The sequence below is a fragment of the Pipistrellus hanaki genome (genome assembly GCF_964339955.1).
Source record: "Pipistrellus hanaki genome assembly, chromosome: 11".
Lineage (NCBI taxonomy): Eukaryota > Metazoa > Chordata > Mammalia > Chiroptera > Vespertilionidae > Pipistrellus > Pipistrellus hanaki.
In genome coordinates, this window is record NC_140513.1 from 19,985,540 (window position 1) to 20,273,897 (window position 288,358).

Consider the following 288,358-nt stretch of genomic DNA (forward strand, 5'->3'; position numbering starts at 1 on the left):
CGTCTGCTTATTTTATTATACTTTATAATTAATTCTATCATTTAACTTTTAAAATAATTTATCCTTTTTTTTTTTTTTTTTTTTTTTACCCTTTGCCTTTTTTATGATTTCATAGATTTCTATGGTTGTGGTCATTTCATACAGCAGAACTAGAAAACTAATACACTGAAACAACACATTTAGTTGTAGGGATAACAATTGGGATATCTTAAAACCTTGAAAGTTTGACTAATTCATTCAATAGAATATTTCTTTCAGTACAGGAATGGCAGCCTAACTATAGCTTTTACACAGTGATACCACATTCTCTCTTTTTCTTTTTATTAATTAAGGTATTACATATGTGTCCTTATTCCTCCATGACCCCCTGCATACTCTTTTTAACAGTGTCAATAGGATATTTATTGCAGGACTACATTTTTTGCAGGACTACATTTTTTTTTTTTTTTACATTTTATTCACATTTATTTTTCACTTTTATTCTACTCACAGAAAATTAGAATGCCTTAAGCAGGAGTTTAATAGCAATTTTTGTAAGTAAAGTTTCATTACATCTCTAAGTCAGTTTTTTTTTTTTTTTTTTTTTCAGCATTGAGGAGGGAGTTAAAAATGTTAACTGCGGACATTGAGAGTGTACTCAATAAGAGGAACTAAGGCTCCTTGGAGAAAGAGCAGTCTCCAGGATTGAGTCAGAGAATCATAAAATGAATCATCTTGTACCAGAAAGTAAGAAATTTCTTAAACACCAGTGAGCACATAAAAGAACACAGAAGCCAACTTAAAGAGCTCCCACTGGAGCCAAATATGACACAATGTATGCATCAAAATAAGTAATGACCATAATGGGTTTATAACCCATTAAATAAAATTAAAATATATGAGGTCATATTTATATCAATAAATGAGTAAATAAGAAGTGAGAAAGGCAGAGAGTTCTTCTTTAAGTAGGATGCCTAACAAATATAGAAGGACTGATAGAAATAGAAAAATCATGAGTGGATGCTAAAACTAGTGGTTGAAGGTTTAATAAAGAATGGAATATTTACGTAGTCTCAAAGTATCTCCTCATAAATCACTTATTTGTTTTAAAGGGGGAAAATGGTGATGTCAGAGTGGAGAAAACTGGCAGACTCCATTTTAACAAAGTCATTAAAGTTAACACACCAATATTTGTCTCATGGTGAAATGTACCGATAAGGATATAGTATTAATTTGATGCTATTACTCACCAAAAGGCAACACCTGCATCTGATGAGACAAATCCAAATAAAGAGACATTGTACAAAATAACTGGCTTGTACTCTTTAAAAAGTGTCAAGGGCCAAACCACACACACACACACACACAACCACAAAAAGTGAGAAACTGTTCCAAATTAAAGGAGACTAAAAGTTGTGAGAATTAAATACACCTAAGATTTTATCTTAGATCAAGAAAAGACAATCTCTAAAGGGCATTTATGGTTCAACTGATACAATTTGAATATAGATTGTAGACTTTTAATTGCATCCATGTTAAACTTTCTGATTTGATCATTGTACTATGGTTATATAAGAGAATCAATGTTCTTATTCTTAGGAAATACACATGGATGTCTTGGCTTACTCTTAAATGGTTCATACCAGATAATATGCCTAAATATAAATATACATACATAGAATGATAAAATAGACGAGGCAAACATATTGGTGAATCTGGGTAAAGTTATGAGTCTTGGTACTGGTCTGACAACATTTCTGTAGGAAACATTTGAAATTATATGAAAATAACAAGTTATAAATATCAGTTACAAATCCCTGTACAGTATGATCATAAGTTTAAAAGACTAAAACATTCCAAATATTTTTATTTACCTGATTTATATATATAGGAGAAAACTGGAAGGAAATACAACAAAATATTATCAGTGGTTATGTCCCCATTTAAGTATTAGAGTTTATTATAAATTTTCTTATTTATGTTTTCAAAACATTCTGGCTTCCTACCACACTCAAAATAAAGCCCAATGACCTCAGTGCTCATCAAGCACTTTAGAGAAAGGTCTTGTTTATTATCCTTACATCTAAATAGCCACCCTCCTCTTCCCCATTACTGCCTTTCCCCTTTTCTGTGTTAATGGTGTTAGCTCCTTTTAATCACAAAACTTTAATGGAAACAATCAAACATCCGATCTCAGGAGTGAATTACATGTATTCTGATTCCACTATATTCTGAACCGTTAGGTGGTCTACACTGCAGAATTTGTACAGGGTATTATTTCCTCAGAAGAGCTTGCCTATCCTGTTTTGTTGGTTTGTGATCAAGCTAGCAGAATAAATTTTGTGCTTGTTCTAATTTTCTTCTCTTTTTTGGGGGGCAATTAGAGATAGCCAACAGAACCCAGATTTTAATGCTCACTGCATCTTTGGTTACTTGCTATGCAACTTCAGGGAAACTTTCAAGATTCTGAAACTCTAAGCTGTAGTTTGTCTATCCATAAAGTGGAAAAAACAGTAAGTGCCTCAGTGGTCAAATGTTCATTTTCATAAACTCTTATTTACTACTTTTTTAGGGGGACATCCTCACATAGGCACAAGACAAGCTACTTAATCCTCTGGCTCCATAGGCTTTTTCTTCTTTCTTCTAAAAGAACATTTCCCAGGAAAGGTGAGATTTTTCTTTCTGTTTCTCTTTCCTGGCTAGGCTGAGAGCTTTTCCATGAGCACAAATGTACCACCTGTCTCTCCGAATGCCCCATGCATGGCACAGAGTCTGGCAAACAGCAGAGCTCTCAATACATGCCTATTGAAAGTGAGGAATCTAACTCTAACAACAGTTCTCTCAAAGTCTTTTGATCCTCTAACTAGAAACAATTTATTTCCCTCTGGTGGGAATTGAGTGCTCTGATCACGTTATGCCTTGAATCATAGCTATTTGTGTATTTATTTTTTCAATATACCCTCCCATTCCCTCTTGCAATGCCCGAGTCATGTGATGGCTGAAACTACATCTTATTCATCTTCAAAATCCTAGCAGTGTCTGGCACTTGCATTCCATCATTTGTTTAAGATACAATTCTTCTTGAGCAAGAAGCAAGGGATATGACTCACACAATGAATGTACAATACAGTTTTTGCCTTTTTTATATAGGCCTGCTCAGCAAACCACTTCCCCATTGCACAATGAACTGAAGGGTGGGGCTGCTCCCAACGTTAAAGTCAGTCAGGGTTACCAGAAGTCATTCACCTTCCTCTGAATAAAACATGAGTTCACAAGTTGGCTTCAAGTTCAGGCCTCTCTATTGAAATCTAGACTATCAGGATAAGAATCTGAATCCTTATATATGGTGCAAAATACAATGCAAACTCTGAATAGGACAAGGATCATTAGAACTGATGAGGAGATAAAGTAAAATAGGAGTGCAATGATAAGATTATAGTTACTACTAAAGGCCTGGTGCATGAAATTTGTGCACTGTGGGAGGTGGGACTGTCCCTCTGCCTGGCCTATGCCCTCTTGCAATCAGAGGCCCCTCGGGGAATGTCCAACTGCCGCTTTAGGCCTCTGAGGAGTCCCGGATTGTGAGAGGGATGTCCGACTGCCGGTTTAGGCCCAATCCCCACAGTCCAGCCTGTGAAGACTGGGCCTAAACCGGCAGTCAGACATCCCTCAAGAGATGCAACAATGTACCAAGTGGCAGGAAACCAGAGAGGAGCCAGAACTGGGGCTGGGAACCACGCCACTCATGCTCATCCCAGCCTGCTGTGCCTGCTGCCGCTGCTCGGTAGTGCTGCCACAGAGTTGGGAGAGGTTCTAGCTGCCATAAGTGTGCTCGCCAGCTGTGAGCCTGCTTCTGGCTGAGCGGTATTCCCCTGTGGAAGCACACTGGCCACCAGGGGGTAGCTCCTGTGTTGAGTGGTCAGTGTGCATCATAGCAACGGGATGATTGGTTGTCCTGGTCATTTCATCGTAAAGTCACTTAGGCTTTTTTATATATAGATGGTCACAGAGTTTTTATTAAGTTGTCTGACCGAAGCAGCAATTGCAGTGGCACTTCTAATATTAATCATGTAGAATAAATTGCATTGGTTGGCATTATATTTTATTAATCTTATATTATGGATATAGGGCAGCTGAATAGAGATTTTTTCAGGGTCCAGCAGCACCTTGGTGAATTTTTCATCTATTGGACAAATGTTTACTGAGCTTTTATGCACCAGCTCTATGCTAGTGATGCTTGATAGGTAAATAAGATAAACCCCGCCCTTGCTTATTTCTTTTTTTCTTTCTTGCTACTAAATAATCCAAGTTGACTATATTTCTCCAGGTCACCAAACTTTCAGGATTGTTATGGGAAATAGAGTGTTCATAAAACATGTTGTGGTAGGCACTGTGTAGGACTCCGTGTGACTTTCTCCAGCACAATATTAATGTGTTAAAAGTCAACCATGAAATTGCATTTCTAATGCCCTTTTGCATTTGACTTTACGATATTTTAATAGTCAAGTCCACTGACTCTCATTGGATTATCAATTTTTAAGATTAAACTTGTTTGCACCATTTAACAAAGAAATAGTGTTTTGAATACTTTTGGGATATAAATGCACCACTCTGAATAATGTTTCATGGAGTTGTTTTTTTTTCTCTTTTTTTTTCTTTTTATTGAGGTAATATTGGTTAATAGCATGATATAAATTTCAGGCATATAACATTATAATTTTATATCTGTATAACCTATTGTGTTTTTATTTAATATCCATATTTCTTCCTCAATCTCACAGAACACTAGAACTAGGAGAGAACTGGGATATCATAGAATTCAGTGCTGGCCAAATGTCTTCATGTTTTTTCATAACATTCGAAAGCATTTCTTTTCCGAAGACGTGAGGTTCTGGAAAATTTTTGCATAGTAAACTGTATCTAATTATTAATTACTAATATTTCACTTTCTCACTTTCATTAAAGACATATTACTGCCAATCAGAGCTTCCAATTAGTATGAGGTAATTACACTTAGCAGTAGGCAGTGTGGTTATTAATTTTGGAATCAGATTACCTGGATTTGAATCTTCCTTCCACTACGAACTAGCCATGCAACAATAAGCAAATTCCTTAACTCCCCATGCCTCCTTTTCCTCATCTGTCAGTTAATGATAAGTACAGTACATACCTCATAGAGTTGTGAGGATTCCTGCATTATCACACCCAAAGAAAGAGAAGGGCCCTCTTTGTTATCCTGTCAAACCTAATGGGTTTCTATGTAATATTAGGTTTCTAATAAAATACAGTATTAGAGATACTTTAGTTTGTGCATATTCATTACTACCTGTTAAGCCCTCAAATGTGGTTCTAAGGCCCAGTTGTGGTTTGCTATTTGAGAATAAATTTTGCTTTTTAAAGATGGGGAACTTGAAACTCAGAGAAATGAGTTGCCTGACGACTCCCAGCTAATCACAGCCAGAACCAGCACTAGAACCTGGAACTCCCAGGTTGTAGGATTGTGCGTGTATCAGATAATTAAGAACCATGTTCATAAAGGTCACCCAGATTGTGCGCTATGACAGGTATAGGATGAGGCCATTAAAAGCACTACTGTCGTGGGCCGTGTGGACATTGAAAGCAGCCAGGTGTTACCATTTCATTTCTTTTGGAATAACAGAAGCCCCTTGACATCCCCCAAATTTGGAAATTCTAAATTGTCAAATATTACTGAAGCATATAACTTCCTCCAAAAGGTGCATTAAAGAAGAACTGAGAAACTGAGGTAACCCCAAAAGACCCTTAACAAAGTCCATAAATATTACACAAATGTAATATTACACAAATGTAAAATAAATAAATCTGCCACAGAAATGATCCCAGTGCTCTGTTATGATACTGCATCATTATCGGAACAAAGCGAGCCATCAGGTTGCCTGATGCACACTAACTCAGTTATGATGATGGGTGCTGGTGACCACTGCTGCCCAGAAGGTGCTGACGATGAAGGCAGTGATGAGAAGTGGTCACATGGCAGCCTGAGGTCAGCAAGGCCCTGCGGCAGAGCTCCCACACTGATTGCAGACGGGGCCCTCAGCTGGACTCACTGCGCACTAAGTGACCTTCTCAGCCATCCTGGCAGTTGCCCAATCCTCTCATGACTACATGTCATGAGCCTTCTGGGAAGCTCCTGAGCAGGGGACATTTGAAAATGACAACCTCAAGAATACAAAGGGTCTACTCTATTCAGTGCTCCTGAGGGCACATATCAATACTTAAATATGCCTTTGGGGGAATTAATAAATGGATATAGACTATAAGGAGGGGAATTTAATATTTTATTATTATAAGTTTAACAAAATATCCATTTCCTTTGACCAGTAAGTACACATTTAGAAACCTATTTTAAGAGAACAATTAGAGATACATGGACAAACAGATATTCACAGCTGTCTAGTTGCATTACAGAGCAGCAAAATAAAAGAAACAATCCCATTGGCCATAGACAGGAAAATGATTAAAAATTACTGTATGTTTATAAGGACAAAATTAAACAGCCATTACAAATAATATTTCAGAAAAAAACTCATTGATGTAGGAAAATAGGATATAAAACATTCAAAAAATCAGGATAGCCTATATAATAAAAGGGGAATATGCAAATTGTCCCCTAGACCAGGAGTTTCACTGAGAGTTCAATTGGGAGTTCGACCAGGGGGTGGGGCCAGACAGCCAATGGCCTGAGACCCTTCCCCCCAGCTGTTCCTGCCCCCCATCTGCCTGATCAGATGAATTCATGCACCAGCCTCTAGTTAATCTATGTATGTACATTATAATCTCATTTATTAGAAAAACTTTATGTCTTTAAACACAAGACAAAAAGGAAATACACCAAAATATAAATAATGGTTTATTTTAGAGTTGGGATCATAAGTGACTTTTATTTTTCTGTATATTATAAGATTTCCTCCCTAAGTATTTAATACATTTAATTAACTGGTTTTATTAAATAATTCATGCACATATTTATAAAGTTAAATCTGGAGTGAAAAAGAAATCCAGACACCTGCTTCCTTTTCACAGAAACAACACTATCAACAGTTTCCTGTATATCCTCCCAGCGATTCTCTGGTATAGAAGTTGTATGTTTATGTGTACATGTTTGTATATCTATATTTGTTTTTTCACAAATGGAAGAATACTACAAACGCAGTTTTATATTTCATTTAGAGATACATCTTTGAAATCATTCAACATTAGTAAATATACGGCCACCTGACTCTTTTTCATGGCTGCAGAGTATTTCCTAGTATATATGGAACGGAATTGACTTAATCCTCTTTTGGTGGATATTTAAGTTAGTTCTTTGTTTGCTATGATAAACAATGTTGCAATAAACAGCCTTGTATATATGCCTTTAAGAATGGGTACATATATATCTATACAGTGAATTTCTTGATATACAGTCATTGAGCCCAAAGCTTATACAACAGAAAAACTGAAATTTAAACATTTATTTAATGATCATAGCACACAATCTAGAAACAGAGTTAAAAAGAACCCCTAAATATAATAATCCTAAATACCTTGTTCACTTTTTGTTTAAACTGATTATTTTCTGTTTTATTTATTTATTTATTTATTTATTTATTTATTTAAACCTTAGATCACCTTCTTGAATTCTTTTTTTTTTAAAACTATATTTTATTGATTTTTTACAGAGAGGGAGAGAGAGAGCTAGAAACGTTGATGAGAGAGAAACATCGACCAGCTGCCTCCTGCACACCCCCAACCGGGGATGTGCCCGCAACCAATGTACATGCCCTTGACCGGAATCGAACCTGGGACCTTTCAGTCCGCAGACCGACGCTCTACCACTGAGCCAAACTGGTTTCGGCTTGTCTGTTTTATTTATCATGACATGTCTCTCCACTATCAAACAGCATTATTGTTTATTTCAGAGGCAATGTCTATCTTGTCCATTAAATTTATCTCCAGTATCTGAAACAGTGTCTGACTCAACACTAGATAATTCATTAAGTATCGATGGAATAGATGAAGACATTCAAATCTAGTTTTCATTACTAGCCACTCATAACAACAGCACATTCTTGTGTTAGGTCAAGTGTGTCTTAGAAGCAGAGCCTGAGACAGGGGTTTGGATGTGGGTGATTTACTGAGGTCATGCTCACCAAAAAAAATTTGTAAGGAATGAGGAAGTAGGATGGGAAGGGCAAGGAGTCAGGTAAAGATGTCCCTTGAGGTAAAACCGAGCCTTGTCCCGAGCCAAGGGGAGCTCTAGAGCAGTGTTTTTCAACCTTTTTTGGGCAAAGGCACACTTGTTTCATGAAAAAATCACAAGGCACACCACCATTAGAAAATGTTAAAAAATTTAACTCTGTGCCTATATTAACTATATATAAAGTAATTCTCTTGAATAGGAATCAAATAAACACAAAGAAAGTATTTTATAATTACTTTCTTATAAAATATTAAGTAAACAAAATAGTGAAAAATTATAAAATTCTTGTCTTGTCTGCACCTACGGCACACCAGGCAACATCTCGCGGCACACTAGTATGCCGCGGAACAGCGGTTGAAAAACGCTGCTCTAGAGCATAAATCACACCACAGACTCACCCTGAGGTGAGATGCCAGCTATTTTAGTCCCATGTCACTCAGCTTTTGGCTGCAGGTTAAGGGTGAGGAGAGTATAACTTCTTGGGAGAGTCAGCTCCCATTCTTGGAAGGCAATTTCCATGAGCCATCAGCAGTGAACATCCATAGCGACTGGTGCATAGGCACGTACCAGCAGGGTGCCCATGGTGTGTCCACTACAGTAACTCAACCATTTCCTAGTTCCTAGTTTTATTCATTAAAAATAGTTAATTCATAAACATACTCATTGTTATTCCTAACTGTAACTGTAAAGGTCCTCATTACTTATCTAATACACAAATATGTGCAGGAAGGTAAGCAAATAAATTCAGCATTTCCCCTAATTAATAAAAATTGGCACAGCAATAAAGTGTGCTTGCTTGCTTTAAAAAATATGCTCAATACAAAGCAAAATAAATAAGTCTAGCAAAAAAAAAGTTAAATTTAGTTTAACTCTTGGCAAAGAACTAAATAATACTTTCATTGTTCTCAAGTATGTATTTTCTTAAGTTGGACTTTGTTGGGGGGTTACGATTGGCGTTTCTGCTTGAATTTCAATAAACGTTGGTGTCTTACAAGCCCTTTTTTTCTTGAGGTTTCTGAAATATTGACTTCTAGTCTTAAAACTCTCCCTGCATTGGGAGCAAATAGAACTCCAAATATGTATCAGAAGGGGTTGATAATTAGGAAGAAACCTAAGGATAGGCTTATCCTAAACTCTAAGTTTACAGGTGTGGAAACTGAGGCTCAGGGAAGGGAAATGGTTTAGCTAAGGCTGCATGTGTATCAGAGGTAGAAACGGAGTTAGGACTCCAGCCACCTGGTGCTGCTTCTCATCTCTCAAAATGACGACCTGTTGGTTTCCCTAAAGGAACCATTGAGATGGGGTTAGCTTGACTTCAAACTTCTGGCTTCCTTTTGATAGCCTTGACCGTTTTCCCCAGTGACAATTGATTCTGGAAAAAAACCCCTACGGGAATTAAAATTTCCTGTACTCGCTGTAGTGTATTCAAGTGTGAAATGGGACAAAACAGAATGGCTTGGATGCTGTGTGGGGAAATTCCTTGACACTTGAGCATTCTGGATTTTTCAGGAAATGCCTCGGAGAGTTGGCTTTCCTCCGTGCTATTGTCCTTGGAACTGCCACGAGGCCAGGCAGAGAAATTATTTATGGCAGCTTTCCGCGGGGATCAGCCTTTGTCCTCCGCAGACGGATGGGAAGATCCCAGGCCTTCTGCATGCTCACCCGGAGGAGGCTGAGCGCTGACACTTACCCTGGGGAGCAAGGGGAGTCTCAAGGCAAGACATCCACACAGAAGGTAATTATAGTCTTCAGACAGAACAGGGTTACACTTAATTAACAAGAGTTGCTTCTTTCCCAAGGGGTCGACACTCGTACACGTTTTCTATGGCTAGGAAGGAAGAAAGCAGACGTTTCTGAGTCTAGCAGGAGAATGTTCTCATAGCTTTCTTGGGCCTATAATTAAGAAGAGGCTGTGAGGTAATGCAAATGGATGAGCTCAGCCCTGTTGAGTTCTGACCTTCCATCTGGCGGGGAAGAAGAAAACGCTGCCATGTATCCAGAATCGATCACGTCACCCCTGACAGTGTAGTGGCTACGTCACCTTCATCATGTCATGCAGTCCCCGCACCCAACGCTGTGGGTTAGGTGTGAGGGTCCTTGTTTTATGGACAAGGATGCTGGCGGGGGGAAGGTGACTGAACAAGGCCACTGAGCTGGTAAAGTCCAACCTCGGTTGTAAAGCCTCAGCCGCTCACTTTCATCCTAAAATGGCCGAGATGTATTTCTAGTGTTTGCTTTCTTTCCAGCCCCATAAAACCTCTGGGTGAATCAAAGACAGAATTTGGATTGGCCAAAGAGGGATTCTGCCGGTTTTCTGTTTGTTTGCCGAAAGGTGTAAACTCATTTTGCTTTCTGTCTCAGGGGAAATGGGCTCCATCATTCACATCTCAGCCAAGGGTACCTCCTGGGAATTTCTCATCCCGCTGTGGGCTCCGTTTTCTCCCCTCTTAAACCTTCAGCTCATGCTGTGTTTACACATTCCGTATTTGCATCTGGCTTGCCCTGAGTTTTTAGAGTCTGGCATCCAGGAAAGACTCAATAAATGCCGGCTGCCGTGAATTCAGGCTGAACTGAGCAGGGCGGTGACATGGTGATCACAGTGAGACACGGCAGTTCCCACGGACTCAGCTGCTGCCAGATGCTCCTTCCTCCTGCAGCTGCAGGATCCGAAGGACACATCTACTATATCTCAGTAGGGAAGAGGCAGAGAAGCCCAAGGCTCAGGCCCACGGCCCAGAGGTACTTGCTGAGCTCCTACACTATTCCCGGGCAGGGCAGTTCAACTCTTCTCCTCCGGGCTCCGTGCCACCTGGAAACCCTCCAGCCCAGAATCTGTCTTAGGCCTCACGTGTGCGGCTCCCCATCCCCTTTCCCAGAACAGAGAGAGGGAGGGAGGGCGGGGGTTTGCTGCCTGGGACAACACTCCCCATATTTGCTCTGAATAAAATTAATAGCTTTTGTCACTTATCACCCCCTCCCTTTTTTACATATTTATATTATTAATTTTTTACATTGTTAGATTATTACAATTATGTTGTGAGATAATTTTGCACAAATTTTATATATGGGAAATCCAAGAGTTGCTGAGGTTAAATAGTGTGTTGAAGAGCAGTGACTCAAACCTGAGGCATTTGACTCCAAATCTCATGTTTTCCCCACTTGGGACCAAGGACCCTACCTTGTGACTTCATAAACTATGTAGTGCTTCATAACGAGTGCTATCTCTACCGAATGGAATGAAAGAACTTTCCTATTGATAGAGGCCAGCAGCACACATCATAGAAACCCAATGAGAGGCAATTCAATAGGAAGGGGAATGTGGACCACGGCTTGACTGTATTTACTTTCTGTATCTCTCCTGATAACCTCCTGGCACCAGTAAACCTTTCGCCAATAAGTCAAAAGGAAGAATTTCGAATTCCAACAGGACCATACACTTTATCTGTGAGCTTAAGTCTGGGAAATTGTTTCCTTAAAGTATTTGCACCTCACATTGAAATTCTTCCATACTTCATCCTTTGACTTACTCTTCCTCCTTTATTCATTCATTTGGGATACCCTTACTGTCTACCCTGTGCCAGGCACAATCCTAGGCACTTCACCCCATCTTATTCTCTACTTTCACTCACCTACTCATTCATTCCCCAACAGTCACTCATTTTTTTAACTGTGTGTAAGGCATGGATTTCCACTTGCTGTACATGATATTGAAATACCTTTAGGATAATTAGGATAGAAAAAGAGAAACCCAGGGAAACCAGCCCAAGTGCCTACCCCATTGGGAGTGTTGGGTACAAATCTATAGGACCATGAAAAGAGTTAAGTTTCGGCCATGTCTTTCGCTGGTTGTACAATGCGGGGTCATCACTGATCCCCTCAGGGCCTCAGTTTTGTCCTCTGTGACACTGGGGCCACATCGCTTACCACACAAGGCTTGGGAGGATTAGTGGGAATTCAAGTGAAAGTATCTAGCAAAGGGCCCAGTGAGGCCAAAGTTCTCAGCACACAAGACTCTCAGTGGGATGATGATGTAAGTCTCCAAGAAGCTTGCTTTCTGCCAATACCAGCAGGCAGCTAGCTCACAGTGGCATCTTGAGAGCGCTGGGCAGCACATGATCTCTCCTTGCCTCAGGGAGGCTGCGAGGCAGGGTTACATTCGGGCAAAAAACAGTCCAATTGCCGCCTTTGTCTCTTTCAGCCTGAGCCGAACACAGTTCTGGGTCACAAGGCAATGAAATGCCAACTCCCTGACTGCACACTCAAGGGAGGGGATTATTGGAAAGAGATGAGGGTGGGAGAGGGCCCACCAGCTACTCCGCAGCTTTTTCTGACTCCCTGTTTCCAAGGCCACCTCGGGAGAGGAGCAGAGCAGAGCTGCTTTTGTTTCTGTGACTCTGAGAAAAGGCCGGGGCACTGAGGGACAGGTGGGGATGGGATTTGGTCCTGTGCCCCTCCCTGGGTGATGCACTTTTTAAGAAAGGTTATGGCTTTCACATGCATGTAAGGGACAAGCTCCCAGCGTCGGGAGAAGCTGGTCATTCCCGCCCATTGAGGCTCCCACTCTGCTCTCCGGTTGTGTGCACAGCAGAGTAGGTGCTAAGTATGTTTGCTGGATGAATCCCAGTCCAGGAAAAGTCACACACACACACATACACACACACAAAAGCTGTCATTTCACCCTCTGCCACACACAATTGCAGCTTCCCTCTAGGGTGATCTGGGGTTGCAAACGTGTCCATTCCATTATAAGCTCACCCAGTAAACACCAAGCTCAACAACCCATGTGCAGTGCGTTCTGCCTCTGCTAACCACCCAACTATCTCCTAGAAGCGGTGGTCACTGTGTAATTCTGCAATGGAAACCTGCAATCAAAGGAAACCTCCAAGATGAGAACTTCTTTTTGTTTTCTTCCTGGCCTAGGCCACTCATCCCATCGAGCTCGAATCTCTCCTATTTGCCAAAGGTCTCCGGGGTGGGGGGATCCGGGCTTGAGCTTTGACTTTGCCATCCCTCTAAAACGAGGCACAAAGATCTTAACTCTTCTAGTCTCTCTGTGATGCCAGCACAACTTTTTTTGAGTCTGTTCCCCCAATTGCAATAGGGGAATGCTAATGGTTCCCACCTCATAGGTTTCAGAATGGAACGAGTAATGCCTGCAAGGGTGCTTGTAAAATGTGTCACCTTTGTCCCTTACTAGCGCTTGCGGGGAGCAAGTTGGGAACCAAACCCCCAATCAGGCACCATTTGTAGGAAGTGCCCTTTATGGCTTGGAGGACTTGTGCATGTTACCCAAACGCATCGCGCCTCAGTTCCCCTTTTTTTTTGTAAATAGGAGGCCACCTTGCCTCCTTCATAGTGTTGCGAGAATTAAAATATCGCACTGAGTGGCACGCCCCGCAGGGTGCCGGGCACACCAATGGTCTCAGCAAGTGGCTCTTTACCCTGTACCGTTTCTGGACTTAATTTCCCATTTGCGGGTTGAGCCGACAAGAGTTTCCCAAGTCTGCCCAATGCCCCTCACCCCCACCGCCCATCGCCTGGGCCTTGGCCCTGCCACAGCCCCAGGCAGGATGAAATACGGACTTGGAGAACCTTGGGGAGGACAGGACGAGCTGCCCAGGCCCGCGCCCGCCCGCGCAGGCTGGGCGGCCGCCAGCAGCGGCGCCTGCTGGTTACCTTTCACCCAGTTCCCGGCGGGCGCCCGGGGTTACTCCGGGGCAGACGCCGGCCCGCGCCTGCGCAGCTCGCTCCCCACCGCCGAGCTAGAGCTAGCAGAATGGGGCTTTTTTGGTGGTTTCCGTTTCCCTCTGAAATAAAGGGTGTGGGCTGGGAAGATGTGCCCTACTTTCTGGGGCTGGCGGGGCTGGGCGCAATCTCTGGCCCCACGGGCCACCGCGGTCCCCTGAGCCCTCACCCCAGTGCGCCCCGAGCCCGAAACACCCCGTTACTTCCATGTGCCCAAGCCCATCTGTTGTCTTTACACCATCCCGCCCCCTTCCCCGCCTCCCCCCTTTCCCAGCTGGTCCCTATAGGCTCTGCTATCTCCCCAAAGCTCCTCTTTCCCCAAAAGGCAGCAGGGAAGGAGTCCCAGGCTTTGGAACTGAGCACCCGTCCGCCCGGGGGAAAGCCAAGTGGGCGCAGAGTTAATGTTCCCGTTTTTTTGCCAGGGAGGAGCCCGGCCTAAGGACCAGGGGGGAGAAAAGGAGCGCTTTCTCGGTTGTCTCTCTCCCGCTCTCCCCTGGCTACGTGGACAGCAGCTCAGCCCGGGGTTACTGCCGGGCACGGGGCGGGGCGTGCGGTGCTGGGCAGGAAAGCCTCCCTCGCCCCAGGCAACCACAGTGCAGAAATGGGTGGTTTAAAAAATCGTCTGGTGAGGTTTTGCGTACCCAGCCGCACAGCCCCCCATAACGGTTTGCAGAGTTAAGGTTATCTTCTGCTCCCGGGTCCTGCCTCTCCTGCCATCCCATTGAACAAGGGGTAGGGAACGCGGTCTAGGACGAATAAGAACTAGATGTGTGCGTATTAGATTCTGTCCTGTAGTTTGGCGATTGTATGTGGTCTTTTGAGAAAGATCTCTGTAAAGGGACCTCCCTCACACACTAGAAGGGAAGAAGACACGTAGCGATATAGTGTTTTATGTTTATAGAAAATGTCCAAGGAAGATACATGCTTAAAAAGGCTTTAATATTATTATAAAGATGGTGTGAATTAAAATGTAAAACATGAGTATCAATTGTTTTTTATGGAAAAATAATATTAGCTATGTGCAAAATATACCTCTTATTCCTGTGGCTGGCCCCACTGCCTCCCTACCTCTGGTTCCTGCTGACCTCACTCTTCCCCTTCCTCACCCCACCCCCCTCCCACACACACACCCATACCGTGTCCAGAGTGAATTGGGATAAGTTCTTTCCTCTCTCCAGGATCAATGTATTTACCTATAAGATGTAGGGATTAGTCCGGGTGATACCCCGGGTCCTTCAGCATTACAGCTAGGTGATGAATCCTAAGATCCTCAGTTCCATAATGTCGTGTCTTCTCCATTTCAGACAGGCCCAGCGGGAATGCTGTAAAGAGAATTGCCATCAGCGTGACAATTTTGTTCCATGATTGGACATTTTGAGGTTTTTCTATGTTCCTTGAAAGGTTGAATAACTGTCTCAAGACATTGACATTTCTTCCAAATTATATTTCTTTGACTCTGCTATTGCCCCAGCACAGTTTACAATGCAGCCAATTGGTGCAAATTCATTCTTAATTAATAAAAGGACATTTTTGACTAGGGGGGGGGCACAGCGTTCCTATACTATCATTTTATTATGAAGACATTTTTAAAGGTCATGAGCAGATGAATGCATCACATGAGAAAAAAGCGTGAAGGCTGGACATAGAGAAACCATTTAGAACAATGTTAGTCTGATAAATCCTAAATGAGTCTATATGTTTTACCGGAGGTTAGTATAAAGTCTTGCACTTAGTTAAAAAACAAACAAAACTAACATACCTTATTTGGGGAATGGAAGGAAATAAGGTAACCAATATGGAACGTCTTTATATTTCTAAAATCATAGTTTATATTTTGCAGGGGAAGAAAGTGCCATTAAAAGAGGTTGAACATTTGGCTTAAGATCACGATTAACGTGATAAAACTGAATCATGTGATACAACTGAATTGGGTTTCTAAGGCGAAGCCTTCTGTTTAGGAGAGCCTTCCAGTAATGGGTTTGTATGTGTACACACAGGCACAGGCTCATGTGGAGTAGGGGAAATGGAGATATGGAGAGATCGTGTGTGTGTGGAGGTGGGGCAGATGATGGGCATTTATAATAATAACTGAGCCCAGTGCACAGATTTGTGCACTGGTGGGGTCCCTCTGCCTGGCCTGTGGGGATTGGGCCGAAACCAGTTCTCCGACATCCCCCAAGGTGTCCTATATTGCAAGAGGGAACAAGCAAGGCTGAGGGACCCCACTGGTGCACTACTGTGGTTGGGAGGAGGGGGGGAGGAAGAGGGGATGACTGTGGAAGGGCTCCAGGGCATGTCCAGCCTATTTCTCCTAGTCCCTATGGGCTGGACCCTAGCAGCAAGCTAACCTACCGGTTGGAGTGTCTGCCCCCTGATGGTCAGTGTGTGTCACAGTGACTGGTCGAACCGTCTAACAGTCAGATACTTAGCATATTAGGCTTTTATTATATAGGGTTATTAGTACAGCTAGTATTTATTGAACTTTACAATGTCCCAGACATGCATTAACTCGTGTAATTTTCCTAACAATCTTATAAAGTACATAATATTATTGCCTGTTTTAGAACATCCAGGGAATTTGGGGGCTAAAAAAAGAGATGTGATTTGTCCAAGTCTCACAGGAAGTGGCGAAGCAAGGATTCACCCTGGGACTAACTCCAGGGTTCAAGGAGAATCTTTGTTTTAGAGGTTTCCATTGGCTGGAAACTCGGGATGAATCAGCAATGAAATGTGGGTTCACAAAACAACAAGAAAGCCCACTTTATGGGAGAACATATTTGCAAATGTTATCACTGATAAAGGTTTAATCTCCAACATCTACAGACAGCTTATATAACTTAATAAAAGGAAAACAAGTGATCCAATAAAAAAATGGGCAATGGACATAAATAGAATCTTTTCAAAAGAAGACAGAAGGAAGGCCAAGAGGCATATGAAAACATGCTCAGTGTCACTAATTATCCGAGGAATGCAAATCAAAATGACTATGTGGTACCATCTCATACCTATCAGAATGGCAATCATCAACAAATCAACAAATGACAAATGCTGGTGAGGATGTGGAGAAAAAGGAACTCTCGTGCACTGCTGGTGGGAATGCAGACTGGTGCAGCCACTGAGGAGAACAGTATGGAGTTTCCTCAAAAAACTAAAAATGGAACTCCCATTTGACCCAGTGATCCCACTTCTAGAAATATATTCCAAGAAACTAGAAACACCAATCATAAAGGATATATGCACCCCTATATTCATAGCAGCACAATTCACCATAGCTAAGATTTGGAAACAGCCTAGGTGCCTGTCAGCAGATGATTGGATCAGAAAACTATGGTACATCTACACAATGGAATACTATGCTGCCATAAAAAAAAGAAGGAATTCTTACCATTTGCAGCAGCAAGGATGGACCTGGAGAGCACTATGTTAAGTGAAATAAGCCAGGCAATGAAAGAAAAATAACACTTGATCTCACTCATTTATGGAAAGAAAAAAAAGAACATTATAACCTGATGAACAAAAAGATAGATACAGAGACAGCAACGCATCGAACAGACTGTCAAATTACAGCGGGAAGGCTGGGGAGTGTTGGGGAGGAGTGGGGGAGAAGAGATCAACCAAAGGCCTTTTATGCATGCATATAAGCACAACCAATGGACACAAGACACTGGGGGGTGGGGTGAGGGCATTCGGCAGGGGTAGAGAAGGCTGGGGGGAGGTTAATGGGAGGGGGGGAAGGAGATATATGTACTACTTATATGTAAAACTTTAAACAATAAAAATAAAATAAATTCAAACAAAAGAGAAAAAAAGAAATGTGGTTCAAGGAACCAAAGGGACCTCAGGTTGTGAGACTAGAAATCCAGTGGAGGAGAATGCTCTCCTGTGTGCTGGTCCAGTCTCACCTGGAAGACGGCTGTGCTGGGCACCATATACGAAGACATGGACACTTAAGATAGCAGCCAGGAGCACAGCTGGGGTTTGCCCAAGATGAAGGGCCCAAGGTGGAGCTGCATTTGGCTCCTCTGATCCCTTCCACCACCTTGGGACCCTGGAGTCCAAGGCCAACCACAATTATGAGACGCTGTGGTACAGTGAAAATAGTGAGGGATTCCAGCCAGACCCTTGATTGATCTTGATTCTGTTCAACCCTTCCCAGCTAGGTGACCTTGGGTATATTTCTTAACTTCTCTAAGCCTCATTTTTCCCAGTTATAAAATGGGGAGAATCTACCTTGCTGCACTGCTGTGAGAACTAATTGAGATAATGTATGTTTAGTAACCACCTCTTCCCATTTCCCATCCATACAAACAAGGATGAGTTTAATCTTTGCCAATAATTTAATGAAATCCTTAAAAAGCATAATTTCAAATTGTCATCTAGGTTTTTGCGTGGCTAAAGCAGTGGCCTTTACAGTTTTAGCTGTTTTTTTTGTTTTGTTTTGTTTTGTTAGTTTGTTTTTGTTTTTTAAGTAGTAGTATGGGGAGAGCTTAATGGATTTATTGGAATAACAGAACAAGAAGAATAAGTGAAGGTTTGAGGAGGAGAGATAGTTGGGGAAGGCTGAGAGAGGGGAAGGCTAAGATGTGGACATGGTCAAAGGTCTTATAAAGAAGAGGGTGACTGATGCTGACTTTAAAATTGATTGGGGTGTTGCACCACTCTTTTCCTAAAAGGTTGAGTGAAGCTTGCTGCACACGTGGGCACTGATAAATTTTGTGTGACTGTCAATTTGAGTTAAACATTTGTGGGACACGGTGTGCAGAACAACAAAACATCCCCTGAGCAAAGTAATTCTGAAGAAGCTGGTGGTTAGGGCCTGAGCTAATCAAGAAATGTGGAACACACTTGGGAATTCCAAGAATTCTTGGGGAGATTATTAGGTTTTTCCATAATCTGCAGGAAAGGAGATGTAAACCATCCATCTGCATCTGAAGGATCAGGATAACTCCAGATGAATTCCAGATGTAAATAACCTGGTATGGAGCAGAAAAGTCGGTAATTTTAAAAATTCAGTTTATATAATCCTTTTATAGCTTTTCTGAGTACTAGGAACTGTTCTAAATACATTTATAGCACTTGTAATTCTCATCACTGCTCCATATAGCACAGCTAGCAAATGGTGCTGCCTAAACTCAAACGCAGGCAAATCTGTTCACTAGCTGGGAACTCCTACAGTCTACGGAGCTGTACTTGGCATTACTTTGCATTGCCAAGCTCAGGCAAGGCGGCTCCCTCTTCTCCATCAGAGCACAATTCTAAGCTCTTTGATAACTGATGATGGAAGAGGTTCCCTCAAACAAGAATCTTATAAGAGGAAGTGGAAAAGTGGCTGCAAGTCTGGAGGCTTCCTGCCCATGGATGCTATTGGTGTGGTTCAGGATAACCCCTTCCCCAGGCTTACTTGCTCCCATACTGGAAAATCTCTCAAGGAGATAGTAATTTGTAATAAGCGATTGTTCTTTAACCACTGGCTGAGATGTCCAGAGGTAGATAGAAGTAAAAGGGCCTTTTGAGGGATGGGATCCATCGGATGACTGGAAGGCATCCCAAGGGATCTAGGGGGACATATGAGAAAGGCTGCAGGAGGTGTGAGCTACAGAGGAACACTGGGGCACAGAGGACACGGGTCCTCAGAAGCCCAGGGAAGCTGTATCTTAGTTTCTGGTAGAACTGCACTGCTCTGCCCCACTCGTAGCACTTGCTGTCATTTCAGGTCCCCAAATGACCTCAAGTGGGCCCTTAAGGCCTTTGAAAACTGTCAAGGCCATTGAATTGGGTTTAAGAGAAAAATATTGAAACCTAGGGTGTGTTTGGCAGAGATGGGTCCCCCAAAAGCCCTTTGTGGGAACTACAGCCATACTTGGACATTTGTTAGAGGAGCCAAAGAAAGGTAGTATAAGACACAGCTGGGTGTGGGCACTGCTGCTAGTTACCATCTCTAAATCTCAGTATCCTCAACTATACAATGTGGATATTGACACTTACCTCACAAGGTAAAATGAGACAATGCAGGTGAGCATGCTTTGAAACTATAAGTACACCACATGAATGCTGTTTCTATTGCTGAGAAAACGTGGTGTTTGGGACATTGTTCATAAATAGTCAACTCAACTTCTAGCTATTTTGGTAGTGAAGATCCAACCTCACCCCAAAAGAGAAAACAATAGCTCCTCATCAAAACAGAAAAGAAGAACCCATCATTGTGTTATTAGTCTGCATCAGCTGGTTCACTGTTATATATTCCATAATCTGTTACCCTGAATCTTTCCACTGTGCTACAAGCCAAGAGAGATGAGGTGAGCCAGCTGGCCACTGGGGAAAGTGCTTTCTCATCTATTAAAGTATCTTCCTCATCCATCAAAGGGCTTTCCTGTGATTAGGTGCTTTTTTTTTTTTTTTCCACTTGATCCCCCTCTTCTTCCTCTGGCAAGTCTTTCTGTCCATCCGTCAAATTGTAAATAATTTCCCAGATATAGGCTACCTCCTTGTCTCCAGTTCTTCTCCACCCGTCCCATCAGCTTTCCTTTAAGTACTGATGCATTTCCCCTCTCCCATGCTGGCACCTCCCAACTCCCAAATAAGGCTATTTAATAGCTAGTCCTGCTCTATAGCAAGAAATCAATATCCTAAAGGAAACTATAGATTCTCAGGGTGGAACAAAAAGGTTCTAGGAAGCAGAGCATCTGTCACCTCCATGAGCGGTGCCAAAGCTGCTTATAAATGAGACCGTAAGAGCTCAGGGCCATTTCCCCTTGACTTTTCTGCCTCTGTGAACATTTAAAGGACGATGACTATTGGTTTCACATCCATTTGCTAGATTCAGAGTTACCAAGTACATTTGGGAGAAATACAGGATTTAAAAATATATAGCTTGGAAGCATTAGTCATGAAAGTGGCATCATCTGAAGGCAAATTCATGGCAATCAACGTGTCGAGACTGTGGGCCCGAGGAAGAGGGAGCATCCACTTCTAAATTTAAAGTTAATATTAGGTCTATACACTGATAAACACTCTAAGCAGTTACATAGGTTACTGAATGCTTCACCTTAGTGACCACATGAACCTACTACTGCTTTAACTGCTACCTCATTGTACTCTTCCACCCATAACCAGGTTTAATAATAGCTGTAGCTATTGAACATTCGTTTTCTTCAGTGCCCTGGGCTTATTATCCTATGTACTTTTATCTCATCTAACCCTCATTATGTTACTCAATCAAGTACTATTTATTTTAACTTTGGAAAGGATGATGTGGGAACCAGGGGATGAGGTTAAATAATTTGCCCAACATCACCATTTTAATAAGTAGCCAAGTAGATTCGGCTCTTCTGGCTCCAATGCTCAGCTGCTTTGTTTAGAAGTCCTTCCCTTGCTGCTTACTCAGTATCCTCAATCTCCTCCTCCAGAGCTGGCTTCTGTGCTCCTCATTCCAATAAGCTGCTTTTGTAATACTACTTTCCTTTTGAACAAAACCAGTCGTCGTAATTATAACAATATCAGTTATATAAGAGGGTCGATTATATGCCGGTCACAGGCTAGACTCTCGCACAGTTAAATTCGGGGTCAGCGAACCCTTCTTACTCCCATCCCTTCTTTATTATTATCAAGTGTCAGGAAATCAGGAAACAAAATTTGAAAGAAAACAAAAATTGGACCGAGAAGCGAAAGTCCTGGAATTCCTTAGGTGCAAAGTTAAAATAGCCACTTTCTGTGAACTTCACAGAGTCATTATGGGATTATACTGGATGATGAATATAATAGTGCTTTGGAAACTGGCCAGGTCGCTTCAAAGTATTCTTGTAAACTGTGTTAATATCCAGCTGTGTGGCCTTGGCAAGTGAACATCTCTGAACCCGTTTCATCACCTCCAGTGGGAATCAGTCCCTACCACTCAAGGATTAAGTACGGCTTAGTCCACAATGCAGGGCAATGAAATCTGTATTTTATTGACACACTTTTAAAGTATGTTTTGAAGGCCTTGTTCTATTCCAGTTTCTTGTGCTTCTCTTCCTCCTCTTCTTTGTTCTCTTCTTTGCTGGCCAACTCTTCACTCACCTCCCTGAGTCAAGCCTGAACTTTCAACTCCTGGCCTGACTGTATTCATTTCCATGGGGAGCTCGCCGACTCCCCGGAGCCCAGCCACCTCTTTACCCAGATACTCTCGCCTCTCCGCCCCGTTCTGTGCTACAAGCCTCTTTCCTCTGCCTTGCCTGGTTCCAGGGGATCAGGCTAAAATGCAGTTTCTGATTCAGGAGAATGTGGTGGGTAGATTATGCTGGCCCAGGGCCAAACACTCTGAAAAGAGAGAATCTAGCCTACGTGCTCCCGCAGAAAGGGATGTACTCTTTTCCCCCCTCTTTTCCTCTTTCCTGTTGTTTGTGTTGTAGTTGTGGTGGCTGAAGCTCTTGGGCCATGAGTGGGTGTGGCATGCCGAACACGGGCAGAGCAACAGCATAGAACCGACCTAACGAATAGGTCCTGTTTACCACTAAATCGCTCTCCTTGCCTGTGTCATGCCCTGGCAGCCTGGGTGCTGGGATATAGGATAGTTTCCACCCCCCCCCCCCCCCCTGGCTCTGCATGACTCATTTGTCCAGCCCAGAGGTCTTCTCTGTACCATTAAACCCTTTCCCCCTCACCAACCCTGTGTCAGTGGTCCTCTGGGGATCACCTGGTGGCCTTGTTGGAACACAGGCTGCTGGGCCCTCGTTTGGAATTTCTGGTACTAGGCCTGGGAGGGGCCTCAGGAATCTGCATTTGAACACTCATCTTCCGTTATTTTGATGCAGGTGACTTGTGGGCCAAAATATTGGGAAACACTGCCCAAGTTTTGCTTTATTTTGCTAAGTTATAAAATTATGAAATGATCCAACCACACAGGAAAAAAAAAGAGCAATATAACAAATCCTTTAGTACCTACCACCTTGCTTCTTCAAATTGTACTTATTTTATCTGTTGTAAAGCATCCCATACAATATGAATTAACCACACTTTATGTATCCTATTGATGGGCATTTAGGTTTTTTTTTCTTCTTCCAAATTTTGGCTGTTAACAAGTAATTCTGGAATGAACATCCTTGAATGTACCTCCTTGTGAACACTGGGGGGAATTTAAAACACACTCTATATAGCGTTTCTCACCTTCATCACAGTTCCCTGGGGCACTTTACATACATGGTTCTGCCTTCAAATCTCAAAACCCCCAGAAGCAGCATGAAGGGGTGGCAGCCTCCTTGAAAGCTTTGTAGCCCCAGCTCTTCTTCCTCCAAACGCTCTGGTCACCACTCAGCATGTTCTTTTTCTGCTTCGCGCATTCACGTGTCTCTTATTGACATTGAAACAAAAACAACTGGTGTGGTGGATAGTACTGCTCTTCCTTCAACCCAGAGCCATTTGTTGTCCTTTTTTCATTATTATCAGAATGTCAGTTTTGTTTGGGATGGCAGTATGCCCAGTTTTTTAAAAAAAACAAACACATTATTCTCTTATCTCCTGTGCCACTGCAGGTTGGGGATGGGGTGAGGGAGGAGCAGGGGAGGAACGGGAATAGTGAGGCTACATGGCTTGCTGGGGAGTCTGCTGGAAAGTTACTGAAAAGTTTTGCTTTCCTGTTACCTGTGCTCTCCCCTTCCTCATCTTCTCCCTCTTCCTTCTCTTCTTCTTTTTCATTTTTTTCATTTTTTTTTTTGTCTGAAACAAGGGTGAGAGGCTGGAGGTAGAGCCCCTTGAACCATGAGATTGGGGCCACATGTGACTTTGTTGAAGCAATGACAGGGGAACTTGTGTTTGCCCCATCTTTCCTTGAGTCCTTTATGTACTGGAGTTCTTTCTTCCATCAGAACAGGATCTTAGAGAGTACTGATCTGAAGATAGGTGAATGTTTTGGCTAATTAACTACATTTTTTATCTTTAAAATGGTAAATCTCAGGCAATTTGAGGCAATCCTATCCATTTAATTGAATAATTCAGCTTCTTTGCCACAAAAGCATCTAATTTTTACCTTAACCTGACTGTTAAAAAATTGCTTCAGGCAAGATTGCAAATGAGTTATCCTATGTTAATTACTGACTTAACCATAACCTTCATAAACGTAGACTTCTCTGTATTTAGGTCTTAAAGACCTAACATTTAAAGTAAGATCTAATATAATAATCACTTATTTTCCTCAAAAGTAGGGTTTATCTTTGGGGTTAGAAATCCAAATAATATGGAAAGAGGTTTTGGTAGTTTTGCTGCAATGTATCTAGAAAAACTAACATTTTGAGTATTGTACATTAGTGTTCATTGACATTTCATTTAGCTCCTATCAGCATCTTTCCGATAAGCATACACTTATTTTTATGCTTGGCTTCAATAATGCTGAGCTACCATACAGGAGGGATTTGCAAATATACGAATGAATGTGATTGTCCTGCACTTTGGAAATATAAAATGCTTCCGAATGCACAAAATAATGATATAGTACCATCTAGACTCTAACATGCTGTTCAGTGCACCCCTCGAAAAGGTTCTGAAGTTTGTTTGATGGTAAGCCAAGGCTAAAAATCTAGATTTCTCTTTTGGAGGCATCATGAAATGATACTTTCAGTTTTTCCTTTTTAGTTGCTATTTATTTTGGTGCACTTTTTCCTGTAATTCATTTGAGAGTAACAGGTCTGTATAATGCTGTCATGTATACAGAATGAACTATGGACTATTATAAATTAATTAATAGTTAAAAATTGGTAATAGGTTATAGATGAGCTGTTATTTATGAACATTTAAGAAAACATGGAAATTAATCTTAAAAGTGGGGCCTGATCTCCCTCCAAATAAGGCACCCCAGCAACATGGTCCCTTCATTAATTCGGCAAATATGTAGATAACTACTTCAGGCCAGGTTTGGGGAAAGAAAGTAGGGAAGGTGTTGTGGGATTGAATGGCACAACATATGTGAAAAATCCTGTATACTCTCGGTTGCTATTAAAGAGAATCAAAAGCAGAAGGGCCTCAGAAAAATAGAGGAGGCTGCCTAGAAAAAGGAGAAGATGAGCATAATGCCATAGTCCAGTGGTCAGCAAACTGCGGCTCTTTGGCTCCTTGAGTGTGGCTCTTTCACAAAATACCATGGCCTGGGCAAGTCTATTTTAAAGTGGCATTAGAAGAAGTTTAAAAAATTTGGCTCAAAAGAAATTTCAGTCATTGTAGTGTTGATATTTGGCTCTGTTGACTAATGAGTTTGCTGACCACTGCCATAGTCTGTTCTGATAAGGGCTTTGAAATGGAAGGTGGGGGTTGGGGGTGGCTCCCTGTGACAGTGGATAAGCACTGCGTTGCTTTGGGAAGTGAGGCCGGGGAGAGCGCTTGTGATGCTCATGGGATGGAGGATTTGGGATAATGAGTGAAAGATGAACTTCTGCTGTGTATGGTTTGAGAACATGTTTGCCCAGCGACCACCGGCTCTCATCAAGAGGACTTGAAACTGACCATGGGTGGGGGTGGGAGGTGGGAGAGATGGCTAGATAAACCTGTTAAACAAGTTACCCTGGAGTAGGTATAGAATTGAGAGAGGGGGAAAAAAAGCCTGGGAGTTGCCCAGGGAGTCACATGAGAAAATAATTGGGGAGGGAGTTGTAAACAATGCTTAGAGCTTCAATTAGCCATATGCCAATGGCTGTGCGTAGGTAATAAACGATGTGCACTTGGGATGATAACAAAGGACAGTAAGTACAGTCCCTTAAGGTTCAGTGAGCTGGGGCAGTATGGGACTCAACCTACTGACAGTCCCTTTGCATCGGGTAAAAGTACTCCTACGAATATGACTCATCTAGCTCAGTGCCTACTACAAAGTAATTATTAGGGACAGAAGGGAAAAAAAGCTATAAAGCTCATGTAAGTTCCTGCTGTTCTCTTCACCAGAATCTATCCAGTTTTTCAAGCCTAGAAACCCAACACCCTCCTACCTTTTCGAAGCAAACACCAAATCTGGTTGATTCCAGCTCATAAATGTTCATGGCACCAGTCCATTTCTCTGTCTCTCCACTTAGCACTCCCATCATCTCTGGGTCTATTCCCATAGTTTCCTAGCAAGACTCCCTAGTTCCACTCTTGCTCTACTCTCATCCATTCTTCAGGAGGCACCCAGGGCCTTTGTTTTAAAACAAAACCCATTCATGTCAGCTCCTATGTCAAACCCATCCACTGTTTCCCGTCACTCAGGGTGAAGACAGATGAACACAGCTTAGAGCACCCACATGTTTTGGCCTCCACCTGACTCCCCAGCTGCATCTCTGTCCTTGTCCATCAACTTTCAGCTCCTAAAATATGTTAGGCTCCTTCTTGCCTTAGGATCTTTGCAGGCAGTTACTTTGTTTGCCTAAAGCTCTATCCCTGTCATCTGCTTAGTTCATGCTTGCTTATCCTTCAGATCTCAGTTTACTTTCTCTGGGAAAGCTTTCCCTGACCACCCATGCTAAGGGAATTCTTGTAGGAAACATAGTTGTAGCAGCCTCTACTTCTCCTCCTTGCAGTTTGCAATTAGATATTTTTTTGTAAAATTATTTCTTTAATGGATCTGACTCCCACTTGACTATATTCCCATCATAAGGGCAGGGATTATGCCTATTTAACAAAGAGACCTAGCAAAATGCTAAGCAAATAGTGAAATGCTCACCATATACTTGACAAATAAACTAAGCAACTGTGATATAGCTGATTTAAAGACTAGATGGATAAAAACCATTCTGGTGCAAGGTGTTGACAGTGGGAGGGCTGTGTGCATGTGATCCTAAAATTGCTCTAAAAAATGAAGCCTACTTAAAAATTTATGTTTCTATTTCTATCCCTCTCTCTTCCTCTCCCTCTAAAAATCAATAAAAACATTTTTAAAAAACTCTACATTAAGACAGCATTTTAAAAAAAGCATAGCCTTCATATTTCGAACTTCTCTGTCCCTAAAGGATCCTGGTGTACCTTCACAGCTATCCGATTTCACTGGAATCAGTCTCTTCACTGTGTCGCCTGCACATCAGAATGCACTGGTCCCCTCAAGTGCATTTGAAATCAACATGAAAACCTTAATTAATTTCAATGATCACTCACCCTTACACTTCAGTGCTTTAGATGAAGAAGAGACAAGTAGCCACTGTGAGCTACCTTAAAAACACACACACAAAAATACCAAGCTTTAAAAACAAAATTACTAAGATATTTACCCAGAGAAATATGTACATACTATTCCTTGTATATGTTAGGCTGCTTCCTACCCCCAGGCCTTTGTACTTATGATACCTCATCCAGATGATGCCCCTGGTTTGATCTAGCAACTCCCACGGATCCTTCAGCTCTCCCAGAAGCCATTGCTGATCCTCCTACTCTTCCCCACCCCCAACATAGATGGCCTTCTCCGTATTCCAGTGTCATCCTTTGCTAACCTCTGATCCTGTATTTGATTTACTTTTACTGTTTCTCTCCTTATAAGCTGTGTGAGAACAGAACCATTGGGCTGAATAGAGAAGCCTTATAATGTAGGAATTACGTACAAAGATACAAGCTTCAGAGTGGGTTCAAATTATGACTCCAACAGTTACTGACTGTGAGGCCTTAGGGAACTTATTGAATTGGAGCCCTGGTTTTATCACATTTTAAATGAAGATACTAAGACTCACGTCACAGAGTTGTAATGAGGATTATGAGAAATTTTGAGTATAAAGCACTTAGAAGAATGGGTACCTAAAACATAATCAATGCTCATTAAAATATATATTGAGCCCAGTCAGTGTGGCTTAATGGTTGAGCATTGACTTATGAACCAGGAGGTCACAGTTCAATTCCTGGTCAGGGCACATACCCGGATTGCAGGCTTGATGCCCAGTAGGATGTGTGTGGGACAATGATTCTCTCTCATCATTGATGTTTCTGTTTCTCCCTCTTCCTTCCTCTCTGAAATCAATATATACATAAAGAAAGAAAAAGAAGGAAAGCAAAAAGAAAGAGAGGAAGAGAAGTGATTGACACACAAAAAGGGAATAGATGAAAAATTCCTACAACTGTTAATAAATTCTACTGTTGAGGATTGCTTTTCTCTATTTAGCTCTGGCAAAATCAGAGGGACTTTTATTTTTCCTTAACATTTTGATGTTGAAACGCACTCGTTGCACTTGATCTTTTATGGGGAAAAAGCATGCCTTTTAATTCTTTTTAAGCAGTTACCATGAGGGCGTATGCACTGATCATTACTTATTGGTTAATGTGATTTTCATCTTCCACCTGCTCTTTTGTATTTTGGCGCACATTCATTCTTGATGGGCTCTATACCCTTTATTAACATGGAAATAACCTTTACTGGGCATCTACTAATATAGAGCATTACAGTGAACACAAATGTGAAACATGGTCTTTTCTACTTTGCCTTCCTGTCACCTAGGAGTTGGCAACATTGAACATGCATGAGGTAAAATGGTAAAGTTGATATGTGTAGCTCATGTACTTGGGCATTTCATTGTTGGAATAGGAGCTCTGAATGACAGGGACTTCATCTTTATCAGGAAAGCTCAACTTTGAGCACGTGTTGTTTGCCCAGCACCGTGGTACGCACTGCAGGAGACACCAGAGGAAGTAAGGCTCAATGCCTGCCTCCAAGGAGCTGACCACTGAGTAGGAGGATTAGATACCGACAATAGTACAAGCTAAAGAAAATGCCACAGGATAAACACAAGGAAAGTGCTCCAGGTTTCAAAGGAGAGGAAGGATACAGTGGTGCCTATTATAGACACCAAGCTAGCTATTAAGAACAAGAGATAAATGAGCCAATATTACTAACCTCAAAGAATAATAGAGTGGGAAGGACACATTTGTCATTTGGCCATTCACTCATTTATTCAACTTTTACTGAGTGTCTGTTAAGTTCCAAGCTCAAAGATGAAATAAACATGGTCCCTGTTATAAAAGAACTCATAGTTTGGTTCAGGAGATAGGTGTATAAACAAAACGTTTCAATACAGTGTCTTACGTACCAAGATCTGGCATGTTAAAAATGACAAAGTCACACGGTGGAGAGTGAAGGGGCAGTTAATACTTTCTGGGATCAGGGAAGGCTTCCGAGGGGAACACAATGTACTACATGACCGAAAAAGAAACAAGACTGGAGATGTGTTTAAGATAGAGACCAGATGATAGAGGGCTTTTCAGCCCTCAGCTGCAAAAATGGAATGTCAAGGAGCAATAACTGTTCTTAATCACCTGGACCAGGTGAATAATAAAAGCCCAGGAGGACCTGGAGGGAATGTCAGGGAGAGGTTCACAGTGGAGCAGGTGTCCAAGAGCCTTAAATGATGGTTAGGAACTTGTTAGGAGACCAGAAAAAGAAAAGCATGTACTTAGAAAAACAGCATTTCTCAGGAAGTAGTTCCCTCTTCTGGATTTCAATATATGCAAATAATGGAGAGAAAGAATTCCAGAAAGAGAAGACAAGCTGAGCCAAAGGCAGAAAGCGCTCTCTCTCTCTCTCCTCTCTCCTCTCTCTCTCTCTCTCTCTCTCTCTCTCTCTCTCTCTCTCTCTCTCTCTCTCACACACACACACACACACACACAATTGAACAGTGAAAGCCTATGGAAGGAGAATTTCAGTTCACTCCATGTGTCTGTCCCTGACTTTGACCACTGTACAAATTCACATAGGAGGGATGTCTTCCATCCACAACTTTCTCATCCTCAAGGGTGGGTCTTAGGTGTTCAGAGTTTTTTTTGAAGTTAGGAGACCAACTTGTTTTCAAGGCGTCCAGGTCAATAGTGACACTACATGGCTGGAGGGCCCCGTAACAAAATGGACCTCCAGACTCCAATCCAAAAGTGACCTCTAGGCCTAGCTCCTCCCCTCCCCCACCCCCACCTCCAGTTCTACAGTGCACTTTGTAGAGACACTGAGGATCTGGGAGCCTTAGAACCCACTGAGACCTCACATCAAATTACTGGAGAAGCTGACACTTGCCTTCTTTCCTAACACAAAACTCTCCTTCAGAGCCAGCTTGCAAGCCGCAGAAGAAATGATCTCATGACTCTATGGTAATGCTTGCTAATCTCTGTTGACTCATGGAGTCCTTGGGCAGTCTGATAAAAGCTAAAGACATGATCCGTCAAGAATATATATAAATACACTCCAAACTTCCACACACTCCTGGATGAGATTGCAGGCCCTATGTAAAACAAACAAACAAACAAACAAACAAAACACACAACTTGCCCCAAATTCCAGCTAGTGTGCAGCCTGATTGTCTTCCTCATTTTCTAGACCTGCATCCAAAATGACTTTTGGCTCCAAATATTAAATCTCTGAAGGACGAGATGTTCCACTGTTGAGGAGTTACAAAAGAATGTGCTGGGAGCTCAGAAGGCATGTTCACAAAGAGCATTCCAAAGATGTTTGAAGAAAGCCAGGTCTCTGGAAAGTGCAGCTTCTGCAGATGATCACCTGGAAGAGGGTAGCATCTGTGTTCTTGTCCTGCTCAGCTCTGGATCAGTCCCTTTCTCTCGCAGGCAAAGCTCACGTGGAGGTTTTGATGCGATAGCTTCCTATCTGCTCATTCAAAGAGGGACAGTTCCAACGCTTAGCAGATACTGCCTCCTCCACGAGAGGAACCTCTCCAGGCAGTTCTGTGCTTCTTCCTTCTTGCCCCAAATCCTTATATAAATCTGCATCGCTATTTTCATCCCCAACTCTCCCAATAGACCTGAAGGGCAGACAATGGATTCATGCATTTCACCATTTGACATTTAGTAAGAGGCCACTGTGTGTTAGCACTGCAGACACAATGGTGAACAAATCAGTTCTGCAGACTCTCAAGAAAGGCAGACAAATAACAAATCTACAATGGACTGTGCCTAAAGCTATCCTCTGAGTAAAACAGGGTGTTTTACATTCCTGAGTTCTTCAGCCTCTCACTGTCCTTCCACATACTGATGTATCCTCCCAGAGCAAAGGAGGCTATGGAAGCCCTTTGCAAATTTGAGGACATTATCTATCCACCCATCTAATCTCTCTCCCAGACGGGTAACAGTAAATTTAAGAGAACAGACGAGGGTTACTTTGTAGGGTTTTCTCTGTAGGGCCTGCACCTCTAGCCTTTTGAGGCCTCCCATGACCTGGATTTGGCAGGGAGGGGACAGTTTGAATTCCAGGCTGGCTAAAAGGCCTTGGCTGAGCAGTTTTGGCAGATTTCACAACACAGCAGGGGAAGGCTTCCCAGGAAGAGATAGCAGGCTGGGGGCTGGGGTGGGAGAGTGGAGGGAGGGTGGGGCAACTGCATTTCTGCAAATTGGAAAGGGTAGGAGGTGGGATAATCCCCAAAGGCATGATGAAGCAGGACAGGAGGAGAAAAACCCCTAACAGCTAGCCTCCCGCACCTCCCCCGCTAACAACCATGACGTGCAAGCTTTATTAGATCAAACTTGCCAGGTGCCCTCCCTTTGTACCCCCAGCAGCCCTGAGACACACCGATGGAGCTGGGGCCAACCAGTCACCCGCGCATGCGCGCCGCTTACGCTGCTGCTGCTGCTGCTGCTGCTGCTGCTGCTGCTGCTGCTGCTGCTGCATGCTCTTTAGACACTTATCCACGAGGCCCCGACTTTCTCCTTTTATCTTGGGTTGTGTGTCATGCTCAATACACAACAGCTTTAGAGTCCGTTGGCGGCCTGAGTGAGGGGGTGGGGGGACAGGAAGAAGCCAGTTAAGAAGCACACGGGCCTGGAACTACAACTCCCAGCAAGCACAGCGCAGGCTCCTCCCCCTCGTGGGCGGGCCCGAAGCTCCCTGTGGCTTAAAGCGGCGATTGCAGCTGGGGCTTGTGGCCTCTTGAGCCCTCATTTTGTGCTGCGAGCTGGGCAGAGTGGGAAAGTGGTGGTGTCTTTCCATTTGCCAGTTTGTAGGTGAACTAGCAAACAGCACAACACAAATGAACAATACTTAGCCCGTTTAGAGATTTCTCTCAGGGCCGGTGGCTCGTTGCTCCTACTTCGCAAATACAAATTGTAGCTTTAGTAAATGAGAAGCTGAAAAATAGCTTCTGTGTGTTCAATTTCTGTAAGACAAATTATTTTCCCTATTGTGTCAGAGCAATATTATTTTCCTTTTTGGTTTGCAGGTGGCAGTGACTGATGTTTACAGACTCACTTATTTTCTCTATCCAATAAATAAAAGGAAAGGCTGTTTAAAGAAATCTTGCAGTAAATCATCCTGGAAAAGTATAAGCTTATTTATTGATTTGATAAATTTTCTACTTCAATAACTTTTGTTTAAAATGTAGCACCCTTGCGCTAGCCCAGTGGTCGGCAAACTCATTAGTCAACAGAGCCAAATATCAAAGGTACAACAATTGAAATTTCCTTTGAGAGCCAAATTTTTTAAACTTAAACTTCTTCTAATGCCATTCGTTCAAAATAGACTAACGAAGGCCGTGGTATTTTGTGGAAGAGCCACACTCAAGGGGCCAAAAAGCCTCATGTGGCTCGCAAGCTGCAGTTTATAGCCGCTTTGGCTCACTGGATAAAGTGTTGGCCTGGGGATTGAAGGGTCTGAGGTTCAATTCAGGTCAAGGGCATATACCTTGGTTGAAGGCACATGCCCAGTAGGGGATGTGCAGGAGGCAGTTGATCAGTGGTTCTCTCTCATCATTGATGTTTCTAACTCTATCCCTCTCCCTTCCTCTTTGTAAAAAATTACAAAATCTATAAAATAAAATAAAATGAAATTCTGTTTTAAAAAACAGGTTTTAAAATCTACTTTTAATTGTAACCATCTTTGAACAGAAGGTAGAGCAGTGAGGTTTAAAACTGCTCCTATAGCCGAAACCGGTTTGGCTCAATGGATAGAGTGTCGGCTTGGGGACTGAAAGGTCCCGGGTTCGATTCCGGTCAAGGGCATGTACCTTGGTTGCGGGCATATCCCCAGTAGGGGGTGTGCAAGAGGCAGCTGATCGATGACTCTCTCTCATTGATGTTTCTAACTCTCTATCTCTCTCCCTTCCTTTCTGTACAAAATCAATAAAATAAAAAATAAAAATAAACAAACAAAACAAAACAAAACAAACAAACAAACAAAAAAACCCCCCAAAAAACCCTGCTCCTATATGCTTCTTACTATAGGGAAGCATAGTGTCATTATCAGAGTGGATGGGGGAAAAAGAGGGGGACATCTGTAATATTCAACAATAAAGATTAAAAAAATAAAAAGAGAGAGAATAGTGCCATTAGTCCTAGGCCTTCCAGACTGACTAAGTGTTTTTTAGAACAAGAGTAGTTGTTACCAATTCAAGGTTTGTGTGTCAGATGCAGCTAAAGGCCAAGAATGAAAACTTCAGAATTTGAAAATAAAAATCATTTAAATTTTTTTTAAAAAGAAGGAATAAAACTTTAGGGTTTGGAGTAAGGAAAGGTTTATTGATCAAGAAGGTGTCAGTTTGAGAAGATGGGGATCCTTAAAGCTTCCTAAAACCATCTTAAGGAAACCCAGAATTCAGACTTCTTTTATGTCAAGAGAAAGAGAATGGGTGGGGCAAGAGGTTTGTGAACCATAGGTGCTGATGAGCTCCAAGGAAGAGCATGAATCTCTAAAACCCTTTGTTCCCCAGTCTGTTGACCTCTGCTCATCTGAATCCAAGTCTTGAGGCTCCTGCAAATTTTTGCCAAAAGCTCAAACCTCAAGCAGAATTCCTCTGTAATCAATAGCACATCTGTAGCAGGACCTATTTGATGAAGGCCATGGGAGAAATACAGTCAAAGAGATGCGGCATCTTGCTCTGTTACATAAATACTGTGATAAAAAATTGATTTAAGATTTTGTTTTAAGGCACTGAAATTTAAGAACTTCCCCACTTTCCTTCCAAGATTTTGTTGGTTTAAGACACTAAACTAGAAAAAAAAACTTCCTTATTTCTTTCTAACCCTGATTTTTTACAGCTACTAATAAACCAACTCCGCATTCTAACAATAAACATTTGTGCCGGGGGTTTTTTTGCAAATAAGTATATTTTAAAGGCCTCAAAGGGAATCAATTCAGAACCCAAATAGTTTGAGTTAGTTTTTTTTTTTTTTTTCTTTTTGTTTTTGGATGTCGCAGCTTTAGCCTGTTGAGTTTTATGGCTCTGTATACATTCAGTCTGTTTAGTAACACTGTAGATAAAATACAAAACTGGCCAACTTAGCAAAATATTAACAAGACACATTCTTTTTTATTTGTTCTTTGTGTGGGGGTACCCAGCAATAGGTTGGAAAAAGGGGTTGATGTATTGTGATTCTTGAGAAGACTAGAGCAGCTGTTGTGCTCTGAACAAATCCTTCATACATTCTGAAACATTAAACAGGGTGAAAGGAATACTCGTGATACTTGGTAATATTTAAAATTTCCCCACATTCTCAAGTGCTCTGTTTATAGTTAGGAACAGAACAAGTTTTCTGCCTATCAGCTCTTCTACTAAACAGTCAGTTTATCAAGCCTTAGCCAGCAGAGGAAGACAAGAAAGCAGACAAGAAAGCTAAGACATAATGTTGCTATTGTGTTCAAGAAAATTTTAAGAGAACCTACAAATTATTAACCCTTTTAAGAGAGGGCAGCTGGAAATGAGTGCAGTATACAGTAATCAAATTTTATTTCTATCACCATCAACAAAGGACAACTGTCCATTTGACAAAGGCAATAAGAAAACCTCAGGCACTTAGAATAAATCTAAACAAGAAGATGCACAGAATTTTAATGGGAGGCAGTATAAAACTTTATTGAGAAACATTTAAATAAATGGAGGGACATATCATATTCATGGATGAGAGGACTCTGTTTTATAAAGCTACCAATTGTTCTCAAATCTATAAATTTAATGCAACCTAAATCAATTTCTCAATAGTGTTTTAATATATATAGATTTACACACAAAAATAAATAGTGTATTTAGAGATTATGTGTATGCCAAGCTTATTAAATATAATTTATGTGGAAAAGGTGGGGCCTCTACTAGATATTAAAGGTTTATTCTACTGGATCTCAAAACACCTTATAAAACTGTAGCGGCAAGACAATGCGATGTTGTTGCTGGAATAGGCGAATAGGGAACAGAACCAGACCTGCGCATACAGAGACTTAATGATAGATCATTAAGATAGATCAATGTTCAATCACTGGTGCTTGGGTAATTGATTAAGCATACACACACACACACAAGATCTCTCTCTCAACATACAAAATTAATAAATACATTCTAGGTGAATTAGAGAATTAAATATAAAAAGGAAAACTTCAAAACTTTCAGATGGTTTCCTATATATCTTTATGAACTCGGTCTAGGAAAGGATTTCTTAAACACATCACACAAATTTCAAACCATGAAGGAAAAGATAGGTAAATCTGTCTGCATTAAACACAAATAAGCAGGCAAGCAAACAAACAAAACAACAACAACCATTCTGTACTTTAGAAAACAAGTGAAAAGTCAGGGCACACACTGGGGAGACATTTACAACTGAAAGAGATACCAAAGACGAGTATTCAGAACATTTAAGTACTATTAACCAATAAAACAAAGGCAAACGATGCAATATTATGATACAATATGATAATAAACAAAGATTGGGTCTGGGAATTCTGAGAAGAAGAGAGGAAAACTGGCTGATTATGAGAAGATGCTCAACCTTTCTGGTAATAAGGAAATACGAAAAGAAGAAGGCACCATTTCACATTTATCTAACTGAAAAATTCAATAAGACCAATAACATTCAGTGTTGTCAAAAATATTGAGCAACAGAAGCTTAACTACTGCTAATGTTAGTGTAAATTGCTATCACAAAAGTCAAGGTTACAAAGCAAGTCCACTTTGGGCATGTATTCTGAGAATAGGATAGAAACTCTTATACAAATGCATAAAGTGCCATGTTGGAAAATGTTCATAGTAGTACTGATGATAGCTAAAAATAGAAAACAATGAAAATGTCCCTCAAGTGGGCAAGTATATAAATTAATTCAGTGGAATATGTTAAGAAAATATTTAATGAAAATGAATGAGAGCTGCATTATCGACATGTATAAATCTCAAATACATAATTTGTTCGAGAAAGCAAGTTACAGAATGATGTATTGTACAATGCCAGTATAATATCACTTATAAAGTTTGGAGTATACAAAACATACCAGTTGTTGATTATGAACACTTTCATATGTGGAGAAAGTATAATAACACACACAAAAAATCAATAAACACCAAATTCAAGGGGAGAGAAGAAAATAACTTTGGAGAGAGATTTTCAGATATGTCTGTAACATTTTATTGCTTTATTTTTTGAAATTATCTGTTAAAAGAAAAAGACTCACTGACCTGTTCGGTGAACTGAAGTTATACACATTTTCAAATAACTTTCTGAGTTTTCCGTATACTTCAGTCCAATCATTCATCACTCTCTATAGGATCCCTTGGCACCAAGAACCAAGGCATGTAGAGGTCTTGCTGACAACAATCTATCTCCACAGCCCTACAACACCACAGGACTAGTAGAGCTAGCATGTTAGCTAGCACTGAGGAGCTTAAATCTGGCTGCAGATCAAGGGCAGGATGGTGCAAGCTAAGCGCAAGGCTCTCTACTACTGATCTGTAGGGGATGCAGGTAGAAGCTGCCATTTCAATCAGTTAAACTCCTCATTATTCTCTGGGCATCTTCCAATAAAAACAGGAAGATTACACTATTGGAGTCCCAGATACAAGTGGAAAGGCAGCTGAGCCAAATTCTTAAACAAGGTTTTCCTTTTACCCTCTGCAATTGTTTTTCAGTTTCAGAAAAGGTACTTTTGGTGGATGGGCAAATGGGTGAGGATGGTCAAAAGATACAAATTTACAATTATAAAATAAATGCTATAGTTAGTAATACTGTTTTGCATATTTGAAAGTTGTTAATTTAAATTTCTTAAATTTAATTTAAAATTCTTAAAACTTATCACACCCAGCCAGTGTGGCTAAGTGGTTGAGCATCAAACTGTGATTCAGGAGGTCATGGTTGAATTCCTGGGTACATGCCCCACGTATGGGTTCAATCCCACACATCCCCAGTGTGGGGCATGCAGGAGGTAGCTGGTCAATGATTTTCTCTCATCATTGATATTTCTATCTGTCTCTCTTCCCTTCTCCCTTTCTTTCTGAAATCAATAAAAACATATTTAAAAAAAAAACTTATCACAAGAAAAAAATTTTATGACTATGTATGGTAATGATATTAACTCGACTTATTGTGTTGATCATCTATATATATAAAAGCCTAAGTGACCGGAGGACTGGATGACCGGTAGCTATGATGTGCATTGACCACCAGGGGGAAGATGTTCAATGCAGGATCTGCCCCCTAGTGGTCAGTGTGCTCCCACAGCAGGAGCACTGCTCAGCTGACCAATGAATGCCAAATGCCAAGCTCAGGGCTGGCTAACACAGCTGTGGCAGCCGGAGCCTCTCCCACCTCTGTGGCAGAATACTGAGCAGAGGCAGAGGCAGGTGCAGCGAGGCCAGGATGAGCGGGAGTGGCACAGCACCTGGCCTGCGCTCGGGTTCCTCTCCAGCCACTTGCTGCTTCCTGCACTCCTATATTCCTTGTGGGGATGTCAGACTGCTGATCCCCCAAAGGGTCCCGGATTGTGAGAGGTCACAGTCCAGGCTGAGGAACCCCCACCAGTGCACGAATTCGTGCACCAGGCCTCTAGTTTCATAATATATACACATGCAGCATCATTTTGCTGTACACTAAACTAATAAAATGTTTCTGTCAATTATATCTCAATTTTTAAAAAGGTACTTTTTATATCATTTTTAAAGATTGAAATGGCAAGATATCCACACACAGAGTACATATTATATCTTGCTTTACTAAAGGTACTTAATTGTGAAAATTTAGTTTGGCTGAAATGTTTTAGTCCTTTTTTTATTTTTTATTTTGGTAGTGCACAGTCACTACTGTAATTGGCTATTGAAAAAAAAGTATACAATCTTTTCGACAACAACAACAACAGCAAAAAACAACAGGAGTACTTGAAATGAACACTTCATAGGACATATTTGCTCTTTACCATCTTACCTTTATACCTGGAAGCACAGGTCCTCCTGGATTCTCAAGTGATGTGTATAGCCTTGGAATGCTTTCCCACTTATCAGCAAACAAGGTTTATTAATTAGGCACCCACATTTGCACAATACTCTATTGAGCACCTAGTAAATAAGTTTTAAAGAGACACTATCTTTGCCCCATAGAGTTTATAAACTAAAGTAATACCAGTTATACAAGGCTGGTCAGTCTTTTTTGGCCACATTGTCATTGCTCAGACCTTTACAACCTCCAGATTGTTGGAAATCCTCGAGCGCAGGACTGTAGGATACTGCCTTCCTCCACATCCCCATCTCCCAGCCATGCAGGGGGCATGCACTACACAGCATGGCTGAAGATGGTAGGAAAGTGTTTCTCTGTCTTTTTATATGTGTTATTTATTTATTTATTTATTTGTTTATTTATTTATTTATTTATTTATTTATTTATTTATTTATTTCAGAGAGGAAGGGAGAGGGGGAAAGAGACATAACCATCAATGATGAGAGAGAACCATTGGTTGGCTGCCTCCTGCAACTGGGCATGTGCCCTGACTGCGAATCAAACCATGACCTCCTGGTTCAAAGGTGGACACTCAATCACTGAGCCATGCCAACTGGATGTGTTTCTCTGTCTTTACAGAAAATCTGCTAAGCTTTTAGCTTGGTCAATTGGCTTTTTACCTTCTCCAGTAGTTTTAAACACTTGATTTTCTGTGGTAAAAAAAAAAAAGCCAGATATAACTTGTTACAATAGAGTTATACCCAGGGAAGGGAATGTAGTCCATGCTTAGACTATAGTATAGAGCTCTACCAAGACAAAACCCAAAGGTAATTACATCCACCCACATACACACATTAATTCATTTTATGGGGCTTTTCCTCATACGTTGTAAAATAAAAATCATTCACCTGCATAAACATGATAAAGTTCTAGTATTTCACCACTGAAATAAAGGTAGCAGTTTAGAAAAAGAAAAAAAAAATTCTCAGTCAACAAAGATATGATCAGCACAGTTCAATGTCAAGAGTCAAATTTCTATCACAAAAAGAGTGATGATTTTGAGTGTGGCTTCTGTCTTCCAGCTTGTTCTTTAGTTAATTTATCAATTATAGCTCAGGTTGCCTCTCTCTTGGCTAGCACGGCTTTCCAAGGCAGGGGGTTCAGGCTCCCAGGTAATGGAGGAGAAAGACAGTTCTCTTGGATAAGTGAAGTAGTGAGGCTTTCTAGTGTAGAACAGGCAGTCAGGCAACTGTTACTGAGGGTCATAATGCCTTGTGGAGCCACGTGTACGGGGCGGGGGGGGGGGGGGGGGTCCAGGGAGGCTGTCAGCAAAAGGCATTGGATACCTCATCATCCTTCCAGGAGGTCATGTGGGAATACTACTTGTTTCTCTGCCTTTTGTTGGTAGAACAATGTAATATAATATTAATCATCAAATGACTACCAGCAATACATGTATAGTAGAATCCTTGGTCACGGGAGATGGAGAATTTATATATTTGGATTCATTCTCCTACTTAGCTGGGAGATTATATGTGAGTCCCAGTATAGTAATTTCTAATTTTCTTTTCTTTTTTAAAAAAATATATTTTATTGATTTTTCACAGAGAGGAAGAGAGAGGGATAGAGAGTTAGAAACATCAATGAGAGAGAATCATCGATCAGCTGCCTCCTGCACACCCCCCACTGGGGATGTGCCCACAACCAAGGTACGTGCCCTTGCCTGGAATCGAACCCGGGACCTTTCAGTCCGCAGGCCGACTTTCTATCCACTGAGCCAAACCGGTCCCGGGGTAATTTCTAATTTTCAAGTACTCAATCTACATGATATCAAAAAGAACTATTTCCTTCTTTCCACTTTTAACCTTAGCTATTATAAATTGTGCTGCTATGAACATAGGAGTGCATATATGCTTTCTGATTGGTGTTTTTAGTTACTTGGGATATAGTCCTAGAAGTGGGATCACTGGGTCAAATGGGAGTTCCATTTTTAACTTTTTGAGGAAACTCCATACTGTCTTCCACAGTGACTGCACCAGTCTGCATTCCCACCAGCAGTGCAAGAGTGTTCCTTTTCCTCCACATCCTAGCTAGCACTTGTCATTTGTTGATTTGTTGATGATAGCCATTCTGACAGGTGTGAGATAGTATCTCGTTTTGATTTGCATCTCTTGAATGATTAGTGACTTTGAGCATGTTTTCATGTTTCTCTAGGTTTTCTGTATGTCCTCTTTCGAAAAGTGTCTATTTAGATTCTTTGGACTGGGATTCAGGTGACCTGTGTTCCACTTCCGCTAACTCCATTCCCCTTCCTAGCACTGCACACAAGAGTTATTTTTACTTTTATTCTTATTAGAATCAATCTTTCTAAAATGATTCTAGGAGCCTGTCAGCCCTGCAAAAGGAGTCGAGACTACCTAGTCTTCCCCTCCATCGTGGCCTCAGCCAAGTCACAATTTGTAAGAAAACTGAAGATCGTGATCCAGTTACAGTTTGGTGGACTGAATTCAGGCAAAGATGAACATCAGATACTGTGAGTGATGATAATTACAGAAAAACGTAGAGTTCAGAAGCTGACCACTAGCTCAAAAAAAGCTGCAAAATTCAGATCTAAAAATTCAAAGGCCTTGAAACAGAATTCCAGCAATATCAAACTAAGGAACATGGGCATTCAGGTTGCTCATAAGTTCTAGAACTTTCTCCACCACATCCACAGCCAGGTGGAGGGCCATCCCCACCACAACCAGCTCTCCCAGCACCATCTCTACCTGTCAATACCATCAATGTGGTAGGAATTGCTCCACTTCCTCCAACCACTTTTATCCTACTAAACGGCATACCAATCCACCACCATCACCTTTGTTCAGGAATTTCCTGCTCCAGGATCACCACCTGCACTAACAATGAAACAGTAATAAATAGATAAACCTGAAAAATAAATAAACACAATTATTCCAGAAGCTGTGCCTGCCTTAGAAAATAGAACATACAGGGGGGAAGGTCAACTATAATTGTCATGTTTCAATGTCTTCGGAACCTGCATATTCCGGGACACAGAAGGTAGCTACTGGCATAGCACCACAGCTCTTCCCAGCTGAATACTCTCCCTTCCTGGTCCTCCTCTGGTGCCTTATACCTCCACAAGCCATCATATTTTAATAGATTTAACTTAGGTATTCATGCATTATTTATTCATACATTTCATTATAAGCACAATTAACAATTATGTTCTCAGATGCACGTCATGAGTTCAATAAGCATGAATACCTAGGTTCTTGAGAGAGCAACATATGGTTGGTTGTGATTAAATTCAGCATCATGGAGATGTCTATACAGAGTCGTCCTCCTGTCCATATTCTCTGTAGCTCTTGGCTCTGCTTCTGTTTCCTAGACAAGCTCTTGTGATACAGCAGGTAAATCCTACCATCATAACAGTCTTCAGTGTATGTTTTTAACTACTGCATCCAAGTGCTCTTTGTAATAACAACTATTTCTAGTTACGCTTTTCCAGGTTTGGTAATGATTTACCCCAGCATTACTTTTTCTGTTTAACTTTTTAAAAATATGTTTTTACTGATTTTTAGAGAGAGAGGAATGGAGAAGGATAAAGAGATAGAAACATCAATGAGAAAGAAACATTGATCAGCTGCTTCCTGTAGGCCCTCTACTGGGAATTGAGCCCACAATTGGGCATGTGCCCGGACCAGGAATTGAATCAGAGACCTCTTGGCTCATGGGTGGATGCTCAACCACAAGCCATACAGGCTTGGCTACCCCAGAATTTCTAAATGATTAATTCTAGGGCATTTTCATGTATCTCATGTTTAATACCTGCTCTCTTTCATCACTGTATCAGTATTCTCTGTCTTTAATGTTGTTTCTTGGACTATTTGATTTTTTGATATTTTATCAGTTTTTCTTATGTGATATTTGGGGGGTTTCAAAATTTGATTTAAAGTATACAGTTTATCCACTTTTCCTCTTCCTCCTCCTTCCACTTTCCCATCCATCCATCCATCCATCCATCCATCCATCCATCCATCCATCCAATATTTACTCAGTATTTTCTTTGCATCAAGCTCCTTAGACCAGTTGCTGTGGTGCAGGAATAGAAAGTAGAAGTTATCTAAGGACAGGGACGTGGGAATAAAGAGAAGGGAGAGCCAAGGTAAGTCCTGACTGGAAGTCTTTCCCCTTAAACTTTGCAGAGATCTATAGCCTCTGCCAGACACAGCAACTTAGGTGCCACCTAAAACAAACTCATTTTGTTTTAGGTGGCACCTAAGTTGGCAATCTTCCTATATGTGTTTATAATGCTTAGACATGCCTCCCTAAAGTTCTACTGGGCAAAGTTTCACCTGATAATTATAGTCAACTAATATTTTGTCATCCAGTTTATCAGTTTACATAATTACAAGTTATAAGAAGCTTATGTGGAAACGAACTTCTAAGTGCCTATAAGCAGATGAGTGGATTAAAAAGCTGTGGTACATCTACACAGTGGAATACTATGCTGCTATAAGAAAGAAAGAACTTTTACCATTTGCAACAGCATGGATGGAACTGGTGAGCATTATGCTTAGCGAAATAAACCAGTCAGAGAAAGATAAATATCACGTGATCTCACTCACATGTGGAATATAATGATCAACATAATTTAATAAACAAGAATAGATCCAGAGACAAATGGTAGGGGAGGGAGAGGGGGTTAGAGAGCAACCAAAGGACTTGTATGCATGCATATTAGCATAACCAATGGACACGGACACTGGGCTGGTGGGGGTTTGCCTGGGGGTGGGAATGGCTGGCAGGAGGGATCAATTGGAAAAAAGAAGACAATTGTAAAACTTCAGACAATAAAAAAATAAATAAAAATAACAGGGAACACAAGAGAAAAAAAAATAAAAGAAAAAAATAAAAGGAGTGTGAAACAGAGAAAACTACTGGGAAAGTAATCAAACTGTGTCAGACTTGTGTTCCTGAGATTTTCCTTACTTAACTGCACTTAAATGTATACATTTCATTCTTTAAAACAACTGAAAACTTAGATTAAATGGGTTAAGTTATGGTCAAACACTAATCTAATATCTAATTAAAGCAACATTTCCATCTCTTTCATCCTTGTATTTAAATATTTAATCCATTACTAAATTAATTATAATATTAATAAAGACAGACTGTCAAAAAAAAAAAAGAATTTGGGGGGTAGCTTTGAAATTCTTTTATGGATGGTGAAACTAGTGAGTCTAAGTGTACAGAGGAAACTTGCTTTATAATATTCTGAGAAAGAGGCAGTGTTGTGTTTTTCTAAAAACTTTATAACTAACATCTAAATTGAAGAGGAGAACCCATTACATGGGTTTCAATTAGGATTTTCCGGAAAGGGAACAGACAAAAAGGGTGTGGGAAGCACAGCTTGGCACATGAAAATTAGAAAAACTCTGAAGGCCCTCATTTATAAAGGTCATCTTCCTACATAGGAATATTCAGTAAAATTCCTGAAACATAACATTGTGAGGCATGCAAAGGAAAACCATTGCTTATGGGCTTGTGTGAATATACACACACTCCACCTGTCTGACAAACCAACCCTGGGTACAGCCTGAGTTAGTTGCCTTACCCTCTCCATTGCTCTTTCTTCACTTGCTCTTCACGATCCAGAACATTAAATATAAAAATTAATGGTACCAGAGCTGGATTTTACCTTGAATTTTCCTCGGCTATTATTAGTTTTTCAAAAATGGCTTGGGCATATGGGCTTGTTTTGTTCCATTCCATGAAGTATGGAATGGATAACCCTACCTATTATGGGTGAAATGTAGGCTACTTCCTGCCTTCTCCATCTTCACTCGATGTGTTTATTGCACATCCGTACCGGACTGGAATAATTGCTGCTTCGCTGGTGCTATCATAGCACAGCTATCTTCTTTCTATTGTCATCATGGCTTTCCTACCAATTGCTAAGTCATTTGTGCCAAACCGCTGTGTACACCTGGTGGTTTGGACTCTGTTACTGTGCTTATCACCAGTATTAGGAGCAATGAAGACCACCGAGGAAAACATGATATAAATACAATAAAGCAGGTAGTGGCACTGTGACTTGTGAGGCAACATATGCATAAGATCCCCATATTTTCTCAACTTTCAGATTATGATCAAATCAGGGCATTGGCAGGGCATATATACATACATACATACACACACACACATATATATACATATACATACATATATATATGAATGTATTATATAGTACAAAGTCTTACCCAAATATGTTATACTTAATTAATAAAAATAAAACAAAATTCAGTCCTGCATGCAACACATCTAACTTATATTCATTGAACCAGCAGGTTTGGTGTACAACCAGTGGCATCAGATGGTGAAACAGATGGTTTGCACGCACATAGCAAAGGAAACAGCATGAGTTTGGTAAGAGCCAGCCATGCCAAACTAACCTTGTTCTTGTTTGTGATAGGGTTGACAGTGATAGAAGAGAGAAATTCCTTAAAATCAGGAATCTTATTGTTTTCAATAAGATTAAAATGTTTCCTGAAGGGAAAAATAGAGAAAATTCACCTGAGTGATAATTCGGTAGATATGTTGCTAGTGAAACAAGTAGCTAATGGGCCAAGGGCAACCATGAGGGAGGCATACAATGGCACATCAGGACTCTTAATTGTCCTCTAGTTTTATCAATAACTTGAATGAAATGTGTACATATCCAAATATGAGTTAACTTGGAGAAAGTGTTCTTCTACTGCTAAGTGTTGGACCATGCCCTAAGCCCACTCAGGATAGGAACAATGGCCCAAAGGTATTGTGACTTGCTTGATGTAACTAAAGAAATGTTTACTTGTTTATTTAATATGTGCTTTAAAAATATGTTTTATTGATTTTTTACAGAGAGGAAGAGAGAGAAGGATAGTCAGAAACATTGATGAGAGAGAAACAATGATCAGCTGCACATCTCTCTCCCCGCCCCCCCCCCCCCCCCATTGGAGATGTGCCTGCAACCAAGGTACATGCCCTTGACCGGAATTGAACCTGGGACCCCTCAGTTCTCAGGCCGATGCTCTATCCACTGAGCCAGACTGGTTTTGGCAATATGTGCTTTTTTAAAAATTGATTTTAGAAAGAAAGGAAGAGAGAGAGAGAGGGAGAGAGAGAGAAACATCAGTGAGAGAGTAGCATCATCAATCAGCTGCCTCTTGCATGCCCCCTTCAAGGATTGAGCCCACAACCCAGGCATGTGACCTGACTGGGAATTGAACCAGCGACCTCTTGGTGTATGGCATGCTGTCAACCAACTGAGCCACACCCACTGAGCACTAAAGAATGTTTTTGTTGTATATGTAATATGTGCTTATAAAGACTATGAAATCTCTTCATTCAGTGATTTATTGAAATACCAAGTAAACAAAGGTTCTATGTACTTCCAAGTCATCCTAAGATTTTGCCCTTGTAAGTTTAGTTTTTTCATAAAACTTTAAACTCCCCAAAGGCAGGAACTTTGCCTCACTCATTTTTGTTTATCAAGTGAATAACAATTCATGGCACATATGGGGATTCCAAATGTTTGCTGAATATATGGAGGAGGAATTAAAATAATGTATTAATTGGACCTGGGACAGATCTTCTGACTGACGATGGAAAACAAAATAAACTTCTAAAGCCTTGTTTTATCCTCATTAACCTAATAAGCTGAATATATATAAATATAATGTTGCATTAGGAATAACTATAGCACTCAGATGACATATTGATTGGTGTCGGAGAAAAGCTGAACATTTGGTTCCGAAGCAGTGTTGTGTCTTCCATCTGCAAAAATGCCTCTTGTCCCTTCTTAGTGAAAACTGGAATCTAAGTCATAAATAATAATAGAATTCTGCCAAAAATATGTCTCAAAGGAGGGATATGTAACTAACGTCCTCTTCTGTGATTCACTGACTCACTAAATAGCTACCCTTGTGACAATTAGCAGCAATTTTTACTCTTTCTGGTCAGACTTTCAGGCAAATTCAACATCTTCAGGATTCCTGTAGCAATTTCTGACTGTGGCTTGAAGCACTCAGACACCTCCAGAGACCAAATGATCCATGCCTGTCTCGCCTGGGCTTAGCCAGACTGGCAGGGGACATTGTGGTTCTCCTCAGAGAAGGTGCCTCTTGGCTGTGAAATAAACACAGCATGACAAGATAGTACTTGAAGAGGGTTTTTTGTCCTGTTCATCTGTAAAGCTGCTGCTACCCGTACACACAAACACTCTCTCTCTCTCTCTCTCTCTCTCTCTCTCTCTCTCTCTCTCTCTCTCTCTCACACACACACACACACACACACACACACACACACACACACACAAATAACCACTGATAGTCATGGAAAAAGTTTTTTGTAAAAGATCAGAGCCAAGATGTTATGCATAGAACAAAGGGTGAGCGGTGATATTCTTGGAAAGGAGCTGACAGGCAATAACTATAAGTTATTCCAAGAAAGCAAAGAAAGGCCCCGAAAATCTGAGGGAGTGGTTAAGGATCTTGCTTTTGATCAGTAATTCATAACCCTTAAAATTTATATAGTCTTTTAAAGATCTCTCCCCCTTTATCTAGAGCAGTGTTTCCCAAAGTGTGGTACGCGTACCCCCAGGGGTACGGGAAGAGTTTGGTGGGGGTACGCGTTGCATCCGAGTTTGGTGGGGATATGCACTGCACCGTGCTTAGCTGCGCCTAATTCTACGTTCCCATGAGTACGAGGGGTACTCAGCGTTATGAAAATTATAGAAGGGGGTACACATATGTCAAAAGTTTGGGAAACACTGATAGAGTAAATGTAATATTTTATGTATTTTTGTCTCAGACTCATTTTTGTATTCTCTTGACACCAGGCCTTTATCGGAGGATATAATTTTTCTCATTCTGGGCAACTGAGTTCCATAGCCAAGGACACTGAGACAAACCTTTAGTTAAGTGTAGAATGGACATACTGTTTCTTTTCTCATGAATGGAAGTGGTGCAGTGAATAGAAACCCAATTTAGAAATGAGACTTCAGTCAACAGTACCTGTTTTTCTCAAAACAAATCCCAAATCTCAAAGGTGGCCTCCATTTTTTCAGTGAAGCTCATTCTTTCTTGGAACTTGCCTTTCAAAAGCTGGATTCATATTTTATTCTCTCACCCACATTCAGTACATACAGAGCACCTACTATGGACCAGGTTCTGCAGATATATTAATTAACTAGCCTCTGTCCTTATCTTCAAGAGCATACTGGGAAAATGGACACGTGTTCCTAGTACATATTGCTGCCTAAAAAGCCACCTGACCTTCATGCTGAAACAAAATCAATAATTTATTTTGCCTATAAGTCTCTAATTTCATTAGGGTACAGAGCATCAACTCACCTCTGTTTCATGTCTTTTGGGGAAGTTCAAAGGCTGGGGACTGGAATCACCTGATGGCGACATGCTCACTAACCTGTCTGGAGGTTGATGCTGGCTGTAGGCTGACATCTTAGCTGGGGCTGTGGCTACAACACCTACATGTGGCCTGCCTGGGTAGTCTTTCTCCTTCTTTACTGCATGGTGACTGGGATCCAAGAATGAGTATCCCCAGCAGGAACTGTGTGGCCTTTTCGGACCTTGCTTCAGAAGGACACAGCATCATTTCTGGTGCATTCCACTCCTCCAGGCAGTGACAAACGCCCGCTCACGTTCAAGGGGAGGGGAATTAGACCCCACCTCTTCACTGAACAACTATCAATACGCAGACATGTAAAACGACCACAGAAAAACAGACAGTGACATGCAATGGGGACAGTGCTAAGTGGAAAGGGTAAGCACTGAACTTAGGATCTACACGGAACTCCACGGTGGGGGACAGGAAAGGCTTCCTAAAGGAAATTATACAAGATCTAATTCTGGAGGAGTGAGTTGGGGTTCGTCAGGAGAACAGGGGCAGTGTGGTGGGAAGAGGGGTACATGTAGATGAAAATAAGAAAGAACCAAGCAAGTTTACAGACGTACTTTGGCAGAGCTAGATGCAGCGTGTGAGGAAGAGTGATGACATAATGAGGCTGGAAAGGTGGCTATGGAAAACCTTGTAGATCATTTTAGGGGTCTGGGCTTTATCCTGCAGGCCAAGGGGGAGTCATTGAAGTCATTTTAAGCAGGAGGGACGTGATCAGATTTGTGCTTTATAAAAACACTGTGGCAGCAGTGGAGAGAACTTAGGATGGAGGGGGGATGGATTTATATCTCCCCAGATAAGAGATTAAATAATTATTTTCTAGAGAAACTGGTTTATGCAATTTTGGAGTCTCTAATGACACCCCTCCCCAATAACTACAAACAATCTAGTAATAGCACTATTTGCAGTACCCCCAGCACAATCCCTAGGGCTATGACTTTGGCATAAAATAGATATGTGCTTGCCTGTCTGTCCTTTAAGATGCTGATGAAAACCACTTCAAGTGTCAAAGCCCTGGAAGGAAGGAACTAGAAAGAAAAAGGCCTTTCTTCCAGAGCAGCTATCAAGACCCAAATGCTGCTGCAAGTTGTGTTAATTTTCTAAAGTTCCTAGGTCTGAAATCTGGGCTCTAGCCACTTAAATTCTGTACCTCCACGTGCGGAATGTCTTTGCCTTCAGTCCGCTGTGAGATTCGAGTGATTGTCTGAGGCACAGGAGGCCCAAACATTTAGCAACACTGGGCTCTGTGCATGAGTTTTATAAGTTTGATGTGGATTCAAGAACTGTTGGTACTTGTAGGGCATGTAGCAGATGCCCTGCTCATGTTCCCTTGGTCCAGCCATGCGAACTGGCAGCTGCTATAGACAGTTTCCAGAGCACCGCCAGCTTTGTGCCCTGAGCACCTGCAGCTTCTCTGCCTCAGTCTTTCCTGGCACCTCGAGGAGCTTGCAGAGGCTCCAATAATCATCACCCCCCACCCCCACCCCAGGCAGGGGAAATTATCAACCAACAAGAGAGGGATGTCAGTGGGTAAACGCTCCAGTCTGTCCAACCTCCAGTGTTGTGATGCTGAGCAGGGCTGACTGCTTTTGCATGACCTGAACTTGGGCTGACCTTGAGAGTGAGTGCCCCCTTAAATTTTGCTCCCCGAGCACCTCATTCAGCCTACCCTGGTCCTGGCTCTGATTTTGAGGCAAGTGCTTCACAGTTTCTGAGCCCCAGTAGCTCATAGTTAATAATTACCTACATATTAACACACCCTTTACTGATGTTTCTCCTTTTCTTGTCTCACTTTCCCTACTTTCTCCCTGGTGCATCCTGGGATTGTCTTTCAAATGGTGTACTTACCCCCATTTCCTTCTCAGCTTCTACTTCTGAGGAAATGTAAGCTAAGCAAGTCAGGCTCCTGCCCCTCACCCCACAGATACTTCATTAAAGCTTACGATATGATTCCTGTAGCTGTAAAGGCAGATCTTCTCCGAGATGGAGCTGGGATGCAGATGCTCTGGTGCTCAGGGTGAGGCATTGACTTCCTTCTTTGTACAAGTTGAAACACACACACGTGGGCATCTTTTGTTTTTTGGGTGATTAAGGAGGGATGTGTAAGAGGTGGTTGCTTCTGCTTTGTTTGTTTGTTTTGTTTTTGGTAGAGAGGCATCAGGGCTGGTGTGAGGGGAGATAAAGACTATGGAAGGACAGGATGGCAAGCTTGGTCTAGGTCAGCGGTTGCCAACCTTTTGGACCCTTGGACTACCAATGGTTGGCGACTGCTGGTGTAGGTAATCACCTCAATCTTTTCCCTCACTTTGTCCTTACCGTTGTGAGCCCCTGTGGAAAGGGTGCTAGGGCAAGTTTGTGTTTGAGTTTATATTTGTGAAAGAGACAGAAAGCTTAAGGAACACACAGTCCTGCTTTGGGACCAAGGTGGTTCAAGGCAGCACACAATGAGTGAGAGATGTCCCATGCTGTCCTTTCTCACCTTGGCCCCAGCCCCCAGTGCTCATTCTGGGTTGGATATGGGTCTGCAAAATGTGCAGAATTTAGTGGAGCATCAGGGAAGACCCAGGATAGGGGAGAACCAGGGCAGGGAAGACCCAGGGCTGGGCCAGTGGATCTCCTGTAAGAGGCTGGTAGGCTGCAGATTCCCTGAGCAGGACGAAGCAGAAGACCCTGGGTGGGGAAGAGTTGGGAGCAGGGACCAGCTCCTGAATGAGCAGGTAGAGACACAGAGCTGACAAAGTTTAGGAGACTTCGCTCATGTGACCCAGTTTGTGCTCTCAGGCAGGTGAGACCTGGGCTATTTTCAGCTATGTGATGCTGTAAGCTTGCTGGCATCCACATGATTTAAACAACCTGCACAGCAAAAAGCCCAGCATTCAATTAACCTGGGCTCTAGCTCTGTCACCAACAGAACCCTGGGCAAGTCACTTGACTGTTCTGTGCCTCAGGCTTTTTTCATCTTACAGTGACCTCATTGGGCAAGATGAAAGCTGAGGTTCTTTTTAATGTCACGATAACCAGAGTTCTTTCTCCAGAAAGTACTGTTGGACACACGGAAGCCCAACGAATGTCCCCTTGTATGGCTCTTGCCTTGGAGTTCTGAAGGTGGCCCTGGCCTGGGGTCTGATCTCTCTTAGAGTGCTCCCAGATAAAATGCCAGGTTATCATCAAACACTGCCGAGTTGAAGGGCAGGGTCAGTCACAGTGTTTGCATGAGTGTCTGCTTTAGGGCTTTATCTTAAGAGACAACTCTTCAACAGCTGTTTTATTGTCCTCAAGCCACCCTACCTTTGTTGAGTTCTTGATCATAAATTTAAGCAGGAAAGGCAGATTTGCCAAACTGGCAACTAACTGCACCCATTTGTAGTTAGTTTGGAATGAGCTAGAAAGTAGGTCTTATAGCTTTTGGCTCATTTCCTGCCTGGCCTCTGATTTCTCTCCCGTGCTTTATACCTGACACCTTCTTATTATTTTACTCCCCACAGACTTGGCATGTTGCTATTTAAGAAAGTTAAATGGAACGCCTCCAGTGGAGGTGTGATACCATGGTGGTCCCTGCTTTGGAGAGGAGAAAGTCCATTTCCACAGTGCCATCCGCAATCTGGGATCCTGGGCTGAGATTTCTCCAAGTCAGTGGCCCCTCCCGGCCCAGGCCAGGCTCTGGGGGACACAGCTTAGCTGGCTGTGAACTGTCCATTTGTTTCTGATGAGTACCCTGGCTAGACAGTGATCACATAAGACCAATCTGATAATAGCAAACGGTGCTCTGCTTCAGAAGTAATTTTTAAGGACTGATGTTTCTGAGGGTGGAGGGAGTGGAAGGAGTGGAGGGGGGGAAGGGGTCACCCATTGGGGCTATTAAAAGGAAACAAAAACATAAATGGTGTGATCTCTGGGTCAATGGGAAACTACATGATGGGAAAGAAATGTTGTAAAGCATATTAATAATTTCTGAATGTGCCAATATAATCTAATAACAATACTATCTAATACTTATTGAATGCTGACTGTCAGCCATGTTCCAAGTACACATTATGCTGTACACCTTAAACTTCTACAGTGCTCTGTGTCAGTTATACCTCAGGAAAACAGAATGGAAGAGCAAAGGGACCACAGTGAATCTTAGCCTCTGGCTTGGCTCTCTGCCCTTCTCCGGGTGGCCTGATCAACCTTCTACCTTGTATGCTGCCACCCCTCACTGACTAATGTTCCTAGACTTCAGCCGCCCATCTTGGTTTGCTCAACTCCCATGCTTTTATGCCTTTACATTCCCTTCCTTAAAAGCTCTTCTTGCATTAAAGTTGGTAAAATATTTGGTTTTTAGACTTAGTTTGAATGTCAACTTCTCAGACCTTGCAGACTGGGTTTTTGCTTCCTTGAACTTCCTCAACCCTTGGCTCTTCCTTCGCCATAGCTTGTTTCAGGTAATACTGTAATTGCTCTGTCTCTCTGTCACTTCACTAAGCTGTGGGCTCCTTCAAAGCGTGGTAACACCTGGCACAGTGTGTGGCACCTAGCTGGTCCTCCAGAAATGTTTACTGGAGAAAAACAATGCCTAAAGCAACTGTTACCATCATGAGATAATTATGGGCATTCAGAGATTCTGCCTTCAGGCAATATAAAGAACTTTATTTTTTGCTTTAATTATCCTAATCATTTTTCTCAGTCCTTTCCCTTACTTTGAGTTGGCTGTATAAGTTGTTGACACGTTATACTAGTACATATTTGACTATTTGATAATGAGGTGATACTAACATGAATTAAACAACCAATCTAATGATGATGCTGTTGATGATAAAGCATATGTACAAGTCGTGTCCTTATTTTCAGGGCCAATCCTGAAGCCCTGGGGGTTTGCAAAGGGCAGGGGGACAGTTGTTTCCTTTCTGCAGCCAGGCTGGTAATCTTTCCATGATAACAGGCAGTGCCCAGATGGGGAAGACGGGCAGCATTTCTAGGTGAGCTCCCAGGTCCCGCATATAACCCCCAGCCAGGTTAGACTGTGTTTTCTTTAATCAGAACAAAACAATCATGGTTAACAGAGGATGATTAATATTTCTTATTAATGTCTTACAACAGTCTCCAAGATTCTATTTCTGCTCCTGTTGGTTTGATATTCTTGAAAGGACAAAAGATTATAGGAACAGAATACATCCGTGGTTGCCAAGGGTTTAGAAATAGGGGGAAGAAATAGAATGAGGAAGAGTTGGGGGCCATGAAACTGTTCTGTCTCCTGATTATGGTGGTGGTAACAAATCCATATATGTGTTGAGATTCAGAGACCTTTATAAAAAAAATTTTTTTACTCTGAAAATTAAAAAGAACAACAAAACCCTAGGCATTCTCATACCCTGTTTATACATTGATGCCAAGGAAGTTAGCTACAATATATATATAAAAATACAAAGTATGTCTATTCTATTACTTAACAATACCAATTTTTACAAAAATACTCATTCTAAGGAATCTTTGGGCTTATGTGCAAAGATAGTAAGAAGATGTTGATGGTATATCTATTATGGTATTAAAAAGGGATACAAACTACACATGGGGATTTGGTTTCAAGTGATGATATGTATATGTGCAATGGAATATTATACATGTATTTAAAATGACATAAATATATACTATGGAAAATTGTCCATAATATTTAGTAAAATAACAGTTTACAAATAGCATTTTTTAAAAATATATTTTATTGATTTTGTACAGAGAGGAAGGGAGAGAGATAGTTAGAAACATGGATGAGAGAGAGTCATTGATCAGCTGCCTCTTGCACACGCTCTACTGGGGATATGCCCGCAACCAAGGTACATGCCCTTGACCGGAATCGAACTCAGGACTCTTCAGTCCCCAAGCCGACGCTCTATCCATTGAGCCAAACCAGTCTTGGCTACAAATAGCATATTGCATGCTGTTGTTTTTAGACATGGAAAGTGTATGTCGAAATATATATTGATTTATAGAAAAAATTCTGGAAGAATGTACGTCAGACACATTGACAGAAGTAATCTCTCAGTAGTGGGCTTTTCCTCTTTATACTTTTTCATACTCTTTTTTTTTTTTTAAATATCTTTGTTATGTGAACATATATTGTTTATATATTTTTAAAATTTATTAAAACAAACATGCAGTTTGAAGGTTTGGGTTTTAGACCATAAAAAACTTTTCTCAAGTCAAAGCATTATTCAAATGTCATGCATACCCCAAAAGTATAGTGCACAATGTATTATAAAAAGCTGTGTATTTCTAGGACTGCTGACACCAGCAATATTGTTCCCACTGTTTAACTTTTCACCTCCAATGTGTGTGGGTTAATAACACTTCCTCATTTTTGAGGAGTTGTCTTTTATATTATATTTAAAATGTAATTCTTGGGCTGAAGGAATATAACTTCAAGGTGTTTATAGGGTTAAAAAAAATAAAATAATGTATCTTGTTTAGCATAAATTATGATTCCAGGCATAGGTGATTGGGAGGATAAGATAGAAAGGTTATCTATTACTAAATTTAGAAATTATGTCCTGATAGATTTGATGGTTGATTTAAATATAACTTCTTGTCAAGCATCTGTTTTTAGAATCAAATTACTATGACTCTACAGTTTCCTTGAAGTCTCAGTCTCACATTTCTGTTTGCCTTTGCATGGTTTTAAATAAACGAGAGTGTGAAACTGCAAAGTTAGTTTTCATTGTATCATATTTTATATGACACACTGGTAATTTCATAGAAATATGAGGTGACAAACTAATTGTCTGCAGAAGAAATAATTGCCATGATCTCACTGAATCTTAGGTCATTCAAAACTCTCTCACACACACACTGGAGGTTCATTTGGGAATGCTTTTGTCTTCCCAGCTGCCCACATGTGTTTCTGGTCCATCTCTTCTGTAGTTTTGCCTTCTTGCCCACCCCCAGTGGAGTTCTGCTTGTTTGTTAAATCTTGCTTCCTTTGTTTATCTCCACGGTTTAAATCAATAAACAAAGAGTCTTGGATCAAACTCTGGGCTCTTATGGGTTTGGATCTATTCTTTGGTCTCCTTTATAGTTACCAAAAGAGAGTGTTGCTTCTGACCCCTTTGACTCTTTCCTGCTGGCTTTCCTCAGCCTTTCATACTGGTGGTGGGTGACTTTTTGAAGACTTGATATTGCTTTTATTAGAGGGGGTAATGCCTTTTGTTGCTTTGTGACTCGAATTGTGTTCAGTTCCAATATAATGGTGTGCCTTTAAAAAAAAAATCAAATGCAAACTAACAAAAGTATGCACTAGATAGACGGTTGGCCTGCAGACCAAAGGATCCTGGATTCAATTCTGGTCAAGGACACGTACGTTGGTTGCAGGCTCCTCCCCAGCCTGGGCCCTGGTCAGAGCTTGTGCAGGAGGCAACCAATCCATGTGTTTCTCTCTACATTGATGTTTCTCTCTGTCTTTTCTTCTCTCTTCCACTTTCCCTAAAAATCAATGGAAAAATATTGTCGGGTGAGGATTGACAACAGCAAAAAATCAAACCAGCAAAAGTAGGAACTCTGGGTTATTATCTTTAAGGAAAGATGTGATTCTTATGAATGCAGAGATGAGAGTTTAGCTGTATTGTAAAAGACCTCTCAGCTAGGTTTAAATTTCACCAACACTTAGGTAAGCCAGGCTGTCTCAGAAAATCGGGTATTCGTGGAGACTGGGACAAAAATGCAAATGGCATATTCCATCTGAAGAGAATTTCTTTTCATGTCAGATAATTGTTACTCTGTAGAAATAGGCCTCCTGTGGTCAGGCCCCCCTCCCATCTTTCCAATAGAAACAAGAAATAAAGATTTTCGTGTGATATTCCCAATACTGTCAACTATTTCAAATAAAATTCCAATACACTTTAACCCAAATAATGAGTCAAGAGAGCTGGATGCAACTATGGGCTGCCAGTGTGCAAATTCTGAAAAAAACAAAACAAAACAAAACTAAACTGAAGTGCATAAACATTGGAGTTCAAAAGCAGGGTATGGTGAAGGCTGTCCCAAGGTCAGGACATAATTCCCGTGGTGAACTTGGAGGCACGTCTTCAGTGGTATTGTGTGTGCAAGTGACAGAGCAGCTGGTTGTAAGAATTAGAGACCGATCAGCCTCTCTAGCTCCCTGAGGAAGCCCCCAGGGCTCTTAAGCAATTCCGAGGAAGGGAATTCTCAAGAAAGAGATATTGGACTTCCAGCTAATAGGCAAGTAGGGATTTGAGTAGTTAAATAAAAGATTAAAAAGAGATAAGGCCGTATTTGTATCTGAACTCCAAGTTGATGAAGTAATGATATTGCTTAATCAAATTGAAAACATCAATTTAAAAATCCACAAATTGGAATTTTGGAAAGAAGCCATATTTATGAAGTTATTATTATTATTGGGCATTGAGGAACAGTTATATTGTTGTTCGGGGTAGTAATAATAACGATAGTAAATTGTAATAATAACAATAGCTGTCATTTGTTGAGCACTTATTATATGCGAGGCACAGTACAAGCACTTCACATGTACTAATTATTTTAATACTCATAAGGTAGATTCTATTAGTACCTCCATTTGAGAGATGAGTAAACTGAGGTCCAGAGAGGTGAGGTGACATGCCTGAGGACACACAGCTACATTACATAAATAAGGAGTTTTCACTCAGCACTGGACCCCTAGCTTGAAATCCTTTCATTTTATTTTTTAAGTTTATAAACTTACCCCAAAATTCTAGTTGTCTTAATCATTTTCATCTCCCCACATTCTCTTCTGTTTTTCATTACTGTGTATACATTCTTCTAAAATATGTTAGGGTTTACTGTTTCCATGTGGTAATTTATGGTTCGCCTTTCTGCAGTTGTAAATTACCTCCTCCCACTGCTTATCTACAAACTCTGTTCTTAATGCCATTTTTTTCTTAGCTAAAAAATAGCATATGTTTATCCCAGAAATGTTGGAAAATACAGACATGCATAAAAAAATATGCTTTTAATCTCACCATCCACAAAAACAGAGCTGTTAATTTTAGATGGGATTCTTTTCATTCTTTCCTATGCACATATAGTCAGTTACACAGAATAGAAATATACTACTAATTATTTTTACCAAATAGAAATCATATATATACATAGCTATAACTTTTCTTTTTCTATTAACATTGATTATAAGCAGTTTCCCATATCACTACCTTTAAAAATATTATTTTTAATGATCACATAGAATTTTGTCATGTGAATTTACCAGTTTACTTTAGAACTTGCAGGCTGTTCGATGATTGGATATTTTTAAAATGTTCCCTTTTGCAGATAATATAGTGACAAACATTTTGAACATAAATCATTGACCACATATTTGTACCTTTCCTTAGCATAAATTCCTCCAGGTAAAATGAGTGGGCCAAAGCCTCTTATTGCGTATTGCTAAGTTGCCCAGCAGAATGTTGGGCATACGATTGGCACCCTCAGTTTTTGTGATCTTCATTTTTATATCATTCCCTCCTTTTTTAATCTCCAATTTTATTTCCTTAGATGTCTTAGGACTAGACCCTCACTTTAGCTTTCTTTTCCCTTCCTAGTAGTGTGTGCAGGGCGGCCCACTCCCAGTGGTAAGTAGACAGATGTGGGACTTCCTGCTGAGCTCTGCTGGGTAGTGGAGTCAATCAAGAGGAAATCAGCATTAGGGTCAGCTCTGTGGGAATGGAACCTATTCTCCACCAGTATACATACTCAGGGGTGACTCTACACGTGTCAGTTTCTGGGCCACGTGCCCAGCTAAGACATTGCTCAGATTTCACTGGACATCAGTCACCGGGAGCATGGCGACAAAGAAGGGAAATAAAGGCCTGCTTCCATGGTGTGGTCACAGCGCAGCATCTGGGCAGTCGGTCTTTGAGGAGGCAATTCGTTCTGTAGACACATTGCAGAAGCCATGAAGGGTACTGGCAGAAGGACAGGGCAAAGGTCTGATACAAGACCCTTAGGGGAATACAAAGGAAGACCATGCTACTCTGAAGGAATCGTCCCCAAAGTGCTGAAGGAGAAAAAGAGAGGCTCAGGGCCTAAGGAAAAAGGGAAATCTGGAACATTTTCTAGGATTTCTCTCTCTCTCACTCTTTATGCCTTATTCTCTTATTAATATGTTGGAGAGAAGGAAAGCTCCTGGCTAAGAAACAAAACAGTCCCTCATCCCAGAAATCATAGCCAGGAATATGAATTCTTAACAAGTGTCAAAAAGCACTCCGAATAAGGAGAGAAGAATGCAAATACATCAGTTCTGTTATAATAAATGCTTGATTTCTTTTAATCCACAGAGTCCAATTATTTTCTTTTCAAACTTACATCTATTGTTACACTTACTAATGGATCTGAGCTGAGGGTATAATTTGAGTAGCTAAATTATATCTGTAATCTCTCTCTCTCTCTCTCTCTCTCTCTCTCTCTCTCTCTCTCTCTCTCTCTCTCTCTCTCTCTCTCTCTCCCATCTACTTTCTATCCCATACTTTCCATCTAACGAGGGAAGTGGTTTCTATATCCTTTGTTTTCTCTGTCTCTTTGCCTGTTGCTTCTAAAGTACTAAAATACAGCGTTAGTTATTTAATCCCATCCATCTCTTTCAATACATACTCTTAAGCAGGAGGAGAGGGTGGAGATGAGAAGGATTTCCAAGCGATGGGAAACTATAGGAGCAGAGACACAGGAAGTTTGTGGAAGGGGGGCTGAGTAGAGATGAGATAGGGATGTGGGGCCTACAATTAGTCTTCACAGGCCTGCAAATGTCATATTGGCAAAGGTCTTTGTAGGTTTTCTTAAGGAACTATGAGGAACCGTTTCTTTCCCCCCCCCTTTAATATATATTTTTTATTGTTTATAGCACATGTGTCAAACACAAGGCCCGCGGGCCAAATCCAGCCCACCAGGCCTTGCAATGTGGCCCGCACAGCGCTGTCATCACTGCACTCCGCTGTCAGTTTATGACATTGTCAGTTTATGACTGTTCAGTAAACCATTCGGCCCGCGATTTAGGCTGGATTTTAGATTTTGGCCCCTTCTCTGATTGAGTTCGACACCCCTAGTTTATAGTATTACAGATATCTCCTATTCTCCCCCACCCCGAACCATTTCTTTGTAAGCAATAGAAAACGATAGGAAGCTTTGAGGAGAAAAAAAGGATTGATTAGTTTTAGGGGTGTGTGTTGGTTTGCTTAGCTTCCTTCTCCCACCTCCATTCCAAACCCCTGCAAGCAAAAATTGCTCCACTGTGCAGGGAAGATAAATAGGAAGGGGAAGAAACTAAAAGCAGGCAGGAGCAGCAGTTTGGGGGTTACTGCAGTACAGAAGCCCAGGCATTTGGCTTGGGCTTAGGCACTGGCGGAGGATAGGGAGGGTGGGGGTGGGGAGGGATCGTGGTGGACATGAAGGGCCAGATTTAAGAGATACCGACCTGACTTTTGTGCTTTTTAGAATGAGAAGAGGAGGACAGGGACAGAGAGATGAAAAGCTAAGCAACTATGACTATGATTTCCCTAGTCGGTGTGTGGATGATGATGTCGTTAAGTGAAACAAAAACTAAAATGCAGGTGGAGGAGGGAGATTTAAAGGAAAGATTTAAAAATAAACTTGGCATTTATTCGCAGAATGTCCCGTTCAGTGTTGTGCTGGTAAATGTCAACACCTGGCTTTCTGAAAAAGGAAAAGAAAAGGAAGCCCTGATTGTGTCCGTTTCCAAATGGGGTGAAGATTCCCACCACTGTCCGATTTCAAAGTAGCCCGGGGGGAGGCATTTATGGCTGAGGTGGGTAGAGAAATACACATGTAGGTCTTTTGAGCTGAGCTGAGTCAGACTCAAGCACACTGCTGGTCCTGCTGGATCCTCTGTGCGCCCAGGAGTTCAGCGGGAGGTGAGAGCTGGTGATGCAGGGTTTAAGTGAGGCCATGGGAGTGCTGCACATAGAAATAAAGAGGAAACCACTATCAGGGGGCATCTATAATAATAAAAGGGTAATATGCTAATTAGACCGGACGTCTTCCAGACGTCCTTCCTAACTAAGCCGGGGCCCGGGGAAGCCAGCCCAGGTCCGGTGTGTCTGCTGGCAGCGGAGGAGGGAAGTCTGGGCCCTGGGTGCCAGAGAAAAGCCAGGGGAAGGAAGGCCTACTCTTGCATGAATTTTCATACATTGGACCTCTAATATGTATATAAGGAAAGAGGAGTCAGGGAAAGAACGTTCACCGAGAGACAGGAGAGGCAGAAGAGAGCCACATTCAGGCAACAGGCGAACTAGTTTCAGAAAGGAAGGTGTGGTCGAGAGTGTCAGATACCAGAGATCAGGTGGCCTAGGCATTTAAAGGAGGTCATCAGTATACCAATTAAGCAGGCCTTTTTTTTCTTTATAATGATTAAAAAAAAAAAAAAAAAAAAAAGCACTTGGACTCTTTTAAGGAGGTCACTAATGAATGGACAGACCAGACTCAATGGGGGGGGGGGGCAAGAGTTGCCTGAAATGGGCTGGAGAGGGAATGAATGGAGGGAGTAGAGATAAAGTCTTTCCAGCAGTTTGGCTCTTCAGGGAAGGAAAGTGTGTAGGGAGGCAGGTTGGAAAGATGGCTTTAAAAAAAGAGTTAGAGCCGAAACCGGTTTGGCTCAGTGGTAGAGCGTCGGCCTGTGGACTGAAAGGTCCCAGGTTTGATTCAGGTCAAGGGCATGTACATTGGTTGTGGGCACATCCCCAGTAGGGGGTGTGCAAGAGGCAGCTGGTCGATGTTTCTCTCTCAGCGACGTTTCTAGCTCTTTAACCTTCTCTCCTCTTCTCTGTAAAAAATCAATAATAAAAAAAAGAACATTGTTTGTTTGTTTGTTTTTTTAAAAAAAAGGAAAAAGAAAAAGAAAAAAAAAAAGAACTCACCGATGAATAAGTAGTTCAGGGGACTCTATCAAAAATTTGTCTACAGCCCTAGCCAGTTTGGATCAGTGGACAGAGCGTAGGCCTGTGGACTGAAAGGTCCCAGGTTCGATTCTGGCTAAGGGTGCGTGCATGGGTTGTGGGCTCGACCCACAGTATGGGATATGCAGGAGGCAGCTGATCAGTGGTTCTCAATGGCATAACAAAATCGTGCTTCTCTGTAGCCCCATGACTTCTAACAAAGTCTTCAAGGTCACAGCTGCTTGAAGGGCAATTCTGTGATTAGAAAACACCAGGGTCATCTCTGAACAGAACCTCAACCCACCTGGACTACCTTTACAGAATCAGCTTCTCCAGAGCGACAAGCAGCAACAAAGAAGGGTCTTCTTACTTATTTGGAAAGGGTAAAGAGGTGGAGACACGGAGTTTTGGTATTGGTGTTAGCAGGAATCTAAAAATCTGGAGGAAAGTTCATGAAAACATACCCAGGAACAAATCAACCTATAACATTCAAGGGAGAGAATTCATACTTGGAAACTTTCTCAAGGGACACATTCTCTTAGGCTCTAACTTTTGGAAGTCACTATTTTTGTCATATGAATCTGTCACACTTGCAAAGTATGGGCTTGGTGTCATCAGACTTATGCCCCTGTACCACCTGGCCAACTCATGTAGCCTCATTGGGAACTTGGGCTCTTTTGTTGGTAGAAATCAATGAGACTCATAAATAGGTTTCAGACAATACAGTGTGTGCATATATGCAATGAAGAGGTGACATTGCCTATTGTTCTTAGTTAAAAATGGTCAAGTTTGGCTTTGAGGCCATTGAACTTATGTATTTAGAGTCAATGGCTGCCCTCTCTCTGGGGCTTTTGTCTTCCTCTTGAGATCATATTCTTTCTCCAGCATCTTATCTTTGTGTTATTTGTGCAGGATTACTGTTGCCCAATCCCCAGTAGAGCAATCTAAGGGATTACTCTTGGTGGGGGTGTTCTTGGGAACCATAGCCTTCAAAATTCCAGAAGGAATAATTTGGTGGTGGAATTTTACGTGCTGTAATCAGTGGGTGGGCATGGTGCAGGGAATGGAGAATCAGAGACCTAGTCACTGCCCCTAAATCACACTTGAAATGGTAACACCTCCTTCAGGAGCTTTTCTTTATATCTAATAGATGAGAGAGATTGCTTTTATTTTATTTTATTTTTTAATTTCAGAGACAAAGGGAGAGGGAGAGAGATAGAAACATCAATGATGAGAATCATTGATCAGCTGCCCCTGACCGCCCTCCAATGGGGAATCCAGCCTGGTGACCTTCTGGTTCATAGGTCGATGCTTAACCATTTAGCCACTGTGGCTGGGCCAGAGAGATTGCTTTTAACTTTTTCTAGACCTGGAGTTTTACGAGTTTGGCATGGGAAAACTGTATAGGCTATGGCTGGTACCTGAAAATGACATTAATAGTCACCTAATTAACACCCTTTGTTTAAAATACTATTCTTTCAAGGAGCTTAATTTAACAAAATTCATTTTCAGAAAACCCCAGTGAGACAGGGAGAGAATACATATTTTCTCCATTTTACAGATGAAGAAATGGAGCCAAAAAGTTGTGGATCTCCCCAGAAGCCAGTCTCTTGGCCAGGGCAAGAGGGACCTCTCTCCTGCACCCTGAGCTTCGGAAGGCGGGGCTCCGGTCCTTCACAGACTCTATCCCTTCCTAAGTGTCAGCAGCCCACAGCACCATGGTGCCATGACACCAGAGTTTTGGAATCCCGGATTTCCTTGACCTTAAAGTCCCAAGAGTACTTCCCAGGGTCTGCATGGGCCTACTACTCACAGGTGCATGCATCTGAGCTCAAGTTGTGGCCTGCCTGACTGTCTGCACGGAGAAAGCTTGTGCAGCGGGGTCCACATGCATATACTGGAGGCTCCTCTGGAATATGATGGAGGTGGACATGGGAAGAGAAGGGGTCTGGGGCAGGCTCTCCCATTCCAGCCAAAACTCAGATCAAACTGTGAGGAGTCTGAATGTGAACCTGCCCTTCCAGGTTGCTCCCAAGGTTTGATTTATGACTTAAATATTTAGACATAAGTATGTGGGCCTCCACTTGAAATCTTGCCTCTGCCCCTCAAATGTTATGGGCGGCGATGTTGGTCATGACTGTGAAAAGAGGAAGAAGTTGGAGATCTGGGGTGGTTATATAATTTTACACAAACGGGAGTCTCTTAGCTGCACTTTGCGAATCTTTAGAAGCCAGAATGCAAGCCTTGTGCATTTATCACTGGGAGCAGACCAAGACATTGAAAATCAAAAGGGGCTGGTCCCCATGGTTCTGTCTTGTGGCTTCCTTCCTCCCCAGTTTAGGAAGAGAAGGAGCAAGACCCCTTCCATTGGCCCTTTGGGTGACCTGAGAGCCCAGGCTGGGAATCCCAAAGGCACTAGGTTGCCTATTGAATAGCAAAGTCAGGGTTTGTGGTAGGAAAATAAATAAATAAATAAATAAATAAATAAATAAATAAATAAATGAATAAATAAATAAATAAATAAAGCAGCCAGTCAATTCCAGAGGACTGTCCGTCTTCCCCCTCACCCTAAGCATTTGAAAGGAAAGACAGACTAAAGGGTTGTTGTCTGGGTGGTTTACAGCCTAGTGTTCCCAATCACCTAGTAAAGTAAGGGGGGGTGGGGGTGGGGAGAAGCAGTGCAGAGAAGCGATGTCCTCTGGAGATGTCCAGACAGTCTCTGGAGCAGTCCCAAGCCCAGGCTCTGGCTGGGTCGGGGGGATGTAGACCGAGGACGGGGCGATGCCTGCAGCACCTCGGTCTCCCACTTTCCGCCCGCTTCCTAGCGGGGAGCGGCTGAGCATCGCCCGTTTAAGGGGCGGGGCGCGCTCCACGTGCTCCGTGCTGAGTGACTGAGCCACAAAAACACGGGCCGGGGAAGAGGGCGGGGAGGGAGGCAGAGAACAGGCTCTGACCGATAGTAACCTCTGCTCTCAGCGCAGCCGAATCTATAAAAGGAACTAGTCGCGGCACAAGCCGGGCAATTCCGAGCGAGACAGAGTGGGGCCGAGACCGCCGAGCCGAGCCGACACATCCTCCCCGGGCGGCGGGTGGGCCAGGCAGGGGTCGCCGCAGGACCGGGGCCGCCAGAGCCCGTTTCTCGGGGGCGCTCTGCTCCCCTTTCTTTCTGCCCCCCATCCCCGCCCCCTTTCTCCGGAAAGGTTTTTTTCAAGGAGTGAGGAAAAGAGACGGAAACACCAAAGTGGAAAACAGGTAAGCGGCTCTGCAGTGACTTAGGCGCTTTTGTTTTGTTTGGGGGCTGAGGAGGCTTTGGGATGCGCTGGGATTGGGGGGTGTCTAGTCCGGACCCCCACATCCCCACCTCTTGCATTGAAATGGTGCGGGGGTAGCTTAAAGGTGGGGATGTGGTTCTAGGATGAGCTCTGGGGACCCCAAGACGCGGCGCTGCTGCTCTCCGGGCTCGCCCTGTGGTGAGTCCGGGAGCATCTCTGGGCTTGGAGACCCGGGCGCAGGACCTCGCGGGCGGGCAGTGGGCTGGGGGGCTCCTGGTCCCGTTGGAGGCAATGCTGGCGGGGTGGGGAGAGTGACGGGTCCTGTACCGAGCTCCTCCCTTTGTCTGGAAGTGCCCGGGCCAGCTAGAAACGCCTCTGGGTTCGAGGATGAATGCCTACACTCAGCCCCCAGTCGGTGCTTAAGAAACTGGTCTGAATCAGGCTCTGACCGCGGGGTTCCTCCCCGTGCGCCCTCAGACTGGATGGCGTGTTCTTGTTCCCTAAGACCCTGCCCGGAAGGTGTCCCACACGGGGTCTGTGGTGACACTGCTCCCTCGGTTTGACTTGGGGGTCCTGCTCACAGGCTCCGTGCGCTCATCAGAGCTGGTGGCCCTGGCGCAGCGGGATGAGCTTTATTCTCTTAAAAAACAAGACTTAGGAGAGCCTGCACAAAGCTGAGGTGCCCATTGCCCTGTGACCCCCCGCCCCCGCCAGCTTCTTGCCCTTTGCTGCTGCTAGTCTCTCGGGGCAGCCTAAGTCCGGGCATGGATGGAGAAGCTGGGGCGAGATGGTGCAGAGGAATGACCGAGAGTAACCCCGGCGGGCGGTGCAGAACAGGGAGCTGCCCGGGCTGGGCTGCGCGGTGGGGGCGGGGGTGGGAGGGCCGGGCCGGGCTGCGGGTGGCCCCGGGGGACTGGCCCGCAGCGCCTCCTGGCCGGTGGCTGGGGAATTGGCCCTGTGGCTAGAGTGGGGCCAGTTCTCTGCGAGGCGCTGATCCCGAGAAGGAAACCCTGGGGCTTCAGATGAAAGAAAGCCCTTCTGGTTGTTTTTTGTTAGAATGTTTCCTGACTCCCAGACCTTGGTCATTCTGAAGGTTCTTGCGGGGTGGGCCAGTGCCAGGGTTGTGTGTAGGTGCTTCTCTCTCTCTCTCTCCCCTTCCCCCCCTCCAGCTTTTATTAGACAAAAGGAAATAAGATTTCTTTTTTTTTTTTTTACCCTTGTCTTTTTCATCATTTAAAACCCAAGGCTTTTCAGTGACATCACACAAAGTGAGAGGATGGTACATGCATTCATGTAATAGAGGACAAATTTGAAATTAAAAAAAAAAACTTGCTTGTTGATGAAAACCAAGTCATTTTCTAAGGCCGGATCCCCTCTCCCTGCCCCTCCCCCTCCAGAGGGACCACCTCACAAAATTTTCCAACTTCAAAAGCCAAGTTTTGCTGGTTCCTTTAACAGTAGTTGGGAGCCCCAAACCCAAGTTTTAATCTTGTTTCAGACAAAACCTAAATCTCAACTAAAAAAAGCGCTTACTTTCTCATCTCGTTTATTTCAGCCCATTTTTCTCATACCTACCACACAAATAACGGAGACTTCTTTCTGTTGTTTGTATCATTCTGTTGAGGCACTTCTCGCAAATCAAAGAAAGCGTGAAAGCCCGGAAAATGCCTGGAGTAGAGACTCTTCAGAGAGCATGCTCATTTCCAAGTACAAAGTTTCCAAAGTCAACCCCTTCCCCAGATATTCCTGATTGTGACAGGGAGAATTTGGGAAACATTGGCCATACAGCACATCGGTATCTACTTGAGCAGAAGCATGAGGATCAGTGTGACCAGCCTTCTGGATGGCCACAGTCCGTGCACGGAGTCAGGATAATTCATGAGCCCCCGTGCCAAGGCCAAGCCTGACATATTTGTAAAGGAGACAGTGATAGGTGTATCTCCCCTCCAGATGAGCATTTGAAATCTCAACCCTTACAAGTTTTTTGATTTGCATATAAATTAGAGGCCTGTTTGTAATGGACAGCCGGCACATTTTGACTTAGGGCCTGGTCATGTGAGACAGTGATTAGTCTAGGATTGGGTGATTTGGATTTGTTTTAAACCTTTGCTTTAAGAAGCCTCATTGTTTACATTATTAAAAATTAATGAAACCGAACGAAACAGCGGCCCAGCTTTTTATCTTCTGTAGTATTTGCCTTATATGGAGAGAAGTTGGCTTATTTTTTTCAATTAAAAATTTTAGGGATCTTCCCTCCCATAAATTAGGTTGCCTTGCTTTATTTATAGTGATTACAAATTGTTATTGCATACTTGATTTCAACTTTTAGCTCCTAAAATAGTTAAATGGACATTGCCTTAGACTCTTTAATTATGAATCTTTTGGGTATCTAGAAAATACAGATAGACATGTGGTATTTTTCTACAATACTTTTAGATTCAAATACATTTTTATTTACTACTGGCTACTTAAAGAAATGATGCATGTATAGTGTTTCTTATGGTCAATGACTCCAGCATCAACTTTTAAATGATTTTTCTGAAAATTTGTTTTACTTAGCTCTTCTGGGAAAGGGCCTATGCTTAAATTGAGACCCTCTTCATATCTGCATGTAGCAATAATCATAAATTATTCCAGCATTTTCTATGCCAAATCCAAAGTTATTACAGTGTTTATTTAATAGACACTTAAATAGCACTGTGTGCCCAGTACTGTTCCAAATGCTTTTCAAACAATAATTTAATCTTTACAATGAACTGACTTATCATTCCTATTTCGTAGCTTAAGAAACTGAGAGGTTAACTTACTTGACCCTGACCACACATTTTGCAAGTGGCAGAGCTAAGATTTGAACTTGACCAGTGAGCTCAAGTTCTTGAACTCTCATTCTAAGCAGTGAGGTGGTACAGTTTCGGCTGCTGCTGGCAGAGGCCTTTCCAAGGATGCTCACTGTGTTCTGGTATGTTCATCTGCTCAGTCCTTGTCGGAATCTACAGCCTGTATCAGATTTCCCTTATTTCTGAGTGGGCCAGCCAAATTCTCTTCTGCTTGTTGGGACGTTAGTTGCATAGGGATTGCAACACCATGGAAAAAACAGGCAAGATTTGCTCAACTCCAGTTCTTGGTTTAAAATGAAAAATGAGCTGTTGCTTCAGTCAAATATGCAAGAGTAGGTATATGATCACAAAATGTTTCTGTGGGCAACACACTGACAATGGAATGGCAGAGTATTTGGCTGTTAAAGTATAAGGAACAGCCTGGCTGGTGTGGCTCAGTTGGTTGGAGCGTCGTCCCATGCACCAAAAGGATATTTTTTTATTCCGGTCAGGGCACATATCTGGTTTGTGGGTTCGATCCCTGGTCGGAGTGCATGCAGAAGGCAACTGATCAGTCTCTCTCTCTTTCTCTCTCGTATAAGGAACAAAAGAAAAAAAGGATTTTTAAAAATTGCTTATACTACAATTAATTTCCTGCCTGTTGTATCTTTAATTGTGTTGCGGGCCATTGAAATAAGCTATTTCTCTGTTACTGCCATTACTATCTAAGAACCAAATTTAGCCTTTTTTAAAGACATGTCTGAAAATAAATACAGTTTCCAAGTCTACTTTATAAAAGTGAAATAGGATGGGAAATGGTGTAGCAAGTTAGAAATAAACTCTTAGAAAACATTTCTTCTTGGTCAAAACACGTATATTGTGGACTTACTGTGTGCTAGATGTTTTAAGCATTTTGCATGTGATAATTCAGTTCATTCTCATGAGAGAACCATATGAGGTTTCACAAACTGAGGTATAGAAGGTTGGTAGCCTGATCATGGAGATTGTAAGTAGTGGAGCTGAGGTTGTATCCCACTCAGTTTGGCTCCCATGGATTTATCAAGATCAGGGTAGGGACCTGTCACAATATCACAGTCTGACGATTGAAGTTTGGACAAGTCAGAGTGATTTCCCTTTTTATTGGATAGTTTCACCTGAAAATAGTTCCCTGCCTAGGTAACCAGCATCGATGCTGATAGAGAGGTGCATTTTAGGAGTATTTGAAAGCAAAGAATGAAAATCTATGAAAAATTGTTTTCAAATAGAGCCTTCTGTTACTCTGCATTGAGATGATAAACTGTATTACAGAGTGTTTAGAATGAAAATGCAAGAGACTTGGATCCTAAAACAAAATCAACTTTGAGATCCTGTCTTTTTTTTTTTTTTTCATTTTTAAAATCTACTTTAAGATTTAATTTAAATGCCCATCCTTCCCATAAACTCTCGTGGGTTCACTCCTTGCCAACAGAGTTAAAATGAACCTGTCGCCTTCTCTTTTACTCCCTTAAGTTTGGGTTACAGCACTGTTCACGTCATGTATTTAATTGTGTTTTGATATCATTAGCATTTATTTGTCTTCCTTTTGAGCGTATACTTCTCCAGGAGGAGGTCTTTGGTTCATTCTCCCCAATCCTTAATTCAGCCCTTTTGATACAGGATGGAAGATGTTCAGTATGTGCAGACTTGAATGAGTCAAGGAGAATGGGAAACTAATGTTTGTTTATATTGTAAAAATTAAAATGATGGGATAATTATAGAGAAGCATTAGAAATAAAATTGTTGGAGAAATAACTGTAGTTAAGGTTAGGTTTATGATTGAGAAATTTTAGTACATACTTAAATTATCTAGGCCCGCTAACTTTGTTAGAACAAACAATTCTGATTCCATTCAGTTTCATTTCTCTTTTTGAGGCAGCTGTGATTTGAGATACTTTCACATTCATGTACTCTAATTTTCACATTAATTTATTTTTAAAGTAAGATGAGGTAATTCACCAAGTAATTTAGAATTTAAATACTTTTGAGAAACCAAAATAACCTTTATGTATAGGACCTTTTATTCATTCTCTCTCTCCCTCTCCCTATACCTCTCACTCGCTCGCTCTCTCCTCCCCCACGTGTGTGTGTGTGTGTGTGTGTGTGTGTGTATGTGTGTGTTGAACACTCTGCAGCATTTTCTATACCAAATCCAACTTCTAAGAAACACTTAGAAGTTAAAGCATTTTATCTGGCTAGTCTAGAAGTCAACATATTTTATGATAACTGTATTTTGTATGGGACATTTCCTAGGAAGAAAGAATTTTATATATATATATAACTTAGTCAATGGTTATATTTATTAGGTGAGAATTTTTTATTATCTTGAGAATCTGATGAAGGTTATGCATTCTGTCTTTAGAAAAAATATACATAGGCATGTGCACTCCAAATTTTACATTTAATTACAAATACCTACAATCTTACATACAATTATGTTTTGTATATAACCTCAGTAACCTAAAAAGGAACCAAGTGACCTTGGGCAAGTCACTTTGCTGTTTTGTGATTTAGGTTCTTGGTTTTTAAAATAAAAGAAGCTGAAGTACTTGGATTTTAAGTACTTACGCTTTTACATCCTCTAACTGTAGGTCTGCACTTAGGAAAAGGGAAGTTGATCCTTTGATTGGAGCTGCCCAGAGTTGTGGCTTGAGGGACATTAGTGTAACCGGTTTTGAAAGATAGAGGAGAAACATCCAAGGAATGCATAGAAGTATTTCCCATGACAATAATGAGAAAGGAAGGAAAGAAAGTTGTTGAAATTGCCTGTTTATGTGCATTAGGTGAATGGAGACTTGAGTCATAGGACCAGAAGGAAATTCTCCTCTGAAATACAAAGAAAGGAGTTAGTTCATCTCAATAAATTTCATTATGGAAAACATGGTATAGTGAGACACAGTGAGACATTAATCTTACCCTTGACTCAACATTTGGAGAGTCTTCCTGGAGTAAAATGTTCAATAAAATGTCTCCATCCTGGACATCTCCATTTTGGGTATATGCTTTATTTCTTAAACTTATATTGCAGTCTTGTTAAGCCAATCTCCCTCTCTACCTCTCCCTCTCCCTCTCTCTCTCCCCCTCTCTCCCTCTCCCTCCCTCCCTCTCTCTCTCTCTCTCTCTCTCTCTCTCTCTCTCTCTATATATATATATATATATATATATATATATATATATATATATTTTTTTTTTTTTTTTTGCATAGTATTCATACATGAATACTATGCAAATTGACCGAATGGTGGACCAACCACTTGACCAGTCACTATGAGGTGCACTGACCATCTCTTGGTCCCTCCCCCTGGCCTTCAGGGTCCGATCGCCTGAGGGTTAACGGTAAACCGGGCGTGGGTGACAGCTGGAGGCAGGGCTGGCAGCTGGGGGAGATGGCCCTGATGACAGGCCAGGCCTAGGGATCTTATGGCGAAATGAATTTCATGTGCTAGGCCTCTAGTGTGTGATAAAAAGAAAAGCTGACTCCTAAGACTCATTTATCCTCCAAGAAAGGAATGTTAATGTTCATCCTAGAGAATTGGATTAACCTTATAAGGATATTTCTAAATATCTGACTCATTGAGAGTAGCTTTTTAAAGCATTGCCATGAATTTGTTGTTTCAGAAGTCATAATAAATTAGGACTAGAAGGAAGAAGAAAGGAGAAAAAGGAGCAAGACTCGGAGCTGCTAAATTGTTTGGGCTTCATATCCTTACCTACACTTGCTTTGCAGAATTCCTATAGGATGCCAGGTTGGGAATAATTGTTTTTGCCGAGAATCAAACCAAGCTGGAAAGAAAACAAATCTGCAAGGGTGTGGCAGCCTGAAATGAATTGGCTCTGGTATTTAAATGATACAAATTTGACATAAAGGGAACACTGGTGGTGGGAGTATTCTTCCTGGGAAAGGCAGAGGAGAAAGTGAATACTCAGACTGAGTTTAGATTGACTTGTAGACCTTTGTCCTCTCCCAGAGGTAGGTCATTGTAATGGGGATGGCAGTTTATCTTTGCTGGGGTGAGGTGTGATCTCTGGTACTGGAAGAGAGGATAGAATATTTAAAATATACTTAAGAAATACACACATTAAGTGTGTTAATATACAAAAAATACCATTGAACTAAAATTCATTTTGTTCAGCAAATATTTTTCAAGCACTATATAAAGTCCCAGGTGCTGAGCAAATGTCAAGATTTTAAAGATCTGCCACCATAATGACCTTTAGCTTGGCATTCAAGGCTCTTTGAGATTAAACTCTGACCATTTTTGATAACTTTGTCCTAGATTGTTCCCTACTCGAGGGAACTGGTTTTCTCACCATTGATTAACACATAGTATGGCTCAATAAGTATTTGACTAAATCTCCCTCTGTAGGTTTTCTCTGAGTTCTGCCTCAAGAACACCTTCTTGGCTCCTTGTTGTTCTGGAAAGTCACATCCATCCTCAGTGGTCGCTTCTGTTTGCACTGTACCTTCTACTCACGCTCCTCACTGGCTGAAGTTGTACCCATCGACCATGGGTAGATGAGAGCCCCGTGTGGACTAGGCCTTCTGCCGGAAGCCAATTCCAGCATGTCATAATTACAGGAGTTTCATCAAAAGGTTGATGAAACTTGGGGGCTCAACAAGGACTGAGTCACATATGTGATCACCTGATGGAGTGGCTAGAAGGCACGTCCCCCTAGACTCCCAATGCCTTTCAAAATTATCTTCCGTCTTTGGACTCTTTCTTAATCTACGCACTGCCTTTCTATAGATTGTTGAACCCTTCTTCATGCTGGGACAAGAACCCCGGCTTCTTCCCCTACATTCCTTGCTTAATCTTCACTGAAAGCTGGAGATAGATAGCACATAAGCCACTCAAGTTACTTAAATTGACTCTCAATTTGGTAATTACCAGTATATTTTTTAAAGTTAACTTTATATTGGTCTTCTAAATTGGAAACTGGTGTCACTTGTCTCAAATAGAAGGTAATTTAAAAAATAATTACAGCCCTAGCTGGTTTGGCTCAGTGGATAGAGTGTTGGCCTCCGGACTGAAGGATCCCGGGTTTGATTCCGGTCAAAGGCACATGCCGGTTGCGAGTTCGGTCTCTAGTTGGGGACGTGCAGGAGGCGGCCAATCAATGATTCTCTCTCATCATTGATATTTCTATCTATATCTTTCTTCCTCTCCCTTTCTCTCTGAAATCAATAAAAATATATTTAAAAAATAATTACAATAAAGAGCACATTATCTTTAAAAAAAAAAACTATAAAATAAAGTCACTTTCTTAAGGCATTGGCTAGCTGAGAATTGCTCTTCCTTTATTGAGCAGGGAAACTAGCCTGTGCTAAAGAGGTGTGGACGAGAAGACCAAGCAAAACCTTCCTCTTTAATGTGATAACCTTTTTCTAAAGGCTAAGGAAGTGCTGAAAAGAACAGAATTTTCTCATGCTATGATTCAGTGTTTAATTGGGTGCCTGACCATCTCCTAAAATTTTCTAAGTACTGCTTACATTCATCTTGTGTAACTCGCCCGCATTTGGGGAAACACTGAGGTGGCCTGTTTTTCAGGCACCTGACACAGTGAGAAGCTAAATAACATCTTCATGGTTTACCCACTTGCTCATGGCAGAGCCCAGGATTCAAACTCAGGTCCCATACCCAAGCTGCAGGCAGTTTTCTTAGACTCAGAAGATCATCTGGTGCAGCCTCGTTGTCATAAAGATATGTTGTCTGTTCTGTGGCTCAAAGTGGTAGAACGACTTGCCTAAATTCACTCCCCATTTGTGATTGACTGAAAATTAAAATCTTGTCCTCTTGCCTTTTTAATCCAGGCTTCTTTACACAGAATTTTGGGTAACAGTATAGTGTCCTTTCAAAAGAGGAAAAAGAAAGCATCTACAGAAGTCTATCTGTCTCTACTATAAACAGAGCCCGGATCCTTGAATATTGGACTGGCCTCATTTACTTATTCTTTCTGTTGGTCCAATCTGAATCTTAAGGGGTTTTTCAACCTGATTTTTTTTCCTCTCAAATAAAAATTGTTTTTTGGTTGTAGATTCCAATTGGAAGGAAATTACAAAAGTCTTGCAGGTCAAATCTTTTCTTAGAACCACTTCCTTTACGTAAAAGTGCAGAACTCTATGTTAATTTTGGCCAGATAAGATTGATTGTGATACAAGGCAGAATTTTCTCCCCTGTTTTTACCTTCAATGATTGTGTTAATTGTAGTAAGGAACTTGAGTTCAAGATAAAGAAAGCCTTTGGTCAAATAGTATTTTTTTCAGTTGTCAGCCCTGCTTGCAGGATTTATAAATTTAGGGGTGTTGTACCATTTTCCAGTTTCTGACTCTAGTCACATTTCACATGATCACAGCATGGTGTTCTCCTCCGCTGAGCAAATGGAGGGTTTTCTGACACTTGGTTCAAATGGCCTCCATTAAGGGGAGTGGACATGCCCTGGAGGCTGCGGGGGATCTGTCTGTAGGTGGAGCTCCACTTGGGGACTCCCTGGCGCTCACCTGATGTAGACACTTAGCAATGCCCCATGGGAGACTGAAACGTTCGGACTTTGAAATGCCACTATAGAACCATGGTTGGAAAAAGGAGGCTTTCAGGAGTTCCATCCCTGAGTGTCCTTTCATCTTTCCTTGAGCACTTACTAATCGGGCACAGGAAATGTTTGATTTGTGAACATCTCAATGACAGTAGGGTTTTCTAGAAGGCATACTCAGAATCATGATAATGTTAGAATAAAACAGATCTATTTCTTTTGGGAGAATCCTCCCAGACTTCAAAAAATGGACTTCATATTACCAGTATTTTTTTTTTTTTTTTAAAGAACTAACATCCTTCCGTTTTTGTTTTTCAGAATCACAAGTATGTGGACTTAAACTTGTGATTTTATTCCTCTTTCTTCTCCTAAATTTAGCCAGGCAGCTGGTAAAGTGATTCGTTTTGGTTATCACAGAGGAGTTCATTATCAAGTTGGGAGGGCAGGACTAGATCCTGTGCTTCTCTGACTGTTCTGGAACCCTGACTACACTCCCCCGACCTCACCAGGCTGCAGAAACAGAGGTGTCCGGCTCACATGACACATGCCTGCCTTCCCCAAGAGCTGGCTGGTGAAAGAGGACCTTCTGAAGAAGGTTGCTGGGTTTGGTCATAGACTCTATGAACTAGAATGGGACAAGAGCCCAGAGATGAGAGAACTGGTTTGGGCAAAAGTAAAGGGAATAAGGCGTTGAGGTAGAAAACTTGTATTCAGGTGTTAATACGCTTCATGAAGCCAGTTCTTGACTTGAGCCTATGACGTTAGAGCTCAGTGCTCCTGACCAATGCTGACAGTCTGACATTGGGGTTGAGCCCCTAGGAGAGGTGCTCTGATTAGCATGTTTCCAAGGGCTCTAGAGCCTCCGTCCAGCAAATGACAGGCTCTTTGCTCACGTGAAGTCAATGAAAATGAATGTCCTTTCCAACAAATTAGAGCGGCTTTGAGGAAAGCCAGACGACTTGCACTCCTGCCTGAACTCATGTTGCTTTGAACACAGCTGGAAAATTTGTCATGGTTTTAGGCTACCCGAACCTTTACTCTTAATGAAATTCCTGACTTGTTACTGTAGCGAACCTATTTTTACTCTTTCCTCCCATCCCTGTGGTCTGACTTCTGAGGGCTTCATTCTACACATGTTTGCGAGCACTGTGTCCTCCTGGGCACTGGGCTCAGCATGGCAGAGGATGAGAAGATGCTGAGACACTTTAGCTCGCCGAACATGATGCATGTGATGCACAGTTTAGCAGGGAGCACCTGATACTTGGTGCTCTGGAGAAGATTATAGGGAGAGCTGAAAAGAGGAAGAAGGAATTATAAGGCCAAATAGGTAATTGATTTAGAGGCCGGAGTAAGTAGGGTAGAGAGAAAAACTCAGGTGCTGAAGACTGGAAGGAAGGGGGCAGTGTGCTTGTGCGGTACCTGGGGGCTGACTTCCATGAGTGTGGAGGGAATAACAGGAGTGAGTAGTGGGAGCCCCCAAAGGGGGTATTATGGTAAAACAATGGCAGAAGTGGTACTAGAACACCAGGCACATCGTCCACTGAGCTGGGCCCTGGGAAGTTCTTCAGTTTGTTCTGGAAAGGCCTTTGGGGTTCGGGTGTGTGTGTGTAGTACCTTCTGTGGACAAAGGAGATGGAAGAGAGATTCCTTTAATAAACCACTCACTCCATGCCCCACCCTTGAAGAGTGCTTTACCCTGTGAAATCAGCTGCACGAATCATAATAGCTACCGTTTACTGGAACTGGCTAAATGTTTTATGCACATTACTAGCTCTATTTTATGGAAAGGATACAGGGGTTCAGAGTCCCTAGGGTCCCAGAGCTGCTGAGTAGCAGAGTCAGGATTCAAACTCAGTTTTCTCTGACTCCAAAACCTCCCTTCTTTCTACTGGGTCAGTTAATTTAAGAACATAAAAAGAGTTAAGAATGTTTGGGGGCGTTTGCTGCACAGTGGTAGGGGGCCAAACGAAGGGAAGACAGTGGAGGGACACGGGTTTGTGTGTCCCCCAAATCCTTTGAGATTTTCTATAAAAATCCTTTAGGCTGGGAGATGATAGTATGTTTGAAGACACTGGCCCTCTTAAGGGATGTAAGCCAAACAAAACAGTGTTTGCTGATATAGTCACTAAGCCTTTTATCCTAAAATTCTCTTGGAAAACCCGCCTGCAACAGCAGGGAACATTATCCAACCAAGTTTATCTGTAACTATAGGGCTGGTGGTGGAGTCCTTTTTGCTGGTGCTTCTATAGCTCAGGGTGTTTGACCAGTAGTTCCTTCTCTGCAGGTCCCACTTATTTTGGCATTTTGATTGTGGTTGAAAGTTTTGAATTTTTACTTTCTATAACAGATTGACTTCTTTTCTAGGGGAAAGGTTCTTTTTCCTATGTTCTGCATACTCCCAGCCAGGGAGAAGGCAAATAGTTGTATTGTTTGGTGAAGCCCTTCTTTGAAGGTTGCTCTGTGTGTGGGTGTGTGTGTGTGTGTGTGCACTCAGCGGATATCAGCAAGAGGAAGAAAGGCTATCTAACCCTTCGTTAGAATTTCTCCATAATTCTACAATGAGACAAGAATGGGGTTACAGCACAGATTTACTTTCAGAAACACTGGCCCCTTGGCAGTTTGAGAAGTCCTGAGACTGTTTTAGCAGGTAGAAATTGTAATGTTGAGTGTTGAGTAGGATCTTTAGTTTTATGAATGTCAGTGACATGAGAGTAGATTTAAATTTTTTGAGACTCCTTTAGAATGGAATTGTTGAAGCATGAGAAATTAATGCATCTCAAAGGTCAGTTACAGATTTCTACAGTATTCATGGATCTCTTCTAACTTTTAGTTTTTATGTATTTCATAGCCCTCATTTCGAAAATCAGCAAATAATTTTGTCCAGGAAATTGGACAATGTATCCCAGGGTAAAAGAAGAGTGTGCAGTTATCTATAAATGTATTGCTACTAATAACCAAGTAGAGGTGATGCATTTGGTAATTTCAAAAAAGTCCCTGTAAATTACAGAGTGCTGGCATTGATTAAATTCACTGGATCTATATTATTTAACTGTGTAGTGCAATAGCAGAGTCCACAGAATGGTTTCATTTTATTCTTGGAGGACCTCTTAGACTCATTGCCTCCTCAAATTTGAGTATTTAAGTGTTATAGTTTACTTAAGTAGAATACAATTCCATGGATGCCTGAAGACCAGCTCTTGGTCTCTCTGCAGGGTTTTAAGGGCATGATGGCAACTATAAGGGCAGCTTTACTTAAATGTGGGTCCAGGATGGTTGGGAATGTGCAGGGGAATTTAAGGGTTAGTAAGGATGACCTTAAGGCTGAATAGCACCTGGAGGCCAGAAAAGTTAAACTGAGGCAGTGAAATCAGCCTCAGGCTGAATAAAGTGGACAAGTCAGTCTGGTCGGAATCACAGGATGACTGATCCCCACTGCCACAGCCATGTCTTCAGTCATGGGCGCAGTGAGCATCTTCCAGCCTGGTCTTCTGACTTTCAGTTTCCTCATGAGCCTGTTTCCTGAATGTGACTATATGCTCAGCCACATATGCTCAGAGGCTATGAAAGAGCATACCTTTCCCTAAGCAAGCACATCTGTTGGGCTTCCAGGACCCTCCGCACCTCTCTGGAGATGAGATGCACAAGTCTGTAATTCTTGCTTTTTGCATCCACATCTCATGAGTAGGCACTTGGTTGAGCTTCAGCACCAGTACATTTTCAGTTTGTATGTGATGTAGTTAAATCCTGCCTTACATCGCTCTCCTGCATTGTGGGTTCCTGACTAGCTGTTTATTGTTAGAAGACATGTAGGAACAGTTCCATCAAGGGAAATACTGATAGATGTCAGAAATGTCAGTCTCACTTCTGGTAACCATCTGGAAGTTTGCCTCACACACACACACACACACACACACACACACACACACACACTTACTAATTAATCTGGAGTTTCGAGAAATGGCTCTCATAAAACCACTGTTTTGATGGACGAAAATTAGTTGCTCACCGCACATTCTGGGCTATGAACTATTCAGAAGAACAAGCTGTGGTGGGAGAAATGCTGTGGTGGGAAAGAGCATACAACGGTTGTTTTGGAAATTATTTCCTGAGAAACCTGGGGGCCGGCTCTTACTCTAGGAGGTGACTCTGAGCAAGGCACTTGCTTTTTGTGGAGCTTCAGCTTCTCTGTAGAGTGGAGCAAATGTGTGGTGAGAGCGGATCTCCAAAACCCCATCGGATTCTTTCTATCTCCTAATTCAAGATTTTAATGTGGAAGGAAATGTAATAAAAAAAAAAAATGCTCATGTTGGCACTGCTACCCTGTTTCTCCAAAGTTGCGCTAGGTCTTATTTTCAGGGGATGTCTTATCTTTCCATGCGCTAGGTCTTATTTTCGGAGGATGTCTTATTTTCGGGGAAACACGGTATCAGAAACTCTTCATTTGTTCAGTAAGATCACTGCGGGCATGTGAGGCCATGCCCTCTAGATTTAGGGTTGAGCTTCCATCTAAAGAGAAAAGATAGTCACGGGAAGTAGTTCCTGTTTTTGTTTTGTTTTGTTTGTTTTTTTTACTTTGCTAAGTGGGGGGAAAACACACCCCCATCTTATACTCTTAGAATGTCTTAATCTCCCCCTCTCCTTTCTTTTTTATATTTCTTATCTCTCTTTGAAACTTACCTGTGAGGTTCAAAAGGGCGCGTTGTTTTGGTGAGACGGGGTGGAGGGGCAGTGTGGTGAGTGCTGACGGGGTCCTCACTTCCCTCTTCACACCAGCTTCCTGTGAACGGATATGTTTTTCTTTTGCCAGCATCATCGAGTCTCTCTGGCATTTCCCGTTTTGGTTTAGGAAAATGTTAAAAGAATTCACAATCCCAGCTGTCACTTGGAGACCCCTTTGCAAGTAGCATATGGCCTGCCCTCTTGTTTCACTGTCCCCAGGGTGTCTCGGCCTAAAGGAGTCACCCTCCCCCTATTGCTTTCTGTCCCCTTACTTTTTGTTTTTTTTTTCTTCATTATTCTGACCACCTTCTGCTGTAACCACCCACTGTTCTTTGTAAATTCTCCACTTCCTTGCTGGAGTTCCTTGAGAGCAGGGACTTGGCTTCTTTTGTTCACTGCTGAATCACCAGTGTCCAGAACAGCGCCTGACACATAAGAGGAACTCAATCAGTATTTGTTGTGGCGAATAGAAGTCTTGTAAAGTTAAGGTTACAGTTGTTTGTTCAATGAATAGATGGTTAATATTTGATTCACTGTTCACCTTCCTGGGCAATTATTATACACAATAATCAAGCTTTACACCATACAGTTCTTAGGTCTTCCGAGGTAAAGTCAGGCTACTGATATATATAATTTACATACAATTAAGTTTATCCTTTTTAAGTGAGCAGTTCGGAGGTAAATGGGAATAGTTATATAACCACTACCAAAATTGCGATGTGGAATGTTTCCATCATTTTGTGCTTCTTTACAGTCTGTCCTCCCCCCCCCCCCCCCCCGACCCCATAACCACTCATCTGATTTCTGTCCCTATTATTCCATTTTGCAGAATGTGAGAATGAGCGGAGTCCTAGAGTATGCAGTTTTTGCATCTGGCTTGTTTCTATTAGCTGAGGCTTTTGAGATTGGTCCATTCTGTTGCATGTGTCAGTAGGTTGTTCCTTTTTATTGCTGAGTAGTATTCCATTGTAATCTATTTACTAGTTGATGGACATTGGGTTGTTTTCAATCTGGGCTGTTCTGTATAGGACTTCTACAAAAATTCATGTACAGTTATGTGAACATATGCTTTCATTTCTTTCAGGTAAATACAGTGCTTCCCTTTATCTGTGGTTTCATTATCCGTGGTCTCAGTTATCCATAGTTAACCACAGTCCAAAAACATTACATGGAAAATTCCATAACAAATTCCATAACAGTAAAACAGAGTAAGGGGACATAAAGCAATTCATTAGTTTTAAGTTGGCTGCATGATGAATTCTTGCACCATCCTGTTCTGTAAGGCCTGGGTCATGTATTATCTCTTTGTTAAGCCTACCCACACTTTATATACACTGAGTGGCCAGATCATTATGTGTTCAGAGATCATAATAATCTGGCCACTCAGTGTATATTCCTTGCCTGTTAATCCCTTAGTAGCCATCTCGGTATCAGATCAACTGTCACCATATGGCAGTGCTTGTGTTCAAGTTACCCTTATTTTACTTAATAGTGTCACATAACTTTTACTATACCGGTCATAATTGCCCTACTTGATTATTAGTGCCTATGGTTAATCATAATTAAACTTTATGATAGGTATGTATGTATAGGAAAAACCATAGTCTGAAGCCTTGGTTCTATCTGTGGTTTCAGACATCTGCTGGGGGTCTTGGAACACATCCCCTGCGGATAAGGGGGCACTGTTATACCCACGGTGGGATGGCTGGGCTGTACCCTCAGTCTGTGTGTAACTACAGGAACTGGTGGGCAAAGTTGCTATTCCATTTTACATTCCCAGGAGCGGTGTATGGGAGTGCCCATGGCTTCACATACTCGCTAACACTAACATTTGCAACATTTTAGTAGTTCCAGTGGGTGTGTGGTGGTAGTTCATTGGGGTTTTTAAAAATTAAATTATTTTTTATTTTATTATAACAAAACCCGGTTTTGCTTGGGGTTTCTCCTTTTAGCCTAAGGAAAATCTGTAGGTCTATTGCAAAAGCAATTAAAAAAAAATAGGGGGAGGATTTTGGCTGCTTTCTCTTCTCTCTCTCTTTTTTTTTAAATGTTATTTTTAAATTACAATTTACATTCAGTATTATTTTGTATTAGTTTCAAGTGTACAGCATAGTAGCGAGACAATCATACACTTTACAAAGTGTTCCCCCAATATTCCCAGTACCCCCTGGCACCATGCAACGTTACTACAACATTGTTGATGATAGTCCCCGTGATGTACTTTATACCCGTGACTGTTTTGTAACTGCCAATCTGTACTTCTTAATCCCTCACCTCTTTCACCCAGTCCCCGATATCCCCTCCCCTCTGGCAGCCTCCAGTCTGCTCTCTGTAACTATGAGTCTGTTTCTGTTTTGTTTGTTCGTTTATGTAGTTCTTTGGATTCCACATAGAAGTGAAATCATATGATACTTGTTTTTCCTTGAATGGCTTATTTCCCTGAGCAGAAGACTCCCTAGGTCCATCCAGGCTGTCACAGATGATACCATTTCATTCTTTTTCATGGTCAAGTAATAACTCGGCAACTAATGATGTTGAGCATCTTTATTTTAGAAGGTCATGCTTTAGCAGCCTGTTGTATTTTCTAGATATGAATAGCTTTAAGATGGCATTTGAAGTGAAAATTTCTTTCAAAAAATTGGCCAAAGTTTGAACAGTCACTTCCTCCAGGTACAAAAGAAAGGGGAGGATATGGAAACTGTTAAATCTGGACAAGGGTGATCTGTACCCGTGTGACTAATAACGAGGCCTGGCGAGAGTACATGGAGCGCTTGGACATGAAGCGTGGCCAAAAGCATGTTCGTGGCTCCCCTGGCCTTGGAGGGCCTGCTCCGTGCGGAACTACACCTGCTGTTTGTGGAAAGCTGACCCGAGATTCAATTACATTTCCCTGGATGCCGCAGGAGTCACCTGGGAAACTCAGCGGTCCTCTGTGGCCGTCCCGAGTGTGTGGTGGAAGCCTGCTGAGTGTGGAGCTCCCTCTCTGGGGACAATTTGCCCGAATTAGTTAATCAAGCTTGAGAAATCGGTTACTGCAGGCCCAGACATGCCACCACCCTGAGTCTGAAACCCTATTTCTCATGTCCATCTCTAATTAATTAATTAAGCAGACAGTCCCCGAGTGCTTACTCTGTACCAGGTACTGTTTTCCTTACTACGGACAGGAGTGGCCCCTGCTGGCACTCAGAATGTGGGAGACACACAGTGGCCATGGGAAGCAGGCTGTCCGCAGAGCACGGGTGTCAGTGTCCCGGAGGTGACCAGGAAAGGATCCTGTCCCAGTGACAGCTAAATGGAGACCTAAGCTAGGACCAGGGTCATACCAGGAAGTCCCAGGGACAGGAGAGAGTGTGGCCCAGTCAGAGCCTGTAAGGAATTTTCCAGGCATCAGGAGGTGGGGAGTGTCGAGCAAGGACATTGGAGTCAACAGGGACACACCAGGTCAACTACAGTGAGGATCGAACTTGATCCTCAGATAGTGGTTTTAAGTGGGGGAGTGGCGTGTTCACATATTCGGTGTAGTTGAATAGCGTTGGCTGCTCTGTGGTAAATGGATGGGAACGGGGTAAGGGCTGGTTTGAGTGAGAGTGGCCTGTGGACTGGCAGTGATTGTGAAGTGGATCCTTTCCAGCCAGTAACTGGAAATGTGCAGAAGGGCAGGAGTGAGTGTGCTGCTAGCTCTGAAACGTTGAGAAATCTGGTACACAGCTCTGCCTTCTTCATAGCTTTCAGTTTGTTTGTTCTCTTGCTTTTTGGGAAACTGATGTAGAAATGTCCCCTTGGCATCTGTTACCTGAGCAGAGGGGTCTGGGCTCTGCCAAACCCGCTTCTTTGGACTGAATTGCTCTTCCCGTGATCACTGCGATTTGAGGTGGGAGGAGGGAATTACGTGGGTGGCCACGGCCATGCCAACGTGGGGGACGGGAACTGGGGCAAGAAGCCTGCCGGTTTGCACCCAGCAAAGCCAGAGCAGAACCTTCTGCTGCCGCTCTGGGCTACTTCTTGCTAACCCTATCTGAGGGTCCCTTGGAGGGTCCCTAAGGTCAGAACCAGCATCTACAGACCCACAAACTCAAATTTTAGGAAAATACTCTACCCCAAATCTCCTCCTTTTATAGAGTGTGTCTTCCCTCCTTCGGAGATTCTCCACTCAGGTGTAGGGGAGGCAATTCTGTGCTTTGGACTCCAACACTAGGATATTTCTATTTTGTCTTTTCTACTCTGCCCTTCCTACCTTTCCAGACACCCACCTGATGGATTTGCTAGAAATAATGGAATAGAAAAGAATGTCTGGACAGCATATGCGGGAGGGTACCGACAGAACAGAGAAAGATAAGATAGGAGAAAAGAACTTGTTTCCCGGAAGGCGTGGGCAAGGGTACACTCAAAGGTGGGAAGCTGGGGCTAATGCACCCCTGGGCTTTCTGTACTAGGTTACATTTTTTCCTTTTTAAATTACAAACGTGTGTTCACACCTCCTCCTTGCCTGTTGCCTTGGAAATCTGAAAAGATTCATGTGGCTTCTCAATCAACTAAGCGATCGCTGGAGAGTAGCTTTTGCAGGAGAAAAACTAGCTAATCATTGATTTCACTGTTTCTGGGATGTAAGCCCAATCCTAGGCCACTTCGCAAACACTGGAATTACAGTGGCATCCTGCTCTCTGGGCTCCGAGGCCAGTTATCTTTGAAACAACAAATGGCAAACTGACTGGGTGCTGGCTTACCTCTTGCTCTTTTTGGAGTGAGGACTTTTAGGAGGTATACACCCCTCGAGTATTTCAGAAGAACTCCTAATTTGTCTGGTTGCCAAGGAATGGATTTGAATACATAATGGATGAATGGGTCATGCCTTCTGCACAGATACTGCAAATTCCCTCCACTCGCTTTTCTTCTCCGGAAGTTTTTAATCCAAGTCTTTGTGGAGTGGGGCACAAAGGGGTAAGAGCCTACTAGGGGCTGGCCTTTGCACTGGGAACTGATCAGCTCTCGTGGACTTTTAGCCTACCGCCTTGTTTTGTGTCCACAAGTGGTCACTACATTCTTAGCTCTTTATGCTGACTGCTCCTCATGCCCAAATCCCACTCCCACCTCTACTCCACTAGCCGCCACCATGACTGACTGGCAGCCACTTCAGATGTTAAGTTGGTGTCCATGGCTGAGGGCTCATATGCTTAACAAAGAGATAATACATGTCCCAGCCAGCAGGGCCCAGCTTTAACCAGTATATCCCTCCCTTCTTCTATTTTTCCTTTCTCTGCCCCTCCTCCAACTATAACTGTCGAGGGACTATTTGGGATTATTCCAGCATTAAGTGACTACGGTTGTTGCGTGGGCAGTTGGGACACGTGGAATTGTTGTATCCCCTGTTTACGAGAACCTCCCCTCCTCCCAGCATGGCAAGGCATGGCACTTGTGACACCTGGCAGGGAGCAGCTGGGCCCTCCTCGCAGGTGCAGATGGGGCCAGGCCAGAGGGCACAGATGCCGGGGCAGTGGGAGCCTGTCAGTCTCACAGGCAGTGCTCCCCACCCGCCTTCCCTGACTTGTTCGCCTTCCCTGACTTGTTTCTCCACAGGATGTTGTTTTCCCCTCCGGAGACACGCATCACTGGGGTTGTCCTCACCACCTGGGAGCCAGGTGTCAGAGCATTGCCTCGGAGTTTGCCCACAGCCATCCTGAAACACACAGGGGCTTTCCAGGTTGGGAAACGAACCGCCTTGCCGATGGTGTTGTTTACCACTTGAACGACTCAACAATGTTTGTTTGAGTGAATTGAAGGAAATAGCGTACATTACACCGGGTTCAAGGCAAACTTTATAAACGCTGCTGACATTTTCTGTGAAGGGAGGCATTTCCCTAGAGAAGGGAGCCAGGTCCCTGGGATGCCAGGCTGCCACTTCCGAACTCAGTGTGTCCACCACCTCAGACTGCTCGCTTCAATCTGTTTGCATACGTGTATTTTTTTTTTTTTCATCCCCAAATGGTCACACCCGTAGAGCAAAAACGATTAGGATTATAGCAGCTAGCTCCTGGGCTGACCCCAGAAAACTGCCAGAATCCCTGTTCCCTGGAGAAAGCCCCAGGGCTGGAAGTCGGGGATCATGACCTTTCGGGGACCTATTGGGAAGCAGTCATGACGCAGTGCTGGGAATGAGGGCTCAGGTGAGGGGGCCGGAGCAACCGCCCTAATTGGTGTAAGTCTGGCTTCGTAGCAATAACTGACAGCTCTCTCCCTGCCTGCTTTATCTTTCAGTTAATGACCAGCCACAGCGTCTCTGCTGGGCGCTCTGGCCACTGCCTCCACGCTCCCGGCCACGCTCAGGTTGCGGTGGGTGCCAGCTGAGCTAGCATGGCGTGCTGGGCTCAGCTGAGGCTGCTGCTGTGGAAGAACTTCACGTACAGAAGAAGACAAACAGTAAGCGTGGGCTTCTTGGGGTGAAGGGCATGCTTGACTTGGGGATTGGAAGAGAAGAAAGGAAGTCTTGTTGGTTTTCTCAAAGCGATTGAATGAACGTGGCCCTGGTGGGCTCTATCACTGATTGGCGAGGGCAGAAATGTTAGCTTTGGGTTTAGGCTTGTGCCCAGGCGTGAGTTCCGACCTCTGGAATGTGGCACAGAATCGCCCCCAGCCGATCCTTCGCCTCCTTTTCCTACAGCTCCGGGGGCCATGTGGCTCTCCAAGAGTGGGCATGAAGGGAGTTAATGGCCCAGCGTGTAGAGAGACTGGATCTTTTAGTGCCAGTGTGGACTCTCTCAGCTTTGACTGCCAGCTGGAGGAAAATAAAACAGAACATTGTTTTATTCCTGTGGAGGGTTATAAGCCATTCACTGCCCGGATGGGGCGGTAATTCTTAGATCATCTGTAATGCGTAGGTGAAGGGTATTTTTCCACAGAGAAAGGCCAGAGCTGTAAGGCATGGTGAACTCCTTGAAGCTCAATGCCAGCTCTTTGCTTCTCTATCACGGAACACTCCCATCTGCTCTCCTGGGGTTAGCTGTTCCTCTCTGTAGTTAGCATCTCAGTCTGTTTTCTGCCCTGCCTTTTTCCTGAATTCTGAGCCTGCTTCCCCACTTGGCTGTCTTAACGGAGCTTAATGTAATCAAAATGATCATCTTTTGACTCAAAGAGCTAGGAGGGACCTTGGAGATAATATGATACAGTTTCTCAGACTAGAATACTATTTGGACCTTTTCTAAAATAAAAATGTTAAGGTTCGTTTGTGTTCATTAAATTTCTTTTTATTATAATGTTATTTAAATATGTACATATGTGAAACTAGACACCTCCCCCTTTATTGTATATGCTATTGTAAACCATATGATCACTTACAAATTAAATGCAAACCAAATCACAAAACCAATACAATTCAAAGGAATGTAGTAAGACAGCTGACATTGTTTAGCCCAGTGGTCGGCAAAGTCATTAGTCAACAGGGCCAAATATCAACACTACAACAATTGAAATTTCTTTTGAGAGCCAAATTTTTTAAACTTAAACTTCTTCTAATGCCACTTCAAAATAGATTCGCCCAGGCTCTGGTATTTTGTGGAAGAGCCATACTCAAGGGGCCAAAGAGCCACATGTGCTCGCCAGCAGCAGTTTGCCAACCATGGGTTTAGCTTAACCCAAACCATGAGGAGTGACGTGAATATGGTAGGGGCTGCTGTGGTGCCATCCTGTGAGTTTGGACAGCCTATGTTCTAGGTGTTAGTTCTCCAACCATTTTTCCCATGACCTTCATTTGATACCATTTGGCTTTCATTTGGTCCAGTATCATCATTCATAAATCACGTCTGCATCCGTTCCTTCCTCATTAGTCTGCCACAATTATGGTGCCAACACAATCAAACACAAATATAAACTTAGGCTTTGAAATCTTGTGCCAGAACTTGGTTATAAAACAGGCATTTGGAAAATCCAGATATGTTATTCTAGTTTATTTATATGACCACGAAAATGAAAACACAAAATGGTTAAAATTCTCATAGGGAACTCACATGTAACCCATTGAAAATATACCTCCTAGTCCCCACCCTATAACCTCCCCACAAACAGATTCTAGTTTGAGGAACAGCGATTTTGTTTAGCCCTTCACATTAGTCCCAAGGACACTAATGAGAGCAGGAACTAGAATCTGTGTATCTAACGTATCCTGCCTGTCTTAGTGATAATAATAATGGTAAAATATAAGATCTAATCTATATATTTAAAGCCTAAACTACCGAACGACGGTTGCTATGATGCGCACTGACCACCAGGGGCAGACGCTCAACTCAGGAGCTGCCCCCCGGTGGTCAGTGAGCTCCCACAGCAGGAATGCCACTAGCTGACCGATGGGCGCCAGACACAGGGCTCATGTTGGCTAGTGGGAGCCTCTCTTTATGGGGACTGTCTGGGTGCCAGCCTGCAGCAGGTGCAGTGGGGCTGGGATGAGCTGGAGCGGCAGGCAGGAGCAGCAGGCGGCATTGAACTGCCAGTTTCAGCCCAGTCCCCGCAGGCCACGCCAAGGGACCCCACTTGTTGCATGAACCCATGCACCAGGCCTCTAGTATTATATAAGGAAGCAAACACTTCGAATGTGCTAGGCACTCAATAGTGCATTATTAAACTGGTTAATCTTTTGGTGACTCCGTGAAGTACTCATGTCCTTGTTGTGGCTGGGGATCTTGCAGGGTCCCCAGAAGCACATGTCAGGTTCCAATCCAGGCCTTCTGACTCTAGAGTGGGCACTCTAAACCACTATGTCAAATTGCTTTTTGGTGGTAACTTTTTTTTTTCCCCTCCCTCTCAAGATCTTGAAGTTTCCGACTTCTTCACCTTTACCCCTGCCTTCTATGGCTCTTTCCCAGATTTTGGTGTTCCCAAATTCATCTCTCATCCTCATTTCTTAGCTACTGTGGTTCCAATCTCCTCTTCTCATCCGTGTGATAGGAAATCATTTCTGCTGTGGTGTGTCCATTAACCAGTGAGTAGTGGGAAGAATCATACCATCTTAGCAACGAAAGGAGGTCTTCAGGGTAGTCCAGTCCAAGATTCTATTGTACAGATAACAATACTGAGGCACAAAGCAGGAAAGGAATTTCCCTGTGGTCAGCCAAGGAATCAGAGTCCTGTAACAGGATGTGGGGGTTGGGCCATCTGGAATGGACCTGTCTCCACTGGTCTTGAGCATGTAGCTTCTTGCTCAATGTAGCACATGGGTTTAACGAGAGTTAAGAATGGAGAAATAGGCAGGCTTAGTCAAGGCAATTTGCAGTCTTAAGCCAGAGTGCCTGTTGAAGGGAGAAGTAGGGACACAGCATCCTGATACAAAAGGGCTTTCCTAGATTGTATATCATTGCCTACTGGCCGGTCCAGTTAGTCCCTTCCCTTCCTAGTTTATAAAAGATTTGCGTTTTGCTGAGCCAGAAAGAAGGGTGGTTTGTTTCAGGTCCCAGATGCTTAGACTGTCAGAGTTGGAAAGATTTGGCCTCCTCCATGGGAAGTCGACAGAACTGGGGTTTGGGCTAGAATCCAGGAGTCCAGGCTGGGTCTTCCATAGAAGTAGCACAAGAACCAATTTCCTGTAGGCCCAGCCTTCCCTGCCTCACCCACCCCTCCTTTTTAAAGCAGGCTTGGCTTTCTTTGCACGAAAGGTTTAATGTCCCTGGATCTTAGGTTCTGACTGGTAGCGACTTTCCAGTGCACCTGGCTTGGATTTCTAGATGATACTGCTTAACATTGGAACCTGCTGAGGGTTTTGGTGCCACTTGGTTAACTCACCTCGTCAGAACCCAGTCCTTCCCATTAGGTGGGGAAGAAGTTAGCATTTCCATGATCGTTCTTGCCCACAGTGAACAGAAAACCATTGCTCATTTCCCTTTTTCTGCCATCCTGCAGTGTACACACCTGGCCCCAGAGCCTGGCATCAGTGATATGCTCCCCCGCTTAGGGGCCTTGTGTGCTGCTGCCAGGAAGAATAGAAAGGCCGTGTAGAAGCTGGGATCTGCCCTGTGTCTTTGTTTGCTGATGAATTCTGGGGACCTCTCTCTGGTGTCCCCTTTGTGCAAAATCATGGGGACCATCAGCCAGGGTTAGCTTTCTGCTGTTCTTGTGAGGCAAAGAATACATTGAAATTGAGTTGCGAAAGTTAGGTGCAAAGCTCAGTTTGGGTTCAGAGTAACGGTTAACCTGTGTGGGTGGCAGTCATTCAGTACAAACAGGGCTTAGGGGACAGGAAGAGGGATCAGAGTTTTTCCGATCCTCATCTGGTATTAGGCTGAGCCAGAGGCCAAGGTCCCATAGACGTAGAGAGTACGGCCATATTGGCCCCCCCTCCCCCCTTTCTTTTTTTGCCTTTGCTATTAAATATTTTCTCAATTAGATCTGGCCACGTGGCTGGGAAAATAGATAATTCTAGTTATTGTATACATTAGAGCATTGGTATTTTGGCATTGTTTAATGATAGGAATAAGCTATCAAAAATTAAAACTATTTAAGAACCATTATAGAATTTTATAGAATAGATGAAAACTTCATATCTCCTCCCATTTCCATTTTAACTTGATACACTTCTTTCCTATTCTTAGTCTTTGTCAGGTAGTGATAGTTCAAATCCAAATAATAATTCTAATCATTACCTAATTCTAATTCAATTCTGACTGCAGGTTGGCCACCTTATGCCATTAGGTTTAGGGGAACCTCATTTCTCCTAGGTTTTAGTGTCCCCTTCCGTGGAATGGAGAACATTAGAACAAATAGCCATTTATCGTTTCATTTGGGTAGATGTTTATGGCGCATCTACTACATGTGGGACAGTGAACTGGGCACATGGTGGTGAACCAGACATGATTCCTGTCCTTAAAGAAGTGAGAAAAGTGGGTATAAAACACACCATTATGTAAGTAAACATATAATAACACATTGTGATAAGTGTCACGAAGACAGACTGTGGTTCTGTATTGGGTACTGCCAGGCTATGGGTAGGGCCTTAATTTAGAAGGGAAGGTCGTGACATTTAAGCTTCAGCAGCCATTAGCCAGGGGAACATCAGGAGCCCAGAGATCAAGGGAACTGTATTCCTGGCAGAGACACAGAGTGTGAAGGCCACGGGGCCTAACACATGTTCCTGAGTCAAGGAAGAGAAAAGCCAGTGGCGCTGGTGGTGCGAACGCAGTCCGGCTGGGGACAAGCTGGGAGTCGGCAGGGCCAGGCCACAGAGGGCTTTGCAGTTGGCAAAGGGCAGCTGAGTTTTAGTTTAGGTGCAAAAGGAGTCCCTGAGGGTCAGTTTATGCCTGGTCCTCGGCACTGAGGGGCCTTGAGTGACCACAGCCCAGGGAGACCATTGAAGTCATTCCATACACGTGTTCCATTGTATGGTGTGTTTTTTTTTTTTTCCCCTTGAACATTACTCAGTGTGTCTGTTTCCAAATTTCCAAATAATCTTCATATTTATAATAATGATCCTTGATGTGTAGGCTGTGTTTTGTAGTTTTGAAAGCACTTTTATATGCATTGTCTTGATATTCACAGCGATCCTGAGAGGTGTGCATTACAGCTCCTGCTTCGCAGTGAAGAACGGAGTATGGGTTAGTGAAGTAGTTAGAGGTTAGGGGAAGAATTCCATCTCATGGTCCCACATTTACCTTCGGGCTGAATCCATTGACATTTCTGGGAGCTTTACAATAATCTACCAGCACAGTTTTTATTTTTTTAAGTTTATTCTCTATTGCCAACATTTAGATGGTTTCCAGCGTTTGCTGTTATGAATGAAATACTATGAAGATTTTATACATCTAGCCTTTTCTTACTTTTGTATTGTTTCCTTAAGTCACAATCTCAGGAGTAGGATTATTAGGTCAAAGGGGAATGGCCCTCGAAGTCTATGATCAGATGTCCTTCCAAAGGTTTAAGCCAATTTAAAAAGCCGCCATGAATGCATGAGGCTACACACTTTTGTGAGGGCAGGTCTGGGTTTTTAAAAAAAATGTTTTTCCCTCTAGCATTGCTCTGATTTGATCTTTAAGATTTCACTTTAATTCACACAGACTTAATCAGGGATGGGTTTAAAAATGATTTTTCTTTACATTCATATCATATCATCCTAGCAAATTTTATTAAGTAGCGATTCCTTTTCTGGTTATTTTTGGGACATTTATCAAACTGTTATGTCATGAGGGAGCTATTTGGGGTTATTTGTTTGGTCATTTGGTATGTATTTTTTTTATTTTTTATTTTGATGCTGATACAGCACAGAGTGTGCTGTTACTTTTAACACTGAGATCTGGGGCAACTCATTGTTTCACACTCCCTTTTTGCCTCTCAAAATAGCCTGATAATTTCATCTCTTTCTCTTTCCCATTAAATCTTATTACCTTACCAAGTTCTAAAAAAAGTATCCTATCCTTACGTAATGCCCCAGGGGCATTTGGTGATGTTTGGAGACATCTTTTGGTTGTCACTGCCCTGGGCGGGGTGGTTGGTAGAGTACATGTGTGTGCTGAGCATCTTATAGTTCACAGGAGAGTCCCCTCAACAGTTACCTGTGTCAATAGTGCTGCTCTTGAGAATAGCACCTGCTCTCCTGGTGTTCGCTCAGAGTGTCCCATGTTAGAGCTGAGGAGGAACCAGACAGAAGGCACCAAGTGCTGCCTTTGGTGCTCCCAGAGCTGCTCAGCGGAGCAATCACTTAAACATCAGAATTACATATTATTTTAATACCCAACACTAAAGGGAGGCTCCTGATGGTCTGACTTTGGTGAGAAATGCCTTTTGAAAACAACGTTCCTCTCCGGGGGGAGATGGGAGAGGGAGAGATGTGGAGGGGGTGGGTAGGTACCTAAACGAGATTTAGAAGAGTTTTCTATAGGGGTTTATAGCAGTAAAGTATCGGTTTTATTTCCAAGCTATTTCCGAGGCACTATGTGAAGGAAAAATGCTAAGTCTAGGGATGGAGAAATCTTACTTGGATGATGAGTGGAGCCAGAATGGCAAGCCTGGCAGTTAGGTTTCTAGAAGGAGACTATTAGGAAAAGAAATGCCTATCTTGGTCGGGTGGCTGGAGCATCGTCATGTTCACCAAAAGGTTGTAGGTTCGATTCTCAATCTGGGCATATAACTAGGTTTTGGGTTGGGGCGATCAATGTTTCTTTGTCACATCTGTGTATATCTCTCTCTCCCCTCTTCCCTTCCTCTCTCTAAAAAACATATCCTTGGGTGAGGGGAAAAAAAAAAAAGCCTAGAACATCCCCCTGAGCTTGTAAGGTGACTTTTGTGTTCAATGACAGGTATAATTTTAGAGGTGCCGAGTAAAAGGGCATGGGTTAAGTTTTCTCTCCCCATGAGTTTTCTGGTTTGGGTGGTATGAGCTTTGGAGGCAATCTCTTCATTCATTCATACATTTTAGTAACTCAGGCTACCAAGGATTTTGAAGATCAATAATCTAGTGTTGCTTAGTGGCTAAGAGCAGGGACCCTTGAATCAGGCTGGCTTTGAATCCTGGCTCTGCTGTTTATCAACCTTATTGCCAATATAGTAACTCCCAATATAGTAACTCTTTAAGCCTCAGTGTTCTTATCTGTAAAAGGAGTAGAATAATAGTACTAATGAGGTTGTTTGAAGGTTAAATGAGTTAATATATGTACAGTACTTAGAACACTGGTATTTAGTAACATCTGTTTAAGTGTGCGCCTTTATTGTTATTATCACTCTTTTTCTTACCTCTTTTTCTGATCTGCTTACACCCACTGGCGGATTTTCCCCCCTCCTTTGCTATTAGTGCCATGGGGAAGAGTCAATCAACCAATTATTCTGAGCATCTGCTGCCCTACAGGGTCCTAGATGTGGGGGCTGCAGAGATGCCCAGGAACATTAGGCTTGATTCATTGAATCAGATCTGGGAGCCATAGACTAAGTGGCCATCTTTTTTGTTTTTGTTTTTGTTTTTGTTTTTTAGGATGATAAAAGTGGCATTTTAATTAAATAGGGGAAGGATTGATTATCCCCTAAAAAAAATGTTTCAACAGTTAACTGAGATGGGAAGAAAATACTTCACTCTGTATACCAATGTAAATTTGAAATATATCAGCAGATTTAAATGTCAACAAACTGATTCATAAACATACTAGAAAAAAAACATGGAAATATTTTTGTGAGTAAATACTTAGGAAGTTCTTTGGAGGAAGCAAGTATTTAAAAAACATCTCAGGAAAATCCTAAGAAGTTTTATTTCCTGACTAAGAATTGGAGAATGGGTGAACTTATATCTCTGAACATTTCTTGAGAAAGGAGTGAGGAATACCCAGCACTTCCATTGGCCTGCTTAATGCTGTTGATATAGAAATGTATTGCCTATTTCATAATCTCATTGTGCAGGTTTAAGTGGTCATCTTAACGGTATGTGGCCCAAACATGGCTCTAGGAGAGGCATGGTGAATGCACACAGACAGATCTAGGGCTCAGTGGGTCTGGGTGCCAGTGCTGGTGGGCTCCCCTTACCAGGCTGTGGCTCATAACAGTTTGAACCTTTGTTTCTTCTCTTCCGAAATGGTAATCTACCACTGATCTCACAGAGTTATTGTAATAATTAAATGTTAAACATGAGATGTATAAAAATCCCAGGTACACAGTAGGCACTCAGTATTGGCTGTAGCTATAATACATCTATAGGCCATGAATTCATTTTACCTCTGTGGAACCTGTGGATTTTTTTGATCATGCCACCAAGTGCAGTCAGGTCCCACATGGGCCACTTCCTGTGTCAAATAGAATTTTATATGTGGCCTCTGGGGTTGGACAGAAGTGGCTGCTAGTCTCAACCCTGCCATGGACCAGCCCTATGATGACCCTCCCTTGCGCTTTAGCCTTGGATTCAATGTCATAATCTGTATATAGCGTGCCTACTACATAAATGGTAGCTACTATTTATCCTGAAAGCACAAATGGTAGTTTCAGAGCTTAAGTTTGATGCAATCTTATTCATCCTCTTCATTTTCTTTTTTTCTGAGTTGATTATTCTTTTCTGAATTCATCCCCAGTTATGCAATTTTTGACAAGTTTTATTGCTGTCTGGGAAATATTTGTGATTTTATTCAGCTATAAGCTTGGGATAGATATAATTTTGTGTGCTGCTTTTTTCACTTAATATTATATGGTTAATGGTATGTGTGTTTCATAAACATTATTGTAATGACTGCCTATTGAATTGTTGAGTAGATGTACCATAATTTAATCATCTCCCTAGCGCTGTGTAATTATTTCTAGTATTTTTTTCATTTATAGCGTTTCAGTGAACAAATACATATATGTAGCTTTTTGACATTTTGAATTTAGGTCTATAGGTCATAGCCCCAGTGATATTATTTGGTCAAAGGGGATAAACGTGTCTTCTGATACATTTGGCCAAATTGCTTTCCCAAATGGCTCAACTGCTTTGTATTTCCATCTTCCTTATTTTTATAAACTTTAGTTCATCCTCTTACTCAACAAGCATTGTTAAGCTCTCAGGGTGTGGCAGGCCTAGTGAGAAGGAAGTGACACTCATATAAATAGGGTCCCTGATGTGCCAAGTGCTGATAAAGGCAGAGAGTATCTGGGGAGAAGCCTCCGACCCTCCCCAGGAGGGACTTCCACTCAGCAGGAGAGGCCCAATGTCGTTGGAGAGCTTGCAGATTTCAGTGTGTATAGCCTCTTTGGGATCACTTATGGAACTACTTAGCAAGACGAGTGCCATCTTTGGTCTTGGAGACCCTAGTAACAGCATGCCTTCTTTCAAAGAGGGACCCATTTGTCTTTTATGTTTTTCCTGGTGTGCTGTCTTTAGTATACTATCCCTCATAGTTAGAGGCTAATGGTGTTTTTTTTTTGTTTTGTTTTTTGTTTCATTTATGGAAAATTTGGGAAAGCATTTTAAAAATTACCCATTTTCTTATCACCTCAGGACATACACTGTTATCACCCTTATATTGCTTTTCAAATAGAAGATTTTAAAAAAAAGGTTAATGTGGATCATATCAAAGGCATTTGCAAATTAAAAATGGGCTGTTTAAAATTCCCAAAATCCAACAATAAATAATAAGAGAAACTCTAAGACAATCTGAAGCACCAATAATCAGCAGAAAGGTTAACTTAATTACAGTCCATTCACAGTGTAGAATATTAAGTGGCCATTAAAATTCATATTTTAGGAGAATATTATATATAATGGAAAACACTCCCAGTATGATGCTAAATAAAAAAGCAAAATACAAAACTATATATGATATCTATTCTCAATTTTATAGAAAAAATATTATTTATGTATGCATAGAATAAAAAACAAAAATGTTAAGAGAGAACCATTGTTAGCTCAATTTAGTAGGAATTCTTGCTGCAAAGTAGGATTGGGGTAATTTATATCTACTTTTTTAATTTTACATTTTTTAATCTTGATTTTTCTATAAAAAACATATATATGGTCTTGAGGTTGATGAAAATAATTCTATTAAAAAAGGAGAGGGAGGGGGGATTTCATACCAGTGTCTCTTGGCTTTATGGTGCTGAAGCCACAGTTGTAATTTCTCTTAACCACAGGCTTCATCGCTCTTTTGGGTTCTTGGTATTCATCCTAATTAGAACACCAGAGTCTAGAAATGAGAGAAAGAAAGAGGTGAGATTCTTCAGGCAGTGTAACTACAGATGTCCCCAACTTACGATAGTTTGACCTAACAATTTTTCAACTTCACAGTGGTGCGAAAGTGATACCCATTCAGTAGAAACCGTACTTTGAATTTGGATCTTCTGGGCTAGCAATATGCAGTATGGTCTGTCTTGGGATGCTGGAAGCAACAGTAAGTTGCAGCTCCCAGCTGGGCATGCGTTCACAAGAGTGAACAACCCACAGTCTTCAGTGAGATGGTTTTGCCTAACTATAGGCTAATGTAAGTGTTCTGAGCACATTTAAGTCAGGTAGGCTAAGCTATGATGTTCAGTAGGTTAGGTGTATTGAATGCATTTTTGACTTACAGTATTTTCAGTTATAACAGATTTATTGGTGAATAACCCCATTGTAAGTAGAGGAGCATCTGTAGTTGTCAGAATACCAGTGGTTCAATTAAATTACTGTCTAATGATTTCCATTCTGTTCCCGTGCTTTATTTGTTCCTTGGTAACTCATTGAGGCAGGGTTTTCCTTTAGAGAAACCTCATTGCTTTAACCTGTGGATCGGGCTTACTTATACGTTTAATGATCTTCTACCCACTGGAGAGATGTTGACCAGACCTTGCTGGATGGAGGGCTTTGCACTCTTCCCAGCTCTTTCCAGTCCTGGGTGTGGAGGTGAATGAGGAATTCTGTGTGAATTGCCATTGTCCTTAGGAGCCTTCTTCTCAGTCCCATGGCGGGCAACTTTGTGTGCATTTGAAGAACAGAGGTGGTGTACATTTAGCACAGCAGGGCCCGCCCGATGGCTCTGTCCTTCCTCTTTCAATACATGACCATCATTGTGTACCTGAAACTGTGCTAATGCTGGGATACAGAGATGACTGGACCCAGTGCTTGCCTGCAGGGTGCTCATATTGCTGTGAAGAAGCCAGTGGTAGAATTAGATGATTTCAGGGGCTCGGCTCCTGTGGGAGCTGAAGAGAAGGGCATTATGTCTGTTTGAGACTTGCAGAATGAGCAGAAATGAGCCAGATGCCGCAGGATGGGCAGCATCTTCCCATTCTTAAGGGAAACGCAGCAGTATAGAATAGTATGTCACAAGGTGAGAACTGCAGACAGTGAAGTGGTATGAAAACTTAGAGAATGGTGGGAGAGACTGGAGAAGTCTGTCAATTGCTGAGTTAACTTCTCTGTGGATTTCCCAAAGCCCAAAAGTGTCAGGCATCCGTATTACTATTTAAACTCACAGTGCTCCATCTTATTTCCCTCTCAGTGCCAGTTGTTGCTGGAAGTGGCCTGGCCTCTGTTTATCTTCCTGATCCTGATCTCCGTTCGGCTGAGCTACCCACCCTACGAACAACATGAATGTGAGTATCTGAGCATCCTGCCTGAGACTCTCCACCGGCAAGAGAAATCCAGGCCATGGACATGGGCTAACCTTGACCTCTCCGGAGACACTATCTTTGGGAAACACTGTAGATGGGTTGGCGCAGAAAAGCAAGGCTCTCAATTTTTGAATAAGTCTTGAACTCAGGAAGCTGTTTTTAGTCCTAGGGAGTGGTGATAATAATAACAACTATAATAATAGCCAATGTCTGTTTCATACATTTTAAATCATGAAAGTAAAATAACCTTGCTGATGGTTCAGAAGGTGGTGATTAACAAAGGCCGCTTGGGCAGTGAGTGCTTTGACACCACCATCATTTCTCTTTACTACACAGGTGCAAATCATGGAACATAATTCTAAGCAGCAGTTGCGTAGAGCTTCTCAGATCGACTAATATTATTTTATTTGATTCTCATAACAATCTTGTAAAATAGACTTGATTATTACCCTTTGCTTAATAAGTTCATTGGGGCTCAGCAAAGGGCAGGGACTTGCCCAAGGCCACACATCTAATAAGTGACAAAGATGAAGTAAAAAGCTCAGGTCCTCTGACTCCCAAAACCTGTTTTGATCATAGCCTTTACAGTGAGCATAATAGAGAATACAGTAGTGGCCAAGGTCACACACTCTAGATGTCAGGTTACTTGGGTTTGAATCCTGGCTTCAGCAATTCCTGGGTATATCACATTGGGCAGGCGACTTAGCTTCTTGGTACCTGAGTGTTCTCATCTCTATAATAATCCCCATGCTAGCCGGTTGTTGTTATTCCACAATCATGTCTTTCTCTCCTGTCTGGGCACACTGCATGGATTGACACTATGAAAATGTCCCAGTCTGAATGATCCACATGTATGTAGGAGGTTTAGCTGGAACCTCTGTTCCATTGCTCCTATAACTTTTCCTACTATTAACCAGCTCTCCCACACCCTGCCAGCCTCCTGGACTTATGGGATATGTAATGGTATAATATATCATGTTTCTATCATGTATAGACTTACAGGATACCGTTCCTCAGGAAAGGGGTGGCTCCAGGTCACCTGTTAATTGTGTTCTTGGTCTGGTCCACGGCACATCGAGGCAGTTATTTACCTGCTAATTTGCTAACACACATTACATATACTCAAGTTTTAGGGAAAAAAATGCCATACAACCTCAGGGCATTCTACCAGATGTGATTTTCAGAATTCACCAGAAAGGGGGAAAATGTAAAATGAAATACTCACTTAGTTTAAGAGCTTGGGAGGTAATTCTGCCTTCTCTTTTGGCATCCCAAAGATGGATGAGTAACTGCATATTTGATTTTAAAAAAATATTTTATTGATTTTACACAGAGAGGAATTGAGAGGGACAGAGAGTTAGAAACATCGATGAGAGAGAATCATCGATCAGCTGCCTCCTGCACACCCCCCACTGGGGATGTGCCCACAACCAAGGTACATGCCCTTGACTGGAATCGAACCCTGGACCTTTCAGTCCGCAGACTGACGCTCTATCCACTGAGCCAAACTGGTCCTGGATGCATATTTAATTTTATTTAAGAGTTGCCCTAAGCCCCACTGATGGGAAAACTCGGTTTTTTCACCTGCTTGGCTGTTCTCTCTCTGGAACAATTCCAAGTAGGCAAAGATGGTGTAGTAGAAACAGGCCTGCTTTGGATCAGACAGAAATTGGGGTCTGCCCCTCTGGTTTGCTGCCTCTCTTATCTCTGACACCTGCTGAGGTTGTGATCTTGAACAAGTTGTTGAATTTTAACCCAGAGTTATCTGAATCTAGGCCATAGAATCTCAGAAATGCTGTCAGAATTTTCAGACCTATAGAAGCCAGATAAGACTCTTGCCTCCCACCTATGCACTTCTTGCCACCTCACCTACTGTTCTAGGGACCTGGCTGGAAGGTAGATTGCTTAGGCAAATCTTGCAGAGGTGTGTTGTCTCTGGAAACAAAGGATTTGCATATAATTCTTTCCCATAAATCTTTCCCCGTCTGGCCCAGAGCCTTCCAGGCCCTCATTAGTTTCCTGGGTCCTGGGACTCCATTTGATCGTCATCCTGTGCCCCTTGCCAAGTCGTCTTCCTGCTTTTGCTTGCAAATAAGGTGGGACACAACACACAGGGAAGGGTCTTTGCTTCACCCACCAGGTTTAGCCCGAAATACCTTCACCTCCCATGGCCCTGTGCTGTTGGACTGACACCCACCCTGTCCTTGGTGGCAGAATCTCGGGGAGGTTCATGGGGAGACTCCTGCGGTCCTTGGAGTCCTTGGTTGGGTTACATAAATCTCTCTGCATGAGGAGCAGCTGACTCAGGCAAGGGACCTTGTTTGGTTTTCCTTGAACTATTACCAGGGAGATAAGGAGGTTAACTGAGTAAATGTTGAACAGGCCAGAGTCCCTGCAGAGTAGCCACAGGGATCAGATCTTGTTGCATCCTTGCTGAGGATGCTGACTCTCCATGGAATATGAAGAGACAAAAAGGACAGGGAGAAGTGCCCAGTACTGAAATGCAGGGTAGCCAGGCCTGGCTGTGGGTTAGCTTTTGGGAAGAGTCTCGTTAGCATATTTGCGTGAAATTAGTAGGATGAATAAAACAGGGGTCCTGCTTGGGAGGCAGGTTGTGGCTATGAGATTTGGAGTATTCCTAGAGGGACAGTCGCAGAGGAAGGGCGACTATAGGCTCACCACCGCAGTGCCTCAGAAATCCTGACAGCCTTTACACCGCGCCAGGCCCTGAGCGGCATTCTTGCCTGTCAGAACTCCCGGATGCCTCCTGCAGCTCTGTGAAGTAGATTGTATTTTATCACTGTTTTACAGATGAGGAAACTGAGAGTTGGCAGTTCAGAGACGGCCAAAGTCTTCGCTTCGTGTATTGCAGGGACTGGATGTGAATCCCAGTAGATCTGACCCCAAAGTCTGTGCAGCCCACAGCTTTTTGCTGCCTAGAGAGCCATGGCTCTCAATGGGTGTTGACTCTTTGGGGTCACAGGACACGCTGAGAATGTGATGGGAGCTGCAGCGTGGCCTTTCCGTCCAAAGGAATTCGCGCATGTTTGGTCCTCAGGTTCGGAGCTCCTGCTCCGGGGCACATTTATCACGACATCCTGGAAGCAGCGCCAGGGCAGACTGCCCCAAACCAAACTGAGCCTTTGATCAGCCAACTACACACCCAGGCCTGCTGTTGGTCACATGCTCCCCCATAATGAAGGAAAAGGAGAGTGAGAGATGACCTATTGAATGGGACTCATGGTTCTGATGAGGGACACGAGCAGCAGATGACCTCTGACCCCAATTAGCCTGTTTATTCAATATCTCTGAGGAGCTTGTGAGCTGGCAGAGGAGGTGACACCAAACAGTGGACAGTACAGAGAAACCCAAGAAGGGCTCAGTTGCACAGGAGGGCACCAATACGAGGGAAGAACATGGATGTGGATGATGGAACTGTGGGTTTCACCCCCAGTCCTGCCTACGGGTTCCCTGACTGCTCTTCACCAGCCACTGCATCTTCCTGCTTAGAGAATGAAGGAATCGCATTGGATTAGGCCCGTGGTCGACAAACTGTGGCTCGAGAGCCACATGTGGCTCTTTGGCCCTAGAATGTGGCTCTTCCACAAAATATCATACCACCACCTGGGTGAGTCTATTTTGAATAAGTGGTGTTAGAAGAAGTCTTAAGTTTAAAAAATTTGGCTCTCAAAAGAAATTTCAATCGTTGTACTGTTGATATTTGGCTCTATTGACTAATGAGTTTGCCGACCACTGGATTAGGCCATCCTCAGGGCCCCTCTGAAGAGTGAGGGGGACTGTGGGAGTTGAACTGATGATCAGGTGCTAGCTGCATACCAGCCCCTTTCTGCATATGGTTTAATCTACCCATCTCGCCATGTCTCCAAGGTTTGTGCCACGAATTCCATTCTGCACATGATGTTAAGTAGATCAAGAATCGCTATCTGGTGCCAGGTTTCCAACTTAGGGTCGGATTCCTCGGAGGTGGCAGGCCTCTGGGACATGGGGGAGAGACAGGCAGATTTGCGATGAGACAGTATGGAGCCGATAGAGATAAGGATCAAGTCCCCAAACTGCTTCAAAAAACTGATGTTTCTTCTGTGCTTTTCTTGTCTATGTCAACAGGCCACTTTCCAAACAAAGCCATGCCCTCTGCAGGAACGCTGCCCTGGGTCCAGGGGATTATCTGCAACGCCAATAACCCGTGCTTCCGGTACCCAACTCCTGGTGAGGCTCCTGGTGTTGTCGGAAACTTTAACGAGTCCATGTAAGTACCAGGTCTGGTTTTCTTTCTTAAACTTATCAGTTAGATCTTCTCTTCCCTTCTCAACCTCTGGAGAATTCTGAGTGGTTGGATTTGAGTGAAGTTGCTTTTGTCAAGGTTTGTGCGATGAAGTCCGATGAATGAGGGCAGGGAGAACTGCTGACAGATTTAAGATTGTGGAGCTGCAAGTCATGTGGCTGTGGGGGAGGGGGAAAGGGGCAGTTGGGGGTGTGGAGAGACAGTTGTTCCTCAAAAAACTGACTGATACATTGAGAAGGAGTGGTTTTCATGGCCCCTTCTATGCAGAAATATTAAAAACTTTATTTTATAAGTGTGTCCATTTAAAGGTGAACATAACCCAAGCTGGATTCATCTTACACATATTCATTCTGAATTTGGGGTTTTATTCTGCTTCTAAAAGAAGTTAAGTTTTTTTTTTTTTTGTGGATCCCAAGAGTAGCCTGAGTCCTAGGAACTATGTCCACTGTGTCCCATGGATAAGTGGGCCGTATGTGTGTGTGTGTGTGTGTGTGTGTGTGTGTGTGTGTGAGGGAGGGAAGGTAGGCTTCCTGGAGACGAGCCACATGGGCTGGGCCTTGAAGGAGATGGCAGGATTTGGCGGACACGTGGGTGGAGCATTTGGGGCTGGGCTGGCAGGTGTTTAGAAGCCTGGGGTATCAGGGAAGCTGGGCATGGGGAGCAGCAGGAGTGGAGAACCTGGCAGCCAGGTTTCCTTCAAGTGGGAGAGGGAGCTGGCCTAACAGAGCTTTTGTGCTTCTCTTGTCCTCCCTGCAGTGTGTCCCGCCTGTTCTCAGATGCCCAGCGGCTGCTCTTATACAGCCAGAGAGACACCAGCATGAAGGACTTACACAAGGTTCTGAGAACACTGCAGAAGATTGAGAACAACAGCTCAAGTAAGCTAAAGCCTTGCTCTGTATCGGTGTATCATTGGAACTTATCTGTCCCAGGGAGAGAGCAGCTCAGGCGGCCTGGTGCTTGGCCTTCCTAACTCTCCCCTGCTGGGTTTTCCTCCTCTGTGGCTGGGCTGGGGGCCTTTAGAAACTGGGAAAACAGTGAGTGCCCTGGCCTCCTCCAGGTGACAGAAGAAAACCCCCCAGAGAGGAATGGCAGGCCCGGTGTTAGGACAGCTAGAGGTGCAAGGTGCTTCCAACTTCATTTCTCTGGAGTCAGCACTATGGTTGCAGTGAATGGGCAGATTTATAGACGGGGATATTTCTGTGCAGATAAGAGCAATTAAAGATGCAACTTAATATGGATAAGTGAAAGCAGGCATTTACTTCTAAAAGGAAAATGCAATTCATCTTCCCCCTAGTCATTTGATTGAGCCTGATGGACATTTGAACTCTGGTCTGTAAAAAGCGAAATCTTGATCTCTGATTGGATAAGTGCCGGGCACGCCATTAAGGAAGTGTCTGCGGAGCAGGCAGTTTGTTGGCCAAGGTGTTGGCTGAAGAAGTTGTGGAGATTCCCTGTGAGGCCGCAGGCAGGGAGCGTGGGAGCAGTCCCCTGGGTGCAGACCACAGTGGTGTGCCTGGTCTGCAGAGAATTTATTTAAAAGCAATACTGAAGCCCAGTGAAAGTCAGCCTTCTTTTCATCATCACCACGCACTGTTGGTTCTAAACAATGTCAGTGATCAATTACTCCCCATCATGGGCCTGCCGCTGCCACTGCTCAAGGAACGTTCTTTTTACTTAGTTTGGTGTTTTGGGTGGACTGGCCTTCTCAGAAAGGCCTCCCGGTTTGGGATCCACTTGGCAAAAGAAGAAATGGTGTAAAGTGTTAGGGTTCAAACTAGAGTTGGACTGCAGACAGATCTGACCTCCCCCTGGGCAGGGAAACAGGCAGTGGGCGGTGAGGGACCTAACCACAAAGGGAAGCAAGGCTGGGCCTGGTGGCACTGAGAAGGTGTTGCTTCACATCGGATAGAGGTGTGCTGGCACTTAGGGTCAGTGTCGAGGGCCCTCCAGCTGGACTGCGTTTGGCAGCATGGCCAGGCCTCCTGGATGCTGTTTCCGTGTCCTGTAGGCCCCTGGTCCTGCACACGTGTATCTGTCCCAGCGCAGTACACAGAGGTGCAAACGCCAAGCAAAGCATCAGTCCTTCCTTATCTACCGAAGGGCACCGCCTGGTAGACTAGAGACGGAGCTCGGGTGATCCTTCTACTGCAGGGGCAGTGTGGCCCAGAGGAAAGCGTTGGAAGACCGTTAGGATATTTTACTTTGTGGTTTTGTGACTTTGTGAATAAGTCCCTTGGGTCCTTTTGGCTTCTCATTGGTGAATTTGGGACAATAGGAGAAACTACCTCACGGGATTAATTTGAGGGATAAATGATGTATAACATTTAATTGCTTAAAAATAGCGTCTGGAACATGAGAAACATCTAGCGAATATGAGCTATGATTATTTTGGAGTGGAGACATGTTGGCCAAGCCATTTAACCTTTCTGAGCCTTCATTTCCTCAGCTATAAATGAATAGGTAACTTGCAATGCAAACTATAAAGTCTTAAGTGTCTGGCACACAGTAGGTGTTCAATAAATGGGAGAAAATGTTGTTCTTATGTGTCAGTGATGCATTTCAGAGCACCTGGCCTCGCTCTTCTGCTCAATTCATCTCCCCCCTAGTCAAGTTCATGGCTGGAAAAATAGATGGGCTGATGGGGGTGAGCTGTTAAACAGAGTTTCAGATCTTAGTGGGGCTTCCTCAGACACAACTATGTTTTTTCTTTGAGCAACTGGCCATAGGAGTTCGGGTGGGCAAGATAAGCCAAAACTGCATTCGAAAACTTTCTCTGCTCAGCTCTTAAGAGAGAAGATCTATTCTGATTGTGTCCGATCAGTGCTTAGCTCTCCATCCACTCTCCTTTTCTGTCCCGTAGCCACTTCTTACATTGCTTCCTCCTTTCTTTGCCTGTCTTGCTGCATAGAGCCAGGCCTCCGTCCAGAGGGAAATGGGGCAAGTGTTGCTTCTTCCTCGGTGAAGTCAGCCACGTTTTGCTGGATTTGACCAGCACTCTGGGTTTCAGAGAGTCAGGGGCTGAGAGGTGCCATGCAGATGCTGGCTGAGAGGCCTGCACGTGGCTCTCCTGCCCTGTCCCCATCAGCATGGGCAGGATCCTTGGTCTGAAGCCCTGCCATCCTCAGCCTTCTCTCCCTTACACCCACTTCCCCAGAGGGGGACCTCCCTCTCACACGGCAGCTCTTTTTGGGTGTTGACAGCTTTCATTATCAGAAAATATCCACTGCCCTGCTAGACCTTTTAGAGAATGAGGCTAATTTTATTTCCCGTGAAATATTTAAAGACAGCTCTCATTTTTTTCCTACCCTTTCATCCCCTTGCCCCCAATTTTTTATTTTTCTAGGCTTAGGGAATGATTTTCCCCTCTCTGATCTCTGAGTTGGGTCTCCAGCTTGCCCATCCCTTTGGCTAGATTTTTGGGTCAGTGGCATGACTGCCATTTTCTGTATATTCGTGGCACGCATCTGGTTTGCTCGGCCTTTCTGATGTGCTCTGAAATAAGTCCCGAGGCTTACGCTGGAATTTACTTAGGGGAAAGGGTCACAAGTTCCTGTCTGTTGGATTTACTGGCAACACTGAGAACTAACTTTGATTTGGCTTTGATCTTTGAGTCTCAAAAAGGCATGATCCCCAGAGGGCAGGCAGGCTTTAGGGACACGGCAGTGTGGTTGGCGATGGCAGGGTGTTGAGGAAAGGGGTTGTAGAATTGTCATCTTGTAAACATCCGCCGGGCAGTACACTTTGGTGCGAAGAGAACACACTTGGCAGCCAGGCTGTCTTGGTGCAGATCTTGGCTCTGCTGCTTACCAGGTCATTCCCTAACATCTCTGTCTCAGTTTCCTCAAAGCAGAGGCATTCACAGAACCTTCTCAGAGACATTTGGGGAATAAATGAGCCAATAACGATAAAGCATATAGTTTAGTATCTGGCACATGAAAAGCACCAGGCTTGTACTTCCCTTCACTGCATTTTCACAACCATCATGCGAGGCAGGAAAATTTTGATCCTTTTTATGCCTAAGTAACTTGCCTAAGGAAATACAGCGGACAAGTGGTGAGAGAAGAGCTACACTGTCGGTCTTTCATTCTCTGCTATTACTACATCCTAAAGAGAGCAGCCCAGTGAAGCCAGAAACGTCTTAAAGGAAACAGGATACTAGCATTCGTGGGCTGGGATCAGAAAGGAGACAGGAGGGCTTCCGAAAGAGCAATGCCAGACTTCCTCCACTTCCCTGCTTCATGGGTCACGGGCATGGGTGGACCGCTCCCCAAGGCCCATCCAGAAAGAACATCCTGTGACTCACAGCCCCTTCTCCTTTCCCGCCTGAACCCTCCCCTCCCCGGGAGCAGCCGTTGAAGGAGGAGGTTGCAGCCCCAGACTTCGTGTTTTGTCCCTGTGGGTCCCCTGTGTGTCATCTTGTTGGAAGAACTCATGACATATGTGTCAATATCATGTCATCAAACTGGAAATTCCTTTAAATCCTTGGGTGACTGCAATTCACATTCTGCATGCACTTGTCAAAAGTTCTAATTTAGGGCCTTAGGGTTTCATCTTTTGAAACCTTTCTACCTAACGTGTGAGAGGTGTCCCGGATCTGTCATGGCCAGCCTGCTCCGAGAGCCCTGGCCCCTTGTTTGCCGTGGAGCTGTTCCCAGCCAGGCTGCAATCCGGTGGCTGCCACGCTTGCTGCAGCGCTGTGTTGAAATCCTGCCTGAACGAAATCGAGTCAAAGGTCAACGTTACCCAGGCAAGAATAGAGGGCACAATTGGACTCGACGACAGACAGGACAGCGTGTAACCCGCAATATTGGACCGCCTTTAAAAAGTTTGCATTGCTCTAATCTCTTCCATCACAGGCTCCTGCCTTCAAGGAGCACCAGGCAATATGGCTGCTTTGAACACTAGCACTAGTGTTTGGGGGTCAGTGGGCATTTAAAAGTTTGTTGAACCAAATGCAAGTTCACATACCATGTAAAATACTTTAAGAACTATGTGGCTCCCAAACTTACAGAACTCCCATTGGTTTCAAATGGTTCAGAGAGCATAACCTTACATTTTCTGGTTTCTCTTGGGAACCCATCACATCATTGTCTTCATGACTTTATCAACCACTTATTTTGAACTTATTTAATTTTCAGCTTGTATTTTCTCATACATACCTAACAAGTCAGTATTCAGGATACCTACACCCCGATAAGGTAGACCCCCGTTTACAGAGAAATGCAGGCTCTGAGAGCCCAAGCCACCTCTCTCCAAGGCCACATAACTGGAACATTCTGGAACCAGGTTATCCAGAATCTGGAACCTGAGATTTTTGTATCCCCTGAGCAAGCCTTCACTGTAGAGAGGGAGACTTCTCCTGAGCTGGAAGCTCAGGCTGAGATGCCCAGCAGCAGGGACCTGAGGCTAGGTGTACACCAGGCTCCTGGCCTTCTCTCATCCACCAAGGAGTCACCTCTGGGGACAGTCAGGCCACCAGCTTTCCCTGTTTCTCCTGAGCCCTGACCTTCCCAGAGGAAGCCTGGTCTTCCCAGTGGGGGTCCAGCCATCTCAGTGGAACAGGCAGGAGCTGTCCTTAAAAAGGGGAATCCAGCCCTGCCACCCAGAAAACAAACCAAAACTGCAACAAAAAACCACCACGAAGAAACCCAAGTGTGTTTGTTACCAGCGCTTATTTAGGAGAGAAATGCTTCCAAGTTCTGTTTATAACGCCAGACAAGCTAAGGCTGAGAAAAGCCACCAGTTGGAATTTGGCCCAGGCCCCTCCAGCCCATTCCCCATTTGATGGGGCAGGGCGAGGCTGGGAGACCCTCCTGGGGTCCTTTTCTGAAGAGTGTCTGGGCCTTAGATGCTGACTTGCTCTCTTTCTCCACTTCTCCTTTTTTTCATTTGCCTCCTCCACCCACTTCTCGAGCAGCTGATTGCTGTGGTTCCTTTTCATGTTGAACAAAAGAGACTACAGCAATCTTGAAACCCGAGCAGGGAACTGGAGGGCATTGACCGAGAGTAACCCCAGCTCTCTGGCTGAGGGCTTCCCTCCTCCGCCTCCCAGCTGCCTTCCTCTCTCTTTCTCCTCCTTCTTCCCCTCCTCCTTCCTCCCCTGTCCTCTGCCTTCTCCTCCTCCTGCCCCCCTCCTTCTCTTGCCCTTCCCTGCAGCACTCTGCCCGCTGGAAAGAATCCCAGGAACACTGACTGAAAGCGCGTGCCCCCCCCCTCCCCCCACCCCTGCTCCATGCAGGGCCTTTCCTGCCACACCCCTCTACCTGCTTGAAGGTGTTCCCTTGGCTTGATCAGAGAGGCCTGGCCCAGAGAATTAGCAAGAAACTGAGGATTCTGGCCTGTTCTTTCTCCACAAAATAATACATTTCACTTGTTTTGTTCTTTAGACTTCAAGGTCTAGATTTTATTTTTCCTCCTTTCCTTTGCCCACCTCCCCACACCCAAAGAAAGCTCTTGGGAACTGGGCAGACCACCATTTGCTCCTCTAGCCCAAACCAAGGAGGCTGAGTCAGCGAATCACTTATTTTGGTCCATTTCGTAGAGACTACAGCAGGAAAGCTCTCCTGGCCTTTGCTGAGTGAGTTTCAGTCTTCTCTGCGGACAGCAGAGGCTCACACTTCAGTGACCGGCCCAGCTCCCTGGTGGCCATGCTCTGGGACAGCATTCAGATCCTCTCAGGCACCCGTGGAGAACTGAGGCTTCTTAGCTCTTTCCCTACGAAAGACTGCTTTCACTTTCTTGATCTTCGTTTTCACAATCAGTCTTTGAGTGTTAACAGTCCCATTTTATGTTTAGGGAAACTGAGACCCAGAGAGATTCAGAGGAGGGGGAAAGTGAGGTTCATGGTTACGCAGTCAAGGAACAGCAGAGCTAGGACTTGAATTCAGATCTTTTGACGTTACATCCAGTGCTGACTTCATTTTATCCCAAGTGAACCTTTTAATATCACCGATGAGAAAACCTCCAAAGTCATCTTCTTATCCCACATTTTACAGGTCAGAAAACAGGTCACATCAATTCACTTGGGCCAAGTTAAATGGCTAGGAGACTGCCTTTCCCACTAAACGTTCCCTGTCTTGCCTCCAATAACTGGTCTTTCTTACTGGTCATCTTACACCTATGCTAACCCTTGTAGATATAGTCTTTCTTGTTGATTCTCTGACAAATGCTAGATTTTTAAATTCCTCAGTCAAGTTCTGAATAGACAGATCAGACATCTTCAACCTTTTTCTCATAGACAGTATCAGCAGAGATAATTCAACAATTCTGTCCAACTCAGAAATTCAACCAGGCAAATACATCACACACACACACACACACACACATACATGCACGCACGTACACGCACAATGAAGCTAATGAAACCAGCCTTTCCTAAAGGTGGTGATGATAGTAGCTGTATTGAGTACCTTTCTCAATGCCTGGCATTATCCTGGGACTCCAGCTACATTTTCTCATTTAACCCCCAGCTCAGCCCAGTGAGGTAAAGGCCATTGTCGCCCTCATTGGTACTGTTGACATCTCTCCACTCCCTGCTCTCAGTTTGCACCACCCGGCTGCTTCTCGACTTGGGCGGATGCAGCTGAGTGGGCTCAGAGAAACTAGTGCTGCCTTGATCTGGTTGGTTTCACATTCATGTCCTGTTCTACTCTTCCCTAACCTCTGCGAGGTGAATTTACTTCTCTGTGATTGGTTATTTCCCAGATCATCTCAGTTCATTGGTTAATTCCCTCATTTGTGTTCATTCATTTCTTTACACACCCACTAGCTACTGAGGGCCTCCTCTGTGTCAGGCATTGCTGGGCCTCAGGGCACTTCCATTCTTTCTGGGGGGAGAGGTGTGTGCTCAGATACCTGCACCTTGATCTGTGCGGTGCTCAAAGGAAAGATAGGATGCTATCAGGCCACAGAGGAAGGCCACCTAACCCAGCTATGGGTGGGGAAGGTGGGTCAGGCTTCCTGGAGGGATGAATCATGGCCCAAGTCATAAAGAAGGGATAGGCGTTCGCTGGGCTGAGAGGAGAAGGACGCTTTCAGACATCTGGCTTTCTCAATATTCTTGGCTTCTCCGCTCATTTTCCTGCCGGCCACATAAGGGAGAGAACTGAGACCAGAGATACAAAGCCATCCCTCTGGCCTCACACCACATTCCTTCCTCTCCCTTCTTATCCTAATTTCTACCATACCATTGTTTCTCAGCCTTGTCCGGAATCACCTGGGGAGTTGTATAAAATTCCGATGCCCGGGTCTTGGCCCCAGTTCTGCTCAGTGGTTGGGGGGGTGGGGGGTGGGGTGGCCCGGGCACTGGGGGGGGTTCTTGTAAAGCTCCCCAGGTGAGTCTAATGGGAGCCAAGGCTGAGAACCTGTGCGCCAACTCAGCCTTTCCGTGTCCTCGCCGGCTGCAGCTGCTGTTGGTGATGTGTGACTCTAAGTGTCCACATGTGTGGTATCCACGTGACCAGAATGCAAATTCTTCATGGCCAGAAGTCTTGGCCTCCTTGCTGCTTCCCCGCCCAGGGACCTCACCCCTCGGCACATGCCCTGCCAGGATGCGCTGACTGCTTGGTTCTCATGTCTCATCCAGGGGATTCGCTGATTGGGGGTTGGAGTTTGATCACACCCAGCTGCTCTCATCCTCAGAGCCTGTTGACATAGCAGAAGAGTCTTATAAACACGATGAGCACACTCGCTGGTCTGGAGAGTGTGGCTCGTGACCTAGACCCATTGCAAGGGCAGCCAGGGTCGGCCTCCCATGCTCCAGCCGCCCTGCTCGGGAGGGAGGGAGGAGGCTGTTCTGAATTCCCCAGCACACTGGCCACGTGACAGGTCAGTGACAGTCAGCCCCTATGTGTGTTCTGTTCTGGCCAGGGCTCAGAGAGGTCTGACCCCAGCGTGGAGATTTTCCCTTTGTCCCACAGTGCTCAGTGCCTGGCTCCCATGACACGCCCCGGGCGAAGCCACCAGTGTTCCTACACCCCTTCCTGTTTACCCCTACCGCAGTGACGCCAGGACACCCCTGATGTCACCGTGAGTCCCTGGGAGTGTGATTCTGGGGACCCTCTTTACTCCTGGGATGTGGCTGTGGGGTGTCGCCCTGACACCGCAGGGTCCTTCTTGGACCTGCTCAGCTGAAAGGAAGTCTCCTGTGGTGCTGCCCAGATACTTCTGGAACCTTCCTAGTCCTAATCCCGTCTCCAAATATTTATTGTTCGGCCACCATATCCTGACCAGTAATTCTTCAGCAGGCTCTGATCAGGGCACTGTGACACAGAGATAGAACACATATTGTGTGCCTCAGAGGCACAGCCTAGTGGATTGGCATATGAATAAAGCACCATTCCTAGAAGCCCAGGCCCCAGGACCCCTGCACAGAAGTCGAAGGGGTGCCTATTAAATTATAGGTTTTAGGCCCCGTTCTAGGGCCACTCTTCCAGGATCTCCGGGGAGTGGGCCCAAGCAGCTGCCTTTCAACAGCACGCTCCCTGAGAGGAGCTCAGGTGCTCCGAGGTTTGACAACCGCAGAGGTGAGCCTGCGGGAACAGTATCACATCGTACATGATGGTGAGCACCATGCAGGTGGCCGTCTACAGATATCCCTGTTCCGAGGAGGACACTAACTGGGCAAGAACATGAGGAATAGCTAGATGTAGCCAGAGACTCACTTCCTTAGCGATGGGACCCGTGTTAAATTCCTTCCTATAATCTGCATTCCTCGAGTTGGCGTAAGCAGACACACGTGGACCGGACAGCACTGATGGGATCTGACTGGGCTGCTGGGCCCTCCCACCGCGTCCCTGCACGTGAACCCTCACTCCCAGGTGCAGCTCCTGTCCTCTTCAAGGCTCAGACCGCAGCAGGTTTTCATATCTAGCACGTTTCTCCTCAGTTAAGTGACTTGGTTTGCAGGGTTTGCCCCCACAGGTCGGGCAGTGCCTGGGCCCTGGGCTGCAGTCTGCAGGCAATGACTGCCCACCACGCTCTCGTGATCAGCTGGCTTTCTCTGTATTGGAAGAAGCTGGGTTATTAAGAGAGTGAGCACAAGGAGAAGTGGACAGTCAGATGAAACAGGGCAGGGAAAACGATGGTGTTTTAGAGCCAGCGGTCCCTGCCTAGTATCTGGTCAGAAACCTCAGTTAGGACATGAAGCTGAGGTTCCCAAGAGGCATCATGTGCACAGCCTCCAACCCTGGGGACTAACATCTGCCTTTCTGGCCAGTGCTCTTTCTGCTTCATGACACTGGGTCCGAGCATTCTCTAAATGCACCTGGAGGGCTTTTCCTTTTTTTAAAAAGGGAATCCTGTAGCAATTCAATTGTTATTACAGGTGATTTTTTAAAAATACACATTTAGGTGTTTTCTTAAAGCGCCACAGACCTGGGTTTTGGAGCTCCGCATCACGTGTTCCATGTTTGGAATTAAACTGAGACCATGTCAGTGGAAGCACTTTGATATGAGTAATGCTCCACCCCTGTGGTTCTCAAAGTGGGTGCCCTGGCCCCACAGCATCCGCATCACCCAGAAGCTCGTTAGAAAAACACATTCTCCTGCCTCCTCCCAGGCCCCTGAATCAGGACCTCTGGGGATGGGACCAGCAAACTTTGTCAACATGCCCTGCAAGGGATCCTCAAGCCTGAGAACCGCTGCCCTTTTACTATGAGAAAATCAGCCCTGGGGCTTGAAGAAATACGCCTTTAAGTACCCCTGATTTTAGCAATCTGAGATGCAGCGGGGAGGCAGGAGCACAGGGGTTGTGCCACAGATCTCAGGTAGGATGGGTAAGATCCTTTGAACGGTTTGTCTCTTCCTTGGAAAGCCAGGGCAGGCTGTGTGTGTGCACAGCCCTGTCCAGCCCAGGAGCGCATGCTGAGTGCGGCTCCCCACGTCTCCAGAAAGCAGCCTTATCGTGTCCCTCCCTTATGGCCAGGCTCCCGAGCCTCGTTGCTCTGTGTGCTTATGCCAGAAGCCTGTGGCTGTCCCATCGGTTTAAAACGAGGCAATCGGTATTATGATAGTTTTCTCCACTGGCCCCATGGTGCTGACATATTTTTTTTCTGTTGGCATTACTTATTAAACGAAAACAAAACACCATTTCTCTGCAGGTTTGACGCTGCGGGATTTCCTGGTGGACAATGAAACCTTCTCTGGATTCCTGAATCACAACCTCTCTCTGCCAGAGCCTACTGTGGATAGAATGCTGGGGGCTGATGTCAGCCTTCGCAAGGTAAGCTGCCACCCGCGGCTGCTGTGGTGGGGCTGATGGCAATGGCATTGTTCGGGGGGCCTGGAGAGACACGAATAAGCCCCTGTGCTCCTCATGGCACTGAAGGGAGGGCATTAGCTCCAATTCACCTATTCTCACCTCCCCGCGCAGGCTGGCAGCGAGTGGAACCTGCAGCCTGCTGTCAGGGGCCAGCTGGTTGAAATAAAACCGATTTCCTGCCTGTCAACTGGCATTTGTTGCTAACTTCCTCCTACAAGGGAGATGACTTTGAGTTAAGATGAATTAAGCATTTTCATTGAAATTTCACAGTTCCGAGACAATAAACAGGGTTGAGGATTATTGATCTGAAGCAGCTCTGTCAGCAGATTAAAAAAACAAACAAAACAACAACAAAAAAAACCCCTTAATGCTTCCTTTAAAGAAAGGTGTGTAAGGAGAAAATGTTGTTTTTGTTTCTTTTTTTTCCTTTCTTAATTTGTATACCCAGGAAGTGATGTTAGTGTTTATATAGATTTTAACCTTCCATTCTTAGAAACCTTCCTCAGGCATCCCTAGGTAGACAGGTCCCGTGAGCGGGTAGGGAGACTCACCCCCTTGCATGGTTATTGATTTTCAGAGAGGCTTCCCGTGTTTATTCTCTGGCAGAAAGGGAAGTGCTTCCTCACCCCGCCTCGTCCCTGCATACTAGCTTGTCTTCACAATAAGCAGAAGCGGTGCAAGTGTGTATGCCTGAAAACAAGATCTTTGCTGTCCATGCCTTCGAACTCTTAAAATCAGAAAAAAAAAAATGTGCTTACTGCTTGCCCTGATGAAACTAGGAAAATATGCCTTGTGTTTAGCAATTGTGTGGCTGGGAGGTGGGCCAAAGGGAGCAGGCCTGTGAAAATAGCTGCGTTTAGCAGGATTTCCACTGCCCCCTGCCAGTTTTGTATCTGTCATGTCACATCCGATCAGTTAAAAAATAGGGGGGGGGGGGGCGGTATGCTAAGGATAGAGGTGGCCCTTGAGTGGCATAGATTCTCCCTGTGGCCTGATCTCTTAAACACAGATGTGAGAGGTCAGCAGCCTGAAGGCAAGGATGGTTAGAGAAAGGGGTAAGGCTGGATTGCGCTTGGGTACCTGGTAGTCGGTGAAAACGTAATGGAGACCGTGGCAGGCCAAGTGCTATGCAGCATCAGAAAGCTGCATGGGTTTTGGGAAGCTTGAGGTTCACCACTCACAATAGGATGTACTACAGGCAGGTCAAACTGCATTGATTTAAACGGACAGGGGAGGTAGTAACGGAGTAAGAAAGAGTCTGCATCATCCATTCATTATTCCACAAATGTTGTTGTCGGTAATGTTCCAGGACCAGGGACCCATAAATGAGCAGGAAAAGCAAGGCCCCTCCTCTTATTGGACTTGCTGCCTAGTGCACAGTCAGGATCATTCCAGAAGCTCAGTTTATGCAGGCCCAGAAAGGCTCATTAAGTAAAAATGTGGCCAAGCAGAGGTTCTCTAGGGGGGTCTGCTATAATGAACAGATAAGAATGGCTTAGAACTGGTCCCAGTGAGATGAGAAGCTTGGCTTGCTGGTACTCTGCTCCCGGGCAAGTAACAGGAAGAGTTCCAAATTCTGAAATTGCTTGAATAGTTCTTTGCATCCATTAATTATCTGTACCTACAAATAACTAGAAAAAAAATGCTATTTTTCTATAATTTAACCCAACCCCTATTGAACATATTCTGAGTTCTAAAATAGTGAGAATGTTTTTCTCTAATAAAAGTGGTTTCAGGAGTTCACACTCTAGATGCCTAGTCACTGAATCATGTGTCCCACTTTTGAGAAAAGACTTGGACACATGCCTTCTCAAGGACAGGAGAGTGGGAGATGGACTATGAGTCGAACACAACATGCAAGTCTTCGGTGGCCTGGCAGATCATGCCTGGACACAGTCCGAAGTTCATGAACAAGACCCGGTGCATTGGACTGTGGCAGGGGTGTCCGCTCTTCAGAGCTGTGCCGATGTTAAGTTGCCCAAAAGGCTTCAGGGACCTACCTTCCCATCTTGTAACCCAGACCTGCTTGTCTCTCCTTGCATGAAATGCTTCCAGGTGTTTTTGCACGGCTACCAGTTACGTCTGACCAATCTGTGCAGTGGGTCAAAGTTAGAAGAGGTGATCCAACTTAGTGACCAAGACGTTTCCAGTCTTTGCAGCCTGCCAGGGGAGAAGCTGGATGCCGCAGAGCGGGCGTTTCTTTCCAACTTGAACATTCTGAAGCCCATCCTGGTGAGTAGGCGTGCTGTGTGGACAAGCTTCAAGCACTAATTCTGGTGGAATGTGAAATTTTTCCTTGGACAACGTGACTTTGTTTTTGTAGAAACAGAGCTGGCTGGGAGTCTGAGATGTAATTTAGCTCAGTGGTATCCTAACTGTTCTTGCAAACTTTTGGGCTATCTCCCGAAGGGTAAATGGAGGAAGAGTGAGTTTGGGTGTGGCTCTGAGTCTAAGCCCAAGGTCCCTTGTGCCTATTTCAATCAGAGAAGACCTGTTTTTCTGAAAAATTAAAATTTGAGATTATATGAGTTTATTTGAAGAAAGGAGTTCTCCACATTTTTTTTTTTTAAAGGCTCAAAACCATTGTTGGCAAGAGAGAGAGAGCTATTCATTTGAAAAATCCCATCAGAAAGGAGACACTGTGAGCTGTCACAGTGGGAAATCCTTGGAATTGGATGGAAGAACATTCAATAATTACCTTAACCAGTGACAAAATCGCATTTACCCCTTTCTTCCCCCCTCAAATGCCAACAAAGTCTGATCAGTCTAGGAATCAAAAGTTCAGAAAAGCAATCCATGAGAAAACATCTTCATTCTTATTCAATAAATGGGGGATGAACTTGAGCATTTTGGTCTTTGGAGTGTTGTATAAAGTTTCAGAACAAGTGCATTTCTGGGGGTTTTGTGAAATCTCTGGTGAATTGCCCCTCCCAACAACCTCATTTAACATCCAGTGTTCTTACCAGATAGCACTTTGATTTGTCTGTAGTTTCTCTTAAAACCAGGGAAAGAGCCCTGGAATAAAGATATACCTGGAAAAAGATGTTCCTCATTATAATACTTAGAAATTGGAATCCTCTAGCCCAGTGGTCGGCCAACTCATTTGTCAACAGAGCCAAATATCAACAGTACAACGATTGAAATTTGTTTTGAGAGCTAAGTTTTTTAAACTTAAACTTCTTTTAATACCACTTCTTCAAAATAGACTTGCCCAGGCCATGGTACTTTGGGGAAGAGCCACACTCAAGGGGCCAAAGAGCCACATGTGGCTTGTGAGCCGCAGTTTGCTGATCACAGCTCTAGGACTTTGTGCCATGTAATTTCTTTATAGAGAGATGGGTCTCCCTAGACTGGCACATGGTTTACTTCCAGTCTGAGCTACAACATAAACCCTAGTCCTGACCTGGAGTTTCTGAATATGGGCATAGTGAAGGAGAAATTAAACACTTGGTAACATGCATTGGCATGAGGAAAACAAAATTGTGCGTCATTTTGAAAATACATCCACATTTCACTTTATTTCATAGTAGAGACCCCTGAAAATTTTCTGAATAGATAAGACTTCCGTAAATTGAAAAGAGTTTTCAATTACATTTTTATTTCACAGACGTTCTGTCTTCTATTTCTAGTTGGCTGTGACTTCCAATGCATTAGTAGTAATCCCTCCCAATCTTCTCTTCTATAAATAAACATATTATTCATTCATTCAATAAATATTTTCTGAGTCCTGATCTGTGCCATGTACTGAGCCAGGGAGGCTATGCCGAGCAAGGTACGACATTCTCCAAGCTTTCTTGCAGGTGGGGGGAGTAGATGGGAGAGACCAGGCAGCGAAAGCCCCTCTGCTTGGTGCTGTGCAGGCCCTGATGCGGCCTCTTCACCCAGTCCTTGAGGATCAGGAGAGAAGCATCCTCTAGGTTGAAACCAAAAAGATTAGCCGGGAAAAGAACAGGAGAAGAATGCTCCAGGCGGAAGATATGGCCTCTGTATGCGTCTGGAGGAGAGAGAGGAGGCGGTGGCAGGTAGAGGACCTGCACATGGTTGAGTAGCTCTGAGTGGAGTGGATGTAGCTATGGGGAGTTTCATGGGAGAAGGAACGTAAGGCATGACACTGCGGAGGTGGGCAAAGATGAGCTGACCATGGTAGGCCAGTGGTCAGCAAACTCATTAGTCAATGGAGCCAAATATCAACAGTACAACGATTGACATTTCTTTTGAGAGCCAAGTTTTTTAAACTTAAACTTCTTCTAATGCCACTTCTTCAAAATAGACTCACCCAGGCCATGGTATTTTGTGGAAGAGCCACTCTCAAGAGGCCAAAGAGCTACATGGGGCTCGAGAGCCGCAGTTTACCAACCATGGTGTTAGGCAATTGGGCCTCATCTTTAGAGTAAGGGAACTACTAAAAGACTCTAAAGGGTAGATGACTTGAGGCGAACACAAAAGAGAGTAAATCTGTGAATTTGAATGACTAATGGAGCAGGATTCACACCAGTCCATCTAGCCCACCTAATGTGTTGTGCTCTCCCTTCCTTTTGATCCCCCCACCCCCAAACATTTATGGGGTGTCTCGTTATCTTGTGCCAGGAACTATGCTGAACACTGAGCTGAAATACGACACCAGCACAGAAATTAGTCACATTGCCTTTTAAATTTTCAGTCTTTTCTAATTTAGCTATTAAGCTGGTGAGGAGAGAAAGAAAATAATGAAGTTATCTGTTAGACCCGGAAAGGAGAGGACACAATGGCCTTTGTCCTTCTGGGACATCACGACAGAATGTCATGTTTTTAGGAGCTGTCACTGTGTTGTGAGGAAAACATTTTATAGAAGTAGGTGGGAGCTTTTGGGGAACACAACAAGCTTTTGTGTAGTCTTCCTGTAATGCTATTACAGTCTTTAGTTATGATCTAAAAACATTGAATAATGCATGAATTCCTGTTTGCTCAACACAGAATGTACAGTTCTTCAATAAAGGTTTTATTTTTCCTCTTTCCACCCCCCTTTCATTACTTCATATGAGAAAATCACTTGCCTCCAGTGGTCAGTAGGGGCCTGTATGAGTTCATAGCCAAGGGGGCGTTTTTGGTTAGGAGAAATAACATTAGGAATTCCAAACTGAATTATTTACTGGAGTTCTTTGGAAAAGTGATTTGGCAAGCTTTGCCGGCCTTTGTCAAACAAATCTGAGCAGGAAATCACAGTTAATATTCGTGCAGGTACTTGGCTCTCAGACTTCATTTTATGGCCTAGTTTCGAGGCTGTTTCCCGGGGTTAATGTTATTCAGGGAAGTTACGTCTTTCAGATCTGATATATATATACTCAGCCCACCCTTATGTTCTTTGCCCTTCCTTCATCCTTGCCTTATTTCCTTCCTTTCCTCCTCCTCTTGCTTATCTTTCATTGAATTAAAAAGAAAAATTATGCCCTGGCCAGTGTTGTCCAGTTGGTTGGGCATCTTCTCATATACCAAAAAGTTGCTGCTTCTATTCCCAGTCAGAGCACATCCCCAGATTGCAGGCTTGATCTCCAATAAGGGGCACGTAGGGGCAGTCCATTGATGTTCCATTCTCACATCAGAATTTCTCTCTCTCCCTCTCTCATCTTCTCTCTCTAAAAATCAACAAGAAAAAGTAAAAATATCTTGTGTTTAAACTCATGGTTGTGAATGGTTTTAATTAACTTGTTTATTTTTCATGGAGATTTCAGGTTTACATTTGAGTTTAAAAAAAACATTTTTTTTTTCTCATTCCAGTCAGGACTAGACTCTATATCTCCCTTCCTGAGCCAGGAGCTGGCTGAAGGCACAAAAATATTGCTGGATAGTCTCGGGACTCTGGCCCAAGAGGTAAGTTGTGTCTGTCACCATTTTTTATTTTATTTTATTTTAACCCTAAGTTGACTAACAAGGTTTTCTTTCAATTTAAATATGTTGTCTATGAAATGTACAATCAGTGTTAGAGCCACCAGTGATGTTTAAAATGATGTGGTTTGGTCTCCTTACTGTAGAGATGAAGAAACAGACTCATAGATGTCTCAGAGCTAATTAGTTAGTGGCTAAAGGCCCCATATCTAGTTTAGAACTTTCTTCCATTTTTATTCCCACCCCTTGCTAATAACTCCTTTGGAAAGAGGTCTCCCCTCACAAACACACACACACACACACACACACACACACACACACACACCCATGTGCTGCATTTGTTTTACCAGCAATGTCTCCATATTTCTTCTGCAGTTGTAAGGCTAGGTACTCTTTTTACCAAAATATTTGTTTGCTAATTAAAGGGAATAATGTGGATATGCCTAAATCACACCTTTCCCCTGTAAACATCTGGCCTCTGGGATCCCACTTTGGGCATATAGTCTCTTGATGAACATTGAGTTGAGCCCACGGGTTGACAGATGTGTAAGAATAAGCGTTGTCACAGGATCCAAGGGCCTGTAGGTGCTCACAAAGGCAGTTCGCCTTTCCTCAGCCTCCTGGCCAGGGAGTGCTGCCCTTTTCCGAACCTGACCTTGTTGCCGATGAGACTTGGGAAGGAGGGGTTGTCAGGAGCCCAGTATATGAGGAGCTGAGCCCAGTGGGCAGAGGGCAGGGGACATTGAATAAGACTGACTTGTGGGGACATTTTCTCAGACTTGGTCCAGCTGTATTTTGAGTTGCTTCTCTAAGTCATTTTTTGATATTTCTCAAATATCATTTTTTTTTTCTTGGAATAAAAGTATTGCATGTTCACTGTGGAAAATGGGTAATGTTTGGAAAATATAGAAAACACCAAGATGAAGTATTCACCCCTTTAGTATGTTGTTTTTGGTTCTCTCTCTCTCTCTTTTCTTTCTTTTTTTTTATTTTTTTATTTTCATTTATTTATTTTTTTATTATGCTCATGTGTGTCTGACTGAAGAGGCTTGGTCTTTGGGTCCCTTTCAGGGAAAGAAGCCCCCTTCCAGCTGCCATTGGTTACTTCAGTTATTTATGCTGGTGACCTTTCTGTAAGGGGAGGAGCTGGGTCACCTGGGATTCTCCCAGGAGACATTGCCGGGCAAGTCCATAGCCTTTTCTCTAGGGTCCCGTTAGCTGACATTGACATGCCCTGACCTGGCTACTCCTCCAGGTCCTTGCCCAGCCGTACAGAAAGTAGAGCAGGGACTGTGACATAGGAAGCTGCCTCTAGGCTCAGGGTCTGGGTCCAGCTGTTTCCTCTTACATCACTGGCCTGCCTTTTGTCGGGGGTTAAAAGAAATAATAATTAAAAGCATGTGATGTTTCCAGTGCTGATGTGGCAAAACTATCCAACTGAGCAATATACATTTTTCTTGGCCGCTTGCTCCCTGGCCCAGGGCAAGCAGGGGCCATCTGCTCCTTCCCATGTCAACCCTTCAAGTCACTTCGACCACAAGTTACCCATTGTCTAGCTTGCTATTTCTCTGGGACAAATGGGAGAGGACAAATCAATCCAGAAATGCCCTTGTTTATCTGTTCAGTGCTTGGGGAAATGTCGGTTGTCTTAACTAGAGCACAACCCTTGAAGGAGAAAAGGGAGCTAATATTTCCTGAGCAGCTCCCTGGTTCATGCAGTTTCACTCAATTTTCCTGCACTGTCGATGTGACAAATATGAATGGGTCTTATCGTGCCCATTTTATAGATGACAGACTCAGAAAAGTCAGAAAACTGGGATTAGAACCCAGGACTGTCGGACTCCAAAGTCTGTGTTCTTGCTGCTGTAGCCCACTTGTTGTCTGATGAACTCTGATGGCAACTGGTATCGAATAGGAAGGAGACTCGTTAAAGAGAGAAAATATAGATAAACAGGACTTGGCAGTTGAGTGGACGTAGTTGAGTCAAATCTAATGTGAGCTTCATGTCTGGGTGATGGGGACCGGGAGGCTGTGGCTGATAGGATTGGGAGGCAGGGCAGGGAGCAGTGTCTGTGATCTACCCAGCACCTACCAGGGGCCTGGCATCACTAGATGTTGAGACTCAACAGTGAACACAGTAGCTTCCCTGTTCTCCTGGGTCTCGGGTCGGGTATGATGTGATCACAGGGACATGTGCAAGGAAGAAAAATAAAGCAGGCAATGGAGACCATGATGAAGTGTTGTTTTAAAGGCAGTGATTAGGAAAGCCCTCTCTGATACGGTGACAGTTGAACCGGCAGGAAATGTCAGCTTTTCAATGGAGAAGGAAGAGCACTCCACAGATACAGAGACCCTTGTGTAGGGCACAATGAAGGAATGTGTTTAAAGACCAGGAAGGAGGCCCGTGTAGCCTGAACAAAGTGAGCAAGTGAGAGGGCGGTTGGAGGTGAGAGGCCAGAGGAGGAGGTTAGAGGTCAGAGGAAGAGGTGAGAGGCCAGAGGAGGAGGTGAGAGGTCAGAGGAAGAGATGAAAGGTCAGAGGAGGAGGTGAGAGGTCAGAGGAGGAGGTGAGAGGTCAGAGGAGGAGGTGAGAGGGCGGTTGGAGGTGAGAGGCCAGAGGAGGAGGTGAGAGGCCAGAGGAAGAGATGAGAGGCCAGAGGAGGAGGTGAGAGGTCAGAGGAGGAGGTGAGAGGTCAGAAGAGGAGGTGAGAGGTCAGAGGAGGAGGTGAGAGGCCAGAGGAAGAGATGAGAGGTCAGAGGAGGAGGTGAGAGGTCAGAGGAGGAGGTGAGAGGTTGAGAAGGAGGTGAGAGGCCAGAGGAAGAGATGAAAGGTCAGAGGAGGAGGTGAGAGGCCAGAGGAGGAGGTGAGAGGCCAGAGGAAGAGATGAGAGGTCAGATGAGGAGGTGAGAGGTCAGAAGAGGAGGTGAGAGGCCAGAGCAGGAGGTGAGAGGTCAGAGGAGGAGGTGAAAGGCCAGAGCAGGAGGTGAGAGGCCGAGAAGGAGGTGAGAGGCCAGAGGAAGAGGTGAGAGGCCAGAGGAGGAGGTGAGAGGTCATAGGAGGAGGTGAGAGGTCAGAGGAGGAGGTGAGAGGTCGAGAAGGAGGTGAGAGGTCAGAGGAGGAGGTGAGAGGTCAGAGAAGGTGGGGAGTGCCACGTAGGCCTGGTGGGCTGAGTGAGATGGGAGGCCAGCAGAGGGCTGGGAGCAGAGGGGCGGGCATGACATAACCTAGCATCTGAGACTGTTTGCATTCTGGCTGTTAAACTGAAAAGAAACCCAAGACCATGGTGGGGGCAAAGGGCAGTGGGTTGAGAGGCAGCAGGGCAGTCAGCCATTCACTCACTGCAGGGAAGATCAGACACCCCCTTTCGTGGACTGTGCATGGGAGTGCTTCACCGAGGAGTGTGGACTGTGCCCCTCAGACAGGTGCTGGGAGAGCCCCGTGCAACCTCGTCACTTACAGTGCCTCTGGGCAGAGACGTGCTGGTTGCATGTGGGAGGCAGAGTGTTCTTCTGGTCGGGGCACAGTGGGATGGTGGCGGTGAGGCCGCCTATGGGAAGAGAAGTCAGTGGCTTTCACTATTATTTAAAGATCTCCATGGCTGTTCCACTCACAGACAACAGGGAGAGCGGTCTGGCCGTCTCTCCCTCTTTGCACACCTCCTGCAGGTTATGAAAAGGTAAAGTGAGGAAAAGCTGGCCACCTACTTGCTCTCCCTCTCTGGAGGGGCAAATATTTGTGACATCTGACACCTGTGCCTGGCTGCCCTCTGGGGCAGGAGGCGGGCAGGATCTATAGGACCATGTCACTCCTGGGAACCAGCAGGCTCCATGAGACAGAAACCCGGGGGCGTGGGGTCTGATTCTAGGCCTCCTCTGAGGCGTGTGCAGGTCCCGTAGTCCCCCACCTCTTCCCCCCCCCCCCCCCACACACACACAGCTGGTCTTCCAAGTGGTGAGGGCATGCAGTGACTTTACAAGGAAATGAGGGATCTGTTAATGATGTACTGTGAAACCCGTGGAAATACAAAGTGCTCCATAAATATTTAATTACAAGAGCAACGGGGCCAAGAACTCCACAAGGTACGGGAGTCCATTTGTATGGGAGACAAAGCCCTTGTCCAGTGGAAGTCAGACACAGCCCCCGGCTGCCTGGAGCGTCTGACTCATCGCCCGCGGGGGCTGTTCTGTGGCAGGGCCCGCTCTTGTGTGTCATGTGATTTATTCCTCGCCACCACACTGTCATCGTCTTGATGATAAGTTGGGCCTTAGAGGGGTGACTCTTGTAAGGCTGTAAACTAATGAGAGACAGAGCCGGGATGCAAACTCAGGTCTCCCATCACATGCTCTTCCATCACCCAGCACTTAACTGAGACGAGGATGGGCGGCACACACAGTCACTTTTCTCCCAAGGGGCGGGGGCCCCTTAGTTTCCACTCTGAGGTTGGGGTGTTTTAGAAATAAGTCAGTGATTGAGGGTGTGAGCAGTTGCTGATGTATGTATATGAGCACATAGCTGTTCAGAGGAAGCATTCTTTCCTACACCAGAAGATAATCATAATAAAATAATGCCTATTGCCAGCGGCTCCACCCACTTCCCAGCTGTGCTTCTCCATCTTTACTGTGCCTGGGGACCACCTGGCATCTTATGGGAATGCAGGTTTGAAACTATGACAGGTAGATCAGGTCTGCATCCCAGACCTCTCAGTGCACAGATGCTGCTGGCGGTAGACCACAACCTGGGTAGCATGGATCTGGCGTCCCCCTCACAGGCTCCGAGGAGATGAGGTCATATAAGGTCATATGTTCTGGGATGTGGCTTTGGGAAGGTTGAGAAAATAAGATGTTTTTTTTCCTCTTTTCTCTTTTCGTCTCCCACCCTTGCTCTCCCCTTTTCTCCTCTTCCCTCTCCTTTCCCTCCTGATCCCTGACCTCAGCTGTTCAGCATGAGGAGCTGGAGTGACATGCGGCAGGAGGTGCTGTTTCTGACCAACGTGAACAGCTCCATCTCGTCCACCCAGATATACCAGGCTGTCTCCCGCATCGTCTGTGGCCACCCCGAGGGCGGGGGCCTGAAAATCAAGTCCCTCAACTGGTATGAGGACAACAACTACAAAGCCCTCTTTGGAGGCAATGGCACCGAGGAGGACACTGGCACCTTCTACGACAATTCTACAAGTGAGTGTCGGTGCAGGCCCAGGTCCTGGCCCCCGGCACCTTCGATGGAGACTCAGGCAGCCCTGTGTCCCCTCTCCCTCATGCTAACCCTCATCCTCTGGTGCAGCATTGGATGTGCATGTGTCTGTCCCCACACTGAGTACCTAGACCCTAGCGTCTTTTCCTGGTTAGCTCCCTGTCCCCAGTCCCCACTGCTCGGGGCCTGGCACGTCTCAGGTACACAGCATCTATCGAGTGAATGAAGAGTTGAAAGCCAATCTCCCAGTTTTCTGGGGAACATAGGAGAGTGGTTCCCAGAATAATGAAGGCTTTCTCCCCTCTCCATCTCCTCTCTCCTTCCCCCTGAGGCATGCTTTATAATAAAAATTTAAAAAAAAAAATAGCAGTAATAACAATAATATTCCTGGAGGGAACATTTCCTATGCATCCTGCTTGTTAGCTCATTGAACCCGTACGGTAACCATTCAAGGAAGGTTTTATAGCCTCACGTTCTCCAGGCTCAGAGAGGTGAAGTGGCTTGCTCAAAGCCACACACGCCTAACTAATCCACAAGAGCCACAATTACGCCCGGATCCCCCCGGCTCCACCTTTTCCTCCCGGTAAACCACACAGCCTCTTGAAATACCTGTCCGTGATGGCGTGTGTCTCCCATCAGGCCCGGGCGTTTGATCAGGTGTTTGTTTTGGGTCTTAGCTGCGAGGCGGTGTTAAAGAACACTGTAACTCCATACCTGCCGCTCACGCCCGGGCAGTTTGGATGGCAGCGAGGAGCCAGTGTTACAGTTTTAAACAATGGCATCCTTTCCGTTGAAAACTTGATGCAAGGGAGCCTTTCTCCATTTCCAACCGCAGGTGTGTCTTTCCGACAGCGGGTGAGGCAGCTTTTTGTGCGTTACTGTAACCCAAGAACCTCTCCTTACCGCCGGAGTAAAGCCCTCAGACAGCGCCGTTGCTTTGCAAGCCCGAGGGGATGGCGTTCCAGGCAGTTTTTTCTGAAATGCCATCCCCTTTGCAAGTCAACCCAAGGGGACCCTCATTTTCCCAGCAGGTGGACTTGTGAGCAAATCCTCTTTTAAAAAAAATTAGATTGTCTTTGCAGCATGTAGAGGGTACTTGGTATCTAAAAGGACCTGGAATGAAATTTAAAAACATGATTAGGAATCCTTCTGGAAAAATCAAACCCTAGTGTCTGGTTTAACTTCAGAATTCTCAGGGTTTTTGTTTTGTTTTGTTTTTTAACATTGGTTACATATATTTGTAATGAGACCTTTTAATGAAAGGAAATTGCTTTTTATTTTTATTTGTTGAAAGTATTACATATGTTCCCCCTGCTCCCCTTCTCCTTGTGGTAATTGTTTGATTTTTATGTGAAAACTAAATTCTGGGTTCAGCCCTGTTTTTTTGTTCAATGAAAACAAATTGGCGAGGGTTGGCATGAGAGTATGCAGGCTTGTTTTGTGGTGTAGATCCGTCTCCATTGTGAGCGTTCCATAATCAGTGTTATAATAAGCTCTGATTATTTATCAAGCATTGTTCTGAGGGCTCTCCAGACAGTTGTAATGCACTTTATTTTTACAGGGGGGCAAGCCGAGGCTCAGACTGGCTGTTATTTATTATGTCGCTATTAAGTGGTGGAGCAGGGATTGAACCCAGGACTGTCTCGCTGGCTCCAAAGCCCTGCTCGTTCCCACAGGTCGGTGAGCACACATGTGAACATCTGCCTTTCATCGTCACAGGTCCTTACTGCAATGATGTGATGAAGAGTTTGGAGTCCAGTCCTCTCTCCCGCATCATATGGAAAGCTCTGAAGCCTCTGCTGGTTGGGAAGATCCTGTATACACCTGACACTCCAGCCACGAGGCAGGTCATGGCTGAGGTAAGCTGCCCAGGCCCAGGATTTTCTCTCCAGAATCCTGCTGGGATTGCAAGGGGTTCCAGATGGAGTGTATTGAGCAAATCGTGGCTCTTCTGGGATTTCCTAAAGAGTGAGAACCTCGGGTCTGACCCAGGTCGGAGCTGACTATTGAGGTCCGGCTCTCCAGCCTTGTGTATTTGAGTCGGCGCTGCCGACAGGCACTTCCTGGGGATGGGAAGGGCTGAGAGAGGGTGCTGGGATGAGCATCTTTTCAGGGAGCAGCTGCATTTCTCATGTCCCTGCCTCTTTTCTTCCTGTTCTCTCGGGCTCCCCTCCTCACTCCAGGTGAATAAGACCTTCCAGGAACTGGCTGTGTTTCATGATATAAAAGGCATGTGGGAAGAGCTTAGCCCCAAGTTCTGGACCTTCATGGAGAGCAGCCCAGAAATGGACCTTGTCCGGGTGAGTGTCCTTTGAAGACCATGTGCCTGCTTGATGCTAAAAAGGCGAGTTTCTAGTCACTTATCCAGAAGTGGCTTAGGTGAGAATTCTGTACCTTTAACTAGTGTAGACGCATTGAGCTGAGCTCAAGCCACAGGGCTGTTGCCTTTGTAGAGCTGCAGGTGATGGAGCTCCGGCAACCCTGTTTCTTGCACATCAGCATCCATGCCTCTGGCAGTCAAACATCAGTTTCCTAAGAGACTGAGGGCTGATGTTTGGAGCAAGCGTCTGGTGATTGCAGGACCCTGGCTGTTCTCATTTCTGGCTCCAGAGCCAGCTTCGCCTTCTTGTGTCTCGGTAGAACTTGGACATGGGTGTGGGAGCAAAGGGCTACTCTGACCCACAGACAGGTGCGAGAGACCTGCTCTGAGGAGCCACCCTTACCACATGAGGCTGACTGCACTTAGTGCTTCCACTGCACTTGAAAGGGATTAGTGCTCTGGAGACAATTGGATTCAGAAGCAGAGGAGTCTGAGCAAGAACAGAGTATCTCCTCCGCTCCATCCTGAGTGCCATTTAATCACATCATCCCTGCTTTGGGCTGAGCCAGGATCATTAGGCTGTTTTCTATCTCCACGTTCTGGAGGCGCTTCCTTTCGTGTCTGCTGCCATTAAGAAGCAGGGATGGATTTTGCCAGGTTTCTTGTCTTGACACATCATCCATCAGAGGGGCAGCTGGGTTTGAGAGCTGATACCTCTCTGGAAGGAACTTTCTCAGGCGTAGGATTGTCCCCAGATGCCCTGGGAGGGGAAGTACCCAGGGGCCTTCCCCTGGTGGCAAAGCTGGAGTCATCTTTGTTGTGCTGGTCTTGTTATCGATGCAGAATTCGTAACTTGGGGCCTTTCCAAAACCAAGGGACTTTAGTGAGAAAAACATGAGCAGCAGTTTTTGTGGTCTTACTGAACAATTCCTGACTCATAATAGTAACAGCTCATGCCCTTCAAGTATGGTTCTCACTTGGGCTCCAGTCTTCTCTGTGAAGGGATTCCGTGGCTCAGCCATGCAGTGACTGGACCTTGTGTGATCCCAGGCCTCTTCTCCCTGGTTCCCTTCCTGGTCATCTCCTTGGAACTTGCACTTCTCCCTGTTGGATGTCTCTCCTCTCCGGTCAGAGGATCCCACGAGTGGGAAGGGATTCTGTGAGTTTGGGTCTGGAGGCAGGAAGATGCTTTTCCTGCTCTTAAATGGAGAGTTTGGCCTGGATGTCCCATCAGCTCCCAGGCTCCCAGTTCTTTGGGACAAAGCCTTGTACACATCGCTGTGGCATCCATTAGGGATCCTGCCTGGAGGCCCCAGGATGTGCAAGAGGGAATGTGGGTGCTGTGGCTGGGGAGAAGGCATGGCGTATGGTTTGGGGACCGTGACTTTAGCTCCAGGGGACCCTGAAAAGGCTTTAAGCAAGGGGAGATGTAGATGTCTTACTCCGATGTGACAGGGGATTAAAGAGGGGCACGATGGAGGCAGAGACCAGGATGGAGGCCAGCCAAGTGGGTGGCCAGGGCTGGCAGGAGGTGAGGCCTGGGGCTGCTTGAATGTAGGGGGTGGAGGACAGGGAGCTGTTAGGGGGATTTTTGACTTCTGGCTGGTGGACGGTGGGGATGTCCATGAGGCTGACAGGTATTGGGGCCTGGAGAGCAGGGGTGGTTAGGCTGGAAATTGACTAGGGACTTATCAGCCTGTGGGTGGAAATTGAAGGAGCCTCCTCCCACTTTCCTTTCTCTATGAAGGAATGTTTGTTTCACACTCCAAGCTTGGGCTTCTCAAACTCTGTACCCCCACAGCCTCATGGAGTCTGGCACTTCAGGCAATGCCTGAGGTCTCTGCTGTTGTTGGGGTAGCTCTTTTCCTTCCTTTGCTCTATTTCCCTCTCTTTCTCTCTGTCTTTCTCCTCCTTCTCTCTTTCCCTCTTCCTGCCCTCCCTTGTTTCTTTCCGCTTTTATTGAGGAGTAATTAACAAGCAAAAATTATATATAAAGTGAACACTTGAGGTTTTGATGCACATTTACATTGTTAAATTATCACCACAATCGGTAGCATATGCATCATCTCACGTAGTGATTGCTTAGCAAATTTCAATTTAAGAGCATGTATTGTTAGTACCTTTGACCTCAGATTGCATAACTGGAACTTTGTACGCTTTGATCTCCCCATCTCCGCCACCCCAGCCCCTGGCAACCACCATTCTGCTCTGTCCGGGGCTCTGTCTGCACCCATTGCCTCACTCCACAGATCAGAATCCCTTCTCTGTTGCATCGGTCCCCTGGTCCCCTCATGTGCCCTAGAATGGCCATGTGGTCAGGGGATTTCACTGGGCTCACCTCTCCAGTCTTGCTTTCTTGGCAGTGCTGTTCAAAATCCACACTTGGCAGGGCAGGTCTCTCCCCAAATACCACATGTCTTCACTCAGCCCTCATTCGTTCAAGTCTCCGAATAAAGTTGTTTCAGAATTTGTGAGGTACAATTTTGCATCTATTTATTTTTACAAAAATACATATATTACTGATGACAATATAAATTGTTATTCCCTATTGGAAAGCAATTTGGGATGAAAATTGCAGGAACCATAAAAAATGTGTTACTTTGCATACCTCCATTCCACACACCCTCAGGGATGTTTCCTACAGACATCATTTTAAAAGGAAGAAGGCACTGTAGGACAGAAAATGTTATTGCTATAATAATTGTTATTGTGAGAAATTAGAAATAGGCTAAACGCTTAGCAGCATGAGAACAGTTAGTGAAATTATAGTAAGTATAATCTATGAAATCATTATGCTTCCATTAAAATAGTAAATATGAAGCCACGTGGGGAAAACAGCTCATGTTAGTGGAAATGAGACTGGTTTAGGAAGTAGCCATCCCCGGCTGGTGTGGTTCAGTGGTTGAGCATTGGGAGCACTATATGAACCAGGAGATTACGGTTCGATTCCCTGTCAGGACACATGCTCAGGTTGCTGGCTTGATCCTCAGTTGGAAGTGGGCAGAGGCAGCTAATCAATGATTCTCTCTCATTATTGATGTTTTAATCTCTCCTCTTTCTTCTCTGAAATCAATAAAAATGTATTTTAAAAATAGTAGCTGTGGGTTGAGCACCAAATTAGGTTTTCCTGTTTTTCCACATTTATCCACGTTGGGGGCCAACCAGCGAGGGAGCAAGAAATGGAAGATAGGCCTCCTTTGCATCATGACCCAGGTGTCTTGCAGTTGGGAAAGATCGTATTTTATTTGGCTTAGTAACAGTATTATTTTCTCAGACTAAACAGCAAAAGTGGGTTTGTTTTCATTCAGACTAGAGATGTGGTCTATATGAGGAGTCATCAGATGGGGTCTCAAGAGAGGAAAGTAATTCAGTGCAGTTGGAAAGGTGCAGTAGAATCAGAGAGCCCATGTTTTATATTCCTACTTTTCTAAACTTTGCTACTTATTAGGGACCTTATGTTAGGGACTTGAAGGCTCTGAATGTAGGTTTTCCTGTGAGTACCCCATCTTGGGCTGCCAGTTGTGAGTGTCCCCCCACATTCAGGTTCAGGGTTCGGGCTCTGGAGGAGGTCACATACAAATGAAAGAAACTACACAAGAAAATATTAATTTGGGAATTGGGGGCCAGGCGGAAGCCCAAGAGGGGACTCAGCTTTGCTCTGGCGTGTGATCCCTTTTATTCAGGTTTTGGGATACACCATAGCCCTTGAGCAGGCCATTTCCAGTAACAGCTCAATGATAGCCCATCAGCAAGGATTTACATAAGACTAAAAGGTGGAAGTTGCTTCAGCTCGCTTTGTTTCAACTAGACAGTGGGTGCATGGCTCTGACCCTTGCCAGAGCCTCAAGGTTGACCAGCCTTCCGGGTTCCTTGTCCACACCTCTTTCTGCAAGTGAAGGCAATGGGCAGTTTCCAACATTTTCCCATCTGTAAAATGGGAACTTATTAAAGGTATCTTCATCATGGAGTTGCGTGAAGCAAAGCAGATAAATAATTCAATATAGTAACTGTGCAGAGTAAGTGTGATTACTGCTGTTGTAGTTACTGCTGTAAGCTAGGTGGTTTGGTGCAGTGGAAAACACAGGGAGTCTGCATTTGCACTGGTCTGGCTTTGACTTTCAGCTCCCTGGCTATTAGCTTTGTGACTTAGTCTTGGTTAAAATCATATTCCTTTATTGCTCAACCCCAACAGTCTCATCTTTAAAACGGGGACACTGTTATTTAACTCACAGTTTGCTATGAAGATAAATGGAGGAGACCGCGTACGTGGAGGGTTTTGTAATGTTTGCTGCTTGTGATTTCCCATTGAAATGGCAGACACTCCTGAACAGCAGGGGCAATGACCACTTCTGGAAACAGCGCTTGGCCGGCTTGGATTGGACAGCCGAAGATATCGTGGCGTTTCTGGCCAAGCACCCTGAGGACGTGCAGTCGGAGAATGGCTCTGTGTACACCTGGAGAGAGGCTTTCAATGAGACCAACGGGGCGGTCCAGACCATAGGTCGCTTCATGGAGGTGAGGGTCTGTTCCGTAAAGCGTTTGGAAAAGGCCACGCTGTGTTTTCCCCCCTCTGAGACGGTGCAGAAAGTCGGATTGGAGGGATGTTTAGGAATAATGTACAGACTTATTTACAAGTAGTGTCCTCAAACCTAACAGGACTTTGTGCACAAAAGGCACTCATAAATAAACAAGTCTAACTCTAGCTTTTTTTTTTTTTTTTCCTGTCTGACCCAAGAGTGTTTCTATGAAATTTATATTAAATCTATTCAGACAGATTACACTTTTAAAAATTTAGCCCTAAAAATGATGTCACTTAATAGGGTCAAGTTTATTCAAGTTTATTTATTTGGTTAGTTGTTAATGACTCAAAATTGCTAAGAAAACAGAGAGGAAAAGGAGGCATGGTCATTGTTTGAACCTCTTTCTCACACAAAAGTCAGTTAAGTAACTTACCTCTAAATTTCAGTTAAGAAATATGAACCATTTCAATTGCGTATTGGAAAGCTACTCAAGGGAAGATTTGTAGAGAGAGGATAAAAAGCCACACAGCCTTTTGCTCTCAGGGTCAGGGCCACTGCTTGCTTTTCTGGCCACCAGGCTTCTCATGGCAGCTGTTCTTCCTTCAGTGTGTCAACCTGAACAAGGTGGAACCCATCGCAACAGAGGTTTGGCTCATCAACAAGTCCATGGAGCTGCTGGATGAGAGGAAGTTCTGGGCTGGAATCGTGTTCACCGGGATTCTGCCCGACAGTGTTGAGCTGCCCCATCATGTCAAATACAAGATCCGCATGGACATTGACAATGTGGAGAGGACGAATAAGATCAAAGATGGGTGAGTTGAGTCCCATCACACCAACCAGACCTGGGGAAGTCAAGAGCAGCCAAGATGACTTAGGGGTACTTACTTTTATCCACTAATTTGGTAGAAACTCGAATGGGTGGCATAATTTTGGTGCAATGGCCATATTTCTAGATGGAGACAGTTATTTCATATATATATTTTTAGAAAATATTATTATCTTTTGATTTAGCATTCTCACTCAAGGGAATTAATCCCAAGGAATTAAATCAACAGAACAAAAAAAGGAGAAAAATAGACCTTGGGTTCTCCAAGTTAGCATTATCCTTTTTTTTATGAAATAGGGCAAATAATCAATATGGAAGGGAGTGGTCATATAAATTGTGGTATGTCTGCTAGATGCGATGTTAGGTATTCAGTGGAGGGGGAAAACAAACGAAGTGGTATGCTCTTTCTGGCATCTATTTAAAAATATGTGTACATGTCAACTGACACCAGAAGGTAAGAGACAAAAATAAAAACAGTGGCTGGCAGCGGTGATGGGATTGTGGGTGATTGGGTTTTTATTGTGTGGTTCTGCGAGACGTTTGACCCAAGCCTGTTGCTCGGTTTCAGGTACTGGGACCCTGGTCCTCGGGCGGACCCCTTTGAGGACATGCGGTACGTCTGGGGGGGCTTCGCCTACCTGCAGGACGTGGTGGAGCAGGCGATCATCCGGGTGCTGACAGGCACCGAGAAGAAAACCGGGGTCTACGTGCAGCAGATGCCCTACCCCTGTTACGTCGATGACATGTAAGTCCCCAGGAAGCCACCTTCTTTATTTAGCGAGTTGACACTGTCCCCAAGTGGCGTGTGGACACACACACACACACACACACCCAGGGAGGGGAAAGAGCGCTTTGATTTCATTTATTTTATGTGGGTGTTGATACTGGTCATAAGTTGTTTTGGAAATTCTATGAAGATCTCAGGAAATGAGATGCTAGATGTAGGTAGTTGACAGTTTGAGTCACATCAGAGACACGGACACATGCACACACTGTTGATCTTCCTTCCCTTCTTGTCCACAATCACCAGGACTTTTTCTTCTTCTTCTTTTTTTTTTTTTTACACTCTACTCTTTTGAACCTCTTTTCTGCCCAAAAGTCAGTTAAGTAACTCATCTCTAAAAGTTCCTGGTCTGCATGTTTAAAATGTCATGACAAACACATACACACAGTCCCCAAACACAGGGATAGCATTCCAGACCTACAAAAGCTCATTGTGTGCAAATATATATACTTCCTCTCCATCATTAGTAAACCACATTTTGAAACAACCCAAATAAAATGGAACAAGGCCTTTTATCTTAGATTTTTAAGATCATCTTTTAGTGCTTAGTTACTGTGCTGCCAAGCTCTCATGGTGGGAGCTGGGCCTCTGGATCTAATGACTTCTTGTGAGAGAGCATGGGGAAAAGTATAATCATCTCAGGCATCTGAAATAGGCGATACCTCTTCCCAATTGGCAAATGTCTGTGCTCTTTTGTTGCTGGTGTGTGTGTGTGTGTGTGTGTGTGTGTGTGTGTAGAGATCAGAGTGCGGAAGGAGCAGGGCGCCTCTCCTTGTGATTGCTGTCTGCTTTGCACCGAACAATTTTATTTCCTTGTGTGGCTCACTCTAGCTTTGCCATGTCACCCAGAACTATCCTGCTGCTTAATTTCTGAAAGATTAGTCAGAACTTCCCAGAAGAAGACTTTCCCAAAGAGCTTCTCAGCCCAGTTCCACTCTATAAAGGATGTCTTATGATGAGGATGCTGGGAGCCGAGGCAGTGAGAGCCTTGCTGTTGACTCGCAGCAGTGCCTGCAGAAGGGGTGAAGCTGGGCCTTGGATCTTGGTTTTCAGGGACCAGATTCTGTGTCCCATTTGCTTCACTGAGTCTTCTGTTCTCGTTTGGAAATACCCCTGAGCTGCCTGGTGTGTGTTTCTGCACCATCTGTCATATTAGTTGTGCAAGGAAGTCAGTAGTGCTATGAGATGACCTTGGAGAGGTTGAGAACTTTCATGAGAGAATGAGTTTGGGATTTTTTTTGTTTGTTTTTGTTTTCCATCATTTAAAATCACCCACATTTAGCTTAATGACATCCCAGAGTTACCTAGTTACTAAAACAGGCTCCCAAAGAAGTTTATTTTGGCAATACGCTGTTGGTCTGATTCTTATCACTACATTGCACTGCTCACGCAATGAGAGCTCTGTGTGTCTGGGTGCAGAGGGCCTGCCATCTTTGGCTCAGTCGAGGTGCTTTCTCTTGCATGCAGGCCTGGAGGCATTGGCCCATGGAGTCTGACTCACACTTGTCTTTAATTCTCCCTCCTCCCTTCCCTGGGGCCTCAGCTTCCTGAGGGTGATGAGCCGGTCCATGCCTCTCTTCATGACGCTGGCCTGGATCTACTCTGTGGCTGTGATCATCAAAGGCATCGTGTATGAGAAGGAGGCGCGGCTGAAGGAGACCATGCGTATCATGGGCCTGGATAATGGCATCCTCTGGTTCAGCTGGTTCATCAGCAGCCTCATCCCTCTGCTCGTGAGCGCCAGCCTGCTGGTGGTCATCCTGAAAGTAAGGCTGCCCTCCGCCCCCCCCCAGCTCCTCCCAGCATGGGCTGCATGAGGGGGAGAAAAGCAAATATTCTTTGGGAGGGAAGGGGTCAGACATGCCATCTCCTGCAGCACCCCCAATTTAAAGCTGGGAAAAGCAAGGCCCCCGGCAGGGATAATGACTTTCCCGAGGTCAGCCCAGCTGGGTGGCAGCTAAGCAGGATTAGCTCAGGGTGCTTGCTTCCCAGGTAAGCACGCACTTGCCTTGTGCCATGCTGTCCGCTGGGTAGAGGTTCATGGCAGCATCTGAAAGCTGGTCATTGCCTTACCCATACTGGGCAGTGCTTCCGCTGGAATATCTAGAAACTGTAGTCTGAAGGACACATGGTTACAGGTTAGGTTTCCTGGAAACAGTTTGGCATATGAATATTTATCAGGGATCAGTATCTCTGGGGAGGATGCAGGACTGGGCAAAGGGAGGAATTGAATGGCAATGCCAGGCCAACCCCACGGGCACTGGGAGCCTATGTGCTTGTCAGAGTTGTCCCTCATGAAGCTGAAATGTCCAGCTCTTTAGGTTCCCCACGGCCTCCCTCCCTGGCATCCCATGCCCCAGGCCCCCCAGCCAGTCCTTGGACGTGTGTGCTCCCCAGGGCCTGGTGCTCTCTGCAGCAGTGACAGACCCAGAGGATTTGGTACCCGGAGGCTGTCTGCTGACAGCCAGACAAGTCCCGCCAGGGGACTCTGGGCACAGTTCCACCACATACATTAATAAGCTTGTAGGCCAGTTTTCTCCCTCCACAATCATTTCAGTTAAGGGCCCATCAGATAAAAATAAATGTTTTTAAAGGGGTGGGGGGTGGGAGTGCAATGGCATAGGAACTAACATTCAGTGTAATACTGTTACTATTCATTACAAATGCCCACGTGTTGATTGCCAAGCACTGTTTAAATCTTATCACAGGTGCAGTCTTAGTATATCCTTACTAAATCCACTTAACGTACAAGGAAATGAGGCCAAGGAGGGTTACGGACTTCACTGAGGCCATCTGACCCGAGGCAGAGCAGTTCTTGCTAAAAGCAAACCCCTCTTTGCTCTAATACCTGACTGTGAAGGACAGAGCTCTGGTGGGGTGGGGGTCCTGTGGCAGGTTCATGGGAGCTACTCGGGGACTAGTGCATGCTGGCAGGTCCTGTTCAGATACACCCAACTCCTGCAGATAAGCGTAAAGGTCCACGCGAGTTCAAGTGCCTGTGGGAGTGTGGGATCCGTGGCCAGTTGCCAAGGGGGATGTTACGATTGCCTGGCCGTTTTCCTTGGCTGTTGGAGGGGGAAGTCGTGTGGATTGCCATCTTGCTCACAACTCTCTTGGTGCCAGGAGTCCTAGTCCTTTAAAAGAAAAAGCCAGGTCAGATTGCTTTGAGAAACAAAGAACAAAATTGTTGAGATAAACCTTGATGAGTGTCAACCCTGGACTCTGTTCTGGTCCTGACGACCACTATTTTGTGTGTGGTCCTGGGTGAGTCATTTCCCTCCTCTAGGCTTCGGTTTCTTCATCAGAAAAACGAACAGCACCGGGAACGAGCCCTGCTTCTTCCCGCAGGCCATGCGAGGATGTGCTTGCTGGTTGAAGGAGCAGCACGTTTATCGGGTTTCTTCCTTTCCAGCTGGGAAACCTGCTGCCCTACAGCGACCCCAGCGTGGTGTTTGTCTTTCTGTCCGTGTTCGCCGTGGTGACCATCATGCAGTGCTTCCTCATCAGCACGCTCTTCTCCCGGGCCAACCTGGCGGCAGCCTGCGGGGGCATCATCTACTTCATGCTGTACCTGCCCTATGTCCTGTGCGTGGCCTGGCAGGACTACGTGGGCTTCACGCTCAAGCTCTTCGCGGTGAGTGACCCTGGCCTTTCTGTTGTCGCCACAGTCCCAGCCACCCTGGGCTTCCCCTCCGTGCTGCAGCCCAGGCCGAGAGAGTCTTTCCAATGGGATGTCAGCCTCAGAGCTATTAATAGATTCTAAACTGCTTGAAGGCAGGGGCTGCGTCTCATGAAACTATTTACCTGTAGTCCTCTCAGTGAATCGATTGGTCGAATTGCATCAGATGGAACTTTTCAGAGCCAGGCTGTGCCATACACCTCGCTGTGGGTAAATGGCATTGGGGAGCCCCTTTAGGCAGCAGATGCCATTTCCACTTTTTATCTCCACCCCCACGTGAGCTCACCGTAAGTCACAGCTACGGAGAGAACTGAAACCTCTTGAGGTCACAGGTGGCTCCTGCTTGACTCTGTGCTCCTTGTGTCCAGCATGGGGTTTCACTTGAGTAACGTCTTCTAAACTGAAAAAAGAAAAAAAATGGACCCCTGCCCTCAACACTTCCTTCCCTTGTACATGGTAGGAGGGGCCTTCAAGAGTATGTAAGCTTGTGTAAGGGAGAGTTGCCAGCTGTCCCCTGGATCACTTCTAAGAGTCACCTCCAGGTGCCTCAGTTTGGACCCTTAAATATCAGAGGCCCCAAGCAGGCTGCTCTGACGTGAGCCATCACTGCTGAGCAGAGGGCTCCGGAGGCTCTTGATGGATGAGTGTATGTGTGGGGCGCAGGATTGTTGAGCCCTTGGGGTATCTTTGGGAGCATAAAATTCTAAAAGTTTTACACTTCATCATCTCGTGTTTCCAAAATGTGTGCCCATAATGAGTGGCTATAAATAGAATCATTTTATATGCTGCCAAGAGCCCACTGCCCCCACCCCCAGAGGGGCCCTGTAGATGACTACTTCCATGTCTTGTAATTGATCCATTTTGCACATTCAAATTTCTCCAGGTGAAATTCACATTGGCAATGTTAGAAAAAAGAGGCAGGAGGTGGATAAGTGACTTTCTCCTCTGTCTCACAGAGCCTGCTCTCCCCCGTGGCTTTCGGGTTTGGCTGCGAGTACTTTGCCCTTTTTGAGGAGCAGGGCATCGGGGTGCAGTGGGACAACCTCTTCGAGAGCCCCGTGGAGGAAGATGGCTTCAACCTCACCACCTCGGTCTCCATGATGCTGTTTGACGCCTTCCTCTACGGGGTGATGACATGGTACATCGAGGCTGTCTTCCCAGGTAACTGAGCTTCCGCCCTGCTTTAGCCATCTGCTAGGGAAAGGCGACTTGTCGCTGAAGAGCTTGTCTCCCTTGTAGGGCTGGGGGCTTTGTGGACAGTGGCTATAGCTATGGCTTTCGACCTATGGCAAACACACAGACCAACGGGAAGCAGCTGATGCTAAAAGTACAACTCTTCCTACCGATATAGCCCTTTTTCTTTTTAAAAAATATATCTTTACTGATTTCAGGAAGGGAGAGGGAGAGAGAGAGAGAGAGAGAGAGAGCGAAACATCAATGATGAAAGAGAATCATTGATTGGCTGCTTCCTGCACGCTCTTAACTCTGGGGATTGAGCCTGCAACTGGGGCATGTGCCCTGACCGGGAATCAAACCATGTCCTTCTGGTTCAAAGGTCAATGCCCAACCACTGAGCCACGCAGGCCTGCTAGCCCTTATTTCTTGAGCTCTTTGTGCCAGGGACTGTCCAAAGTGTTTTATATACTTTGGTTCATTTAAAATCCTCATAAGACTACAATGAAGGAGTTACTGTTATAACCAGTGTTTGCAAATGAGAAAACTGTGACTCTGAGAAGTTAAGTAATTGCCTGAGGCCACACAGCTGCTAAGTGTCGGTGCTTGGAGGTGAACCCAGTTGGGTTACCTTGGTCAGCAGGCCCAGGAGATGGCTCCCAGGGCTGACCCAGTTCTCTCATTCTGCATCCCCAGCATTACTGCTGGTGGAGGCTGTTTCCTCAGCACAGTTTGTGAATAACAAATGCATTGGCTCCCAGCCCTGGCTTGTGATCTAATCGAGTTAGCATTCATAAAAATTTATTCGCTACTTCCCTTAATAAATCTCCCTGACCAAGACCTGCCTTGGATACATTTTCATGTAAGATCAAATTCTGAGAGAGCAAGGTTTAACTCTTTCTTTCTGGTTCACCTTCTAATTTTCCCTTAAGGGGAGGTGGGTAGGTATATGTGAAATGATTATTACCCCTACCTGAACTTCATGCATAGGATATGCAATCTAGTATCCATACAGATCTGAATTCAAATTCTGAGTCCTCCACTTACTGGCTGAGTGATCTTGGGTAGAGGAATGATCCCTCAGTTTCCTCGTCTCTAAAATGGGGACGATAGCTGTGTCATGGGGTGGTTGGGAGATTCAAAGAGGTGCACACTTATGTCTTACAAAGTAGGTCTCATCAAATGGTAGCTCCCCTTTCCCCCTTCCCATTCCAGCCCGTCCCTGTCTCCAGGAGAGAGAGAGAGTCCTGTTGGGATATCTCAGGAATGCTGGAATGTGGCCCAGCTTGATTCATGCCTGTGCTTTGCTTTCAGGCCAGTATGGAATCCCCAGGCCCTGGTATTTTCCTTGCACCAAGTCCTACTGGTTAGGTGAGGAAAGCGATGAGAAGAGCCATCCTGGTTCCAGCCAGAAGGGCGCCTCTGAAAGTAAGTGCTGCTGCTGCCCCCACTGACTGCTGGGGGCGAGAGTCTAAAACCACTCCATTGTCCCGTCCCTTCCCCAGTTCTCCCAAGCCGGTTGTATCAGAGAGTCAGCATCTGAGTCCCTGAGGCGAGTTTTCTTGGCTTATTGGGAAGTGACTCTAAGCCTCCTTCTCTCCTCTTCCCACCACCCCTCCACTTTTCATGCTATTCTAATAAGTAAAAGGAAGAGAAATACAACTGTGACTGTGAAACGTCATCTCACTGCCTGCCTGGCCATGGTGACAGCTGTAGGAACCAGTGTAGGCTGCCACCACGTGGCTGCCACAGGGCTCAGCCTTAATGTTCTCACCTTTGTTACCCAGAGCCTAATCCTCTCCTGGCTCCTGACCTGCTGGTGGTGACGCTCTGCCTTCTGAGCTCTTTGCTCAGGTTCTTGGAGGGAAGTTCTCTCTGTGTGTTCACTGTGACTTCCTCCGTTTTCATAAGTCCCTCTCCTGCTGCTCCCCTCTGCATCCTCCTCCTCCTCATCACCAGTGGTGAAGTGTGGCGTTCCTTAGCCCGGTCTTCTTGCCCAACCGCCTCTTTACCCCCAGCTTCTGTATCCGTCACCTGGAGCTGCTCACAGCCGCCGGAACAACTCATGTTCTTCCACAGCTCCCTGTCTCTTATGGGAGAAGTCTCCAATTTGCCCACCTTTTAAATTCCTACTTCAAGATCTAGTTCAATATCCCTTCCCCCGAGGAGCCCTACTAGCTTTCCAGGTAGTCCGTCACTTCCTCCTCTGAGATTTCATAGTGTTAAAAAAAAACAAAACAACCAAAACTCTTTTTATTTTAAAACAATTGTAGACTCACAGGAAGTTACAAAAGGAAACTTGTACCTTTCACCCGGTTTTCTCCAGTAGTGACACCTAACATGACTATAGTACAATCTCAAAACCATGACATTGACATTGGTCCATTTCACAGACCTTCAGATTTCACCAGTATTACATGCACTCGTGTGTGTGTGTGTGTGTGTGTGTGTGTGCTGTGCAGTTTTATCACTTGTATAGGTTCATGTAATTATTGCTGCGGTCAAGATGCAAAACTGAGTTTTCACCACAAGCTCCCTCCTGCGACCCTTCCTCCCCATTCTGTGACATCTGTCAGTCAAGATTCTGTTCTCCACTTCTATAATTTTATTTCCGTAATGTTATATACATGGAACCTTACAATATGTAATCTTTGGGGATTGGATTTTTATTCAGTATAATTCTCTTGAGATCCATCCAAGTTGTGATGTGTATCCACAGATTGTTCTTTTTCATTGCTGAGTAGTATTCCACAAGCTGGCTACACCACAAATGCCATGGCACTTCCGACGTGTTTTTTAAAGAGCTTTTAGCATCTTATATTTTAACTGGTTGTCAAGTCTTTTCCCCCTAAACGACGGATCCTCCTGTATCATTGTGTTCCCATCACCAACACCAGCGCCCAAATGGGCCCTAAATAAATGCAGGGGTGGGCAAAAGTGTGTTTATAAGTTGTGAGTATGTGAAACAGAGTTTATCCTTGTACTATTATTTATTTATCAACTCTTGTATTATTTATTTATTATCATTAGCCTGCTTTTGTGCACCCCTGTATTTATAGCCTGTCTTCCTTCCTGGGAAACCAGAAGGGGGCATGGAGAGGGGACAGTTCTTAAAGTACAAGCTCGGCTGGTAGTCTTCACAGGCCAGGCGTCATTGCTCTCTGCATTCATTCCTGTTCTCTCTCTTCTCACAGTCTGCATGGAGGAGGAACCCAGCCACCTGAAGTTGGGGGTGTCCATTCAGAACCTGATGAAGGTTTACCGAGATGGCATGAAGGTGGCTGTCGATGGCCTGACCCTGAATTTCTATGAGGGCCAGATCACTTCCTTCCTGGGCCACAACGGAGCCGGGAAGACCACCACCATGTAAGAGGGTGTGGTTCTCTCAGAATCAGCCCCAGGGAGGTCCTTGAGCACCATTAGACATTCATCCCTAAGCACACACTGCATTGGTCACTGGGGTAAGGGCAGGACACACAAGGAGAGGATGAGTGCAAAAATGCTATCTAATCAGACTGTGCTTTCCAAAGGCTGGATTTACTGTATATTATTGATTTCAGCCTAAAACAGCCTGGGCACCTTTTCCTGACCATTCCCGTTCAGTTCTCGGCAGTGTGCTTGGAAGGTGAAGTTCTGACAGCTCTGAGCAAGGTTCTCTTTTGGAGCCGCTTTGCCCAGAAATGTGAGACAGGGAAGATTAGATGTGTTGGAGGGAGGTAGCATTTTCCAGGAACTCTGTCTCTAAGCAGCTGTGAGAAGCAGCTGGACGGCTGGCTGTATGCTTGTCTTCCCTGGACCCACACGGACCTTCTGGTGGGGAGCTCCCAAAGGGCACGAAGGCCGTGCAAACACCGGAATTGGCCTTAGCGGCTTTCACTGTGGTCCCTCAACCTGCAAAGGACATGTCACCGGGGTGACCTCCTTTTCCTATTCTATCTTTTTCTGATGTAAAGCCACTATGTTAGGAACATTGCAGAAAACCTTTAAAAGGCGTACAAAAATTCTACCGCTTAACACAATCAAAATCATTTTTATCTTTGAATACTTTCTTGTTCTTCATCCATCTTACGTGGTCACGATCTTAGGCATGCAGAATCCATGTCCGAAACTAGTTTCCAGTGCAAACCGGAGTTCATTTAAAAAAATGCTCATGCTGAGATGGTCACTTTCAATACGTGGCCCACTCGTAGTCAGTCACTAACGCGAAGGCTTGTTTGCTTTGGGGGGTGTCAGAGTCCATTAGGATGGAGTCGGGGGTGGGAAGCTCTGTGCTGGCTGTGCAGCCCGGAATGGAGCGTTTCTGGGGAGGCGGGGCTGCACGCTGACTCCTGGACTTGAACATCTCTGTCCTCAGGTCCATCCTGACTGGGCTGTTCCCCCCCACCTCCGGGACCGCCTACATCCTGGGGAAAGACATTCGCTCCGAGATGAACACCATCCGGCAGAACCTGGGGGTCTGCCCCCAGCACAATGTGCTCTTTGACATGTGAGTACCAGCAGCACAGGAGGGCGGGGCCTCTCTGGAAGTGTGGGGTCATGAGTCAGGGGCCGAGGAGGACCTAAGCGTTTTATGCTCTTTGGTGGTGTCCTTGCCTGGACACTCGGAGACCTGATTGTCCCTCAGTTTTAGGAAAAGGAGGAGGTAAACTGTTGGATGGGAGATGTTCCATCAGCCCAGCCAGAGGATGAGGGCTTGGGAAATGGTGCTGCCCATTGTTGTCACTCTGGAGGGTCGATGGGCCCGTCCTTTCTCCTGCCACAACCCTCCCTGGTGCTGAGTTGCCCCACCAGCAAGTAGGAGGTCCCCCAGGGAGCCCCGTGGTGGAGCAGAGAAAGACCTGGAACCTGGGCCAAGGGCTTTATCCTTCTGGGCCCCCATTTCCTTTTAGGTGAAGTGAGCAGCTCGCGCCCATGCCCTCCATAGGGGCTCCCTTCTCGGGGGGGGGGGGGGGGGGGGGGCCGAGTCTGAGCTCCTTTGAAGTTCGGGGGCGGGGCCAGCTCTAGGTTCATGCAGAGGCGGGGTTCCAGAGAGGGCCCTTGGTTCTGGAGCGTCCTGCAGGCCCCGGGCTGAGCTGCCTCTGTCCGCAGGCTGACGGTGGAGGAGCACATCTGGTTCTATGCCCGCCTGAAGGGCCTTTCCGAGAAGTTCGTGAAGGCGGACATGGAGCAGATGGCCCTGGATGTCGGTCTGCCGCCCAGCAAGCTGAAAAGCAAAACAAATCAGCTGTCAGGTGAGGCCTAGAGCTGCCTTCCCTGCCCTCTCCGGCCCCCCCTCCCCCTCTCTCTGGCCTGTCCCCAGATTGCCTGGGTGCCTCCTCCATTCTTCTCTCACCATGTGGGCCTTGGCTCACTGTCCTCAGCCTCCCCCTCTCTTGCTTACAGGTGGAATGCAGAGAAAGCTGTCTGTGGCCTTGGCCTTTGTTGGGGGATCCAAGGTGGTTATTCTGGATGAGCCCACAGCCGGCGTGGACCCTTACTCCCGCCGGGGAATATGGGAGCTCCTGCTGAAATACCGACAAGGTGAACGATGTGCATTTATCCTGTGTTGTGGGCTGGGAGGGAAGAAGGGAGGAAGAGGCTCCAGAAGGATGGCAGTAGCTAATGGCTGAGCAACAGAATTGCTTCTCAAGGAACATGCGGGACTCGTTTTCTTAAAGCTATGTGCCCCCATGTGTGTAGGGAAGGCCTGGTTTATAGGATGCTTAAAGTTTATGCTTCATGACCTAGGGGGCTGCAAGAGGAAGGGAAACGAGATAAAGGGCATCTCCTTTGGGCTCCCACAGCCCCATCACCATCTATAGTAAAAAAAAAAAATTACCACGTGTCTTATAACCGTGTCCCCTATTGACTGAGGTCCCTGAGAGCAGAGGCTGTGTCTTTTTTCATCCCTGTCCCCAATATGGTGCATTACACTTATGGATGTTGAAAGAGTGGATGAATAAACGAGTGGGTTTGATTGGCAGTCTCCTTAGTGAGTTAGAGGATATGTAAGGTTGCCACCTTATGGTTACAATGAGGAGTACAAGCTTTGGAACCAGCCTTGGCTGGCTCTGAGGCCCAGGAAGAGTCAGTTAACTTGCCTCAGTTTCTTTATCTGTGACAACCGGAGAGCCTACCCCATGGAGGATTACGTTAAAGGAGAATGCGTGTAGACCACCTAGCACACTGCCTGGCAGGCCGTCGCCCCCAAATGTTCCTTTTTATGTTGATGAGGATGCAGTAGGGCGTCTAGAGGTCCGGGCCACCAGGCTGCCAGGTCTTTCTCCCGTGCTTGCCCCCGCGAACCTTTTGGCTCTGGCCACCGCAGTCCGTGCACACCGACAGGTCTCACCTGTCCCGGGTCCTTGTGTTTGTGCCACAGGCCGCACCATCATCCTCTCCACACACCACATGGACGAAGCGGACATCCTGGGGGACAGGATCGCCATCATCTCCCACGGGAAGCTGTGCTGCGTGGGCTCCTCCCTGTTCCTGAAGAACCAGATGGGCACCGGCTACTACCTGACCCTGGTCAAGAAGGACGTGGAGTCCTCCCTCAGCTCCTGCAGAAACAGCAGCAGCACCGTGTCGTACCTGAAAAAGGTGAGTGGCCGCCCGCGTGCGGGGCCAGGTTCGGGGGCTCAGGACTTGCTGGCTGAGGATGGCTTGTCTCCCTGTACCCGCTCCACCACGTTGGCACCGTGGTTTCTGTGGCATCACATCATACCGCATACGTGGAAGGCTCGGGAGGCCTCTGGTCCCATAATGCAAATCCCTTTTGCATTCTCCCGTAGATGCATGTAGGCTGGGTGATGGAGGAGGTCCTTAAGGGACTCTGTTATGTTGGAGAGAAGAGACTTCCATGGCTGCGGGAGGCCCTGCTGTTCCTGTCATAGCCTGGCCATCGCAGTGACCTCACCTTTTAATCTGCAAAGCAGCCATTTCCTGGCACCGAGTTCATGCCAGACGCTCAGTCCAGCAGTCTCTGAGCACAAAAGAAAATGATGATGATAATTCTTTGTAGCTTTTGCTGATATATATATATATATATATATATATATATATATATATATATTGTTTTGTTTTGTTTTGTTTTAAACATCATTTCAAAGTGGAGAGTAACCCTGGGAATAAGATACTGTGATTACTGTCCCCAATGAGGGAAGGGAAGCTGATAGCGACTTGGTAGATTATTCAAGTTAAATAACGGAGGTGGGACCAGAACCCAATAACCAAGTACGTTTTCCTCTGAACCAGAGATTAACGTGCTGAAACCCATGGCACCTAAAACCTTTACACCCCAACCCGGAGCTCCCGTCCACTTGCCTTTCACTGGTGCCAGGCTATCCCAAGCGTGGTCTGAAAACGGCCGCACTGGGAGCACATTCGGGAGCTCGTTAGAAATGCAGAGACTTGGGCCACCCCAGGAGACTCAGAATCTGCATTTTGTCACAGTGCCCTGGTGATTGAGCACACATGAGAGCTTGAGAAGCACTGACTAGACATCTAGCCAGGTAACTTCCATGCTCAGCCGCCCAAGGGCCTGCTCACGGCACCATTGGCAGCCGTGGTTCTGTGGATGGCGCTGCATCCGGATGTCCCGCCTCCAGGAGGGCGGCCATCCCACAGCACACACGTCGGACCGCGGCTCAGAAGCCTGGCTGCCCCGTTGCATGCCTCTCGGGAGAAGCTTTCGGCTCTAGTTCTCACACACACAGCCTCTCGGAGCCCTCCCTGGCGAAGGTGGTGGTGACTGTGCCTTGCCTGGCCCCTGACCCATTCTCACCTCCTTCTTTGCCATCAGGAGGACAGTGTTTCTCAAAGCAGTTCTGATGCTGGCCTGGGCAGCGACCATGAAAGTGACACGCTGACCATCGGTAAGGATTCTGGGGTTTCTTATTCAGGTGGTGCCTGAGCTTCCCCCAGCTGGGCAGAGTGGAGGCAGAGGAGGAGAGGTGCAGAGGCTGGTGGCGCTGACTCAAGGTTTGCTGCTGGGCTGGGCCGGGCGGCTGTGGGCGAGGGCGCAGCTTGGTGGCGGGTTGGCCTCACGCTTGCTGGGAAGCCTGGGGCTTGGTCTGGGAGCTGACAGGGTAGGGCTCCAGTGAGCTGAGATGATTGGGGGTGAGGGGATCCCTGAGCAGGGTGAATCTGGCTGGACATGAGACCAGGGATGCAGAGGAACTCAGGGCCAAGCCACTGGGGAGGGACCTAGGGAGGCTGAGAGCCCAGGAGACTGGAAATTAGCCTGCTGGGTTTGCTCCGGAAGCGTGTGTGGGGGCCAGTGTCACTAGTAGCGAGGATGCACCGAGAGCCTGTACTTCAGCCCTTCAGCCCTCTCTGCCCAGTCCTCGTCGCCAGCATTCTCCAGGGAGGAGACTCCTTCCATGGACTGTCTGGTTAGGCTTCTATTGAGATAAGTGTAAGGATCTTTCCAGGGGAGGGCGAAGAATCTTTTAAAGTGTGTTTAGTCAAGTTTTCCACTGAAGAATCCTCGAGTGTAGGCAATAGAAACCAGGCTTTCAAGCCGAGTCATCCGTCTATCCGCCCACCCACCCATGCACTGAACCTACGATGGACCTGGTTTGGGGGCTCCAAAGACATAGTGCTTGCCCCCGGGAACTCTCGGCCAGAGGTGAACATGGATGACTTAGGAATCTGAGACAGGGGCAGTGCGTGGCTAGGGGAGTCCTGAGGGGCAGGCAGAGGGAGAAGGCAGGGAATGGCCGGCCCTCCATGTGGGGCCTCTACGCTGGCTGAGCCGCCTGTGTGCTGTGCTCCCCACAGATGTCTCCATCATCTCCAACCTCATCCGGAAGCACGTGGCCGAGGCCCGGCTGGTGGAAGACATCGGGCACGAGCTGACCTACGTGCTGCCCTACGAAGCCGCCAAAGAGGGAGCCTTTGTGGAGCTCTTCCACGAGATCGACGACCGGCTCTCGGACCTGGGCATCTCCAGCTACGGCATCTCAGAGACCACCCTGGAGGAAGTAAGTTCAGGGCCTGGCTGTCGGAACAGAGCAGGGCCAACAGTCCGAAGGCCAGACACACAGCCTGCGTTTCCCCTGGGAGCGGGTTACCCTGGAACTGCTCACGGAGTCCTGAGGTCATTGGCACGTGGGTGGTGTCAGCCCCCGTGAACCCGTTAAGGTTGTAGTGGGCGATACTGGGAAAGAACTATTAGCATTGCTCCCTGGTGTGACCGCGGCACGGCCATGCCCAGGAGGTGGCCAGCATTTATGGAAACTCAGTATGTGCCAAGTGCCAAGCTTGGTGTGTGTATTTATTTATTTATTTATTTATTTATTTATTTTTTAAGTCACTGTAACTCCATTTAACCCTCATAACAAGATTTAAAAAAAGTAGACACTCAGGGATGCTGAGCTAGGATTTGAAAAGGGGTTTTGGGGCTTTAGAGCCCATATTCCCTTTCGGGACACGCAGGCCTTGAGAGCTAGAAGGGATATAAAGTTGTCTGGCATGGTAGTCCCAAGCGTGACATGCAGCAGAGTCCTCTGGGGATATCTCCGGCAATCAGAATGCCCAGGCTCAGCCGCAGGCCTTCGCATCGGAACTTCCGGAGGGAAGGCCCCGCTGTCGGTGCTTCTGCTGTGTGCTTCTGCGGCAGCAGTCTGTAGATCCATTTGGAAATCATTGGTTGAGTTCAGATTCTATTCTGGTGTCTGGATCCCTCCCCAAGCATTTCAGGAGCAGGGAAACTCATCGTCTCCTGGTCATTCTGTCCTGGATAATGTCACGGCTCTTGCCCACTCCCAGACTTGGGGCCATTCGCCTGGAAGAAGCCACTGGGCTCATTCTCTGTCAGTGGGGAATATGTTTGTTCTGCTGCAGCATCCTGAGGCCGTAGCTTTCACGTGAAAACCGTTGTCTCGTCTGGGTTGACAGTCTTGCCACGGAGGCTGGGTTCTTCGGTAGAAAAGGCTTCTCTCCCAATTGACTCTGACCAAGGAGCATCAATAAGCAAAGCTTCTCCTGTCTGTGTTGAGGCCTAGCATACCAGTCGATAATGTAGTCATCGCAGCAGCGGTGGCTGCCGCCATCACACGGAGCCTATAATATTCTCAATTTCTCTTATATTTCAGATATTCCTCAAAGTGGCTGAAGAGAGTGGAGTGGACGCCGAGACCTCAGGTAACCCTCCGGGGGCTGCACACGGGGCTGTGCCTCCCGCAGGCTGCTCGGCTCGCGGGGGCTAAGCCTTTCCCTTTGAATTGTTGGATGGATGGCGTTCCCGTCTTTAGTGGATAAGTTCATTACAGATGCACAGAGCTGATCTTGTAATAAGTGAAATAAAACGTGGGCCTTCCTTCCCTCTGCCTTCAGATGGCACTTTGCCAGCGAGACGCAACCGGCGGGCCTTCGGGGACAGACAGAGCTGCCTTCACCCCTTCACGGAGGACGACGCTGTGGATCCCAACGATTCCGACATAGACCCAGGTGCGCGTGGGCGAGATCCGTGTTCCGCCTCTCGAAAGTGACTTTTCCTCCTGTGTTCTGCTCTGGGCTTCTCTTTTGGTGGCCAGGATGGTAGGTCCCAAGGGAAGTGGGGCAATGAGGAAAGCTACTCTCCCTTCCTCCGTGTTGCCCTTGCCCATCCAGCCTGAAGGAGCAAGCCCACCCTCGTCACTGCCTTCACCGAGCCGGGGCCTTCCTCCCAAGGTGCCCATCCATTCTCTGAGTCCATTTAGCATCTTTTCCGTGGAGTCCCGGTTTCTCGCATACTTAGGTGTTGAGCTGTTGAATCCATAAGTGTTCTTTGAATGGGTAGGTGATTTTGGAAGACCCAGAGAGGTGATTTTGCTTTTAGACTCACCCATGCCCTAGGCTTAGATTTTGTGGGGTGAGTGTGCCCCCCTGTGTATTTGACTGGGATGGAGAAAGGTGACAGTTAGGAATCATTGGTTGAAGACCACTATTTCTATGGAATGCTTAAGAACAGAAACCTGTCTGGCTCTCCCTGCTCCTGCGAGAGTGTGACTCCCCTGATTTCAGACACTGCCTGTCCTTCGGTCACTTGACCGTGTCTACCTTTTATCAGAAGTCTAATAGAGGGGAGGCAGCTTGCCATTCTGTGTTCTCCAGGGTGCCAGCCTGTGTTCACGGCCTGTTTCATGGAGTATTCTGTAAGCAGCCGAGGCGGTGACACCCAGTCACATGTCAACATATCTCCTCAGAGGAGAACAAAAGGCAGAGCCTGCTGTGGCTGCCCACTCGGGAGTGCTGGCATCTTTCTTGGATGTGAAAGTCCTTTACTCCTGAGATACTTTCCCCCTCAGACTCAGCCTCCAAGATGGCTGCTGCAGGTGCGGAAGGAAGGAGCATGGTGACGCCCAAGTGCTTCTGACAGTAGGTGACCTTCACGTTGGCTTCTTGCAGAATCCAGAGAAACAGACCTGCTCAGCGGGATGGATGGCAAAGGCTCCTACCAGGTGAAGGGCTGGAAGCTCACGCAACAGCAGTTCGTGGCCCTTTTGTGGAAGAGGCTGCTGATTGCCAGACGGAGTCGGAAGGGGTTCTTCGCTCAGGTGAGCAGGGCTGTGGCAGGCCAAGGACATGACATGGGGGCTGGAGCCAGATTAAATGTATTTCCACCCCAGGGCTGCTTCTCGCCACTCACGTATCTGCTGGCAAGTTAGTTCTCTGTGCCTCAATCTCCTCATCTGTAAAATGGGGATAATCATAGTGCCTGTGCCATGGTTGTTATGAAAATTAAAATGAGAAAGTGCTTAGAATGGGCCTCACATTAGTAATTACTGTGTGTGCGTGTGTGTGTGTGTGTATTGTAGAGGAGAACATAACTAGGTCTAAGTTTTTTTTTATAACTTGAGCAATGATGATATGACCAGATGCACTTGACATATCAACTTATTGGAAACTTGGTTTTTCTCTAAATGATGCTTACCTGCAAACTGATAGGAAAAGCCTCCTTACACTGTTGCCTGCAAGGCTGACTCACTTGGTTCGAGGGAATAAGATTATTGCTCTCTAGAGAATCAAGTATAGAGAAGGAGTCAGCAGAGATCCTTCCCCACAGACTGTGTGGGTAATGTAGAGTGTGAGTCGAGCATACCCTCCTGGATTTGAATTCTGGTTCTGCTGAGTGAACTTGGGCAGGTTTCTCCGTCTCTCTGAGCCTCTCTGACCTTGTTTGTTGATTGGTGATAATGACACTACCACTTAGGGTGGTAATGGTCATTAAATGAAGTAATTCTCTTTACAGTACTTTTCCATGGAATTACTCAGTGATAATTTCTAGCATTGAAACCCCAGGACATTAAAACCACGGGTATCATTTGAATCTTTTAAGTTCCTTTTTTTAAGGATACATTTCTCAGGAGTAAGTAGAAGGAGCTTAGAGTTTACTTATAAAGTATGTACAAGTCATTGTTTTCAGAGAAGGTACGAGTGTAAAGTTTGAGGTGGTTGAGTTAGGATTTAGAGGATTATATTTGAGAGGCCGTTGGGGAGACAGTGGCTGCTGTTTCCTTTCAATGGAGACAATGTGGAGAGTGGCTTTTTAAATGTATTATCACACTATGGGTCTGAATGGGTCAGCTAACCTCAGACTACAGATTATAAATGAGAAAACTGAGGCCAGAGGAGGAAGCGACTTCTCATGGATGCACTTGTAGGGACAGAACCAGCTTCAGGTCTCCGGTTCCCTGTTTTTCCTCTGAGCTGAGCTGGGCTCCTGCCCCAGCGTGACCTTTCCCAGGTTTTCAGGGGTCAGAGTCACCCTGACCTATGACCACTGTTTACTCTCAGCTTGCTGCCTCTGCCAGGTGGCCGCAGCCTCTGGCCTTGTGTTGCCAGCTTCCAGGGATGCCCTGGAAGGAAGCGGTTTAAATTTCAGGCCCCGTGCTTCCAACCCCCCGACAGCGCCTCGGTGGAGTCTGGCTGTCGGCCTCGTACTCACCTGCGTGCCGGCTGGTCCGGGAGGCTTATCCCGTGGCTGCCTTTCTAACCCGTGTCTTCTCCCCGCTGGTTACAGATTGTCCTGCCAGCTGTGTTTGTCTGCATTGCCCTGGTGTTCAGCTTGATCGTGCCACCCTTTGGCAAGTACCCCAGCCTGGAACTTCAGCCCTGGATGTACAACGAACAGTACACATTCGTCAGGTATGTGTTTGCCTTCTATGCCCAAGGAGAGAGGAAAGCTCGAGCAAACCACGGTGTCTGCTCTGCCGAGGACCGGGGGAGGCGGGTTTTACCAGCTGGAATGGGTTTTACCAGCTGTGGCTGAAGCCTCCACGCACACTAATATTATATGCCAAGAACTGCAGTGGACAAAGGCTGAAGGAATGAGCCAGTCCGTCCTCTATTGCCACGTTTGAGCTCCTTTCCTCTTCCCACCTCTGTTGTCAGGAACAGGCGTGCATTTTATGTAAACGATCTGCCCTTGCAAAACATCTAGGATCGAGCTATGCTACATCTGGATTTTCAGTTTGTGGTTTAGCACGGGGCTCCCAGACACTGTCAGCGCTCATGTTTTTTTGCACAGAACAATGCGTGCATTTATCATCTAGACTTTTTTAGTTCTGGATAGTAGCTGTTGTTTGTGCTTTGGACAAAAATGCCAGCTACTCTATAACAATCCAGTGCTTCAAACAAAAGGACCAAGGAATTTCTCCATCTCCTTACACAAGAATTTTCTTCAGTCCTCTAGAAATTGTAGACAGGTAGATCTGGGAAGCAGTCAAGCAGTAGATCTGTCTCAGTGATGTAAAAGAGAAGCTATATTTAAAAAAAAAAGACAGGAAAAATACATAACATGGAATCGGCCTTTCTTTCTGTGACACCCCCCCCCCTTCCTACCTAGTGCAGGTCACTTTATTCTCTCCTCTCCCAGCTGCTGACACTGTGGAGCGTGGACTGGCTTTGTGTTTGTCACCTGAGCCCTTTACTGTTTGTGTGATCCAGTGTCCATGCAAACATGCAGCCAGAAAACTCCGCCTCGAGTAATATCCTGGCTCTCTGTACCTACTGGGTGATTGTGGAAGTATTTTTGAAATACAGATCCTTAATGAATTAATTTGCTTTTTAAAAAAAATATATTTTATTGATTTTTTTACAAAGAGGAAGGGAGAGAGAGAGCCAGAAACATCGACCAGCTGCCTCTTGCACACCCCCTACCGGGGATGTGCCCGAAACCAACGTACATGCCCCTGGCTAGAATTGAACCTGGGACCTTTCAGTCCACAGACCAATGCTCTACCACTGAGCTAAACCGGTTTTGGCTTAATTTGCTTTTTGTTAAAATATGTATGTCAGTGTATGACAGCGTTTTTCAACCGCTGTTCCGCGGCACACTAGTGTGCCGCGAGATGTTGCCTGGTGTGCCGTAGGTGCAGACAAGACAAGAATTTTATAATTTTTCACTATTTTGTTTACTTAAATATTTCATAATAAAGTAATTATAAAATACTTTCTTTGTGTTTATTTGATTCCTATTCAAGAGAATTACTTTATATATAGTCAATATAGGCACAGAGTTAAATTTTTTAACATTTTCTAATGGTGGTGTGCCTCGTGATTTTTTTCATGAAACAAGTGTGCCTTTGCCCAAAAAAGGTTGAAAAACACTGGTGTATGACACATACGCACACCTCTCTTTATACAGTTTATTTACACAAGCCCCACTTTGGAGTGCTGTATGTGACCATGATATCAAGTACATGGCCTGAGTCTGAGCTCCTTGTGGGTGGGCTCTGTTTTATTCATTGCTGTTTTAAGAGCTTGGCACACAGGAATTACTTTTAATAAAGCATTTGTTCTTAAAAAAAAATGTTTCCTCCTTCAAATGTATAGTTTTAATGAATCGCTGAACTGGCTGCCTCTTCTGTTCTCATAGTAACGATGCTCCCGAGGACCTGGGCACCCAGGAGCTCCTGAATGCCCTCACCCGAGAGCCCGGCTTCGGGACCCGCTGCATGGAGGGGAACCCCATCCCGTGAGTGCCCTTCAGCCGCGCCCCGCTCCGCTCTGCTTTCCTGTGCTTGCCGCTGGGTTTGGTCTCAAGTGCCCTGCATTGTTTATCAGTTGTATGCCACACTGTGACTGCCATCGTTTGCCCTCTGAACCATTTCTTTTTAATGTTTAAAAAGCTGATATAGTAATCTAATAAGACCAACTAGGAACATACGTAACAAACTAGGAGCATATCCTAACATCCCGCAAAGCAAATTACTGCAGATGTTTGTTTACTGCTTTATAAATGAATATTTAATTTAAATAGCACTTTATACTTACTGCTCCAATGCTTTTCCCTTCCCTCCCTCCCTCCCAGCTCCTGTACCTAAATGCAGAGACAGGATGCCAATATATAGAATTTGCAGTTTTGCTTGTCAGCTTCTTGACTTTAACAGCTGAAGAGGTGATGGAGTTTTATAAAAGTTGACATTTTCTCCTTTTAGAGTTGCCTATTTTTATTGTATCCTCCTTCAAAATCCTTGAAGAAAAAGAGGCAGTACGTATATAAATTCCGTTAAATACCCATAGATAAAGTAGGTATGTGGGAAGGTACATCCAGTGAGTAAAGACAGTGGACAGAGGTGAGCTGGGAGCCCACGGAGGGGAGAGGTTGTTCCAAGCTCCCGGGCTCAGGTAGAATTTGCAGGTAAGGGTGTACCCACACACTGAGGAGCTGTGGAGAGCGTGGGAAAGTGCAGAGATACTGGGAAAGGGCTAACATCAATCCCAGGTTTTAAAGGGCACATACGGACCCTGTCAGAGTCACAGACCAGTGAGCGTGGTACCTGGGCTTGCAGGGTATTGGAGCAGCTTCTAAGTGTGTAGTGATTGTGTGCTTGTTATCTCTTATTAATTGGAAAATTACTAAATGTTTAATACGGGGTGGTAAATCCTAGCAGCCAGTATTATCAGCTTCTAAAGAACAAGATGACTCACGTGGTGAAGGACCAAGAGGCATCCTTTCTGGATGTCACGATTCTTTTAAGGAGATTCCACGTGACAGTTTTGCATTTGAGATAGAAGAGTGAGAGGAGATGGTGATAGAAGTGGATGGATGCAGCTCCTGCCAGCTGAGCAGTGTGGACTCAGTGCCAGCCTGGGAAGGCTCTTGGGAGCCAGGTCTGGGTTGAGATCTCGCCAATAGCACAGGAGAGGCAGGGCCCTGATACCAGAGGGCTCCCCGCCGTGAGGCCCAGCAACATGGAACATGTGCTGGGGGCAGTCAGATGTGGGAGCCCCATTCTGGGCACTTTCAGGTTCTTCAGACAGTAGTGGAACGGAGGGACTGGAGGATGTTTGGTGGGGCCACTTCTCGGCAGCATTTACCTCTGCCTCTGCCACTCCTCATGTGCAGGTGTTAGGAAGGGGACTTCAGGAGGGAGCCGGGCTTCCCTGGAAGATTCCATTTCACTGGGGCACCGTACACAGAGCTAGAGCTCAGTCCACAGAACCATTTGTTCGGACGGTAGCTGTGTGTTCAATTGTAGAAGTTTGGAACTGGAAGGGATAGGAAATGACTTGTGGAAATGTGACTTATTGAAACAAGTCAGTCTATGTTTTTATTTCATTGTTGGAGAAAGTAAGCCCTGAGAGGGCAGGTGATGTATTGATGATCTCACAGTGATTCAGAGTGCTAGTCGGGCATGAACAACCCAGCTTTCCATGTACCAATCGCTCTAACACCCCCCACCCCAATTTTCTACTTGTTTGGAAACATAAAGTGAATCTTGACATTGTCTGCAGCTTCTCAGCACATTGAGCATAAAACCAAGACCCCTTCCAGGCCTGTGCCATCTGGCTCCTGCCTCCTTCTCTGCCTCATAGCTCACCACGTTCCAGCCACACTGTCCTCCCACTGCTCCTTCAACAGGCACCTCAGGGCCTTTGCGCCTGCGCTTCCTGCTGCTTCTGCTTGTCACAGTCTTTCCCTCCAAATCTCTCCCTCCCTCCCTGGCTCAGCCTCTATGTTCTGGCCAACGTGTACCACCTCTTCGTGCAACTCCTTTCCTACCAGTCACGCTCCCTTTATTTTGCTACATGTGCTCCTGTTTAAGATGGTATTTAATCCTCACCTAACTCTTCGATGGGAACACAGACTCCATGGAGGCAGGGACTTTGTCGTGTTCACTCCAGACTCTCAAATATGCAGAAGAGTGTCAGGCGCAGAGTTGATGCTCATTGAGTATGTTGGAGTGAACCCATGGATGAGGGATTGAATGCTGGTGGATTGGATCGACTGGATGAGCATCTGTAGATGAGCATCTAGGCCTCTTTCCATTCCATTGTTTATATCTGTGAAGTGAGCTCACAAGTCTTTGGAGGGAACGGATAATCAGATGGGGAGGGATCGATGCCTGTCTGCAGGTGTTATTGATGGATCCTGTGCCCTTGAGGTGACAGGAAACCCAGGCCCTCTGGGTGACCTGGCCTTGCCGTCCTCCCTGTGCAGAGACGTGCCCTGCTTGGTGGGAGAGGAGGAGTGGACCACGGCCCCCGTCCCCCAGACCATCACGGACCTCTTCCAGAACGGGAACTGGACAATGGAGAACCCCTCACCCACCTGCCAGTGCAGCAGCGAGAAAATCAAGAAGATGCTGCCCGTGTGTCCCCTGGGTGCCGGGGGGCTGCCTCCTCCACAGGTGAGTCCCTCACCAGGTGTGACTGAGCAGACAGGGGCGCAGGGCGTGCTGGGGAAGGATGGGGTGACATAGCGGGAGGGTCTCTTTCAGTCTTGACCTTAGTTCTTGTCACAGGGAAAAGCATGTGAGTTTTGAGGAGAGGAGGCTTGAGCCACCTTGTTCCTATATCTGAGTGAGCTTAGCCTGTTTCTTTATTTTGAAGAGACTTGTTTGCCTTAAAACCAGAACACAACACTCTGGACCAATGGGCTATGGGAGACATGCACGGTGCCTCTCCCGGAGCGGGGGTGTCACAGGACAGCCCCCCCCCCCCCCACTCCCGCTTCTCCCCAGCTCTGCCTTTGGGAGACTGGCCCATCACTGTCTGAGGGTCTTGTTAAGTCTGACGTTCTCTGAGAGTCTGAGTACGGGACATAGTTGTGAGCCATTTTTTTTTTCTGAGAACAGTTTCAGGATGAGGCTTGCTTGTGAAAGCTGTCTGCTGCTCTATCAGCATCCAGGTTGCGGGTTCCGATTACATCTTTCTAAAATAATAGCTAATCTATTCATCCGTGTGACACCACTGAACCAAGAACTCACCAGCACAGTCAGCGATGCTGCTCCCTAAAGACCTTTGTGACTGTGAAGAATAGATTGTACAGTCTGTGGTTTCCAGAATAATTTCCTGGGGAACTTTTTGGAGTGGCTTCAGTGTATGGCCCGAGTCAGGGGTGGAATGAATCAGGCTTTGGTGGCTGGCTTGGGGTACCTGGCATTGTGGGCAGGATATGGTGGTGTGTTTCTGAGGGACACGTGTCAATGTAGCCCTTGATTTGCTTTTTGTCTCAATTCTGGTCCATAAAAAGCACATGTGCTTGGTTTTTCTGTAACAACAGAGAAAGCAGAACACAGAGGACATTCTTCAGAACCTGACGGGGAGAAACATCTCGGATTACCTGGTGAAGACATACGTGCAGATCATAGCCAAAAGGTCATTCTCTGCTAAACTCAGTCCTTGCTCTGTCATTACCGATCAGTGGAGTTTAAGACCTAAAGACAGTAGGCCGAGTAGTGGGGAAAACATCATATTTTTACCTGACGTTGTCTAGGAAGCTTAGGATGTGTTTTCAAAGTAGATAAGATGAGAAGTACTATGAACATTCGGTTGTCAGCTTCAAGATTGAGTTTGCCTGGTTCCAGAATGAAAATAAATCTGGATTCAAATTCTGATTCTGCCACTTACCCACTAGCTGTTTGACAAACGGTAACCAGCTATCCTCTTAATTCCTCAGTTGGTGTCAAATGTGAAAGCCATGCTGCTCTTATTTTGTTGTGAGGACTGAATGAATGATAAATATAAATACCACTCATGGTTGGGATGCATGGCAGCCTGGGCCTTGGAGTGGGGAAGAGCCTGGAGCTTCCTGGGCTCTCGCAGCCTAACACTGACTTCATAGCTCAGAGTGGGGTGGGAAGCCTTCTTTCTGCAAAGGGCCATTTGGATATTTATGACATCAGTCAGTCACCGGCCACACAAAATTATCGACTTAAAAATGAGCCTGTTATATTTGGTCAAACACTTAGCTGACTCACTACTTGGTAGTCAGCGCCTTGGTAGGGCCAGACCAAGTGACTCTGTGGGCCTCAGATGGACCGCAGGCTGGATGTTCCCCACCCTGATGTACCCACTGTTGCTTTCCACTGGTTTGGTCAGCTGGGCCTCTGGGAGTTCTCAGTGGCTCTAAATGACAAGGGTGTGCTTGAATGACGGCTACTGTGAGTTTCCAACAAAGAGGCACAATTCTCCCTATGTGATCCCTAATTGATGCATGAGTTTGAATTTTAGAAGTTTCTAGTTTGATCACACCTTTGTCCATAAGTTGCTTTCTGAATTGGTTTAATCCAAGGCATGGCTTTCATATACATAAGATTTTAAGAATGGGAGGAAAAGTGACATGATGATTAGGGCTACTTCCCATCAGCAAAAATTTACATCATCAGTTTGATCCTAGGATTATTTCCGTCCCTTTGTTGAGCCCTCAGGTAGATATTGACTCCTTCTGTGTCATCAGGAATAGGATCCGTGTTGCTCTGAACTGATTTTTGGTTTGTCTCTGCTTTCTGCAGCTTAAAGAACAAGATCTGGGTGAACGAGTTTAGGTGAGTTGACCTCTTCCCGTGCTTTCCCCAGACCTCCTGTCGGTCAGGAGGGTGGTTCTGATGCAGGAATCGTGGGCCCCGGGAAGCTGTTAGTTTTGGTATTGCGTTGCCCTCAGTGTTTCTGCTCAGCGCCAGCTGCCACTGCAGAGGCATGTGATCCGGGAACACTGATCTTCTTGAGGAGGCGCAGAGGCTTTCTATGGTGCGATTTAACAGGAAGCACAATGTTGTGAGGGAAAAACCTAGCTAGCTACACTTTGACCCCAAACCAGATTCCCAGGGGTTCTCATGGATAAAATAAGATACATCAACACCATATATCCTCACTGTATTTCAACCCATCTATCCCTCTGGGATTTGAAGGAACAGGTGGGATCAGGGAAGAAAGAAGGAAGAATAGTTGAAGATCATTAACATCTTATAAAAAATGGGAAACTTTATGTAGCTGTCCCACAATGTGACTCTTTGACACTGCTTTCCACTTTTCCTCCTCAACTTTTTCCTGAGGGCCAGGCCCCACCGAACTGTGAACAGAGCAGATGGGGCCCCTCCAGTTGTCCTCATGCTAGGAACAAGCCCAGGTCTCTGGGCTCGTTATGGTAAACCTCTGGCCTCTCGGTCAGTGTCCTCACTCTTTGTCCTGACTTCCTGTCTGCTTGATTTTTTTTTTATTATTTTATTAAAATATATATATATTTAAATATATTTTATTGTTGTTGTTTTTTTTGTTTGTTTTGTTTTTTTACAAAGAGGAAGGGGGGGGGGAGAGAGAGAGAGAGAGTTAGAAATATTGATGAGAGGGAAACATCAATCAGCTGCCTCCTGCATACCCCCTATTGGGGATTTGCTCACAACCAAGATACATGCCCGACCGGAATCAAACCTGGGACCCTTGAGTCTACAGGCTGACTGACACTCTATCCACTGAGCCAAACCGGTTATGGCTTAATATATTTTTATTGATTTCAGAGAGGAAGGGAGAGGGAGAGAGAGATAGAAACATTAATGATGAGAATCACTGACTCGCTGCCTTCTACTGGCCCCCTACTGGGGATTGAGCCCACAACATAGGCTTGTGCCCTGACCAGGAACTGAACAGTGACCTCCTGATTCATAGGTTGACACTCAATACTGAGCCACACAGGCCAGGCCTATCTGCTTGTCTTGAGACCCAAGTTCAGACCTGAGCACCAGGGTGGGAGGATCTGCTTCTGTCTGTAGTCAGGCCCAGACCCTTCCTACTTGGGCAGGAACCCTAAGGCTAAGGGAAGAGATTGCAGAATCCATGAGAGGAGTCCAGTGGTATTTTTCTCTTAGTCTAACTTGGGTCTTGCTGTGAAGAAGCAGTTTGCCTTTGGGAAACATGTCGTGTCCAGGGTCTTGTGCCCTGTGCTCTCTGTGTTTTAACCTCAGGCTGTTCTTCCAGGTACGGCGGCTTTTCCTTGGGTGTCAGCAATTCTCACGCGCTTCCTCCAAGTCAAGAAGTTAACGATGCCATCAGGCAAATAAAGAGACACTTGAATGTGGCCAAGGTACGGTGTCCCTCCCAGGACATGTCAGAAAGGGGCCTAGAGCTGCTGGTACAGGGGAGCAGTAGGCAGGGGCATCTGATCACTGAGCACCTCATTGTGTAAGACTTGGGTACAAAGTCGTCCTGAGTAGTTAGCGTCTTGTGCCAGCCAACACTGAGCTGGGACTCAGTGACCAGTTAGGATCTGAAAGCACAGACCAAAGACAAACCCAGGTCTCTCCCAGTCACTTAAATTTATGAATTCAGCCAGTAGGTAAGCAAACTTCACATCAAACATACTTTTCCAAAGCGGTCACTGTTAAACAGGAAACGAATCCTTTTCTGTAAGTGTTCAGCAGGTGTTAGGACGCACTGAGCATTCACTTCATTTCTCTGTGCCTGGAGTTTCCCATTTTTAATGAAGAATTGAGGGGGTCAGATGATGGGGACGCTGGGATCACAGACGCAGTAATAGTCCTTGAATCTGTGTCTCTGTTTTGAGGCCCAGACCCCAGGAGGGTAGCCCTGGGCCCTAGGATGACGCCAGGGGAACATTTTGAAGACTCCCTACCCCTGAGTTAGAGACAGACGTGGGAGTCTTGGGACTTTGAGTCACAGGGCTTCCCCGAAACTGGTGGCTCATGGCAACAGCGGTGCTTTAGATTTCTGGCCACTCGTCGCTCGGTGGCTTCAGCTTTCCTTTTAATGAACAAGGTAGTCACGGTGCCCGTCCTAAGGTTGTCCTGCTGCTCCTGCGAGCTGTCTGAGCTGAGGCAGGTTCTGTCATCCACAGGACAGCTCTTCGGATCGATTTCTCAGCAGCTTGGGAAGGTTCATGACAGGACTGGACACGAAAAACAACGTCAAGGTACAGCCCTTTGTTCCAGTAGCTTCTTGATGCCCAGAAACCCTCTATTCAGCTTCTGAGCGCACTGATGGGGTAGGCACGGCAGAGAGAGCAGTCCAGTAGCCTCACCAGCGAGGACGTGCAATGCGATGATTCAGAGTTTGCTTTGCCGCTGGACACAGCAGGCGGACCATTGTGGCCTTGACCGGATTATTTGACCTCTCTAAGCCTCAGTTTCTTAATCTCTCCCATGGAGACAGTACTCAGGCTCTCTCAAAGCCGTGATGAAAATTAAATGAGTTAAACATAGAGGGTAATCGGCACTGTGCCTGGCCACACGGTCAGTGCTTGGAACACAGTAAGGTTGCCCTTACTGCTCTGCCATGTTCTCTGACGATGATGTTTTGTCTTGGTGTGTGACTGGGATTTCTGTAATTTGCAGGTGTGTGTGTCCGTGTGTCCATGTGCACCCACGTCCAAGAACAGGGTTTTGGAGCATTACCTTGTACCTCTGTGTTTTATTGCAGGTGTGGTTCAATAACAAGGGGTGGCATGCAATCAGCTCTTTCTTGAATGTCATCAACAACGCCATTCTGCGGGCCAACCTGCAGAAGGGGGCGAATCCCAGCCAGTACGGGATCACTGCTTTCAATCATCCCCTGAACCTCACCAAGCAGCAGCTCTCGGAAGTGGCTCTGTAAGTAGCTCCGTCTCCGTGGACCAGGGTGGGCAGGAGAGGGTGATGGTGGAATGGAGGAAGGAATCCTGATGCTGGTTGTGTATAATAGCTGGGCAAACACTTATATTAGGGTATGTCTGGGTTGGTCCAGGGTCGCACAGAATATAATCAGTTTAGGAATTGGCTGGCAGGGATTTAAGGGCTAAAGATAAATAAATGACTCATATATGTAAAAACCATTACATCTAGTGGATTCATGTAAGTTGTTAATAACACCCCCTAAATATTTTAACTTGCCATCAATTTAGGGTTTAATAAAAAAAAGCAGAAGTCCGCCATCAACCAACCATCTTTCGCTGGTTTTAAACTTGGTGAAATGTACTTTCATCAGCTTGTGTTTTTAATTCCTGAATTGTGTGTATGTGTTAGAGGTTAAAACTAATACACACAGGAAAAATGTATAGAGCCTTTGGAATTGTGGAGATCTGGGTTTGAATCTGGTTTCTAAACTTTCTATATGTATGGTGTTAAGCAAAGCACTTCATGTAATTTGCCAAATTTAGCATCTGGTTTATATTCAACACATGTTGGGTCCATTTCTGGTATAAGGGGCATGGGACAGTTATTATTTTTGCTTAACTTGTATAAAATATCAGTATATGTCACTGGGATCTTTATACCAAGCCTATATAACATTTATATATGTAATTTATTTTAACCCCTATTTATTGAGCTTATAAGACAGCTCTTCTTCTAAGCATCTGGTAGATGTGTTAGACTGATAGGCCACACACTGGTGTTTTCAAATTTATTTACAGCCATAAATGAAGTTATTTGAATGGTTTCACACTAACATTTCTGCTTTATTTAATTTTCAATCTACACTTGTCCATTGTGAGTGAAAATTCACAACTTAATTGCTCTTATAAAGACATTAGGCCACTCTGACTCCCATTAATAGTTCATTATGACTAACAGTTCACTGGCTTTTTGTAACCTCGGTGCAGTGAGTATTGCATTGGAATTGTCAGGTTAGGGGGGCTTTTGCTTTTGTTTTATTCTTTTTTACTTGAAAATAATCAACGTTAGCCCTGGAAAAAAAAAATTTGGTGAGCAGGTTATTTTTTCCCTGGGCTATGCTCAGATGTGTGTGTATGTGTGTGTGTGCATGTGTGTGTGTGCGTGTGTCCTCCTGATGGAATCTTCAGTCGCCATCAGTGGCCCCTCATGTCCTCATGCCTCTTTCTCAGGATGACCACATCGGTGGATGTCCTCGTGTCCATCTGTGTTATCTTCGCCATGTCCTTCGTCCCAGCCAGCTTTGTGGTGTTCCTGATCCAGGAGCGGGTCAGTAAGGCGAAGCACCTGCAGTTCATCAGCGGGGTGAAGCCCGTCATCTACTGGCTCTCCAATTTCGTCTGGGACATGGTAAGGGCGCCGCCGCGCTGCTGTGTGTAAATTTCCGGCGGGGCCACGCGCGGATGACAGGGCCCCTGGCTCTCGTTACGGTGTCCTTGCTCATCTGAAGATGAATGAGACAGAAATGACAGAGGCATTGCAATTAAGTGCAGTGTACTTAAGGAGCATTAAGTACAGCGCCCATCCCACACCTGAGAGGAAATCTGTCCACTCTGACTGCAGTTACCTAATTCTTAATGCAAAACTTTTTCAAGAGACATGGATGGGGAAGCCAGTCCAAACTCCAGTGCCTGTATCTTGTCTGATAGGATTGACCCTCCAGAGTCAGGGTGTTCTTTGTCTTACTAGGAAATCTGTCATCTGAAAACGTGACACATTTTACCTGAAGCTTATCTATAGCAAATATGTTTTCATGCCAGCTACAATGCATTGCTTTTGTTCAGACCAATATGGAGGACTTCAAATAATTCTGAGGTCCCACTTCTCGGAGTGTGGAGTTGAAATATATCTCCCTCTGAATTCCATTAATTGTAAACCATACAGAGCACATGTGATGCTTCTCCCACCGGCCAGCCTCTCAGATAAGTGAAGACAACTTTCACTGTATCTAAGTCTTTCCCCGATAAGACCATCTCTGAGGACACATTGTGTAATCTCTAAAGCACAGTCCCCGTGTGAGTGATGATGATGCGCAGTCTCTCGGACGTGTCATTCTTTTGGTTTCACTGCCTTTGTGTGGCCAAGCTCCATATTGTTCATGTCCCTTTTGAAAAATAAAACCCAGAATTAGCCTGTGTTCAGGCTGTGGTCTGAGTGGCTATGAGCCTAGAGGGAGTTGATCTGTATCCCTGACTTTATTACACAACCCAAGGGCATCGTCTTTTGGAAGTAGCACTGTCTTGGCAGCCGTTGGGTAGTGAACTGAAATCTCTTCCCCTCTATACCAATGCAGTTGATCAAACTTTATGTTGATCGCTGTTAAACTGCATTTTGTTTAGTGCCCATTTTTGATCCAGTAATTACTTTATTCAGTCAACACATTCTGAGTGCTCACTGCATGTCTCACTCCACCACACACAGGAGCTTCTGAGATGAAAGACCAAGTCCCGAACTCAGGAATGTCACTCACTTTCCTGTGTGTCATTTGTCCCTCCCGTGCTTTCGAGCCTCTGAAGTTTGCTCTAATCATGTCTAAGTTGTTGGTAAACACATTGAGTAGCATGAGAAAATTCTTACATCTAACAAGCCTGCTCTCACATCCCTCCTTGTGCTCTGTTCTGCCAGCTATGAATTCTCACAGTTGTCTCATGGTCAGGTCTTTGTGCATTTAAAAATCATTTTTAGTTTTTTAGAGAATTTTTTAAAGAGCTTATTTGTGTCAAACTGACAAGACATAGGCTAGGAAGCCAGATCTCAGGTGCTCCCTATTTGTGCATTTTAATTCCCGGTACTCTGTCAGGACAGACTCTAAGATTATTCTCAGAGTGATGAAGCAGTTCTGACATTCACATTATGAGCACTTACTTCATAAATAGATTATATGTGAGATTGAACTTGGGCAGACTATAACATGGCATTAATGATGATACTGACACAGTATTCTTTGGGAAGAGTAATGGAAGCTTATTTGCTGCCTGGGAAATTGAAATTACTCTGACCGGGGATCCATTGTTCAGTAAGTTTACTGAGCGTGACACCTTGGCTCAGCTCTTGGAAAGACAGCAAGGGCATTCAGTTTATAAAATCAGCCAAGGGTAAAAGGCTTGTCAAAATGTATTGTTCAGTGTATTGATTAGTAGTTTATGTGGTTTTATTAATTCAGAGTTATTCTCCTATATGTTCACTGCCCTTACTTGTCCGATGATAGTGAAGACTTGGGATGTGCTGTATCGTTGATGTAAGGGGTGAACTCGATTTCCTTGTTTCACTTTCAGTGCAACTATGTGGTCCCTGCCACGCTGGTCATCATCATCTTCATCTGCTTCCAGCAGAAGTCCTACGTGTCCTCCACCAACCTGCCCGTGCTAGCCCTCCTGCTCCTGCTGTATGGGTACGGTGCCCCTGGGTGGGAGGCAGCAGTGGGTGAGGCATACGGTGCCCAATGCCAGAGGGAAGGGGGGCGGGGAGACACCCCATGGACATTTGTCTTTGTGCCTCCCCAGGTGGTCGATCACACCGCTCATGTACCCCGCCTCCTTCGTGTTCAAGATCCCCAGCACCGCCTACGTGGTCCTCACCAGCGTGAACCTCTTCATCGGCATCAACGGCAGCGTGGCCACCTTTGTGCTGGAGCTCTTCACCGACAACGTGAGTTTTGCAGGGAGAGCAGCTGTGCTGGGCTGAGCGTCTCCGGGAGCCGGGACAGTGTTTAATCATGATCCCGCTCCATACATCTGTGGTTTCACACCACCCACCACTCTGTCCTGTATCCGGCTCTCTCTTCCTTGGCTTCCTTTTCCTTTTAGTGCTCTCATCAAACCTTTCCGTGTCCTTCAAGTTCTTTTATACTCCTTTCTGCCTACATGTTGCTTTTCCGATCTTTTTTCACTTCTGTCTTTGCTTTCCACTTCCAGTGCCATCTCTGGCTGGCACCATTCCTTCCAGAGGCTCTTACCAGCATCATCTCAGCATCTTACCAGTGCTGTATGTTGTTCTCTCTCAATTCTGTGCCGTTAGCCCTGAAGGTTCCCTGGAACTCTAGCCTTGCATTCTCACTTGTCTGGTGCAGAACTCCATCTCCAAAATTTACAGACACCCCAGGCTCCACGTGTCCTGGTTATCTTTCCCCCTAGAACCTACTGCTTCTCTGCCTTTCCTGTCATACTGGCTGGCGTTGCCATCCACCCAATCCCCCGAGCTGGTGATATTTGAGTCAAAGAGCATGCTTTACTTTTGTTTATTTCCCATATTCCACTGGTTACCTTATCAGTTCTCCCAGTTACAGATCCCGTAAACAAGGGTCCCTGTCCATTCCTGTCGTTGCCTTGGTCCGATCACCTGAACTTGGCACTTAGGACCTTCCAGAGGTGCATCCTCTTCCCCAAGAGGCTGCAATCTCAGCCGAGTTGCTCCTTCAACCCACCGCACTCCTGTGGGCCTGGGTTAAAATCCCTTCCTCTGTCCCAGGGCCCCTAGTGTCTGGCTGACCCTTCCTGCTTGAGCTCCGATGTGGACCTTTCTTTTCCTGCCCTATGGGAGGTGCTCTCTCTCTCCCCCGTGCTCCCAGGACCCTCAGTTCACACTCCATACAACACATACCAACTGTGCAGTAATTTCCTGTTTCCTGTCACTCTTCCTCAGAACAAAGGCTCTTTCTTATTGACCTTGGCCTCACCTGTGCTCTGGCACGTGCATCCAGCACATAGCAACTTGCTCAGTTGTTTGATAGCTGGCTAGCGCTGGCTTGATGTGTTCAAGAAGAATTGTTTAAATGACCACAAAATCCTGGAACTAAACTATTGGCCCAGACATGAGCAGTTTGCTTTTAAAATGCTAAGCAAATATTTTGGTGGATTTGCTTCTGATTAAACATAACCACATTTCCTAACTTTGCTCATATTTCTCCATACTCATAGGATCATTCCAAATTTTTCTAGAGAGCAAAGGTTTTATTAAGTTGCATATCATCAGCTACGACTGCTGCTGCTGCTTACCGGGATCTGAAATCAAAGGCTCCCCTTGACCTCATGGAACCGGATGTCTTCTCCACGCCCATACCGCTGACCTTGATGCCTTTTTAGCATAAACCACCAATGAGATTCATTCTCCCTCCGTCTTATTTTTTTCAGAAGCTGAATAACATCAATGATATCCTGAAGTCTGTGTTCTTGATCTTCCCACACTTCTGCCTGGGCCGGGGGCTCATTGACATGGTGAAAAACCAGGCCATGGCTGATGCCCTGGAAAGGTTTGGTGAGTGCCAGCAGTAGTCGGAGGGTGTTGTACTAGAGGTGGTGGCGTGCTTCTCTGGCCTTTGTTTCGGAACGAGGCTGATGACTGGGCACAGGACTCCCCCCGACTGACAGGGCTGGGCAGAGCTGGTTGTGGCATGGGTCTTGTGCCTGAGAGAAGTGAGGGGGCTATTTTGGAGGCAGGGAGAAGACTGCCTTTAGCTTGAATCCAGTGCCTCATGCCACTGGTTGGGGTTGTCAAAGTCACTGCACAAGTCAAACCAGAGCCTTGAGAATGTGATATACAGGCAGTGAATCCCAAGCAAAGATGCAAACTCAGGCTCTTTAGGACAAGCATGGATCTGGGGCTGTGGCCATACATGACCTTTCACATAGTACGAAGGGAATGACTGCAGCTCTTTCTGCCTTGTGGTCTTTAGAAGTATTTGCCCTGTGGCCACATTACTATTCTTTACCCACTGGCTCATGTCAGTTAGATGGGTCCTGTTATTTAAGGGACTTAGGACATAGACTTTTTTTTTTTTTTTTTTCTAATTTGGAGGTACCAAGGCGATGTATAAAGAATTTGAAGGAATATTTATATAAAACCAGGTGATTTGATTGAGTCACTAGGTTACATTACATGCTACTGAGAGGGCATCTTTGTAAAGTGCTCTCTAATCTTTCTTTGGGGAACTTATAATCTGTTAAAATACTGACAGTAAAAATTACCCTGGATTGTTGCCTTTTTACGAAGGATTTTGGCATCTCATTACATATCTTAGATGATACTACAGATCTAATACACGTTTTGCTCTGAAACTCTGATCGGTACTGAATTGCAGTATGTTTCCCCCAAACTTCCCCTAAGTCAGGCTTGGACAGTGGTCACTCCCTCATGTATTTTCTCCTTGTCATGGGGGATACCATGAAAAGGGGTGTTCCAGGAAGAGGGGTGAACTTGAGGAAGGGCCGTGGTCTCTGGTGCTCCCATTCTGACTGGATCCCTGCATTGTGTCTGCCAGGAGAGAACCGCTTCGTCTCGCCACTCTCGTGGGACTTGGTGGGACGAAACCTCTTCGCCATGGCCGTGGAGGGTGCGGTGTTCTTCCTCATCACTGTTCTGATCCAGTACAGATTCTTCATCCGGCCCAGGTGAGCTTTTCCTCAGAACTCTTGGAGCCCCCGTTTGAGGAAATACTTGTCAATGGCATTTAGATCGAATTGAATTCAGAGCAGATGATCAAACTGTGTTCCTCAAGTGGACACCCCCAGGCCCCAGCACTGCCAGTCCTGGGAACTGGACAGTAGATCATATAGGACTGCTTTAGGCATGGTCTTGCTCTTGAAAAATCATGGAAAGGTTGACTTTTCTTAACTTTCCCCCCCTAAGGCCTGTGAATGCAAAGCTTCCTCCTCTGAATGACGAGGACGAAGACGTCAGGCGGGAAAGGCAGAGGATTCTTGACGGTGGAGGCCAGAATGACATCTTGGAAATCAAGGAGCTGACTAAGGTGAGGCAGTGAATACAGGCAGTGACAGCTTGCCTGTAACTGTTTCTGCTTTAATGTGGGAAACTAGCTTCTTGGTGACGTGCTTAGTAAAAGGAGCCTGCCTCTCAAAATGCGCACCTTTACCCAGCTTCTGTCAACTTAACTTTATTTAAAACACACCATGGGGACTTCTGCATTAGAGAATACCTTTGGAATGTGCATTCTCATTCTTGAGTATATTTATTTTTCATGCTTATTTGTGTATTAATTATTAATACATACTAATGTTGTATACCTAGTCAAAGATAACTAGGGCGACTGGATGGCTGATTTGAGTTTCATGGTCCACAAAGCTGTTCTATCTCCATTGCTCAGGAGGGAAGGTCTGTTTCTCCCTCTCTAGGTGGTAGAGTCCCCAAAGTCCACTTTTTTTGTATTATGTATAATATTTGCAATGTTGGGATTACATATATTTTATCCTGTAAAATTTAATTTAAATATACATATATATAATTTCTTTGTATATTAAGTAAATGAAGTATTATGTAGACAGTAATGACCAATATGTTTTGTAAAATATTAGATTGAAAATAAAAAGGAATTCACTCGTATTTTGAGCTTTAGAGTGATTCAGAAGCCAGTTGCCACAGAGACAGACCAAAGGCCAAGGCTCTTAGCACACCTTATATGGGACTTGGTCTCGTCAGTCATTGAGTTTATCCTGTGATGTGCCGTTCCCTCTTCCATAGCTGCCTGGGATCGCTGTGTGTCACTGTGGCTCACGACCTTTTGCATTGTGTTTGCAGGTGTACAGAAGGAAGAGGAAGCCTGCTGTGGACAGGATTTGTGTTGGCATTCCTCCTGGAGAGGTACAGACTCTTTCTCTACGTTGTATTTGTCCCTGGTGATTCAGACAGCCTCTACCCAATCCAATGCTAATTTTTGTAGGGGATCAGAGTGGCTTCTAAAGGCTCCTTATCACTTTGTGTCTCTGTGAAGCAGTCAGTCATAGAGGGAATGACGACCCCACATGCCAAAAGAGACTGATTTTGGCTAATCTCAGGCAGTGTAAGAAAAACACGCACACCCAACATGTGATTTTGTGATCTGTTCAAGATCATGATGAAATTTAAATAGGTTTCTTGAAATTATATTTTCTTTGTTTCATTCATGTTTGTGTTCTTGTATGCCCTTTAGCCAGATTAGTGAAATTTGACTAGTTGGCTTTCATTACTGTTTTTCACTCAGTAACTTTGGCCTCAACTTAAGGACTCAGATAATATTACATAATACGCCCACACTTACTAGTAAAATGATCCCATTATAAAATACCTGTTTAAGTTACCATGTGATTTCCTAAGACAAAGAAAATATTTGACTCTTCATTGATATTTGAGAATGGTGGGGTCAGGCTATGTAAAAGCTAAGCTGAGGCAACCGTATTTTGTAATGGTCACTTAGATTCAGAGTTTCCATAATTTCTTATACAGTTTACCTAATCTTTTTCAGTGCTTCGGGCTCCTGGGAGTTAATGGGGCTGGGAAGACGTCAACTTTCAAGATGTTAACCGGAGACAGCACTGTTACCAGAGGAGACGCTTTCCTTAACAAAAATAGGTGAGGAAAGAACGAGTCTGTGTTTTGCTACGAAGACTTTTATTACTTATTTAAATACGTCCTGTGTGTGTTTTTATGACCAAAACAGTACTATATAGATAGAGCTTATAAACATGGTGGAATACAGTCAAGTGTAAAGAAGAAACGCAGAATCATGCCTAATCCCTGGTTGGAAGAGCTGGCCTGGACACTGTAGCTGTGAGCGCCAGGGAGTGTCCTTGGGCACCTCAGTCATAGTTCTGAAAAAGGGTGGATCTGGGAGCCCTAATTAGACGTGCGGAGAGGAATGGATGCTGCCGAAAGGGCACGCTCAAGGGTCGGATGTAGACACAGCTTCTCCCATGTCACGGATTCTTAACCCGATCCTGGCTTTATAGTGCCTCCCCACCGACTCTCCAATAAATGTCAGATGGTGTCTGCAGGTGTATCTTTTCCCGTCGCCTTACAAACCAGGAGGGTGCCTTGGTGGGATACTGAACGGGTTGGAACATGCTGTGGCTGCGTCACGTATGGGCAGCAGAATGCAGAGGGAGATCACACCCAGAGTTGCTGGGCCTCCTCTGGTTCTGAATGAAGGAGACTTTGGAGAAACAAGGCACTTGGTACAGAGGACTAGACCACAGAGTCGAGTCTGGGATGGAAGTTCATGTGACTAGGTTATTGGTGATACACTCAGCACTGTGGTTGGAATGGATTCAGGAATTCTAAAATGGGACCGAGCTTACAGATTGTTGGGGGAGCCAGGTGCAAGGACTGGGCGGGATGGAGGCAGGAACCCTGACTGCCAGGAGGGGCTGGCATCCTGGGGGCAGAAAGGCTGTTCCTACAGCAGGTGTGCTCACTGGGATGTTTGCCACACACAAGCGTACTCTGTAGGAACATTAGGCAGGATCGTCTGACCAGTGTATCTCCAAATGCCCCAAACCTGACCAGTTTTGTCTTCCTTTGCAGTATCTTGACAGACATCCACGAAGTACATCAAAACATGGGCTACTGCCCGCAGTTCGATGCCATCACGGAGCTGATGACTGGGAGAGAGCACGTGGAGTTCTTTGCCCTCTTGAGGGGAGTCCCAGAGAAGGAAGTTGGCAAGGTACCGTGGGCAAGAGCAAGCTAGCCTGCCTCAGCTGGCATCCTGGCAATATACCGTGTGGGTTCGACTCACCCATGACCCTCGGCTTCATGCTGTCTTTCTTCCTGGACACAGTGGCGGGGAGTGCTGGCTCTCTGCCCCTGCTTCCAGGGTGAGAGTCTGTGGTGCCGGGGTGGGAGGGTGAAGGTGGGAATGGGGGGGTGGGGAGCTGTGGGCAGACCCATGCTGGAGGGCACGGAGGGAAGTGCCTTTCTCCTGGTTTTAGGCTCTGTGGCCCTTGCCAGGTCATGATGACAGAATCTGGTCTTAGTGCAATGGGAGCAAACATGGTAAAGTTACCCAACCAGACAGGAGTTAAGGATCTTTTTATTGCTCCAGGTCGGTGAGTGGGCGATTCGGAAACTGGGCCTGCTGAAGTACGGAGAGAAGTATGCTGGCAACTACAGTGGCGGCAACAAGCGTAAGCTCTCCACCGCCATGGCTCTGATCGGCGGGCCTCCTGTGGTGTTTCTGGTGAGTGTGACTCAGTGAAAACTGTTCTGACCCGAATGGAAGTATCACTTTTCCAAACTCCCTCAAGTCCAGGGATGTTGCCTGTCCGGCTTGCCAATGACAAGCTCCCCTCCCCTGACGAGGAACAGCAGAGCGGCCTCAGGGAAGCAGAGGGGGCCCCCCCTTGTTCCTCTCCTGACACACCCCGGGTGGCTCTGCCAGACCCTCCGATGCTCCCCAAGAGAGAGGCTCTAGGGTCTGTTTCTCTGGCACCGAGAGCCCTGACAAGTGTGGTTGGAGCTGCCTGTGTGATTTGACTTTTCGCTGGAACATTTTAATTTTAATTTAATTTATTTTGTTTTATTTTATTTGTTTATTTATTTATTTTATTATTTTATTTTTATTTTTATTTTATTTTACCAACTATGTGTGCATCCCCTGAGAATGGAGAGTGTGGGCACAGTTCCTATAAAGTACGCTTGTGCCCATGACTAGCACCTAAGCCTTCGTTCCCTACCTGCAGATACATGGGAAACAGGAGACTAGACGGGACAGTGGCCCTGGACCCTTTATCTTCTGCGGAGAAGAGCATTGAGGTTATTGCAGGAAGAGGCCTGGGTTTGAGGCTTTCATGTTATCCAGGCATTTGAACCTGAAATCTGTTTCTCAGTGACTAGCAAGTACCATAGCACAGGGTGAGCTGGAGTGAGCTAGAAGAAAAAGAGGAGAGAAGGAATTTTATTTACCAAAACCTCATACTGACTTCAGTAGAGATTTCAGACAAAAAGGATTTTTAGTATATATTTGTCAGCCATGAAAAGATATTGGAAACTAAATGGCCCTTTCCTGAAAAGTGATGGAAACCAAATGGCTCTTTCCTCCCATTTCTGTTTATTTGGAAAAATTTAATTTCATAACAATTTAAGCGGAGCCCTGGCCAGTGTTGCTCAGTTGGTGGTGCACTGTCCTGTGCACCAAAAGGTTGCACAGCATGATGCCTGCTCAGGGCGCATGCCCAGGTTGCAGCGGGATCCCCTGTGAGACGCGTGCAGCAGGCAGCATATTGAGGTTTCCACTCTCATATCCACGTTTCTCTCTCCCTCTCTTCCTCTAAAAAAACAATCTTAAATTTAGATGGAGCTTCCTGCCTCAGGGAGACATTTATAAAAACGACCTGATTCTGGTATGTCAGGCCTGGTTCTTGGGCCCATCCATAAGTAACTGGAATGGTTGAGTTAACATTTAGGCTATTTCAGAGATGCTTCTGCATCTAACACCAAATCTGTCCTCGATGTTTATTTGTCAGCAAATAACAGGATTTATTTTATTCTAATTACAGGACGAACCCACCACAGGCATGGACCCCAAGGCCCGGCGATTCCTGTGGAACTGTGCCCTGAGCATCATCAAGGAGGGGAGATCGGTAGTGCTCACCTCTCACAGGTCTGTAGCGAAGGCCTGGCCTGGCTTCTCCATTGTGTGATTTTAAAAATCCCAATTGATACAAATGATCACCGTGTAAAACTTAGAAAACACAGACAGGCAAAGACAAAAACAGTGATCATCAGAATGGCATGGCATCATTTGTAGAAAACTGTTACTATCATGGGGCAATAATGTACCTTTGCTGTTTCCTTACACAAACCTATGTACACGAGCGTGTGTGCCTGTGTGGTTGATTCATAAACAAAAATGCAAGCTTAGTGTCATACTGCTCTTGCGCATTCAACCGTGTATCATGAACATTATTCCAAGTCATTTCCTATAGCTGGAGAGTAGTCCGATTTAATGGCACTGTGTTTTGTGGACATTTGGGTTGATTCTAGCGTTTCCACAATTAAACAGAGCACTGCCGCGCACAGGGTTCTCCCTACATCGGTCCGTGTGTGTAACAGGACGTCGTTATGCATCAGGAGGGTGGGAACATTTCTGGAAATGCCAGATGTCCTGGGGATGTTCGAATGGGTTTGAGGCACATCACCGGAAGCTGAAACCCCGTTCTGTTTTCCCACAGCATGGAAGAATGTGAAGCTCTTTGCACGAGGATGGCAATTATGGTCAATGGCAAGTTCAGGTGCCTCGGGAGCGTCCAGCATCTGAAAAACAGGTAAAAAAGATCATTTCTCTGGGGCAGCGCCTTGCAGAGAAAGCTTGCATTTATTTATTTTTGTGTGGGAGTGTTTGAAATGGTGGCTCTAAAGTAGGGGTGTCGAACTCAATCAGAGAAGGGGCCAAAATCTAAAATCCAGCCTAAATCGCGGGCCGAATGGTTTACTGAACAGTCATAAACTGACAATGTCATAAACTGACAGCGGAGTGCAGTGATAACAGCGCAGTGCTGGCCACATTGCAAGGCCTGGCGGGCTGGATTTGGCCCGCGGGCCGTGTGTTTGACACATGTGCTCTAAAGTAAAAGGGAAACAAGTTGAGCAACATGGTGTGGTGGGAAGAATGAGAGCTTTGAAGCCGAACGGAGATGCACTCACACCCTGTCTTCACCTTCCCTGGTTGTGTGCTGTGGGCAAGTTACGGAAGCTCTCCGAGAGTCTAAGGGATAGCCCCCCACCCCCTTCTTTCCAGCTTCGTTATCGTAGATGAAAGGGAGACATTGAAAGGGAGACATGTCTACATGCCAGTCTGGTTAGAGCAGAGAGTTGGAGTCAAAAACAGATGTGGGCCCATGGCCCGGTCCTACCACTTTGAGCTCCGTGTGGGATAGCGGCTACCCCCCAGGCATCAGCGTCTCACCTGTCAGGTTTCCAAGGTCCAGGTGAGGGTGACGTGAGGCCATGTGTCTAAGGCCCTCAGCATGACACCCCACCTAGAGCAGGTCCTCAGTAAATGGTGACCAACTAGTTCCTTCTCTCTGGCTCTTACTCTGGGCCTGTCAGGGACCTCTCGTTTTAATTATCCGTTTGCTAAGTTTTCCTCGGATCCTCCATGTGGACTTCGCTTTTCTGCTCTCAGGTTCGGAGATGGGTATACGATAGTGGTCCGGATAGCAGGGTCCAACCCGGACCTGAAGCCTGTCCAGGAGTTCTTCGGCCTGGCCTTCCCGGGCAGCGTCCTGAAGGAGAAGCACCGGAACATGCTGCAGTACCAGCTCCCGTCCTCGCTGTCGTCCCTGGCCAGGATCTTCAGCATCCTCTCCCAGAGCAAGAAGCGCCTCCACATAGAAGACTACTCTGTCTCACAGACAACACTTGACCAAGTAAGCGTGGAAGATCAACAACGGTTTTATTTTCTAGGGAGAGGACACCTGCTCCCTTCCTCACCCCATTTTGGGCCCTAGAGCAATGCAGACTAGACGAGCTTGAATTCCTCAGCTTCTACTGCTAGCTGCGTTTTCTACCAAACCTCTCTGAATCTGAAGAGGGCGATGATGCTGTCTACTGCATAGGGTAGTTAGGAGAATAGCTTGTCATCATCATCTTAATAACTTCCATTTATTGAGTACCTGCTATGGGTGCCTTATCCCATTTAAGTAACAGCAAACAGATCTTGGCACTTAGTAGGTATTCAGTAAATGTTCCTGTTTGTCTCTCTTCCCTTCCATCATGCCTGTGTAAGCCAAAAGCAAATAGATGATTGAGCAGTTGGTGAGGTGGGGGGTCAGTATGGTGGGTTTTTAATGTTTGAAGGGTTCATGCTTTTTCAAGCCGTTGTCTAGTTACTGTGTTCATGCAGTCGAGTGTTCTCCTACCTGCCCTGCTATCCCTGCAGGGGAAAATGCAACTAAAATAAAGAGAGAGCAAGTATAAAGGTCCATCTTTCCTCTTGACAGGTATTTGTAAACTTTGCCAAGGACCAAAGTGACGACGATCCCTTGAAGGACCTGTCGTTACACAAAAACCAGACAGTAGTGAACGTTGCGGTCCTCACGTCTTTCCTGAAGGATGAGAAAGTGAAAGAAAGCTACGTGTGAGGACTCCTGCTCCTGCAGGGCGGCTGAGAGAGAGGAGGGGCTGTCCTTCCTTTGCGCCGGGCGAGGAGCCCAGCCGAAAGAGCCGGACGCTTCCGCGGGAAGAAGCAACTGGATACTGTACTGATCCTCTTCAATGCAATGCAGTTCAATGCAATCCACACAGAATTCCGTGCCAGGGGCAGTGCCTTTGTAGCCGATGTCTCCTATGGCTCTCGAGGGAAAAAGACTTGAATTTAGTGTATTACTTTATGTCTATGTGAACCTCTAGTATGGAACCCAGAGGACATATGGGTTTGAAATCATACTGGTTAGTTTTTTTTGTTTGTTTGTTTGTTTGTTTTGTTCCTTTGTATTCTCACTGGGGTTGCAACAACAATCCGTCAAGTCATCATGGCCAGTGATTATTTGCTCCCATCAGAAGGCATGCATGCACACCCTCGCTCATCCCACCGTGCCATGCCAGGAGACTGGTTTCCCAGTGCCACCTCCACGGAGGGCAGTGAGTGCGCCGGCATTGCTGGTGCCAAGTGGTGCTCGGAAAGCCCGAAGCACCAGGGCGGCGACAGCTGCGCTACTCGGAGTCTTATCCACATCATCAAATGTCAGGTGACAAAAAAGGTGCCATGTGTGGGGGAAAGTCCTGCTCCGATGCCCTCGTTGATGAGCGGCTCTGGTTGATGGTAACATGCAAATTGTGGGTGGCTCCGGACAAGTGGCTTCATTGTTACATGGTCCCTCGCTTGGAGCCATGGGTCTCCAGGGTCATCTTACTGGGACTCCTTAAATGTACTTAGGTCCTGGTGAGAACCAGCACCCCATCCGTCGGGGAGGTAAGCTGGTGGGGCCAGGGTGAGGGATGGAGGAGATGGTGCCGATGGTGCGTTTGAACCCGGGCAGGCCCGTGTCCACTCGTCCCGATTGTCTGCCAGCACGGTACACTGCATCTCAAGATCTTGCTCAACAAAAATGTAGTAGTATTTCTGGCTTTTCCCAGAGAATGAAAATGTGGAGTTGTATTTTGACAAAAGTCCTCGTGCTTTTAACATTACTTGGAATTTTAAGTTCTATCCGTGACTTTTGAAACCTTAGAATATGGCCTGTGGCGACCACCTGACTGGTGCTTCGTGACCAGAAAACAACAGTATGAGGGTCAAGATCTCATGACGTTACATTTAAGTTTTTTACTATCATTTTAAATAATCTCAGCTCGTTAATCAAGGTGTTTTTTTTTTTTTTTTTTGGGAGCCTGTGTTACAGCCGAATGAGTAAGGATGGCTTGGTAGATGGGATGGGGGGAAACCCAAGTCTCAGATCCCCTGTGCCATGTTATTCAGCTGAGTGGTTTACAAATACATGCAGGTGGTTCTGCTGTGGTCGTGGGAGCCCGATGAAAGGCAATGGGGCAGCCCACTTTCTGAAAATAGCAACAATGCAAAAGCCAAGAGTGTTTAAGTGCCACGAGGGTCACAAGACTTGAATAATCAGTTTTTTTCCGGAGAACACAGCAAGTTTTCAAAGTTGTTGAACAAGACAATTTGTGCTTATGACATTGAGTATCTTCTTCAAAGCATTGGCTTTGAAGACCTTAGAGACCTCATTTATACAATCTCAAATTTTTCATCTCTTCCATCACTAACCTATCATGAAAAAAATAAAAGCAGCAAATATGCCCCCACATGAAGTATATTTTAGACTTTTCCAACCAGTCTTATTTATTTATTTTTTTTTAGGCAGTAAATACTTAAAAAAATATTATTTAACCACTGCTTAATGTCATCTGTCTTGAGACAACAAAAATAGGAGGGAACCACTGTCTGGTGAAGTTCAATTGGTCTTTCACTGTCACTTTTTTCTAAAGTTTCTTAACTCGAAGAACTATTTTTAATTTATATTTTTCCTTTTAAAATTTACAGAATGTTTTCACATAACTTATTGATTGGAAAAGAACACGATTTTCAGAAATTATTGCCAATATTGTTTTCTAAAATGATAAACAAGTAATGAAGGCGTATTTCCAAATACTAGAGATCATCCAATGTATTCTATGCTAACTATAATGATGTAAAACTCAGAATAACTTAGTTTCTCCTTGTGTAATATTTTTCAGAATCAAACTTCTGTTTTCCCATTTTAGTAGAATCATGTTTGAATTTCCTACTATGTCAAATCCATAACCAACTTGGCTTTAATGACTCTGACTTCAAGGCTATATTTAAAAAACATCAAAAGGCACTGAACCATTTTGAAGAAAGAAAAAAAAGGACGATGTTTCAGTATAGATTTGAAAAGATATCCTCTGAAGCTAGTAACAACCTACAGTTACCATCCATTTCATTCATACTGTTACCTCTTAGGCTATCCAAATGGAAACCTTTTGAATTTTCCTACCTAAACCTAATTATATAGTAAAAAATTTTTTACCAGTTCTTACTCGAGTAAAATCTCTATATATGCCCTGTGGAACTGTAACTATGTGAGTTTCAGAAAATTTTCAAGTGTTCAAAGATGTCTGCTTTTGCTTCTTTTGGACATCTTGGAAACCTTATGAACAACTGTGAACATGAGAAATACAAAAGAAGAAGATAGTAGCAGAGCCCTCTATACCTGAATGCCCAGCTCAGTTCATTGTTAGAAACAAACAACCAAACCTCAAACTACTGTATTTCACTAGCTGTACTGAAAGCAATGCATTGTGGCTATTAAGTGTTGCACATCATTCATCCACTGAATAGTAACTGTTGACTAAAGGGATCTGTCTATGTTTTCTTTGTGTGGTTGTATATATCTGGAAAAAAATATTTCCAAAGAGCCATGTGTCATATAATATTGAACCACTTTGACATTGAAATATTAATTTGTACCCTTGTTACTACTTACTAGTAATAATACAGTACTATATAGAGTTGTGCTCTAACTCTCTTTAAAATCGTTGCATCCCTTTTATAGAATGTTTCTATTTACATAGGATTAGGTATTCTATTCTTCCTATATCCTAGGATGAAGCTATGTTTTTGTGCTTTTTCTTTACCATTGGCCCTTCATTCCAAGCACTTTATGTTGTCTGTAATGGGATCTATTTTTGCACTGGAATATCTGAGAATTGCAAAACTAGACAAAAGTTTCACAATAGATTTCTAAGTTAAATCATTTTCATTAAAAGGGGGAAAAAAGAAAAAAACATTTGTATTGTCTATAACTTTATATGAAGTATTAAAAGCATATTTCTGTGTTGTAATGAGTCACGAAGAAATAAAGCTGTGATGGTTCTGTTGATCTATACACATTTATTTCTGTGCATTTGGAGCACCACCTGCTGTTAAAGCAATTTGGATCCAAAGTAGAAATTCTAGAAAAGGCTCCATGTTCTAGTCATCACAAAAGAGAACTGAGGGGACTTCTCAGAAAGTCTGAAAAACGGTGTTTTGCACTTTCACGATTCAGCTAAAAAAAAAAAATCACTGAGATTAAGTTCATAAAGTCTTCTGGTAAATGTGTTCTGCTTCGTGATGATGAAGCGGTGATCTCTGCAAACCCTGTGAGTCTAAGCCTATTTCACAAAACCTCATTTCTTCACAAGGCAGCCTTCGGTGCTCTTTTGTTTGCTCGGCCAAAATGCAGGGACACCCTGTGGCAAGTGTACTGGAAGGTGCTGGGCTGGTGAAAGGACGAGTGCACAGGGGAAGGAGGATGTGGGCCGAGAAGGGAGACTGAGACTAATGTCAGAGACCCTTTCTCCTGTCAAAGGAGCGGTGCCGTCTGCACCCAAGACCGTGTGGTGCTGTGATGAGCCGAGTGGACTAGTTTTTACAGGTCATGAGCAATTCAAGTCTCAGAAACAATGTCTGCTTATTTTGGTCCTGGAAGAAGGCCTGTCCGACACCCCCTGGCAGGCAGCGCAGTGGAGTTGTGGCTCTATTGGTGACTCTTCTGAACAGTCCCCTGCCCAAGGCATGGATGTGAACTCTGGTGGACTGCTCAGCATCAGCATCCCCCTTTTGTCTCTCCCCCCAACCCCCGGAGGTCACATTACTGCAACTTCTATGCAACTGATGGAGGGAAAGGAACAAACTACTGAGAAATGAAGAGTTAATTTAGATGAAAATGTTACCCATGAGTTTTGACCAAAACATTCTCTTATCCAGAGAAAAGCCAGTATCAACATTTACAGATTAAAAAAAAAAAAAAAATCTGGAGGCTTTGGAAAACTAATGAATACATTAAATATGGAAAAAAGTATAACAGAAAATTAGCTACCTTTTTCCAAGTGTTTATTGCGTTGTCAGGCACCTCATTTAATCCTCAATTGGTACTTGTCCTATCACATAAATGGCACCATTTGATATACGAGTAAGTTGTGGCTCAGATGATTAGGAACTTGTCCCAAGTGATATGGCTAGTAACCGGCAGAGGGTTCTTCTTGGTGAAGCTGGGTATCACTTAAAATTATCCCGATCAATATGGCATCATTCTACGATAATTCAACAAATACTGATGGATCTCTACTGTGTGCCAGATATTTTTCTAGGTTTGGGATCCAGTGTCAAAGACAGAATTCCTGCTCTAATGAACTTAAACTTCAGTGCAGAAAATATGTTCACATTGACAATGGATGTGTGGACAAACAAATAGAATGAGTTCAGACAGCTGGTCAGTACCAAAAGGATGACACATGGTCACGGGATAACGATAGAGAGGAAACAGAGATGGCCCCACCCCCCATGTGAGGAGTGGCATTTATGCTCAGATCTGATTAAAAGGAGCAGGAGGCGCCAGTATTTGAAGGTGGGCAGGAAGAACATTCCTGGAGAAAGAACACTATTGTTTTACATTTCTAAGATATATTGGAAATGAAATCATAAATTATGAGTTGGCTAAGAAAAATTTGGACAATACAGCATATCATAGCTACTGGTCAGACTATGAGGAGGAGGAAAATATGTCTAATGGTCGGACGGTCGCTTAGGCTTTTATATATATATATATATGAGCAAGCTGCAGCTAAGCAACATCTCACCTTTCTGATTTTTTGTTGTTGTCGTTACTCTTCACCTGAGGATACTTTTTCCATTGATTTTTTTTTTTTTTTTTTTTTTTTTTTGGAGAGTAGAATAGAGGGGGAGAAGCAGAGAGAAAAATTAATGTGAGAGACAGGTGGGAAAAAGCTTGGCAAGTTGGGGAGCAGGAGAGAGACTTCAGCATCTCTGCAGTGTGTGTGTGTGTGTGTGTTGGGGGGGAGGGGGCTCAGAGCTTTACCTCGCAGGCCAGGCCAAGGTACCTGGATTTTATCGTCTGTGCAGTGAGGAGGCACTGGAGAGTTTTAAACAAGGTAGTGGTTGGACCTCATCTGTTCTGAAAGAATGCTGGCTGGATGGGGAGAAAGGACAGTAGGAAGGCTAAGTAAGAGGATGATGGAGGCTGGAAGCAAAAGACACAGGGAAGAAGAGGAATATTCAGGAGCTGACATGCTGCAAGTAGGGGATGAGGGAAAGAGAGCTATCAAAGTGACTTTTTTTGTGACCTGAATGAGGTAGGTGGTTGTGTTAAAAAGGCAGCTGGTATTTCAGATTGGAGCTCAGAAGCAATGATAAGAAAAAAAGATAAAAATGTATGAACTGTCAGCACATGTGTGGTATTTGAGTCTTGGGACTGACTGAGCAAGTATCTTGAGATCTGAGACCCTATCACATTTAGAAGAGAAGCCAACAAAGGAAAGAGAAGGACTGGCCAGTGAGGAGGAGGGAAATATGAGTATGATTCCACAGATCGATGCTCAGAATCAAGTGAGGAAGGCAGAGTCACTTGTCTCCAACACAGCTGAGGAGGTGAGCCAGCAAAAGGCAGCAAGAGATCATTGAATCTGGTAACACAAAGGTCCTCAGTGACCCTCAGGAGAGTTGTTTCAGTGATTGACAAGGAGGTAAGCCTTCCTGGATTGGGCTCAGGGAAGATAAGAGATAGGGAAGGGAAAATGGTGAAACATACACAACACTGCAGAGTCTTGCATTGAAGGAAAGCAGAAAACATGACAATAGCTGGATTATAAAGCTTTTATTTGGATTCCTTTTTTTTTTTTTTATCCTCACCCAAGGATATGTTTTTATTGATTTTTAAAGAGGAAGGGGGAGAGAGAAAGAAACACTGATGTTGTGGGGATAAAACCTGCAACCTAGGTATGTGCCCTGATGGGGAATCAAACCCACAATCTTCTGGTTCACAGGATGACACTCCAACCAAGTCACCCAGCTAAGGTTGGATTCTTATAAAGGTACTAGGGGCCCGGAGCACGGATTCATGCACCAGTGGGGTCCCTCAGCCTGGCCTGCAGGGAATGGGCTGAAACCGGCTCTCCGACATCCCTGAGGGGTCCCGAATTGCTAGAGGGTGGTTCTCGGGTGATGCACCACAGACTCAGGCTCCCTCCTCTCTGGTTCCAGGTGCATCACCCAAGAACCATAGCTGCCAAGTCACCGCAGCTTGGCAGCTCCTGTGTTGAGTGTCTGCTCCTGTTGGCCAATGTGTGTCATAGCTACTGGTCAGACTGTCAAATGGTCGGACTGTCGCTTAGGCGTTTATATATACAGATAAGCTGCACCTAAGCAACATTTCACCTTTCTGATTTTTTGTTGTTGTTACTTCTCACCTGAGGATATTTTTTCAATTGATTTTTTTAAGGGAGTGGAATGGAGGGGGAGAAGCAGAGAGAGAGAAAAAAATCATTAATGTGAGAGAGAGACATTGATTAGTTGCCTCCCACATGTGCCCCCCTGCTGGGTCCTAGGACTGAGTCTGGATAGAGCGTGCAACTAAGGTACATGTCCTTGACCGGAGTCAAACCCGAGACCCTTCAGGCTGCGGGCCAATGCTCTAACCACTGAAAACTGGCCAGGTATTTTTTTTCTTCATTTTTTTAATTAGGTATTATATGCATACATATCTTACCATTGCCCTTACTCCACTCCCGTACATGCCCTCACCCCCCAGAGTTTGGTGTCCTTGTTTTGGTTTTTTAATAATTAGACATTTCTTTAATCAGAAACCGTACACACTTGATGATGTTGTTCAGATTTCCTTTAGCCAACTCATAATTTATGATTTTATTTGCAATATATCTTAGAAATGTAAAATAATACAGCTGTAAATAAAGATAATCAAGGGAACATAGAAGTATCAAACTTAGTTTCAGAAGGTTGAGAGGCACTCAACTAAAATAGAAATTTCACGTGTGTCAAGGAAAACCCTAGCGTGTCTGTGGTGATCCTAATGAAACTCTCCTGGAATTACCTCCATGCTGATTTCATGGAACTTCACACTTGCAATTGTACTGGTAAATATTACTGTCACGACCCTACAGGAACACAGTGAAAACTTTAGAGAAGATAATATAAATATAAAATGCAAATTAAAAAAATCCAGAATGGATATGTAGGCTTTTATTAGGGCAAGCATTTCCATGACCACAAAATCTCTTTTGAAACAGATGTCCCAAGTATCTTTGTTAGTCATCTAAAGTGAACAAAACAAAATTAACCATACATGTATACATTCAGCATATGAAACAAGACTTCTGAATTTTTTATTTTTAATATATTTTATTGATTTTTTTACAGAGAGGAAGAGAGAGGGATAAAGAGTTAGAAACATCGATAAGCGAGAATCATCAATCAGCTGCCTCTTGCACACCCCTTACTGAGGATGTGCCCACAACCAAGGTACATGCCCTTGACCGGAATTGAACCTGGGACCTTTCAGTCTGCAGGTCAATGCTCTATCCACTGAGCCAAACCGGTTTTGGCTGAATTTATTTTTAACATTGAGAATCACATTATTTTCCAAATCAGAGTGACCAACAATTAATGTGAAAACCATAATTGATACAGATGACACAATGATACTGCACTTTCCCAAGGTAAAGAAATACATTTGATCTGATATTCTTACGAATCCCATTTGCTATTACAAAATAAATTTTACTGGGCAAAATATTTTTTTAAATCCCAGAAAAAACAGACATGTTGAAAATACAGACATTGCATGTTAATAATTTTAAAATACTATCAGGCATAGAAATGTAGACACATCATTTAAGTATAAGAAAATGCGATAAAGGAAAGGGTCATCAAAATAGAGAATAAGAGATATTTTGGAAAAAAAGAATAATCAAGATCATAAATAGTGACAACTATTTCTATAGTATAGTTACTGAAATGCCACGGGGAGGGACAATGAACAGAGCTACCTTCTGAGGTGGCAATGACAAAGAACAGAGGTGGCTTTAAAAATGCAGACACATAACGAATTAACTTACCACCTTCTTCAAATAACAGACGCCCTTGGGAGTATTTAAGTACCATTAGCAGACACATCTTAAAACAGTTCTTGAAATGCTTTGTATTTCAGTGGGAAACTATTTCAATGGTGAAAACGATGCAGGAATCAGAAGCATATTATGCTGAGACACTAGGTAACTGACACATTCCCGAACTGGAAAAAAAAAAAAATCATATAAGAAGGCATATAAAGTTACTGACTAAATCGTATTTGTCTTAAGAGTAATGCCCAGTGAAATGGCTTACCAGCCGCCACGACTCTGGGATCCTCATGAGCCTTATGTCTCCCGGCTGCACGACTATCCGCACTCTCATTCCACCAGAGAACGTGAACTACAGAGAGAAACCAGAAACAGATTCTAAAGACTATGGCGTGGCTACAAAGAAGAAATGAAGAAAAGTTCATCAGATATGTTAAATCTTATTAAGTCAAAAAAGTGAGTATCAAAAAAGGAAGACTGAGTATGTTGGTGATCAATTTCAGAGGGGGTCACAGATTTGGGAGAGACATTTATAAACTGATTCAAAGCTGGTTTTATAGATGAAACAGAAGGCTGGACGGGGGAAGTAAAGTAATACAACTAAAGACATTGACAATCAAGATTGGACCCCGGTTTCATTCCTTCCTACTTCACTTTACTTTAAAAAAAAAATAGTTTTTATTGATTTTTTTACAGAGAGGAAGAGCGAGGGATAGAGAGTTAGAAACATTGATGAGAGAGAAACATCGATCATCTGTCTCCTGCACACCCTTTACTGGGGATGTGCCGGCAACCAAGGTACATGCCCTTAACCAGAATCAAACCTGGAACCCTTCAGTCTGCAGGTCAATGCTCTATATATTCACTGAGCCAAACCGGTTTTGGCTACATTTTACTTTAAAAAAAAAACAACAAAACAAAACAAAACAAAAAACCCCCCACAATATTATAAAAAAAAGTGTTTATTATGGAAAATTTGGATGATACATAGAAGAAAATAAAAAGTAGCATAATTTTAACTGCCCAGAGAAAACCTCTATTAATGCTTAGTCTTTTTTTTTTTCTTTAAAAAATATGAGCAAAATAAAATTAGGGTCTTACTGATAAATGATATATATGATGGACATATATGTCTATCTGTGTAATATAAGTGCATTGTATACATACAGTACTATGTATGTGTCATTACCATTGTTCCCAATATTTCCTCCTGTAAACAATACTGGCATATAAACCTCCTTTGTGTAGCACGTATATGTGTATCTATAATATTAACAATGTCAAAGATAACTACCAACATCTTTGCTTATTTTGTGCCTATTCTGTGCCAGGTCTCGCTTCATAAAAATCTTAGGCGGTAGGTTGTTATCGATAAGCAATGGAAGGCATGGTGAGGTAGAGTAACTCCTTCAACATCACTAAGTTATAAGTGGTGGAGTTGGGATTCAAAGCCAAACAGTTTGGATCTGATTATTTCCTCAAAATAGAGTCCCAAAATTCAAACTGAGAGGACCAAAGAGTACATCTAATATGTACTTATATGTGTACAATGTATGTATTATACACTGTCCTCCAGAAATAATGTGCTGATTCATACTCAGCATATTACTGTTCTTCTATATGTATAGCCTCACACCAGAAAGGTCATTATTAATCATGCATATGCATTACATCTGACATATATGATTACATTTTGGTCTTCTTATATATATTTGAATAACACAGGAATACAAAAACCAAAATGTTAACAGTATTATCTTTACAGTGGTGGGAAACGTTTGTTTCTCCCTTTGGGCAAGTCCATGTTTTTGGTATTTTAAAATATGTAATATTTTTTCATTCTAAGGCAATATCTCTACCCCGAACTAATGTTATTTTTTAAAAAATCAATAAAAATATATTTAGAGGGGAAAAAAAAAACAAAAAAAAACAGATACTTTCTTGAGGCTCCTTGAATATTTTAATTTTATCATTCTGATGTACCATGGAAAACAACATTCACCTTTGAAACAGGCTTCATAAAGTGTTAACATTCTATATAGACAAGAAGTAAAACAGGTGTTTTTTTTTTCAACCTTTAAAAATAAAAGAAAAACTTAAAAATTTGTCAATAAAAATTAAAATATATGCCCTAATGAAAAAGTGAGACAAACTGACTTAGTAGTTCACCAATATATTTTGCAATTTCATAGAAGAAATTGGACAACTGTACCTCTGTTGAGTGCTCCATATTCTGTGTGGAAAACTCCAACTAGTTTTGAGTAGCCTAGAATGGCATGGGCGTTAACTGCTTTTTTGAATGTGTCACCCCATACAGCTGGCCCACCGGGCTTCATCTGGAAAGTAACCAGTTCATAGACTCCTAGAGAAAGGAGAAAAATACTTATTTTACAAAAGATATTCAAGAAATTTCTCATCAGGTGAGTACAGTTCCAGTGGGAAGCTAATGTATATATACAAATTTCAAGGATCATATGTGTATACATGTTTATGTGGACACATTATGAATTCTTTGCATTATTTTTCCTTGCTTCTATGTTTAGAAAGTCCTTGTCCATGTTTAAGGATCAGTTGTTAAACTTATCATACAAAGCCAAAAAGAAGCTATTGCAAGCTATTATCTGAAATATTTTTAATCTATAAAATAAAGCAAATATTGAGAATTTGTTATAGGATTAGGAATTTTAGCTACCCAAGTAGCTAAATATTTTTAATCTATAAAATAAAGCAAATATTGAGAATTTGTTATAGGATTAGGAATTTTAGCTACCCAATTCAGGTAAGAAATGAATAAGAAAAGTAGTTTCTGACCTATATGTCCTTCTTCCTCTAATTCTGAGAAAAAATACATTTTTTGTTCATATAATTTCCCTCTATAGGATTCCATTTCTAACAGAAACAGCAAGCAAACAATGGACCCAAAGTGGTATCTGAGATTTTTTTTTTAAATATATATTTTATTGATTTTTTACAGAGAGGAAGGGAGAGAGATAGCTAGAAATGTTGATGAGAGAGAAACATCGACCAGCTGCAACCAATGTACATGCCCTTGACCGTAATCGAACCTGGGACTTTCAGTCCGCATACCAACGCTCTACCACTGAGCCAAACCGGTTTCAGCGGTATCTGAGATTTTGAGAGAAAAAGTTTAAAAAGCTAAAAAATTGAAGGAGATAGTTGTATTGTTCCTGAATATCCAGGTAAACACTTGGAAAGCATTTTACCTGTGGTAAGAGGAATGGGCCTGATAGAGAGAAAGGAACGAGGGGACAAGTAGATTTGAGAAGAAAAAGGAAAAAATTATAAAACTATTAAAGAATTATGAACACAGAAGAAAAGAACCCCGACTTGACCTTGTTCCAGAAGCCACTTAGTTCATTTAGATAATGCTGAAAGCTAAGTGGGTAAGGGTCCACATAAGACTTCTTTTATATATATTTTTATTGATTTCAGAAAGGAAGTCAGAGGGAGAGAGAGGTAGAAACATCAATGATGAGAGAGAATCATTGATTGGATGTCTCCTGCATGCCCCACACTGAGGATGGAGCCTACAACCCGGCATGTGCCTTGACTGGCAATGGGACTGTGACCTTCTGGTTCATGGGTCAATGTTCAACCACTGAGCCACACCAGCCAGGTCAAATGAGACTTTTCAAATATCTGGTAATCTAAGATGATACTACAAAATTAGTTTATGCTTTTTATTATTATTTTTAAAAAATATATATTTTATTGATTCTTTACAGAGAGGAAGAGAGAGGGATAGAGAGTTAGAAACATTGATGAGAGAATCATTGACCAGCTGCCTCTTGCACACCCCCTACTGGGGATGTGCCCGCAACCAATGTACATGTCCTTTCCCGGAATCGAACCTGGGACCCTTCAGTCCGCAGGCTGACGCTCTATCCACTGAGCCAAACCGGTCTCGGCATAGTTTATGCTTTCTAAAAAAATCTGACCTTTGTTTAAAACTAGGTTGAGGTAAATAGTATTTCCTTAAAGTCTATAAGGAAGTTAAATTAGCAAGAAGACAAGTCTTTAGTAATTATGTTCAAACTGAGAAATAAGAAATAAAACAAAAAAGTTAAAATATAGTAATAGAGCTTACACTTTAATTCATCCCCCCAGCCAGTCTTATAAGCAAAGTTAACATAAATGAAATTAAGATACACTTCATTAGCTATAATTTGTGTAAAAAATACTAAAATACTAAACTATGACAAAATTTCATATATTATCCTTCACTGTCTATACTTGCTCTAAATCCTCAACTTTTCAACCTTTACTCTCCATAACATGTCAACTTTTTATATTCATACCAAAACGCTGAGCTTTTTTTTTTTTCTTCCAAATTGGAAAAACACTGCTAATGTTCATTGGTTTAGTGAGAAGCTAAGAGCTCAAATTCATTTCACATCTATAATCATAATACAGCACTCTCTAAAACAAAGGCTTATTGTTTTCCCCCCCCTAAGAAACTTCAGTTTTTATAGTTTCAAATGTTTAGTATTTTATACATCAAAACTCAAAGTGACTGGGAGGAATGGACTTACCTTCTTTTGCAGGCTTTTCTAATTTGCACCATGGTACCAGGTAAGTAATCTCACTCTCCTGTTTATCCATTAGAGCCAAATTTGGAATGAGGAATTGTTCTTGCCATTCCTTATCTTTGGCCAAGGCTTTCCGCACTTCAGTTCGATGGGCAAAATTATCTATGGGAAGAAAAGGAGTAAGGAAAATAAAAACTTTCTATTAAAATCATCTAGACATTTCTTGGATTGCATTCGATTCAGCACATGTTCACCAAGGCCATATAGGAACACTGCGTTAAATCGCTGGGATACCCCTCCTCCACACCAAATAGGTGGGACATCTATCCTGAGTTTCTCATTGCCTAAAAGGGGTGTAGAAATGGAAACAGCTATAATATATACACCTACAGGGTTGTTATCAGGAAGAAATGAATTAATACATGCAAGGAGCTGAGAACAGTGTTTGGCAGCTAGTTAGTACTAAATTTATATTAACTACTAGATGCCCCTTGCAGGGAGATTCCTGCAATAGGGCTTCCTGCTTCGGTTTCCCCTTCCCGGCCTGCTTCCCTTCCTTCTCCGCAGCCCTGCCCCCGCAGGCTTCTCACCCTTCTCCGCGCCCCGCCTGCTTGCCTGCTTCCCTGCCTTCCCCGCCACTTGCTTGCTTCTTCTCAGCTTCACTCCCTTCTGCAGCACTTGGCTTCTTTCTACCCTATTTTCAGTCTTTGCTCTGGCTTGGATATGCAAATTAACCGCCATCTTGGTTGTGTTAATTTGCATACTCACCTGATTGGCTGGTGGGCATGGCTTGTGGGTGTAGCGAAGGTACAGTCCATTTGCATGTTTCTCTTTTATTAGAGAGGATTCTTATTACTTTGAGTCATTTATATTACCGGTTTGGGAAAATACTATTTTCCTTTGGTGGTTGTGATGGTGATGGTGGTCAGGTCTTAAATGTAACATAAATGAAATTAAGATGCAAATTTACAGCCCTGGCTGGTGTGGCTCCCTTAGTTGTGTATCATCCTGTGCACTAAAAGGTAACTGGTTTGATTTTCAGTCAGGGCACAAGAGTGGGTTGCAGGCTCAATTCCTGGTGGGGCCATGCAGGAGGCAGTCAATAGATATTTTACTCACACATTGATGTTTCTCTCTCTCTCCCTTTCTCTCTCTCTCTCAAAACAAAATCTTTAAAAATATGCAAGTTTACAGTTTCATCTTCTTTGAACAAATAGCTTCCAAAGAAATAATGCTGACTATCTTACTTATTGCCACCTAGTGTTTTACCCCATATTATTTCTCTTCTGTTTTTACCGAAACAGGTATATGTATTTACTAAGTATATGGACCAAGTACTATGTTTACTATTAGGGCCTCTTAAGATGGATAGTAACATCTACCTTAGAGCTTAAGTCAGTTAAACCAGGACCTTAAGTAATTTTTAAATGAAACAGTTCTACTTGTTTGCACAGTAACACACAAATTGTGTTTTTATTGGGTTTGTTCTATTACAACAGAGAAAACCCCTACCAATGGCCATGTCAAGTAGAGAATGAGCACCTTTCATATTAAATAAGGTACTTTATCTGACCAAACACTAAATGAAATTATTAAAAGTGCTTTGGATATCATCAACTCTTTTTTTTTTTTTTTTTTTTTTTTTTTTTGGATATCATCAAGTCTTGATGTGCACTTCACAAAGATTTGACACAGGAGTACCAAGCATTCTGGGGATTCCTATAATGTCTCTTTCCTCTTCTAAACTAGGATTAGCTCACCTTCCATAGTGGGAGAACTCTGCACAGCATAATACTGAATTCCCTAAAACCCTGGGTGTACAAATGACAAAACTGGTTCCATAAACATAACAAATTATTAAGTCTCAGAGTTGGGTGATGCCTAGAGTTAACTATCATCCACATCAACCTCTATTACCCACCCTCAAACTCCTAAATATCTCAACCGTTTCCACTAAAATCCTGACATCCAGTTGTAGCTTCAACAATAAATAAAAAGTACTCTCCTCTCCTTTTATGATCTTAACCCACTTGGGCTTTTACAATTAGTGCTTTAAATTTTTCAGAAATCATCTTTATAATAACCCACTTTACAATTTTTTTTTTCCTGAGAATTAAAATCTAGCTCACAATTTTATGATGCGAAATATGAGAAGCCATTTATGGTAACACAAGGATTTGAGCAAGAGGTTGTCAGAGGCATACCTCGCACTGGGAGGAGTAACCAATGGTTTTTTGTTGTTGTTGTTCTGCTTTTTTAAAGTTTAACCTGTGTGTATTTATGGTAACGTAGATCCAAGAACTAAGACACATGTAACAACAGAATGAAAATCTGTACTGAATACTTAAGCTGATGACTCATACCATACTTCCAAATATGAAATGCTTTATTCACTCTGCCTCCAAATTCTGCACTCCAGTATCCAACCAATTCAGAGTAAGCTGTCCGGCGATGTACGTTTTTCTTAAAATTTTCCAGAAACTGATTCATCGTTGAAGGCTTAAGAGAATAGGTACGAAATTCATAGAATGTTCCATCGCTTTGTCGAGGTCCTGTAGAAAAAGATGAGCACACCTAAAAAGAGATATGGCAAATTCAAATATCTGGGAAAGGTAGGGCTTATAATATTATGCTACAACTAAATCTGAATTTGGAAACAAGGGATACTCATTAGACTTACCATAGTTCTTGCTTGTACCTCTGCTCTCATCTCTCCATAGACAACTATTTAAAGAGATGTCAGAGTACGGTGAATACATAGCTACTGTTTCCTGGCAGGGGTCCACCATTAGCCATCTTTTCATGAAAAGTTAACCATAATGAGGCACTGGAGTCTTAATCGGTCCTGATTCAAGATTCTAATAAATCTACACATGTTTTACCTTATTTAGACAATATTCTATCTCTAGTCGATGTGTTAGGTGTTACAGTTTTGCATTTAAATGAACTTTATAAAATATGCACATATGCTGGCAGACATGATAAAAATGTGTTTACTAGCAGAGAACTCTTTATGAATTCTGTAAAGGAAAAGAACAACAGGCCAGAATTGTCTGAATCATTATTAGGTTTAATTACAGATGAATCTGAAGGGCATTTCATCTACCCAATTACACCAGGTTGATGGAAATATCTCTTACGAACCGTTAGTTCTTTTTGTATTAGTTACATGCTCACTATATAAATTTTTGTTCTAATTTAGTACCCCTAAGTCTGAGTGAACCTAACTTTAGGTAGGAAATGCCCTACTAGAAATGATCCTCTGTGTATTCATGTGTGTGTGTACATGCACAGGTCAGGTGTATGCATATACTCGGAAATGGCATTTGCATTTACAAATCCATCCTATTGTAGTTTTGGTTATTATTGCCAATTTTCTGAAGCTGATGAATCAGTATTACCTATTTAAAGTTTTGGTGCAAAGTAAATTATGGACAAATTATACTCTAGTATGTCGAATGAAATCAGTGGACTTCTTTCTCTGACACACAGGGTGTCCCCCCAAAATGTATGAATACTTTGACTAATTATTAATTCCAATGGGTTAAATCTGAAAAGAAAGAAACATCAGCCGATCCATGTTTTGGGGGGACACCCTATATTTTTGGTTAAAACACACAATTATATATGTATTTTATTTGATTGTGTAAAATGTTATAGTTCTAATGATCGATATTAGTTCATTCCACTGTTGGCTACTAAAGTGACGTTCCTATTGCCCAGTGTCTAAGCTTCCCTGGGAAGCAGGAATTCCCACCCAAAACAATTGCAGCTGCTCCTACTTTTGGATGACATGCTTTTTGTGTCATTTTAACTAAATTCTAATAAGAGAATGTGATACAAATAAACAATTGCCTGGTATTATCGTTAAAAAGCATTATGGATCAGGTATATTGGAAAATGGGACAGTGGGAGGTATTTGTAAAAATTGCTTTTTAAGTTGATTCTCAGGGAATTTGTATTTGGAAACAAATCCGTGGTCAAAGGTATAAAACTGAGTTTGATAACATTTAGTTTTAAATCCTAGCTCTAAAACTAATCTCTCTGTCTATACCTCCTCAGAGACCTGGCCTTTCCCGGTTAATTACCAACCTGTAAGGCAGCAGAAGACAGTAGTCCACACCTGACTAATGGTCACAAGGTCCAGACCTCTGGGCTAAAGATAACATCTTGCCTAAGTTTTGTTTCAGGTCCTGACCCATAGGTGGAACCACCCACCCCCTCGCTACTTTCCCATTGGGCCAGGCAGAGGGATGTTGGGAAAAAACATCAGAGCTGCCCTAGCCGGTTTGGCTCAGAGTGTTGACCTGTGAACTGAAAGGTTTCAGGTTCAATTCTTGTCAAGGGCACATGCCTGGGTTGTGGGCTCGATCCCCAGTGAGCGACTTGCAGGAGGCAGCCGATCCATGATTCTCTCTCATCATGGATGTTTCCATCTCTTTCTCCCTCTTCCTTCCTCACAGCCCTAGGTTAAACCCCTTGGGATCCTGGCCACAGAGAAAGGAGAAAAGTATAAACATCAAAAGAAAAAATATCTCTGGTTAGATTTACAGACTAGAGTCCCCGTGGTCAGCAAACTGCGGCTTGCGAGCCACAGGCGGCTCTTTGGCCCCTTGAGTGTGGCCCTTCCACAAAACACCACGGCCTGGGCGAGTCTATTTTGAAGACGTGGTGTTAGAAGAAGTTTAAAACATTTGGCTCTCAAAAGAAATTTCAATTGTTGTACCGTTGCTATTTGGCTCTGTTGACTAAGGAGTTTGCCGACCATTGGACTAGACCAGTGTTTCCCAAAGTATGGTACGCATACCCCCAGGGGTACGGGAAGAGTTTGGTGTGGGTACGCGTTCACGGGAGTTCGGTGGGGATATGCACTGCACCGTGCTTAGCTGCGCCTAATTCTACGTTCTCATGAGTACGAGGGGTACTCAGCGTTACGAAAATTATAGAAGGGGTACACATATGTCAAAAGTTTGGGAAATACTGGACTAGACCAATTCCCTACAGTGAAGGCTGAATCACAAAAATCTACTTCGTACCTTACTCAACTAAGGTTAAAGGAGTTCATGTGACAGGGCGGGCCAAAGGAGGCTGACAGTTGTGAACACACAAGGCACAGAATATTATTAATTATATTATTTTCCATACAAGCAACTGTCAACCTACTTTAGCCCCCACCTGTCTTTCCCAGACCCCCGAGCAGCTGGGGCAGGAGGGCAGCTTGGAGGGGGCTGCAGGGCTGGCTGCGCAGGATGCACGCATGCGCAGTCCAGGTGTGGGCTCGGGGCCCGGAGGCCGCATGCGCGCGGGTCCGGCGCGGCCACACACGTCCCTCCCCCTCCCGCCGCCGGGGAGCGGCTGGGGGGCGTCCGCGCGCCGCATACCTTAGGCGGCCGGGTCCGCGCGGCCAGGGCCCTGGTCAGGCCGCTTCCGAGGAGCAGCATGGCGCGGCGGGGGGCGGCGGCCGGTGATCCTTCCTGGTCCTCCTCCTCCTCCTCCTCCTCGTCCGGCGGGAAGCGCCTGGGCAGCCCTCGGACGCAGGCTCGCTCGGGGCGGGCGCGCGGGCGCTGAGCTCCGCCTCCCGCTGTCGAGGAGCGCGGGCCGGTCCGCCCGGTCCGCCGGGCTCCGCCGCGGGTGTGGCCGCTGTGGCCCCGCACCCCGGGGCGCCCTTTGTTTCCTCAATCCTCCTGACCCCAGACGTGGGAGGTGACGTGGGGCTGGCTGAGCGCCGAGGCGGCCCCGGCGCCTCCCCCCTCGGCCCCGGCGCCTCGGCTCCTCTGCGCAGTTGCGTGAACTCGTCAGTGTTCGCGCGGGGAGCGCGGCGGGGCGTCCGGGGCGCGTGGTCCTGCGTGGAGGCCGTGGCCCGGGAGGAGGCACCTGAAGCCGAAGACAGGCAGGGGCCCTCACTGTCCTTCCTTCCCGGCGCCCCCCTTACTTGTAAGGCTCCCCATTGTGACCTAGATTGTGTGTCTCAGGGGCTCAGAGGAATGGGGGCAGCGAACCAGATGCAGAAGAAGTCAAATGGAAACATACATCCTTTGAAATGAAATAGTGTTTAAGCCTTGAAAGCGAGCCAGCAGCCGAAACCCGTTTGGCTCAGCGGATAGAGCGTCGGCCTGTGGACTGAAGGGCCCCAGGTTCCATTCAGGTCAAGGGCATGTGCCTTGGTTGTGGGCACATCCCCAGTAGGGCGTGTGCAGGAGGCAGCTGATGGATGTTTCTCTCTCATTGATGTTTCTTTCTATCCCTCTGTCTTCCTCTCTGTAAAAAAATCAATAAAATATATTTTAAAAAAAGAAAAAGAAAGCAAAACAGCAGACCTCTTGAAGTTGTCCTCCCTGCTGCCTCTTATCATGGGTCCCCAGAGTTAACGGCAACGTTTCGGGGCGTATCTTCTGAGGCTTGTTCCCACCACCACCCTACCCCATCACCCCCTTTTCTTCCTGACGTTTTCTGTCATTCCTTGATATTTTAAATCGTAGGTATGTCTATTGCTTGGAAAATGAGGATTAGGTCGCTTACCTACCACAACCCCCAAAGACACTTCTTTCTCCACACCTGATGATGATGCTTCCATTCAGTCTAGTTTGTTGTTACATCAATTTGCATTATATTGGTGTTCACATTTTTTCTTACTAATCACATTGTTATACACAATACGTAATGAAACACAGAATTATAGTAGTTACCGCGCCCGGAAACAATACTGCTTGGCCATCAAGCAGTATTGTGAACTCCTGCATGGCCATCACCTGTGGTTTGTGCAGACTTTGAGTCACCTGTTCAGAGGATTAGTAATTCTCAGAGGGGGCGCTTCAGGTTTTCCAGTCGATGGGCATTCATTTCTAACCAAGCAAGACAAAACAAAGCAGCACCGGTGCCCAGGGGGGATCTCTATGTTTAAATGTATTTTATTAGGCAAAACATGGTATTAATTCATTCACACATTCAAGCCATATTTATTAAATCCCTTCTATGCTTGTGGCACATATCCAGAAACTGGTACAGAGGTGAACAAAAGACAAAAAGTCCCTGCCCTTTCGTTGGGGGAAACAGATAAACATGGAGAGAAAACATATCAGGGAATACTAAATGCTGTGAGGAAAAACAAGTAGAATATGGAAAGAGTGCAGGAGGGAGTGAGTAGAGACTGCTAACCATTTTCCAATATCCATTGTTTCTGGCCCCCTCAACCCCCTGTTTTTAAAAATTGGTAATAGAACCCTTGCACTTGGATCTATCCATGTGACCAAGTCCTGGCCAATGGGGTGTTAGTGTGTTTATGACCTACTATGAGTGATCTTAAAGCAGTGTTGGAGGGTTTGTTCCCTCCTTTGTCCCTTATTTCTGCTTGCTGGGATGTGGATGTAATGGCTTAAATTCTTGAATTGTGAAGTAGTAGCCACATGCTGAAAATGGCAGAACAACAAGATAAAAGAAGCTTAGGTTCTGACACCAGGGGGCACCATAGTAGGAGCCTAGGACTGCCCATCTCTGGACTTTTTTTTTTTTTTTTTTTACATGAGAAATCATCTTCTAGCTTAAGTCACTGCTGAGTGGCTAAGACCAGTGGTCAGCAAACCTCGGCTCGAGAGCCACATGCGGCTCTTTGGCCCCTTGAGTGTTCTAAGGCAGTGTTTCCCAACCTTCTCTCATGATGAGAATCACCTGGTGGAGTTGTTAAAACACAGATTCCTGAATCCCAACTAAGAAGTGCTAAACTAGAATTTTTGGGAACATATAGGTAAAATTGTATACTTAACTAGTGCTCTAACACAGATGTTATATACAGAGCACTAAGTTAGGTATGCAATTTTACCTATATGTTCTCAAAAATTCTAGTTTAGCACTTCTTAGTTGGGATTCAGGAATCTGTGTTTTAACAACTCCACCAGGTGATTCTCATCATGAGAGAAGGTTGGGAAATACTGTTCTAAGGCCACTTCTTCAAAATAGACTCGCCCAGGCCAAAAACCGACTTCTGCGCATGGGCCATGAAGTTTCAATTGCACTGTATGTGTGTGCCTGCACGTGGTATTTTGTGGAAGAGCCACACTCAAGGGGCCAAAGAGCCGCATGTGGCTCGAGAGTCGCTGTTTGCCAACCACTGGCTTAGACCTATGATCTTAATCAATAGGAAGTGATTATTTTTTCTTCCTCTTTTTTGTTTGTTTTCCTTATATCTATCATTTATTAATCAACATATTATTATTATTTTGCCAACAGATATTTTTCTTCTCAATAAGATTAAATTAATTTATCAGCTTCTCAGTTTCACCCAGGGTTATCTTTTGGGAGTTGTTTGTCGTATTGCTCCAGTGCGGTCTGGTTCTCTAAGATGCATCTCTTTTCACTGACCTGGGAATCTCATTTGCCTTAGGTTGGATCTTCTCTTTCTAGGATTTTGTATCTCCTTTTCTCCTCCTAATATTAGGAGAGGGTACATGGAAATTAGACTTTTGAGACTTGCATCTCTAGAAATGTTTTATTCTGCCAACTCTCTTGATTCATATTTTGGGTAGGTATAATAATCTACATTGAAAATAATATTTCCTTCCACTTTTCAAGGCAATCCTCCATTTTATTAAGCTTCTAATTATACATTTGTGACATTCTGAATCCTATTTTTTTAATGTGACTCGTTTCTCTCTCTCCCTTTGGAACCTTTTATGTTTTTCTCTTTGTCCCTGTGTTCTGAAATTTCTCAATATCCATTGTTCCTCATTCAGTGTACCCTCTTAATTTAGACACTTTTCAATCCTGAAAATTTTATTGTGTTTCCTAGATTTTTTTCTTGTCAACATGTTATTGTGCCTCCACTATTTTACACCTCTACTTTTTGGGTCTAGGCTTTTTTGGTGTAAAGTACAATTTTATCTTCTAACTCATCTATTGAATTTTAAACTTCAGTTTTTATAATATTTATTCCCCAAATCTCCTTTTTTTTAATCCCTTCTCCAGAGTGTTTATTTCTATATTTTTAGAAATAATATCCTCTTTTGTTTTGTGGATTTAGTATTTCTGTCTCTGAGGACATTAATTATAGGTGTTTACTTTTTAATTTATTATACAAGAGGCCTGGTGCACGGATTCCTACACTGGTGGGGTCCCTCAGCCTGGCCTGTGCCCTCTCTCCATACTGGATATCCCTTGGGGGATATAGAAGTGCTGAAAGCAGCAAGCAGACAGGGAGGAGCCCAAGCCCAGGTTGGACGCCTGCTGTCACCCCTCAGTAGCACTGCTGTGGAGGCGGGAGAGGCTCGCACTGACACAGTGCTTGCCAGCTGTGAGCCCAGCGTCTGGCACCCAATGGTCAGTTAAGTGGCACTCCCGCTGTGGGAACACACTGACCACCAGGGGGCATATCCTGCATTGAGCATCTGCCCCCTGGTGGTCAGGGCGCATCATAGCGACTGATTGGTTATTTGGTCATTCGGTCACTTAGGCTTTTATATGTATATTTTTGTTTTGTTATATATGTATTTGTTATATATGTAAATTATATATGTAAATTATATATGTAAATATGTGTATATATTTGTTATATATGTAAATTAATGGAGCTTGGTTGGGATGTTTTGCCACATCCACCATATAGTCCTGACCTTGCACCATCTGATTACTTTTTGTTTCGATCTTTACAAAACTCCTTGAATGGTAAAAATTTCAATAATAATGATGATGTCAAATCGTACCTGATTCAGTTTTTTGCTAATAAAAACCAGAAGTTTTTTGAACGTGGGATTATGATGCTGCCTGAAAGATGGCAAAAGGTCATTGATCAAAATGGGCAATACATTACAGAATAAAGTTATTTAGTTCCATGAAAAAATTGTCTTTGATTTTCTTTAAAAAATCCGCAATTACTTAGTTGCCGACCCTATATATATATTAGGTCTTCTTCCTGCATTGTTTCTTTTATGTTTTCTATCATTTGATCTGTTTTCTCCCTAGATGCTAGTGTTTTTCCAAAAATATCCTTGGCTATCAGCTCATATTTTGAAGTAGGCAAAATTTGGACAACTCTTTTAGTATGGATGGGGCCTGACAAATAGTGGGCTTCACTGCAGAGTTGGCTGGCTGGGCTATTCAATTGAGGGGAAATAGCCCTGTCTGTTATCATCTGTAAGTTATTTCTCTCAGTGTAGTCAGTTACCCTGTGAGGAAACTTCCACGGTCCCATCTGTGTGTTATTAAGACTTATTGCCAATTTCCTGTAACTGAGGAGGGAAGGAGGCTGGATACCTCAGTATTTTGTAGGTAGCCGTTCGCTTAATTTTTATGTTCAGGACTGGTTCTAATCCCTTCAGCTGTGTCTGGTATTCATGAACGTGATTCAACTTTTAAAGAATGTATTCAACAGGATAGGCTCACTGTTGTAACAAATAGATGCCAAAATGTATGTCTCAAACACAATAGGATTTTATTTCTTTAAGAATCTAAAATGCGTTTTCCTCATTGCCAAGCAGTTCTTTCCCACGTGGTGAATTAGAACCAGGTTTTTCCTATCCTGTGGCTTTGCCATCGTGGAGCTCCATCAGCAGCAGCACCCAGCCAGCGAAACGGCAGAATTTTCAAGATGAAAATATTTAACAGTGAAGATAAAATTTTTCCCACTGCAACGTAGGGAAAATGTTGGTAAGTGCTGGTAGGTGTCTAAGACAGTCTCATATTTCCTTTTTCACAGCTTTTCATTATCTTACAAACTCTGAGAGTTAAGCTTTGTCTCCAAGCTTAAGGTGAAGTTCTGAGAATTTTCTCAAGTTCACTGTTGCTAAGTGGTACATTGGGGTTTGTGGTGGAAAATTGCCTCTAAAACAGTATTTTAAAAGAAATATTTTTCTGTGGCCTAAAATAAAATAAAATAAAATCCCTAAACTGCCAGGAAGATACCTAGAGGAAGCATTTTGAAAATTATTGTGTGTATTCTAAACTTCTGACAACTGGTCCAAAGGACATGTAGTCCAAAGCTAGATAAGTCAGGTTTATTAAAATAGGGTAATGTGGCCAAAACCGGTTTGGCTCAGTGGATAGAGTGTCGGTCTGCGGACTGAAAGGTCCCAGGTTTGATTCCAGTCAAGGGCATGTATGTTGGTTGCGGGCACATCCCCAGTGGGGGGCGTGCAGGAGGCAGATGGTCGTTGTTTCTCTTATCGGTGTTTCTATCTCTCTATCCCTCTCCCTTCCTCTCTGTAAAAAAATCAATAAAATATATAAAATAAAATAAAATAGGGTAATGTGGTGATATAAAACAACAGAGTCATTATTTTAGATTGAGTGGACTGAAGTTGCCTATCTAAGGAGGTAAGTAACGAGACACACCTATCATAGGTGAAAAAATATAAATAATATACCTGTACACTTTTAAGGAAAAGAACAAAGTGAATGCTTGTGCCCTTGCCACCAAACTTAAGAAAAATACTGTCACTAACTTAGAAATCCAATATATGTTTCTTTCTAGTCACATTCTCCTTCTACTCTTCCTATCATCTCTCAAGTAATCCTGGCTCCAAATTTTATGTTAATAATTTCATTCATTTTTAAAGAAATTCAACTAAATTTGTATATAACTATAAATAATATATTGTTTTGCTTTGGCTATTTTAGAACTTTCTATAAATGGAATCAGACTATTATTCTGTCATTGGATTTTTAGCTTTGACATAAGGTTCTTGAAAGTCACATATTTTGATGCAGTCACAGTAATTAATACATTTCTCTGATGTGTGCAATTTCATTGTAGGTATATATCTTTATTTGTTCATTTGACTACTATGGACAAAAATATTTTGAATTTTTAAATAAATATTTATTGTTTCCATTAACATTTTTTGTATGGCATAAACCCTTTTGAAATTTTGTGAGTCTATAGAACCCTAATAGTTTTATATAATTAATAAATACATAGGGTTACAAAGAATACAGATTATATTGACCTAAAATCATCAAAATATACAACTAAATGATTCTTTACAAAGAAATAGACATACTTCTTTATTAAAGTACTAAATAACAAGATCTATCCTTAGACTTAACAGCTATAATAATTTTAGATATTTGCAACAACTCTAAATGGAATTTGACAATATCTATGTTATTTATTGGCCACAAAGTCATAGATCCTATTAATAATATTGTGATTTATTCCTTACATTTCATAGTCAAAGGAAATGCTTATTTTCAGTTAGAAGTTGGTGACAATGAAAATGTAACATTTTTCCATTCAAGTTTCCAGACCCTCTGAATTCTATCCATAGACTCTTGGGGATCTGTATACTGGAGGTTACAAAACACTGTTCAAGCATATATATACCTAGGAGTGGACTTGCTGCATCATAAATATGTACATGTTTATCTTTACTAAATAGTGCCGAATTATCTTATATATACTTATACCCTTAATTAAAATGGGTGAGGTTTTTCTGACAAATTTTTTATCATTGTCCATTGGATTTGATGAATGTGAAGATGTGTTTTTATACCTCACTTAACAAATAGGTGTCAGTTAAAGGGTGGAAGAAATTATATGATGTGGGCAAAGGCAACACTCAACTTAATGGTGTTCCTATTTGGTTTTGTTCGTAAGTCAGGCTCGTGCAGATCTGCAGAAGGAAGCAGAAGAGGTGGATCCAGTGCTAGTCCAGCTGAGTAGGAGGCCAGGTGCTCAATGTGTCAACTCCAGAAGCTTATATTTTGGTGATACATCCTGGGTTAAGTGCTTTCTTAGTGCTATATTCTGAGGCCACTAGATGGTGGTATAGATTAGTTTTTCTTAATTAGGTTTCAAATTGTGCAGAGGTACATTTTTGTTGTTTTTGAGTTCCTGTATCTGAACCTTTAGTTATTTAGAGTGGAGTTAGTGTAGAGGCTGAAAGAAATAATATAGAAAAATTCCCCTGCTAGCCCAGACTTCCCGTGAGAATGTGACCTTTAGAACTGCCCCAGGAAAAACAGGGTATGAGCCACACAGCACCAGACCACCAGACTCAGCCCCTAGAGGTAGTAAACTGGATGTATTATCAACACAGCACCAGACCACCAGACTCAGCCCCTAGAGGTAGTAAACTGGATGTAGTATCAACGTCCTGCGGGGGTTCCACCCTGTTCCTTGTGATAATGTCTATCCTCCCCTCAAGGAATTCCTGTCCCTCTTTCTGGAAGACCCCCTCCCCTTGTCCTTTGTTCTAACTTTGCGGTTTTTGCCTTTATAAGCCTGTAAGAAGTTCTGCTCGGGACGTGACTTGGCTGCTCCTGCGTGAGTAACAGGTCAAGTCCCAGCATGCTGGAATTAAATCCTCTTGCTGTTTGCATCAAGTGCCGTCTCTTGTGTTTGACTGGGTCGTCGCTGATCCTGGGTCAGGGCAGGGGTCTCCTTCGGGGGGTCCAACATTAGCTTACAGTTCCTTCTGTGCATGTGGGTGTGATACAGAATTATATATTGGAAACATTTGAATAAAGGCGAATTATAAAGTTTATGGATTTGTTTCTTTTTGTTATTAATAAAATAATTTTAAAATATTTTTATTAATTTCAGAGAGGAAGGGAGGGGGAGAGAGATAGAAACATCGATGATGAGAAAGAATCATTCATTGGCTGCCTCTTGCACACCCCACTAGGGATTGAGCCCACAACCCAGGGATATGCCCTGACCGAGAATCAAACCGTGACCTCCTGGTTTATCCTAGGTCGATGCTCAAACACTCAGTCACACCAGCTGGGCATTAATAAAGTAATTGGTAATAAAAGATAATTGTTTTCGATCAATAATCCTAAAAAAGTTTCATTCTCATATAGATGAGTATTTGTGGAAGTTCCTGTTGTGTAATGAATATTGAATTAAATGCTGTGGGGAAGGAAGGAAAAAAGACTGGAGGCTTCTAGAGCTTGTCATCATGATGTAATATTTCTGTATCAGCCTCTTTGCTATAAGCCTTACTAGAATAAATAGCAGGAAAGGCTAGTGAGCAGCTCAATATTAAGTATGGCAGAATTTATTTAACATTTCTATCAACAAATCAAATTGCTTTTATTACTAAAACTCGTGAACATATGAGTTTAGTGTGTGCTCATGATGTTTCATACTCAATGGAGCCCAAACCAAGAGAGACAACCATCTGCAGAGCACTGCCACTGGAAGAGCCGGATTTGCTCTTAGCCCTGAGTATGACGAGCATTGCGGGGATGGATGATGATGTATAACAGATGTATAAGAATGAGACGTTTCCAAGGAAGAAATACATGGGCGGGCGTGGGAAGGTGAGAATCTAGAATACTGATGATAATGAGGGGCTATTTCCCAGGAGGATTATCACAAACATGCTGAGGCAGAGCACAAACAGAAAAAACTGGAGCTCTGAGTATTGGGAAAGTCCTACCAGAAAGAATTGGTCAGGGCTGAGTAATTCCCCATCCATTTGTGTCCATGCCGCCTTCAAGGTTTAGAAAAGGACAAGACTCAGGGAATTTTGATCTTTTAAAATGGAGATGTAGCAAATGACTTTCACTTCTGTTATTTTGTTTTATTCTTAGAACAGATCCTATTCTTCAGATTGATACATTTTAAATCTTATTTCTATGGCATTTCCAAGTTTGAGTGAGGAAGAAATCAGATTATGCTAGTTTGCTCTTCAGAATTGGAATATATCACCTTTTTATTGAATGGTTAATTAGATTGAAAAGTTAATAAGAAAGAAACAGCCTTCTTACTGAGACCTATCTATGAACTGAGTTACATTAAATTGTCCTGTGTTATTTTCCCCATGCCTCCATCTCTTTCTATTAACCATATAATCACAGTAATTGTTGTGTTGATGTTTTTCTTAATTTAAATCACATCTCTGATCCTTTCACTGATTGGCTTTGAGATATCCCATTTAAATTCTAATGAACTAATCGCAATTTGATGTCCCAGTTCTGTTCTTTATACCATGGATTAATTGGTAGTTACTTGTTTGCCTTTGACTATCCCTAGAATCCGTGATGTTATGTCTTTCTAGATTCTTTCCTGCCATGTGCAAAGCCCTCCTGTTAGAGAACATGCTGCAAGCAAGTGAGAGAATGATCATGAGTCTGTGAGAGAGACTCTTATGATGAAATGAGTGAATATACTGATCATAAAGTAGCTGTACTATGGTGAATATTTAGCATTTTGATAAACTTTAGCCTGAGGATCTAGATGAGGTTCTGTGTTCGTTCAACAAAAATGTCTGAAACACTGCCCTTATCTAACTTCAAGGTGATGAAATTAAATTTTCTAGGCTTATTATGAAATTAAAATTTTGTTCACAATTTAGATAAAATATAACCATATTTGAGTAAATTATTTTAGGGTACAAAAGAGGTTGGAGCCAAATTAAACTGTGAGTTATATTTCAATTAAAATGTATTAGCAACCTTGTATTAATTAAGTGTCTGGTCCTTAAGCATGTTGTTGATTAGTCTCTAGACAGACTGAAATGGACAGATGTACCCGCTGCCTTGTAAAGGGACAAAGAGATGGCATGTGAATGTCATATAAGTAAGAGATAAGAGGGGCCTGGGAGTTAGGGAACCAGAGAAGTGTGTGCCAGCCACTCAGGGGAAAGCAAGGATTGATGATGCATGGCCCAGCAAGAGGGAGAGAATGTGAAGGCAGAAGCCAGGGGAAGCTCTGTTTGAAGTATAGTCAGGCAGTTTGCAGTAGGGGAGCTGATCCCAGTTATTAAGACCCTACTAGGGGTGTCGAACTCAATCAGAGAAGTGGCTAAAATCTAAAATCCAGCCTAAATCGCGGGCCGAATGGTTTACTGAACAGTCATAAACTGACAATGTCATAAACTGACAGCGGAGTGCAGTGATGACAGCGCGGTGCGGGCCACATTGCAAGGCCTGGCGGGCTGGATTTGGCCCGAGGGCCTTGTGTTTGACACATGTGCTAGACATTGGCTTGCCATTCTTGTAATGGGTTGTAGTACCTGGCAGAGGACTAAAGTGATGCATGGGATCTAGGGAAGAAGCAGACAGAGTCTCCGGAACAAGATGATCTCAGTAAACACTGAATGAATGAAATCAGAAGGGAAATAAGATGATAGGCTAAGGAAATGTTGAAGAATAGTAATTAATCATTAATCTCAATAAGTTCATCCTATTTGTTTCTTTGCACCATATTTGTCCTGGAAAGGGGTAGAGGGTTGAAGCTATAGTCATTAATGTGGTGAGTAGGTACATTTGAGACAACAGAATATAATTCTGTATCTAACAGAGTGGCTTAGAGAAATACAATAAATATTTTCTCCTCTTTCTCATTTAAATATTCTAAAAATAGTACTATCTCACAGTACTGCCTAGATACCTTCCTTCTAGGAAAGGCCAGAACTGGCCATGATGACAGGTGGGCAACCCAGGCTTGGACTGGATTTCATGTGATTCCCAGTCACAGGAAGTTAGGTTTGCTAGGATAGCAAATAAAAATAGATGACGCCCAGTTAAATTTGAATTATTTCTAATTGCCTTTGCATATGCACACTGGGATACAAGAAAATTATTGCATAGGAAACACTTGTACTAAAAAATACTTGCTGTTTATGGGAAATAAATTATAAGTATCTATATTAAGTACATCTTTAATTATATTTCTATAATTATTTGGCTCTACTCTAACATTATTTTGTTTTACATAATTTGCTTATAAAACTTCTGGCAGTTACAGTTGCATTGTAATATAGCTTTACTGTGGTCACATCAAAACTATTTAATTCCTTTGTCCACTGAACATGAATGAAAAAACATGTTCAACATTTGCATTGCAAGTCAGTATACCGAAACTGTATTTGCATAAAGTTAAGAACTCTGAGAATTGGTTTTCACATTTGATTTGTTGAAGCATAGAATACCATCTTTCATGGCATAAATTGCTTTCATATTGTTCAAGATTATGTTGCATCTTTTGTTCAACAACTTTTTATGATTATTATCCACTGACAAAAAGAGTGCTGTTTTCTAATTTCATTCTATTCTTTTTAACAGTATACATAATTATTTTTACTGTTTAATGCTGAAGACTATTTTATAACCTTCATGTATAATGATTGATTTCAAAAGATAGTCATGACATAATTATCCACTTCAATCGGAGCTTCTTGTACTGTTTAGAAGTAAAGTATGGTTTGTTCATCTCATGGAAATTGTTGATGTGGTCTGTTCTGTGTGTCTCATGCCAATGTGGAAATGACTGAAGGACAGATTGGGTAACTTTGGGGTATTGTGTATATACAGGGTGGTAGGGCTTATAGTTGTTTGTATGGAAAACAATATAATAATTAATAAAAACAATACAAATATAAACTCTATTTCACATACAACTGTAAACCTTCTTTTGGCCCACCCTGTATTTGAACAGAGGATATAAATGAGAAAAATTAAAATGACTGTGCATACTATTCTGGCTATTTTAGAATGACCAATGATAACATAGGGCACTGAGACTCCAGGATTTAGAGGCCAAAATAAAGGATATCAGCAGATAATTTATTAAGAACAAAGCATCATTTTGACTTAAGTGTCACAGATTACTAAGGCATCTCTCTATCAGATATAGTCAATTTTAATTTCCAGATCTTGACCATTTGACCGAGGTAGCCCTTTTAACTTCGTTTTTCCCGGACAGTGTAAAGTCAGAAGAATTATTTGTTTTGTGAGTTATACTTCAATTAAAATGTATTAGCAACCTTGTATTAATTGCTTCCAAGGGACTTCATCCCAAAAGTACTAGAAAGTTTCTAAATTCTATTCAGTCCACATTGTGAACTTTAAATTGCTTTTGGGATTTAGGAACATCCGCAGAGCAGCACAAACTTTAGGTTGCTCTGGTACTCTGTTGGCTGGTTCTTTAAAGGAGCCTCATAGTGTAATGAATGTAAAGAGCCCACCTTTCATCATTACTGGAAGTCAGTGCTATTTTGTCACTTGTAAATTATTATTTTTTAGCAATAGCAATGGCAGATACTTGATGTTAATGAAGACTGAGAAGCAGATAGTTCCTTGAGTTATCTTACTGAACTTATTGAGATGAAACTATGAGGCTAACAATCTCATAAAATAGTAGGACTTCTGTTTCTGCCATTTTAATGTAGAAATGCTCTATGTTCCAGTGAGGTGGGATACAAATAATTATAACATATTGCTAATGCTGAATGATATTTTGAGTGACTTAAACCTTTTTATTATGGGTAGTTTGAACATGCAGTGAGAGGAAGATCAGAAGGGCAGTGGTTAGAGTGGAGAGAACTGATTTCTGTGCAAGGAGAAGATAAAATGTATTTTCTCATACTGGGAAGTAAAAGAGTAAATCCCCTGTCACTTAAATTCTTAGATTATACATTTATTTATGGTCTGGCTCTAGATGGAGACGTGTGCTAGAGTTATTCTGAGAACAACTCACCATTCATTATGTGTATCAGATAGGACAGTTATGTAGATGTTCCAATTTGTACTGTAAAAGACAAAGAATAACAATTTTATTTAAAATGTTTTCTTTTACAAACACCACTAATGCCAGTAATTAATGTTCTTAAGAGATTGCAAGTATATATTTGCATTAGAAAGAACCAAACATTATTTTTCTTAAAGTATATCTTTTTGATTTGTTCTCCTAATCACAGAACTCTTCTAAACTGAGGTTGTTACCATTGAAACAAGATTTATATATACTATTTTGTTTTAGTAGCTAAAGAATAGTGATTTTTGTTAAGGCTAATATATTCATTGTGGAGGAAATATATGTGTATATATATATATATATATATATATATATATATATATATATATAATGGTGGCCAATAATACTTTATATGTTTTAGATTTGGTCAAAATGATATAATTAAACTGCATTCAAAATAATTTCAAATTCATAATGTACGTGAGATACATAATTTAACCTGGTTGTATGCCTTCTGAATCGTCTTTAACAAGGATTTTTTTTAATTTTTTATTTTTGAGCTAAAGCCTCTTTTATAAAGTATAAAAGTCTAACTGATCTTAGCTTAGAAGATAGTAACATTCTTATCCTGTCCACTAATCCAATTTTAGGTCCATATTATCCATAAGGAAGCCACTTAAGGATGCAGACAACTCTTTCAGACACTGCTTTAACAGGTCCATGTACGTTCTGGCTGCTGCAGAATTCCCTTTGGTGAAAGAAAACATTAACATGGGGAAGACCAATCAATCTTTTGTGACAGAATTTGTTCTCTTGGGGCTTTCTGGCTACCCAGAGCTTGAGGCCATTTACTTTGTTTTGGTCCTGTGTATGTACCTGGTGATCCTGCTGGGAAATGGAGTCATCATAATCGTAAGTGTCTATGACTCCCACCTGCACACCCCCATGTACTTTTTCCTCAGTAACTTATCATTCTTGGACATTTGCTACACAAGTTCTTCTATTCCCCTGTTTCTCAGCAGCTTAACTTCAAAGAAAACCATTTCCTTCTCTGGATGTGGAGTGCAAATGTTTCTCTCCTTAGCTCTGGGATCCACAGAGTGTGTCCTTCTAAGCATGATGGCATTTGACCGCTATGTGGCTATATGCTTCCCTCTGAGATATCCCGTCATTATGAGCAAGACTTCTTATGTACCCATGGTTGCTGGATCCTGGATTGCAGGGAGTGTCAATTCTGTGTTGCAAACCTCTTTTGCCATGCAGCTTCCTTTCTGTGGGAATAATGTCATTAATCATTTTACTTGTGAAATCTTAGCTGTCTTAAAATTGGCCTGTGCTGATATCTCCATAAACATTATTTGCATGGCTGTTGCTTATATGATTTTTCTTGTTGTTCCAGTACTTTTCATTTTTGTTTCTTATGTTTTGATTATGGCCACCATCCTGAGGATTCCTTCTGCAGAGGGAAGGCGTAAAGCCTTCTCCACCTGCTCTGCCCACCTGACGGTGGTGATTATATTCTACGGAACCGTCTTCTTCATGTATGCAAAACCCAAGTCTAAAGACTCTTCCAGTGCAGACAAAGGACAGGTCACAGACAAAATCATCTCTCTCTTCTATGGAGTTGTGACACCCATGCTCAATCCTCTCATTTACAGTTTGAGGAACAGAGATGTGAAGGCAGCTGTGAAGAATATACTGTGTCAGACGTGCTCCCCACAGGGAATGTGAATGCTATTTAAAAAAAATTCCTTTACTCTGAATGCAGGTCTAATTCTCAATTGAAGATTCCAAACCAAAAATAAGAGTTGGTGATACCAATAATCCCTGAAACTCATTTTTCTGTTACTGGTATTTAATTGTGAGAGAATTCTAGGGTGAAATGAGTGAAAACCATTTTTATAGATAAATGACTCAAAAAATTATTCTTTTCCCTTCATGACTGGATTAAGGAGAAATTTGTGGGTAAAAGGAGTTGTTAGGTCTGATCAAATAATTGAATCAATGTCCCCTCTCCTGGAAACTGACTTTAGGCCACTTCACAATGGACATTACACTTGCTTAGACCACAGTCCACTTGCTAAGATGATTATTCTCCCCTTTGGACTTTCCTGGAATCTGGGTCTGCATGGAGAATTCTCCACCCAGAAGAAGCCCACCTAGAGTCCTTTAAAAACCTCTGACTCCCCATTTTTGGGTGTTGGCACCATTTTGGGGCTTAGCCTATCTGGTATCCAGATGACCTAATAAATTTATAATCCCTCACCACTTTGGCCTCATGCATTCCTCCTTCGGCGACCTTAATAGGATTCTCATCCCAGCCATCTACCTTTTCATGGATAACAGAATTTAGTTCAGGAATGATGGACTTTATAATATTATGTGAAAGGGAGATTATTACAATGTCCTCCTTTTCCTCCCCAAATGCCCCCCTTCACACAGTTCCTGCTCACCCCAGGCCTTCGCCATCCCATTGTCTTTGTCCATAGGTAATGCATATATGCATGTATGATCTTTGTTTAATCTCTTTCTGTCCTTTAACCCCCTTCCCTCTCAGAATCATCAATCTGTTTAATTTCCTTATCTCTGATTCTATTTTATTCACCAGTTATTCTGTTCATTAGATTTTTTTGTTCCTTTATTTTGAGTTTTAGATTCAGTTGTTGATAGGTATGTATTTGTTGCCATTTTGTTGCTCATATATATTTTTTAAAATCTTTTTCTTTTCTTTTTAAATAAAGAATACCCTTCAACATTTCTTGTAACACTGGTTTGGTAGTGATGAACTTTTTAAGTTTTTGCTTGTCTGTGAAGCTCTTTATCTAACCTTCAATTGCATATAGGTTGTCCATAGGAAAGTAATTAGACTTGTTGAATTTTCAGTTAGGGCCAATATTTTTAAAATAATGAATTTTGGGTCAACTAAAGCACCAGAGTTTTTCATAAAAATGCATGAGCAAATGTATTCAATTTGAAAACAGAATTAAAAAATAAATATTAGCAAATGACCTTCCTGATTAGAGTAAATGAGTCACAGAATGACCTTTTAAAAAAAGCTTTGTATCCTCATGGTTTTCTGCCATAGCTACAAACTGTATCTCTAGATAAATAAATTTATCTAATGGATGAGTTACTACTTAATATTTTAATACAATGATTATGGAGGTGATATAGGATTTGCCTTGTGATAGTCATTTGCTGAGAATTTATGCTGCTCTCTGAGAAAACAATGCTCAGACCATTTAGTCGGTATAAAAGGAGGTGTGTAATCGTATTGAGTATGGGAAGGAGGACTCTTATTCAATTCAAGCTGTGCCAAACTATGCAGATTTACAAAGAGAGCAGGAAGAGGTGGATAGGCCAAGATATGCTTTTATTCAGTACTGTTTGAGATTGGAATTTGATTTACCACAGGAGCATAATCAACCTATTGTTAGTCTGTGTATAAATCTCTGACAGAGGCTTTGAATAAGCATCAGTAGTCTGGAGCCTACCCTAAAGCTGTTTTAGGGAAGGTATGAATCAGGTACAATGCCATTTCTTCTCTTTTAACTTCTCCAAAATGTTTAATCCTATTTAGAAATTATTTTGGGAAAATAATTATTTTATGCTGTGACTAAGGTAGTATATTTGATACTCAGCCCTAAAATGATTGCTGCCAAAAGCTTTTACTTGCAGACATTTATATAGGAAGCCACCCATCTTTTTTGATGTCAGAGGGACCACAGATTAGTGACCCTCACTCTGAGTTCATTGCTGGCCATAGACAGATTTAATCCATATAGAAACCATGTAGAGTATGTGTCCATGTGCTCTGCACAAATCCAGAGGCTTATCATTGATCAAATACACTAAAGGCTTTTCGTGAGGACCGAGGGGAGACGTGTGGACTGAATTGACAGCTGGTACAGGCCCCCAGTCAAGACAGGGCTGGGGAGAAGCAGACCTGGGTAAATAGGAGGTGGAGTCCCCTGTGGCTGATTCTGCCGCCCAGACTTGTACCACACCCTCTTGTTGGGCGGTGTGGTGCTTGAACTTCTGTTGCTTGTGAAAGCCATCTCACAGCAAGTTTTCCTCCAAGCTTGATAGCTGCCTACTCCTCTCTGTGGTTGGGGCTGTGGAGGGGGTAATTGTGTTTATTGAGTTTTAATATTTTTATTATCCTGTGACTTCATGCTAGAAGTTTTCCATTGTTTATAGAAACTTTGTGTAGAAACACTTGCTCTAAAGCACATCTATATGTCATTAAAAATCTCAATTTCAGTAAAACATACATTTTTTTTTAATAGACAAAGTGAGCTTGCTTTGTGAGACAATGACATTGCTTTTCAGTTATCATTTATCAGGGAATTGGGATTTGGGTGGGTAGCATTAAGAAGGTGATCTGGGACTCAGAGTAAAAGAAGCACATATTTTTAGGGTATGAAAGAATCTCAAAATATAAAAGGCAGAATTGATTGAAATAATGACAAAATAGAATAAAAGTTGAAGTGCCCTAATAATGACAAAAGGTAATATAGGTATTTAGAATCTAGTTGAAATACTCCCAAAGGATTCAATTCAGACCTAAAATTTCTGCCAAGTTTCGTAATAAGGAGAAATGGTCTACATGTTAAGTGCCTATTTGCTTTGTGAATGAATTAGAACACCTTCAATAGATTTTTTGCCCATGAATAAGGAAGGATATTGCTATAAATTAGGGTGTGTAAGTTGGGCAGTGGGCAGAGAAGGTGGGAAAGCTCTATTTCTGAGGAAAATTTAAAAGGAATGGCCTGAGACTTTATGAGTCAAGCTTTTTAAATGCAAAACCTACCTTTTCTGACCCCTGAATGATGGCAGTAGTTACTTCCCTGAGGATTCACCCAGGATAAGAGGTATCAATGAACTTTTGGAAGATGTCCTTTTGATCATAGTGTTTCTTTCAATTGTACTTAAGAAACAACTAGTTAAAATGACAACTAAATGTGTTTGCATTAGGAGAATGGGACAGACTTGTAGACAAAATATGTGCCATATGTCTGATTAATGATTCATAGCCACGCCAAAACCGGTTTGGCTTAGTGGTAGAGCGTCGGTCTGCAGCCTGAAAGGTCCCAGGTTCGATTCTGGTCAGGGGCATGTACGTTGGTTGTGGGCACATCCCCGGTAGCGGGTGTGCAAAAGGCAGCTGGTCGGTGTTTCTCATCGACATTTCCAGCTCTCTATCTCTTTCCCTTCCTCTTTGTAAAAAATAAATAAAAATATATTTTAAAAAAATGATTCATAGTCAGAATATGTAAAGAACTCTCAAAACTCAACAATAAGGAAACAAACAACCCAATTAAAAATGATCAAAATACATGAAGGACACTTTACTATAGAGAAAATAAAGATGGGAAAAAATTCCACAAAAAATTAGTCATTAGGAAAATGCAAACTAAAATTATGATGAAATATCTCTGCAAACCTATTAGATTGTGTAAGAATATATATATATATATATATATATATATATATATATATATATATACATACATATATATATACATACATACATACTGACAATACCAAGTGTTGATGAGGATGGAAAACAACTTGAAATCTCATACACGTCTTTAGTTAGAGTGCAAAAATGAGATAGCCACTGTGGAAAACTGGCAGTTTCTAGTAAATTTAGGTGTACATATTTCATATCCAGTATGTTGCTCATGGATATTTGCCCTAGAAAAATGAAAATTGTTCACACAAAAATCTGGGCATGAATATTTATAGCAGCTCTATTCATAATTTCCCCAAATTGGAAACAACCCAAATGTCTTTCAGCAGGTAAATAAATAAACTATAGTATGTCCATAGTGTGGAATACTATTCAGCAATAGCAACTTGGAAGAATCTCAGAGGCTTTATGCTAAGTGAGAGAAGCCAGACACCTGTGGCTCACATATTTCCAATTTATATGACATTCAGGAAAAGGTAAAACTGTAGGGATAGAAAAATATTAGTCTTTTCCAGGATTTATGAGTGGATGGAAGGGTGACTATTAAGGGAGAGCACAATGGAGATTTTATGGTGACTGGTGAGTTTCGTGTCCTGATTGTAGTGATAATTACATGAATCTATACATGTTTTAAAATTCATAGAACTGAATACTGAAATAGACAAAAATCAATTTTATTGTCTAAGTATTTAGAAAATACAAATTTAAAAATAATATCTCACCCAAAAGTATATTTATGTTGTAACAAAAAAACTTCATATTATTGGGCTTTACATAAATTGCACCTATTTTTTGGGCAATAAGCATTGCTTTGGTTTATTGCTAACCATTCTCCCATTAGATTGATACACTTATTTTAGTGTTTTATTATGCAGTGGGTTATTGTTGAGTTTCCCTGACTGAGGACCTAGATTGCCTTTCCAAGTTAACCCAATCTCTGATATAATGCATTCCGTGTTGTTTTATAGCTCATTAAAATACAAAATAAATTATGGAAGACAAACAAGCTTGAGCTTGAGTCTGGTCTTTGCTATATGTTAATTTTAAATGTATGACTGCAGGCTAACATAAACACTCTTGGTTTAGTTTAAATAAATTTCTTATTTTTAAAATGATAATTTTTGTGGTGTTTAAATGAGGAAATGTATGAAGTTGCTGGAACAGAAAGAGTAATTGATACATTAGCTTCTCCCTCATACTTCTCTTTATAAATTATTTATTTCTTCACTCCCTTTTTTCTCTTCTTACCCTTCCCTGATTTCTTTCTTCCTTCTTATTGGGTTCATGGAATACTTTTATATGTATGCATTGGTGAATTTGGAGTTACCATAGTAAATAAATTATTATTTAAAAAAATTATTTGAACTTTTACAAGTAAAAGAAAGAAAAGTGAAATGGAATGGGGAAACCAAACCATTCTGGTGGAATTCTTTTTAAAGGGTCTTTCTGGTTACCCAAGGCCTGAGCGATTCTTTTTTGTGCTAATCTTAATAATGTATGTGGTCCTCCTACTGGACAATGGCACCCTTATTATAATTAGCATCTTGGACTCCCACCTTCACACTCCTATGTACTTCTTCCTTGGGAACCTCTCTTTCTTGGACATATGCTGCACTACCACCTCCATTCCTTCCACACTGGTGAACTTCCTCTCAGAAAGACCATCTCCTTTTCTGGCTGTGGGATGCAGATGTTTCTTGGCTTGGGCATGGGGACAACAGAGTGTGTGCTCTTGGGCATGATGGCTTTTGACCATCATGTGGCTATCTGCAACCCTCTGAGATATCCTGCTGTCATGGGTAAGATGGCCTATGTGCCCATGGCAGCTGGGTTCTGATTTGCAGGGGTTATCAACTCTGCAATACAAACTACACTTGCTTCCTACAATTGACGTTTTGTAGGAATAATGTCATCAATCATTTCTCCTGTGAAATTCTGGTTGTCATGAAGATAGCCTGTGCTGACGTCTCAGACAATGAGTTCATCATGCTTGTGGCCACGACATTGTTCACATTGATGCCCCTGATCTTGATTGTCATCTCTTACTCATTAATCATTGCCAGCATCCTCAAGATCCGCACTTCTGAAGGGAGAAGCAAAGCCTTCTCTACTTGCTCAGCCCTCCTGACTGTGGTGATAATATTCTATGGAACCATTCTCTTCGTATACATGAAACCCAAGTCTAAAGAGACATTCAATCCAGATGACTTGGATGCTACTGACAAACATATCCATGTTTTATGGAGTGATGACTCCCTTGATGAATCCTTTAATCTATAGTCTCAGAAACAAGGATGTGAAGGAGGCAGTAAAACATCTACTTAGAAGAAAAAATTTTAACAAGTAAATGGGAAATGGATAAGTAATTTTGATCATCACAATGAGGAAATCAAGGAGTCAAAAAGATAGGTTCTTGCTGCTGAGTCAAATTTATCTCTCAGTGCTTTCAAGCTTTAAAATAGTCTTTCTTGGTGTGGTGCATAATGAAAGCAAGTAAACCTCAGTGTTTTGGCAGTGGAGTCAGTGATTGTAGTTTGTTGTTGTTAATGATGAGCTTGATTGTGAGGGCAAGTAAAGGAATAGTGTAATACGAAGAGAAATTTCTAGGCAAAAAATGTTATACTAAGTGTTAACATCTTAAAATATTTTTGATATAATTATTTCTAAAGTCAGTTTCATACTTCCCTATTTTATTTACAACAAAGAATGAAACCTTGTTTGAGATTTTTAAAACTCAGCTAAAATTAGAAAATTTCATTCTGTAGTTACTGAAATAATTTATTTGGAGTCTACTCAAATATGTAATATTAATTGTCTTCTGTCCAAGTAACTGTAACCTATTAAATGTTTTGGTTCTAAAATACTATTTTTATAAGTTATTGTTCATTTTAACTATGAAGCATTAAATTATTATTGTTTTCTACTTTCAATATATGTGATAGTCTTCTTTCCAAAGATTTTCTGGACTTGGGACCAAATAATTGAAAGTCAAATATTCACTGGTAATATAGAGCTACAATTTTCCTCTGTCTCAGTGGCTCTTTATCCATGAAGTATGTTGCTGATCTAAGAGGAATTTGTTATTTATCTACCTTGTTATTAGATTTACCTTTAAGAAGGTTTTTATGTTTGATTTTTTTTTATTGTTAACATGATTACAGATGTCACCCTTTTACCCTCTTTGCCCACCTATACCCAGCCTCTTCCCCCAAGCCTTTACCATACTTTGTCTATTTCCATGGCTATGCATATATGCTCTTTAGCTAATCTCTTTACCTTCTTTTATCCAGTCCTCTCCCCCACCTCCCTTCCCTTAATATTTGTCAATCTGTTTCATGTATTCAAGCATAATGGAATATGATTCAGCCATAAAAAAAGAGAAGGAAATCTTACCTTTTGCAAAAGCATGGCTGGACCTGGAAAGTAGTATGCTAAGTGAAATAACTAGTCAGAGAAAGGCAAGTGCCACATGATTTCACTATGTGGGATTTAATGAACAATATAAAGTAACAAAATGGAGACAGAGGGGAGGGAGCTGGGAGCTGGGTGAGAAGGGTGAAAGGTTTAAGAAAAAAAACTCATAGACACAGACAATAGTATGGTGCTTGCCTGAGGGAAGGGGCATTGGGGGGAAATAGAAAAGATTCAAGGGGGGATAAAAAGAGTAAAGGGGGGATAAATGGTGATTGAAGTGGACTTGGGGCGGTAAACACACAATACAAGATACACTGAGTGGTCAGATTATTATGATCTCTGAATGCATAATAATCTGGCCACTCAGTGTATATTCTATATAATAAAAGGCTAATATGCAAATTGTCCCCTCGACCAGGAGTTTGACCAGTAGGCAGGCTGGCCACCTGCTCATATCTCCTCCCCTGGCCAGGCTGGCTGGACCCCAGCCATGCACAAATTCATGCACCAGGTCTCTAATACACACACACACACACACACACACACACACACACACACACACACACTGATTGGCCAGATTATTATGCATTCAGAGATTGTAATAATCTGGCCACACAGTGTATAAATGATGTAGAATTGTATACCTGAAATCTATATAATTTTATTAACTAATGTCCTACTAATAAAGTCAATAAAAAGATCACCAGAAGAGAACAAGAGGCCCAAAACAGAACCATAGAAAAACAGTCAATTAATTTATGTGAAAAGTAACACTGTAGTGCAGTGGTGAAGGACTCTTTTCAATACATCATGTTGAGGCAAATAGTGTTCATAGTGTAAAAAATAAATCTTGACTTTTGTCTCATACCACACACAAAAATTAATTCCAGATGGATTGTATATGTCTTTATCAAAGGTAAAAAATGTAAGGCTTCTAGAAATGTAGGGGACTTTAACTAAATAGGACATTCTATGGATAGAAAATAGGATAGAAAAATGAATAAAATTGTGATTCTTTTAAGAAGGGTAAAGGCCCAAGTGAGTCAATGTTGGATAGGTAATGTAAGTATCTATTGTTATGTCAATGTTACATTTATACAATGATGCAACATAGTAATCATAAAATTTTAGTGGCATATCAAAATAAACATTTATTAAATTCTATGAGATAATAGTTTATCTGGGTTAGAGCCAGGTGATCTTCGCTGATTATCTTTTTATCTCAAATCAGCTATGTGTTGGCTTATTTTGGGACTCACTAATTTGTTGAGTATTTACTGACAGCTGGCTCACTTAAAGTGACCCAGTTCCTCCAGCTGGCTAACTTGAACATATTCTCATGACAATAGCAAAGATGGAAGGGAGAGGGCTAACTTAATTGTGCAAGTGCTTTACAAGTTTCTTCTTGCATTATATGACCAAACCAGGTCAAGTGCCTAGGGCCAAAATCAGACTAGGTGGACCTAGGAAGAAGCAAATAACTAGGGTCATTAATGCAATTAATGTACCACAATGGTAAAAGATCTCTTAGCTAATTGTAGGTGAGTTAAGGTTCAATCCATAATTTTAAAACCATTTATTGATTTTAGAGAGGGAGGATGAGAGAGAGACAAAGATAGAAAGACATTGATATGAGAGATATACATTGATTGTTTGCCTGCTGTATGCATATGAACTGGGGATCAAAATTGAAACCTAGGTATGTGCCCTGACCAGGAATCAAACTCGAGACCTTCCATGCACAGGATGATGCTCCAACAAACTGAGCCACACAGTCCATATCAGAACTCAATCCATAACTGTTTTACGTTAAGTTCAATACTCATTCTAATAGATTGCACCATCAGGTATTATCATATAATCTTTATAAAGAATCACAAATGTTGTACTAGGAACTTAGTTTATTCATGGAGCATTTGATAGTAATAATTTATTTGATTGATCAATGCTCTCTCTTCACTTTAAAAGCTCAGTAAGAATATCTATCTTCTATTACTCAGGTAATAGATATTTGGAAAGATTTTTGAAAATAAATGGGTTACTTTACAAGCTCAGAGGCCACATGGGAAGGCATTTCTATAGTTCTATTAATTGCAATGTTTGCTGTATAATTCAAGGACAATCTACAGAATGAATGGTATAGGCAAATAGTCTCTTCCAGTTCTGCTTACTCAAATGCTGCTCAAGAATCAGGTCTTTTACAGGCGAAATGACTTAAAATAATTTTTTAAAGTTGCCCAGTTTATTTTGGTCCTGAACTTGGAGAATCACACCCTTGAGAACTGGAAAGTTTCTTAACTCTGCTTCTGAATCACAATATTAAATTGTTAAGGGAGTTGGAAGGTCCCTAAGAGCAACAAGAGATATTAGTAATATTAGTTGATGGGTAACTCTTTGGAAGTTTTTTTTTTAGTAGATAATAGGGGGTGATTTTGGTAGAGCAAATATTCATGTCCTAACTTTTCTTAGGAAGTTATTGTTAAATTTTTAATTAATAGGAACTATATATGTTGAGATTTTGTGAATCAGGCAAGGTTTGGGTTGAATTTTTGAAAACTATGAATATCCATATTGCTTCTCACTGCAATATTTTGAATAAAAATACCTCTGCATGGCTGACTTAAATATAATTTTTGTAAAGTATTAGTGTAATTTAAAACATTAAGAATCTTTTGCTCTTTGGAGCCCTGCATCGGATTCATAAGAGACTGTGCTGAAGATAACAAAGTCTAAATGTTGAAGCATACGTTGACCAAAGGAAGATGTTCATCACAAGTGCTGAGGTAACTGGGCACTGACATTATCCATCTACTTTTTGTATTCTTGTATTTACAGAATTTGCCAATGAATCTCAGGTAGACCAGGAAACCAGAATAGAGATACTTACTTTAAAAAGAAGTATTAATTAGTAGAAAATATTGAATTGAAGAAATGAGTCCTGAATATACAGGGTGGGACAAAAGTAAGTTTACAGTTATAAGTACACAAAACAAAGTTTATTCTTATGTTACTTTTATTAATTATTGTATTATTTTCCATATCAACAACTATAAGCCTACTTTTGCCCCACCCTGAAGTATAGAACTTTTAGGATTATTATTCCCTAGTTTTTCTCATTTATCTTAAACATTGCATTAAACCCATCCAAGCATCCGTCAACTTTAAAATGTGATGCCAATAAATTCAATAAAAAGGAAAAAAAAATTGAGAGGGTTGGATTATAAATTCTCCAACTCTACTTTGGCTTTGACATTTTAATGAAGTGGGGGGGCAGGTTTTCAGGAAAACATTTAATTATTTTAGCACTGTAATTAGAAATCATGTTTAGAAAAAGAGAAAAGATCTACACTCTGGCAAATGTGAGATAAGGGTAAGGGAAGGAGTGGGGACTCAATATGCATGAGAGGACTTCATTGTTTTATTTCTGAAAGGGAGAGCAGGAGAGTGGTGGAGAGAGTGAAAGGAGAGAGAAGACAGGACCCAGAACTGGAGCAAGAAGTATGAATGCTGGATGGGGAAAGACCAATAGAGAAAACCTCAATGGAAGTAGGGGTGTGTGCAGCCCAGATTGGACTTTAGAGACCAAAAATGTCTAACATTCACCTTCCCAGTGAATCAGTAAAGTGTTCATATTCACCTGTGGATTGTTGGTTGAAATTTTAATGGGTTATGAAGAGGTGCAGAGTTATTTTATCTGAGTCAGTATGGGCCAGCACTGGAGAAGCATAGAGGCAATTATGGTTCTGGAGGGCAGGGAGGCCATGAAATCATAGATCGTTGTGATTGTTGGAAATTTTAGAGAAGCCATGGAATTGGAGGGGTGGTGGAAGGAGAATATAAAAAAAGTTCATATAGATCTCTGATGCACAAGGGAGGAATGATTTTGGTAGAACAAATATTCATGTCCTAACTTAGGAAGTTATTTTTAAATTTTTAATTAATAGGAACTATATATGTTGTCCTTCTTATACAGATTAGAAAACCAAGTTTTACTCAACCTTTGTTGCTCAGTGGTTGACCATCTGCCTATGAACCAGTAGGTCATGGTTTGATTCCCTGTCAGGGCACAGGCCTGGGTTGCAGGCTTGATCTCCAGTGTGGGGCATGTAGGAGGTAGCCAGTCAATAATTCTTTCTCATAATTAATGTTTCTGTCTCTCTCTCCTTTTCCCATTCTCTCTGAAATCAATAAAATAAAAAATAAATTTAAAAAGGCATCATGACAAGATCCACTGAGGAAATAATCCAGTGAGTCTGTCTTAAAAAAATAAAATAAAATAAAGGAAAGAAAGAAAGAAAGAAAACAAGTTTCAAAGAAATCAAGCGATTTGCACACCAGTAAGTAGCATGGTTGGACTGAGAGCCCAGATTTTACACTCTGAAGATGTTGCTCCATTGCATAAATTAATTGTTTGTTTGGAAAACATTTCTACTTCTGCGAGTATAAGTGGTCATTGTTTTTACCTCCCCATCCCCATACACACACACTGTACATCAAATATTTAAAGATAAGAGCTTGTCTTTATTTCTTAAGGAAACTAGCTTTTTTGTTTGTTGCACATAATTTATTGCCACAGTAAACTATACGTTGAGAAGTCTTCAGGCTTTTATGTTGACATAGAACTATAGCAAAAATGTTCTGTGGGGGTGCTGAGTGTCCATCCACAGTCAGGATGGTGAGGATGCTGAGTGTCCACTTATTTTAACATGTATTTAAAACTTATTAAGTTCAAGGAAGCATTGTATCATTAAAAATCTTAACTGTGAATTATTAGGTAGTTTTGTGGGGAACAAGCTCTTGAGAAACTCACAGTCCAGTGGTTGTGCACATATGATTGTGGTTCAGTGTAACACATAAGTTTGTACAAAGAATAAAATGTACTTGAGACAATGGCATCTAGTTTTAATGACTGGATAAAATATTCTAGAAAGACAAGATTGGAGCTGGGAAAGGACACTCTATGTGAACAAACTGCAAATTAAAGCCATAAAAATATAAAATGCCATGGTAAGCTGGTTGTTGTCTCAGACCAGAATTAGGAGGTGGAGTATTGGGAGATGAGGTTGGAGAAGTAGGCAATGATGAGCATGTGAGGCTTGTGTGTTTGTGTTTGTTTTCATTTGAACTCTATCTGATAGGAAAGTAGTTTTTAAGCATGTTGCCATATGTGATGAATTGTGAAATATATTGTAAGTAATTTGATTGCATTATAAAATACTTACTTGTTAGGTAAAATTATTTTCTTTCTAAGAAAGTACAGGTCCATTATTATTCCATACATAGAAATGCATTCTTGAAGAGAGAAATCAGTTAGTATTACAATAAGTGGACACTTGTCTATCTTCTATTTATATTCTGTACTTTGTAGCATATCCATCCAATATACTACACAATTTGCAGCTTTATGAAATGCAACCAAATATTTTCTTGTTGCAGCTTTTATAAAATGTTTTTATTTGCCTAGAAATCTCCCCTGGTCCTTATCTTGAGTAGGTCCAATACACCTTATTAAACTAATTCTTAAACTGTCTCACTGAGAGCTCCCAACATAGAATTATGATTCTTACTTCATGTTTGCCTGGTACCTTGGGTATATTTATGTCATTTCATTATAACTGTTTATTTACTTGAGTGTGTTTTATATTTTGTTGTGAGTTGCCTGGGAGTAGCTTTAGATCTTCAGTGACTTATAGTGTGTGCAGTACACGTTGAATGAATGAATAAATAAATAGGTATTGCCAGGATCATGATTCTGTTAAAGCACCCCTAACAAAAAACCCTTAAAAGTTGGTAGAGTTTAAAATTTTAAGTATATACAATGTATACTTTTATTCACTATGACAGATGAACAAGAAGGAATAAAATGGTCAAGACAAACTTAACAGTTATTTCAAATTTTATTTTTCTGGGATTTGCTCACTACCCCAAAGTTGAAATCATCATAATTGTGCTGTGCTTGCTGATGTACCTGATCACTCTGTTGGGTAATGTTGTTCTGATCTCTGTCACCATCCTGGATTCCTGCCTCCACACCCCCATGTACTTCTTCCTCAGCAACCTCTCCTTTCTGGACATCTGGTACACTTCTTCTGCTCTTTCTCCAATGCTGGCAAACTTTGTTTCAGGGGAGAACACCATCTCCTTCTCAGGATGTGCCACTCAGATGTACATCTCTCTTGCCATGGGCTCCACTGAATGTGTGCTCCTGTCCATGATGGCCTATGACCGCTATGTGGCCATCTGCAACCCCTTGAGATACCCCATCATCATGAACAAGAGGGTCTGTGTTCAGATTGCAGCTGGCTCCTGGGTGGCAGGCTGCCTCACCTCCCTGGTGGAAACTGTGTCTGTGCTGCATCAGTCTCTCTGTGGAAAGAACACCATTGATCATTTCACTTGTGAAATTCTGGCTGTCCTGAAACTGGCTTGTGGGGACACTTCTAACGTGCAGCTAATCATGCTGGTGATCAGTGTACTACTTCTTCCTATGCCGATGCTTCTCATTTGTATCTCTTATGCGTTTATTCTCTCCAACATCCTAAGAATCACCTCAGTGGATGGTCGAAGCAAAGCTTTTTCAACATGTGCAGCCCACCTAACTGTGGTGGTTTTGTTCTATGGGACAGCTCTCTCCATGTACCTGAAGCCCTCAGCTGTAGATTCACAAGAAATCGATAAATTTATGGCTTTGGTATATGCTGGATTAACTCCCATGTTGAATCCTATCATTTACAGTTTACGAAACAAAGAGGTAAAAGCGGCTGTGAGAAAATTGCTAATTAGGAACTCTCTTTGTGCTCTTTTAATCCATAGTAACAAATAATATTGATAAACATTAGGAGTTATTTAGTGGTCAGTACACACCAGAACATTGGGATAATGGGGACAGGCTCTCATTTTAAATGAGATATGTGGTTTCTCAAGTCTCTTTCTTGACCAACCACTGAAACTCTAAGATAATATAGATATATTTTAAGTAAACATATCTGTAATCTTACACTAATAAATCTTATGATGAAAATTTTCAGTTTTTGTTCTGGGTTATAGAGTATAAATATAACTTTGAAATAAACATTAAAAGTTATACTGAGGATTCAAAATTATGTACATGTAACATACACATATAATAACGCTTACAGATTTTAAAAGCTAATTTATGATTAACCTCTATTTTAGGCTGAATTGTTTTCCTGTAAAACTCTCATGTTGAAGCTCTAACCTCCAAGTACCACAGAATGTATCTGCATTTGGAGATATGCTCTTTAAAGATATAATTAAGTTAAAATGAGGCTGTTAGTTTTGGCCCTCCTGCAACCTGAGTTGTGTTGTTGTAAGAAGAAGAAACTTAGGCACACATTGATACACCAGGGGTGCTCAGACACAGAGGAAAGGGCATGGGAGAAAGTGGCTATCTGCAAGCCAAGGAGAGGCCTCAGAAGAAAGAAAACCTGCCAACATTCCGCTTGGACTTTTAGTCTCCAGAACTATGAGCAAATAAATTTCTGTTGTTTAAGACACCAAATCTCTGATATTTTGTTATGGCAGTTAGCAGAAGAATACAACCTATTTTTCAGCATAGCTAAATTTAATGGAAATAATTTCATATTATATAAATGCGTGGCTGTGTTTTCCATGTGTAGGCATCTTTGTTCAAGCAGATAGGTGTGTGTGTGATGTGAATGTCTGTGTGCAAATGTAAAAGGTATGCACAAATGTATCTTGAAGTGGGGTAGAGGAGTGCCAGTCTGGAAGAAAAATAGAGAATTTAGTGTTATGTTGGTCTTAGAGTGCTGACATTATTTTGTAAATTCCAAGAAGCTACAGAGTACTTCAGTGAAACTACTAGCATTCTTTTGTGTGTGCTTTTTCCTGACACCTGGTTCCTTAAATCCACAGGTATATATAAACCCATTAGTACTTAGAAAAGACATGATAGCTATATTAGAGAATTTACGATACCCCAACCCTACTAAATTGGTGTAAACTATTGAAATATATGAATAGATCTTATTATATATACCACAATATTTGAGGACTTTAAAAAATGTTCACCCAGCAGCTTTCATAGCATCATAGATCCCCTCTGGACCAGATGACTAAGTGCAAGGTTAATGTGCAAAACTTATTTGCTCTTTATCATGGAGTTGTCACCAGAGTCAATATGATTATTGTGATGGTTTAGATCCAGGTTGAGAGCTGCCCATTGGTGTAAAAGAAAAGGAGAGGAGATGTTCTGGGATTAACGTTATGGCATGTGAGAAAATCATATCAAAGGATTATCGAGTCTGTCTAAAGGGTGACAACTGCAAGACAGGTAGGTAGGTTGGGGTCAGTGGACTGACCAATTATTAGCCAATGATAATCCTTAATAGAAGAGTGAGAGAGTGGAGCTAACAGAAAGGAAAGTGGCAGTAAATGTGAGCAACAGCAAGCACAGTGATAATGACTTAAAGCTTATTAGTTCCATCTAGTCTTATTCACTTACTCTACCTTAGAGATTTCACTTTACTGCCTGCATAAGGGCAGGGTGAATGTGATCTATGGAACTCACAAACCTCTGTTTCTATCAGGAGCCTTCCTAAATAATGCTTGCATCCCTTTTAACTGGAAGATTATTATTTTGCCTTTGGGTTTTGCCTTACTATCTCCGAGTGTGTACTTTTCTGAAATGGACTTCACCAAATATCTATAAGTGTATGAGGATGCCTTCACTTGCGAAGGCCTCTTCAGGCTTCTGACAGGATCACAGGCATTAGTCTTGTGGTTTGCTCTGCCTGATTAGAATCAACTTCAGTAGCATACACACTAGATCGCCACAGATCTCTCATTCTTTTATTGCCTATGACTAGTATTTTTTCTTAAACTAACTCCCCCCCCCCCTTTTTTTTTCATTTACAAAAGGATTTAGAATACATAAAACAAGGCAACATTTGTTTTTGGTTTTTTTTTCTCCCTCACATTCTGGTATGGGATCTGGTGGTGGCTCCTCCACTGTTGCACAGTTGTTCTCCAAGCCAGTGTTACTATCACTGGTTCCTTCCTCGGTCATACTGTCCACCCCCCTCCCGCCCACTCTCCTTGTTCTCGGGAGTAGAAATGCCTTCTTCACCAGTCTGCCGACTTTCTATCGTTTCCTCAAGACGTGTCTCCTTTATATCCATTAGCATGTTCTCGTCATCTTTCTTTTCTTCAGTCTTATTAGCTGCTTGTTCTTCCAAAGGAAAAGTACTACTCTGACTGTGTTCAGTTTGCTCTGCTGCCCCCTTCTCCCTTTCCTTCTGCCTTTTTGCGAGCCTGTTCCTCTGCCTGTGCAATTTCAGCTGCAGTGTTTTGTTTGTTTGTTTGTTTGTTTTCTATATCCACTTCTATTTTTAAACCACACAACATTTAAAGTTCATTGTTAAATTAATCCATGCTCTCCTGGAATTTCCTCTTTTCCTGGTGTTGCTCCTCTATTTGAAGAAGGTTAGCTTCTAGTTTTCGCTGGTGAATCATTAAGGACTGGGCCTGTTGTTTGAGGACCTGCATTCTAGCTGTGGTGACAACCAACCGAATATCTGGCACCGCACGTACACTAAGGATTTCACTGATGAGGTGGTGGTTTCTCTGGAAACAAGCGGTGGCTGTATGCTTCACTGAAAAGACATCATAATCATCTGATCTTCAGCAGGCTGAGTGCTCATGTAAGGTTCTCCTTTCTTCATGTGAGACACGTGAAGAAAGGCGGCCTCTGTCGCCTTTCTTTTTGTACTTGTGTAAGTGAGATATGTGGGGAAATTATGGTCAGTCTTCATAGATTCATTGTATTCTATCTTTTCTGTTTCATATTCATTTAAATATTCTTGTTTTTCTTCACCAATGAAATCTTACTACATGCTACCAATAATCTTGCCAATATCCCACAGCTTCAGGTCAAGGTTGGAAGCCTTTGCCTGGTCCCAGGCCTTTCTGCTATACCTCATGTAGGGCATCAGAGGGTAACCTGCTGGCTTGGGGGTTTTGGAATTGTAATGCCAGAAGATGCCATGTGACTCTTGGGCCCGGGTTCCCTCCCAGCCTGTAGTTGTTGTAGGCGAGATGACTGCATGGATTGTATCTCACAAACCCTAGTGTGCTGTGCATTTGTGTTGCAGGAGCTAAGGTGGGTTTGACAAAGGGAAGCAAGGCCAGAGCTTTGGACACCTTTTCTGCCCACAGTGTCTCAGATTCATTCTTAAGGAACTGCTAACTCAATCTTCCAAAATGTCAAGAAGACCATCTTATGACTAGATTTTTTCATATTTCAGAATTTTTATTTTAATACATTAAATAGCAAGATGGAGTTAGCATTACTTTTAAAATACAGTGAAAAAGTGATATTAGAGTCAAGGTTTATGGTATATTCCATATTAAAAAAAATGACTTTTAAAGGTAATGCATAGACTACCTCTGAATTGAAGAAGTAATAAGGGTATCATGACAAATAAAAAGGTTTGTGAACAAAGTAAAGAGCAGTGTTCAAATAGGAATGGATATTAATTTAAAAAATCCTCTGTATCACCCTTTCCATTAAATCCTCATTAGAATAGTAAAATAAGATATATGATAACCTGATTCTCAATTAAAATCACAAAGCATATTTTTCTAATTATCTATGTATTTCTGCTAAGAAAGTAAAAATTTGTAGAAAAAAAAATCTCTCATTTACATATTAATGCCTGTCAGTCTAGTAACTACTGCAGCAGGAGTAGTGTTATGGAAAACCATGGATTTTACAACCAAAGAATTCAGGATTGAATGCCAACTTTTTTACTGCCTAGAAGTGTGACCTTGGAAAACTGATTTTGACCTCTCTGTGCTTTGGTTACTTCATTTGGAAGATGGGTACAGCAATGCCTATATCATGAGGTTGTTTGTGACAATCAAGTGAGAAAATAATTTCAAAACCAGGAACCAATTACAAATAGAAAAAAATGAACTCAAATAGTTCTTTCAAAAAGGGAAATGAAAAATATGTGTTTTATTTGTTAAGTAGACATATGGATTTTCTTAGAAAAGCTCAAGTTCATTTTTTCCTTATTTTTAAAAGTTTAATTTTACTTCTTAGACCAGTTGTCCCTACATTTTTGTCATTTTCATAAAAAGACGAAGGTAGGTTATTATTTTGCAATTTATTTCCAACATTTTCATAAAAAGATGAAGGTAGATGATTATTTTGAAATTTATTTCCAAATTCTGTGACTCTGCATATAACTTATATTTCTTTTGTTGCATTTGTATTAAAAACCTTTGCCTCCAATCTATGAGCTTGTTTTGTGCATGAATTCAAAGATGTGAGTTTCTCATCCTTTCCTCCAGAACCAGTGTCTACTCACTAATTTTCTCAGGGCTCCATGCACCTCTGTATTCCTCAGGCTGTAGATGATAGGATTGAGCATGGGTGTTACTACTCCATAGAACAGGGCAATTAATTTGTTAAAAGCAGAATCTTTGGACTTTGGCTTCATATACATGAAAAGGATTGTCCCATAAAACACAGTGACCACTGTTATGTGGGCTGAGCAGGTGGAAAAGGCCTTTTTTCTTCCTTCTGCTGAATTGATTCTTAGTACAGTAGAAAGGATGAAAATGTAGGAGATACAAATCAACAGTAACGGAGTAAACAAAAATATCACATTACCCAACATTATAGCGATCTCATTCAAGGAAATATCTGTGCAAGCCAGCTTAACAAAGGCCAATATTTCACAAGCAAAATGATTAATGACATTTTTTCCACAAAAGGGCAACCGTATTGCAAGAATAGTTTCTGTCAGTGAGTTGAAAAAGCCCAATCCCCAGGCGAGAGCAGCCATCTGAATACAAAGAGCCTTGCTCATGATGATGGTGTATCTCAGAGGGTTGCAAATGGCCACAAACCGATCATATGCCATCACTGCCAGGAGCACACACTCTGTGGACCCCATACTATAGGAGACAGACATCTGCAGCACACATCTAGTGAAGGAGATGGTTTTTTTCTTTGATAGGAAGTGTATCAACATTGAGGGGATAAAGGAGGATGTATACCAAATGTCTAGGAAAGAGAGATTAGCAAGGAAGAAGTACATGGGTGTGTGGAGGCGGGAATCCAGGAGAGTTAGAAGGACCAAGGTGCCATTCCCCAGGAGGATCACCAGGTACATCACCAAGCACGTCACAAAAAGGAGTTTTTCAGCTCTTGGGTACTCAGAAAGTCCCTGCAGAATGAACTCGATCTCTGTCCAATTGGTCCATTCCATTTCACTATTTTATACCTGAAGTAATCTAGAGAAAACTACAAGTTAATCTAATGAGTCTGTACTGTATTAACATATGAAGGAAGAGATCATTGTAGGAGGGGCAACAAGTATCCTCACAAGCTGGAATAGTAACAGCTGTGAGTTTAGCTTTTCTGTTCCTCTTCTAGCTTACAAGGCAGGGGATTGAAGACATGAAATAATTAAATTGATAGCTTATTAAAAATAAAGGTTTCTGGAGTCTATTCCTGAGAGTGTAATGCACAAGTTATGAGGTAGGGAAGAACTATTTGAATTTTGAATAAACATCTGTAATCTCTGATTCAGTGGACCCACAGACCCCATTTTGAATATGAGTATTTTGGAAAGAGCATGCTAACCTGTTAAAAATACCTATTTATTTGATTTTATACCATGTCTATCATTGATAGTACAATTGGTTTAGGGTTTTATAATTTAAAAACGTGTTTATACATTATACTTACTTTACCATTACTCTAATTCTCTAAGGAAAATAAAATTCATAGAGGCAAAATATATATAAAAACATAGTAAATGAAATATATATAAAAACATACTTTTTATTCAAATTTGCATTTTCTTACTTTACCTCGCTCCCCTCCCCTTTCTAACAACTTGCTTATTGCTATCCCCAAATTATGCAAGTTATCTAAAAAGTAAGAATCAGGCATAGTTTTAAGGAGTTCGCTCCTGATGATTCCAATGTGCAACTAAGGAAGAGAGCTACCTGTCTGGTGGAGTGCTTCTAACTGTCAGAGTGCAGGTGAATTACATAGAGAATCCTGGTGAAAGATTCTGAACCAGTGGGCCTGATGTGGCTTCTAAGATCTGCATTATTAACACGTTCCCAGATGCTGCTGATGCTGATTCTCTGCAGAACTCACTTGAATAGTAAGGCCTTTTAGACCATCTTTCTCCACAACCTTTGCAGAGTGCCATTGGTGCTTTAATTGTTTGTAGAATTGAATAGTAGACAATGCAAAACTGAACACTTTGGGAGAGTTGAATGTGAAACTTCTGTGTTAGTGTGTAGCAATAAGATTTTTGATTTTTATATTTTTTTTAGATACACAGTCCACCAAATTACATACAATTTTTTTTTTTATATTTCTGCCCATATGAAAGTCATTACTCTTCCATGTGTTGAATTTGTAATTAGGATCAATATTTTTTCAAAACAGGAATTTGAGGTTAGCTCAAACACCTGAGTTGTGTACCATAAAGCATGGAGCAAATGACTTTAATTTGAAAAAATTAAAGAGTGGATATTAGTAGATGACCTTCTTTATAGCAAATAAATTAAAGAACATAATTTTGAAGACATCTCTTCATCCTCAACATATTTTGAAGACATCTCTTCATCCTCAACATATTGCATCACTTTAAAAATATTTCTAGAAGGGGAAAATTGATCCAATGGATTAGTTTCTACTTAGGGTTTTCAGACAATGGCTGTGTTTCTGGTATAGTAAGTTGCCAACATGTTATGCTACTTTCCATAAAAACTCCAGCTTATAATGGTGAGACATATTAATCGGCTTAATAGACTGTCTATATACATGGTGGCTATGGAAATGAGACTTCTTATCCAAATCAAGCTGCACCCTACTATGTAGACACACATTACAAAGAGGGTAAGAAGGGTGGGGTAGGCCAGCATATACTTCAATTTGCTTTAATTTTTTGTCCAGCTTCCAATTATCAGATCACAATCATATAACTCTTTATGTACTGCAAAAATTATTAAAAATGTAATATTTCTAGTCAATGAGAGAAAAAAGAAAACCCAAAAATTGTTAAGCATAGCAAAATCTATCACACCATAAAGTCTACTGTAATGTAGTCTAATATACTAATATTTTGTAATAGAGTGGCAACTCTGATTGAGTAAAAAATATATTAAAAAGCTGTCTGTAAAGCTAGTAGAAATTGTTTTGCAAATTAAAATCCTATTTTCTTCAACATTATAATGAGAGAATAGGACTGCATAATCCTAACATCATTTCTAAATTTACATTACTGTTACTTTAATTATTCCAGTATTGTCTTCATCATCAAAATTGTCTTCACCACCAGTTTTTATCAAGTATTTAGTGTGAAACATTAAAAAAAAAAGATTGTAATTTAATTGCCTATATATGCAGATATCAACCTTCTCTGAATCTAGGAATAAAATTCTTGTAGGGGCTTTGAAGGAACATAAGTTGTTTTGGGTCTGTTCTGAAGATTTTTCAGACAATATGTGAATCAGATCAAATGCCCTCTTTTCTTTTTTAGAAACATCTCCTAAAAATTGATTTCTATTTGGAAATTGCAGAAAAGAATTATGGTATGCATTTGCTATTCTAACAGCCCCGAGATAGTTGCTGGAAAAATAAATCACTGGTAAATCTTTATAAGAGAGACCGCCAATCTGATTTAATGCTTTTAAGTGGGGGGAAAGGAGTAATGGACAGTATAAAGGAAGATATTTTCATTACTCTTATAATGCTAGTGTAATTTTTAAGAATCAATCTACAAACACTCTATTGAATATCATTGTCTGAAATATTTTCTCCACTTATGTTTACTTATCTAAAATGGATTTCTGGGAACAAGGGAATGAAGATTTTTGAGTTTCTAGTAAGTTACTTTCCATGAGATCTGTATATTAGATAATTTAATTTTTTTCTAGTTCTTTGCCATTATTAGATATTATTTTGTTAAACAGTTTTTATTCTTGGTTAATGCTAAAGTAATGGTTAGATAATCTTAGTACATTTATTTGATGGATCATTATGCACCTATTAATATAACATTTGTGAGGAATTTGTATAAAATCTAAAATGATGTTTAAATTATGTTAAAATAATTAAGAAACAAAATAACAATTACAGCATTGTTTATAAAACCAAAACCTCAACCAAGATAACCTAGATAGAATAGAAAGACTATAAAGAAATATCCAAAACATTAACGGTTATCTTAGAGATGTTTCTTCTGTTTTTCTGAATTACCCAAATTCTAAAATAGATGTGCAAAAATAAAAAAAAGAGAAAAACACTGAAGCAGGTATCCAATTATGTTAGGAAGATGAACTCAGACAAAATATTAAAAACAGTATAAGAAATGTTGATTGTCTTAAGTGTCTAGAGACAATACAGTGAGCTTGCGTTGTACTGATGTCCAGTTACTGATAGGTAGGCACTGTTTCTGATGGACCTAGTACAGTTATAATCCCTACCCTCAAAATCCTCCAGGTAACAGTGTTTATTGTTTTTAGGAGGTACACCAAGAACACTTGAGCTCTTGACTTAATCATATGTTATAAAAAGAGATTGCAGAACATTGATTCCTGGAAAAGAATTGTCCCTAAGAGATGAAATTCTTATTTGTAAAGGCTGAACTGGCCTGCATCCTAGCCATCCTCTAATCCCTCCCTCCCAGCCTCTAGTCTTTTATATGAAATCACCTTTCTGGGGTTTAACGCTGGGACTTCATCCAGGCACTGTTTCAGTGTTACAATAGACCTATGAAAGTTTGTGACCTTTTTTTTTTTTTAAATCCAAGCTGGAAGTCAAACTCCAGCTTTCTAGAAGGGCCTCTAACTTTCTTTGTCTTTTATTTTGCTTTTTAAATTGACTTTGCTACTTAAGATCTAGTTTTCAAAGTATTAAGATTTTTCAATGAAAAACACATACCATCTGCACTCTAAATTCTGTTATCCTCTACAACTTTTCTAAAGAGATCAATTTAGACCAGTGATGGTACTACACAAAGATTAATGGATTTTCCAACTCTCAATTTATAGATTTTTGAAAACTCTAATCTTTATTTACTATGCCACAAGGAAAGATGTACTATTTTAGCTCACAAAGAGAACATAATTGACATGTGATGTTCTGGTTTGAAGCACTTCATATAATTTTTATTATTTAACATTCCAACTTGCCCAAATATTATTTTAAAATTTTAAAATTTGAAGAAACTAATTTGAGATTTTTAAAGGTTAAGTACAATTTTAAATATCTTATAGTTGACAAATACTACAATTATGATTTAAAACCTTATTTATATGATCCCCACTATCCACAATGTTTACTAATTTATAAATTTATAATAAAATTTACTACAATGCAAGGATCCATATGATAATTATACACACAAAATATATTTACCTCCTTTGAAAACATTGAAGACCTTGTCTTCCACTTATGAAGTCATTGTTCACAATGATAAATTCAAATGAAAAACATGCCCCAAATTTCTTTCATGTCTAGTGTGGAGAGAATTAAGGTCCAGAGCAGCAGAATTTGCTTTGTAATAAACGAGAACTCCATCATTTTTAGTATTTCTTCTTTAGCCTTGGCCACCTGGGATTCAGACTTACAGGTGTGATTACTTCTGCCGTCTGTTACATATTTTTTTTATTCTAATCCTATATATATATATATATATATATATATATATATATATATATATATATATATATAACAATTTACACATTTAACTACGTATTTTCTCAAACCCTTATTGAGCATAGTTTATGGGTGTTGCTGCTTATAATTTTTACTTAAGATTTTATTGCATTGGATACCCAAATATAGTAGTCATTAGCCCATTATTTATAAGGAGCTATTAATATTGCAAGCAACTTTCTCTTCCTCACTAGTCTCTTCTATAAACTATTTTGGGATTAAAAAAAAATTCAAAGAACATTCTGGTCTTAGAGATGATGCCTGAGATTTTGTATTTCTTTACATATATATTTTAAAACCTTACTATTAAGAATGGCCTGAACTCAGAAATTTTTGTATTTATTGAAAGAGTATTTTTCTTTGGGGATAATTTTAATAAAACTTCTCTATCTTACCTTGTGACTAGGTTTGTAAGTCAACCACACCATCCACTTTATAAAGTAATAGAAAAAGTCCCCAGGAATTTGAATTTCATTTGCATTTTTTAGATGAGACCAGAAAATTCTCAATTTTAAAGGAGGTTGCTCCTCATTCCTAAACACACACACACACACACACACACACACACACACACGGAAAAGATTAGCCATAGTTAGGCAAACTTGAATATTCTGAAGAGGGTGTCAAGGAAATAAGACACATTAAAAATAAAGGTCAATGATGCAACTCTAGTTTCACATGATTTGCCCTGAAGTTGATACTTACTCAAGGGAGACTCGGCTTCTTTTGGAAGTCAGTCTAGCACTTATTTTTACAAAGTTCTCCAGTCCCCAAGGTTGTGAGTCAGAAACTAGGTTTCCCTAGAGATAAAGTTTCTACTTCTGCACATTCCAAAGACCCAATTATTTTGACATAAAGATAATCTTTTTTAAAAATTCAATTAGAGTTGAGGTACAGTGTAGTTTTAGGTGCACAACCCAGTGATTGGAAATTTATATAACTTCCATATATTTCTTGGACTATTCATTGACTATGTCTGTGCATTTTTGGCTTCAAAATAAGTTAGGTCTGGAATAAGAATATATATAAAAGTTCTCAGAAAAGTTCATCTTCCCCAAGAATTTGCCACCCCCCAGCTTTATTGAGAAATAATTTACATTACGTTTTATAAGTTTAAGGTGAGTGTTATGATTTGATGAATGTACATACTGCAAAGTGATTATCACAATACCAGTAAGGTTAGTTAACATATGCATCCTCTCAACATAGTTACCTTTTGGTGTGAGAGCATTTAAAGTCTATTCTCATAGCAACTTAATTTTTTTTTTTTTTTTAGGTATGAAATAGATGTTCTCATAGCAACTTTCTAGTATGCAATACATATTGTTAACTATGGTCACCGTGCTGTACATTAGGTTTCCAGACCTTATTATTTTGATAACTGGAAGTTTGTACCATCTGACCACCATCACTCATCCCTCTCCCCGCAAACTCCAACCCCTGGAAACCACCAATCTACTCTCTGTTTCTATAAATTCATGTGCCCTTGACCAGAATTGAACCTGGGACCCTTCAGTCCACAGGCCAACACTCTATCCACTGAGCCAAACCAGCTAGGGCTTTTTCTTTTATTTATTTTTAATTTTTATTTATTTTAGAGAGGAAGGGAGAGGGTGAGAGAGATAGAGACATCAATGATGAGAGAGCATCATTGACTGCTTCCTGCATATCCCCTACTGGACATGTGTCCTTGATTAGAATCGAACCCAAAGCCCTTCAGTCTGCAGGCTGACGCTCTATCCACTGAGCCCAACCAGCCAGGGCAGTCCATGTTTATTTGTTACTTGTATTTTCTCTTTTGTTGTCTATCCACATCCTTTGCTTAACTATCTCTTGGCAATTTGATAGTTTTTCTTTTAATTTGCTTAAGCTCTTCATAGATTTACTTTTCTCTCCAATTTATATATATATATATATATATATATATATATATATATAATTGATTTCAGAAAGAAAGGAAGAGGGAGAGAGAGATAGAAACATCAGTGATGAGAGAGAATTATTGATCGGCTGCCCCCTGCAGACCCACACTGGGGATTAAGCCTGCAACCCGGGCATGTGCCCTGACCAGAAATCGAAATATGACTTCATAGGTGGACACTCAACCATTAAACCACACTGGCTGGGCTCCAAAGTTTTTTTGTTTTTTTTTTTGCAAGTAGTTTTCCAACTTGGTGGATTTCCTCCTTATTTTTGACATAGTATTTTAGTTTTCATAAATCCATAAAAATATTGCCCTGGCTCGTTTGGCTCAGTGGATAGAGCATCGGCCTGCGGACTGAAGGGTCTCAGGTTTGATTCCCAGCCAGAGCACATGTCCAGGTTGCTAGCTTCATCCCCATTGTGGGGCGTGCGGGAGGCAGCTGATCAATGATTCTCTCTCATCATTGATGCTTCTCTTTCGCTCTCCTTTCCTCTCTGAAATCAATTAAAATATTTAAAAATTATATGAATGGACTTTTATGATTTGATTTTAAAAATATATATTATTTTTTTTCTTTTTCTTTTTTACAGAGAGGAAGGGAGAGGGAGAGTTAGAAACATTGATGAGAGAGAAACATCAATCAGCTGCCTCCTGCATACCCCCTACTGGGGATGTGCCCGCAACTAAGGTACATGTCTTTGACTAGAATCAAACCTGGGACCCTTGAGTCTGCAGGCCAACGCTCTATCCACTGAGCCTAACCAGTTAGGGCTGACTTGGTTTTTTAAAATTTCATCCTTAATGAGAGTGGAGATAAAGATAATTAAATGCATACACATACAATTGGGCCAGTAAAATAGTCAAATTCTAAATTATTAGATCTTAGAGGTGTAAATCATCTTTAAATTAATCTAGCTATAATCCTTATTAGATGACAGAAAGCATTTAAGTATGCTTGACATTCATCTTATATCTTGCCCCAAACCCAGTGAGGCCACACATCTTCTTTGGGCACAATTGTCGTTAAAATGTTCTTTATATATGAAACTCTATATGCAACTCATCTTTCCCTTTCAAACAAGAAAAAATAAGTGTATATTCCTTTCTTGTGACAGCTTTTAAAGTATTTACAGATTGCTGACAAGGTGGTAAAGAGTACTTACATGGTTCTTTGTATTTAATAGGCCCTCCATAAAAAAATGGTTAACATGCCAAAACCGGTTTGGCTCAGTGGATAGAGCATTGGCCTGTAGACTGAAAGGTCCCAGGTTCTATTCCAGTCAAGGGCACATACCTTGGTTGCGGGCACATCCCCAGTAGGGGGTGTGCAAGAGGCAGCTGATCGATGATTCTCTCTAATCGATGTTTCTAACTCTCTACCCCTCTCTCTTCTTCTCTGTGAAAATAATCAATAAAATATATATTTCTAAAAATAGTTAACATTACTATATTTAATTACAAATCAGTGAGTTTGAGAATAATTTGCCTACTGTTGATACTAAAAAGAATCACTTTTAGTTTGTTTTGGTAAATAAAATAGATGTAATTGTGTTCCAATATGAAGCTATAAAAATCAATAGAAAGAAGATCAAAATGAACGACTGCCACCAAAGAATATAATCTATTCCTTAATGAATTGGGGAAAGTACTGATTGTTTGTATGAGATGAAATTATATAACTTACTGAATTTGATTACACAAAGCCTTGGTAAGTCATTTAAAATAATTCCATCTACATTAGAGGAGGCTCATTTTTCCTGATAAATGTATTCAAGTCAGTTTAACTCAGCAGGTACATTGGCAGACCAAAAAGCTGTGGGAGACAAAGTTGAGTAATGTACAGTTCCAACAAGTCATGAGCTCCTGCTGAACGTGGCATTTCAGTAACGCCTTCCTGTTGGCCTCTCACCTTTCACTCTGGCCTTTCTTCAGTCTAGTATTCAGAAAGAAGTGGGATGGATCATCTTAAATTGTGATACCGATCAAACCACAACCCTCTGCTGGCAGCCTAACATGTCATTCCAGCTGAGCTTCTGTTACGATTTGTTGTTGCCTATGCCTTACTTGTTAAATATTCTTTTGAATATCTTCACTTGTTAGGACACAGTTTCACATGTATAGTAAACTGGGCAATGACCATCATTTGCTATTTTATGAGGACTTCCTTCTAGACAGTAACATTTTCCTGAAGATGAGAGGAAAAGTTGCATTCGGACTTACATATGTTTCACAGGTTCCTCAGTGTTTCCCAAAGTGTGGTACGCGTACCCCCAGGGGTACGGGAAGAGTTTGGTGGGGGTACGCGTTGCACCGGAGTTTGGTGGGGATATGCACTGCACCGTGCTTAGCTGCACCTAATTCTACATTCTCATGTGTACGAGGGGTACTCAGCGTTATGAAAATTATAGAAGGGATACACATATGTCAAAAGTTTGGGAAACACTGCATTCTAAAACAAAGTAGAAAATATTTGGAAAAAGCAGAGCTCATACTTTAAGTATTGGGCTGTCATTCCCATGCTCATCTTTGGGTGTTGGATCACAGCCAAGACTAAGGTAGCTCTTCCTACATTCCTGGAACTCTGTGTGGGTAGGGGGTGGGTGAAGAACAAGGTACCGCAGGAACACAGACCCTAGCAGTTAAGTATGGGCTGATTCCCTTCTCACCACACATGTCTGTGTCCAATGCTACCAGATGCCAAAGAGGCAGATAGATACATTTGTAGTTCTGATGAGTGCTAGGCAATGTTAAAAATGACATATTTATTTGAGACGTATTTCAAACTTGAGTCCTCGTAAATTGCATTGCAAATTTGAGCAATCATAAAAAATCTCTAGCTGAAGATAAGGGGGTTTGATCAGCCCTAGTGCCCTTACTCACATTTGTGTTATAATCAGTACATTCTCACTAAACTGTCTCATAGATATCTGATCATATAGCTACTGTTAGAAACCTTGGGCATCCGTATATTAAAATTTCTGTAATAAATGTTCACATATATCTATATGCAGATGAGCAAATAGTTTATTTCTTGTCCTCCAAAAGAACCCTGATAAAGCAGGTTGCTCTTTGAGGGTCTTAATTATCTCACAGTGATTCTGAATGGATATGATGAATGGTGCATTTCAAATGTGTGCTGATTAATATGATGGTTACCATTTTTGTTTAGTTGCCACTTATCATCTTAATGGCCCTGGCCTAAGTACTTGACTTGTGTACCATATTTAAATGTGATTATAGATTATTTAAATCCATCGTTAGAAAAACATGTTAATACTGATTGAACTTCACACTAGATAGGAGGAATCCTACTCAGGATTCTCCTTTATGGTGTCCTTACCCATGTTGTTTTGGATTTACATGAATATTGGAGAAAAAATAACTTGTACTTTAAAAATTAGATCATTCTATTTTCAAACAACTGTAATGATTTTTTTAAAATTACAACATTAATTATATGGGCCCTCAATTCATTTCCCAGAACAAAAATGAACCATCTGCATGACTTTATGTCTTCTAGAAGTCACAAACTCAAGTATCTTCACTGCTATGCACTTGAGCAAAACAAGCTAGAGTAAAACAAGTTTGAATCTGAAGTACTATGGAGGGGTGAGGACTGTGGCTACTTTTAAAAATTCTATTTGACTAAATAAAATGTATATGCTATATGTTATTCCTTTTCATACCAGCTTATCACCCCCTCTATGCAATGTTTTCATTAGGATATGTCTTCTTTACTCTAATTACATTTTATGAATGACATGGTGATGGCAAGTGCATAGAGGACTGCTTTCTCTCCACAGAATAAAATGATTCCACTTTTAGAATTTCCTTGTGATGATCTCATACATTCTTTACTTTCAAAGAAGTTGTGACTAAGGAGGAGAATTGACTCTCTTAGGAACATCCACAGATTCCCTCCAGAAAACTGTTGAGGGGATTGTTGTTAAAAAGTTACAAGTTTACTTTAACAAGCTTGACTTTAGTTGCAAGCACATGAGATCTCATCCCTATGTAACCTATTTGTATCTTGGTATCAGAGAGAAGTAGGTCAGTCAACTTTTAATGAAGCCCTCTGAGATATAGTTCTCTGCTTAGATATAAATATCTGACTGTGTTTTATATTCTTGAGGGAGGAGATTACTAGGTTATGAGTTAACAAGTAGAAAAGAAATAATGTCTTCCTAGGCTGACTGGCCTCCTTGGAACCATTGTGTTTTACAGCATCAGAAGTCATATAGAACTGAAAATCATTCTCTATTTGCTAAAGAGATGGATAGGAAGATCTTTTAGCATATATATATATATATATATATATATATATATATATATATATATATGAATTTTGGAGACTAAATTGTGCCACTTCTTGCTGTGTGACCCAGGGCAATTTGTGTAACTTTTTTTGGACTCCACATTCCTTACTGTAGAAAATGAGTCATGAGAATTTTCTATATGGGATCAGTGAACTTACTGTTCTTTTACTTTTGTTTATGGTCCTACTGATCTTCTGACAGCTTTGGCCTTACCACTGATGACTCTCCAGTCTATCCTCCAGGAGCCATTCTTGAGCCAACTGGGTCATGGTCCCTCTTCTCTACTTGAACATCTTTGGTATTGCCAGTGGTCATATCTCCAATTTTCTTTCTTAGAGTTAGGATATTCCCTTTTAGGCTTCTTGAGGCTCTCCCTTTTGTGATCTTGGTGATTCTACATTCCATACTTCTTTTTCTATCTCTTGCAACTTGCTTCTCCTTTTAATGGTCCTCCTTTCTTCCTTAAAACATAGAATACAGCCCTAACAGGTTTGGCTCAGTGGATAGAGCATCAGCCTGCAGACTGAGGGGTCCCAGATTTGATTCCAGTCAAGGGCATGTACCTTGGTTATGGCAGCTGATCAATGTTTCTCTCTCATCAATGTTTCTAACTATTTCTCTCCCTTCCTCTCTGTAAAAAAATTATATATATAGAGAGAGTATAGTTAGTAAAACTTGCTCTACTTTTCTCATATCTTGAAAAGGTATTACCTATAACATTTGCATAAAAACCACACCATCTACAGCATCAAATTAAATTTCCATCATTAGTGTTTAAATTTTCATTTCATATGATGGCTAGACTACATCTTCCTGGTGGATGTAGTTGCACTATCAGGAGAGCAACCATGGTGTAGTTGAACTCTCCCTCTTTCCCTGGCTCTTTGGTTCTTCAAATTAAGACCTTTTCTTTAGAGTGAGAGAAGTGCTGTCACAACTAGATGAGTGAGCTGGCATACCGTGTTTCCCCGAAAATAAGACATCCCCTGAAAATAAGACCTAGCGCAACTTTGGGAGAAAAAATTATATAAGACACTGTCTTATTTTCGGGGAAACAGGGTATTTAATCCTCACTGTAAATAGGAAATCTGAGGCTCAGAGAAGTTAAATTACTTGCAGAGACTATAGATTAGTAAGATAGATGTGGTGGTGAGATTTTAGTCATAGTCTCCTGAATTCACCTATATATCAGTTAACAGCTTTGGAGAAATTCTGAGGTTAAATTCAGTTAGACTATACTAACTTTCTTGCCTTTTCATATCTTAGATTTTCCTGATTCAGGTGTAGCTGGACTTCAGGTATTTTCCTTCTTACTAGGAGGCAGTAGAGGAAATAGTGTCTCCATAGTCAAGACTATGCTTTGAAAACTAGCTTTACCACTTAGAACCTGCATAATCTTAACTTCTATGAGTCTTTGTCTCTTCACCTATAAATTAAGAGCAAGGAGATCTACTTTTCAACATTTTTGTGATGATTTAATAAAAATAAGATATAAATATATAGCAACAATGCTTTGTGTATTGGCTTTGCCTTCCAATTTTATCGTTTCTTACCTTTCTCTTCCTTTTCCTTTTGTTTCACTCATTCTCTCTTCATTAAGAAGCTCTTTCCTATAAAAAACCAAAAATGAAAAATTCCCTAAAAAACTTATTTTTAATATCTATTAAATTTTAATATATTATATACAATTATCTTTCATGTCCTAGCAGGGTTGATATTTGGAAATACCTTTTACAAAGACTGTGTCACAGCTATCTATTAATCATATTACTACTATCTGTAAACAACCAGTATTGTGGTACTAGTGGGTACAAGCTCAGGTCTGGTTGCATGAAATTTTAATATTTTTCTTTGTAACTTTTTTCTCTGATCTATAAAGCAAAGCTGAAATTGAGCTGGCGTACATTACTATGACAGGCATTCATTCTGATTTATTGGAGTACTCATCATAGAAGTTGTTAAATATTTTTTAATATAATGACTACTCAGTCATTTATAAGTGTTATCTCAGGTTATGGAGTTTTTTAATTAATAACTTTCAATTTAATTGGAATAATATTTAATATTTAATATGATTTCTATATTATTGCCCTGATCTGTGTGGATCAGTTGGTTGGAGCATTGTCCAGTATACCAAAAGTGGTAGATTTGATACCCCGGTTGGGGAGTGTGTGGGAGGCAACTGGTAGATGTTTCTCTCTCTCTCTCTCTCTCTCTCTCTCTCTCTCTCTCTCTCTCTCTCTCTCTCTCTCATCTCAAATTTGTTATTCTTACTTTCTGCCTAACCAGTTTTTGTGCATATTTTATATGTGCTTGAGAAGAATTTGTATTTCATACTAGTTGGATTGTTAAAGTTGTCAGTTGTTTTGTTCAAATCAAAGACTTTTTAAATCCTGTTTGTGACTTCAGATATTTCTATATTTTTGGAATTAGGTTTTCTTTTATCTAATGTTGGGTAAATATTAGCTACTTAAACAGTTTATCACGAGTATCTAATAATGTGATCTTGATAAACTATTTTAATCCACTTATTTACTTAGGCATCAATTTTTAAATATTTTTAAAAATATATTTTATTGTTTTTTTACAGAGAGGAAGAGAGAGGGATAGAGAGTTAGAAACATCAATGAGAGAGAAACATCGATCAGCTGCCCCCCGAACATCCTTCACTGGGGATGTGCCTGCAACCAAGGTACACGCCCTTGACAGGAATCAAGCCAGGGACCTTTCAGTCTGTAGGCCGACGCTCTATCCACTGAGCCAAACTGGTTAGGGCCTTAGGCATCAATTTAACATATTTATAGAAATAACATACTACATGCTAGGAATGGAACTTAGGTAGGTGCTAGGTATGCATTAGGAAAGAAAAGACATATTTTCCTCAAGTTTGTTTCTTCTCACACGTATTTCAGAGTCTCCTATAACTATTCAGTGTTTTTTTCATATGATGATAATTATTGTGTTATTTTAAAGTATACTAGTGAGGCTTTCATAATCTACATTTTAGACACAAGAAAGAAACTGCAAAAGAAATACAAATATCTTGCACACTAACTTCTGTTACGTATTTAGTTGTGCCTAAAAATGATAGCCCAACCGTATCAATTACTTACACTCTTATTCATTAAATTTTTCAAGCAGAGAATTGTGTGTTTTATTTCTCTTTAGATCTTCAAGGCTACAGACTTGACAGGCTATTCATTAATCAGAAGTAAAAGCTGAGAAACATAATCAAACCTCTGAGGAGGTGGCACTGGTAACTTCTGGGTTTATAGAAAAGAAGAAATGAAAACTGAAAGCAATGGTGGAAGCAGCTCAGGAGTTGACATTGCCATGGTGAAGAACCACAGCTGGCCAGATGCTATAGGAACAAGAAGCGCATAGGGAGGTCCCTTATCTTCATCCAACTTACCTTCCATTCTCTCTCTACCAACTCTTTTGGAAGAATTTAACAGAAGCTAGCTAATGAGGGAGAAATGTGGTTTTCACTGTGCCAATCCCAACTCAAAGCGGGATTTGAAGCTCAGAGACAACAGTTTAATAGCATCGAAATTACTCCATGAGGAAGTAAGGATGAAAATCTTGTTGCATACTCAAAGCTTTATGACCCATTAAAATACATCCACCACTAATAATAATAAAACAGTCAATGTTTATTGGAATTTAGTATGTTTCAGGCACTTTTTAGTGCTCTGCATGAATGAACTTATTTAATCTTATAAAGAAACAATAATTACCTTCTAACAAGAAAGGAAGATATTATGGACTTACTTTTACAATTTAGAATTAAAGACTTTTGCTTCAGATTTGTGTTTTAAATGTAAACTCCCATAGATTCCTCAAAGAATGAATTTTGACTCAGTTCCTCCAATAGCATTGCTCCCCTCCCCCCCCCCCCCCCCCAGGACTACACCTCAGCAATAATGACCATCTCAATTTTAAGTTATCTTTGTCTTATGCTCCCCAAACCCTGTAGCTGCTCAGTTCACTGAAGGACTTCACTCTCTATAGCCACTTCTAATCCTCTTATTGCAGCTTCTGTCAGTTATCAGTTCTGTCTAGTTCTAGTTCTCCTTCTTTGTAGGAGCTGTTTGATTCAATGCAGAGTGGGAAAGAAGTCTTCATTACAGCCTAGTTGATCATATTTCTTCCTGAATAACTATTGTTACCTCAGATATGACATAAATACATTTCTAGTTTTATAGATGATGTGATTCATTTAGTTATTGAAAAACATTTATTGAGCTATTATATGTCATGTTCTATTCTAGGCCTTTGCAATGTTATAGGTTAATAGACAAGTTTCTACTCTCAAAAATCTTACATGTGGTAGACAAAAATAGTAAATGAACAAATTAAAAATGAATATATATCATGTGCTGATTAATAATCACTTGAATAATTAATGTACTTACTTTAGGTTATAAACTCCTTTTTAGAACACTTTTTGCTTATATTGTTTTCTGAAGGCTTAAGAATAATTATGTTTTGCTGGGGCTTTCTAAGAGATTTTCAACATTTTGCATTCCCATAATAGTTTTTTTAAGTAACGTTTTTTAAAGTTAGCATGTGCATATATAAGAAACTGAAAAACACAAGCAAAGAACAAAGGCATCCATAATGACAAGCAGTTTACAGTCGGTCCATAATATTTTTATAACCACAATTATGTTTTATTTCTGCAGTTAGAACAAAAACTGATAGTAAGCACAGCAACCAAATCAAAATATTTTATTATTTTTTAATGATCTGCTTTTAAAAAGTTTTATGAGAGAGAGAGAGAGAGATAAGAGAGAGAGAGAGAGAGAGAGAGAGAGAGAGAGAGAGAGAGAGAGAGAGAGAGAACTTCGTTGTTTTACTTATTTGTGCATTCATTGATTCTTGTATGTTTCTGGACTGGAGATCAAACCCACAATCTTGGTATATTTGGACAATGTTCTAACCAACTAAGCTACTCAGTTAGGGCCCCACATATTTTTATAGTATGGTTTTGAATGAGACAGTAAATTTGTTTTCACATGGTAATTTTCTCCCTTTGCATTTTGTGTCTGCCACAGCTTTGAATGGCGAGTCACATAGTGTAAATCAGTATTCAATTATAGTCCATCAGAGACGTTTTTCCTTCCCAGCATGTTCTTCACAGCAGCCTTTACATCTTTGTTCCGAAGACTGTAGATGAGTGGATTGAGCATGGGAATCATCGCTCCATAGAAGAGGGTGAAGAAGACCTCAATGATGTCTTGATTGTCTGTACCAACAGACGTTTTAGACTTGGGCTTTGAATACATGAAGAAAATGGTTCCATAGAATATAATCACCACTGTCAGGTGGGCTGAACAGGTGGAGAAGGCCTTACGTTTTCCTTCAGTCGAAGGGATCCTCAGAATAGCAGCAGCAATAAACATGTAAGAAAGGGAAATTACTAGCAATGGAATAACCAGAGCAATCACATTTGATCCTGCCATGCTGATCACATTGATTGAAATATCACCACAGGCCAGTTTCAGGATAGCCAGAATTTCACAGACAAGATGGTTAATGACATTGTTAGCACAGAATGGTAATTGCATTGCGAGAGATGTCTGCACCATTGAATCCACGAGCCCAGAGATCCAGGACCCAGCTGCCATGAGTATGTAGGCACCTTTGCTCATGATGACAGGGTATCTCAGTGGGTAGCAGATGGCCACGTAGCGGTCAAGTGCCATCATGCCAAGAAGCACACACTCCGTGACCCCCATGGCAAAGGAGAGAAACATTTGCACCATGCACCCAGAGAAGGAGACACGTTTCCTTCCTGTCAGAAAGCTGTCAAGACTTAGTGGGATAGATGAGCTTGTGTAGCAAATGTCCAGAAAGGAAAGATTACAGATGAAGAAATACATGGGGATATGCAAGTGAGAATCATAGATGATTACTGAGATGAGAACTCCATTTCCCAGCAGGGTCATCAGGTACATCCATAAAACTAGCACAAAGAAAACTGTCTGGAGCTTTGGGTGGGCAGAAAGTCCAACCAGGACAAACTCTGTCAATATGGAGTCATTGGTCCTTTCCATATTACATATAACATTTCTCCAACAGACTCTCTGGATGATAGAACAGAAATTGGTTACAACAGTGTAGGTAAGAGTTCTCCTTTAAAAAATATATTCTGTAACTGTGTGTAGTTCTATATTTGGATGCAACAGTATAACCTGGGGACAAATTTCTTACTGCAGACCCACACCACTAGGGTAGAAATCCTAATCTGATTTTCTCAGGGTTAAGAGAGAACACGTTTGATTATGGGAAATTTGGGTCCCAAACCAGTTTCTTGTCATTTCCACTGGCTCTGCCTCTTAATTCATTGACTGCAAATCAGTAGCCCATAGTTTTCAGCAGACAGATGTGCCCTGTTTGACCGGGATTCCCATGCTATGCTTTAAATTTAAATTAGAAGTTACCATTGTAAAAGCAGGGGATATGGTGTAAAAATCTGTTTTTTAGCTCATCATAAAATAAATTATAATAACGAGATCATTGAACTCATTTTCATCATCATGCTCAGTTATAGCTGATGCATTAGATTTGAAGCATGTTTCCCATTCTACAAGAACACTCTCCCTTCTCTCTTATGTTTGTCACTGGAGATGAATATTAGTTGCCAATTAACATATTATTCTCAGTTGATTTCAGTAATTGATATTATCTGACAGAATCCTATATGTATTTGAATGCTTGATCCAAGGCTATAAGGCTGATTTATCTGCCAGGCATGGTAGGCCTACCATACTGTTAGGAGACTATGACAATGTTTTTATTTCTTTTAAAATCTGAATAAAGCAATGAATATTTAAGTTTTAATACATAGAATTGGTATATTTGTCTTCATGCCAATGCAAATATAAAATGTACAATTATTGCATGGAAAAAAGGGCCCTTAAAGGCAACATGTCATGGGACCATCAAAATCATAATGCAGTGCTGTGTGGTTAAGTCTTTCTAGAGATCAGTATGTTTGTTCTGGTGGTATAAGGAGTGATTACAAATATGCATACAGTTTCATTGAGGACAGTTGCCTTGTTGAAAGGACATCCTATAGAATAAAAGACCAGCAACCGAAACAGTGGAATGACCAGAGACCAGAACACCATGGCCCCTCTCTTAGGCTGGCCCTGCAACCCAGGAAGCAGTTAGGGGGACGCCTAGGCAACTGATAGAGTATGAATTTGATTGGGGAAAGTCAAAGAAATAGGGGGGAAGGTCTTAAGGGTATGAAGGGTTGGGGTGTGTGCTGGGGAAGGAAGAGGAAGATCCAATTAGAAAATAGCTCAGCACAGTACTTTTCTCATTGTGAATTGGGCTGGTGCCAGCCATGGACTGAATGGGCAGTTGTTCCATGAGTGCACCTGGGTCTGACATATTCATGACAGTGACAGTACTCCTGAAACTTCACTGATTCCAGATAGAAAACAGCTATCAAAGTCAAAGAACAGAAATATCCTCTCCAACTAGAGGCCCTGGAAGTTGCAACACTACTGAAGGAAACATTACTTATGGAGGAGCTAGAAAAACCTGAAGTATGCAACCAGAGGATTGTGGGATTGTGGAGGATGCCTGGGCACCTACCTAGAACATGAGCCTGTTATTGCACATGTACATGGTCAGCCCTATAGTCCTCAGTCTTGCAGTATTTAGATGTGACTTCTGGCAGGAAATTATTTCTATTGAGATTTGCTGTTCCCTTGTAGCAAGGAAGATCAGAATTAAAGGTTTCATTTGTTACCTTGGTTTAAAGCAGAGGAAAATGGGATAGTGACGAATAAGAAACTTTGGAGATAGTGAAGGGCAGTTTGTCCAGACTGTTGAGAGCTCAGAATTGGAGTTTACTTGGGATAGAAATCCTGCTAATAGCACCTGATGCCTGAAATCTGAGCACTCTAACTTTCAGGTTTTCCAGTTCAAGTTTTTGGAGATTATTAAAACATTTCTGGTTGGGAAGTGCAGAACACCACGGTCCCTATAACTTAGGGATCAACTGTAATAACAGTACTTATATTAAAAATGTATACATTTAATTGAGTGAAATGCATTTCCAATGCATATAGGAAACAAACTAAGAGGAGAATTTTTCTGATCAAATTACACTGCTTTGCACTAAAAAATTACACTAAAAGCATGATCTTTTACACTAAAAGCACGATCTTTTAGTACTTTATTCACTCTTTCTCCCTTAATTTGGTTCCCAAGGGGCATAGTTTGAACACCAATGCAGCAAGTATGGAGTAATATTGATAATCTACATTTTAATAATTTTATTATAAAATCAAATAGTAATGTATTGATTAGTCCACACCATTTATATTTCTAAGTGATTTTATGCACAACAATCCACAGAAGTATGAACTATTATTGTATGCATATGGATTTTTCTTATTAGCCTTTCTTAAATATTTGCTAAACATCACCAGTAAATCATATCATAAGTAGACTGAAAAAAATAAAAAGCAATTATTTTATGAGATGTAAGAAATAAATTTGATGAAGATTAATTCTTAATTTTCATATAAACTATTTGAAGTTCAGAAACAAAAGTTAACTTCCTAATCTTAAAAGGAAACCAAAAACCAGTAGCAAATTACTATCTATACTAATAAAAGGGTAATATGCTAATTAGGCTGGACATCCTTCCAGACAAAGCCACGGTGGTGGGGGCTGAGGTAGAGGTGGTTAGGAGAGATCAGACCAGCAGGGGAGAGCAGTTAGGGTGATCAGGCCAACAAGGGTCCTGGATTGGAGAGGGTGCAGGCTGGCTGAGGGACCCTACCCCACTCCTGCCATGCACTAATTTTGTGCACTGGTTCTCCAGTTTAGTAATAAGACAGTTTATATATTTTAATTAAGATCTGTAATAAGGATGCCCATTCTTACAGCTACTATTTAACATAGTTGGTAATCCTTTTTAAAATTACAAGATAAAAAATGGCAGAAGTAGCAATAAAAGAAAACTGAAAAATTTATAAAACCTAATGAGAAAAAATTAGTAAGAGTCTGAATGTAAGATCAATGGAAAAATCAATAGTTCTCTTTATATTAGTAAATTATTAACAAACATAATGGAAATTAACATAATAAAAATATGAAACACCTGTGTTTTATCTTAAAGCAGGCACAAAATATTTACAGAAATCATTTAAAATTATAATAGATAGCCTAATAGACTGAGTAATTGAAAGGGTAAAGCATATTAATAAATGTTATAAAAATATAAGGCTGCTATTTCCCCTCAAATTAATTTATATATTCAATTAAAAACATTCAAACTTTTACTTTTGTTTTGAGTAATATGAATACTCATTCTAAAATTTATATGGAAGAATAAAAGTACACAACTTAATTAAATTCATGAAAGAAAAATAAGGGCACCATCCATATTTGAAACACACTGTGAGCCACAGAAATAAAAATATTATGATAATGATAAAGGGACATTTAAATAGTCTGGTGGAAAAGAAAAGAGATCTAGGATACAGACACATGCTTGTATGGGAATAACATGTCACAAAACTTACCCCAAAACAATGGGGAAATAACAGCTTAGTAGAACATGTTAGGAAAATGCTCTTATATGAAAAAATATAAAATTAGATTTTTAGATCACCATACATAAAGGTGGAAACCAGATGGATTAACAATTTACATGTAGAGAAAAATAAGTATAAAATTAATAAAAGACTATAAAATCTCATATGAACTTATAGTGGAGAAGAAAAAGTTATAAAATATAAAGCTTTAAGCCAGTAGAAAGTTAGTCAAAAGATAGAAATCAGCTATTCACAAAAAAGTTTTTCTAGGTGGCTGACAAGTATATGGAGAAATTCTCACACTTAGAAAATCTGAAAAAATGCTCATTAAGTGTTCATGAGATACTCATTTTTACTAGAAAAAGTAGTAGATGATACCAAATGTTGTCAAGCATGTGGGGAGGTAGAATCTGGTGGGAGTGTACACTGGTATGCTGGAAAACTCTCTGGCTGTATCAAAGTTCAGTAGGTCCCAGTGATTCCAGTCATGAGAATATGTCCTAAATAAGTTTTTCCCAGGACTATAAGGAGAATAGCATAAGGATACTCATCATTGCATTATTTTTGGCAGAAAAGTGGTTGGAGGTGAGCTGAATGTCCATCATCAGAGGAATGCTTCTACTTCGTGTAAGCATGCAGTATGCAACAGTTTACAGAGTGAGAAGCAAATGAACCAGACGTTATGTAGCAACATAAATATATCCCTGGAAAAGCATTTAAAAAAGGAATCAATATTGTGATTTATAGCACAATAACATTTATATGTAAATTTAAAATGAATATTTTATAGGGGAACACACATTTTTTTTTAGGAACAAATCAAATACATAATTATAGATTGATATCTTACCCATAATTTAAAAACACACCAATATTTATAAGAAAAGAAGATGGAATATTATGTCATTTATATACCTCTGAAGAATGGTTTCCTTTCCTTGATTTGAGACCAGTTTTCTTTCTTAATTGCTGTTTCTCTTTACAACTTTAAGAAATTCTATTTTTTGCAATAATCTGCAGGACAAACAGAGGAGATATTAGTGAAATTTATACAGTAAGCCAGGTGCTGTCATTATTTTCTTTCAGTTTGTACTTACCAGTTTATTCCTCAGGTAAATGGATAGATGAGTTTATTTAAAATGTTCTGACTCTCAAGCCCAGAGTTTCTAGTTCAGTTTCAGGGGGTGGGATGGAGGCGGGAGAACACTGATAACCAGTAGACTCTTGAGGACTTTGTGGTTGTTTAAGTGTTTCTCTAGGTTTTGAGCCCCAGAAACATCCTCCAAAAGATCAACCATTCTTACAGCAGGACATTTTATATCCTTTTTTGGGTGAGCCAAGGAGTGGTCCAGGATTTGCAGCAAACTAAAGTTAGGACTGTAAACATGGAAAATTAAAAACTTTCCAAAACTCTAGGGAGAATGCAGTTAGATCCAATTATATCTAATTGGTATATCCTTGTGGCAATGCAACCTAAATAAGACATTTACATCACTGTCTGTATCACCATAGTATTTGAAGATTTAAAAACTCAAACAGAAAAACTCTGAAAATGTCCTATGATTAGTCATATATATTGCCCTTGTTGGCATAGAATTTTCAAATATTTGCAATTTTTCTCAGAATATAACCATCAGTTAGTATAATGTTACTATTATACAGTTGTAGAGCCCCAGACTCCGAAAGTTGAAGTATTTTGCTGAATGTTGTCCAGCCAGTATAAGAAGGGGTAAAAAAATGTCTCAAATCCAGCTTTTATGACCTCATCTGCTTCCTTGCTCACAATGAGAATTTGAAATGAGCTTTTCCAGTATTGTATCCCCCACTTTGCAATGAGTTCAGGGAAAGTTAGGTTAGAAGATTTTATTAGACTAACAATGAAATTTCAATAAAAAGTTAAAACTAAGCTGTATTTTCCCTTTAGACCCAAGTTAAGAGTTAAAGCATGTGGAACAGAATGTAAATTTGTATAAAAAACAATTTATCTTTAATAACAAGGGTCTGCATTCAAACTCAACTTTTGTCCCAGAAATGAATCCTTTCTCATTATTTTTTTTTTGTTAAAACTTTTTCATATAAGCCTACTTTTTTCAAATTAGTAATTTCTCTCTAATCTCCTACATATTTCTTCTTTAGTTCACTCTAAATGCTACAAGTTATTCTGTTCAGGTATCTGTAATCTAATTCTAATTAATAATAGACAATACCAACTGAGTGGGAGAAGGGGCCATTTTATGCACTTTACATGAGATATATACTATTGATTTATATAATTCTTATTATAGTTCATGAGATAGATACTATTATTATCTTTATTTTAAAGAATGAGTAACTGAGTAACAAAAAGATATTATTCATTGCCTATAATATGTGTATGCAACAAGTTTTCCTGCAGGGGCTGAAAACTACTTAAAGGCAGACAACTTTCATTTTTTACTTTATCCCAGCAACAGATCAACATGTGCCTTGAACCCTGGCCAGTGTAGCTTATGACTGAGCATTGACCCACGCACCAAGAGATCACCGGGTTGATTCGTCATCAGGGCACATGCCTGGGTTGTGGGCTCGATCCCCTGTGGGGGTGTGTGCAGGAGGCAGCCAATTAATAGTTTTTCATCAGTGTTTCTTTATTCCTCTCCATTCCTCTCTCTATATAAATTCAATTTTTAAAATATATTTTTTTAAAACGATGTGTGTTGAGCATGGTGGACACACAGAATACATACTTGTAGGTGGATGGACAATTTTACCATATCTATTGGTTTCTCAAATGTGCTCTATATTTTGTCTACTATGAAATTATATGTTGCTTTAATGTCTATAGTTTTGGCCAACAGTGGTACTTTTCACTGAAGGACCATTGCAAAAAAAGGATTCTGAAAGGAGTTAGAGCTCAATTCCTCTTTCTCTAAATTCTCTGTTCTTCAAACAAGAAAAACTTGGAATCTATGTTTTTTGTGTTATTCTGAAATTTTTAGAGAGGAAGGGAGTTGAAGAGAGAGGTAGAAACATCAGTGATGAGAGGGAATCATTGATTGGCTGCCTTCTACACATTGGACCGAACCCGCAACCCAGGCATGTGCCCTTGAATGGAATCGAACCTGGGACCTTTCCATCTGCAGCCCAATGCTCTATCCACTGAGCCAAACTGGTGAGGGCATTATTCTGAATTTTTATTGACATATTACATTGTGTTGATATGATATAAATATATATTACAAAATGAATACCATTACATAATTATTGTTGGTGGGATGAAGATTGGTATAGCCACTATGAAAACTGTATGGAGTTACCTCAAAATATTAAAAATGAACTGCCTTAAGACTCAGCAATTCCACACCTCTTGGAATATGTACCAAGAAACCCAATACACTAATTAGAAAGAATACATGCCACCCCCGTGTTCATTGCAGCGTTATTTGCAATATCCAAGATTTGGAAGCAGCCCAAGTGTCCAGCAGTACATAAATGGATAAAAAAAAACCAAACCTGTTATACATTTACACAATGGAATACTACTCAGCTGTAACAGAGAAGGAAGTCTTACCTTTTGTGACAGCATGGATGGACCTGTAGAGTATTAGGCTAAGTGAAATAAACCAGTCAGAGAAAAATAAGTACCACATGCATTTATTTACATGTGGACTCTAATGAACAAAATAAATTAACAAGCAAATAGAAACAGACTCATAGAGAACTGACTGACAGCTGTCAGAGAGGAGGGGGGTTTGTGGGCTGGATGAAAAAGTGAAGGGATTAAGCAAAGAATAATAACTCATAGACAATTGTTAAATGACAATGCCTTTAACTCACATCAAATATCTCTTTATAATATCTAGATAATTTTAAATATGTTTTTATTGATTTTTAGAGAGTGAGGAAGTGGAGGGGGGATAGAGAGATAGAAACATCAAAGAGAGAGAAACATCATAGATCAGCTGCCTCCAACACCCCCTCACTGGGGATCAAGCCCAAAATCCTGGCATGTGCCCTGACTGGGAATCATGACCTCTTGGTTCCTGGGTTGATGAGACACACCAGCCAAGCTAGATCATTTTAAATTCTAGCGTTTTGTTTTGGTAATTATCATTTGAAATATTTCTTTTGTAAAAGATGTTTTATTGATTTTTTAAAAATATTTTTTTTATTGATTTCAGAGAGGAATGGAGAGGGAGAGAGAGAGAGAGAAACATCAATGATGAGAATCATTCATCGGCTGCCTCCTGCACACCCCCTACTGGGGATCGAGCCTGCAACCCCAGCATGTGCCCTTGCCTAGAATCAAACCCGGGACCCTTCAGTCCACAGGCGTACACTCTATTCACTGAGCCAATCCAGCTTGGGCTATTTTATTGATTTTTTTTTTTCAGAGAGGAAGGGACAGAGATAGCCAGAAACATTGATGAGAGAGAAACATCAGTCAGCTGCGTCCTGCACATCCCCTTGTACATGCCCTTAACTGGAATAGACCCGGGGACCCTTGAGTGTGCAGTCCGATGCTCTATCCACTGAGCCAAACCGGCCAGGGTAGTAATTATGATTTGAATATGTAATTTCTTACTTTGAAACCACCTTACCTTGGTAGACATATTTTGAGTTAAAACACTCTCACATTTTATAAAGTTAATTTGGTGAACATTTGCCCCTTTTTCCAAAGTTATGTTGGGTAGGAGAATGTCATTTCATTTTTGTGCTTTAGTCTAGCTACAGTTTATTCCCAACAACAATCTTATTTGTGTCTATGGGACACTGTCCCTAACACACCCAAAAGTTTTCTCATTCCACAGAGCTATCCTTCCAACTTTAAATTGCTTTGGGAATTGGGGACCAATTACAACTGTTATATTACAAATACTTATTCTTTCACATCTGTGGAATCTGGCATTATTTGTTGAACCTGACCTTAATTCAGAATGCTGACATTAATACTAAGAAGAAAATACCTGGTTCTTTTAGGAGGTAGGAATAACTTATCCGTAGAAAGGTAAGTCTTCAATACCATGAAAATGTATTTCAATCTACAGTAAGGCTGTTATTTAATATTCATTTCATTGTCAACAATATACAGATCTGAATCACTTTATTATTTCATTGTTATTTATAAAATGTCTGTTAATATAATTCTCAAAGCAATTTTCCTGTGCTATCTCATTATTTCTGTATTCTATCCGAACAAGAAAAGTAAAGCAGGTATTTTTATCACCATTTTTAAAATGAAAAGACTGCAGCTCTAATTAGGAGCTCAAAACTTCAAACCAGAATTTCATGTTAGCCTGAGACACTATTCCAGTCATGTCATTTATATATATTAATAAGGACAGTAATTCCTTCTTATCCAGGGTCTCACTTTTCACTGTTTCAATTACATAATGTAATTATACTTATAATATATTTTCATATGTACTTTTCCTGTACCCAACTGAATTGTCAGCTTTGTAATGGCAGGCACTTTACTTTATTCTTTTATTTATTCTTTCGTGCTTACAATATGACTGGGTTAAAGATCTGGCAAAGTTTTGCCTATTTTAAAAAAATTTGTCTTTCAGTAATATTTTCTATTTAGAATGTTTGCAAACATGATGTCAATATGGAGCTTTCGGTAAAACAAAAAAGTAGGTTCTTGTCATTTTTCAGGATGGCATTCCCATCCATCATAAAGTGAATGAAAATCCATTTGGATCAGAAAAATGTACATAATCTATCTATTTGGTGTAGCTAAAGTCCTGCTACCTGTGTGTTCAGACCTTTTGCAAAAGTAACACCTGGGCATTCAGAATAAATGCAGAATCTCAGGAGCTGCCCTGAACACTAAAGCAGAGTCTAAAGTTTTCAAGATAACCAGTTGCTTCATATATAATGGAAGTTAGTGAAGATGTGAACTAGCCTTAATAGGAGCTTCAAGCTCCACTTATTTGCTACCTTGTTAACTTCGGAGAAGTTCCATCTTTTATGTTTGAAAAAACGGAAATAATAGAACAGATTATATTTTATAAATCATAAAGTGGTACATATATTTATATAAAATATTTAAACCTAATTTTCTTAGTTTTAACTAAATGGGTAAATTATCAAGATATATTCTGATTTACCTATTATTTTACAGAATAAAATAAATGAAGAGACTGTGTAATGTTCTCCGAAGATTATCTATAACATTCATGTGGAGCTGATATATGCAATGTTTCATAGAAGATACCCAGAGAGGCTGGAATATGAGATCAACTATGTTTAAACATGTTAAATTTCAGTTAATGCCATTCAAGTTATTATTAATTGTCTATAAAATATATCATTACATTTACTAATCTAAGGTATGCAGGCCAAGAAAGAAATTTGCACCAAAAAAATCAAAGTTGCTGTGAAATTTTGAACTTCATTCTTAATTCCAAATCTAATTTCAGTGTTTCGCCATTTCCACTGCTTGCTTTCTGGGGCAGATGAAGAAGTCAGGTTTTTAATAATTAGTAATTAGTCAAGAGTTTAGAAATCTCAACTGAGGGTCATGTCCTCAACAACAGGAAATATTACTTCTGTGTCTGATCAGAGGTAGATCTTCACATATTGGCATTGGGTGCTGAAACTTCCATCTTTCCCAATTTCATTGCATTTTAGTTACATACATTGTTGAAGATAACCAGATGTTAGAGCTTCAAGCAAACACCCTTTTAATCCATTCTAAAAAAATGAATTGTTCAGGTAATTTTTACAAGTGTTTCTTGGCAGTGAATGAATTTTAAATTGCATCTTCCTTCTGAAAGCAGATGGCATGGATGAAATTAACCAGACCTTTGTGTCAGAATTTCTACTTCTTGGTCTTTCTGGATACCCAAAGACTGAGATCATTTACTTTGCTCTAATTCTGGTTATGTATCTAGTGATTCTGATTGGCAATGGTGTTCTGATCATAGCGAGCATCTTTGATTCCCGTCTTCACACCCCCATGTACTTCTTTCTGGGCAACCTCTCTTTCCTGGATATCTGCTACACATCCTCCTCTGTTCCCTCAACATTGGTGAGTTTAATCTCAAAGAAAAGGAACATTTCCTTCTCTGGATGCACAGTGCAGATGTTCTTTGGGTTTGCAATGGGGTCAACAGAATGTTTTCTCCTTGGCATGATGGCCTTTGACCGCTATGTGGCCATCTGTAACCCTCTGAGATACCCCATCATCATGAGCAAGTCGGTGTATGTTCTGATGGCTTCTGTGTCATGGCTCTCCGGCGGAATCAACTCAATGGTGCAAACATCTCTTGCCATGCAATTGCCTTTCTGTAGGAATATTATCAATAACTTCACATGTGAAATATTAGCTGTCCTTAAGCTAGCTTGTGCTGATATATCCCTCAACGTCATCACCATGATGATATCCAATATGGTGTTCCTGGTTCTTCCACTGCTGGTCATTTTTTTCTCCTACACATTCATCCTCTACACCATCTTGAGAATGAACTCAGCCACAGGGAGGCACAAAGCCTTTTCCACCTGCTCAGCACATCTGACTGTGGTGATCATATTTTATGGAACCGTCTTCTTTGTGTATGCCAAACCCAAGTCTCAAAAACAGCCTAGGGAAGACAAGTTGCAAATTTCAGACAAGCTTATTTCCATTTTTTATGGGGTAGTGACCCCCATGCTAAATCCTATAATCTATAGCTTGAGAAATAAGGATGTAAAAGCTGCTGTGAAATATCTGCTGAACAAAAAAACTATTCAATAAATATTTTCTATTCAGAAAATATAAGTCTGTGTGTAATAGTTCATAGGTAAACCAGCAAGAACCTCCTTTGCGGAAAGCATGGTGTTTTTATTCTTTGCCTTCCCTAACCCTGTACAGCAATAATTACTGAGAAATAGAGTTTTCTATAAACTCAGCTTCCAATATGCTCTGATCCAGATCACACAAGAACAATGAGTTCTATTTGTGACTCCTGGTGATATCTAAAATGAGTGTTTCTGTTATACTGTGTGGAAATATTGCTTCTCCTCCTCCCTCCTCCCTGGGGGCCCTGCATTTGTATCTGATCCTTGTTTAATTCTCTATAACTTTGATTTATGACAACAAGGCTTTAAGCATATAAAATATTATTTAAATAGTTTTAACCAACTCTTTAGCACCTTAGTTTTACCACCCCCTCCCCCATAGCTTTTCACTTTTGAGTATAATGTTAGTTGTGAACTTGTCATATGTGGTCTTTGTTATGTTGAAGTACCTTCTTTCTATACCTGATTGAATATTTTTATCATGAAAGTGTATTGAATTTTATCAAGTGCTTTTTCTGCATCTATTGAATAAATAATATAGTTTTAAATCTTCATCCTGTTTATATGGAGTTTCATATTTATTGATTTTCAAATGTTGAATCTTCCTTGCAACTCAGGGATAAATCCTGCGTGATCCTTTTAATGTGTCGTTGAACTTGTTTTTCTTATATTTTGTTGAGAATTATTTTGTCTATGCTCATCAGGAATATTGGTCTATATTATTCTTTTCTTGTAATGTCCTTACCTGGTATTGGTATGAGGGCAATGCTGTCCTCTTAAAATACATTTGGAAGCATTCCATCTTCTTCAGTTCTTTGGAAGATTTTGAGAGGGACTGTAATTAATTTCTTTTAGATATTTGGCAGAATTAATCATTGAAGCCATCTGGTCCTGGACTCTTCTTTGTTGGAAGGTTTTATTTTTTGTTTTTATTATTGATTTACTTTCTTTACTCATTACTACTCTCTTCAGATGAGCAGTTTTACATTTTATTCCCTTCTTTCATGTAATTGATATCAGGTTTCTGTATTGCTTTTCTATTAACAAATTTCCATGGTATTAGTTATGTTATAGAAGACCAGAGAAAAAGCAAGCAACACCAAGAGAAATGGAGTTAACACTGTTTATTACGCATGCAGGCTCAGAGAAATATTTCAAATTCTGAGCAAAATATGGAGGAAGTTTTCCCTTTTTATATCTTTCCAGCCCTTTTGTCAGACAGCTAAGTTTATCTTCCCTATTATTCACTCAAGCTAAAAGTAACATTAATTTACAGAGTAAGGGACTGTCTAAAAAATAACAGTTAACTACATAGAACAAGGGATCATTTAAAAATAGAGAATTTTATTTTTATTTTTAAAAAATATATATTTTATTGATTTTTTACAGAGAGAGAGAGGGATAGACAGTTAGAAACATTGATGAGAGAGAACCATCGATCAGCTGCCTCCTGCACACCCACCACTGAGGATGTGCCCGCAACCAAGGTACATGCCCCTGACCGGAATCGAACCTGGGACCCTTCAGTCCGCAGGCCAAAGCTCTATCCACTGAGCCAAACCAGTTTCAGCTAAAAATAGAGAATTTCAAATGGTAATTTTACAAAATAGAAATTATTATGCCTCAGTTAATTCATACGACTTTTACCTTTATTTACTAGTAATAAAAGTGATTTACATGCCACCATTGCAGTATATGTTTATATTTATCAGCAGTAAAATGCATATTTTATATACTTTTAATTCCCCAAGTGGATGAGGTTGCCTCCAGGACCTTGATCAATATTGCTAGTTTTGGGATAAGGGTTTGCTTTAGGATCCACAGACAGCAGGTTTTTTTTTTTTTTTTTTTTTTTTTTGTTTTGTTTTGTTTTGTTTTGTGTTTTTTTTTTGTCAAGTGCACTGATGCATGTAGCTCTCAGGTCGCTGGTAGGTTCCCAACAGGGCCCTGGGCTGGTCCACTTTTAGACTGTGGCTGTGAGGAGTTGGAGCCAGTTTAAGGTACCCTTTCAAGATCTGCAGTGGAACTGAGGTTAGGGGCTTACCTCCAGAGACACAGACTAAAAAGTGCGTGCAAAGAGTACTTCTTTCTGGTTGCAAAGGTGAAGGAGCCAGATTCTAGCTCTTCTAGAGGAACTGAGGTCAGCAGGTCTACTTCCAGGGAGTTAGCATGTCTCAAGCATGTCTCTAGGCGGGCCCCTGGTGGGCAGGGAGGATTCCAGCCAGAAGCTGCAAGGGGCTGGTACAGATTTATAGGCCATTTCAGGATCTGCAGCCAGACAGAGGTTGGAGGGCTTGCCATGGGGCACAGAAGGGTGTGTCTCCTGCCTGGTCCCTGGGCAAATGCTCCTGTTGGCTAAAAGCAGCTGGTGCCAGATCATGGCTACTTCAGGGCCACAGTCAGGAGTGAAATTGGTGAGCCTGTTACCTGTGGCATGGGGAGGCATGACTCCTGATGGGTCCTTTGGCAGATGGTACTGGTGGCAGGATCAAGGTCAAACAGTGTTGTAGCCAAGTCCACAGAGGAACAGGGCTGGTTCTGGGTTAGTATGTGGAACCATAGTCCATAGTTGGAGAGTCTCTTGCTTGGGCATGGGCCTACCTTCTGAAAATGGCCTTCCAGGTTTCATCTATTTTACAGTGAAATATAGCATATTTTGGAAAATTTCAGCCAGAATCTGTGTTAATATCTATAATATAGCTTAATAGTTGTTTAAAACACTTTAATTTGATAATATACCATCTATCTATCTGAATTCATGCCCCACACTAACCATTCTGGATTATTTTTAGTTTACTTGTTGGCCTTAAACATTTGAATTCACTTTTGCCCTATAAATTTATTAATATTATTGATTATCTGTATTTTATCTCATTCCAAAAAAGGTTGATGATAGCATTCTGCATGACATTAACCTTTCTAAAAGAATGACGATAAACTAAGCAAAAAAAGTTAAATGGCAATGTATTTAATTCACAACAAATATGTTTAATTTATGATATCCAGACCATTTTCCAGTTACGGCATTTCACCTTGGAACTTATCATTTGAATTAAGATCTTACTTTGAATGAACTTTGCTTTGGTAGGCATAGTTTGGATTAAAAAGCTTTGACATTTTACAAAGTTGATTTGGTGAACATTTGTTCTTGTTTCCACAAGGTGCATGGGTCGGAGAATGTCATTTTATTTTTGTGCTTTAGTTCGGTCACAGTGTATTCCTAACAGCCATCTTAATTGCGTCTGTGGGACACTGTCCCTGACATACCTGAAGTTTCTTCATTCCACAGAGCTATCCTTCCAACTTTAAATTGCTTTGGGAATTGGGGAGCAATTACAACTGTTGCATTACAAATATTTATTCTTCCACATCTGTGGAATCTGGCATTGTTTGTTGAACCTGACCTTAATTCAGAATGCTGACATTAATACTAAGAAGAAAGTAACTGGTTTTTTTAGGAGGTGGGAATAATTATCAGTAGAAAAGTAAGTTTTCAATACCATGCAACTGCAATCTTCATTCCATAATTTAAGCTATTAGTAAATATGGATTTATAATGTAAATAATGTGAGGAAATATGGCTACTAATTTATATTGTTACCAAAGAGCTATGATTTATTATCACTGTTATTTCTATATAATGCCCATTAATTCATAAAGCAGGTTTCATAGGCTACTGAATTTTTCTCAAAACGAACCTGGGAGAAAAGTAAGTTGGGTATTTTTATCACTACTTCACAAATGAGAACACTGAGACTATGTATTAGAAGAAAAGAACCTTAAACCTAGACCTTTCTTTTCTAGGCCCCAAGTACTTTTTTATTAAGCTCACCTCATGCTACATCTATTCATGTGAGTACAAATGAGTGACCTTCTGTTTTGGCATTGTCTATTTACAACAGCATTATTTTAGTGCTGACTAAAAGTAGAGTTTTTAAAACATCAGATCTTGCGGCAAACGAATAACTTGGGTATATTAAAATTTTCTATGTACACCTTCACCAATTTAGCCCAAACCCAATATGTGCAGCCACTTTGTTAGGCTCTAGGTGCAGAGAGATGAGCAAGACACATTCCTTTCCTCCTGCCTCTCTTTCTCATATAATACACAGAGTAACCAACTTAAATTTCTGGGAGAAGAACAAAAGCAACAAGACAGAACTGGCTCAAAGTGGGTTTGAACTGGTGAAGGGATTTCTGCCTAGGAGGGCAAGGCTTGGAGCTGGTGGCAAGAAAAGTGGTTTAAGTGGACAAAGATATGTTGTCAGTAAATTTTTCTGGAAATTGAAGCCAACAGGCTCTCCAGGCCTGAACCCCAAAGGGACTGGATCTGGATCACCACCATGTTTCTTGGTAAGCCATATTTGGTATCTTCTTTCGTGTTCATGCTGGGGCCATTTGGAGTACTCTTGTTCCTATCTAAGGCATTCCTTGGCCAATTTCTGACCCCACTTGAGGGAACATTGCTTTACCCTAGGAAGCCGTGTAGAGTGAGTGTAGAATCATTTCATAGGTAATGGAGTGTTCAGGGACATATCATTTAGTCCCACAGCCCTGAATCTTCCATCATGGTAAGAAGTACTCACAAACTGGGTCACTTTTGCCACATTCTGTCTTTAACATTTGGGGGAAAAAATAGGGATAATGAGAATAATAATTTGGGTTTTATAAAATCAAATGTATTATACACACAAATATATTTAAACATTATTATAGTTTTCTCAGATACATAAATTACAAATAACTTGGAAGTCACAGAATAAAACAAATGAAGAATGACTATTATTGTTCTTCCAAGGTTCTCCATCATATCCATGCATAGTTGGCCTTCACTTTGGTCTTGCAATAGGAACTAACAAAATAATAAGAACGGGCTATAACTATGAGATCAACAACTAACTTTACCTTTCAGCGATGTTAAATTACAGAGCACAAGGTTTATATTTACTATAATCAAATGTTTGCCCTATAAAAAATACAATTTTAACTGACTCAAAGAAGATACAGAATGTCAGGTAGATAAATACTCATAAAACCCAAACTTGCTTTACATTTTTGAAAATTTGTATTAAACACAGACTCAAAATTCCAGTATTTTGCCTCCCCAACCATTCCCTCACTGAACCTAACTAAAGGAAGAAATCAGGTTTGTTGTCTGAAATATTCTAAGGCTTCTTCGAAAACTCAACTTAGGGTGTGGTGTCATCAATAGAAAGGTTGCTTCTGAATTTGCTTCTGATCCTAGTAGATATGAACACATTAGACACAGGGAGAGGATTTTCAGTATCCCAGGATAATTGTATTCTGGGCACACACTGTTGAAGACAACAACATATGTCAGGAGCAGATTACAGAAGTTAAAGAAAACTCTCTTTCTATGTCATCCTAGAATAAGACATCTGTTACATTTGTTTCTTGGCAGTGAAAATGTTTTATGTTAGATCTTCTTTTGATATCCTGAAAGCTGAGACATGGCTATAACAAATAACACATTTGTGAAAAAATTCATTCTTCTGGGACTCTGGTTACCCAAAACTTGAGATCATTTACTTCGCTCTAATTCTGGTTATGTATCTAGCGATTCTGATTGGCAATGGTGTTCTGATCATAACGAGCATCTTTGATTCCCGTCTTCACACCCCCATGTACTTCTTTCTGGGCAACCTCTCTTTCCTGGATATCTGCTACACATCCTCCTCTGTTTCCTCAACATTGGGGAGTTTAATCTCAAAGAAAAGGAACATTTCCTTCTCTGGATGCACAGTGCAGATGTTTTCTGGGTTCGCAATGGGATCAACAGAGCGTTTGCTCTTAGGCATGATGGATTTTGACCGCTATGTGGCCATCTGTAACCCTCTGAGATACCCCATTATCATGAGCAAGGCAGTGTGTATACTAGTGGCTTCTGTGTCATGGCTATGGATTGGCAAAGAGTACAGCTCTTAGCTAGGAAATTGGCTCTAAAACCATTAGGAAAGAGAAAAATTTAGTGATGAAACTAGGTGTCAAAATGGTTGGTGATGTAGATCAATGATATGCTATGCTCAGCCATGGCAGAAGAATCTACAAAAAGGAAATAAACTGTATTTAATAGGTTTACTGAGGAGTTTCAACTCTGTGGGGTATAAAATGAAGTGTTTTTCTCTTTTCAGTTACTAATTTCAGCCCTCTTTCAAAGTCTGAAAAACATTTCAGGCAAGCTAAAAAGTGTTTGGTCATCTTCAGCTCTAAAATACCCACCCTCCAGCTCTACTCTAAACTAACTTAGTCTACAGCCAAGAGAGCAAAAGCTCAGCAAGCCTGCATTCATCAAGCAAGACATTGGTTCGCTTTGCAGCCACCTAAAACTGCAACTGCTCTTCTGTAGCAGAGAGAGACAGAGATACATATTACTTGGATTATAACGTCATCTGGTGTTCAGTGTACAGTATAACTTGATTCAGGCAGTTTGAACATCTTGTTAACATAATTTTAAAACATGTGTAAATGAGGAAAATGAGCTCTCGGCTGAGATTATAACATGTCCTTGCAGGTGCTTAGTTAATACTTTACTTGGACGTGTTCTAGAAGTTCCTGGGAGCAGCACGTACTGATAAAGGGCGCTGAGGCAAGAGGCCCCACAGTGATCTCGGGGTCCTCTGTACACGGGTACACTGTGAGGGAAGTAACCTGATGAATATGTGGGTCGAGGGAGTTTTTTTTTCTTTCTTTGATGCTTTACTGATCTCCCCTAAAGAAGACAATAATTCATCCTCAACTAAACATGTCTGACTGAAAATCATTACACCTCCCCAAAGAACAGTTACAATAAAAGGAAAGACAACTTCATCTTCTAAGCAATAAGGCTATTACTCAGGATGAAGACTCCATGGAGCCATGTTTTCAAGGGGGGATCAGCATTGGACCAAGACAGGGTTTCTGCAGAGGAGAATATATTAGTTTGGTAGGCTGATGTAACAAAATACCCAGACTGGGCAGCTTGAACAGCAGACATTTATTTTCTTCCAGTGCTGCAGCCTGTAAATCCAAGATCAAGATGTTGGCAGGTTGCCGAAACCAGTTTGGCTCAGTGGATAGAGCGTTGGCTTGGGGACTGAAGGGCCCCAGGTTGGATTCCGGTCAAGGGCATGTACCATGGTTGCGGGCACATCCCCAGAAGGGGGTGTGCAAGAGGCAGCTGATCGATGACTCTCTCTCATCGATGTTTCCAACTATCTCTCTCCCTTACTCTCTGTAAAAATCAATAAAATATATTTAAAAAAAAAAAGATGTTGGCAGGCTTAATTTCTCCTATGAGGAGACCTGCCCCTAGGCCTCTCTCCTTGGTTTGCAGATGACTGCCTCCATTGTGTTTGTTCACGTGGTCCTCCCTCTGAATGTACCTATCTGGTGTCTCTGTGTATCTACATTTCCTCTTCTTATAAGGACTCCATGCCTATTGGATTAGGACCCACCCTAATGAGCTCATTTTAACTTGAATATCTCTTTACAAACCTTGTCTCCAAAATATGGTCACAGTCTGAGATACCAGAGGTTAGGACTTCAAAATATGAGTTTTGGGAGACAAAATTTAGCCCATAGCAGAGGATATAGTCTGTTGGTATCTGGCTATTTTATACTTCTTCAGGACTTTAATTGGGGCCTAGTATTAAGGGTTGTACCTGGAGGTAGAAAGAAGGAGGGGGTTCTTTGAAGTAATCTGTCCACACATATCCATACTGACCAGCTTTCTAAGAATGAGTGAGTTTTGTTTTTCTTTTTTAAAATATATTTTATTGATTTTTTACGGAGAAGAAGGAAGAGGGATAGAGAGTTAGAAACATCGATGAGAGAGAGACATCCATCAGCTGCCTCTTGCACACCCCCTATTGGGGATGTGCCCGCAACCAATGTACAATACATGCCCTTGACCGGAATCGAACCTGGGACCTTTCAGTCTGCAAGCCGATGCTCTATCCACTGAGCCAAACCGGTTTTGGCTGAATTTTCTTTTTAGGAAGTAGTGAGCATACCCTCCTGATAAACTTCCTGGTAACTTTCTTGGACTGGGACAACAGACAGATGTGTTAGGTAGGTGCAATGCTCATGGCTGACAACTAAGTGCACAAAACTGTATTTTCACTGTATTTCCTTAAAAAGTAAAAATGGCATTGTCTTGTCCCCAATCTCATGGCCTAAGAATTTCAAAGTAGTATCATTTCTGTTTTCCAGTATAGTTTTTGGTTTGTTAGGGTTTTCTAAGTCTGGCATAGAAGTTATATTTTTTAAAAATCATGTTTTCAAAAAAAAACTTCTGAGGAGAAATGCCAAAGAAATGTGGCCAAAATATTGTAAAAATACAAGGCATTTTTCTTCTTCTTCTTTTTTAAAAAAAATATATTTTATTCATTTTGTACAGAGAGGAAGGGAGAGAGATAGAGAGTTAGAAATATTGATGAGAGAGAGAGTCATCGATCAGCTGCCTCTTGCACACCCCTACTGGGGATATGCCCACAACCAAGGTACATGTCCTTGACCGGAATCGAACCCAGGACCCTTCAGTCCCCAAGCTGACGCTCTATCCATTGAGCCAAACTGGTCTCAGCTATAAGGTGTTTTTCATCCTGAACCAGGAACATGGGGCAAACCCAAGGTTAGAAAGTCTAGTGAGATGTAAAGTAGTAGTAAGGGATCCAAACGGACAGAAGGGGGTCTGTTAGTGAACAGAGTAAACACAAATGGGCGGACCTTTGAATAGTTCTGGTAGTGTTCGTGCCTGGACGATAGCAGTGGCCGAATAGAATGAATACATAGTTCGTCACAAAAGTCACGCTCCTGCACACTGGCAAGAGATAACAAGCAAGGGAAGGCTACACTGGCCTGTCCTGGGTGAAACAGAAAGCAGCTCTGGTGTGAACTCCGTACTCCTGCATTTTTCTAAGTATAAGTTTGAATTATGTATCCCTTCAAAAAAGTGTTGAGTTTAAATTTAAGCTTTGTAACTGTTATAATCCTTTATTTTCACTAGATGGCAACAGAGACTAACTTGTGGATAAGCCACCCCACTGAAAGCCTTCTCAGAAAGAAAACAGAAACTGGTTTGCTTTCCTCCCTATTGTTATTAATATTAACAAATAGTGAAAAGAAGTTGTTTTACTCATGTTTTTATTCAGGAGATTTTAAAGCAAACTATTGAAGAGAGTTGGTAGTGTCATATATCAAAGATTAAATACAAAGTAATAGTTCTGTGCTCAGCACTGAGCTGGAGGCTATGGAGAATAGAAATAGAGGCTTCATCTATGCCCTTGAACTCAATATCTCTTACATCTATGCATCAGTCAATAGCTCTTTTGTCTTGCCAATGCTTAGGGTAAACGATAGGAAAGCTTCACTAGGAGCACTTGTGGCTCTAGGAGTGCTACTCCTGCTTCTACTTGGTGTGCTCACTAGAGACCATGATAAAATACAGCATTGGTTTCAATAATAAGTGATTTTTAAAAATAGAGTTAAAGATAAATAAAAGAAAGTTAACAGTTATATATATGTGGCTCATATTTGTATCCATTGGACACTGCTGGACTGTAATGTAGCAATAGTAAGTCATTTTTGAAGCGTTAGCCAAGGTCATCCATCCCATGATTTCAGTCTGGATGAGCGTGAGGTGGTGGCTTGTCTTGACAAGACAGTAACTTTAAAGAAGGTGTTTTAGTTTGGTAGGGCTGCTGTAACAAACTATAGCAAGCTGGATGGTTTAAACAACAAAAATGTGTTATCTCACAGCTGTGGAGGCTACAGATCCAAAATGAAAATGTCAGCAGGGTTGGTTCTTTCTGAGGGCAAATCTGTTGTTCCATGTCTCCTGGCTAGTTTCTGGTTGTTTGCTGGCCATCTTTGGCTTTTCTTAGCTTGGTGTTCCTTGGCATCACCCCAATCTCTGCCTACATCTTTGTTCTTCCTGTGTCCATTTCTGTATCCAAATGTTCTTTTTCTATATGGTCACCCGTCTTACTGGATTAGGGGCTGATCCTACTCCAGTATGACCTCACCTTAACCAACTGCATCTGCAGTGGCCTGATTGCCAAAAAATGTCACATTCTGAAGTGCAGGGGGCTAGGACTTTAACATACTGTGTGTGTTTGAGGAACACAAGTCAATGTTTAACAGACTTTAAAACTAGCTCCCAAGAAGGTAGTATAAGTATCCTCTGATTGATTTCCTTTGTGGGTGTATGTGTGTCAAGGGTTAATTTCATGAGATGGTCAATGTTCCCCTCTGTAGAAATGTATAAAATGTACTATGGAATATTTATACTAAAAAGCAATTATAATTGTTTTCCCCTTCCCTCTCTCTCTTCCTTTCTTTCCTTCCTTCTTTCCTTCCTTCTTTCCTTCCTTCCTCTCTTCCTAATTATGATTACATTTTTGCACAATGATGTTGAGATTACATTTGGTACATGACTGGGAAATATTGAATCAGTAGAAAATGGGAGGGGCATAAAAGTAGGAAAATATAGGAGTGGTTTATAGCTTATCAAATTAGCAATCAAATTTATATTTAAACAAAAAACAAAACAACAACACAGAGCCTTATTACAGATATTCTAAGGTTTTTTGGCCAAATGGACTTAAATTTTTTATTTTTATTTTATTTTTTTTAGCATTGAAGGACACTAATTGCTTACATCATATGAAAGACAAGGTACTCATTGTAACATCATTTTTATGCTATTTGCTATCCAAGATGAAGCTCATTAAGGAATGATGCGGCCTATAGCAGCCAAACTGACCATGAGGAAGAGTGCTCACAAACAGGATGCTGGTGAGTGACTGCTTCAGCAAGTGCATTAGTCAGCCATGGTTGAAGAATAGCTTTCATGTGAAGGCTCAGTTTTCAAGGAGAGAACTCTGAGCTGGCTAAGGCATGCTTTCGGTATTCAGGAGAATAACCCCATTCATATAAACTTATTCAACAACCTGGATACACACACATGTGCATTACAGTAGCCTGAAGAATGACCTGAATATCACTGTGAACAGGGCCAAAACCCAGGACAAGTATAATTGGATTGTGGAGATCCTGTGCCAGCTTGTGGGTGATTCTTGTATTCTTGCCATTGCCTCTTTTCCCAAACCTTTTGACCATTCTGCTGGCCATGTTTATAGGTCAGACAACTAAGGGTGGACAGAACACTTAGGGGACACCTCCTGGATATATCTGAACACATTTACTGAGCATGATTGTCATTATTATTAGTGTCCTCTTCTCCAATGAAGGGTAACTCTTGAATGTCCTCTATTAACCTTCATGTGCTCATTAACTCTTCAATTTATCAGCATTCTCAATATTATTTAAATACTTAACTCTTCTTCCACTGGCTTAAATTAATTTTCTTTTAAAAAAATATATTTTATTGATTTTGTACAGAGAGGAAGGGAGAGAGATAGGGAGTTAGAAACATCGATGAGAGAGAGTCATCAATCAGCTGCTTCTAGCACACTCCCTACTGGGGATATGCCCGCAGCCAAGGTACATGCCCTTGACCAGAATTGAACCCAGGACCTTTCAGTCCCCAAGCCGGCGCTCTATCCATTGAGCCAAACAGGTTTCAGTTTAAATTAATTTTCAAAACTCAATTTTGCTTCATTCAACAGCTTGTTAATATATGAAACAAGTTTATTCCTGATTATAATTATATAATTTAGTCATGCAATGGGGTCATATTTCGGCAGAAAAAAAAAATCTTTCTAATTTGTATGCCAGATCAACTATACACCTTTAGAGAATACTATTGTTTCAGTGCCCTGCCAATAGTGTAATTGTGAGCTCCAATGTTGTAAGAGAACATAACTGAAGACCTAGGAATAAAACTCAGACAAAACATATACTCTGCATTACTAAAAATAGTAGTGGAAGCCCTTGGAGTAGGACCTAGTGAGAAATGGAGGTCTACATACCAATATAAGATATGGTCCAACTCTTCAAGGAGTCACACAGACTGAAGATGGCAACTTATTTGTTTGTGCTCACGCTGTGTTTCCAGCATTGAGCACAACATAAATACATGTTACTGAACACACTGAAAACCGTTAACTCAGTCATTTTGGAATTGGAAGCCTGGTTAAAAACTCTTTAAAGGACCAACAATTTGTTTGACAAATGATTTCCAGATTTTTTATTGTTGATTTTAATATTTTTAAGAATAAATAATTTAGAAGTGGACAAACATAGTAACTGAATTATGGCCTTACAGAAAATCAAATCAAGTCGCCCTAACTGGTTTGGCTTAGTGGATGGAGTGTCAGCCTGGGGACTGAGGAGTTCCAGGTTTGATTTCAGTCAAGGACATTTACTATGGTTGCAGGTTCCTCCCTGATGTAGGCCCTGGTTGGGTTGCATGCGGGAGGCAACCAACCAATGTGTTGCTCTCACATCAATGTTTCTCCCTGTCTTTCCCTCTCCCTTCTACTCTCTCTAAAAATCAATGGAAAAATATCCTCAGGTGAGGATTAGAAAAACAAAATCAAATCAAGTCAAACTTACAAATTTTTAAATTAATAAATGAAAAGAATTGTATAGCATGGAATAAGTTTAAATTCTCTGTAACCATAACTTCTTATTAATTCATCATAAAGCCTAATATAGTATTCCTGGCTAGTGCATGGTATTTTCTCCCTTAGCCAGAGCTCAGTGATCATTTATTAATTTGAAATTAAAGAAATGTCTAAATTTCTAAATGTCTAAAAAGTAATCTCAAATGAAAAGCAATGAAAATTCTTTTGTAATTAAAACTTTACATCATGATAACAGGTGTAAAGCTTTGCTAGCATTGCTTGAGTGTCTACTATGTACCGAATATGCAGATTTATGATGCAACTTCCTTTCTGAATTATTCACAATTCAAAAATAACTTTTTTTAAACCATTTTTATATAAAATTAAATTGTATCTTATTCTCTATTAATAGAGACAAAGAGTTTTTTTTTTATTTTTTATTAGGCTCTCACTGGAAACAGAAGTCTTCCCAGTGTGAGAAAGAGCAAATAATTTCTAGCCCTTAAAATTCTTTAATTCCATGGAAATTAATACCAGGAGTATTTCAAGTAGAAAATATATGCAGCAGTTAACTTGTTTAAGAGCTTGGTAAAAAGTCATTGCAAAGAGACTCCATTAAGGGAGGACATTAATTATATAACAAGAGGGCTTTTGATATTGACATCATGTTTGTGCTAAGGTCATAGACTCTCATTATAATTTAAGTCTTTTGACATGTGCTGACATGTTTAACTTCTGAAACATGTTTAAATATTTCTGTAAGTCATCTACCAAAGGTGAAGAGAAGAGTGCCCACAGCACCAAGTATCCTTGAGAAATGACTGCGGCCTTCACTATAAAGTCTCATCACAGACTCAAAGTGGGGAGACTTTCTGCAGTGTAAAATGAAAATGTTTCATATGCCTTTATAGGCCTAGAGGGTATTGGTGCTTCCATTTCTGTGAGAGACATGGCAAGGCGGCTTCAATGCCTGTAGGTAGATAAAGTCATCCTTTAGGATGGTATCTCATAGGACTCAGCATATAATATCCAGGAGTTTAATCATCTGCCAACACAACTTATGGTTTACAAACAAGGAAAAGATAAATGACTGAGTTATGGACAGTGCCCAAGTCTTACTAAGGTGATCAGGGCAAAAGAACACCTACCCAGACCCCTCTGCAGGGTGCACATTTTTGCAATAAAAAAGAGGAGTCCTATCTGCCTGTATCTAGAAAAGGAGGCATTTGTCCAAGATAGAAACACTTTATCCAAAGACCCAAAGTCTGACCAATAGAATGTCAACAGGATTGGAGTAATCGTTGCTTTTCTATATCTTTGTTGAAATATTCCACCAGAGCATCCAATTCCTTTACTCTGGTTCTTTCTTACTGAACATTCTTCTCATTGATACATCCATTTCCAAATCACTGAAGTAGCTTGTATCTAATACCAGGGAAATAGTACCCTGAGTTTGTTAGAAGTATTTATTCTTTCACAGTAAGTTGACGAATCTGCTTGTGTCTGCGTTACCATCTATCACTTGAGAATTTTGTTATGAGCCAGTCCCTAAGAAACTAGTTAACTCTTGGCCCACTGACCAATTCAAATGTCTGGGACTGAAAAGGAGGAAACTTGGAGGTGATGGACATATACTTATGAGATATTTCAAAACTTATCAAGTTGTTTAATATGTGCCGTTTCTTGTGTGTCAGTTACACCTCAACAAAGCTCTTTTTTTAAAAAAAGAAAAAAAATCAAGAGCCAAATTGTAGGCCCTATGAGCTCAAGAGGCTCTAGGGAGGCTCCAAGGCCCTGCAAGGACCCTTGCTTGTGCTCTTCCTGATATTTCTGTTTTTTCAAAGTCAGCATGCTCTAATTATGACTGCCCATTGATTAGTACGTGACTTTAAACACCCAGATTTCCTTAACAGATTTTTTTTTTATCTGTAAAGCAGACATATCAACTTTAAAATGCATAGATGAGATAAAGTATCATTATAAATTCTACTTTATAAGAAATGTGTTACTATTGTATAATACATCTTAGTGTGGCAGTTGATTCTTCTGCTAAGGTTCTTGGGTAAAGCTGGGATCAATCAGCTAACAACGTGTCTTCATGCCTTAGCTCTTCCAAGCTGGATGACAGGAAGGACTTGACTTGTCTGTGGTGCTACAGCAGTGACAAATTTGTGAGTGATTATATGAGTTAGCCAATGTGCTGGGTACTTTCTCATAGATTTACCTAATTAGCTCCCTGCCTTGTGACATGATTTCCATTTCAGAGGTGATGCAATAGAGGCTTAGAATAATAAAGTAACTTGAAATCACACATTGGTATATTTATGATTTGAACCTAGGCTTATCTACTCCAAGATTCATGTTCTTCATGGTATCACAGGTTCTGTCTCTCTGATTTATTCAATGAGTTTTAATAAAGATCATGCCCGTTACTAGTATAATAACTCTCTGATAAGGAAACTTTAACTTCTCAAACAACCTAGATGTTATAGTGAAATAGATCCCACCAATTAGGACAATAGAATACAAAATGTGATATCTAGTAATTGAATAGACTTAAACATTTCTTAGCAGACTTTCATTTAATTAAATATTTTAAACTATTAACTCAGCAGTGGTTGGGCTGGGTTGATTGTGGCTTAATTGCTCCAGTGGCCTCTATGTTGGTATCAAATATGTTTAAAGTCTAGTCTGTTACCTGATGTCTATAAAAGGCTACTGAATTCACTATTTAGCCTGAATTTTCTCAATAGATCAAGGTCTAATAAAAAATTTACAATAATTATAATTGTAATTATATGTATTATAGAATCATCTGAATAGCAGTGAGGAATAGAGGTAATAGCAGGGAATCACTAGTTTTGTGAGAGAGCTTTACCACTGAGTAGGTGGCATTTGGTGCAAGTCTTAAGGTATCAGTGGGTGTTTATGAAGTGAGGAATTGAACAGGCAAAAGGGCTTTGCAGACAGTGGACCAGGTGATACAAAGGCATTCACCTGTGAACAAGTTCTTTAGACCTAGAATAATAAGAAAGAAATGCAATGTGGTAGGTTTTTATTTGTTTGTTTTGTCATTGTGAGCACATTGGCTGGAGGTTAAAATAGGTAGCTTGTAAGCCAGAGTTAGGTCTTGATTCTTGACATGCTGAAGAGTGTGGCTCTGTGCTGCTCACAGGCTTTCTCGCTGGGCAAGTGCTTCTAGTCAGCAGGAGACTCCATGACACAGACTGAGGTTCTCTACCATCAGGCAGATCCTAATTTTAAAGTCTAATTATCGCAGCTTCCTAGACTTTGATTAGCCTCTGCTTCTGGCCATATTCAGTGTATGCAGTGGGAAAAGGATAAATCTTTTCATTCACACTGCACATTCTTTAGATAAGAGATTGTCAGTGTGTGGTTATGAGACCATGGTGTCAGAAATAATCTGGAGAGCCTGCTGAGAAGGCAGATTCCTGGGCTTGGGATTCTGATATTATTGGTTTGACTTAATGCCAGAAATCTAAATTTTAACAAACATTCTGCAAGATTCTAATATCTGTACTGCTGTACTATAGGATAAAATTTAAAAAGATATAATTACATTGATTAATTGAATCTCATAACTCATTTTCTTTACTTTGACAGAAAAGTCATTACAAGATAATATATTGATAGCATTAATACAGAATTCCAAGGCCAGCTTCCATATTGAGAAGACATATGCAACATGAGTTAGGATCAATTCAGCTTGTGTTATTCTTGTATACATTGCAGTAGAGGCTACAAAATGAAAGCCCATTCTATTGGAATTTGCCCATGAAAGTGTTTGTTTGGGCCTATACTCTACTTTCTAAAAACTCAAATTAACTTTCTCATTTACACAGCAGTATCTTATACACTGCTAGAGGTCCAGTGCATTGGATTCGTCCAGGGCATGTCCGGCCTTTCTTGCCCAGTTCTGATTAGCCGGATTCCAGCAGCAAGCTAATCTACCAGTCCTAGCTTCTGCTCCCTGGTGGTGTGTGGCAAAGTCATAGTGACTGGTTGATTGGTCAAATGACCAGTCAGACACTTAGCATACGAGGCTTTTATTATATAGAACTAGAGGCCCAATGCATGAAATTCGTGCACTGGGGGTGTGTGTCCCACAGCCTGCACCTTCTCCAATCTGGGATCCCTCTCACAATCCAGGACTGCTTGCTCCCAACCACTCACCTGCCTCTGCCTGACTGCCCCTAACCACTCCCCTGCCAGCCTGATCGATGCCTAACTGCTCCCCTGACAGCCTGAATGCCCCCATCTGCCCTCCCCTGCCAGCCTGGTCACCCATAACTGCCCTCCCCTGCCAGTCTGGTTGCCCCTAAATGCCCTCCCCTTCTGGCCTGGTTGCCCCTAATGCTCTCTCTTGAAGGCCGGGTTGCCCCAAAATGTCCTCCCCTGCCAGCCTTGTCACCCCCAACTTCCCTTTCCTGATGGCCTGGTCAACCCTAACTGCCCTCCCCTGCAGGCCTGGTCCCTCTCAACTGCCCTCCCATACAGGCCTGGTCTCCCTCAACTGCCCTCCCATATAAGCCTGGTCCCCCCTACAACTGCCCTCCCCTGTAGGCCTGGTCCCCCCCAAGTGTCCTCCTCTGCTGGCCTGATTGCCCACAACTGTCCTCCCCCACTGGCCATCTTGTGGCAGCCATCTTGTGTTCACACAGGGGCAGCCATCTTTGACCACATGGGGGTGGCCATCTTGTGTGTTGGAGTGACTCTCAATTTGCATATTACTCTTTATTGGATAGGATATTGCATTCACATAATGCAATATTCCTCCTCTGCTCTCCATAATGGGTAAGTCAACTGGTTAGGGGATGCATCCTTTGAAAAAATCCAAGATATCTAGTATACTGGAGACTCTACCCAGTCTGTTCCACCCTGGGCCATAGGACTTGTCCTGAAGCAAGGCCACTCCACATATGGCCACTCCATGTCTTCCAGTTTCACTTCTGCTCTATCCTCAGTTCTCCTTATGCTCCAGCATTGCCAGATATCTGGAGGCAGTTGGGTAGAGACTTTCACACCTCTGTGTCTTTGCACATCCTCTCCTGTAGGTCAAAAATGTCCTTGTCAACTTTCTGTTATTGGTCGTCTTTAAAGACCCATTACAATACCAATTACATAGTCTTCCCTGGCTCTTTCCAAACTAAATTAGGAATTCCCCCTCTGCTCTCCAGCAAAACTCTCTTGTAGCTCTCATCACTTTGTATTATAATTAGCTTACTTGAACATCTCCACCAAGAGATAATAAATTTATTCATTACTTGCCATTTAAAATAAAAATTTATCAAGGCTTAACATTGAAAGGATTATATCAAACCTACAGTTAGCCAGATGATCTGATAACCCCACAGTCCCATTTCCTTAATTATCTTAGTAGAATGTGTGGCATTATTTAAGAAGGATGCATAACCATTTTGACTTTAGCCAGTGTTTAGGCAGTGTTCTTAAAGTGGGTCCAGTGAATTCTTTCTTATTTTATTACTGTGATCACACTTCTGAAATGAAATTGAATATGTCACAGGAAACCTAAAAACCTACTTTATTAAAATTCTATCAGATATTATTACAACTACATCTTAGCTGATTGTAATTTATGGTAATTTCTTAGAAGAAAATCCTGCTCTGTATTTAACAATAGACTTATCTAACATTGAGTCACATTTCATTCTAAATTCTGTTTATTTCCTTTTTAGTAAAATAGTCTATTGCCCCTTCATAATAATGCCAGTTTCAGCTACTCTCTATCACTTGCAAATCTAAACTTGGGTTTCCCGTTCTTGAATATACTTATTAATTTCTCCCTTCCCTTTTCTGGGCAAATGCCATGCGGCTTTTAATTAATTCCTTCTATAATATTTGCATGCCTTGATTTTCTTTAATTTATTCTGTCTATACTCTTGCCTCACTTAATTCTAGTGAACATTTGGGGAATGGATATAGTTTGCATAAAGGAGGCATCGCAAATAAATTATGCTGCTTCCAACTGCCAGAATGGGTAAGCCACAATCTTGCAAAGCCATTTCTACAAAGTCCATCTACAAACAATGAGAACACTTGTTATTAATGTTATTTAAAGCCACACTGAAAGTCATTAGTGCACTGTAATTGCACTTGCCCACTTCAAGTTTTACAAAGCCGTGCTGAGTTTAAATGTTAGAAATTACTTTTTCTCAGCACCAGTCCTAAAGAGAATGTATAAATCTGGCTCTGTTTAGGTGATAGTTGTCTGTCCAGATGGGATTGTGCATGTGAATATTTTAGAGCTTCACCAGCTCAGAAGTCCAGTGATTGCGCCATTATATTTCACAAATCAGATTCCTGTCCTTCATGAATTGCTGGCAATCTGATGGCATTACATTTCTTGAAAATAACATCAATTCCATTAAAGTTAGCTGGGAGAATTAATATAAAGCATGTTTTTGGGTGCTGGTAGGAGACAAAGATAAACCTGCAGAGAAGGAGAAGCAGGGTTGGAGGTAGAGGTAATGGTAAAGAGAGACACAGCGAGGAAAGCATCTGCTTAGAGGTCTCCAAAGGGAGAGAGAACACAGTGAGGTGGCAGACTGGAATGATGCTTTTCACTTTTCACTATCACCTCTCCATTTTTTTTCATAGAAAATTTTATAATTTAATCCTATATAATAAAAGCCTAGGTGGCATCACGCTCTTGTGCAACGCTCTTGTGTGATGTTGCCACAAGATGGCTGCCACAAGATTGCCGGCAAGTGGGGGGGGGGGGGGGGGCGCGAAGTTGAGGGCAAATAGGCCAGCAGTGGAGGGCAATTGGAGGCGACCAGGCCGGCAGTGGAGGGGATTTGTGGTGAAGGGGCCTGGAAGGGAGGGCAGTTGGGAGTGATCGGGCCAGCAGGGGAGGACAATTGGGGGCCATTGGGCTGGGAGGGGAGCAGTTAGGCGTCAATCAGGCCAGCAGGGGAGTGATTAGGGGGCGATAAGTCTGGCAGGCAGAAGCAATTAGGGGCAATCAGGCAGGCAGGCAGGTGAGCAGTTAGGAACCAGCAGTCCCGGATTATGAGAAGGATGTCTGACTGTCAGATATTATCCAAGGGGTTCCAGATTAGAGAGGTTGCAGGCCGGGCTGAGGGACCTCCCCCTCCTGTGCCCAAATTTCGTGCACCAGGTCTCTAGTATTTTATAAAATACTCATTTAATTGCTTATTGTCTCTCTCCTCCAGTAGAATGTAAGTTCCAGGAGTGCACAGATCTTTTCCATTTATAACACAGTGAATTATCAGAAAGCAAATGCTCTTCTTAATCTTTTTAAACTGAGTTACCATGTTTCCAGTCCTTTTCAAACTAATGTTAACCACATGCTTTTCTTATAAAGCAGCACATAGACTTTTACCCAAGGGCCTTCTAATGCAGATATACTATGCTATTGACTTTAAGAAGACATCTCTACTATTTTTAACGAGTTAATATTGATACTTGGCATTTGTATTTTAACAAGCATACAACATACAAATTCATAGCAAAATACCAATATCATCTAAATGTTCTTTGACAATAAGAATAGTTTCCAGTTCATTCCTTACCACCTTTTCTCCTAGGGTAAAGAAAAGCATCAGTGCTTCTGAGTGAAATATGAGAATGACTTTTCTGCCTTTGAGATTTATAAGTACTCTGAGTGATAGTAAAATTTGAAATCATTCTCTGCCACAAAGGTTGACATACAAAAAAAAAAATGATTGGAGTTTTTTTAAAAACAAACAAACATTTAAGTCTATAACAATAGTCAAAGTCTAATGCTATTGATTCTTATTTCTGCAAGTACTTTCCCTTGGGCCATTATGCTATGTATCAGTCCAAGGACTCCTCCCTGATACCACCATGTGTAATTTTATAAATTAATGAATATCTTGCATGGGGGGAGGGGAGAACCATTTAAAATACTGTATTAGAAAAAAGTCCAAAATTCATAGGTTCCCTTCCATGTAGATATTTTGAGTATTCAATCTATTCTGAAATCTTCTTAAGAAATATCATGTGAGTGGCAGAGTCACAGAGGGTAGTCTGAGAGATGTTTCAACCCATGGCTGATGTTACTAGAGGAATGGCTCAATCTATAAGACACAAGAAGACTTCAGAAACTTAGGATCTGTGATCTAATTAAAATGGACAGAGGGAGTGTTAGGTTATTATTATTTTTTTTTCAAGAGCATCAGGACAAGAGTTTATTGACTTCAAAGGCAAAGATAATAGACAAGATGATAGTCCCAGAGGATAGAATAAAATCTGCTAGTAAAAATGAAGCGGTCTTTTATTTCTGTTTCAGACCTCGTAACATAAACATTGCAAAATAAATAGAAAATAGGAAGGGTACCCTTCAAACCTCTGGTTCTTAGATTATGATGTGTTTTAGGATCTGCTTTTAAAAATGCAGATGCCCAACCAGACAGCAACCCTAATGAATGAGATTTTCAGATGTAGTAATTAGGTAATTCTAATGCAAATAAAGATATAAAAATAGTTTTTGTCACTCAAAATTCCAAGCTATAGGGAAAAGGTTGTGGATTTTTCTCCTACAATTAGTACTCACAGAAAGTGGAAACTTTTTCAGAATATTAAGCAGTAAGGCATTTTTTTTTTTTTGGAGATTTGATATTGCATAAGTTTGCACTTATTCAATAAATAATTTTTGAGGATACCACTAAGTATGATCCAATGTAATTCCTGTTGGCAATAAAAGGATGAAACAAACAATCAAAATTATCTTTAATTTACATTGTAGAGACATTCAAGCAACCACAAAATAGAGACATGCATAAATGAAGGATGGCAATAGTGAGTGGGAGCTTTACCCACATTGTAGAGGGAGAATTTCTAGAGCAAATTTTGCCTATGCCAAATCTTGAAAAATAATTGTATAGCTTGGTTCAAGGTCAGGATATAGATGAATAACTACAAGTATTTAAATATGTGTTTAAATACTTCTGTATATTTTTAGTTACTACCAAATAAATGTAGTAATTAAGTATACCCAGAATAATAGTCATGTGAAAAGAGTGCAAAAAAATGGAAAGGGGAATATTGCAAGAGTCTTAGTTATTAAAAAAATAAATATAAATTTTACCATGTTAACAAAGAACTACTGAAGGATTTTAAGGACCAAAATGGAAAGTACCAGATTTACATATTTGAGCTTCCCTCCTGCCACACTGATCAAATTATAAAGGATGATTAAAGGTATGCTAATGCAATTGAGGGCTGAGGGAATATTATGTTAATCTGGGCAAATGACAATGAGAGAGAGGAGAATGGATAGGAAATATATTAAAAATACAATAAATAAGACTTGCAGACAATATGAGATGACTGTGAGTAAATAAATCAACAAATCAATATTTGATTTGCAGGATACTTTACCACCAAATATTTGAATAAAATGCCCATTCTTCTAGCACTCAGGATTTGGAGAAAACACTAGAGTGGGCTTGATACTCACTCTTGGAATCTAGAAACATTTCACTGTCCTCTGAGGCATGGGTGATGGGGTGAGGGATAGGAGGTGGCTGGCAAGGACTGTGGAACATGAGTCTTAGGAATGTGGTGGGCATACAGTCTTGCTTACTGTCTTATTAATATTTTCTAAATTAGAAAATGAACTGGGAAGTATTTTAAAAATACTAAATTTAGGTCAATGGTAGGAAAAATATATGCCCTTTTTGGAACATCCTCCTTACTATATAATAAAAAGGTAATATGCAAATTGACCATCACTCTAACACACAAGATGGCTGCCCTCATGTAGAAAAGGTAGCCACCCCCATGTGGACGCAAGATGGCTGCCACAAGATGGCCAGCAGGGGAGGGCAGTTGTGGGTGACCAGGCCTGCAGGGGAAGGCAGTTATGGTCAACCAGGCCTGCAGGGGAAGATAGTTAGTGGTGACAAGGCCAGCAGGGGAGGGCAGTTATGGGCAATCGGGCTGGCAGGGGAGCAGTTAGGCATCAATCAGGCTGGCATGGGAGTGGTTAGGGGGTTATCAGCCTGGCATTCAGAAGCAGTTAGGGGCAATCAGGCAGACAGGCAGGTGAGCAGTTGGGAGCCAACAGTTCTGGATTGTGAGAGGGCAGTCAGACATCCCTCCAGGGGTCCCAGATTGGAGAGGGTGCAGGCTGGGTTGAGGGACACACCGCCGCCGCCCCCTCTCTCCCATGCACGAATTTTGTGCACTAGGCCTCTAGATTTAAAATAATCTGCTATTAAGGTGGTTAACCTAGGTCAGTGGTTTGCCACTCTGTTGACTATTTGTTTGCCGACCACTGACCTAGGGTTAACAGTATCTATTGCACATTCAGTGATATTAGGCAGCTCTATTACTCCATGAACACAGGAGACTGAGTGAAGATTTTGCCTTTATAGGGTTTATGTTTTAGTGTCAGTGTAGGACATTACCTTCTACACATCAGGTCTTTTTAGGAGTGTTGTATGAGGTGGAGAGGAGAAGAGCCACCTGCGACATTTCACAGAATGATACACAAATTTGCTTTTAAAAATGTGGTTATTTTTGCTTTCCACAATGTACAAAAAGAAACCAGGCAAAAAAATATCCATGAAGTGAAAAGGTAGATACATTTAAAGGGATTAATAAAATAATAATTTTCCTGATTAATTGGAAGAAGAAGCAGGAGGAAGCTAAGATAGGAGAAGGAGGAAGAGGAAGAAAATAAGGAGGAAAAGAAAACGAGAAATTTATTTTTAAAATTATATGTAATACTTCCACCCAGAGATAAGTTTCATTAAGTTTACTGATTAATATGTAAGTGTTTTAAAATTACATATTATATAATTTTTACAGCTATTCTTTGCTTGAATTTAATAGCATTTCACAAATTATGAGAGCAAAAAGAAAAAGGTATGCATAAAATATTAATCACAGAACTTCTTTGTCTGTCCAGCTTTCACATTTAGCTTTTCAGTATTATTATGTCCATTATTTTAAAATGATCACAATCGCAAACAACATAATTCTACTGTGACAAAATAGAATCATTAATATTTTGGCGTATTTTCTATGTATTTATATATTTCTTTTTTATTGTTGACACTATTACAGATGTTTCCCATTCCTCCCTCCTTTACCCACCATCGCCCACCCCCCTTTAATAAATATTTGGACCATACTCTACATACAATTTAATATTCTTCTTTTCATTCTTACAATATAATTTATATCTCAGTATTTTTAAAATATTTATTTAAAAACATTATTTAAAGTAGCTACATGAAATTTTATATGAGCCATATTTTTTGAAATATTGTTACACATTCTGGTTATAAGTAAATATATATGTGTATTTCCTTAGTGCACCTTGGTAACATGGTAATAAATGTAAGGTTTTATTTCACTGGTTCAAGCTCCACCTGGTAGTGCAGAAGGCCCCCTTCCCTTTGTTCCATCATCATTTCTGTAGCCTCCAAAATGCATATCAGGCACGTCTATCGCCGAGTCTGGCCTGCTTTCTGTGGAGCCTGGCCTGTTCCTTGCTCCCCTGCTTGCCTGGACTCCAGTGCTCCTTCCTCTGCCCACGAAGCCATGCTAGTTTGCCTGCCTTCTGGGGCCCTACTAATGCTGGGACCACCGTATTTTCTGCCAATTTTCTTCTGCCTCTGAACTTCCACAATGTGCCAGCTCTTCTGGAAGGACACTATAATCACTGCCTCATGCCTTCTGCAGCACAGGTCATTCCTGGATCCCTCTTACTGTGAAGAGGTCAGGGTGACAAAACAGCTTTGGGTCTTTTGGAGCACCCTGCCTCCTCCCCTCCCCCCCAAAAAAGGAGGAAGTAAGGAAGTTCTCACAGAAGCGAAAGCTTTCTTTCTGTAAAATTTAAATTAATTAATAAAAATAAATAAATTATTGATTTCAGAGAGATGAAGGGAGTGGGAGAGAGAGAAACATCAGTCATGAGAGAGAATCATTGATCAGCTGCCTCCTGCACGTGCCCCCCGCCCCGTATGCCCTGACCGGGAATTGAACTATGACCTCCTGGTTTATAGGTTGATGTTCTACCACTGAGCCACACGGGCTGAGCTTCTTTCCTGTTTTTAAATAACTTTTTTTTTTTTTTTAAACACATAAAGGAGCACAGGAAGTGCCCTAATTATTTCTAGGGATTTTTTTATAAACTAGCTCTTTCAGCTTTTATTTATTGTTCTCTCATGGAATTTAGATATTCAGACAATAGGAACTGTGCTAGCAAATACATTTAGAATGGTCCACATGTTCTACTTGGAATCTTTCTGCTTCTTTAATGACTGTGGCTTTGTTATAACCCAGCCTCCTTGTGCCTGGCTTTTTTTTTTTTTATCTTTATAATTACTTTTCTGGTTGTATATACTTTTAAAAAAAGACAGTGTTTAGATTTAAAGTGCTTTTGATTACTTTTTTTTTTTTTTCAGTTAGTCCTAAAAATTATTTGAATAAGTCTTAGGAAATCAAGTAATCCATTCTGGACGGCAGGAGGAGTGGAAATATTCTTGATAGAGTCACTGACTTTCTCCTTGGGAAGGCTTTAGAGATGAAGACAACATTTGCCAACCATTGCTAAAAGATGAATGAAATTCTCAACCTAGATCTATGTGAGTTTAACACTAGCCATATTTCTTTGGCTTTGTCTTGAAAACCCAACCTCTAACTAGGGTTTTCCACCCTGAGCTTTCTCTTAGGCATGCTTGCTATTTTCTCAGGGAGGGTGACCCTTGTTTGTGTGGAAGACTGTTTCCTACCTTGTGTGATATAGGAATTAATGCTTCAATAGACTTGGATTTGGCCAACCTCATAAACTCCTTTCCTTCCCTAGCAGACTTTCTCTAGCTCCTGCTTCATGTGTGGCTCATAATCAACCAGTTGTGAGAGCTGAAAGAATGACCTCTGTGAACCATGGGGTCCTCTGCAAGCTTCTATGTAGGTTGAGATGGCACCCATCAATGGCCCCATTTCTCTGCCCTGGTTCTTTTCTCTAGCGTTCTTTCCCAATGTATCAGCAAAGGACAAAAAGCACTGCTCCTAACCATCTGATTTCTGGACTTAATTGGACGGGGTTGAACACAAAAGTAAAAAAGGAATATAGTTAACAAAAAGAGAAGGCAACCAATAAACATATGAAAAGATGTTTGACTTTTTCATACATAAAGAAGTCTAATACATTAAAACAACTATGAATCTCATTTTTTATATATCATGTTGACAAAATTACAAGGTTTGATAATTCCTTGATCTGGTGAGGACAAATTTGTGCAGAAATCTGTACTGATGCTGAGAGAGCAGGTGTGTACCTCATCAGTGTCAGTTTGGTGACACACATACCCAGCTTGACTGGCATGGTTTAATGGTTGACCGTCCACCTATGAACCAGGAGATCACAGTTCAACTCCCAGCTGGGGCACATGCCTGGGTTGTGTGCTTGATTTCCAGTGGGGAGTGTGCAGGAGATAGCTAATCAATGGTTCTCTCTTATGATTGAAGTTTCTATCTCTCCCTTTCCTGTCCTCTTGCTGAAATCAATAAAAATATATTTTTTAAAAAGACTCTATATATATATATATGCATGCACAATTTGGTGAGGTTACCAATGAAGTGTATTTAGTGGTGTAATTCCTAGAACAAAGTATAAGGGCAATCTTTTTTAAAAAATTATATATATATATATATTCATGAATATTCATTTAATGTTGTGATATAGAAAAGCCACAATACCCAATAGCCACAAACAGAAACAAAAAGACATCAGAAAAGATCAAGATATAATCAGGACTTTAATCACTAGAGAATTGAAAAGTATAAAAGTATACCGAAAAGGAAGTATTTCTAAGATATATTAAATGAAAAGGGCAATATAAAGAACACAATGTGTAGTGTGATTCTGGTCTGTGAGAATAAAAATGAATCTGTGTGGTATTAAAATTTTTTTTCCTGGAAGATAAAAATAAAAACCAGTAGTTACTACCTTTGGGAAGATAGATTGGATAGAGAAGAGCAGTTTTCAATTTTCATTTGGGATCCCCCTGTGTCCTATAATGCAACTTTTATTTACTTTTTCTGAAATGTCAATAGGAGATATGTGGACTGCATTTCAGACCAAGTTTTTATTATATAAACACACAAAACAAAATGTGTCTATGTGCATTTAAAATTTTTTTAATTTAAAATTAAAATTTGAGGTTATTATATGAAATAATAGTATTTTTGAGTATGTCTCTTTATAGCTGTTTAGTATTGCTGAATGGGTAGCTGAAGCTGTTTAATTATGTAAGTGCTCACTGATTAAGGAGTGGAAATAAAAATGTTTATAATAGTTTAGGAAATAGATAGTAATGAACCAAAGCCTATAGCTGTGGTGTTGTAGAAAAAGGCATGATTGTGAGGAATTTTAAGATTTAAAGTATATAGGACTTAGTGATTTATTGAGTTTGTGGGGTGATTAAGGAGAATGGTCTAGGCTGTCTCACAAAAAAATGACTACAAAATGAAAAAAGCACATTCTTCTAGATGAGTTAAGTGATGACTATTCCAATTAGTGCTGCAATTTGTTTCCACCATACTTACCCCTGGGTGAATTAACAGTTTTACCCACTGATTAAGTACTCACCTGGTTGAAGATAGGCAAGAACATTATTGATTCTTAAAGGGCTGTAGTTAATTTTATGCCTAACCATTAATTAAAACTAGTGCTTTTGCTACAAAAATAAAACAAATTTCAATGATTACTTGTAATACAGAAAGTTAGATCTGTAACTCAACAATGAACTTTGAGTTTATTTCTAATTTCAGCGTTTGAAAGCTTTCAAGGCTATTCATTAATAGATTTCATTCCCAATGAAACTATTATGCTGAAATTTAATCAGGCAGGTCCATTAATTCTGTTGGGGAAAGGTTTCTTGCCTATGTACACAATTGCCACATTCATTTCGATGTAGACCACAAAAAATAACAGTATTTTCAGCTTAATGGTTTGGAAAATCTTAACCTCATCTTTAGGAAGCCTAACGTAGTCAAAGGAAGGGAGTAGTTGGTGATTATCAATTGGAGAATTTTAAATCTACCTGGGCTAGTCTTCTCCCTTAATTGTTCTACTGGTGAGAAGACTTCTCCTTAAACCATGTGCTCATCCCAGGAGACAGTCATATAGTCAGTGGGCATTCTGTGTTGGTTAAGGAATGGAGGGTGAAGACATTAGATAATTTTGGGGTGAAATTCAATGTGTACATACCCTGTAACCCAGTGTTTCCACTCCTGTGTAATTGTCACAGAGGGTCACATTGATCTGTAAAGGAACATGTTCAAAATGTTCATGAGGAAGTGAGTAACAGACCACAGGTTTCTAGCCAGCAATAGACTGCCTGTATATAATGCAACATGGACAGATTTAAAAAACTAAGGCCTATGTTTAATGTGGGTGTATACATACACATACAAATATATATACATACACATATTTCTATACATAATAAATTAAGTAGAAGTAAACATAATACTATACTATCCGTATAAATTATATATACATATATGTCATAAAACTATAACATACATTTTCTATATATACATTAATATTTAGCAAAGAATGTATTAAACATATTAAAATGGTTGCTGGGGTGGGAATGGGAAGAAATGGGAAAGGGATCAAAAGAATAAATCAACTACAGCGCTAAGGCCTTATGTGAACATTTGATGACAGTGACTCACACTGAGGAATGTTAAACTAATTTAAAAAGTAGGTCATTAGACTGAGGTAGCTCTAATATCTTAGCAGCCTATGTAAGCAACCAAAACCTAAGCCTGTGAACAGCTATGGTTGAGAAATCAAGACCTAATGCAAACCAATCACTGACAGCCAACTAGGGTTTTCCAAACAAAAAGCCAATCAAATAATTTCCTTGCTTTGCTTTTCACCTGGTCTCCATAAAAATCTTTCTCCTAGCTCCTAAGGCAGAGTGCTCCTAACCACTCTGGTTTGGTGCTGCCCAATTAATTACTTTAGTAACTGAAACACCTTGTACTCCACCATCCTTTTGTACATTGTCTATATATGCTTTCTTGATATATATTTAATTTTCTACATTTTATTCTCGATTATGATGTTTTTGGTTTATATTCTCTCTATCAGTTTGGAAGTTACTCATCTTGTTTATCCTGCCAACAGGATTAGTATAATAAATGTTTTTTGGGCACTTATTATGTACCAGGTTTTGTGTGTATGAGAAAATACAAACTGAAAATGAGGCCTTAGACATAGGGCATTAGGTTCCAGAAGTTGAGCCCAGGCAGGGAAGAAAGCACCAAACTCAAACCCACAGTCAGAAAGAGCAATATCAAGAATCCCACTGGAGCCGAGACCGGTTTGGCTCAATGGATAGAGCGTCGGCTTGGGGACTGAAGGGTCCTGGGTTCGATTCCGGTCAAGGGCATGTACCTTGGTTGCGGGCATATCCCCAGTAGGGGGTGTGCAAGAGGCAGCTGATCGATGACTCTCTCTCATTGATGTTTCTAACTCACTATCTCTCTCCCTTCTTCCCTGTACAAAATCAATAAAATATATTAAAAAAAAAAAAAAAGAATGCCACTGGAGAGGAGGGCTAGGCAGGGGGCCAGATGTTTCAGTCTCATCAGTAGCAAACACAGACAGAAAACAGGAAAGAAAATGAGTCCTTAGTTCTTATTGACAACAAGGGCAAAGACTTTCTCTTCTTTTATTTACATCCTGCCCTCACCCTTGAAAATAGATTTTATTTTATTGAAATTATAAATATTCTGTGTTTCTCTCCCCAAACCCCATCAAATAAAGGTCTCCTCTTTTTCCCCTTTAGGTATGAGTTGTTCGGTTTTAAATAAATAAAAATTGGATATGTTTAAGTTGCACAACGTGATGTTTTGATATATTTATTTTAGAAAATCTGTAATTGAGTTTCTTCTCTGTCTTTTTGAGATGTACATAGTGTTTTAAAAACTAAACAAGCCTCTTTCTAGCTTTATGGCCCAGGGAGGTCTTTTTCGAGGACCTGGGAACATCTCTTTGAAATGTAATCATCAAAAAAGACAGCGCCTTTGTCTCCCAGTTTTGGTGTGAGGTTAAGAGCCTAACTTCAGTGAGTGCCTTACTCCAAGTTGCAAAACTACCTTTTGTCATAAAGATATTAGAAATGGATATTCCTTTGGATAAAGCCAATACGCTAACACAGATGGCGGCCCCAATTACCAAGTGATTTAGGATGAGCTATGTGACAAATGGTGCCATCAAGTCCACTTACCTGAGGACAAGCTATTGTTTATCTCGAGAACATGTGTGTAATGAATTGTACCTGATTGGCTATATAAAGGGGTGAGATTTATTTCTGTTTTTATAGTCCCTTAGCAAATTGCCTGCGATGTACATCACATTCTGGTTTAATGCTTATTCAATGATGAAATTGTTTCTTTTGTCTTCTTTCTTTATGGAGGTTCTCTGGGTTAGAAAGAAAATTTATTTTTAATTATATTTTTCCAACATGTGCAAGAACTAAAAGTTCAATAGTAAAGAGTTAAATAATTGCTTGGAAAGATTTATTTAATCACAGTGCTCACATCGGTCTGTGCTTATATATGAGTTTCTGCTCTCATAAATATGTCTAATGTTACCCCCTCCCTTCTCTTGCAACTGAATGTTTAATAACTAAACATCTGCTGCTTTGTTGAATAAAAGGTGACAAGTTGATCCATGGAGCACACAGTTGGCATCGATGTGTGCTAAATTTATAATCCAGGTATACCAGGTATGCCATTGCCAAGATTCTAAATTTGAAACTAAGAAATCTGCATTCTGGTTTATGAAGAGCTGAGTGCCTTGAGGGATGTTTGTAAGGGCTGGGCTCCACCTTCCACCAATGAATACAAGGTTGGCTTCATCCTACCTCTTCTCTGGAAACTGGGGCTGTGGCCCTGAACTGGAGAAGAGCCCCAAGGACCTTGAAATCTATAGGTAAATTAGCCTTTGGTGGCCTGCATCCTTAGCCAGATTTTGCAATATTACTAATTTATTCATCCCCCTTTATCTCTAGCAACCATTGGTCAATACCACAATACATTTTATTCTGAACTATCCCTGAAAAGAGGTGAGAGTGGATCACGGGTTGGGAAGGAGCTCTCTCATATAATTTCCTAGTAATTGGGAAAGCAGTGGGCAGATAGAAATGCCTTGGAGAGGGGTAGTAAGAAGAAAAAGTTAAAAAAGAAATTATTGTAAACATGCTGCTAATATGGTATTATGTTTTGCAGGTAATTCTGAAGTATATATGTATGAGTATGTGTGTGAGCACATGTGTATTTTGACTCAGTCACCTTTATAATTCAAACCAGCCAGTACAGTTCAGTTATTTATTAGAGCTGCAGTTTGTATATGGCTTTAAGGGGCAATATTTAAAATCCTTTTGTTTTCAAACCAAGCCTGTACTTTTTATGTGTCTGAGCCGTCTAGATGCTGGTGGCCAGTGCCCAAAAGTAGAGAGCTCTGGACCAGACAGCCATGTGTATAACATAAATCCTCTTTTGCTTCCTATCTGAGCCCTGATTCTTGCCTGGTTTTTTTCTTCATCAAGCTGCCCAACTCTTGCCTTGCCTACAAGGATCTCCGTGCTTACTCTTCAGCAGTAACTGATGAAAGATACACATTAGCTTCTGAATATTGGTTCTCCTTCTTAGACATAGCTTTGTTTTTTGACCTCTCAAGGTAGCTGTCTGTCTTATCTAGACTCTCCTAAAAGAGAATTTGTAATGTTTTATATTAATTGATTTATTCTAAATTGCTAGAAGTTTAGTTCCTAAATATTTTAACCAATATTTCACCACATATCCACAATTTGTTTAAAATACCCACTGATTGCATTTGTAAATATTGAGTATGAGAAGCAAATATGAGTGTGTTCCGGGACCACATAGAATTCATGAGGTGTTAGTAATACATATCTGTAGTAGATATGTATTAATCATTAACAGAAAAGTCCACAGAACCAATGTAGGCCTAGTGAAGTCTAGAGTAAAATAATAATTCTAAAGTAGAATTACACGTCAGAGTGGCAGAGGTCAAAATCTAAGAACTGTGTGTTACTAAAGAGCCATGTTCTGATGTTCGCACTGCAAAAGTATTAAAATCAAAAGGCATGGTCCAGAATATTGTATCACTTGTCTAGAGAAATAATGGTCAGGAAAGGGGAATTAGGACAGTTCAAGGGGTCTGTGAAAGGGACAGAGAATGAACAAAAAATATTTCCATTTCATTTCAAGGCAAAGGTGCCATTAACTTGACAAATGGCTAGTTCATGGTTGTGCTGTTGATCACATACATTTATAATGTCAGAAAAGTGTGGTGTGACAATGAGAAATGGAGTGGTTGGAAACTATGGTTAGCCAAACAAAAATGAAAATAAATGAAAAATTGTCTTAAAAGTTTTCAAGATAATGGGGAATAAAAATCTCATGAGCATTTGACAGTCTTTAAAACTCCCTAACCTTTGAATATAAAAATTAAAAGAGTTAAATTTATATAAAAATATCAGCAGCACCTAAAGTCATTTATTTCTTGGGGAAAATTCTGAGAGCTTATATCCATTAAAAATATTATGCCAAGCCGAAACCAGTTTGGCTCAATGGATAGAGCGTCGGCTTGGGGACTGAGAGGTCCCGGGTTCGATTCCGGTTAGGGGCATGTACCTCGGTTGTGGGCATATCCCCAGTGGGGGGTGTGCAAGAGGCAGCTGATCGATGAATCTCTCTCTCATCGATGTTTCTGACTCTCTATCTCTCTCCCTTCCTCTCTGTACAAAAATCAATAAAATATATTAAAAAAATATATATTATGCCAAGTGTTTCGATAAATACTTTCCCAAACCTAAAATATATTTCGCCAGGTTAGAGATGATATATTTCCCTGGGAGGGATAATATAAGAGGCAAAGCATACTGGAGGATTCTAGAAAGAGGGAAAGTGAAAGACTGTTAGAATGTGGCAAGAACTAAATAGAAATGAATATATACAATTCATCAGATAGACCATACATAATCATACAGAAAAAGGTTCCATGTCCTTCACATGAAATTGAAGTAGCAATAAAAGAACAAAGACCTCTATGAGAGGCATTGTTTGAGTGCCCAACAGCTTCATGGAAGCTGAGTTATCCACAGACGGCCACCCAGCCTTCATTGAACCTGTACCCAGGATCTATGATGTTGGCTGCATGAATTTTGTTGTGGGCTTGTGTTCACCAGTAACTAGAATCTAGCCTGGAGATATCCCAACAGTGATTTAATTTTGACTATGTCCTGAAGTGTTGTCTAGACCCCATTCTGTCTTAAGCTGTGTGGACAAGCAGCAACCATACATACAATGTCGAGTGATACCCACAAATTCAGGACGTGATGTAGGCTCACTCTCCTTGACATATGTGAGGGAAGAACTTGCTTTTGGGAGCAGGCTACATGAGCATCTCAGTTACATTTTTTTAAAAATGTTTTTTAAATATATTTTATTGATTTTTCTACAGAGAGGAAGGAAGAGGGATAGAGAGCTAGAAACGTCGATGAGAGAGAGACATCGACCAGCTGCCTCTTGCACATCCCCTACTGGGGATGTGCCCACAAGCAATGTACATGCCCTTGACCGGAATTGAACCTAGGACCTTTCAGTCCACAGACTAATGCTCTATCCACTGAGCCAAACCGGTTTCAGCTACATTTTTATTGAATCAAACAAATTATAGGTATTCCATAAATGGTGATGGTTGTCATTATCATCATAATTATTTCACTCAATGTATATTGTTTATAATTTTGGGAGAAATGATTTTTAAAATTACTCCTTTTTAATTTTTTTTTATTGATTAAAGTATCACATATTTGTCCTCAACCCCCCATTTCAATCCCCCACCCTCCCACTCATGCCCCCAACCCTCTATTGTCCTTGACTACTGGTTAGGCTCATGTGTGCACATAAGTCCTTTGGTTGATTTCTCCTTTTTATCCCCACCCTCCTTTTGAGGTATAACAGTCTCTTCCTTATCTTTGGGTCTGTTCTTGTTCATCAGTCTATGTTGTGTATCAGTTCTCCTAGATGAGTGAGATCATGTCCTACTGGAAATATACTTATAAGAATAAAAAATGAGACAAGCAATAATCGTTATGCTGAAAGGCATATAAATCAGTCTATAGTGAGCTTCTTTCTGGGCCACCAGTTCTTTTGAGACCCAATTTCACCAAATTGCTCCTTAAAATATTGTTATAGAGAACTACAAGAATAAGTTGAATTCAAAACTGTTATGTCAAAGGCCAGTCTTCCTTGTAATGTGATGGAGCAGGACTTGTTTCTGACTGGCTGCTTAGCATATCATGTATATAATATTGAAAATTTTATTTTCCTGGTCTTGGTTCATATTTGCTTTGTAATTCTGGGACATGTGTTTTATATAAGTTGGCCACAAACTTATTTCTTTGTAGGTATTTTATACTCTTTTCATCTTTTTGAATAAAATAGTGCCCTATCTCAGTGCCACATCTGTCACTCCTACTTTCACCCCATGATTGGTTCAGATGATCTTTCTGTTTAGCAGGTTCCCACTTTATCTTTTACTTGTCCAGATGTTCTTTCCTAAGCTGTATAAACTGAAGAGACAATCCTCCCATTCATTCAGTTATAGTATTAAATAGTGGCCTAGTGCACAAAATTCATGCACATTAAAAGGGAATTAATTAGAGGAATTATTTTAATATTGCTATTCACGTCCTCCAGCCCAGCGGACAATTTAAGGAAAATGCCCATGTGCCTTCCCAGGCGGCCCTCTACACCTATTGGGATTAGAAAATTGGAAATAATTTGGAAATCTTAGCAAAATATTTTAAGAGTTATATTGATGAGTATTGAAATTAAAATTCTTGCTCCAGGTCATAGGTGCTAGGGTTGATTTTTGTGTATGTGCACCTGTGGAGCTTGGGAAAATGCCCCTCAGCTAGGATAGCCACTGAAAGTGCCACTGTGTTCTGGTAATGGAAGTATGTGCCCTCACCCAGCATTTTCTCATTCATCTTGCATCCTGCTACCACAGGGCCTGAGATGTAGGAGATACTCATTTGTTTAACAAACGTTTACTGACCATTGACTCTAGACTAAGCACTGGGAGCACAGAGGTGAGTAAGACTGAATTCTTCTCTAAGAGCTCCTCTTTGATGAGCCAGGAAGACAGATGGCAGCATGTTAGGCAACTGATTGCTCTTCCTATAATAGCATCATCTACTAGGTACAAAGTGAAGGTATATTAAAAACCATATATGTATTATTTCAATGAACTAGTCTTTTAGAACTAGAGTAATTTTTTTTTGTTGTTTGTTTCTCCATAGTGGAGTACAAATAATCGAAAGCACGTGCTTTCATGAGGAAATAGCTCCATGATCAAAGATGTCTATTAAAAGATAAGGTCCTTCACTGCAAATGCAATACCTGCCTCAGATCTTTTCCATAATAATGGACAAATGCTAAATTATTATTACTTTATGTATATACAGATCCAATAAAATGATTTTATTATGTCTACACAAAACCAATAAAATGATCTAGATATAAATATTTGATTATTGTAATTTGATCTGCAGCAAATATGTCAAACATCTGATATGCACACTTCCAGTTGCTCTTTCTACCAATCAACTTTTCCCTCCTTCTTTTTAATCACAGGGGCAGACACAAACTCCATTTCAACACAGTGTTCCAGGCAGCTATTACAATCAATTCACATGGTGCATGAAATGAGACCTAGTTGCCCTCCATGATCTACAGAGTGTAAAAATACAACATAAATGGCATGATCAATCATTTTAAAGAAAGCCTCTTAAATATGTACCTGCCTAATAGGTATTAAACATTAACAATAGAACTAGCACTTATAGATAGTTTATTATATATTAGGTGCTATA

General features: G+C 41.9%; 8 protein-coding genes, 1 long non-coding RNA gene and 2 pseudogenes across 12 annotated transcripts in view; 6 read left to right on the forward strand and 5 right to left on the reverse strand.

Moving 5' to 3' along the window:
• The window catches only part of LOC311630411 (uncharacterized protein), a gene marked incomplete at its 5' end in the record, with an annotated part of 144,698 nt that extends 134,975 nt beyond the window's left edge, over window positions 1-9,723 (forward strand). Inside the window, one exon of the mRNA XM_084899348.1 lies at window positions 9,710-9,723. The remainder of the gene's footprint in view (window positions 1-9,709) is intronic.
• A 5,359-nt stretch (window positions 9,724-15,082) lies between these two features.
• LOC311630412 lies at window positions 15,083-31,598 on the reverse strand. The gene is made up of 3 exons (XR_014796374.1): window positions 31,416-31,598; window positions 30,165-30,497; window positions 15,083-15,267 (listed from the first exon to the last, which is right to left on the reverse strand). It is a non-coding gene; the product is annotated as an uncharacterized lncRNA (long non-coding RNA).
• Window positions 31,599-63,331: 31,733 nt separating this feature from the next.
• ABCA1 (ATP binding cassette subfamily A member 1) lies at window positions 63,332-175,663 on the forward strand. Its single transcript, XM_084899342.1, has 50 exons — window positions 63,332-63,642; window positions 84,017-84,178; window positions 95,656-95,749; window positions 99,893-100,034; window positions 100,827-100,945; window positions 111,170-111,291; window positions 113,386-113,562; window positions 117,085-117,177; window positions 122,126-122,366; window positions 124,102-124,241; window positions 124,566-124,682; window positions 129,020-129,217; window positions 129,829-130,034; window positions 130,617-130,793; window positions 132,376-132,598; window positions 134,245-134,466; window positions 135,468-135,672; window positions 136,999-137,112; window positions 138,879-139,050; window positions 140,039-140,170; window positions 140,773-140,915; window positions 141,067-141,204; window positions 142,046-142,266; window positions 143,468-143,540; window positions 144,448-144,650; window positions 145,764-145,812; window positions 146,005-146,118; window positions 147,058-147,206; window positions 148,673-148,797; window positions 150,530-150,628; window positions 153,098-153,287; window positions 154,163-154,257; window positions 155,394-155,426; window positions 156,853-156,958; window positions 157,730-157,804; window positions 158,311-158,480; window positions 159,713-159,890; window positions 161,816-161,931; window positions 162,044-162,188; window positions 163,670-163,793; window positions 164,797-164,926; window positions 165,165-165,285; window positions 166,071-166,133; window positions 166,774-166,880; window positions 167,832-167,973; window positions 168,352-168,486; window positions 169,805-169,908; window positions 170,480-170,572; window positions 171,433-171,676; window positions 172,250-175,663. The coding sequence occupies exons 2-50, from the start codon at window positions 84,113-84,115 to the stop codon at window positions 172,388-172,390; spliced, it is 6,786 nt and encodes a 2,261-aa protein (XP_084755468.1). The 5' UTR covers window positions 63,332-63,642; window positions 84,017-84,112; the 3' UTR covers window positions 172,391-175,663.
• A 4,142-nt stretch (window positions 175,664-179,805) lies between these two features.
• NIPSNAP3A (nipsnap homolog 3A) lies at window positions 179,806-190,946 on the reverse strand. 2 transcript variants are annotated; one of them, XM_084898537.1, is made up of 6 exons: window positions 190,630-190,946; window positions 187,612-187,822; window positions 185,252-185,410; window positions 182,911-183,060; window positions 180,964-181,050; window positions 179,806-180,871 (listed from the first exon to the last, which is right to left on the reverse strand). In XM_084898537.1, the coding sequence occupies exons 1-6, from the start codon at window positions 190,687-190,689 to the stop codon at window positions 180,795-180,797; spliced, it is 744 nt and encodes a 247-aa protein (XP_084754663.1). In that variant the 5' UTR covers window positions 190,690-190,946; the 3' UTR covers window positions 179,806-180,794. The 2 variants fall into 2 exon arrangements, with proteins under 2 accessions (XP_084754663.1, XP_084754664.1); XM_084898538.1 differs by having other exon boundaries at window positions 182,911-182,964; window positions 190,630-190,940.
• Window positions 190,947-204,416: 13,470 nt separating this feature from the next.
• On the forward strand, window positions 204,417-205,391 carry LOC311630277 (olfactory receptor 13C7-like; the record flags this gene model as incomplete). The annotated part of the gene is made up of 1 exon (XM_084899143.1): window positions 204,417-205,391. The coding sequence occupies exon 1, from the start codon at window positions 204,432-204,434 to the stop codon at window positions 205,389-205,391; it is 960 nt and encodes a 319-aa protein (XP_084755269.1). The 5' UTR covers window positions 204,417-204,431.
• Window positions 205,392-210,530: 5,139 nt separating this feature from the next.
• On the forward strand, window positions 210,531-211,483 carry LOC311629978 (olfactory receptor 13C9-like; annotated as a pseudogene). Its single transcript has one exon. The product of its transcript is annotated as an olfactory receptor 13C9-like (transcript).
• A 6,885-nt stretch (window positions 211,484-218,368) lies between these two features.
• Window positions 218,369-219,373, forward strand: LOC311629977 (olfactory receptor 13F1-like; the record flags this gene model as incomplete). The annotated part of the gene is given in 2 exon segments (XM_084898614.1): window positions 218,369-218,395; window positions 218,399-219,373. Coding segments are annotated over 2 exon segments (1,002 nt in total).
• Window positions 219,374-220,839: 1,466 nt separating this feature from the next.
• On the reverse strand, window positions 220,840-223,296 carry LOC311630278 (SWI/SNF-related matrix-associated actin-dependent regulator of chromatin subfamily E member 1-like; annotated as a pseudogene). Its single transcript has 3 exons — window positions 223,267-223,296; window positions 221,509-222,774; window positions 220,840-220,940 (listed from the first exon to the last, which is right to left on the reverse strand). The product of its transcript is annotated as an SWI/SNF-related matrix-associated actin-dependent regulator of chromatin subfamily E member 1-like (transcript).
• Window positions 223,297-223,871: 575 nt separating this feature from the next.
• On the reverse strand, window positions 223,872-224,810 carry LOC311629761 (olfactory receptor 13D1-like; the record flags this gene model as incomplete). Its single annotated transcript, XM_084898142.1, has 1 exon — window positions 223,872-224,810. The coding sequence occupies one exon, from the start codon at window positions 224,808-224,810 to the stop codon at window positions 223,872-223,874; it is 939 nt and encodes a 312-aa protein (XP_084754268.1).
• Window positions 224,811-240,621: 15,811 nt separating this feature from the next.
• LOC311629895 (olfactory receptor 13C8-like) lies at window positions 240,622-241,584 on the reverse strand (the record flags this gene model as incomplete). Its single annotated transcript, XM_084898435.1, has 1 exon — window positions 240,622-241,584. The coding sequence occupies one exon, from the start codon at window positions 241,582-241,584 to the stop codon at window positions 240,622-240,624; it is 963 nt and encodes a 320-aa protein (XP_084754561.1).
• A 10,276-nt stretch (window positions 241,585-251,860) lies between these two features.
• On the forward strand, window positions 251,861-252,811 carry LOC311629983 (olfactory receptor 13C3; the record flags this gene model as incomplete). The annotated part of the gene is made up of 1 exon (XM_084898619.1): window positions 251,861-252,811. One exon carries the CDS (start codon window positions 251,861-251,863, stop codon window positions 252,809-252,811), a length of 951 nt encoding a protein of 316 aa, XP_084754745.1.
• Window positions 252,812-288,358: the final 35,547 nt, after the last annotated feature.

What these genes read in the sequence shown, in the direction of transcription:
- ABCA1 (XM_084899342.1), top strand. Translation starts at nt 84,113, where the DNA reads ATGGCGTGCTGGGCTCAGCTGAGGCTGCTGCTGTGGAAGAACTTCACG. An exon ending in TCACGCTCAAGCTCTTCGCG is followed by an intron (nt 134,467 to 135,467) that starts GTGAGTGACCCT and finishes TCTGTCTCACAG; the next exon opens with AGCCTGCTCTCCCCCGTGGC. An exon ending in CGATTCCGACATAGACCCAG is followed by an intron (nt 146,119 to 147,057) that starts GTGCGCGTGGGC and finishes GGCTTCTTGCAG; the next exon opens with AATCCAGAGAAACAGACCTG.
- NIPSNAP3A (XM_084898537.1), bottom strand. Translation starts at nt 190,689, where the DNA reads ATGCTGCTCCTCGGAAGCGGCCTGACCAGGGCCCTGGCCGCGCGGACC. An exon ending in CGCGGACCCGGCCGCCTAAG is followed by an intron (nt 187,823 to 190,629) that starts GTATGCGGCGCG and finishes ATCTCTTTTTAG; the next exon opens with GTGTGCTCATCTTTTTCTAC. An exon ending in ATTTCATATTTGGAAGTATG is followed by an intron (nt 185,411 to 187,611) that starts GTATGAGTCATC and finishes TTCTTCCCATAG; the next exon opens with ATAATTTTGCCCATCGAACT.